Source organism: Aspergillus tanneri (genome assembly GCF_003426965.1).
Source record: "Aspergillus tanneri strain NIH1004 chromosome Unknown AapTan_7_pilon_pilon_pilon, whole genome shotgun sequence".
In the NCBI taxonomy this organism is placed as follows: domain Eukaryota; kingdom Fungi; phylum Ascomycota; class Eurotiomycetes; order Eurotiales; family Aspergillaceae; genus Aspergillus; species Aspergillus tanneri.
In genome coordinates, this window is record NW_022984634.1 from 4,059,303 (window position 1) to 4,302,379 (window position 243,077).

The following is a 243,077-nucleotide window of genomic DNA, read 5'->3' on the forward strand; positions in this document are numbered from 1 at the left end:
TGATTCAAGATTGGATCGTGTAACATCTGACTCAAGGATGTTACAGTACAAGAATGAGATGGAGTTCGTTGCCAAGACGCAGCAGGACTGCTTCTAGAAACATTCGTGGCATGGACTATAGATGACTAACTGCTTGTGAGACACCAGATATCTGCAAGCAGTGTGGAGCAATCACCAGTGTATTTAGTATGGCTAGTCAGGATAGCCTGTAAGTATTCAGATATCTGGTTTTTTGGGCGAGTATGGCGTAGACCTGTTTCTTTCAAACACTATACGCTTGTGTCTCCGGATTACTTGGTGCTATATTCCTAGCTACATGGATTCAAGTAATCATGTAGGAAAGCTTGGAAAATGTGGATAGAGTTACCGTGGACTTGTTAGTAGATGACAATTTTATTGCCTTATGCCATTAGAGATACGGCATGCGCATATTGAATCTAGAGCGTAAACTAATTTATTAGCATGCTTTGCGTTGTTTACCAGAGTACTGATAGTATTGATATGTATCATGATGTTGTGTATCAATATTTAAACTTGTAATTCATTCAACAGCATGGATATGCATACATCGTGTCCTATTATATAATCACATAACAAATAGCAAATTGACATCTACAATTATTAGTATAAGATAAGTTATTCCATGGCATACTACATACCTAATGGATGGCTACAGCTCAGCTGCGGCTTCTGACTATATTTGCCCTCCAACTCCGACCGGATCGAGTTAAGCAGCTGCAGGTAACTCTGGCGGGGTTGTTGCTTCTGGGACTTGATAAATGCCCAACTCAATGCACCTCGAGCTTCGCCATCTTGGAACGTGTCCGCTCTGCTATTGTCAGCGAGGACCGAGAAACAGAGTTAAAACAACCTACGAGGTTTGGGTGTCCTTAGAGCCCGAGAACATGACTACATCAGCTGGTGATGTTTTAGTCCTCACAGTCCTCTGTCGTGCGGAGTCTCCCATGGTTGCCTTTTTGAGGAATCCGATGGCAGTTTGAGCCATGCCGCCCAAGTCACCTTTGCCATAGGACAGAAAAGCACTGAAGAGATCCTGCGCTGCTTCTTTCGCCAAATTCGGCTCTTTCAAAACTCCCTGAGTTGAGTATACATAAGGCAAATCGAGTGCAGTGCCCGAGTGACACGAGTCGAATATTGCCGTCAGTCGGACACCCGGTTGCAGTGGGCGGACCCTGGAATTTGATTTTAGACAGATAGCCGAATTAGGATGGTGAGCACAACATACATGATAGCATGCATATCGTCGTCCACAATGTGTCCAGCGGTGCGGTAATCTAGTGGATAAATGACATCGTCATAGCCTTGCATATGTTAGTACAGGCTACCAACTACCTGGAGTAGGAAGTTCACCATCTTCTTCATCACCGTCCAGGTCAGGAGTTCGGCCACCATGGCCTATTTTCGAATTTAGCCTTCGTTACACTAAGTTTCCGGGGTTAGTGTTTACCTGAAAAGTGGATAAATAGCGAATCGTTTGGCTGAGCACCCTTCACAAGCCACTGCATTGCCCGCAGTATATTTGCTTTGGTGGGAATGCTCATAGCATTTTTCTGATCGTCAGTGAGAATGACCATGTCCTCTCTCCGATATCCAAATCGCTCGTGTAGGAAGTTGGACATGTTGGCAACGTCGTTGATACATCCGCGAAGAGCATTCGGCTGGCCGATATAATTGATCCCGATCAAAAGAGCTTTCCGACGACCTGTGCATGTGGAGTATTGGAATCGGTAGTTGGACGGGGCACCACGGCCAAAATGCTGTGCTTCCTGTGGTGGAGGTGGAGGGCTATTTTGGTTCCATGAGGGGGAGTGGCCTGCCGGTAAGATCAGTTATCCAATCCAATGATATCTATCACTATAACAACAAAAAGGTATAATAGTTGCTTACTATGATAAGAACGATAGGACGAGGATGGCTGCGGAGGCGGCGTTGGAGTATGGGCGGGACCGTAGTGAGCATGAGGGGGGTAATAGCCGGACGGTGGAGGGTGATGGTAGGAGTGAGGAGGTGGAGGGCCTGTAGGGGGATACTGCGGGGGACTTTGGGGAGATTAGTTAGTGGGACATCATCCCTTCATCCGAAACCTGGAATGTTGTCGTCTTACTAGTACGGCTGGGGGGGGGGGAGGCCACTGTTGATGACGAGTATAGTCACCCGACCAACCCTGGGGAGGAGGGGGTGCCGAATGAGGGTAGTACATCAATCAATCAACTAAATAGGTAATCAATCGAACGGGGGTGATGGTGTTAATCGGCAGGCCGCTGTGGGGTGAAGGAGGACACAAAGCTGCCAAGCCCTGCCTCCCCAAAAATAGAGAAAAAGAAAGAAACAGTAAGAGGGGGGATAAGTCACCACAACCACTATATTTCAAGGGACGTGGAACCGAACCTGGGAGAAAGGATTGGGAAAGAGAGAAAGAGAAGGAAGAAACATAGGACAATAGTGGGAGATTTTAAACACAAGAAGATCTCCAGGCACTGGGCGACAGGATTGACTGATTGGGGAGAGGCAGGCAGTGGGGCCGATGTGCCAGGCGTAGGGCAGCAGCGGTCAAGAGCGACCCTCGCCGAGCCGTTGACCTTGTACAATTTATCATTGAGGACTCGGGCACGTCTGGTTTGTATCTATCGATCGATTCTATCTGAAATTCTACCGGAGAGAACCAAATTTCCCCCTCCCTACTGTTTACATGATAGATCTCTCTTTATGGACCTTCCACAGTAAAGCACCACATCGGACGCACAACACACCGCCGGCTCCTCTCTCCGTCCATCAACCGGACATAACGATGGGATATGCGCTAAAAAAATAAAACAGTGTGGCATTGGTAGCTAACCGTAGTGATAAACCCACGAATCCCGTCTGCCCTACCACCAGGGCTAAACTGCAATAACATTGGGATCCATGGGTCCATCCGTCTCAAATCCACCAGTAGGGCAGGCGCTTGTCCGCTATAGGCAATGTTCCGGAATATTCCCCTAGGCACCAACATAACAATGACAATCTTGGCTTGCATGAGTCGCAAGGCTGACTGGCTGAGCCTGAGGATGACGACACTCTGTCTGGGGCAAGCGGAAATCAAGGACGGATACTCGGCCTTTTCACGTCAATCATGTGCCTGCGCCTTGCTGTGAGATTTTATTATAATCTCATGACTCCATTGGCTATGATGAGGTAATTTCGGGTGAACTCCTAGTGAGGTGACGTACTCTTTGCAGCAAAGGCTGTTACACCAATGACCAAAGGCCTAAAGGGTCCATCAGACTATGTTCTGTCAAGCATTGTATTAGAAACATGACCTTGAACAAAGACGGTGTTTGGATTTACACGTCGCAGCCATGCCAATGCAGAGGTGAAAATGTGACTGTTGTCTATTTAGTATTGAGTTAATTGAATAGGATAGATAATACATTTCGGAAGCTGGAGATCTATCCGGGCGTAGAGATAGCAGGTGGAAACAGAGTGCTATCTACAGAGAAGAATTGAAAGATAATAGAACTGCAGGATCTGGTTGTCTTATTACTTATATCTTACCATTGCTCGATGGGAGAATCGAACCTGGCCTAAACAGAGTCAATTATCGAGATTCACTCCATTTCGTTCTGCTGCATGTGACAAGTTGTGGAGCAAACACGACAGCCTTGCATTAAGTAGGTGACGGATATGGGTTCTTGCATCACCTACCTCGAGTTAGCTTGGAAACAAGATCCAAACACATCAAGACGCTAGGGTCGTGGCCAGCTAACCACAGAGCCTCTCACAGTTTGATGATCTCCGAGAATTAGTTAGTCTCGTGGCATGGTGTAGCACCTGAAAGCGCTGAAGATGACAATATTTGCCCACGGTGGCACACCCCCGCACAACTGATACCAAGCGCTTGTCTTTATCTGTTTCGGGCTATTTATGATTGGTAGTGGCTACCTGGGACGATATAAATGACAACTAGGACTTGAGTGATCCCACGCGCCTAGCAAGGCAGTCCACAGAAAACACAGTCATCAGAAGTCATCGCCAACACTGGGGTTATTCATGTTCCATCCATGCACATCAAGGTTTCAAGATGTCCAGGATATAGGTATAATCTAAGTGGTCTGATATATATGCGACGGATATCCCTTTCCTACCTGCAGTACATTGACTCCTAGCCCATTGACTCCTAGCCTTGTAGGGGCGTTCCTGATCCTCGGGGCAGTGCAGGCGGGGTTGGTACCCTTCACTAGGCTTATCTCCGAGGATATATTCTGTATTTATTTCGATATGGGGCTTGTTTCTATCATTGGTCAATTCGAGGAAGATTGATCGGAATTGGAGAGGCTGGAAAATAGGCCAGTCAACGTGAGAGGGTGGGTGATCAGCGATGCAAGGTGGTGGATATTGAAAGAAAAGAATAAATACTAGCAATAATTGGAAGACAAAAAGCCAAATAAATTTAAAGATGGGACTCTAGGATGGGCTATAGTTCATCGACCTCTTTTTTTTTTTTTTTTTTTTCTTTTTTTTTTTTTTTTTTTTTTTTTTTTTTTTTTTGGGTAGAAATATGAGATTCGAGGATTCTAAGATTCTCAGCCTCACCATTTGGTGCCTGAGGCTGTATTGGGCCCACAAGTCGAGCGCGCCAACAAGAGGCATTAACTATTCCCCAACACAAAGCAATTGAAAGAATGACGCGAATAGTGGGAACGAAAAAACGAGCCATTTACACTATTTAGCGCAAAATCTAGTACCATCTGATCGCCGTCGCATCCATGTGCGTTGCAATTTAAGCTTACGAGCTCCTGCCCCAGCGCGTCGTACTGGATGGAGTAGTGTTGAAGGCCGACCACACAAAGAGGCTCAACAACCGGTTTCTAAGGGGGGTTACGAGACTTACGCGGCGGCTTTCTCTGAATGGGTACCACTACCGCATTATCCGTAAGAATGACAGTTGACCCAAAAACTAGTGACTAGGTCGCCCCTTGGCCGTCAAGTCGCCCCTTTGTCAAAGACCACCGCCACTCTTAGAGCCTCATTCTGGGTCGCATGTCGGTGAAGCCTAGAAGCCGGAAGCTTTGTCCTGTGTCTTAGGACAGGTCTCAGATGGACGGTGGACCATCAAACAAGTAATGAATCAATATTCGGAGTATCGAAGCGAGGACTATTTTTAACTGGACTGATACGGAATGAATGGCTGGTGCCACAATTGTAGGACAATCCTAGTAGGCAGCCTCGTCTTCTCCAGCATCAGGAACGGGCTTTGAGGCTCTTTTCCTGGTCCCTAACCACGGCGTCCGAGAGTTCCCCGTCCAAGGACCTAAGCCAATTCTTAGGGGCGAAACCTCCGCCGCGTGTTCTCAGCGATCAGCATCATCATCATCAGCGGACACAGCGTGCGGGCCTCTTGTGGCTTAGCGTAAAAGTCTCCGTTCTTCGTACAATCCTGGATTAACAAGTGCTTGATTCTTCACCAATCATGTTGCTTTGCTACTGGGAATCCATTGTTGCATTTTGGTTTTTCAGTCTCCTCTCCCTGCTTTGAGACTTATGTTTCTTAAGGTTCCAAAAGAGCCGCATTTCATTCCCTAGGGGTACTAAAACATGCCTCCCTTCCGGGTCCATTCATTATTTGCCTCATGGAGTCCATTAACTTCGTTTCCTGGAATTTTATCTCTGGGCAGTGAATGACTGCCTTCATGCGTATCCAACCCTTTATACATAGTGTTTATATTTATCTACGGAACACGCTTCGGAGTAACACTGCTTTCTTATCGCTCATCCTAACTTTCTCATCTCCAGTAAAATTCAGATTTTCCTCAGATGTTTTTTAGAGTTATTCAGCAGCACCTCGGTCATGACGGTAGTGACCAAGAATCTGGACTCAATTCCATACGATGTTTTCTACCAGGTAGCTTCAACACTGGACTGTCATGATTTCGTCCATCTGAGTCGGGTTAATCGGGCTCTCAACTCCATGATGCGAAGCGAGTCAATTGCACGGAAAACAGTTGAGGTAATCCTTCAATCCTTCTACATTTGTCATTTATTTCTTTCCATTTTTCCTCCTTATTATTCCTATTTATTTTCTTTCCTTTTATTTTCCATTCCATTTTTATATTTGCCTTAATTTTCCTGCTCTTCATTTCCCTCCCTTTTCTCGCCCAGTGTTAACAGAAACTAGAACAATTTATTACAAACCAAAGAAGGACAGAAAGCCAATAGAACGAAGGAATACCGCCGAGCTGTTGGGCGCCTGTTTGACATCAAGGAGGCGTTTGCAACGGCTCAGCCCTATTCAGCCTCAGTCTTGGGTTACGGGAGTGCTTTTCTGTACAGTGGCGGCTCTCTTTGCTACATTTACAACGATGAGATCCGCGCTTTAGATGTGCATGGAGCCGGTCAGATGGAACAGGTGTTGAATCTTTACAGCGTACTTTCTCGCGCTATTCCGGGATGCAATCCAGCAGAAGATACCACCCAGATATCGCTGATGGAGTACGGCTACGGCGTCCTCGCTTTCCTCGTAGAAATTGTAGAACGACGGGAGGCATGGCTTCTGGCCGTGGACATGAGGAGAAAGAAACATTGCGCGAAGAATGGGCGATTGAGACTCCGGACGCAGCTCCAATCAACCCGCCGGCTGTTCGTTCGACACAACGAATCTTATCTTTACTACGGGACTCACTCTGCGTTGGGCTACCATGGATATCCGCAATGGGCAGTTAGCTGTGTTAATCTGACAACGGGGCAGCATATCACAGACAAGCCGGTCGAACTGGAGAATTTTGCTGGCTTCGAGATTGGCCAAACCGTTTGTTTTGGGATCCACGATAATCATTTCTATGCCGTGTCGACGCAGGTGGATTTCGAAGAGGAAGAAGTGGACTGGACTTCGTTCTACGTCTGGGTGTGTTTGGCGCCCAGCAGGAACCCAGGCTCCGTGACGCTGAACCAAACCTGGAGACGACAGCATCGCGAAGGTCCAATCAACGATACCTGGTCCGACCTCTCCCTACGGCAGGATGAGTCGACCAGGAAGCTCATGATTTTAGAGTGCCGTCGTGAGTGGCTTGACGGGGGCAGCGAAAATTGTCGCACGTATTATGTGCAACCCCTTCCATCGCCTGCAGAGATCCGAGAGAGTAAGCGACAGGGAGGCAACGCAGGACGGCTTTCAGCCCCCGCTCCATTGCCCGACGAACCTTTGACAAAAACCTTGGATTCGTCCAATAAGCCCAAATATGAGCGACCACGCAAACGTCTACGCAGGCATTTTCACCCGGAATACCAACTAGGCTGTGATGGTGACATGGCCCAACGCCAGGACTTCATCCTGGCCAAAACTAAATACCGCACTTATAACCTATCTGCATCGACCTTCGTGGACCTTGTTAACGACCCGGGCCCAATCCCGGGAGGCAGTTTTGTGCCCCATGACCGTATGCGATTACGAATGGTTTCGCGGAAGCGAAAATGTCCCATTGATGAGGATGGGGATGAAGGTCCCAAGGGATTCTTGTACAAGCCGGAATTGGCCACCCCGGATGGCACACCGATAGAGTACAGCGAGGAGCGTTTTACGTCCCGTGGAATACGTCTTTGGCCGCCGGATAATGCACCACAGGAAATACACCATCTTCTATGCCCGTCCAAAAGGGCAGGAAAGGTCCATGCTGTTGCAGATGAGCGGTCGATCGTGTATTCTGTGGATCAGGATGGTCTAACACCCGGCAATCAGGCTATCATTCTGATCAACTTTGACCCGTCACTACGACTGACCGGTCTGCAGCATTTACCGATGCCTGAACAGCTCAAGGCCCAGACCACTGAAGCAGGTGTTAGCATCGAACAGCCTCGAGCAGGCAATATTGGGCGGGAGCACCCAGTGGCTCATACTGCAACCGTTTCCTGGAATAGGGCAAACCAGGCGATGCCATCTGTCCGGGAAGAGCCGGCAATGTATCTCAGTATTCGGCGTGGCTATTGGCTTCGATGAGATGGGAAAAGGATTGTTCACTAGACAGATAACTTAATAGCCAAGATAAAAATTTAAAAATTCGGATACTGATATGTGTTCTAGCCTCGTCGTTGGAGGTACATTACTCCGTACATAGCAAGGTCATACGGTACAACGGATACCTTTTCCTGATATTCGTCCAGTGGTGTCCACCGGAAGAAACTGACCTTTAGGATATTCTACTAGTCCCACTGCTGCCTAACGCTGTCCACAGGACCCATAATATAGACCAGGTCGACCGGCATGTTGACTACCTAGTTGAATGCCACAATCTAGTAAGCACTACTCCGTACATAGCCTTGCGACATGCTCTCCCCAGTATAGAACAATACACATGAAATTGCCTATCCTGTGACAACAGCATCAGCATTCCTCCCCCCGTAAAAAATAAAAAAACAAATATAGAGTTCACTTATCACTTTCATACTACACCAGACATGCATCATTCCAGCCCCAGTTAATCAATACATCAATCACCTCATATGCACTGCACGGCCAACTCATTCCATCCGCAACAACCAACCCACCGCTAACTCGCTCCCAATAAATTAGCTCAATAGACAGATCATCGATTCTTTTCCCACGTACCCCGCTCGGGGTCCCACTTTATACGAGCTGACTGAAAGTCTTATATGTCCAGCCAAGACTACTAGTGGTCTATGATGGCTTCGGGCTGGAGGAGAGGGGGGGGGGTGGAGGGGGATTTATGAGGCTAGACCATTTCCGGGACCCATTCTGCGCTGTACACGGGCCATAGCTTTGTACTCTTGCTTCATGTTTGCAGTATGGAGCCCGGTTGCTGCGATCGACGCCGGCGGCGTGGCTTGTGTCGATGATGACGGGTGGGTTATGGTTATGCAGGAGTGATAATTAGACAAAGGAAACGTTGGGGTTAGTGTTCTGGATTTTGCTTCGAGTTCTGGAATCGATTGCTATAATCGATGGTCTTACTAGCCCTATTCTAGACTGTCTGGTTGCTTCATTGTACCGCATATTCCGTCCTCCTGAGTTTTGTTGTCGCGTATATTGGTTCTATAAATAGACTCATGCAGTAGAAAGGGTGAAATGCCCTCCTCCCCCCCAGGATATGCATCTAACATGGTATCCTATATCTCCACTGTAATACATATGCATTCTGCAGTGTACATTCCAAAATCCTCACAATTTGTGGAATAGCGCATACATTGGCTGCCATCTGATCTGTCTGAGCATGGTGAGCATGTGGCATTGTGCGGTATGTTTGGACTGTAGGTACAAGAGGGTTGGCTGGTATGTGATAGGATAAGAAAACTCGCAATGGAATATGGATTTGCTTCCTGGTTGTACAAAAGTACATAGGACAGGGATGGGGTTTGAAACAGGAGAGGAAGCCTGTTATTCTACGTATATTGAGTAGTATATTTATCCTATAGGTGTTATTTGTGTTTTCTTGAACAAGGGCTGATCTGCAGATTTTCACTCTAGTTCTAAATATACGTACACAGTATAAAATATTGCCCATAATTAAATGCCAATTTATAAAGGACAATCACTACTTATAAAGCATATGGTATAGAAGTTGTTTACTTACAATCACACAGTGTCTAGATTAGTATCAGGTAGTATAAAGAATAGAGAGTGTAAGTACTTTGTGCACTCCGCACATATTGTTCTATTAAGAGTTGTTATAACAGTTGCGGTTTAGCTACTTTACTGAAATGAGAGGCTCCGCCTTGTAAATGGTCATTTTACCTAGTATCCTAACCAGACAATAATATATACTATCGCTTTAAGCTACTTTACTCCATTTATCGATGTGATGGTTAGCAGGTGTCCGAAAACGACTATTTCTGCAGCTGTTTTTTAATGTTTCATGAGTCTTGCTAACCAACATCCCGTTTGTTGGCGAGCCAGAGTTCTCTTGAATTCAAGGGGCTTGGAGCACAGATGACCTGTAATCTGAGGGGAGCTGGTTTTGGGTCCCTTGACCATCATGCTTAACTCTAATTCCGAGCTCTATCATGCCGACAATGTCCTTTTCTACTTCTTCCTTCCTCCCATATGTATATCCGGAACACTTCCCGACCATTCCAACTCCCTCAACCGCGAAGGCACTATTCTCTTCACACTCTCTCTTTATTGCTCCAGTTTGTCCCTTCGCGGTTAGTTCCACGTGGACCGTCTCGACCATTCCCGACCGGTGGGGCTTGATAAGAGTCAGAACGAGAGTGATGCCAGCTCCGATGTGAGTGAGAACTTTTCGGACAACGGATCTAAGAGTGAATCCAACAGCGACATCGTAATTATACCACAGATTAATAGAAATTTACTCTACCTTTAATTGATTGCATAAATTGGACTGTGTTATGCAGAATCTAAAGATCAGTATGTATTGCTTCTATAAAAGGATAACTTGGAATTGTCCCATGGCTCTTATCGAACATCGAAGCTCTGAACCAGAAAATGGCCAAAAATTGATCTCTTGAAAGAGTAAACTAGGCATACCACTAAATCATCACAGAAAAGAGCGGACATATACATTGGATTATAAAGACCTATTATAATCTAGTCTTCCAGCGCAGCAACGATTCTCTGTAGCGCTACCCTCAGATACTCCACCGGATGCGAAAATACGATCCGAAACCAGCCAGCCTGTTCAGATCCAAACAAAGAACCACTTGCCAAAAACACCTTCTTCTGGAGAAGACGCTGCATAACCTTGTCACTGACATCCTCACTACGGTCTTCCGGATGTAGTTCGAGATACCTCTTCCCCAGGTTAACCCAAAGAAAGAAGGCCGCGTTACAGCCTGGGGTATGCTCAATACCGTGTCCCTTAAGATGTTGCACCGCGAATGCGTAAGAATCTGAGAGCCTTTTCCGATTCAGAGAGATATACCGATCTGTGAACTCCGTGTTCTCGAGAATACAGTGCGTCAGGTAATCCGATACCCCTGACGCATACGAATATAGCGTTACTGCCTGTAATGCGTCATGGAGACCTGTGTTGGCCTGGGAGATGATGGCTCCCAGTCGAAGACCATTGGCACCAAAGTCTTTACTCATTCCCCAGAGAACATGGACGAGATGGGGATCGATGATCCCATTCAGATCGACAGATAATGCCGATTCGAAAGCTACTGGAGGAGGACTCTCATCAACGGTATTCTGCCACACTGACAGCGCATATATTTCATCACTGATGAAATGCAGTCGATACTTCTGACAGAATTGCATCAATTTGATAATCACGGGTTTCGGATAGCACCGTCCAAGTGGGTTATGAGGATGGCAGAGTACGAGTCCCTTCACCTTTCGTCCTGTGGTCTTCTGGAAGTGCAATAGCGCTTGTTCATATTTATCCACGGCCTCGAGGCCAAATACATCGCAATCGTCAAAGGATACCTGAACCACTGTAGTCCCTGGCCGTTGCGAGACATCCGGGATAAATGTGCCGTAGAAGGGTCTACCAAGAAGAATTCCGTCGCCGGGGTCTGCAAAAGCCCACGAAACATGCTCGATCGCCGATGAGACGCCATTCGTGACGACTACATGGTCGACTTGGACGGGAGTCACAGGATTAAAATGTCGGTTGATGAATCTGGAGATTGCGCTTCTCAGCCTGGTCGATCCGCCACCTCCGTCATTGTATGTGAGGTATCTCGCAGGCAGATCGAGTTTCCGGTTGATGAACTCCAGCAGGTGGTCGTGCATGAGCAGGTTCTCCGCTACGCCAACGTTCACATAACCATTTGGATTTATCGATTCACACCACAAATCCTTCATCACATCCCACATCAGATTTTTGGAGCTTGATTCCACCGCATTTTGGGCCCTGCAAGAAATGGCACCAAGTTCTTCTGGCTGTGTCATTGGATAGTATAGAGATAGGGAGAATAGATAAGTTAACTCATTAAAAATGTCTGCAATGGTTTCAAAAAGTTGAGGAACAGACTTTTATTTCCGGAGGCGGGTCTTGAACCTTATCCGGAGCTTCGCCGAACTGGCTCAAAATAGACCCCCCTGTGTACGCTTTCCACTATTTTAAATCCTGTAATTCTCAGATCAGTTCTTCTTCTCTGACCTTCTTGATTTCTTTGCTACTGTGCTTTTCTGCTTCCACTTGTTTAGGATTTGCATATACGCATTTTTATACCATTCGCCGATTCGTCCCGCGGTCTCGGAGTCATCCCGCTTTACACCTCAACTTCTGCAGGATATCAGATAGGATAGAAGTGGCAGTTTACATGCTATATACAGGCCTTTTGATTATAAATTCTGCATTTAATACGCGAGAGGAAATTTCAGCAACATATATGTCACCGAGTCCAACCAAGTCAACTTTTGCCTGCCGTATTAATTGGTCAAACGCCGATACACCGACGCATTTTCCTGTCCTGGCAATCGAGATATATTTATCAACATCAATCCGTTATACTTATTTATCTGCCCTTTGGGCATTACCCGGGCCATATTCACAATATTCTGAAACCGTAGACTGCCTAAAGTTGCATAATTAAATCTTTTCTGTGCTTCATACTTTCTTAGATGCATTGGATGGGATGATGACAACCAAAAGCACACAGTTCAGCATCATAGAGTTGTAGAGGTGGCTGAAGTCTGTTGCGTCCACTTAACTTAAAACATACTGCTTGCCTTGGAACTGCTGGGGACTACCTAATTATAACGGTTTAATTATCTATATCCAAAGCAGGACATTTTGATTTAGCTACTGAAACATATAAATCGAAAGATTTTAAACAATATCAGCTCTTATTCTGCACTCCCAACCAACCACACATTTTTATAATCTTGTCCTGTCGTTCAACCTCCCATTCTATAATAAGCGAACCAAGTCACGCACCTGCTCGAAAGTGTTGTCAACATGCAAGCCTAGCCGCACTCTCATCTTGTCCCTCGGTACAAGGGGATAATGCACGGCATTGACCCATTAACCAAAGCTTGATAAGCCTGTCGGCCAGCAACGTGCTAACTCCCGGTCTGGTTACTAGTGGCACAATCGGTGACTGGAACAGACCAAACTTCCAACCGTCCCCCGAACAGTCATTGTGAATACCCATACACAGACAGTTGCCCAATTCGGGATGACCGGTTAAGCTTCTGGAGACGTTCCCTCCACTTATAGGTGCTAGTGTGGGACGTGGAAACAGCAACGGAGTATTACCTTGTCACCTTCCTTGCTTGGTACCAGGCTATAGCATGCTTTGATGGCCCCAAGAGTGAGGAAGGATCGTGCAGTGGTGCAAATGATATTGCGAGAATAGTTGATGAGGTTGTTTCTGATGGTACGGTTGGCCATTACGACCGCTATGTTTATTAGTTTGTTTGATGGATATCTACTTAAAATGAACATACCGCCACTCTATACTTAAGCTTTCCCATATGTTACAATGAACTCCTTCTCGAGCTTATGCGAGTCCATTATGTGACACTAAGCCCGCACCTTTGGGTCTAATCAACCAATTCGAGTGCGCCTGGTCGATGCGAATAGTAGGCTCCCTCTCAACGGCGTCTCTCTTGCTGCACGAATCATCTCAGGTATGGGTACCGTATCACCATCCATACTATAGAACGACTCCAAAGCGATGAAAATATTCTGGCTACGGTTTTGCACATCAGGATGCTTATCCCTGCACATGACACCTGCGCGACGACTCATGGTAATTATGAAAGAAGAGTATGGCTTTTGCGCGCCCCTTCCGCATTCCGTCATAGATGCTGGGATGGGCATACTCGTCATAAAGCATAAGGGTTGCGGGATGACCGACCAGATGACTACATTAGTTTCAAAGCAAGAACTGAATAGCAGAGCTGCGTCCGAGTTGAGAGCATCTGCAATGTGGTTCTCAAGCTCAAGAACGTTCTCCGATGATCCTCCACGATGCAACTGTTTGTGCTGGCGGTGATGAGGTTTGGATATTGCTGGAGTTCTCCAAGAAAGGCGTTGCGGAGTTTCCTGAAGGTAGCGAGGAAGAGTGTGTCATTGGAGCCGAAGACGTTTTGTGGGAAGGAACTTGCTGAGGGGGGTATGATGAAAGGTCCTTCTCCTTGCTTTTCGTCTAAGGTGGCTTGCGTTTCGGGGATCAGGATTCTGTGCCCTGAGGGACAGTGGATGATGAGCAGGGGGCAATCATATGTTGCTGGCTGTGGTGTGGCTTTGTTGAGTGCTGGTGCTTTGTACTGTCAACACCAGAGTCTTGTTAAATAATCAATACTTGCTGATATAAACAACCCAAGGATTGAGCCCTGGAACCTGCAAGGAGAATATGATCTCATCATACCATGTTCTGTCCCTGATGGGAGACGCGGACTCCCATTGTGGCATTGACCCGCATGATTTTACTCGAATGACTCGAGCTAGACTCGAGCTGAGTTCAAGTATATTTTATTGGTAGGTGACTACCAGGGGTTTATAGTATGTGTGCTCGGTGTACGTAAGTGAGAACAGAGAAATTTGGGCACAGATTTGTTTTCTTACTTGAATTAAGGTCACTTATACTTTAGGACTGAGATCTAGGCTGCAACTCCACATGTGAACCGGTTTATAGGATAGATCGGTTAAGAACCGATTCTCGTGTAGCATTTAAAGTGCCCTGGACTATGATGCGTCCGGTGTTGCAGAGGAGTGGCCTGAGGCTGAAGAAGCTGGATTGGAAGGAGCCTCTCGTTGGAAAACGAAGGAGACATTTCCACTATGACAAGGGTCTTAACTACCTCAGCACATGTACCAGGTCTAATTATCTTCTTTCATTGTTTCGTGGCTAACATTAGCAATCAAACTGTGAACTAAATCGTTTCTTTCACTACGCAATAACATCGTCACACGGAGCCAGGAATAATCCGGTCAATTGACCAAGCGGCGGGGACCTGCAATCCAACCTTTGTTAAAAGGATTATCTCAATGTGTATGGATGCATGCTGGCAGACAGACCGGGTAAGGTATATTGGGTTAGGCGTAGGTAGTAAATATGGCATCTCAGCCCCGGCAAGAGGCAACCGAGCTTATATGTAGGATACCTTTTGGTATTCCTTCTCTGGCCCGTCAAACCAGTATCCAAGATAGATCATCATGCACTGGTTACACAAAGTCCTGGTCATTTGCAACCGTAGGCGTTGATCACAAAGTACTTTTGACCTTGTTTTCTTCATGCATACTGCTTGGGTAGATCATTGAAGATTCGGCTTGATAATCAAGGTCCAGAATTACTGTAAGCTCTCTCTACTTCCTCCTCACGAGTCCCTCTCTTCGAGTCGCTACCTTCGTATTGAACGAATCCTCTGAAGCTACGGCTATACGGAGTAATGTGTACGGAGTCCTCATACTTGCGAGCTGACTGGAGCTCACACTTATTTCATGCCGCTCAGAGGCCCCGGTGCAGTGCTATTTCGATGGGATCGCGCTAGGATTGCTTGTCTAAATTAAACTAACCCAACCAAAGTCTCCACTTGGTACTCGGTATAATACATAGTACATAAACTTGGCGAGTGGTGGCAACTCACCTTCGCCGAAATTTCTCCCAGTAATTTCCTTAAGTTTTTCCGAAGTGTACCAACGGTCAAGACGATTCATAGGGCCCTCCCAAGACACGGAAGCCCATGTGGGAGGGATGGTGTGGAATTCAGATTAAGGCCAAGGCGAATCAATGCAAGGCCTAAGAATTAGCTTTCTGGGGATGCAAGATGACGGACCGAGTGTGCTGATGATTTCCGCAACGGGGTTCACCGAGACAAGGTATTCTTGTTTGCATGCGGAGAAGCTCTTCACGTTTGGTGTTCTCGACGCTTGGGACAATCCTTTTTGTTCATGAGATGGCACTGAAGCAGGCTATTGGTGCACGAAAGAAATCTGTGTCCGGTATAGTCAATGATGCTGCTCACCATGATCGATTAATTAGGTTTACGATTCGGGGAATTTATGTAAATTAATCTGGTAGCTATCCGGGAAGCTTTCAGCGTAAAGGCCGGAGCGGCCCTGGATAGATTGAATATAAAATAGGATTACCTTTCTCCACCTTCCAGAGAGCAGTTTTCGAATCCAGAAAACAACACAATGATAGGCTACGGCCTACTGTTTCCAGCTGCAGTGGGAGCTGCCGCCTTGAGCGTGAGAGCAGCTCTTCCCATCGAGAGCTGTCCTGGATATAAAGCAAGCAATATACAAGATCATGGCGGCTCCTTGACGGCTGACCTACAGCTGGCCGGGAGTGATACCTATGGAAGCGAACTCACTACCCTCAAGTTGAAAGTGGATTATGAAACCAGTAGGTCTAGGGCAGTTGCGCCATTTTTATCTGGCAATGACAGCCTGATTGGCATTGACCGCCGTACCAGACACTCGGCTCCATGTTATGATCTACGATCCCGAAGAGAATGTCTACCAAGTTCCTGAGTCGGTCCTCCCGCGTCCTGGCTCAGAAAATGCTACTTCAAGCTCCAATTCGGCAATTAAATTTTTACACTAAGAAGAGCCCTTCTCCTTTGCCGTGACCAGGGCGGACACAAAGAAGACTTTGTTCAATACCTCTGGCTCCAACCTGATCTTCCGGTCGCAGTACTTGAATCTCCGAACATCCTTGCCTCAGAACCCTAATTTGTACGATCTGGGTGAGCACAGCGACACGTTTCGCCTGAACACTACAAACTACACCAGGACGCTGTGGAATCGCGATGCGTTCACCATTCCCGCGGGAACGAGTCTGTACGGAAGCCATCCCGTGTATGTTGACCACCACAAGAAGTTTGGTGCATATGGGGCCTTCCTGCTAAACTCAAATGGCATGGACATTAAAGTCAACCAGACTGAAAATGGAGAGCAATACCTGGAGTACAACATTCTCGGTGGTGTCTCTGACTTCTACTTTCTGGCCAGACCTAGTCCGAAGGAGGTTGCTGCTCGGTACGCTAGAGTGGTCGGCTTACCTGCGATGATACCGTACTGGGGTTATGGCTTCCAGCAATGCCGCTACGGATACCGGGGCGTTTTTGAACTTGCTGAAGTTGTCTACAACTATAGCCAGGCAAAAATTCCTCTCGAAACCATGTGGACGGATATCGATTACATGGATGTCCGGAGAGTGTTCACTTTAGACCCCTTGAGGTTCCCTCTGGATAAGATGCGTGACCTGGTGTCGTATCTCCATGAGCACTGTCAGCACTATGTTGTGATGGTTGCTCCAGCAGTCTCCTACTCAAACAACTCCGCTTTCCAACGCGGCGTAGAACAAGATGTGTTCCTGAAAGAGAATAATGGCTCGATATTTAAAGGCACGTCCTCTTTCTATACACTCCGACGGACCGATTTATCACCTGACTAGGTACTGTGAGGCCTGGAGTGGCCGCGTTCCCTGACTGGTCCTCCCAAATTCCCAAGACTACTGGAACAATGAGTTTGACAAGATGTTCAACGCTGATAGCGGAGTGGACATCGATGCTTTGTGGATCGACCTAAATGAAGCCTCAAATTTCTGCCCCTACCCATGCAATGATCTCCCCCTGCACCAGCTCTGGTGAGAGCTCCGCCTCGTCCACTCCCTGGGCCCTCCATCGATCCTACAGCAATCGAAGAAGCGTTCCCTCCACGCACGTCAGGCTGGTGACAAGCCGAGTCTTCCTGGCCGCGACTTGATCAACCCGAGTTACACTGTTGCGAATGCGCAAGGATCTATCAGTAACTTAACTATCAAAACCGACCTTATCCACGCGAATGGACTTGCAGACTACGATATTCACAATATTTATGGAACAAGTAGATTCTCCCTGCATCTTCGACTGTACTGCAGCATAAATATCTGACCACAAACTTACAGTGATGGGCTCCGTCTCACGCACTTCCATGCTCACCCGTCGCCCGTCTAAGAGGCCGATGGTCATCACCGGGAGCACCATCGCCGGTGCGGGAGTTCATGTTGGTCACTGGTAAGAGTTCTCTGCTACGCCCATATGGCCAGAAGAATGCTGCTGATAGTGGTTATACAGGCTTGGTGACAACGCCAGCTTATGGTCCAAGTACCGTCTCAATCGCCCACATGCTCAGCTTCACATCTATCTTCCAAATTCCCATGGTGAGATCTGACGTATGCGGTTTCGATAGCAACACCACAGACGCTCTGCGCGCGGTGGGCAACACTGGGAGCTTTCTACCCACTCCATCGCAACAACACTCATGAAGACTCTATTCCCCAGGAATTCTACCGCTGGCTGTCTGACGCCGAAGCCGCAAGGTCATCGACATTCAGTATAGGGTGCTTGACTATATCTACAATGCTTTCCACCAGCAGACGAAGACAGGCGAGCCGGTTCTCAGTCCTCTTTTCTACATCTATCCCGAGGACACTTACATCTACCCGATTGACCTGCAATTCTTCTACGGTGATGCGATCCTCGTTAGTCCCGTCACCAAGGAGAACTCCACAAGCGTCGATATCTACCCCCCTGATCACATTTTCTATGACTGGTATACTGGTGCTCAGGTCCGTTGGAGGGGAGAGACTTACGCTTCCGATGTGGCATTCACCGATATCCCGCTCCACATCCGCGGCGGCAGCATTATACCACTTCGTACTGAGAGAGCGCCAACAGCACCACCGAGCTCCGCAAAAAGCCCTTCAATGTGGTCATCGCACCAGGTCGGGACGGAACTGCTACCGGACGCCTGTACATGGACGACGGCGAATCACTCGAACAGGCATCAGCTCTGGAGGTCGAGTTTGAGGGGACACTTCGCGTATGACGCCAGCGTAAAAGTGGAGACACTCACGATCCTGGGTCAGAATGGCCAGCCACAGAGGATGTCCACAGGCAGTGTTGCGGAGGTGAAGCATGAGTACGATGGCAAGTTGAAGGTGTTGACTCTGCAAGTGGATCTGCCATTGACGTCTTCTGCCGAGGTGATATTCTTGTAATTTCCAGTCCACCGCCAGATAATACATGTTTGACTGTTTCTTCTGATTTGTCCATACTTGGGAGATTCAGGGCATTGAACAGGTAGCTCGTACATAATTAGTTTTGTTTAAATAAATCCGGCTTCAAATTTCATACAATGTGGATGCTGAAATATTATTCCGTTCATCAGGTTTTGAGTTTGATATTGAAAACTTTAAAGATTTTGTGATTGTGATGCAATGCAATACTGTGCTTACTAGTCTTACCCTTAAGAGCAGGGAACGATAGGGATCGAAGACGGTGCACAGGATAAGATGGTCAGCCTTTTTTTTTTTTTTTGGTTTCTCTGCCGTGCCACTCGTAGAATGCCAAGGGATTTCCTTGCTGGAATACCGCAAATGTGTTTAGCATCGCTCACTCCAAACTAAATCTAGCCGTTCAACTTAACCTATTCTTAAGAAGGTAACGAACTTATGCAGGTGAGCCTCTCATAAGCCCGACAAATATCGGCTGGTCAGTCGTGAAGGCAGGAACCGTTGAACACTCGCTAGAGTGTCCGTCGTCCACTTCTTTGCGTCTATGCTATTTCTCTCGCTCACTAGACTTCTGTTCGACAGAACCAAGCGTGGCTCGGACAGCTAGCCAGCAAGCTAACAAAGCCTGAACCTTATGGGACCAATCCTCGTGTTGATTCGGCCCCCACTAGTGAGGCGATAGACGAGCTATTTGCACCTCTTTGTCATGCTGCACGTCATGACACTTTCAAAAATATTCAAACACCACAAAGAATTTCTACTGGTTGGTGATCAGCGTGGCCAGACGAAGTCTAGACGCCCTGCAAGCATGCGGGCTCCACAGAATGGGAGTGAAATATAAAAAGCTGGAGACCTGCTGAACTGGCCATTATGCATCTTCGAGCCCATTCAGACATTATCTCTCCCAAGTGGACATTTGTGTTCAGCCGAATTTAAGGAAGCAGGTCATTGATTGTCTAAATCGTTGAGGCGAACTGTCCGAAGCGAAGACAGTGACTAGATGGAGATATTGAGAATGGCAGATAACACCTTTCATTGCAAGGAGGTGAATTTATTAATTCATCTGTACAAGTCGTAGTTTGCAAAAGGAAAATTATTGAGGCCAATTTTAAAATGCCCAGCCCTCGCTCAGCACTGAACCATCACCACGCAAGGCCAAGCCTAGCCTTCAGTAAAGAATCCCACGCCTTGTAGTGTTCAGCAAATTTTCCGCAAGCGCGCATTATTACACCTTTCCCTTTTATTCTATTTTTGACTACAACAAAGAACGTACGATCACAGACCATCTTCAGCAACCACACGGAGCTGCAGCACACAGCCAAAAAGACGATTTGATTAAATCAGGTCATAACTAAGGCTTTTCGACCCGGATTTGACCATGAATCATTGATGAACGCTAAAGACATAATCTGTATTTTAAGTCTGCAAACTGATATGCCCTACAGGCAGCTTTCACCTCTGTTAAAGGCTTCTTTCTCAAGTAGTCTTCAGGCTCGAGGCCAAAGCCGTCACCTCCTGACCGCACGAATTAGACCCAGAATCTCCCTATCCACCTCTCGGTTCTTTCCGCTATGAATTTGAATATCAGTAAAAACCACGAGCATGCTACCTGAAGCGGGCAGAATGAAACTCATCACCGAAAGTGGGCCTGGTGTTATAAACCCTGTCGACTAGTCATGATCAGTTCGTTCAACAAATTGATCGTCAAGACAAGTACCACTTCGATCAATTCCCCATCTTTCTGTACCTGTCTGTTCACAATTGGACCAACACCAATTTACATCATCAGCCCCGTTAGGAGGTATTGGCCTTACTGGTTCAGGCTTACGCTTTGGCTTCGCTGCCCAAGGCCTCATTCTTCACAATACTGACCACTAATGTCTAGCAGATACTTGGAGCCCCTGCAGTAGTAGATTGAATGGGTTCGACTATATTGTAGCTCGAACGGTTGCACAATGGTTGTATACTGCCCGTACAGGGCTTTTGTGGGTCCGATAAGAGACCCTAGAAGACACGACACCATAGGTGGCCGAGGTACATGGAACGCTTCCATTCAACGTCCTTTCTCTGCTCCTGCGGCTTGGTTGCAAAAGCTTCCAAGAGATCCACAGGATTGCCACTCCTCCAAGAGTTTCCTCAGTTAGACCCGAGAATGCCCAACGTTAGTACAAGTCCGTTGAACTATAGGCAATGCTGCTTGTGTGTTATATGCCTACTCTAAACAATCCGTGTATTTTCCAGCTATCGATTGCCCTTGGTCGGTTTAAGAACAGTGTATCCCCACAGATCGTCACAGCCTTCTATTATGACTCGAAAGCTGCCGTCCCCGTTAATTGATTCTCTCTCATCTTCCTACCATATTCTCCATTTCGCCCAGAAACGCACCATTGCTCAAGAATACATTCTCCCCACCAGTCCCCGCCAAGCACGCAGACTTTGTGCAATACGTCAACTCCCATCCTCAGGAACCGGTCTCCGGTCTGGTGAGGCAGTACCGCGACTATGATGCAATCGTGCGCAAGATGTTTGCTCAGGAACCCGATCATCCTTCTATCTCGGTCGGATTTCTGAGCATCGTGCCGCTTTCCACTGAACATGAATCCGTCGATCTGAAGGTTCGCGCTTGTGATCCTTCGCCGGAGTCGGAAGAGGTCAAATCCAAGCATTTAGTTCCCCTTAAAGACGAGGACCGAAGACCCAATGGCTCTCCGGCGGTGGTTTCTAGCATGAAAGAGTTTCGGGCCAATTTCGACATTGTTTGTGAGAACTCTCTCCATGATCTGGACTGGAACAATGTCGTGGTCCCCTGCAGTGCGGTAGCCTCTTCACTCGTACCGGTACCGGAGCAGTATGCCCATCAAGCCATGGCCTCGGTCGCTTCTGTCACGAGAAGTTTGCGCTCGCGAATGACGTAGATCTCTTTCTCTACGGGCTATCCGAAGAGCAAGCCCTCGACAAGCAAGAAGCTCATGTAGCATTGCCACTTGACATGATTGGACTTATAGGTGGAATGTTGGCGTATATGTGGTGGCAAGTCTCTAGATCGCTTTACCCAATTGTATGAACGCAATCTGTGGTCTGATTTTTGGGTCCATCATGTAGATTATTGATTTACTTTATTTCATTCATCATGCTATTGATTTATTCCTTTTTTAAATTTAAATTTATATTTGTCATTTACATCATTAATCCAACTATATACATCATAACCATATCTTATCATAGATTCAACGCCTCCAATACATCCAATATCTCCTCTCGTTTATCAGGAGAATTCAAAATCCCATGCAACATCCGTTCCTCCATGGACCTCTTCCCCTTGCCACTCCCAGAATCATCATCACTACCTAACAGATCATTGAGGAGACCGCCCCCCTTTTGCGTCACGTTCATATTCTGCGCGACGTCATGTAACAAATCTGTGATATTTCCATTGAGAATCCCCCGCAGGGTATTGGTGATAAGCCCAGCAATTGGGACCTTCGCCGTCAAGGGAAGTCCCTTCATGACTTCCGTGTAGTAGGGCACTTCGACATCCTCGTAGATGACTGTTTTAGTCACCGTCTCTAGCTTGAGGTATCCCTCGCGGAGGGAGGGCAGCTGTGAGGATAGGACCTTGCGTAGATTCCGGAGCAGGATCCGGATGTCTAGGATCCCGTGTACCGGGTTCGAGTAGTTGCCTGGTCGGAGCATCAGGTTGTCGATGGTGGCGTTGCCGATTACCAGGTCGTCGGATTTGAGGTCTAGGGTTATATTTCCCTGTTGATGTTAGCATTTTCTATCTCTTTGGTAGCGGGAGGGGAGTTACGTACAATCTCTAATGTCATGACGGAGGGATTGGGTAGGGTTGCATTGGCAATGAGGTTCGTCCCGTCTTCTCGGGCTGGCAGAACAAGTTGGGTATCTTTGATGTTGAATCCGTCGAAGGAATTCAGGTCTAAACATTCCATATTAGTATCTGACAGTATTCAACTGCCAGTGATTGGTGAAGACTTACTGTTTTGAGGAATATCCTTGTCCATCGTGATATGGTTTTTCAATGCCCCGAGATACGCAGTGGTCTTACCCTTGACAGGCAGCGGCCCATTCTTCGTGAACACTACGTTGTGTATGTATTTTTTCCACTCCGGGACGTTCAACGGGGTGTGCTGATTTTCAACCTTCAGGGTGGTATTGCCATCGATGGTGGCGCGGTCCATGTACAGCTTCGCGAACGTGCCGTTTCCGGAGTTGTCACGGTTGAACAGGTCCATGGTGATTGGATCAATGCGCACCGGAACGCCAATGGGGAGTTTCAGAGCGGCTTCAATAGTCAATTCGATCGAGTCCGGCCGTGGCTTCATCACGTCGGCTCGGGTGAGCAGGAGAGTTGAGTTGTCGACGACTCGTTGAGCAATGGCTGGGATGATTAACAGGAAACTGTCTGAAAATTAGTCTAGCCCGTATTTTTGTAATTCTTTATGAGGGTGGACAGACAAGATGGGGAGGAATATCGCAAGGAAGATAATACTCCAGAATGTATAACAACACCAGAATCGAGCCCAATGTCGTCGTAGATTCTGCGTGGGAGTCCGTTTGATCTTCTCCAGGGTAATGGTATCGACGGTCTCGATATGCTCGAGATCGACCCCGTCTCCATCCAGAGGGCCACGATGGGTGCCCAGGGCATACTTGGCCTCTTTGGAGTTGAGATAGGTTTGATTCTCGTACATGGCTACGGGTAGATACCTACGAGAGAGAGGCCGAAATGGACGAGAGTCAGTAGTTTTATTAAGGGTTATAAGTCCCGTCACGTCAGGGTACCCGAATACGGAGACCCTGGCAGTCCCATGGTAGCCCTGGGGGATTGATTGTCCCCAAGTGGAACCCGAGGCCCAAGAAACCAAAAAAAAAAGGGAAAGAAATCCACCCCAAACAAATTTGAAAGTCCTCGTCATCCGCGTACTGTAGATCCACGCTGATCACTATTACGGCCAATGGCGACCCGTTGCCACTGGGGCAGTTCACATGCGGAAGACACAGAAAAAGATCGACAGTGACTATGAGGAACCGCGGCTGTTAGGGAGTGACTTAAGCTTCAGACAGGAGAAATGATCCACTCCAAAAAGTTGGGGACGGAGTCATTCCCCGATCGAGGCGCGGGGCAATGCCGGGGATTTAGGATGGTCAAGGTATCTGCTTGATATAGGATATGCCGTCTTGTCCTTTGTTGAAATGCAATCACACATATATACTACCTATTAAAAAACTGTACAATGCCGCTGGACGAAAAAAGGAATCCCGACCAAATCTCTCAATCTACCCCCTACTCTGGCAACCCAGTCGATGACCTGGAAAAGCTCGAGAAATTAGAAATCCTGCCTCATATTTTACAAGAAGGCATTCTCTTTGCCGGTTCCGGCTCTGCTCTCCTCCTCCAAGCCGCCCACCCGGGCATAAAACAGCGCATCAACTATGGTCATTATGGGAGCGGCCAGAATCTGGCCACGGAGCTGGGTAACGCCCTCCAGGCCGTGCTCAGCTACGTCGCATGTCTTGTGTTCGGCACACGCCAGGAGAAAAAGACCCTGTTGGACCTCATTCATCGCGATCAACCGCCCTTCCGTACCAGCGAGGCCTACACTTCGCATCCGCCGACGCAGCTCTGGGTAGCCGCTACGTTGTATGCGACCGCCACCGACTTCTACCAGCGAATCTACGGACGCGTCAACTATCAAACGGCTGAGAAGACTTACGGCGAATTCACAATTCTCATGCAGTCTCTGGGAATGCCCACGGGTAGCTGGCCGCCTACGCGCCAGGCCTTCTGGACCTACTGGGATGATCAGATCGAGCAGTTGACCGTCACGCCGGATGCGCATCGCTTCGCTCAGGATCTGTTAGATCGTACGGATTATCCTCGCTGGGTGGCTATGTTGAAGCCGTTGTTGCGCGTCGCAACTATCGAGATGCTGCCGCCGCGGATCAGAGAGGCTTACGGTCTCAAGTCGACCCTGTCTACCCGGGCGTTGTATCGGACTGGGATGGGGTTCTCCGTCGCTGTTTATCCGGCGTTGCCGAAGTCGACGCGATCATACGCATTGAGGTATTATTTGGAAGACTTACGGAAACATTTGAATGTTGTTTAATTTGATAGGCTTTAGTTTATACCTTTAATTTGGTCTTCAAGTTGGGTTGAGATATCTTTGCTTCATGTACAAATTTCAAATATCAAATTTCAAAGTTCAAACTCATAATTCAATACAGTCATGCCATCCATTCGTCTGTCTTTACAGCCATCTTAAGAAGTTACACCAGGGTCATGTAGAAATCAAATTAAATCAAATTAACGAGCCCAGCAGTCCACCCAGCAATTTCGAGATGTTCGACACGAGCTACACCAGTCAGCATGTCTCTTATTTCAGGAACATCAAACTTACCGGAGCGGCATCTTCGACCAAGGTCGTGGTATCATTCACGAACGTGGGAGTCAATAGAGTACCGGCATTGTTGATCAGAACCTGCAGTGTGTTGATGTTCTTGCCGGACAGCAGAGTCTTCAGGTTCTTGGGGGTGTCACCGCCGAGAAGCACCGCGCCGCCCTTGACGATGATTTGTAGGTCGTCGAGGGTTTCTGGGTTCAACAACTCCTTGACGCCATTGATGATGTCCGGCAGTTGGGAGAGAAGACCCCCCTGGGCTAGAGCATCTGGAGCAGCTACTGGATTCGGAAGGGGATTGGGGTTGGGATTGGGATTGGCCACGGCCAAGGGAGCAGCGAAAATGAGATACTTGAAGAGACGCATATTGTAGACTTATTCTGAATGGTTGATGATTGAATCGGAAAGATAATGATCAAGGTGTAAGTAGGATTCTGCGAGAGCTATATGTAGGAAGTAGAAAAGTCATCCCGTCTCCAGGATGACCCCGCTAGGACCCTGATGGTCCCTGTAGCCAACTAGTACTGTGGAATAGTCTAGGTCCAACGTCCGGCCAATTTATCGGACCAAACATGCCTAGACCTGCGTACCAGGGTCGAGGCATTCCCCTGCGGACTAAAATGGGCTGTACTGGGACTCCCATTCGATAGGAGTTATCTCCGCCTCAATTACGGTCGGGCCGTAACAAGATCTTCCCTCCGTTGATGCATGGACCGTCTCATTGCCGTTTGATCGAACCGTCCGCTGTCGTCAGTCCTGTGTCATATCCTCTCATCTGCTCTCCATCCGAGGTGTATGGGGTAGACACTTCCCCATATTCTCTCACTGTCACTGTCACCATGTGAATTCCCTGCGGGATTTATCTCGTATGCAAACGACGAGCCGACCAGATTCCTGGATTGATTCCTCCCCGTAACCCCGCATGGACCTAGTGCTGCAACCGTCGATCTCTCGCCTCCCATGTCCAATCAATCGCCCGTCGGTGGATCCTTTTTCTCCTTCGCCTCGGACCGATGGCTCTACATGTGAATCGGAGCTTGTTTGTTTTCCTTTTGAGTTCCTGGGATTGGACCGGTACTCTTACCTTGTACGGACTATGGGGTATACCTTAGTATGCGCTGACAGGCCTCATCATATGACTCAGTTCGACTCGACGTTATCTGTCTATTACTCTCTGTACCGAGCCGATATTAGATTAACTTGTCTCACTTGGTCCCACTCGAAGCTTGTCCATTCAATTCATTCATTTGCACCCCATTTGTAGACCCATTCATACACGTAGTGTAAGAGATCAGTTGGTTACATCGTCATCCATAGAATCATCCATCATTCATCACTTTACCCACAGGTGTACTCCAAGAGTGCTGATCACAACGCCAACGCCACCCCCAGCACTCCCAACGCCCCCATCCCGCCCAGAACTAATCCTGTTGGCTGCGCCGCTGCTGCCGCTGCTCCCTCCGAGGTCGACGAGGCCGCATCCCCCGTCTTCGTGGCCGAGGCCTCCTCAGGTTTCGTCGGTGCCGCCTTCTTAGGCGCTGCGGTCAACGCTCCGTCCGCGATCTGATTCCTCACCGTGGACAGGTAGCTCTGCACGTCCGTCGGTAGACTGGTGTACCAGTCGGGGGTTTTGCCCGCTTTGAAGTCGCTGGCCAGCGAGGCGCGCTGCGCGGGCACCACCAGTGCAGCGAGAGCAGATGGAGGCAGGGCGGATACGATTTCCGGGATTAGCGATCGCGGTGGCGGGTCGATGTTCTCCAGGTTGGCGGTTTTGGTGGGCAACGAGAGGGAGAGAGATTTACTGGACTTGTTAGTATCTTAATAGTATCTGGAGAGATGAGGAAGAATAGTGTACGTACATAGCATTTCCCAGCGCAGACCAATTGACGTCTTTTCCCGTGGCCGTGGCCGTTTCGCGCTTCTCATGTGCAGCGGCGGCCCAGGCCGTGGCTGAGAACGCGGCGACAATCCAGGCAAATTTCATATTGTCGTGATGTGGGATAGGATTGAAGTGAGAGGGAAAGGAAAGGAGATAGTTAGATGGTCAGAACATTACATAAATAGGCCCGATCTAAAAGAGGGTGTCGGCCGGAGAAATTCCTATTGCTTGTGGTTACCCGAGATCCGATGTGGAGGACTAGTCTGGCTGATCCCTGGATGTACACGGAGTAGTTGGGGCATGTGTTAGCATTAGCTTTTCCTGGGGTTTCTTGGTTTCTTGGTTTGGTGGTTATCCCCACCTGGCAGCTCCTCTTTTTTGGTTTCGTTAGGCCTTTTCTGAGGTGCACTTTGGTTGTTGTATCCGCACATGACCTCACTCTAAATTGAGACCATATTGCAATAATTACTATGGGATCTTAATTGTTGGAATTATTATTCCTTAGTACAGTTCGGCAATTTATCCGATCTATACAGAATACAAGGGTACCTATAACCAGTCAGGTATTAAATGTCAGAATATCCACCACTAATCGTCTACATGATTCTCAAAACTGAAAGTTGCTATACACAATTTAACATGGCCAAGTAACTACCCATCCAGTACTTATATAATACGACCTAAGATTTCTGATTATCCACCTCCACTCGCCTTCATCTTCCCTAGATGTAAATCCCCTCCCAGTCTCCCTACTCTTCGCAATCCCCCTTCGCCGCTGCTACAACCCTGACCACTCTACCATGCACACGATCTGGCACGCCAATCCCTCAATTGACCCTCTATCTCTGTCGTCTTACCCCGCACATTCTGCTCCCCCTCTTCCATCGCAGTCCCTCACCCGCCCAGAGACTCCCTCATTGCCCCGATGGTTTGGTCCCAGGTGCCTCTCTAGCACCGCGGGTTATCCTGTGCTGTTGGGACTGTGTGCGGTCCCATAGCGAGGGGGGCGATTTTAGTGGTTTCATGGCTTGCGCCGTGCTCTGAGGGTGCGGGGTTTAAGTTTCTAGGTCTGAACTCTGGATATCTTTTAATTGGGTTCTATTATATTATATTGACAGTATTGGTGTCTCTTGGATGCTGGGAGGCGGAGGTTGAATGTGGGTAAGTGGGTAAATTCTTTGGTTAGGAGTCGCCTGCTGCTGTGTCGTAGCCAACTTGAGCAGCTCCGTGGCAGTGTCTATGTAGGATTTCAGTGTGGATGGGGTTGAGGACATCTTGATAGAGTGGATTGTAGTTAACTTAACTATTGTGGTTGATTAAGTAATTGATACCTGATGTTGTGTTGATTTACCGAATAGTATATTTGTGCCTGACGCCGTGACGTCATATATCCCTGTCCATGTCTATTTGAATGATGCATACGTCACGGTTACGTATCTAGACAATCAGAGTCTTCTATTGCGCTAATATGCAAGCAATGCATGCAATCGCTGGAATAAAAATCAAATAACAATCACCAATGACATATCCCACCCTCACTATCATCCGCTGTCCATGTCCCCGCAAGTCCCACAACCTCCAGGTGTCCGTCATGGTTCTCACCCACTTTGCTGAGTGCGGCAAATGACTCCGCCGGTCTGTCGCTCAGTAGGCGACGAGCCCATGCGTCAATAGCCGGCTCCCCTGTTTCGTCTCGGGCCTGCTTTAGAAAAGGTATCAATGCTGTTCCTCCCGTCCCTCGGAGTTTTTTGCCGTCGATCTTTCCTTCGCTGTTGCGCGCGTTGGCCAGATTCATCGCCGGTGCCTGTCTCCTGGGGCTGGATGAACGTGGAGCCCGCGCCCGGGAGTCTCGCGACGGGATGATAATGTATCGGGATACCATCTGGATGTGCTTATCGCGCAGTGTTCGTAACATGGAAAGACATCCGTCATAGGCGGTGCACAATGCCTTGTCGGATTGCCGGCTTTCCACATACTCCCTGATATTGGCCACGGTGCTCACATGCTCTAGGAACCGACAGTGAGCACCAGGCATGTAGGATCGCATTTCCTGGATGAATCCATGTCGAGGAGCCCCTGGAACACCCTCCTTCTTCTCTTCTTCTTCCTTCGACGGGCGGATTTCTCCCGTTGGTCGGTGCTCCACTCCGAGGGCGATATCAAAGAACTGAATGAGAGAGCTCTGTGCGTTGCTTCCGCCACCATATTGGCGATAGTCCAACTTCCCCGTCCCGTCGTCGTACATGAGTCCGTTAGGGAGGCCGGCGTCGGTCATGTTCTTGCTTCCGGCTAGATAGGGTCGGATGCGATGGTAGAACACGTATGGGTCACAATGTTCATACATCCGCTCTAGTAGTGTTCCAACCTCATCTATGATCTCTGCGAGGTTCTGCAGGCACTCGGTGACAACCATGGTGTTCCCAGCTCGCGCGGCAGAAATGGCTTGCAACGTCAGTGGGATCGAAGGAGCACCGCGGGCCTCGATGGCCACTGAAATCAAGTAAAACCATTGCTCATCCAGGGAGCCAGTGAATGAATTAACACAAGCCAAGTTAGAAAGGTCGTCAAGTGGCTCTTCTGGGAAGATGGGTTTGTAGTTCCACAGGCATACTCCGGCGTACGTTGCCACGGGAGGAAGTTCTAGGTGTTCGCATACTTCGAAGAGGGGAACTGTAAGCTGAGGGGGGATTCTCTGATCGACATCAGTAAAGAAAAGGCATTGAACAGTAGCGCTAATCTCATACCTCTGCCGGCTTGTTGCCACCCCAGACATATCCATGCAGAATAAACCCCAGCACAACAAATGCTCGTCTCCATTCACTCTCTGAAGTAAGGTAGGTGGTCGAAAGCGTAGACATATGGTCCACCACCTCTCGAATCCTTCTGCTGAGCAGAAGCGGCTGCAGATTGGATACTATCCACTCCCACTTTGCATAATATGGGTCTGGCAAAACATCAAGAGGGGGTTCGGGTGGGAGGAAGCCATGACTTGGGGAAATGCCGTAGTCGGCCAAGACTGGAACTGGAGGGAGCATGCTGAGTGATGCAAATAGTTCGATATGCTTTAGAGCTCAAAGAACGTAATAAAAGCGAGAGGAGAATATAAATAATATCAAGCAGATTATACAGAGACAACCGTTGTCAAACCCTTTACCTCACACAGGGCAGAACATCACAAACTATTCAAGATTATTGGACTTGGTGTCACACGACTCAACAAACAACACGGATTGGTGCACAAAGTCGCTTCGTGCTTTGATATAATTTGCCTTCACTGCTCTAGTATGACTAGTTGGTCAAACTGCTGGCAAGCATAGATAAACTGTAAGGATACTGGTGTAACAAGCCAGAGTCAAATTGACCTTTCGCAGAAGCTTGAGACCGTCTTGGTGGCGTTAAGAGGCAAGGTCAATCTGAAAAGAATAAAGAAAACATTCACCGACGACGGATGTCCAAGATGAAACCCACCTGAGATGGGATGGGATGAAACGAGGAAGAATAAGGGACAAACGAAAGAAAAATGAATCACCTGGGTTGACAATCGGACTGTCCGGTAAAGAACAAATATGGCCGCGTTCTGGCGGCAACAACGGCACAGGATAATCGGAAAGTGAATTAATCAGCTTGGAAGTGGAAGGTTCAACGCCTGTCTGGGTGCTCCGATTCCTGGAACCAACATTTTAACCTGGGGGAAGAATTCTCCGTTCTCGTCTATGTCCGTCACCCTGGACGGAGGTGGGCCATCTGGTGACTATAGAGCACGGAATAGATGGCAAGGCCGGTCCTTTCTAACGAAACCGAGGCCGTGGCGGTGGCAGATTTAGTGGACGGCACCATTATGATCATGGGGATACATAGTAGGATTGGTGGTGGTGGTTAACCATGGAGAGTCAAGAAGAGCCATGAGACGGACTACGATGTTGAAATATACTTCCCATGGATGAACAAGTCGATGGCGTCGATGCATCGATTGCAGTCGACTTGACACTGCACCAGTGGAAGTATTGGGTGGAAGCGAAAGGGGTGGTCGAGCCAACCGACTAGCGTGAGTGCTAGAGAATGAACCGGAACTCCTAACAGATGAGCCGTGGGTGCGATTTCGGGAATTAAGCGAGAGGGAGGCGAGCTAAAGGCCCGCTCGCTGACACCCACGCCACCCCATTCGAGTCTGCGGTGAACAAGGAAGTGGAGGGTGGTAGTCAGCTTATTTCGACCACCTCTTACTCCGGATGTATGCAGAAGATACTGTTGAGACTATACTATTGTGGCTCACTAAGCGTCCGGGTTTTTAGTTGGTTGAATGGTTTGTCTTGACACACATACTTACGTGCTCCATACTGGTGGAGGTATTACTGCGGTAGATTCGACGCACCCATATCAATGATTTCATTCTTTATACAGACGGAATACCCTTAATTCTTATACACCTAACGCCATCCTGCAATTGATATCCTGAAGCAAACGCAATGACAGATCGACTCCGCTTTGGCAGTCTGAACTACAAGATGAAAAATTTAAAAACAAATCCACGCCATTCATCATCTACAAATTAATGCTGGCTCCATTCAATTGTGTTCAGATCAATACCCTCCTGCACCAATTCCCACAGAGGACTCAGCTCGCGCAGGAAATGAACTCGGTCTTGCACCGCCTTGAGAACGTAATCAATCTCGCTATCCGTAGTGAATCGACCGATTCCAAAGCGGATACTGCTGTGGGCGCTCTCGTCGCTGCTTCCCAGTGCACGGAGCACGTAGCTAGGCTCCAGGGATGCGGAGGTACATGCGCTGCCCGACGACAGAGCAATATCCTTCAGTGCCATAAGGAGGGACTCTCCCTCGACATAGGCGAAGGAGATGTTGACGCAACCAGGATAATGGTGCGTAGGATCTCCGTTAAGGGTGGTATGTTCCATGGACAGGAGTCCATCCGTCAATCGCTTCGACAGTCGTTCGATGTGCTTGTTATCATACTAGCAACCGATGGTTAGCAATTGCTCGTCAGATCCAGAACTGACAGAACCACTAAATCACACATCGACTCATCACCCCTGCTACGTACATCAAGAAGTCATGGGGCCACGTCCAGAACGTGGAGCTACCCCCAAAACATTCTCAGAAAGTTGAGAAGAGAAAAAGCATATAATCACAGCCGCAAAAGAGCACATAGAGGAACAAAGAAATGGAAAAGAACTTACTTCCATGTCTTGACTGGCGATGCGACAGGCCTCGCCGAAGCCAACTGCAAGGTGAGGAGCAAGAGTTCCGCTGCGCAACCCTCGCTCCTGACCACCACCAGAGATGATGGGCTCAAGACGAACCCTAGGCCTGCGTCGTACGTAACAAGCGCCAATGCCCTTGGGGCCGTAAATCTTGTGGCTAGAGATAGACATCAAATCCACGTTCAACTTGTTGACATCAAAGGGGATCTTTCCCACGGCCTGGGCACCATCGGTGTGGAAGAACACCTTCTTGGAGCGGCAAAGCTTTCCAATTTCGGCTAGGGGCTGGATGACACCAATTTCGTTGTTGACAGCCATAATGCTAACCAGAGCCGTCTCGGGGCGGATGGCCGCCTCAAGATCCTCCATGCGAATCAAACCGTTGCTCTGTACCGGCAAATATGTGACCTCGTAACCTTCATCCTGAAGATGCCGGCAGCTATCCAAGACACACTTGTGTTCGGTCTGGGTGGTGATGATATGCTTTTTCTTACCAGAGCGACCGAAGAACCTCGCTACTCCCTTGATGCTCATATTATTACTCTCGGTCGCACCGCTAGTAAATATGATCTCCTTCGGGTCGGCACCAATCAACTTGGCGATATATTCACGAGCCTGCTCAACCGCCTTCTCTGATTCCCAGCCGTAAGCATGCGTTCTCGAATGGGGATTGCCGTAAATGCCGGTCAGGTAAGGAAGCATGGCATCAAGCACACGCGGGTCTGTGGGTGTCGTAGCCTGCATATCGAGGTAGATCGGTCGAGTTCCTTGGTCCATAACTGTAGCTTGCTTTAGAATCCCGGCCGTCGGGCTCATAGATGCGTCACTGGAGACGCCAGAGCCGGGGAGCTCGACCTTCTGGGGTGGCACGCCCGTCTGCTTCACAAACTCCTTCTGTTCTTGCTTGATGGCAGTGTCCACTGAGACCTGGGCATTTCCTGCCTTAGTCTCGGAGACGTACGTCCGCCTGGACGGAGTGGCGAGCACTCGCCGCGGGAAAGAGGCAAGGGAGCCAGGTTGCGTCGACGAAAGTCGACGAGCATAGACTCGGGACGCCTGTCTCAAGGCAATGGGGGTTACACTAGACATGATGGAGATGAATCTGCCACTGTACCATATAAAGTGGAAGGACAGTTGATAGCAGATGATTGACACAGGAAGGGTGAGACGGCACGAAGGGAAAAAAGTTTGGATCCGGTTATATCATTATTGCCGAGCCCGCTATACCCGATCGGAGTTATCAGATAGTCCGCCTCTGCCTCGGGGTTTTGCCTGCCAGATGTTTACCTTTTGGATGCCATGAAAATCCTCAGAGAGTTGCCCTGGATGGGATCTCCTGTCCTAAGAACACACTTGGATTTACGAAGGGTCGCACTATCAAAATCTGCCGGTTGTAAAATGCACCGAGTGGCTTGCGGAGTATCCACACTTCAAAGCCATTGGATACGGGCAATACGCGATGCTCTAGAATACCTCTTTGATGCATAGAATGGCATTACGATTAGTCTAAGTATCAACCTTGTGGCTGAAGATGAACCACCCGCTGAACTTATATTAATGTACTAACCTGGGGAAATCCACCGGGCCGCGAGATCTAGTTCACTCTACTCCGGAGTACCGGAGGCCGGTTAGGTGGATCATACTCTGTATGGCAGAAGGAAAGGAAAAGCAGCGAAAGAGCAATGGTCAGACAGATTTAACGCTAAACTGGTAGCTGATACTGGTGCCTAAAGCTGCCCGTGGTAAGATTCCGAGACCCGGATTTTCCCTTCTGGTTGGCCTTACGCCACAGCTCTATCACTTCCCTCAGGTCCCCGTTTGCCTTTTGGCATGCGCTCGAGATCAAATGTCTGTCTAAGTGACGCATAACTTCTCTTTCTGCTCCTGTTATCATCCTCTTCCCTTTCTCACTGCCTTGCTACCCATCATCCCTCCACTCACCGATAGCCAGATAGCTCAGCCACAGTGTAGGGCGGTGTCTTATGTCATAGCTCAGCCACAGTGCCGAGCAAGACGAACTGCAGTCTAACCGTCACCGGTTGGGTCCTCAGACAAAAACCACTGACTGGGCAGGCTCCGGTCGAATCGCCGTCGCAGCGAACAAAACAGCGCTTTCCCCCACCTCCGCTCTTGTTTGCGTCTTCTTCTCCGTGGCCTCTCTCTAACGCTTCCTTCTTTTCCCTACGATCCCCCTTTAAGCTCGATTCCGCCAGCTTCCTAATACTTCCCCACTACCCCCCACGAACACCTAGGCGTCTGCAACGACTACCGAGATGAGTTTGAAGGGTTTTCAGAAGAGTATTGTTCGGGCACCTCAGACCTTCAAGTCCCGGTTCAACATTGGTGAGAACACCAAGGATGTGGTCTACAGTGATGCCGAACGCCGGTTTCAGGAGCTCGAGAAGGAAACCAAGAAGCTCCATGATGAGTCGAAGAAGTATTTTGACGCCATTAATGGTAAGCGCACTTCATAATGTGGCTTCATCTTAATCCCTGTGTTGCACCATATGCTCACAATTTTCAGGCATGTTGACCCATCAGATTGAATTCTCCAAGGCCATGACCGAACTATATAAACCTATCTCTGGCCGCGCCTCCGACCCGAGTTCCTACACCATTGAAGGAAATCCGGAAGGCATCCAGGCCTGTGAGGAATATGAAGCTATTGTTCGCGACCTCCAGGAGTCCCTGGCGCCCGAGTTGGAAATGATCGAATCGCGGATCATCAGCCCAGCTGATCAGTTGCTTGAGGTGATCAAGGTGATTCGCAAAGTTGCAGTGAAGCGAGACCACAAGAAGTTGGACTACGATCGGCATCGTAACTCTCTAAAGAAGCTACAAGACAAGAAGGACAAATCGCTCAAGGATGAAAAGGCCCTTTACAAGGCTGAGAACGACGTGGAGCAGGCTACGCAGGAATACAACTACTACAATGACCTGATGAAGGATGAATTGCCCAAACTGTTCGCTCTGGAGGCAGAATTCATCCGCCCGCTCTTCCAGTCCTTCTACTACATGCAACTTAACGTTTTCTACACACTACACGAAAGAATGCAAGGAATAAACATCGGGTACTTTGATCTGACGTTAGATGTTGAAGAGGCATTTGAGAAAAAGCGAGGCGATGTCAAGGAGCGCGCCGAGGAGCTTACGATTGTTCATTTCAAGACCAAAGGCCTGGGTCGACAGAACTCCAAATTCAACCCTAAGGACAAATTGGCGAACGAGGGCAAAGGCAGCTTTGCCCCTCGGCAAAAAGACCCCGACGTCGTCGAGAACCCTCCGCCTCCGTATACTTCCGCGGCTAGCAGCGGCAGTAGCTTCCTCACAGCCGCCAAATCCAAGCCGGCTCCTCCCCCTCCCAAGCCGAAACCGGCTCGGTTTAGTGCTTCGGTTGAGACGGTTACAGCTCTGTATGACTACGAAGCACAAGCACACGGTGACCTTAGCTTTTCTGCAGGTGATGTCATTGAAATCATACAACGCACAGATAACCAGAATGAGTGGTGGAGTGGACGAGTCGATGGCCGAGAGGGACAGTTCCCTGGTGAGTTTTTAGACCGCGTACGTAATATTCAGTTTACTAACCTTCCTCTAGCAAACTATGTTCAGCTCAACTAGATTATCCGTCATCCACGCCTATATACTATTCTTGATGTTTGAGTCAAACAGGAGTTGTGGGGGTATACCACAACCTCTGAATTAACTAACTCTGCAAGAGTTACAATTGCTACTGATTTAATGCATTTTTCTGGTGTCATAGAGCTTCTTGGCCTGCTTTCATTGTTTGTTCACTATTCTAATGTATATATTCTTGCACAGTTCTATTCCAATACGCAGGTTGAAAGAACTACTCATTTTTGACAGATCTTCACGCCGTAGTCCACAGGGACTACTCCTTTCTTGACTCATTATATATGACCTACTTACTATACTTGATCTCTATCACTAAATTCAGTAGGAAGAATTTGCTGGTTTGTATCCAGAAGTTGGCCGAAATTAACCGCGCTATCTGGATATCAAACCCCTGATGGCGAATATGTACAAAAAGGTCAAGAACACAAGCAAGGTAGAATATGAAACCCATCGATGTTATCATCATAGTGAATATATCAACTAAGGTAGGTTATTCATACCATTGAACCTCATTTACCTCGAATTAGTCTAGCCTAGATAGGCTTCAAGAATTCGAAGCCCGTAGGTCCAACACCGTTCGAACATGCTCATATCTGACATTAGAACCCTGCACCCAGGCCAGAAGGTTTGCTGTTTTCAGCGTGTTCTTGATCTGTCGACCATTTAGCTCGACATCTGCCATGCTGTCAAGTTGCTCTTCAGTGAAGTGCGATAGGCTTTGACCCAAGAACTGAGACCAAATATGTTGTCGGGACTTCTTATCGAGTTCCTTGTATACGAGCGAAACATGAATCCGAGACTCAAATGCCGGGTCGATGTTCTCCGCGCGGTTGGTGGTAAGGAATAGGATGCCCTAAGCAGCAGTAGTCGTTAGCATTGGCTTATGTATCGCTTTGTAGTTGCATGTGTGTATTGGGAGTGTCTTACCTCGTAGTATTCCACCATTCGGAGGAAAATTGATACCAGCTCGTTCCGCTGCAGATCCGTTGCAGTACGAGCTTCCATGAACACGTCGGCCTCGTCAAGGAGAAGAACAGCGCCCCATTTTGGAATCATTCGAAGGACCTTTTTCAGGCAAGTTTCAACGCCACTGGCATCGGTTCCGAGATCCCCAGCGCTCATGACATATAGCGGGACCTTCATCACTTCCGCAACACTCTCCGCGGTGAGGGTCTTTCCCACACCGGGGGGACCGCTGAGTTGCATGATGATACCGCGTCCCTTGCCCTGCACTACGTCGTCAAATCTGTCGAGTTGCTTCGATTGGGCCTTGGCAAAGGCGAGAATCAATTGCTTTAGGTTCTTCTGGTCCTCGGGTAGGACTAGGGACTCGAATGCACTGGAGTCCCATATGATGTCTGATGCGCAGTCAAGGTAGAACTGAAGCCATTCTTTGTCTTTCAGAGAGTATCCGTGGACCATGGGCGATGAGACAAGTAAATGGTCATCGGTTAATTTACCATGAATAGTCGAATCGATAGTGATCGTCTCGCTAGAATGGAAGGTATTGTATCCGTCGGTATCGATCATAATACGGCTCTTCACGTGGTATTTGACCTCTTCACTGTGGAAATGGCCAATTGCAGTGCCTTCGTACTGTCTGTAGTGACATCCCTTGTGCTGTTCCCATAGACATCCCCGAGCCACCAAGGACTTTCGAATCGCGACTTTGTTGGGATGGTACTTTAGCGGGAACATCGGCAATGAAGTGATAGATTTTGTGCCTCCGAAGTAAGGAAGTTCGAACTCCTTATTCGTGAACCCAAAGCTATCCCCATCGAATTCGACATATTTGCTAGTCACCACATACGATCCGGACTCGCAGTCAACAGAGCCCCCTGAAAACCGAAACCCGCTCTCCCGGCCTCCCACCTTTGCGATGACAACATCCTCCGGCTCGAAAATAGTCCAAAGGAGTCTGTGGGTGATTACACCGTTTTGGATGTGATCCTTCTTGCGGGAAATGACATCCCGAAGCTCCTCTTCAAGAATCTTGTGGAACAAATCAACATGCTCCTTCGTAGTCGCATCCGTCTCCTCATCTCTAGAATTGCACAAGTCTTCCCATCGATGAACCAGGGGCACAAAGGGACTCGAAAACTCGACACGGTCCAATGTCATCGTGATTCCGGGATAGTTATCCAGCACCTTTGCAAGGAACTTCTTTAGAGGCTCGCTCTGCACCACAATCGAATGAATAGATAGGCTCTTGAGTCCGTCGTAGCACTTTTTCCTTCGCACAATGAGCGCATACTGCGCGGACTCGGCGTCCTCGACCGCCACAGGCAGGTCGTCCGGCATCTCCTTGGACCACGAGGTACAGTCATTTTCGTCGGGCTTTGTCTCGTAAAAATTTTGCACGTCGCAGATCGAGCCCACAGGGGCATAGTTCGGCTTTTCTTCTTTTTATGTATGAGTTTGGCTGTAAATATTAGCTAGAGATTTCAGAATACACACCAGGGGTTTCACTGATATCGCTTTCGGCCTCGTTATTGGTGGGAGTGGTGCTAGGAGTTGTGTTCTCCTGAACCTCATCAACAACCAGCGTCATGGCTGCAATATCTATGATGAAAGTCTTTTTAAAGAGTGAAGGACTGGAATGATGAAAGTTTCTGCGGTATCCTCGCAGAAATCCGACCTGGGCTGACTGAAATAAAGTATTCCGCCCGTGGACACTTCCTTTTTATCCCTTAACTTTCCCCAGGCATCCATCGGCTATGATGTATTTCTGAGTGGCTTCGGGTTGTATCCTAGCTGCCTAGCAATAATTGTAGGGTCGCCATCACTGTCAGAGGCTTAATGGTCGATCTGCAGGCTGGATGACCCCACCATGCAACGGCTCAGAGCCTCGTGAGTCACGGCCCAAATCCTTTAGTGATTTGTTTCAGGGCACAATCAGCAAAAGCTGGTTTGAAATATGACTCTGCAATTTCTAACTGGTTCATGGACTGTTGGCCTTGTCTTCCCACTGTGCCTAGTCTCTCGCTGTGCCTAGTCTCCCGCTGTGGATACCTCATGTTCATTGCTGTAGAGCATGTGGGTTGGCGAGGCTGAGAAATGAGCCTTTGCATTTGGCCTGACTACGCTCCTTGAGGAGTTCCTACGTTTACTACCTGGCTATGCTGAGGGCAAAGCTTGGTGTAGCATGTACTGTGCCTACGTCACAGCCAGACAGTTGGTTTCGACCTTAAAGCAATGGTTGTCAAAATCCATATTCCTGAGGCAACTTATATATAGCTAAGTTGAAGATAACGTCTCATCAGTCCCTGAAGATTATTGCGAACCTGCCGTGTACCCTGCCACTGAGATTGATCCTGATAAAATTGTCAGTGTTATGACGAGATATTCATGACAGCTCCCAATATTCATAGCACAATCATTCTCAAAGCCTGACATCTTTGTCTTCTAAGTTCTTTCCAGTTTTGGTCCCCGATGCCTACGGTGTGAAGGATATCCTTCTCTCTTATTGTTACGAAGACAATATCTATATCTTATGCGCAGATTTCGTAGACCTTTTGACGGATGTCTATCTTGAAAACACCCAAATGGCAAGTCCAAACTATATATCCATGGCAATTGGATCTGCCTTCGCTGCAAAAGAGTGCACGCTTATCGGCGATCAGATCTATCGCAGACTTGTTAAGAAGAAAAACGGCGTTGGAAAGTCTGAATTCCAAACCCCGATCATGGTCCCCGCTATCCCTGCTGCGCTTTTCCATGCAGCTGATATGTTCTTGCATAGGTGGAGCGCTCAGACCCGGTTACATTGATTATGCCGAATATCGAGTATGCAACCTTCTCAGCCGAGGCTATGTTTGCCTCATTTCGGTGAATGCATAAATGAAGATAAATATGGACGATTTTCAGCAAGTGCATTTGCTGCTACCTACTGTTCGATGTATAGTGGCATTTTCGTTCCATTGTTTGCTCCTTGTATGTAGGTTTTTTTTCTTTTCTCACCGCTCTTTTCCTCCGCTTGGATGTATCCTAACACAGATGACAGGTATAAGAGGTTAACTTACGATGGTCAAGGGTGTCAATTATGATAGTAAGTAATGTTGCCCTGGGATACTTGTAGGTATAGCTATGGTATTAATAGGTCACTGGTTGAGCAACGTAACAACCATATTTTCGGTCTCTTGTTTCTACCTACATCTTCTGTGCATAAGATCAACGTGCAGTCTGGACACACACACATGAAGTCGTTCTGTTATGCAAATATGCGCTCCTTTGATATAAAATTGGGAGGTAGCAATCCTCCATGAAAAGTATATGTTGAATTTAAGTCTCAATTAAGACTATCAGAATAGACTAGTACGTCCGGCATTGTATTAATTAGAACCGTATCTCATTTCTTTCATCCCAGTATCCCACAGATGCATACCAAGGGCAAGTTGGCATTACATACACTACCCACATTCTATTTCAGTGCAGTACATAGTGCTCCATCTAGAATCTTGCTACGAAGTTAAATCAACAGCCAACTTTATTGTCCAATTTAAGAATGGAGCTCCATTTGAGGTACTAGAAAGACAGACAGAAAGACAGAAAGGGAAAAAGCCAATTCAGGGGAATATTAGTTAACAAAGGCAATTTATCGCCCGGCACATTCAATTTTCTTCCAGAGCCAACACAAATGTTAAAGTGCTTTTCAAAATAATGGACGACTCTCTTTAGTATATGCAACATATTCACTGTTAGAAACTATAATGCTGAATTAACATGTCAAGAGCAATACTAAAGGACTTTGAATACTCGTTCCTACGAACTAGCAGGAAACGGCAGTCCTTTGACTTCCACTAGAAGGCTTTTTATATTCAAACGAAACTGTCGCAAGCTTTCTTGTAGCTGGTATTTAGAACCAGTTTCGCAGGAATTTTGCCAAGTAGGTGAGCTGAAGACATGCGATATGCATGAAATAGAGTCTTTCTTGGATGGGGGTATAAAAGGCCAAAGTTTGATACAACTCAATGTCGCAAAATATTCCGATGCCCTATGCTCGGGGTCACAAAATTTTATTGCGAGCTTTCTTGCGCTAGTATTGCAGTGGGTATTGGGCTTCCTACATTTCTTCAAGCAATCTGGTCAAAAAGGGTCCTTTGTTCTTTTATAAGCCAAGCCATTCTCTCCTAAAGCCTTTTCTGCAGATTACATGGCAAGTTACATATCATCATACTGCTTCTCGATTTGATCGGTCAAACTACCTGGTTCATTTAAGATCCTGATATCTCAAAATAGTGATTTAGGGCAAAAACTCATGGCTGACACTATCTGGCAACAATCGCAGCAACTTCTACTTTTTCCCATGTGTATAAAAAAAGTTCTTCTGCAAAGTGAGTGTATCATTGCAAGTTATAGAAATAACTGTTACTTCAGTATCCAGATAGCTCTACTATTTACTCTACTAAGTAATCTCCCTTTCTATATTGTACTATTTTTCTAGTGAGTCTAAGATAAATTATAGTCATCTATTCCTATGATTGGTAATCTCTACTTTGCATCCAGAGCAATCGACTCTTTGTAAATATACTGCTATTCATTTTATATATATTCCATTATTGTATCTAGTCCTATAACCTTAGTCTTTAGTTAACTAGTTAACCTTTATACAAAAGGGACCGTGGGGGAAAATGTCTACTTTCTCCCTCCCTAATATAGGCAATATCATGGTTGGATAGCTATTTACAAAATAACGAATACTCCTGCCCACAGGATCTACTTTAACATGAAATACAGCTGAAAGGTAAACGCAAAATTCAATTCAATTCTACCAATATTGTTACATTTACTCTGTTGCATTTGTGGATTTGGGGAGACGTTTAATATTGAGTCTACAAGATATACATGCAATTTTTGCCTCCAACATTATTAGCATTAAAGGCACAATATAATCAAAAAAATTATTAAATGCAAAGCACTTGCAATCCTATGCACCCAAAAAAGTCTACTCACTACATTATTAAGCATCGACCTTCGACTGCACGAATTTATTTCGTAAAGGAATCATGGCACAGTGTTATTTCCATGGTGCCTCTAGATCAAACAGCACCCCGCCGTATGATCTCATCGTCACAACAGTTCCCTCTAGCATTTTTCATGCATCCACTTCTTCAAAATATCTGGTACTAATTTCAACTTATTATAGCATATGGCTGCCCTTCAAGGTCTATGGTCCACTTACCGAATGAACTCGGGCCATGAGATTCCTATCCCTGGATACGGAGTAAGTCGACTTGATTCCAAAATGGCGACCCAAGGCTGAACCCAAACAGGTTGATATGATGTTTCTGTTTCTATATCTCATGAATTGACGTATCTATTAACGGAGACTAGTCCTTCGTCTAAAACTAAGCAGGTTGTGCTAGAATTTCGTTGGGATCCACTGATACCGTGAACAGGTGGTTCAGATATCATGTATGGCAACGGGAAAGCATGTGGTCATGCCATTGAGGACTCTGGTATCGACCGATTCCAGATCTTTTTCACAACCAAAATTCCACCCGGGTCGATAGGCTACGAGCGCACCAGGAAGGCTATCGATACGAGCCGAAAGAAGCGGAGCAGGACTACTTCGATCCGTATGTTCGGCGAATAACTCCACATCTCTCTTGGTCACTCTATCAGTTTGCTTATATCACGCATGTAGGATTCTAATCCACGCACTGTATGGTGGGAAAGAAGCCCGTCTCGGCTCGTGACGTGCCCTAGTCGAGGCTCAGAAGGCCGGGAAGACCAAATCTATTGGTGTATCTAATTACGGTGTACATAATCTTGACGAGCTGGAGCAATATATCAAAGGCGGTGGTGGTACTATTGACGTTGGACAGTATGAGCTGCATCCATGGCTAGATCGATCGGAGATCGTGGAATGGCTTCAGAAACGCAATATCGTTGTTGAAGCTACTCGCCTCTGAAACATGGATACAGGATTACGGAGGCTGTGGTGAAGACGATTGGCAAGAAATATAACAAGTCTCCGGCCCAAGTTCTGATCCGATGGAGCTTGCAGAAGGTAAGTTTTGCTAGGGTAGATACTGTTGTATAGATGGTGGCGCTAACCCGACCACTCTACAGGGCTTCGTTCCTCTTCCTAAATCTGCTACTCCAAATCGGATCCAGGAGAATGCCGAGGTGTTCGATTTCGAGTTGTCTGATGCGGATATGAAAATCCTCCATACAGGAGAGTATGACCCGATAGATTGTGATCCAACTATCGATTATGATTGAATATAGGGGGGGTTGGGGGACAGCCTAAATAGTTTCAAATGATTCAATTGTGTGCAGATAGCCATTAAAGCAACACTTTGAGCAATGAAATCGAGTATACTGTTGGCTCGTACTTCACAGAACTTGTTGTAGAGGTGCTGAATAAACTGGTCGCCGAATGCAGTAGAAAGTGCCCGTGGGGCTGCTTAGCAATTCCCCTCAACACCCGCAACGTCTTGCAGACCTCCCCGCAGAAGAAATCTCATATATTAACCGGCCTTGCTGTTAGATCTCTGTTTATATCCCATAGCAGCGACCATGAAGTTGATTCTCTCCACCTCGTAAGTCACGTCGCCCTTCTCTGCAGACGAATGCAATAGTGCAGCAGATCCCTCCCTTGCAGAAACATTTTCGTGCAGCAGTAAAACTAACATGAAACTTTCTACAAAGGAATCTTATGACAGGTGGCGGCTCGACCGTTATTCGACAGCCGATCACCGCAAAGTCTAACGTCGAACTCATCAACGCGCTGCGATCGAATTTCCAGACATCACAACAACTTTCTACATCTACCGACCGCGCTCCAACAAGCGAGCCAACTCCGAAAGCCCAGCAATATCTTTCCTGGACTCGCGAGGAAAATGACACTCTCTACATACCTGCGATCGATTTCTCGCAACGAGGGTTAGCAGAAGAGCGGTGTCAATACGATATTACGGTGAAATTGTTCTACTTGCCCGGGATCCCGGCGTCCAGACGATGTGCACATACACGGGAAGCGATTGATCTAGTATTGAAGGAGTTACATGTGGATTCTATCGATCTTTTGATAGTCTCTTTTCCCGGTATCCTGTTTGATGCAGAGGACGATAGTGAAGACGAGGTCTCTTCCAACAGCGGAAGCGAAGAACCAGACGATTTTGACAGCATTATACGAACATGGAGAACACTAGAAGGCCTGCAGGAAAGGGGTTTGATCTCTCAACTAGGAGTGGCGGAATTTGGGAGCGAGAGACTTGCCCGCTTCCTTCCATACACCAAGATCAAACCCTCGGTCGACCAGATCAACCTGAAAGATTGTTGCGTCGTGCCCAAATCGCTGATCCTCTACGCAAAGCAGGAAAACATCCAACTCCTCACCCATAACGACTGTATGGACATCCTTCCCATCGGTACGACTCGCGAACTTCTTGGCCCTGGTGAAAAGGGGGCTGGGATTCTTGCCTCCGCTCCGAAGGCTGAAGATGGCATCCAAGGCGATGTCGAGCCGCAATGGGTGGTCAAATATACAGCCGTAGTCAAAGACCGTGGAGTGGTTGAGAACAAGGGTTATTTTGCACTTGCAGATGTAGGGAGTTGTGTGAAACCACGTCCTTGACGAGCTTGCGCTCTTGTTATTCCCCCTCTTTCTTTTCTCCATTGTTTCCATTGGTCCATTTTATGGTCTCCTGTCAATGTATATTCTTTTTCTGCACCTTTTTGAACACAGCATGGCGTCTTTGGCTTTATTATGAATAATGAATACATATTTTGATGCCCCGCTTCCGCAGTTATGCCTTAAATATTGGAATATCGAACATTAAAAGGCTCTCATCCGATCATGGTCCTCTTGCGACCTCTCATGCGCACCTCTTCCAACTTCTTCAACGTAGCTCCAGCTCCTTTATAGCTCTCGGCATAACCAGCCAGGACCTCCCCAAACAACGGCTCCGTCCGGGGATGTGTACTGGCAAATGCTCTCTCCAATACATACAAGTCCACAGCACGATCCTCAGGCTGAAAGCTCTGACTTGCAAGTCCAAAATCAATCATCACCACCTCCCCTTCCATAGACGGATACCCCTCCTCTGTAACCTGCCGCTGCGGTTCGGGCCCGCGTAGTATCAGATTACTAGTAGTCAAATCCCCATGATTCACATTCGCCTTATGCAGTGTTCCCACCGTCCGACCAATCCTCTTCATCAAATCGCCAATTCGCCGTTTCTCTTCCTCGATTCGCTGCGCTTGGACACTTGTCTCGTTCCGCTTCATCCACCCCTCCCACCTCTCCAATACCACTCGCACCACTACCCCTTCAATCCATTCCATCAGCAGCCATGCTCCTCCTACCCCGTTCTCGCCACCTTGTCCCTCCCAATCCAACGCTAACAGGGCCGGTACACTCGCACCCTCCCGGATTAATTTCGCCAGACATCTCGCTTCCTGTAGTATGCGTTGACGCGTGAGGCGACGGTCAAGGATAGGATGGCGGTAGGGTTTCGATGGACGGACTTTCAGTGCGGCGAAATTGTTTGGCGTGAGATATGTGGTTTTGTACAGATGGCCTTCGGCACCCTGTGTGAGGAGCTCGGGAGGTGGGGTTGTGTGAATGAATGGTGTCGGGAGTTCGGGAGGTTTGTATGTGCCGGCAGAAGACATGGTATGGTTTGTTAGATGTGGGTGTATCGCTGTTGATTTTTATAGGCGCTATTTATTGACTGAGGGCGTCAAGTGGAGGTGTGTTGGAGGTTGAGTTGAGCTTTGTTGCTGCGGAAAAAAAGTTCCATGAGGTTTGGCGGAGCAGGACTCAAAAAGTCTACCGATGAATGCATATACTCTAGGAAACATCATCTATGTGGACTTTAGGTGTAGCTATGAGTATATTCACGTTCTTCATCTCACTATGGCGTACTTATCGACTAGTTTAATTTTGTGATTAACTTAAGATATACTCAAGAGGTTACAACTATGCGCCATATGGTGTCCATTTACGTCATTTGGCTCTCGAAGAGTAAAAACTCTGGCTTAGTAATCGGTCATCTTGAATTAATCATTACTCCGTAATCGAGCATCCAAAGGGAAACCAATGGAAATATCTGTGAGTCAAGACTGCCTCGAGTGTCTCTCGACTCTCGACTTCGAAGTCCCTCTTAGTATTAGATTACTCATGCATGATGAGCGGCTAACTAATCCAAAAGGAGAGTCCTAGGCCCCGGACAAACACATCTCCGGCCAGCGCTGACTCACCGCCGTCAGCCTCCGCCCACCTCAGTGGAGGCAATACTTTCTTCCGACCTAAAGAAGTGGGTCGACAGCGCACAAACCCGTGACCACACTCAAACAGCGAAAATTCGTCAAAACCCTCCCGACAACGACAACGCTATCCACCGAAACCTCCCTTTTTGCATCTGAAGGCTAGATTTTACAGTCAAAATGGGTAAAGTACGTTGAGACCCGATGATATTCACTTCTATTTCGGCGAATATGCTGTGTGCTGACTATTTGTTCGTTTCCTAGGTCCACGGATCGGTAAGCCCTCAACTCATCTCGTGTCCTTCGTCGTAACCGGGATGGCATCTAACTCTCCCAACAGCTCGCTCGTGCCGGTAAGGTCAAGAGTGCCACTCCCAAGGTCGAGAAGCAAGAGAAGGCCAAGACTCCTAAGGGCCGCGCCCGCAAGAGGATCGTCTACACTCGCCGTTTCGTCAATGTCACCATGACCGGTGGCAAGCGCAAGGTATGAAGGAATTGATGGCGACGACAGTTGCTACTCTGGAAGTGTGAAAATGGAGGCTTATACCACGTGCTTTGCAGATGAACCCCAACCCTAGCTCGTAAAGAACGAAATCTCCGAAACTGTTCGATGATTTGGCAACTATGATTCCCCTGGGTTGCCGGTGGGAGGCTGAGAAATGTGACGAATATTTGCGAGGGGACATCCTCTGGCTTTTGAAACGGTCTCTATTTGTCTTTGATCGCGTGTTACGGGTCCAAACAGATGGGTTTTGAAATGATTTCTATTCGGTTATCGACTTTTACATAGGGGCGAATATAATCACATACTCGGTCTCTCGAAGGCTTTATTTCCTCATCGAAATCGTTGTTGAGGTGCAGCTTCGTATGTTGGAATGTCTATTTCAGGCTCTAGACGCGGCCTTGGAATATGTGGATGAATTTCGTATTCCTGCGAACTCAACCTTCAGTTACGATTAAATTACTTCGTTGTGGTCAAATGGTGATTGTCTAGCTCTTCTACACATGGGAGCTGTCAGGATAGACGTCATAGGCCACGAATGTTTAGTATGTATCGTACAAGGGCGGGCTAGTCACGGTCATCATCTACTTGTAGATCGTGGAGCAGCATCTCTAGTTATTTTCGTAGTATGACTTTCTAGAGCAGGGTGGAAATAGATTGTAGATATTTTTGTCATCAAACATTCAAATCAACTTCAACTCACGTCTCCCGACCCAGTGCATCAAAGGCTGCATGAGCAACTTCACACTCGCTGCATTCAACACGCATCTACCCAACACGTCTGAAAGTATTTCCTTCCAAAGATTTTAGAATAATAAAGTCACAGAACCCTCGGTCAATGCTCCAATGGCTTCCAGATCTCCAAGCATCTCCCTGGACTACTAGGCCGACATGCTGCTCGATTTCACGGCTGAATTTGGTCGACTCTGCTTCCTGAACATCGTCTGGCCTGGTTGAGCAGCACCAGCAGTCGAACACAGAAGATTGATCCAAAACTGGATTCACTGTGAAATCAGAATGAGGCCCAGAATTTTCGCAAGATTTTAAATCCGATGCAGACGCCTTCGATTGTGATGTGTGAACCTTCTAATACGGCACCATATGGATTTGATGGAACCGCGAGTACCACGTTGTGTGACACCAGTTTTGGCTGGTACTTATTAATTCAGCTTGGGCCTTTGGCGTGCTCATCCATCATATCCTCAGGCTACGCGAGGCCCAACGTGCTCACTTTTCCATCTACGCTCGCCCAGCTCCAGCCTAGGGCTTGGGACTGCGATCAGCAGATGGCACGGTCGTCCCCAGGACAGACCAAAAGCAATGTTGTTGCTCCATATTCCGGTCAGATACTCTCCCATAGATCCGTCATCTAACACAGATGTCAGCGGAGCCATGGCAGAGAGCTTGTCCAGAGTGCTTCTGAGTTCTCGGCCTGAGAATTCCTCAACGCATTGATACTAGGCTTCAAGCTGCGCCAAGCTGCTGTTATTTTCGTAATCAATCTCTTGCTCCCTATCGCCCTGGCGATTGTGAAGTGCTCTTTCGATATAGGGCTGGACAACCAGGATTGGGCAACCATTTTCCTATACTTCTGTCGAATTTCCCTGAGCCAATTTCATTATTTTTATGCTTGGAAGCTTAGTATTGAATGCCTTCAGCACATTCTCATCATTTGGTTCTTCCAAAATGCACAATGCGTGGAGCCAACATCCTCTCTATTCCTGGCCAGCCGCGACGCTCCAACGGGGAAAATCCGAAGTCTGTCTCCCATCGCAGAATCTGCGGTCGAAGGTACCTGTTCTTCTCAGGTCCCAAGGCTTGGGGACAAGGAACACGTCTATTATGCAACATGCCTGAGTTTGCATTCTGTCCGTTCAGTGCTGAAAGCATCAACGCTGCTCGGCCGTAGATCGGTACGAATGCCGCTAACTCTTTCTCCCCTTCATGATCAGACATGCATAGAGTGTCAGTCCAGAGCTACTGATATTCCAGTCGTCGAGTGATTTCAATAGCGTCTGTCACGGTTTTCGGCATAGTATTATGATCTATTGTGGTGGGGAATCTGGTACTTCTCGCAACGGACAGCGATGGAGCATTACCGGAGCAATAGCTCAATACAACATAGGAGCCTAACTTCCCATTCGATAGGCAGACTCGAGGTGATTCCTTTTCGTCGCTAGGGATTTCTATTACTGCTCTAGGAAGAGCCACCGGCTTTGGTCTTGAACAGTTTGTATGCCCTGAGCACACTGATGCCCATGACCGGATCTGATTTAGACATTGCTCATCCAACGGATTGACAGGCACGGACGGAGAGCGTCGAATTCTTCATCTAAGGCACTATCAGCAAACCAGTTCTACTATCTGCTCGTTTTGCGATACAATGTATACAACGCACGTTCTTGACCCTCCGGACACGGACATCGAGATTCAGGTCATCCAAGGAGTAACAGTAATAATCGAGAGCGGTCGGTTTCTTAGCTTGTAATCGAAGACTCTCATGAAATACAATCCTTCCGGGTAATTCATCTAGTCTGCCCTCCCATGTCGAGGAAGTTTGGAGGATTGTACTAAAAGAAGTGACAGTTTTCACAGCCTGATTCTACTTTTGAGAGAAGTTTGCTGTATTCTTCTAGTTTCGAGGTTTCACTCCTACCTATAGAGACGGAGTCGCAGACCTGGCAGAGTGTCATTATAAAGGTTGCTGTTTGTCGAGAATGGTTTTGATGGGAGTTTGGCTTGCGAAGTAGATGTCACGAATGAGTGGGATGTTGGTTATTGGGTGGCTGTTAGATGTAGGGCAGATCTTTTCTGTCATTGATGCATAGTCATGCTTATTATACAAGATAAGAGAAGCGGTTTCCTCAATTGGCGTATTATTGCGAAGTTCTGGCTCCTTTAATACATGATGCAGACTTCTATTCTAGCGACTGGGAATGAAGTTTGTTTCTTTAGATAAATTTCAATGTCCGTCTCATACGCAAAGGTAAAAAGATTATTTACTACGAACCATTATCGAATATCAATCATCGTTGGACTCATACATTGCTAGCACTAACACATAATCAATAGTACAAGAACGGTATACCATCCACACTACCTTCAGTATCGCTAATGCACAAAACAGTAGGTACTCAAAATATATATCAAAAAGCCAATGCATCCAACGCCATATTATGCGAATTTTTTTTTTTTTTTTTTAAAAATTGTTTTTTGTCTGTTCTATGTTCTGCTGATAGAACATATCAAACAGCCAGCCAATTCACTGCTTTTCCGGGGTTAGATGCAAGGCCGGGCTCGCCTCTTTCCTTTGGTCGTCTCGAGATTTTCGATGCTGGTCCAAGTGTCTTCGAAAATCGTCTTTCTTGCTCCTATCTGACCCTCAAAGAAGTTCATCTTCCGGACCACCTCCATTGCACCGGTACCGATAGACATGGTCTTGCCCATGATAATACATTCGGAGACACCTTCGATGAGATCCGTGCGGCCGGCACCGCCGGCATCGAAGAGATGGTCCGCTGTCTTCTCGAAAGACGCGAGCTGGAGAACAGAATCGCGCATCTTGGCAAGCCCAAAGCGCGTAATACCCAAAACATCACCCTTGTATGTCATGACATCAGCAAGAAGCTGCATATGTCGAGGATCAATATCCATATCCTTCATGACTTCGCTGATTTCCTGGGTGATAGTTGTCCGGGCAGCTTCAATACCAAGCACCTCGCGCATCTCCATCACGTTGTTGGTAGACGTGCGAAGACCATCAACACCAAGTGTTGTCATGCAATCCCGAAGACCATAGCCTTCCACGAGAAGCGTATTGGTGGTGGAAGTATCATCGGTTCGGATAATCGCACGGTAGGCCTGCGGATGGCCAAGTACCTGAATGCCGGGAAGCATACGCTTAAGATGTTTCAGACGAAGGAAAGGATCGGCACTGGTTGACGCAATTTCAGTCTTCGAAAGACCTGTTTTGCTGGCGGGGTCCAAGTCCATATGGATATGGATATGTGACCGTGAGTTTCGGAATTTGAGGTCGTCGGCCTTAAAGCGTCTATGGCTCTTGATGGCATTCAGTATAGTCCTAATATTCAGCTCAAGAGCCAGATCTTGGATCGTCTTCCAGTTGATTTTAACAGTAATGTACGCCTCCTTCCCGGTCCATGTTTCTCGGACATAATGAATGATATCCCGGAGATATGTCTTCTCGATACGTCCTTTGACAATTCGGGCTGCGATAATACTATCCTTGGTAACAAGCTCACATGAAACCACGGGTGTACTGATCTCCTTGGAGGCATTGATAATTTCTTTGATACGGGGAACACCCTGAGTAATACTCATACCTGCGACACCAGCAAAATGGAAAGTCTTCAATGTCATTTGAGTTCCTGGTTCGCCGATGGACTGGGCACCAACTGCACCCACCGCATGGCCAGATTCGACTTGGGCCTTCTTATACTTCATTAAACAAGCAGAAACGAACGCCCGAAGTGTCTTCTCAGTCAACTTTCCAGTATGGTTCAAGCCCTGCTGACTTCTCTCATCGGAAGGATCGATGTCACCACCTCGAGAGATCAGCTTATCTGCCTTTGTCGCAACATATTGCTGGATGGATTCGAGGAAATCTCGAGCGCTCTCGAACTGATCTATTCCATGGTCAGATCGATCCATGTAGCCAAGTTCAGTACCCATTAGGTCTTTCCGAACGAGCTTAGCGCGCTCCTTAGACAGCATCTCCTCGCAAACTTCCATGATCTCGGCCGGTAATAAACTCCGCTCATCGTTGTCATATGTTGTAGATTCGGCATGAGTGAAGGTCCGGTCGAAATGGACAGGCTTGGCTTTACCTTCCATATCCACAGGATCCAGCTTATCGTCTCCGTATTGGAATTGGACTATACTAGAAGATGAGTTTCGCACTGTGTCGTCATATCTAGTAGAGAGATCCTCCAAAGATTTCATCAAACGACGAGACATGTAGCCAGTCTCGGCTGTTTTGACAGCTGTATCGACTAGACCCTCACGACCGGACATGGCATGGAAAATGAATTCCGTCGGCTCCAGTCCCGAGAAGAAGCTATTGCGGACGAAACCCTTCGACGGGGGCTGACGAGCATTCTTTGGGAAGTGAGGTAAAGTTCGATCTTGGAACCCGTCCTGCACACGCTGACCACCAATAATTTGCTGACCAACAAGAGCAACCATCTGCGACACGTTGATACTGGAGCCTTTGGATCCGGACGTAGCCATGATCAGAGGAGAATTGTACTTGCTCAGCTGATCAATACATTCGTCTCCGGCCTGTTGACGGACTTTACTGAGGATACCAGAAATCTGATTTTCCATGGTTTGCAGTTCGTCGCATCCCGGGTACTTTTCCAGGGTCCCGGCCTTATATTTAGCAATGACTTCGTCACATTGCGCATACGCTGTCTCGACGAGGTCGTGCTTCGATTTTAAGAGTTTTTCACTAGGATATACATCCGTAATGCCAATAGAGAAGCCCATATTCGTAAACCAACGCGCGGATAGTCTCGAAAGACGATTCATTCCCTCAGCAGCTGCCGCTGGGCCGTAATCTCTCAGCATGACGTAGAAAATATTGTCCTTCTTTCCAGAGCCCACTGTGGATTTATCCATCATACCACACATGACTTCAGAGTTACGAATAACAAGCCAACTATCTTTATCATCCAAGTCCCTCGGGGTACCATCCTTGGGAGCCTTGAACTGCTTGCACGCAGCGTCTAAGTTGACCAGAACGGGGTCATCTTTGTTGGGGTGCATAAGGATGTTGAAAACCTGCTTTCCAGTCCAGAGCATCTGAGGCTTGAGTACCGAAGGCGGAGGAAGGTCAAATCGAGTTTCAGGCCCAAGCATGTAAAGACACAGCTGCGTGAATGAGCGTCGATCAAAGAAATTATCCTTGCTGCTCATAATGTAGGCAGCACTAATGAAATCCTGAATGGCGGAAATAATCGGCTCGCCGTTCTTAGGCGTTGCCAGGTTGTTCTTTACACCCATCAATTCCATCGCTTCAGCCCTCGCTTCTTCCGTCTGGGGAACGTGTAAGTTCATTTCATCTCCATCAAAATCCGCATTGTACGGATTGCAAGCACATTCGTTTAGCCGGAAGGTACGGTGTGGACGGACTTTGGCAAAGTGAGATAGAATACTCAGTTTGTGCAGAGAAGGTTGTCGATTGAAAAGGACAATATCGCCATCCTCCAGATGACGCTCGATAACATCCCCTTCCTGCAGCTGGTCCGCTATCATGTTCAGATTTCCGTATTTGAGGAAGAGCTTGAAGGTCGAGCCCTTCTTCGTGATGTAGTTTGCTCCCGGCCACTTCTTCGTACCATTTCGCACCCTCTGCTGCAATTTCTCCTTGCTGTATCTAGTGACAACCTCGGGGTATGTCATATTTTTTGCCACCAGAATAGGGACAGCAACTTCATCGACCCGTAAATTAGGGTCGGGGGAAATAACAGTTCGACCTGAGAAGTCGACACGTTTTCCTGATAGATTACCACGGAATCGCCCTTGCTTTCCCTTTAGTCGCTGAACAAACCCTCGAATGGGTTTTCCCAAATCCGCTTTATTAAGTCCAGGGACGTCACTGTTGATGTAGACCGCTATCTGAAGCTGCATGTAATCCCAGCATTCCATGATTGTCTGTACTGGCGCCCCCTTCAACAGCGCGTTCTTGAGATTGATGTTGCTCTGGATAATATCACCCAGTTTGGCAGTCAAGTCATCTTCGGTGGACGCCGCATCTTGACCGACGGAGGGACGAATACAAACGGGAGGTGCGGGAATATACTGCCACAGAAACATTTCCGGCCGTGCTTCCTTCGGGTTCAAACCCAGCAACTCGCAATCCGTATCCGAGATTTTCTTAAAAAGATTCAGAACGCGAAGAGCATTCAGATCATCCTGTGCCTTTTTGTAATGCTTCTCCACCTCGGCATTGTGGCTCCTTGCTTCATCAAATGACCGGTCGAATACAATCTTACTGGGAGGCGGGATCTTCTTCACCGAGGCCGATGCGTTGAAAGCACGAAATTTATCATGCGTAATTTTCAGTGCACTATTTCCAGCCTTCTTTACAACACCATTCACAGCACCGCACACTCCACAGTTTCTGGTCTTGCGACAGCGCTCATTGATCCGTTTCGCAATCTGCAACCGTCGCAAATTATCCAGCCCTGGCCGACGCATCTCTCGGAGGTAGGTGCGGCGCTCTGCTTCGGGAAGCAAAATATGTGAACATTCTTTGCAAATTTCTTGCAAGATCGTAATAACTCGCTTGAAATATCCGACATGGAACGACGGTAAGACGAGCTTGACATGACCGAAATGTCCGTTGCAGACCTGAAGGGCGCCACCGCAAGTTTGGCAAGTTGCAGTTTTACTAGAAATACCCATACGCGCATCGAGAGGTCCATGGGGGATTACCGATCTGTCATGATCGAGGTCGAAGAACTTGCGGTCGGAAACCTCCACCACGCCTTGGCTGACAATGTCATCGTTAGATCTAAGTATGACACATCCAGTTAGCCAGTCATCCACACGTGCACACAGAGAGCGATAGATCGCGAATCCACCGGGGAGAATCAAGTCAGCCCTTACAGTACACCAAATTTCAGCTCCTTGATAACTTTCGGAACACGGTCGATGACCTGGGCCTTGCCCAGGTCGACCTGCACACCTTCCGGAGGTTGCATCTCACTCGTTAAAGCTTGAACATGGCAGGAGTTCAAAATTAGATGAACTGGTCTGGATTCTTTAAGGTGAATGCGCTCAGCAATGCACAACCAGATAGACAGAAGCTATGCTAGTTTAGAAGACAATGACGGACCACTGTTGCCTAAAAAAAAAAAAAATATAAATAAAACAGAGAGACTGCAAGACTGGCGGCGGGGTCGGCGACGAACTTTTTTGCAGGCAAATCAAACGGAGCATGTCACACCCCTCCGCGCCCCATCAAGTCACGTGACAGTAGCGCACCAGTCCGCATACGGTAACTACTACAGCTACGAATGATATAGAGGAATAGAATATAGGACAATCACGCATCTATTATACATTATATTGAAAATAATACAAGAATAGAATCCAATAACAACATGCGCTGGTATATAGTACACTATACAGATCAGCCCTGGCCTCTACTTGGCCAGAAAAGCCTGGAATGCCTTGTGTTCAATCACCACGTTTCCAACAGCCCGCAGCCTCTTCCGTCCTTCCTTCTGCTTCTCCAGCAGTTTCCTTCGTCGACTGACGTCGCTTGCGTGAAGCTTGGCGAGGACATCTTTTCTATAAGGTTTCACCGTCTCTCGTGCCACCACCTTGCGTCCAACGGCAGCTTGGATGACGATCTCAAATAGCTGTCTGTCGACGTGCTCCTTGAATTTGGTCACCCATTGTCTTCCAAGTCTTTCCACTTGACTGAAATGGACAATCCTCGCAACAGCATCGACAGGAGCCTTGTTGACCAGCAGTTGTAACTTCACAATAGAGCTCGGTTGCCAGTCGCACTCTTCATAATCCAGAGAGGCATATCCTTTGGTAGATCCCTTGAGCTTTCCAAAGAAGTCATCGACTAACTGTGCTAAAGGCAGTTTATATTTGAGGATGACCTGGGTCGATGTGAAATACTCAAGGCTCAGCTGTTCTCCTCGGTTGGATTCACAGAGCTCAATCACCTTTCCGAGGTATTCGTCCGGGAAGGTCAAGGTAGCCAGAACGTACGGCTCCTTAATCTGTGCTATCTTAGTGCGCACGTCATCCTCATCGGGGAATTTAGCGGGACTCGTAATGGTTTCTTCCGTGCCATCCTTCCAAAGTACCTTCACGGGTACAGAGGGGGGAGTGATAATGATACTAGCACCATGCTCCTGCCGTAGACGATCCTCAAACACTGAGCAATGCAAGGTTCCCAGAAACCCTAACCGAAACCCCGCGCCGAGAGCCTCGGAGGACTCCTTTTGCACTGTGATGCTCCTGTCGTTGAGCACAAGCTGGTTGATACTGTCCTCGAGGTGCTCGAAATGGTCCGCATCAATGGGATACGCCGCCACAAACACCATAGACTTTGGTTCTTCGAAACCAGGAAGGGGCTCCACAACCTTTTCTGACCCGACCTTCGTGTATGTATCCCCAATCTTGGCTTCCTTGCTGCGTTTCATGCCTGGATTAAAGAAGATGTATCCTACTTGGCCGGCACGAAGAACTGTCTGTGGGGTTTCGGTCGGGTACATGATGCCAACTTCACCCACGTAGTATTTGATGCCTGTTGCGAAGGATACGATATGGTCGCCAGCTCGGATTTCACCATCAAAGACACGGACGAGACAAATAACGCCTTTGTATGAATCGTACCAGGAATCGACAAGGAGCATCCGTAACGGCTTCTTTAAATCGCCGACAGGGCTAGGTGAATCGTTAGCTTTGGGCACACATAGTCAAGAACAAATACGACATACGCTGGGATCTTCTCCACCACTGTAGGAAGCAGCCGTTGCACATTGAGACCCGTCTTGGCTGAGACCATCACTGCGTTGTCCGTGTCAATCTCGAACGAATGCTTCATTTGCTCGAGAGCCCGCTCCGGATCCGCAGATGGCAGGTCCACCTTGTTAATGACGGGAATTAACTCCAAGCCTTGAGCAAAAGCCAGATAGAAGTTTGCGACTGTCTGCGCCTGGATACCTTGGCTGGCATCGACCAGGAGTAACGCTCCTCCACAACTGGCATAACTGCGTGAAACCTCCGCACGGAAATCAACATGACCAGGAGTATCAACAAGGTGCAACAAATAGTCTTCTCCATTGTGATTGTAGATCATAGTACATGTCTGCGCCTTTACAGTGATACCGCGTTCCCGTTCGACGTCAAGTTTATCCAACACCTGCTTATTGGCTCCTGGCTCGATGGTACCGGTCAGTTCCAACAGTCGGTCAGAGAGTGTGCTCTTGCCATGGTCGACATGGGCAACTATGCAAAAGTTACGGTATCGGTCGATCGGAATGTCCGCAATTCTATTTTCAAGATCGGAGGTGGGTTTGATGGCAGGTGACCTAGTCCGCGCCGCTTGGTAAATGACGGAGCTAGTAAAAAGACGAGATTGGCAAAAGAGGGAGGATGGCGCCTTTTGAGAGCTCATAGCTGGGCATTTCGGCGCCGCGCTCAGCCATCGGGCTAAATGCAGGCATCCTCGCATCGGGAGTGTTGCAATGGCATGGGAATGATGGGACTTGTCTGGGTCGGTTCACACGCGATGTCGATGACAACTGACGGAGCTCATTTTGGCGGGCAAAAAAAAAAAAAAGTGCGGCTTTGCGGAGAAATCAATTGGTGGGCGGTCATTGCTGCGGCGACTGTCGGAGTAAACAAAGCTCCCTCTTTTTCCACCCACGACGACTTTTTACGCATTGAGGCATATCCAGCATCAACAATTTAGGTGTTCTTTAAACGAAATAACCATGTCATCGACGAAAGACAAGTCCAAGGTTCACAAGTTGTCCTTAAAAGGTAAGGCACAGTGCCGTTGGTGATGTCAGTCAAAAAGCTCACTCCTCCAGCAGGGTCGGCGAAGCTTGTGGCCGAGTTTGTGAGTAATAAACCCTTACTATCATCTCAAGAAATACACTGATGTTTGTAGTTTGAGTACTCTATCAACTCCATCCTGTAAGTTGATGTCATTGCAGTCATGTCGACTGTTCTCATGAAATTACTCCTTCAGATTTCAGCGAGGAGTCTACCCTCCAGAGGATTTTACGACGTAAGTTCCTTCGTGTATGGAATTCCATCAAAAGTATCTTGACTTATTATGATATAGGGTCAAAAAATATGGTCTCAATATGCTTGGTTAGTCAACCTCCGCCTCTCCATCCTCCCGGCTAATGTGCCCAGTCACGTCCGACGATCAAGTCAAAGCCTACATTAAGAAGATCATGTCGCAGTTGAACAAATGGATGCTGGGAGGCAAAATTTCCAAGCTCGTGGTAGTAGTAACAGACAAGGAAACTGGAGAACATGTAGAGAGATGGCAGTTTGACGTAAACAAACCAATCTTTTTTGTTTTCACAATTATTAATGGGGTTCAGGTTCAAATCTACGGAAAGCACAGCAAGACCAAATCATCCCGGACAGTTGGCGATAAGGAAAATGCTAGGCCAGTGTACGTCCCCCCCCGGTGAAGTCTCATGGAAATACTAGTCTAATTGTGGTTTGACTCTCCACAGAGACGCGGGCGCTCAAGCCGAAGAGACGGTTGAAAAAACCGATAAAGAGATACAAGATGAAATCCAAGCTATCTTCCGACAGATAACTGCCTCTATTACATTTCTTCCGGTTCTGGATGGGGACTGCACCTTTAACGTTCTAGTATACGCAGACGCAGACTCGGAAGTGCCAGTCGAATGGGGTGACAGTGACGCCAAAGAGATCAAGAACGCGGAGAAAGTACAGCTTAGAAGTTTCAGCACAAATAACCACAGAGTGGAAACACTCGTCAGCTACCGCCTTGCTGACTGAGTATTGATCTACCGCTGCTTGGAGGGAGTTTCATATGGAGGCGTTCAGAATACGAGGCCCATGACAGCCACTATCGTGTATTTGCGTTAATCTCGGGGACTCGTGTACTTTATGTTATTTCAGAATAGGCTGCTATCTATAACGACTAATGAAAACGGATCCTCTCACTCCCTGTTTTCACTCACTGTGCCAGGGCAACTGATTCATTTTTGTAAACCATTGATTTCCACTCTTGCCCCCATCCCAGCACACCAATTCTTCGACGATCGGCTCCAACCCCACATTAAGGAACTCTTTCTGTTGTTCTTGAGTCCATCCTCGTTTGACCCTCTTTCCCGCCAACTCCGTTTTCACACCATATCGATCTTCCTTCCAGAGTCCAATCCCTCTCTTCTCTTCCCCTATTATCAATGACGCTACAGATGTCACTTCCTCGGGAGGATTTATGCCAATAAATTCCCGCTCACAACTAACTCCCCGACAATCTTGCCCTCCCGCAGTAGCAGGAATAGGAGCTAATCCGACAGCCGGAAAATGGTACTCCATAAACCGCTTCTTCTTGAACTCATGTGTCACAACAGTAATCCTTCTCGGATAAGATCCAGTATATAATCTAAATCGAAGAAACGAAAATAGTAGGTTTTGATATGAATCCGCAGCATTAGTCTCGGTGATGACCTGGGCGCGGTTGATTCTGCTCGCGAAGGAGAAGAAATTGTTATCCCTTGCGAGGTTCTGCATTTAATTTAATATTAGTGAATTCAGGTTCCTTTTTTTTTGATATTGAAGTAGATTTCCACCACCAGTCTAGTTATGGGCATCAAAGAGAATTGGGGATGCCATACAAGATAAGACTCTCCCTCAGCCAGACTAGTATATTCACTTTTCGTGACTCCCCTGTTGCATTTATTAGCCATTGGACCTGTCGAACGCATATCACGCATACCCAGAAAATACAAGTAGACTATATGGATCATCTGCCAGAGCCTGGAGACCCGCTTTAACATGTGCTGTGTACGTTGGGGTTTCTCCCTTCTGGAAGGGCTCTATAAGCCTATATGAGTATGGTATATTAGTTATAGCGTCTGTGTCAGGCGGATCATCCGCAGATATGAGATCCAGAGTGGACATGTGTTATGGACATGGTTTCTTACCATTCGTTCTCTTCAATCCCGTTGGTTGGTCCCCCGGTATATATTGCGTGACAGCAGACAATGATAAGATGGTTGCATTGCTTCAGGCTAAGTTCGAGGCTCGTCATTTTTGAAACTATTGCTTAACAGTGGGTCAATAGAATGATTAATTACACGAACAGTAATGTATATTAAGAATATGAATATGGCGCCTAGCATGTGATGAATGGAGTCAGGAGAGGAGCAGAAAATTAGAAGTGGATTTGACGGCACTGGTATGTTACATAAACATTTTTATAAGTTAACTAATTTACAAGTTAGTTATACACCTTAGAACTCATTTTGATTGAACATAAGGACGGCCATATACAACATTAGCCGATTGTCCATTGTTTCACCACCTTTTAGACCAATACCAACATTTCTAAAGGAGACAAGAGATTGATGTAGAAAAATTCAACAAGTGCATTGAATCAACCCAACCCCTTGGCAAAAGGCCCAGTGCAGCGACAAGGGAAACCGGACAAATCAGAGAGATAATTATCACACGCAATATTGACTGGATATTCGTCGCTGAACACGTTCGGGTGGCTGGTCATCGGTTCGGAGCCTTGACCTCAAGGACAAGCTGGAAAGTGGGTTGAGGTATTGGGATACAATAGTCCAATTATATTCTGATAATCCCGAGGATAGCATGTAGATCACAGCGCTGGGGCTATAGTACCATGTCCGAACCTCGACTTAGCAGGTATACAGCAAAGCAATGGAAGTACATGTGTCTCGTGCCAGTTTTTCCGTTCTTTTATGCTTTTCCTTTTTGATGTAAAACAATCCCTCGCCTTTACTGCCGATCAACAAGCTTAGACACCCAGTATGTAGTATTCTGTGCAAGACTCAAGTATAGAAAGACTAACCCCTACTGTTAGTAGACATGTCCCTATACACGCCATAAATTTTAATGCATGTGGGCTTGTACAATAATCTAGATATGCTATACAATACGTTCTATAGAAGTTTTAAAATGCTCAGAAATGGGGTGTCTTGAATCATAGCCTGCTTCTTTGGAAAGATCTATCCCTAGAGGTTTAGATAGTATGTGGCCTTATTTTCCACCTACATGCTACTATGATATTCCAGATAGGCCTCCGTTTAGCAAGCCTCTGACGTATGCAGGGTTCCGCTTAGTTGGTCTCCAAGAAGGTGGACGAAATGCAATGGCCGCGAAAGCAAAGTATACGCATGGTTGATATAGTAGAATTGAAAATAGCTAGACTATGATATTAAACAAAATAATGAGAGAAATAAAGTAAGACCTTTAATATCTCCTGCCGAGGCATTTTCAAATGTACATATCCACTCTCTCTATAGAGGTTATCTACTCTGAATTCGTTTCCAGAACTTAATTAGAATCTAATTTTTTCAGCTGTTCCACTTGGTAGTCTCTTTTCTTTTCCCTATAGATCCCCCCCCCCCCCCCCCCCCCCCCCCCCCCCCCCCCCCCCCCCCCCTCCCAAATGACTACCAAACTCTGATCTAGACAAACCCATTTGACCACTAAAAACCCATCTTAGTGAGCCGTAATAATATATCATAAATGACCAAAGGAAGACGGCAACCTAGCAGAGACAGCCCACGACCAGGGTAGCAGTCACCACAGGGCTATCCCATGCATAAGTTTCTGTGCCTTCTTCATGCAGTCCAAGAACGGTCAACGCCGACCCAGCAAGTAGTAAAATACTTCCAACGACATCAAATTGGGCGAACCTCTTCCGAGTTGTCTGATCCGGCGGTTTTTGGCCCATGCGATGGCGAAGATGACCATCGGAAGAAAGCCGCAGGGGACACTATTCTCGTTCACTAGCAGATTCCCATGATCTACGATGATTCAGGGTACAACTTGATCTAGAAAATCCACCTCCAGGTCGCGTACTCAGTCAAGACACTACCCAAGATAGGCCCAAGAACTCGTCATAGCAATCGTCGCACCCACCAATCCTGAAATCACCAACCAGGTCTTGGGGGTACTGAGTTCCAACGCGATGATGAGTGTAAGAGTGTATAGGCCAAAGCTTCCGATTCCTTGAAATGTCCGAGCTAAACTCCAAGGCAATAGTGTAAATGGAGGTCGACACGATGGAATTATCCATCATGGACAGCATCAAGTCCATACACAGACTGAGCAGAGTCAACAACAATGGCCATATTGCGGGATCCTCTCTTATCGGGCTTGGGTCCGTCTGTCCGGAGCCTTCGTCTCAAAATTTCAGCGTCAGTGAACTTCATTTCAAGCGTCAGTGAACTTCATTTCGACTTTTATCATCCTACATACGATGTCAATGGAGCAATGACTCACGGATTTGAAGGGGTCATGGGGTTTTGTCTAGTGAGAAGAACTAGTTGGACAGGATCGCTGTTAATTCTCCGCAATTCTGATATTCTCATTGGCCGAGCAGCTCAACGGGCATCTATCTGCGCCGTAGTTCGCCACCGTTCTGGGGTTACATTCCAATGGCTCAGTGAGTAGGCCGAGACCCCGCTTGACATAAAGGTAGAAAAAGGGTTAATCATGTCAGTCATGGTCGGGAATCTTTCACGGGCGTCATGCTGTCTCCGAGGTTTGGAGTGATGACTCGCGCTTTGTACAGTAGTGTCATATCGGTTTGATTTGCCCTAATCGTTCTATTTGGATCTCTTTATCCCACATGACCAGATCAAAATGCGTGTTCTGTGTCTCCATGGCATGGACGCAAATACGGACATCTTTCAGGCGCAAACGCTTGGACTTCTCGCTTGCTTTGTCGGCGTCCTCTTAACTAATTATGATTGCTATGGGATTACGGAAGTAGAACACAGGGGTACGTCAATGGAATCGCGATGTATACACATCCATTTTTAATACATATCTGCCTGTCCTATGGAAATTTCCTCGGTGCAGTACTCTGCCAGTAGAAAGAGAAAGTGACAAGTTGAAAGCATCATATAACTCCCTAGGACAACCGATGTATAGAATGCTTTCAAAAACAACGCTATGATGGCCAATACCGAACAAAGACTCCCTCGTCAGTACAACAAACGCCAGTATTCCGCCAGTAGAACGCATTATCAACAACATCGAACAGTATTTGCAGATGCAAGGATATGGTAATACATGATTTCATGCCCAACTAATATGAGAATGAAAGGGTACAGGGGTATCAGAAAGTGTGTAAAGAGAAGGGATTAAAAAAGAAATTAAAAAAATAGGGGAGGCAACTAATTCAGAGGATCGTGGCGAAAAGTGCAGTCGTCACCTTTTGCGCACTTTCCTTCGGACCAGTACCGGCAAGGAACCAATCCGGCTTTGGGCTGTTGTACGGCATTAGGAACGAGACGAAAAAGATAGAGAATAACACTAATAACGTACGTGTTTCTTGGCGGTACTAGGCCTATTACGCTTAGCTTGACCATAACTATCCTCATCAGGTCCGTCATACCCATTTCCTTCGCGCATGCGTTTGCGTTCAGGGTCTTCGTAAGTATTTGGCTGCTGAGAAATGTTCGGGCCCGCTGATGGGTTAGAGTTGGTAAGCTGGGATATGATGGCAGCAAGGTTCGGTGCAATGCTTGGCTGTGATGGCTGAGGCTGCGGCTTTACAGGTGGCTGTTGCATCTGTTTCTGGGCATTGATGACAGCCAATATCTTTTGGAAATCAAGGCCCGGTGTAGCAGGTGGTTGGGAAGCCGAAGGAAACTGAGGTATATGGAGCATCTGCGACTGTGGATGCTGTGGAGTCTGCTGCTGTTGCTGTTGCTGTTGACGAAACATGCTGATTGTTCGCTCAAGGTCAGACATCGGCCCCTGTGGTGCTGGCTGAGGTGCTGGCTGAGGTGCTGGCGACGGAGCCGACTGTTGCTGTTGAGGAGCATTTTGAATGATCTTCAATAAGTTTGAAATGTCAAATTGATTACTTTGTGCACTCAGTTGAGCCGAGGGGGCAGGTTTAGGGTTGATCATCGAGTAGTATCGCTCTTGTCGAGCCTGCGCCAAAGGGGGGGGAAACGTCAGCATGTGAATACGACACGGCAATGACAGGTGGAAATACCTTCACATAATCAGGAAATTCTCCAAAATTAACCACTTCCGGCACTATTTCCTCATCGCTTGGTGGAGGCGGCTCCTTCGGTGATGGTGGTATCTCTGCTGGAGAAGTATAAAACACCATGAGTGTGGTGGCTTCTCTATGCTCTTGTGCCTGCTTCTCTGGACTGTTAGGCTTCTGGGTGCCACAGCGTTTCAAAAAGTTTCTGGTGCGATCTTCAGGTGAAATATACACATCGTCGATAGCTAGACCAATTAGTATAAAAGCAATTAACCCAGTGACAAATGATGGCGTACCGGTCGGTTCGTAGTAATCAAGCAAGGATTCTTCTCGGACTCCACCATCTTCATCGTCGTCCAGCTCGTCAAGATCTCTATGAAGTTTGAGCACACTACCTTCTCCTTTCACATCTCCCACTTCATGCTGTGCATGGTCACCTAGGTGAAGTTCCTCCTCAGGGTCGTGTGTAAAAGTGCGAACTTCAACCAGCTTATTATCAGGTTTCCAGCTGACGCGCAGCTTTCGTCGTGCCTCCTTTCGAAGTCTTTTCTTCCGTTCTTCCTCGGTCTCAGGGGGCATATCTTCAGCAGGCTTGGAAGGTACAGGATCTTTCTGCTTATTGAGGTCTGCCATTAAGTCACCAAAAGAGTAAGCTGGTCTCGGGGGAGCGGTCTGAGGCTCTTTCTTTTCGGCGGATGCGCTTTCTGAAGTTAGTACTAGATCTCGCATCACTCAGAGGCAACCAAACAGCTTTCATACCTGCTCTTAGACGCCTCCGCCGCCGCCGCCGCCGCCGCAGCAGCTCTCTCCGCATTGGAAGTACCGGGTCTTTTCGAAGCTGAGCTCAAACTCCCAAAGAGATTAGTAGGCTTAGGTGCGACAATGTTGGCTTTGGGACGAGATGGATTTGCCGCAGACGCCTCCTGGGGCTTTTTAACAGTGCCATTCGCAGTGGTGACATTTGGTTTCGGGGGATTTTTGATATTTGATGTAACAACCATTCGTTTCGTAGCGGGCAATACGTTACTGTCAGTTTCTCGCTGCCTTTTAGCTCCACTTGCCTCGGTACGTTGGCCCTCCGAGGGAGTCGTATCAGAGGTACTGGGCTGTTTATTAAGCGACCCTTCCTTTGATACTGGCTTCGTGATTTCCCGCTTCCGTTTGGTGAATGCGGCAGCATTGTCCAATATCCTCTGTGCCAGGTCCTTAGCTGTTGGACCACCCTTCTTGACGAATCTAGGCAATAGTTTGGCAACATTCGTTTTCTGAAGGACATCCTCATCCACTGTGGTAAAGCGGGAAAGCAGCTGGACAGGAATATTAGTAATCATTGCAGATTGGGTCGTTCCGTGGCTCACCTTAAGAATGTTCAGAGTGAATGATCCATCAATGTCAGAAGCTTGGTGCCGATCTAGCAAAAATGAATACATGGCAGCCACGGCCATTGGATGCTCACCCAACCTAGAAGACCTTGCATTAGCCTGTCGGAATCTAATATGATAAACTCTCACTCAATGACAAAGTTGGAACAAGAAACGCCACAGCACCATGGTCGGTACACAATCATTTATGTGTCGCAGATGTAGCAAAATTCCCATGATAATTGACTATGTGGGCATACTAGCATCCCTTAATACACCAAACTTTCAAGTGTACCTAATGGGCTTCCTCTCCCCCTCATTTTTTCTTTTCTTTTTTCATTTTCCATTTGTTATTTTTAGGACGCAACTAGAAGTGCATGATCCCTGGGTGTGAAATAAAAATCACCCTTACTTAAAAGCGTTCACTTAGGGGAATTATATGGGAGAGGCTCTCAATTCGTTTCTGACTTCTATGGCCACGCCAACGATATGCCAGGATCGTAGTAGTAAGGGGAAGGAACAGGCAAAGAAAATGAAATAAGACATACTTCTCAATAATCATTGGGTGGCCTTTGTCCAACGCGGTACTGACAACCACGTCCATCAGGCGACGCTGAAGAGCAGCATCTTGCTTAAGCCGTGCAGCTTTATCATTGTCACCCTTGTTCTCTGCGGCTTTCATAGCTTGGGTCTTGTCTTTCCACGCATCCCTTACAGTTTTGACAACATCTTTAAATGCAACTAGTGCACTCTTGACTTTGTCCACATTAGGTCGCCTATTACGCGGAGACCACACAGCTCGAAGAACGTCATAGTTCGCAGCTGCTTCAGGCTCAGTGGGACGAGTTAATGGAATAGGAGATGGCTCTTCGGGGGCTTGTTCAATTTCAAGATCTGAATCATCGGTCTCACTCGAGGAGCTCGAGGACGCCGATAATTTTCCATCCGCTTTCTTACTAGGAAATTTAGTCACAGTTTTCTTGGTCTGCTTCTTTATACCAGGCTGCTTTTTCCGAGTTTCAGCTCCCTTAACTGGCATAGGAACGGCCGACGGTTTTTGACCTAGTCACATTAGTATCTGCTAGAAAGGAGAGGGACCGAAATGGTGCAAGAAATACCATTTGTCGGTGCCAGAATGTCAAAGTTCTGGTGGCGCACAACAGCGTCGTGATTGTTAACGGCAGGTGGCAGAACTGACTGCAATTGCAGATCATTTCGGTAAAAGTCAAATACCCTAACAAGAACAGTGAGAAAGGCTACGGGCGAATTGAATGGCAAGGTCAGCGTCAGAAAAAAACGTACTTTGGGTCCTCATGGGGCTCGAAGTCGGCTGGATTTACATAAAGGAAATTAGTGAACGATGGATGTTGGTTAGTGGCCTGCGCTGTATCAAGGAATTGGGGGTTAATGGTCTGATGATCAGTCACATTCGGGACAGGCTCAGCAAATTCACTGGCGAGGTTCAGTGACGAATGCTTCAAGCTGTTAGTCTAATAACCTTCTAGGAAAGATACCAAGGCTCCTACCGAGTTCTCATCCGGAAATGCAGTTGATAGGTTGTAAGGATTGATCGCGTGAGAGTGTCCAACAGGCTGATACGGGACTGATTGCGATGATTGTGCCTGAGCGGCTTGCGGAGTAGGTGACTGAGAAAATGTGTCCGGGATAGATAAATGCTGTTGGCCAAAATAGTTACGAGGAACCGAGAATGTTTGGAAGGCAGAGTTATCCGACGGAGCCAGAGGTCGCGAGCCAAATGGCATTTGTCCCTGGGGGTATTGAGGTACCTGCCGGTACTGAGCGGGCATCGCAAACCCCTGGGGAGCTGACGGCATTATCGGTTGTTGATGCAGAGATGTGGTTCGCCACGACTGAGGCGTGGATGAAGGATATATGCCATGGCCAGGCTCCTGTTGGGGGGGCAATGGAGTTGTTTGCTGAGAGTGTTGTTGACTGAAGACTGGATGGTCCCAACTAATACCAATCGGTTGCTGTGGCTGCGACGGCTGCGGCTCTGGTTGCAGCCGTTGTTGTGGTGGTGGATGCGCTGCATGTTGATCCGAGTCAGGGTATAATGAATCCAGATGATTCCAATACTCGGGGGGGAACGAGCCGGGATTTACAGGAGCACGGGGCAGGCCGCGAATGAGATTCTGCGGCGATGACTGCTCCATGCTGCCGTTTACTGTGGCCCCTCCGGTACGAGGTTCACCCTTGGAAGCAGTGAATAGATGTATAAGGTGGTGATGGTAGTAGGTAGTAGTAGTACGTATGAAGCGTTAAACGGTACAGGTCACATGCACCCACGTGCCAGAGTTAATTGCCAAGAAGAGTAAGGTGCCCAGGCCAGCGAGCAGTGTTTGGGCCAAAGTCCCTGAGTGGGGGAAATTGAGCACCCCCTATTGGATGGACCCTCCTAAGAATCCCGATGGCGAATCAGCGACCGGATCTGGATTTGTCAGCCAGGAGCGTCGATGCTGATAGGCGGAGAGGGAGAGCGGTATGATTCTTCCCAGCCGTAAGTCACCAGCAGGATGGCTGATGGTGTGCGTGTGTTCCGTTGGAAGAGGGACTGTATCACGATAACAAGAACAGATTGGTCCTCCGTTCTCCTGTCGCGTGGAAAGGAGGTGGATAGGCTCTTCTTAGGTTAGGCAGTAAGAAATATTGGCAGCGTTATTTTTTGTCTTGGGCCTTTTTCTGCCTTCTTTGTGCCTGAGAGAGTAGTGGTAGTACCTTAAGAGAAGCCCTGCAAGTAACGTCCCAGCTGGGACCTGGTTTTTGCTTTAGGCCTTTTTTTTTTCTTAAGAAAAAAATGAAAAGAAAAGAAAAAAGAACCCGCTCTTGATGCAACTTGAAGCTGGTCAACCCTTCGAATACATCGACCCAAGTACTCTGTATAATAGACGTAAGATAAAACTTGTCACTTCTCCCTTTGCGATCCCCGGTTCTCTTCTCTTTGCTTCTTGCTTTCTCTTTCTTTGTCTGCTTGTTTTCCAATATACCCCTTTTGTTCGTCTTCTTTGATCCTCTATCCACCTGATCTGGCTCTTTTTCTTCCGTTCGCAGGATAGCTGAGATAGCTGCCCTGTGGAACTTCGTTTTTTCTTCTTCTGTTTCTTCACCTAAGTTCTGCCTTAAAAGATGAAAAGAAGAGGTTCTCATACAAAGAACCACTCTAAGTGACAGTTATGCAGCATAGTCATTCGCTTTACGAGGATGTCGGAAGGGAAGGGGGGGGGGGAGGGCGTAGTTGGAGGGTGGTGAGACTGAAAAGCTCGGTTGGGCGGCTGCTCTGCTGGTGCCTCAGTTAGGGGCAGGGCACGTGAGCTCTGCTTTGTCTGTTTTGCACCACAAAGGGGGCGGGATTATGTCAGCCATCAATCGGGAAGCTTCTCAGGATGCCAGGTGGAGAGTAGATAGTTACAGCCTGGATCGTCTTGACACAGCCCTACCTGCGCATATTGTATTCCGCCGTAACCCCTTTCTAATGAATCCTTAACGTGTCTAGCTCATTTCAAAAAAAAAAACTGGTGTATCGAATTACATGTCATGAATCTGGCCCGAGTCAGGCCATCGTTGTGAATACTACTATACCGCTGCGCACGCTTAGACTGATCATGGGATCGCATCCAATGTCTCTACGGGACCGCCAGGTCGGTAGGTTCTCTATATATCATCCAAGTCCAGGAAGGCAGTCGCCGATGCTGACAGTTTTCTAGCCTCTATCCAAAAGATCCTCAATTTGAACCACGACCCGAAAACTGCAGAAGATGGCTCATCCCATGAGGTCTCCGCACAGGGCCTTGTCTCTCAATCGACACCGATATTGAATGAAGATGGCGATCCAATCTGGAAAGTGCTGGTCTTTGACAACATGGGGCGGGACGTTATCAGTAGCGTTCTCCGTGTCAATGATCTACGAGCGTGGGGTGTTACGATCCATCTGTACGGGCTGTTTCCATCCCAACATTCTGCAAACCGACTAACGAGCTTCTCTTCCCCAAAGAAACATCAATTCCACTCGATACCCCATTCCTGATGTCCCGGTCGTTTATCTCCTTGAACCTACTCCTGCAAATATTCAGGCGATTACGAAAGACTTGTCCCAAGGCCTCTACACCCCTGCTTATGTGAACTTCTTGTCCTCCGTACCCCGGCCGCTTCTCGAGGATTTCGCCTCCCAGATTGTGTCGACAGGTTCATCGGAGCATATCGCCCAGGTTTTTGACCAATATCTGAACTTCATTGTCGCTGAGCCCGACCTCTTTAGCCTCGGCCTTGGTAACGATGCCTACTGGAAAATCAATAGTGCGCAAACAAGTGACGAGGACCTCGATGCAATTGTGGATAAAATTGTGAGCGGGCTGTTTAGCGTGAGCGTTACTATGGGTATGTGACCGTTGCTCTTGCGAGGGCCCAGTTTTCTGACGTGCTGTGATCTGAACAGGCTCCATCCCAATCATACGCTGCCCCAAAGGCGGTGCTGCAGAACTAATAGCGACTAAACTTGACCGAAAACTCCGGGATCACATTCTAAACTCAAAAGACAATCTATTCTCTAATAGGAAATCCACTCCTGGAGTGCCTTCGTCGCGACCTGTTCTGATCATCGTCGACCGCAATGTGGATTTAGTTCCGATGCTGTCGCATTCATGGACGTACCAATCTTTGGTCCAAGATGTTCTTCAAATGCGTCTCAATCGAATCACGATAGAAACACCAGTGGATGAGTCGAACCCATCGAGAGGAGTCACAAAAAAAGCATATGACCTCAACAGCAATGACTTCTTCTGGAAGCGCAACGCCGGAGCTCCATTCCCCCAGGTGGCAGAAGACATCGATGCTGAACTCACTCGATACAAGGAGGATGCAAATGAAATCACCCGAAAGACGGGTGCCTCCTCAATCGAAGACCTTCAGAATGATACAAGCGCCTCTGCGCAGCACCTGAAGGCTGCCATCACCCTTCTCCCGGAGTTGCGGGAGCGTAAAGCCGTCTTAGATATGCACATGAATATCGCAACAGCTCTCCTGAAAGGCATCAAAGATCGCCAACTCGACAACTTCTTTGAGCTGGAGGAAAATATTACCAAGCAATCTAAGACTCAGATCATGGAGCTGATCAATGATTCTGCGAAAGGCAACGAGCCATTGGACAAGCTTCGGCTTTTCCTCATCTGGTTTCTGAGCACGGAGACCGAATTGTCTCGCACAGACATGAGTCAGTTCGAGGAAGCTCTCACGCGAGCGGGAGTCAATGACTTCAGCCCTTTAGCCTATGTCAAACAGGTCCGGGAAATTACCCGCATGACGATGATGACAACGGCCGCACCGCAGCAACAATCATCTGATATTTTCCGTGGCTTTTCGTCACTGTCGAACCGACTGACCGATCGCATCACGTCTGGTGCTTTGGGAGCTAATTTTGACTCACTTATATCTGGCGTCAAGAACTTCCTTCCTGTGAACAAGGACTTGACCCTAACCAAGATCACCGAGTCTATCATGGACCCAGCCTCAGCGTCTAGTTCCGCAATTGCCAAAACCGAAAACTACCTTTACTTCGACCCTCGTAGCGCTAATGCCCGCGGTGCCATGCCACCTGCGTCCTCAACCCGCAATGCGCAGACTTCCGGCGCCAGCGCAGGTCCAGGAACTGGAGCCACCTTCGGACAGCGTCGACAAGCGTTCAATGAGGCGATTGTATTTACTGTTGGCGGAGGTAGCATGGACGAATACGGCAACTTGCAGGACTGGGTGGCTCAGACAAGTGGACAACCGGGCTATGATGGCGCAGGAGTCGGCAACCGTCCAAGTGCTGGGTCTATGAGTGTCCCTAGACGCAGGGTTGTATATGGCAGTACGGACTTGATGAACGCAAATGAGTTCCTTGAAGAGTCATTGGCCAAACTGGGTCGAGAAAGTTGAATTTTCTATGGTAGTCGTGTTATAAAATAAATAGAATTTGTCTCCAGATTTATAATTAATGCATTCTCGAATCTAACGTGATTCTCTGGATTGTGCATGCGTAACGTGATTATCCAATAGTGATTTCCAATGTTCTACTTTCTACCATAGTTGTCGAACCTAATAATACCTACTAGTAGCATGGCCACATCTAGCACAACAATCTACGTAACATAGGACAGCGCAACCGCCAGGAGAGAATATCAGCATTCCATTAGAACGTAAATCCGATTCCAATTAGCTATGTCTAAGCCCGACTGTAGCTAGGATACATCACCATTCAAATGCTATAAACCGTGCTATGCAAACCAAATACAAAGGGAAATTAATGCGAAATGCTGTTCCAGGGAGTAAATGCAAAATGCAAGATCATCAAATCCTAAGTAGAGGCAGAAGGAGAAGGAAGTAACAAGCCGCCCTAAATGGCATTCACACACTGCAGTCCGCCTTGCCATACCAGCTGCCGTCCTTTCTTCCCTAGTGTACAGTACAGTACAAGTTGACCAGCTACAGGCTGCATTGCTGATCCTTCCGGTAACTTTGAACCGAAATATCGTGCTCGATGGAGATCCCATAGCCTTGTTCCGGATCCTGCACCGGCTGATGCTGCTGGATTTGCTTGGGGGACGTCTGGTCGGCATAGCAGAATGTAGTGCTTGGTTTTCCAGATGACGTTGTCAGCGACGATATCTGCTTTCTGTGGAAAGTGAGGCCATTCCAGATGTTGGGGCGATGGTTAGAATCAGACGTATTGGATTGGGAGAGGGTGGTGCTGGCCCAGATGGCAGAGAGAGGCAAGGACAGGGTGACAAGAGTCAATACGTTGGAGGATAGTTCGGGGACGACGACTGCATATTGAAGGATTGAGAAGAACGCTATAATACTATTAGCAAGTTCTTTTTTTTTTCCCCGGGTGGGGAGATATGGAGAGACATACCGGGAATCACCAACGTCTGACAACCCATGATGAAGATCACTTTCATCGGGCCAAAGTCTCTGGCTCCAAGTCTGCGGCGCAGGTGGATGGCGAAGCCCAGTTTGGTGACGAAGACAGCACAGAAGATACAGATGCTGATTGTAAGAGTGATATTGGAGGCGCTTTCCAGCCAGTTGATGGAAAATGGAACATTGGTATGCATGACGAGCTCTGCGTTTAGCACCATCAACGTCATCCGGAATCCCAATGCCAGGAGGGCAACGACGCCCAGAGCGACCAGCAGGGCGTGGCGGTAATGACGACGGAGATTCGCGCAAACGACTTGCACCTGGAGCAGCAATGACCCTTCGATGCAGAACAGCTGGAGGGCAGGGAAAATCACCCCCATGATGGAACCGACGTAAGCAGATTTTGGCACTCTAGAGAAGTCGCCTGCGAAGTACGGGTACACGCGCACGAAAGCCCCGGAGAAGTAAGCCACCTGGCAGATCATACGACCGATATTAAGCAGCAACGCGGCCGCATTAAGGGAGAAGACCACAGAGCCACGCTTCTCGGGTCTAGTGAGCAACAGAAGGATAATGAAAATAGCAATAGAAGCGCCGAGCTGAGCTCCATAGTTGATACAGCAGCGGATGCTGTATTGGAGTAGTCCGATATCTATGTCTTCAACAGAGACCACAAATGGAGTCCCGTCGCCATAGTGGAAAGTGAGGTTCTGCTTGAACGGGTCGAAAGGCGAGCTCATATTTGCCATTCTGGATCAAATGTGGAAGGGAGCGAGGGAGAAAAGACGTAGATTGATGAAGATACGTTGTGCAACGTTCGGAAATGTCGCGTGGCTAGGAGAGAAGTTCTAGACAAAACTGTTTGCTTTGGTCGGGATGGAGGGTCGCATATCGAAGAGAAGAGAGTTTATATAAGAGAGTTGAACAAGATGAAAGCGATTCGAGGTGAAGAGAATCCATGTGGGCGTCAACATTGACTGCCCATCTACCTCTGCATCCGGGCACGCAACACACGAAACAAACAATATACATGGCAAGCCCTGGGGCAGGTGTAACAATAGTAGTAACAAAGGGGGCTTGAGACAAAGTGATGATCGTGACTTTGTCTGGCTGGTCGACAATGGAATCTGAGACTGGATTGTGGCGATTGAGACCAACAATATGAAGCTGCTCGGCAAGAACAATATCAAGACGGGAGCCCCGGCAATGGCGCAAAGCTGAAGAAGTTAATTCCCACCACCGCTGGAAAATGACATCATGATTAATTAGACATGGTGAATCACTTCTGTATTTGTCCTTTGGGGTTTCTCGTATTGCCCCTAAGGTAAACTGAGGTGAATATTTAGAAGCGCAGACAAATCTGAAGCTACTGGCCTTCTCCTGTCTGCATCCGCCAGAGTACCACCAAGCCTACCATGGCTTGGGAATAAGTGGTCCTAGAGTCAACGTTGTAATACAGTTTTGGCTGGTTTGGCAATAGAACCTAGGACTGATGGTTTCAATTGCGAGAAAATCCAGGAGAAAGGGAATGGTACTCTTGTGGGCTTCTTGAGCTCGTCGCTATTTTCCACGAATGTTGACCGATCAGCATCTGGCAATCCAGGAGCATACCTATAATGATGTGGACGTATTGAAAAGCACCTCGTCTCCTCTGGAGGCATTCTAGAGAGCGCAGTACTCTTATACCATGTCAAGGCAGCTACCATATTGCTATCAGCACAATAAGATGAGCATCACACCAGGCCTCAGAGGTGCCACTAGGTATATCCCCTGCCTGGTTCCTATAATTGCAAACACAGAAGGTAGAGGCCGTAGTAGTAACTTCAACTACTATTCTCATGCACTTAACCCAATGTTCGAGCATACAATTAGAACAGCGCCAGGAGCTTCTACATGGTTCTTAAAAGAAAATCGTATCAATAAATTTCTATTCTTGCATAATAAGAGTCATATCTTAACAAAGACAACCCCGATTCCCCCTATCAACAGTTGGACAGACAGGCTGGGATGGAAGAAATACACAAAATCCCCATCATTTGTGGTCTATGGCGGCTGAGTCAGCCACCAGCGAAGAGAAAGTTAAACTCCAATTCTCCAGAATACCAACCATGTCAAGCTCATTAAAAGATTAAATGCTTTATAGCTCCACTGTAGACATCCTGTTCTGATTTCTATGAATTGAATCAACTCATCTTCCCGCATTCCTCCAGCCATCTGCCACTTCCAACCGAGAGACGAAGCCAAGACCACTGCGGGGGGGGAGCAATGACTTTGGTCCGTCATTAATTCGTCAACTTCAATCGACCATGCTCCCAGCCCTCGCATCAGCTCCGTCAACATGGCTGCGGTACCGCAGAGGACGCTCAACTGGCTCTACAGTGTGCTGATTAGGGTACCCTCCTCGACTTCCCCCTGTATTCGAGATTCAGTCGGGACTGATTCAGCTCGCACCAGGACCACTACGACTCGAGGCAAACTTACCAAGACCCCAACCGGACCTACTACGATGTTGCCAACGTGTTAGCCCAGTATCCATCCATATCTCCGCGAACAGAAGTCTACAGTGAGTCTTTTCGGGAATGGAGTGGAAAAGAGTGTTGACGCTAATTACATGTGTCAATGACCTCCAGCCTACGAAACCGGTTTGTCAGCCCTACTTCTGCAACTCTCAGGTACGCTGCCAGTCTCGTTTCGTGGCACGGTATACAAGTTCCCAGTAACATTATGGGTCCCCAATACCTACCCCCGTGAACCACCAATCGTCTATGTGACCCCGACGAAGGAAATGGCGGTCCGAGTCGGCCAGCATGTGACATTGGAAGGAAGAGTGTATCACCATTATCTAGCACACTGGGCAGGGGCATGGGAGGTAAGCTAGGGCCTTTGAAATTGTTGTATCCGATGCAAGGTTACTAACACACTGTTCAGAGATCGACTCTAGTCGACCTCCTATCAATACTCCGTGAGGTATTCGCTAAGGAGCCGCCAGTCCAATACAAACAGCCCCAACCAGTACCGCAGTATCCTCAGCAGCCAGTACAAGTGCAAGCGCCACCACCTCTCCCTCCCCTTCCACCAGAGCTTGAATCCTCAGCAAATACTCTGGCGACGGCCCAAAACATCCCTTCTCCTCAACCCGCACCGCAGACGCCACCTCAGCCTCCCCCCAAACCTGGGCTAACTCCAGCTACGGAGCTCCAGCGAAACACACGATCACAGCAAAATAACACTCCGTCGACTCTTCCCCCACTACCACCCAAAGAGCAAGATCCTCGACGGATATCCACCCAACCCCATGCGGGAATCAGCAGTGCCAGGGTTCATCATGCGCAACATATCCCTGAGGGGGGCGGTGTTCCTAAAGGGCCAGTGAGTCCATATCGTCATAACCAACTACCGGCGCACCCTATACCACAGCCGATGACAGCATATCCGCAAGGACCAGCTACTTCGTCAGTTGGCAATGGCATTCCAGCTCAACCTCCGCCTCATAGCCTACCTCCCAGGCCCCAACACCACCACCAACCATCCTATGTCCCAGTTCACCATCCTGCATACGAGCAAGCAAGCGCGCAGTACCAGCGCGCAGCGGCACAGCCAACTGCTCGTCCCTCTCCTCGCACGTTTCAGCATCCCATCCCCACTACGCAGCCAGCAGCGCAACCAAAACCAGAAGCCCAAGACCTCCTCACTTCCCCATTCGAGCTAGAACTCCCTTCGATTGTCCCCACGGGTCCGGCACCCCCGATACCCCCCAACCCCGAGAAGGACGCTCTCCTACAAGCCGTGTCCAAAACGCTAGCAGAAACTCTGCATTCCAACGTCGCGCAATCCGAAACGGCCGCTCAGTCCCTCCATTCACAATCACAGTCCCTACATGCAGCTATCGCCACCCTGCAAGGCGAGATCGCCTCGCTGAATGGTTTGAATGCAACCCTCCAATCCAACACCTCTATCCTGCAGCAATCCCTTCATCGCGCCGACGGCGTCATCGCAGACGCCCAGACCCGCATCTCGTCTGCCGCGCAGTCATCCAGTAGAGACCCCGTTCCTTCCGGTCTCCCTCCCATCGACGACGTCCTTGTCGCCCCGACCGTCGTCGGCAAACAGCTCTACGACCTCGTTGCCGAGGAACGCGGCATCCAGCAGGCCATTTATGCCCTGCAGGCCGCCCTAGTAAAAGGAGTCATCAGCGTCGAGACCTGGTCACGACACACACGCGGTCTATCACGCGAAGCTTTCCTCAAACGAGCTCTCATTCGAAAGATCGGCAAGGGTATGGGTCTAGAAGATCATTCATAGATCATAAGCCATTCGTTTGCACCCTCCGGCCCACAAGGTCCCTCCCTCCGTCTCTTGTCAGTCGAGCCCGGTCTAAACGTTGCCCCGGAAATTGTGAGACTCCAGAAAATTTAATATACTTGTATATATCTACGTGTGATGGCACCCTGGATCTAGATGCATGTACCTACATACCCGTGCATGTAGATCAATTGTTTGGATTCGGTCGGGCTGGATAATATGCAGACCTTTTTTTTTTCCCCGAAATATAATCCGACAATTTAAATTTGAAAAACGTATGTATATACTATTTACTATTTGTTCTAAATAAAATTTCTTAAAATCCCTTTGTTAGGGGCAAAAGACCCCCTAATACCTTCTAGTATGTAGCTAATATACGTACCACCGAAAGGCACAAGAGCTGGGTATCTTGCCCGATATAAAACTTTACCAAATAATATTCTAAACAGTATTTTATTATTTTTCAGAGTGGAAACGTTATACAATATAACAGTACTTATATAGAATTGCTTATTTACAGTCCATAGCTGTAGATTCTAGAGCAAAGAGCACTATCACGGGTTATGTGTCTTCTCAATATCCCCGTATACTTAGAATAATTAGATTGAATTAAACCACCGGTACAGCGTCATTCAGCGGTCACATAAAATAGAGTCTTTATATAGCGAGCACAATTTGAATGACGCAAATCTTCTCAGATCCAAAAGAGATTTATATAGGATCGAAAGAGTATGCCTGTTCATAGATACAAAGAAAGAAGAGCATAGCTTCTAGAATGGGTTAAACCGACTACCGAGCTTCCGTTTGCGCCAAACTATCAATGGTCAAGGACATGTGTTGTGGGAATAAAGAAAGAACAAACAAATAAAATCAACATGCCCCTTATTTCACCTCATTTGCATCCGAGAATGGGCTCTCGCCGCGTGGGGGAGGACCTCTACTGTTTCTGTTTGATCTGGTTCCATTGTTGGCCTCCAAGTGAGACGATGGCCGTGCCTTGGTCTCTGTTGTGGATGGATCCGTAAACGGGCCTTGATCAATGGCCGGGGAATCCTCGATTACGGTGGGTGTTTGGGGTTGTGATTCGGTGTGAGCGGTCTCGGTACGCTTGGTGTTGTTGGCCGCTGGCTGAGAATTCTCATCTTCGTCTTCTGATGAGCTCGCATCGAAACCAGAAGTAGACTGTTCAGGTCCTGGCTTGGAAGGCAAGGATTGTGGAGTAGAGATAGATGTGTTGGGTTCTGATTGTTCGGATATTGCCTGAACAGTTGGAGGCGTATTGTTAATATTCTTCTTTGAAGAACCCTTCACCATGACTGGTTTGGCAGTAACAGTCCGCGCTACTATTGAACTGTTGCTATTTGGTTCGGCGGCCCCAGCCTTCGCGAGTTGTGCCTGAGTAATGGCGGGCACGGCAGGAGCATCTGACGCCGTACTCGCTTGTTGCGGGCTGTTTGGTCCGTTATGAATACTGACCACGGCAGCCCGGGTACGCATCGCCTGCTGTGCTGGCAAGGGGCTGACAATTGCGTTGTTGCGATATATTGTGGTGGCCACACTGCTGCGCAGACTCGGCGCAATGCTTCGGCGCTCATTTGTCATATCGGACCACGAAGAATCGCGCAAATCACCGGGCATGAAGAAATGTTGATCAGGAGTAGCACCAGGAAGTGGGGGAACCGGCGGCACAAGTGGAGTTTCGGGTGGTGATCGATTGGTAACACCGGGGATGTAGGCGATTTGAATGACGTTCGATGCGCGAGTAAGGGCGGTAGAAGCGATAGAATGCGTCGATTTTCTTGACTGTAGAGCAGGTGTGGGTGCGGGTGACTTTTCTCCTTCGACTGCGGTTTGTTGGGCTTGTTGGGCATATTCCTCGCGCTTCTTGCGAATAAAAAACCACCACACTAGGAATGTGACGATTGCGACGAAAGCAACACCACCGATAACACCGCCCGCAATAGCGCCCGCGTTGTTCCCTCCCCCTGACGAGCCGTTCTGTGAATCTGAACCACTGGATGAGGTGGGGATACATTTCATAGTTGCACATTGGTCACAAGACTGGCTAATCATAGTACACGTGTAGCCAGATTCGCAGGTAGGGCATTCTGGTGCTGATGACGAGCATTTCACACACCGTTTAAATAGAGAACGTGAGGCAAGGGCTTGAATCAGATTTTGTTAGTATGGCTCAAAAAAGACAGGAATAATCGGCATACCGTTTGGGGAAAAGGATAGTTCGGTAGATTCAAGAGCCATGATGAGTGATATAGGATGAAAAATAGTCAGATAGTTGAGGGTGAAGTCAAGGTTGTCGCAATAGCAGGAAATATTGCAGTCTAGGAAAAGAGTGGCCAGCCGATCAACGGTGTAAAGAGCGTGAAGAGAATATTTGAACGAGAGTAGATGCTCAAGTAGGCGTCGAGTCGTGAGCGTTATCGCTGGTTCATACAGAATGAATGGAATAGAAAGGGGCTATATGGAAACGAGTGGACCAAGATGTTGGTGAGCACGTAGGCAAAATTAGAACGAAAAGGTCATAATCCTCCAACTAGTAGGATCTTGAAATCGGTTGTCACTCTTTGCAATCCTTCCACTCGAGCGTTCTGGCGAGTCACCGCGACGGTCAAGTCAAAACCGGTACATTGATAGGCTGCTTCACGGAGTCGGTCGGCAAGTTGACGTTGGAATACGCGCGTTGCGGCTGCCAGGCACCACGGCAGTGACGAAGAGGCTCAGGGGAAGTCCAGGAGGTCAAATGTCCCTGGAGTAAAAAGTATCCCGACGGAGGGGAAATGGGAGAGAAAAGAAATAAGAGAAGGAACAACAACGTAGCAACGAAGGAGAAATGAAGAGACAAAGACGATAAGAAGGATGGGACGGGAAGGAGAGGAGAGAACGGGTGGTGGTGGTGGGTAAGGGTGGAGAGAGAATGAGAGTCCGAAGTTTTACTTTCGCCTTTTAGCCACGTCTTACGCCCACTCCGCCAGGCCGTATCTCCACGGATGCAAGGCGGAGGAGAAGATACAGGGGAAGTGTCACAAAACTGGAGTTTGTATGGAGTAGAAGGGCGTATGCTCTATATGAATAAGGACAATGTCTGCTACGATATCCAGATCAGCATTCCCAAAAACACTATCGGATTGCTGAAGAAAAACAGTCGTCCGAGGTTTATCCACATTGCAGTTGACTCTCTCCCATGGTAAACAATCACCCTTTTTTGGCACTTCCCAAATACCACCTTGGTAGTCCATATACTAGAAATAGCATGGATTCCCGTGGTACAGGAATGCTAGATCAAAGTACTATTTATTCTCCATTGTTATCCATAGTCCATACACAGAATAGTACGTACATTGTACACCATCGGAGGATAAGGCATCTAGATCATGGAGTTGCCCCTGACATGCCTAAGGGCTCCATGATTATTATTATCCTTACTGCCTACAGTATGTCTCAACGAAGGACCAGTACTAGGTAGTAGGTGTGTGCGTGCGCCAGAGACCAGAGTGTGTGTTTGAATTGCCCCTGGTCTGGACCAGCCCACGTTCCCTATTCCAGGAGATTACATCGGCCACCCTGGGCCAATCAGATCACCAGCCACACCCACCTTCAGGCGCGGCCGAGATGGAGCCCCTCAGGAACACATCTGACAGACAAGATCATGGTCCCTCTGTCGCACCCCCATTATCGGGTATTGGTTCAACGGTTGACCATAAGCACCATGGAGTACGCCATCGACTTAAGAACTTGTGCAACACAACAGCAATAGCTATTGTCCATATAAGCGCTTCCCATGCCCTACCTAAATAGTAGGCAGGAATAGAGCAAAGATAATCCCGCTCCAATTTAGATACGGAGTAGCTACCGGGCAAGCCACGCGTCCATCATCTACCGTGGCCCCCGTTTTTATGGTCAACGCTGCTCAACTCACGGCCTAAGTCCATACTATGATTCACATTAGTGAGTACATGCGTAGATTCTAGGTATAACAGCCTTTCCGAGATTATGACCTCCATAGAGCACAGAGCACACATCAAGGTTTGTCCTTATTTACCAATATTTAGCATATCCAGATAAAGTGAATTCAAATAGCTGCAGCTCTTGGGTCGGTACAATATTTGTGATGAGCTCCAGTCCTATGATTATCCCATGGTTCAGAAGAGCAATCATGTTTCAGAAGATTAACCAGTCGAGGCTTCCCGCCCCGCAGCTATCACACCCTATGCACGACCACTGACTACTAAGCCAAGTTTGATGATGATTAATTCAAGCCATTACCACCACCGAACAATGATCCACCTTCACAACTTCATTATAATACAATATATCTGTAAAGTCCTGGTTCATAGTAGCATTAGGCTGAGTTGGAGTTCCTCGACGGACTAATAAATGGGGATATCTTCCTTGAGTTTTTATATATTGATTTGCTAGATATGTATTTTCGATATGTCCTTATAGATTAATATATCAATGGACCGTGGAGACTGGTTGCTCTATTTATATACATTTTCTCTACATACCATTTTATTTCTACTCACACCTATTTAATGGAGATATACATGCATAAATGGATGTAGTTTCTGACACTATAACCAATATAATATCCCTCTACGGATACGTACCGAAACCATGTAGTGCTAGCGGGTGATGAATCTTTTTCACTGTTGGAGTTGCGGTAACCATTTGCATGCTTCATTCTAGTTGTTAAGAGCAATTACTGCTCGATACTTCTATAGCCGTAAGACTTCTAATCTCCTTGACCAATTTCTTATGTACTCTGTTGCTGTAACCTGCAACTGGCCACGTCAAAAGCAAATGCATGGAACAAGCATTATGCATAGCTAAAGCACTCCGATGGTGCAGGCTCCATTTCTTTCTTTATAGTAGCCTTACTCTGGTACACCTTGAAGTACTAGCACCTTACGCAGCAACGAACTTGTCTACCTATAATGTGTATCTTCCCTGTGCTATTTTTATATTGTACGGAAATTAGGTGTCGTACTACTTTATATATTATTTTAGGGAGATACGCAACCAGGGTTAAGCTTTGCTGACATACCTGGAGGCACTGCAATTCGGAGAATTATTCCTGTCAGGTACGAATGAAGTTGATGATATCCAAATAGTGCAGTGGATGAAGACGCATATTCGGACCACTGGAAGTACTTACGCAAATCGCCACGTCTCATGTCTCTCTCCTGTCTCGCTACATCAGCAAATGATTGAACGAAGGCAAAAAAAAAAAAAAAAAAAAAAAAAAAAAAAGATAAGGCTGATAAACAGAAACCAAAGAAGCGGGGAGATTGACAGCGTCTATTAGATTTCCACAAGACAAGGATTGCATTCTTCGTGGCGTGGAATCTGGTTGCCGTTGAGAACTCGGAAGATCAACAGATGATCACAAATAGAATCTAGTAATTCTTCCATAATATGTCGACGAAGATGATCTCATTCAATCCATATTTATTCTACTTTTGCAAAACAAGTTCACACCTTATTCATGATCCTGCGCAAGTTCAACCTTCACTATTCATTTACTATTCCAGGAGTGCTACAGTGGTCGTGGTGCACGACTTTTGTCTTGGACAGTGTTGTCAGAAAAATTCTACCAATAGCAGTTGGAAAAGACTGAAAAACCCGACGTACTCACTAACTAGCCTTGGTGGCAGTGATGATCAACAACCTCCTTCCTGGACTATCTGGCTTAGCTCCTTCGCTCCGCAGTCCACACCGAACCATGAGCAATAGCAATTTGGGACTGGGGAAAGACTTCGAAATTAAGCCCATGAAGAGGCTGGTGGAAATTGACTCCCCCCAAGATCCAACAATTAGAAAGGCATCTCATTAGGACTTGGGGCTCAGTAATTGGCAGCCGCATTTGAAACGGCGGACTGGTCTGTGAGCATGACACCAACTAATCAGCCTACCCCCATCCTTTAACTGGACCTTCTGGCTCTGAGTCTCTTGGAGTTTGGCAGACTTTGCCTCGGACTTCTGATTACTAGCGCCAATGGTGGCGTTCGATTGACCAACGGCCTTTAAACACGGTTTGTTAGGTGGGAATTCTATTCCCCACAAGGCTATATTTGGCTAGTGGAGTGTAACCTCTTCGAGGTATCGGGCGGCCCCCGCCCCCTGAAATTTTCGTGTACGTATTGTGGCTGTTTTATTTGATACTGATACAGATACCGTACAGTATATTTCGTACCCAGTTCCTAAGATAGGTGGATAGGTAGATTGCAGAGTGCGAGGGGACATCTATCGATCTATGCCTTATTTTTCCAGATGCATAGTAATACAGCCGAAACAACTCTATAGTAATTAGTCGCAGCTGCTGCATGCTGATTGGTTATATTAGATTATAAACCGCCATTTGGACCGGGTTGAAAAACTGGCATTTATGCTGGCGAGGGATAGTATGGAATGCTGGCATATAAGAAACTGGCACGAGGCATTCAGCTTACCATCATCAGCCAATAGAAACACTCATTAAGCCTCAAAGAACATTGGAAGGAATGAAATGGGGGCAGGGGTGTTGTTCCCTTGCTGATACCTCCATGGTTGAAAAGACCATCCTCCCTGCCTACCATACATGACTGGACTGTTGATTGTCTCAGGCGATATTCGCATGCAGTCAAAGGAAACTCTACACAGTAGTCTAACTCGAGGTAGCAGGGTCCATGCTCATCCAATGCAGGTAGGACAAACAGCCGTGTACTGTAATCTTAATACATGTTTCTCGGCATATTGTGGTCAGTAGGCCCAAGATCCGTAGCCTCTACGTGTATGAACTTTATAAACCAAGATAAATAACCATAATATACTTACTTGCTACTGAAGGTACTGTGCTCTGTTGAGTATATTCGGGGAGAATAGGTATCCATTATGAAACTCTGTATATTACCTTTGTATTGGTTTTACTAAGTAAATACAGAGCCGGTGTTTGGTTGCAATTGTAGGTAGCAGATACTATGGAGAGAGGTAAGTTACTGCATTGGGGAGGTCTCGGCAAATAATGGCATTCCATGAGCGTGGATGTGTCCAGAAAGTCGTCCTCAATATCCCTGTCAGATGCTAATTTCCATCACACCTTCAAGATAAATGAATATATTAGAATAAACAGGTCCTGTACCTAAACATTTTGTACTTTTAACAAACGGCTAAAACCAATACCGAGATTACAAGCCCGGTGCTTCTTTAGCAACATCCGATCCCATCTCTCTGGTAAGGAATCCAGTACCCACCCCAACTTGGCTCACTATCCCGGCGCCGTCTTTCAAGCCGAAAACGCGCCAGGGTCAGTCCTATGGAGTAGCTCAAAAACTAACGGGCTGAATGAGAGGCTGGCTTTCGTTTACAAGATTTTATTTTTATTTTTTTTGGCCTTTCACTGCTGTTGAGACGTTGTACCCTTTTTTTTTATTTTATTCAGTATTACGGGGGTTTTTTTTTATTGCCCTTGTTTCTCCCCTTTCTCCTGCCCCTCCCAGCTTCAGTCCTGGAAATCTTTCGATTTCTCTGTTGTCCTATACAGAGTATCGCTTCTCCGGGTGTTACTGTCTTTTGTAGCCAGATTTACCTTGTTGTCGTTCTCTCACTTTACTGTCTTGTGTTTGCGGGCTTCCTTTGTAGCCCTGGTGGCTTCTTCCACGTTCCTGCTGTGCCCGCGCAATCTTCGCCAACTTCACCGTCTCGGTTTCCAATAGTCCCTGTTCCTTTGATTTGGGGTCCTTTTTCCTTCCTTCGCCGCTTCTCTACTTTCTCTTTTCTTACTCAACCTGTTCAACTTGTGTCGGTCTCGTTCATTGTTGACAGGTTCTGTCCTACCCGATCTGGATACTCCTTACCACCTTCTCCGATACCCCTTTCCGTTTTGCCTTGCATTGCGATCTCGTTTTTTTTTTTCTCGTTTTTTTTTTTTTTTTTTTTTTTTTTTTCCTTTCACCGTGCGAAACCACCTCGTCTGTTAGCATACCCTTTTGAATATGGCCTACCAAGGCGCTGGCGGTCATTCGCCAAATTATGACGATAATAACGGACATCGACTTCAAGACGTTCCTCATGGTGCTTCGGTAAGTTGGGTTCCATGTTGATAAGCGTGAAATTATCTTTTCCTTACTTTCCTTTTTGTTTTTGTTTTTATACCCCCTCTTTGCACAGGAGCTAATGCATTGACGCATTTTAGTATGAAAACCATGAAGAAGAAGCCTCTAGAGGATTATTATCGAACCAGCAGGGTCCCTTCGCCGGCCCTTTTGACGACCCTCACCAGCGGGGCCTGTCGCCTGGACCCCGTCCCACCTCTGGCTACAGCTTGACCGAAACCTATGCTCCCGAATCAGGTTATCATGATCCGTACAACACCACTGGCTCCGTTTATTCCGGCACTTCTTCAGAGAATCCAGCGACTGCCTTTGGTGTTCCCGGCCGTGTAGCTTCTCCCTACGCTCGGAGCGAGACCTCTTCTACAGAAGCATGGCGACAGCGACAGGCTCCTGGTGGTGGCGGTGGCGGAGGCAACTTGCGACGTTATGCCACTAGGAAGGTCAAGCTTGTTCAAGGTTCCGTCCTGAGTGTGGACTATCCTGTTCCTAGTGCGATTCAAAACGCTATTCAAGCCAAGTATCGGAATGATCTTGAAGGCGGAAGCGAAGAGTTTACACACATGCGATGTGAGTGGCGCCGCTAGAGTGGCTTCATTATCCGGGGGGGAAAGCTAATGTGAATTCTCCTACGACTAGACACTGCTGCGACATGTGACCCAAATGAGTTCACCCTTCATAATGGTTACAATCTTCGACCTGCCATGTATAACCGGCATACCGAGCTGCTCATTGCAATTACCTACTATAACGAAGACAAGACGCTTACAGCACGTACATTGCATGGCGTGATGCAGAATATCCGTGACATTGTAAACCTTAAAAAGTCAGAGTTCTGGAACAAGGGTGGTCCTGCTTGGCAGAAGATTGTCGTTGCCTTGGTGTTTGATGGTATCGATCCGTGCGATAAGGATACCTTGGATGTCTTGGCTACTATCGGTATCTACCAGGATGGTGTTATGAAGCGTGATGTTGACGGCAAAGAAACTGTGGCCCATATTGTATGAATGTTTTTGGCCACGATTCTTTGAATGAGCTAACCGCAAGCAGTTTGAATATACGACGCAATTGTCCGTCACCCCTAACCAACAACTCATCAGGCCCGCCGACGATGGGCCAAGCACCCTTCCACCAGTTCAGATGATGTTTTGTCTGAAGCAGAAAAATAGCAAGAAGATCAACTCTCACAGATGGCTCTTCAATGCATTTGGTCGCATTCTGAACCCCGAGGTGTGTATTCTTCTTGATGCTGGTACAAAGCCTGGCCACAAGTCATTGCTGGCTTTGTGGGAAGCCTTCTATAACGATAAGGACCTTGGAGGTGCTTGTGGTGAAATTCACGCTATGTTGGGTAAAGGTTGGAAGAACCTGATCAACCCCCTGGTCGCCGCACAGAACTTCGAATACAAGATCAGTAATATCCTTGACAAGCCGCTTGAGAGTTCATTTGGATATGTCAGTGTGTTGCCTGGCGCCTTCTCTGCTTACCGCTTCCGCGCTATCATGGGTCGCCCGTTGGAACAATATTTCCATGGTGATCACACACTTTCGAAACAGTTGGGTAAGAAGGGTATTGAAGGCATGAATATCTTCAAAAAGAACATGTTCTTGGCCGAAGATCGAATTCTCTGTTTCGAACTGGTTGCCAAGGCTGGCTCTAAATGGCATTTGTCCTACGTGAAGGCCTCCAAGGGTGAAACCGATGTGCCTGAAGGTGCAGCTGAATTCATTTCCCAGCGTCGTCGTTGGCTGAACGGTTCGTTCGCGGCTGGTATTTACTCGCTTATGCATTTCGGAAGAATGTACAAGAGTGGACACAATTTGATACGAATGTTCTTTTTGCACATTCAGATGCTGTACAATGTGTTCAATACCATCCTTACATGGTTCTCTTTGGGTAAGTGTATTCGTGCCTTCCGACTCGCTCTTAGCCTTCCCCTCTAGACCTTCGAAATATCTTTTCTGACATTGTCTTCGTAGCGTCGTATTGGCTCACAACTTCCGTTATCATGGATTTGGTTGGGACTCCCAGCAAGAATAACGATAACACCAGTTTCCCCTTTGGCAACACTGCTACCCCGGTTGTGAATACGATTGTGAAATATGTTTATCTGGGATTCCTGTTGCTACAGTTCATTCTTGCTCTGGGTAACCGTCCTAAGGGTTCAAAGTACTCGTACCTCGCGTCATTTGTGGTGTTTGGTATCATCCAAATTTACATTGTTGTTGATGCACTGTATTTGGTCGTCCGTGCTTTCAGTGGAAACGCTCCCATGGATTTCGATACCGATCATGGCATTGGACCGTTCCTCAGTTCATTCTTCGGATCAACAGGCGCTGGTATTATCATTATCGCGCTTGCTGCCACTTTTGGTCTCTACTTTGTTGCGTCGTTCATGTACCTGGACCCATGGCACATGTTCACCTCATTCCCTGCATACATGGCCGTGCAATCTTCCTACATCAACATTCTCAATGTTTATGCTTTTAGCAACTGGCATGATGTGTCCTGGGGTACCAAGGGTTCCGACAAGGCTGATGCCCTGCCGTCGGCGAAGACCACAAAAGAGGGAGATAAAGAGGCGGTGATCGAAGAAATTGACAAACCGCAGGCTGATATCGATAGCCAGTTTGAAGCTACTGTGAAGCGTGCTTTGACTCCCTACGTTGCTCCTGTTGAGAAGGAGGAGAAGTCTTTGGATGATTCGTACAAGAGTTTCCGAACACGACTTGTGACCCTCTGGATTTTCAGCAATGCGTTTATGTCGGTTTGCATCACCAGTGACGGCGTTGATAAGTTTGGTTTCACGGTAGGTGCTCCCTTCCATCTTCGCTTATGAACATTTCCGGGAACATGGACTGACGATTCTCTCTCCAGAATTCGGCAACCGATCGGACCTCACGATTTTTCCAGGCTTTGCTGTGGGCTAATGCTATTGTGGCCTTATTCCGTTTCATTGGGGCCTGCTGGTTCCTGGGTAAGACAGGTATAATGTGCTGCTTCGCCCGGCGGTAGAGAGACCCCGTAATGAACAAAGGGTGCCTTTTAAGTCGGAGTTATTATAGGCACATTTCTGCAATTTTGTATTCTACATACGATGCCTGTTCTTTGTTATTTTTTACCATTCTTTCCCTCTCATTTTTCTTTTTTTCTTTCTCTTTTTCTTTCGACATTGCTTTTTTCTCTTTTTTTACACTGTTGTTCATTTGCTTACACTGTCATGGTTGGATTTATGCGGTTGACAAGCCGCAGGTGCTTTGATGTTTCGTAGAGTCTTAGCGGTTAGAATAACTAGGATGCATTCATGGCGCAACTGGGCCGTGAAATGAAGAATTTCTTGGTCAACTAGTTTTCATTCCTAATCTGTGATGGTAGAGTTTGGAGAGATGCTGAGTCCATCGGAATTGCCGCCTTGGGAGGCGGTGATGCGCATGGTAAGGCGACTGCTGCTACTTGCGCGATCTACCGATCAGGTGTTCATTTCGTACTCGATAGGCACTCGACTGAAGTTACTCTCGAACCTCGACCGTTTTGTCTTTGTCTTTTTCATTCATCGTTTTTATTGCATTCTAGCCAATACGTGTGTCTTGCGAGGCTACCTTTACTTGCCGGTAAAGCGGATAAAACGGTTCACTGCTCAGCAGACCCCGCAGGGACATTCTTATTGCGTCTTTCCACGTTAATTGTCTGGCCATAAGAACCACCTTCTCGGCCAGTCTGCTCCTGTTAGACCTCTTCCTTACTTGTCAGAGAACATATCAGCAGATAGTATCCCACATCTCGTCCTAAAAGTTGCCAAAGGGGTCTTGTGGCGTGTTTCATCCAAGATGTTGAAGATATGGTCTATGGTACGCAGGCATTCGATTCTCCTCCATTGGTCGAAGTGGCCTAGATCCTAACAGACGTTGTAATACCATAGAAACAACAGCAGCAGCAAGCTGAAAATGCAGAAGGGGCAGCTGGGAAAAAGAAAAAGAAGGTCACTGCGGCTCAGCTCCGCGTGCAGAGGGGTATGCTTTTACGACGCCCGATATATCTTCTCACCCGAGTAATCGTAATCTCTTCGGATGAATCAACTAACACGCTGTTGCTTAGATCTCCAGGAACTGACCCTCGGGAGTACAATGAAAATGACTTTCCCTAACCCCGACGATATTCTTAACTTCACCCTTTCTATCGAACCCGACGAGGGCATGTACAAGGGTGGTGCATTCCATTTCAACTTCAACGTGAATCAGAACTTCCCGCACGATCCGCCGAAAGTTAAATGTACGCAGAAGATTTATCATCCTAATATCGACCTGGAAGGGAATGTGTGCTTGAATATCCTTCGCGAAGACTGGAAGCCTGTGCTCAATTTGAATGCGGTAATTGTGGGCATGCAGGTGTGTATTAGACCCTCTCCCAGTTGAGTCTATGGAGATAGATTATGTTGCGTGGTAAATGCTGATGTTGATGGGGCTATTCTAGTTCCTTTTCCTTGAACCCAATGCCTCCGATCCACTGAACAAGGAAGCCGCCGATGATCTACGTCAACACCGGGATGCTTTCAAGCGAAATGTGCGCACGTCAATGGGGGGAGGCGCCGTCCGGGGAGTTCAGTATGAACGTGTCATGAAATGAATATCGCATACAGACAAAATTATATGGAGGCCTTGGGCACGTCAATGACCGGAATTCAAAAAACAGTGTGGTCATGGTTCAGATCCCTGTACCTGTGATATATGGGACGGTTGGCACTTGGCAATGTGAAGAGAAGGAGACTTATTCTATTATGAGGTCTTCCCCTGCATTTATAAATATGAATTAATTAGCGACTGGATAGATTACTTGTTCACGAAAGTAATGAATACATGCTATGGAGTTGAAGCTTTGCTTTTATTCTACCTATGTATTTCTCTTGTACTCTATAGATACTTCTGATACTCGTAAGGCTGACTAGCGCATCTTGAGTTTATTCTACAGATGTAGAGCAGATCTGGTAGCCAACAAATAACACGGAATGGCCTATATCAGATAAATACCCCTTTACTATGACCGTATCTACTTGGGCTCACACCTCGGAAGACTCAAGATATAGCAACAACAACCACACCGTTTGAGTTACAAGCGTATATATACAACCAGCATAAACAACTCAACAACTAAGATAATAATCAAACACTGTATCTTTTCTGGTATTTCTCCCATGGCATGCAATTAAACCTCCGATACACAACCTAGGACCAACGCGAAAGATAGGTACAATCTCAAGTACTTAGCTTCTGGACTTCATACCGCCGACACTTGACAAGAATTCTTCAACAGAATAGACCGACATATCCGGACTCGGCGTGTAGATTAGTCAGGGTATCGTGGAACCCCAATGAATTGTGCGTCGTTTGTAGATGGAGGGAATCTATGCCTGCTGGGCAGCGCGCTCCTGCTCCAGACGAGTGTAGTAGTTGTCACGGGCGCGGACGCGGGGCAGGTGGTAGCCTGGTATAGTTAGGAGAAGATCCAAAGTAGAATGTCGTTGGGACAGAGGAAATGAGGTCGGCAGGGGAAAATGGAAATAGACGTTTACGTACCGTACCACCAGAGGTAGCCGAAAGTGGTACCGAAGCCTAAATACAAACACGGCTCTGTCAGCCTCTTGATATAGTGAAAAGTTGAGAAAGTGTCATTGCTGATTCTCAGCTGGAGCGATTGGTTCACTATGCTGATATCGTTTCCCAATACCGGGGTTCCGGAGAAATTCTTGCTCTGTCCAGATTTCGGATGTGATCCCGAGATGGTCATGGGTAGGGACTCACCGAAGGCTGTGCTCAGGTCAAGGACCAGGCTGCGGCGGAGCATCTGGATAGACGAAAATGTTAGCGTAGGCGTCATTGAGTGTGAGTGAGGAATTATTGCTTGGATTCAAGCTGATGTCACAAGTGGGATTATCTGAGGTGGGATAAAAACGTACGCCGGTGATGGGGGCGATAGCGGCCATTGTGATGGACTGAATACAGAGTTTGACTCAAGAGACAGACTCGAAGCGATTGTAGCAGATAACGACCTGCTTTGGGTGGTGGAGGGGAGGTGGGGAGAGGAGAAGAAGTAAGTGACGACGATGTTAGTGAAAGTCGAGGTGAAGCTTTCGTTCCGGCACGTAAGCGACCGCTGTGAGTGGCCTGACTGGTTGGAAACGGCGGAAGGGATTTGGCTCGGGATGGACAGACGACCACGAGACTATGTGAATGCTTTTCGCTTTACATGGGATTACAGTCTACAGTATGCTGCTTCTTTGGATTCCATATGAGCTTTATTATTGTCCTTAGGTATTTCATCTTCCTCGTCTTCCATACGGCGTGATCCCAGGGGGATACCTGATGTATGCCTCAGGTTTGTAAACCACGTGATTCAATGGACATCGGAGACTTGCTTGGCTCCAACACCCTGCCCTTTTCCACGACCATTCAACGCCCACTTCGCCATGCTCACCTCTGAGCCTACCTTCAAGCGCTCCTCATCCTCGCCGTTAGGGCAGTCGCATGGTTCGGATGTGAAGAAGCTTAAGCGCCCGTATCATCACCACCATCGCCTACAGAATCCTGTCATCCCAGCCACTTCGGAGCCTGCCATTACTGATGCTTCCTCCATCGACCATTTGATGAGTCGCTCTATTGGATTTTCATTAAGAGAAAATGGGTTTGACCTGGCCGATCCGGTGGCGTTGGATAGCTTTCGCAATGCAGCGGAGGAGTGTACGTTATCAAAACGGTATATGTGAAGATATTGACCCAGATGGTACTGACTGAATTGATACCAGATCTCCTGAAATTTGCATCATACATACGCCAGTCAATGCTCTCAAGCCGGCGCATACAACCTATTCCACAAGATTTCGAACATGCTTTGAAGAGACACTCCCTGCGCGTGGACGACCTCATCCCACACGTCAAAACTATTCGGGACTTAGAACCTACTCCAACTCTCCTACCAAGCCCTCCACCAGAAGACGACTCCTTTAAGACCTTACCATCTCTCGGACCCCGGCTCAGTGGCGAGGACGATCGAGTCCGAAGCGCGCACATCCCCAAACATTTCCCCGAATTTCCCAGTAAACATACCTACCGACATACTCCCGTATTCACCGAGCGAGAGCAAGACCCCCGAAAGATTCGTGAGCGTGCAACAGAAGATGGACGTCATGGAGAGGAGGCTTTGCGCAAACTTGCTCGAGCAGCCTTCAAGGACAATCAACTTGGGTCTTCGGGCAGGGATAAGAAGTCATGGGGTCGGAGGACAGAGAGCATGGACAGTATGTTCGAAAAGACTGTCAAGGAACTTTTGAAGAAAACGCCAAAGCCCGCAACTGTTCCTGGATTGGTCGCGTCTATGGAGATAGACTCTGGAGCTGCACCCGATACGGAGATTAAGCTAAACCGAAGCAAGACGTCGCTGAGCATCGAACTACCGCCTATTATCAACTGTGAACGGGATCTTTGGCGCAAGTCGACTGTGTCTCGAGACCGGAGACCGGAGGAAAAAACCCCTGGAGTAAAGGACACATCGGGCATCCCCAGGGTGGAAAGCTGGGTGGGTACATAATTGGGGATGCGTGAAGGACGGGAAAACACGGGATTGGCGTCAGGGCGTTTGACTTTTGTAGTATAGCCATACTCGAGAAGATACCCATGGAGTTGATTTGAACATGCAAAGGAAGAAACTGAACGAGAAATTGTAGCTGTTGGTATCTCATCAGAACTTGTAGAGCGAATGCCGAATCCCAACTCCGTACGCAATGCCGTTAATAAGGCCGTCCATACTTTTATTTGCCGTCGGTTTTCGCATCACCCTCCACTGCAGCCTTGCGCTTCGCCTCTTCTTCCGCTTGCCTGATCGGCTCCCACGCAGTCGTTTCAACGGTCAATCCATTGGCACAGCTAAGAGACACAGTCAGAAACAGCGACAATCTAACGAAGAACCAACAACATACCGCCTGAATAACCGTACCACGGGCTTGCAAGTGACCACACCTGGCTTGGGGATCCCATCCTGCGGCGGATTACAAGAATATTGCACCATTTCCATAAGCTTGCATTTCTCTAGTTCGACGGGACCGCCCTTGCGACGCCTCTCTTGGAAGTTTTTACGGATGATGCTGACATGACCAGGGAGAGATTCGGCGGAGAACACTGGGACGAGAGGAGCCATTTAGACCAGTTTCCGTACGACAGATCCGTAATATGAGAGATGCGATTTAAACAGATATACTGCAACGCTGGTGAGTACTCTGTTTTGAATGCCTCGGAGAGGAAAAGTGAGTGAGTGGAAGCGGGAACTTGCGGCCGCCCATGTCAGATTAGATGCTACTTGCCTTGGCCTGCAATATTCCGACAATCTTCTAGGTCGGACGACTGAAAGCTCCACAGGGATTGTTTTATCACCACGGAGACTGTTATTGTTTATTTTACAATGTTGGATTATATATGATTCTCGGATTAGGGAAGTCTCAGCAATGGCTGCCAATCTTGGGGAGAGATTGCTTGGGGAGGTGTATGAAGAACAATTGGATGAGGTACAGCTGCTTCCATTTTGCTCTCCTGGTTGCGTAGTGATTGATATGGCTGAATATTAGCCTTTATTTTTTGGCGCAACGTCGCTTCTTATGTATTCATGCTAATGTGCTAGTTCCTGCATGATCTGAGAACCACGTACTATGATACCGTCGATGACAATGCACTAGAACGCCGCCTAGGAATCAAAGAGATTGATGATTTTCTAGATGTGTTTATGAAACCCACTCCAGTGAATCCGCCTCAGGGTCATCAGGTGCCACGGCAGCTAGAACAGACTATTCCTCGTGATAGAGATGAAGAACGTGAACTGGGCGACGGCCAGCAATTGCAAGAGGAAACCCGTGTAAACCCACTTTCTACCGAACAAGCTCCTACGCCAATTCGTGTTCATCGCGACACGGTTCTGGAGATATCAAGCACCTCCTCTGCATCCGGAAAATCCCAGCTGTTATATTACCTCTCCGCAATTGGTGTCTTGCCGTCTGTGTGTGACGGAATCCAACTAGGTGGCCAAGAGTCTGCCGTTGTCTTTATTGACACCGACGGCCGCTTCGAAGCAGAGAGACTACAGGCTGTTGCTCGCGGGATCATTCAGAAACGAGTGACAATAACAGCTGCTGAGTCGCCAAGGGGTACAGAGGCAGACAATGATCTATCTGAATGGTCGTCCAATCATGATCTGGAAGTGATGCTGGTCTCCTCCCTGAAACATGTCCATGTTTTCCGTCCACAGTCCTCGTCGGCATTCCTGGCTACACTACGGCACCTGGAAACATATTTGTATGACCTCCAACGGCATATATCCTCTGATCGACCCCTCCGGGCTATACTTATTGATAGCGCTAGCGCGTTCTTCTGGCAAGATAGGCTGCAGGATGAAGTCGCTCGAACTGAGGAGATCGGACGCCCTCATGCTGACATTGAACGTGAAAGGCAGCAGAAACAGAGCTTTTACCTCTCTGACCTGTATGCAGATCTGGCTGGGGAATTGAAACGACTGCAGAAACAATTCAGCTGCTCGGTTGTTTATACTACTATAGCTGCGAGCGGGAGATCCATGACAGGAAGCCACAGCCATGGCCAGTATTATAGATATACACCATCCGGTCCCTTCGATTTATACAACCCCTTGGAAACCTCATTCCCGGATAGGCCGGCTTTTCGATCTACCCTCCCCGCTCCCTGGGGCATATTTCCCAACTTAAGGCTAGTTGTCCAGCGTGATGCGGTTCGGCCATTTCCGCCTTCGATGACTCCGTACGAAGCCCAACGAGATGCGCGTATGCGACAGGAGACGGTCTTGCAGGGGAAGTTCTCGGCGTGGGTGAATAGATGGGGCCAGGAAGAATGGCCTCGCAGGATATTGGACGGACTCGAGAGAAGAAACCGGGGCATGTTCACCTTTCGGATAGGAAATGATGGAGTTGACTTCACTTGACCTTCCTGACTGCTCAGAAATCTTGCATATTTATCAAGGACTCAGGGCAGCTCATGTTCTATGGACTATGCTCTACAGCTGTTCACTCTACACACTGTCCTATTGCCGTACCCATCATCCAAACAGCTTCCCAATGGCCTCCACCGTTGTATTACCGCCACTGAACACAACACCTACATCCCACCCCTGCGGCGCCTCCTTCTCAACCAGACGACGGAAATCCTCGTTAAACAAACAAACCGCCAGGCCGACCACTGCACTCGGTTCAACCACCACCTTCATCCTCTCCAACACCAACCGCATCGCATCCTTGATCTGCGTTTCCGTGACAGAAAACACGCCCGCAACCTTGTCCTGGTTCGAAATCACCTCCCAATTAAGCACCCCCACCGGCGTGCGTAACCCATCCGCAATCGTCAACGTCTTGACTGCCAGAACGCGCTCTCCAGCCTGCAGCCCTCGACGACAATCGTCCGCACCCTCAAAGCTTGGCTCCGCACCGAACACCTTCGTTGGTTTATCGGAGAAAAACGTCGCCACGCCGGAATTGAGCCCGCCGCCTCCAATGGGAGTGATCACCGCATCGAGATGTCTCTCTTCCAAAGCACCCTGATGCAAATGCACACTTAACTGCGGATTCTCTAGCACAGCATCCAGATATTGTTCCTGCAGTTCGAGACCCGTCGTGCCTTGTCCGCAAATGATATTGAAATCATCGTACGGAGGCACTAAGATTGCATCCGTTCTCGCCTGCACCTCAGCCACCAATGCCTCGCGCTCCGTACTTGTCGATCCACTGAAAATCACCTCTGCTCCATATGATTTTGTGCCCTCTATCTTTGACGGTGTGCTAATTCTCGGCATGACAATGTAAGCTGGGATATTCAACGTCGACGCTGCTAGCGCTAGAGCCTGCGCATGATTCCCTACAAACACCCATATCAGACATACATTAGCAAATCTCCAACCAGTATACACCCACTACAAGCGTATAACCAAGAAACGCAGAGAAAGAAGGATAAGGAAAATGAACCAACAAACCCGAACTATGCGTAACCACCCCCCTCCGCTGTACCTCATCCCTACCCCGCTCGGCGATAAGCCGCAGTAAAGCGTGAAAGCCGCCCCGCGCCTTGAACGCCCCAATGCGCTGGTAATTCTCGCATTTGAAGAAGAACCGGAAGGTAGGGTTTGCGGGGGCCTGGTTTTCGAATTCGGTGCCGGCGAGCGAGGAGGGCGTTTGCGGTGTCGAGGCGATGGCGTTGAGTGTTTGGTTAGTTAGGAGGGGCGTGCGGTGTATGTACGGCTTGATGAGCGTGTAGGCAGAGTGGATTGCAGCCGGGGTGAGGGATTGGGCTGTGGTCTTGGAGTCGGACATTGTGATAATCTTAAAAATCTTGATCTATCTGTAACTGTATATACAAAAGGGATTGTTTGATCTATGGTGGAGGAATAATGGCGATGGAGGGGTTGACGGGGATAATCGGAAGAAGCGCGTGAGTCATTGGTGACAATCCAATAAACCTGCAGATCGACGCTGTTCTACGCTAAGTACAGTATGGTAGAAGTGATTGAATATTTAAAATTGCATTATGTAACTAATTGAAACTCCGAAATTAATTCATGGTACAGTCATAACTTTTCCAATCCTCATACTGGTATAGCATTAGATTTATTTCTGGTTCTCAGGGCGGAGAGAGCTATCATTGAGTTAGCAAAAGTTCTTCTGCAGTTTTTTTAAACCCAAGGGACTTGACTTACCGAACGGCCTTGCCGGCACGCCAGATCTCGAGATTACGGATGTCCTGCATCTCCTTCTCGTACTTCTCCCGGTAGTCCTTCTGCGAGTTGTATTCCAGAGAGCGCTTTGTCTCAGAGCCATCGCGCACGCTGTCGTAGAGTTCGTTGAAGAGGGGTTTCAGGTTATCTTTGAAGCGGTTGGACCAGTCGATGGCACCGCGGCGAGCGGTGGTGGAGCAGGCAGCGTACATCCAGTCCATACCGTTGGCACCGATGAGAGGGTAGAGAGACTGGGTGGCCTCCTCGACGGTTTCGTTGAAAGCCTCCGAGGGGGAGTGGCCACGCTCACGCAGAACCTCGTACTGAGCGAGGAACATACCGTGGATACCGCCCATCAGGCAGCCACGTTCACCATACAGGTCGGAGTAGACCTCCTTCTCGAAGGTGGTCTCGTAGAGGTAGCCGGAGCCGACGGCAACACCCATGGCGATGGCCTTCTCCTTGGCCTGGCCGGTGACGTCCTGGTAGACGGCAATGGAGGAGTTGATACCACGGCCCTCGCGGAATAGGGTACGGACGGTTCGGCCGGATCCCTTGGGGGCAACGAGGATGACATCGACGTCCTTCGGGACTTCGACCTTGGTGAGGTCCTTGAAGACGGGGGAGAAACCGTGGGAGAAGTAGAGCGTCTTGCCCTTGGTGATCAGGGGCTTAAGAGTGGGCCAGGTCTCACTCTGGGCAGCATCCGAGAGGAGATTCATGATGATTGTACCCTTCTCGACGGCGGTGTTGACGTCAAATAGGTTCTTGCCAGGGATCCAGCCATCCTGGACGGCTTCCTTCCACGAGGCACCGTCCTTGCGCACACCAACGATGACATTGAGGCCCTGATCACGCAGGTTGAGTCCCTGACCGTGACCCTGGGAGCCGTAACCGATCAAAGCAAGGGTATCATTCTTGAAGAACTCCTGGAGCTTCTCGCGGGGCCAATCGTCACGCTCGTAGACGGTCTCGTTCGAACCGGCGAAGGAAATGGTCTTCACACCGCGCACAGTAGTGGTGGGGCCTGACACGCGAGGGATGGCATTGGCAGCAGCCTTGGCCAGGGCAGGCCGGGGGAGGGCGGCAGAGACGACGGAGCGAGGAGCGGCGACACGGGCCAGGCGGAGGGCCCGGGGAAGACCACGAGAAGCCATTGTGAGAGATAAGGAGTTGGAAGTGATGGAGGAAATTGAGGAGAAAAGAAAAAGAGGAGAAGAGAGGAGATTGGGACGGAGAATTGTCAATGGAAGAGAGAGAAGAATCTGTGGACGTTGCACAGGTTATAAATTGCGGCCACCAGGAGCTGTCTCGGCGGGCGGGCAGCACGTGATCCGGAGATAGGCAGTTCCTCCCCGGCCGATGTCGGATTGCCTGGCACATGATTGGTTGGAGGGCAGCGGTCAAATGTGGGGTTTTATGTAATCTACAGGAGTGCCAATGAACCTGCTTAGATAGCAGTACGGAATACCATCAGAGTATGTGTGATATGCTGTCTCGACCATCGCAGACATGGCCAGAATCCCCTATGATCAATCGCGCTGATTTTGTCAAGCTATGTCATCACTGATTGTCTTTCTTATGCACATTCGACTGCCAGTGGAAATATACTCCGTGCATAGCGAGACAGCCAGGGCCATGACAGCCCCCAAATTTATATTTAAGAGTACAGCATCAAAGTGGGACCACCAGTGTGGAGTCCGGCTCTGTTCACTGGAGTCATAGATCCCGATCCCCTCGAGGAATTTCGCATCTGGGGAAGTTGGCAATGTCAATGTACTCCTGAGTACGAAGTACATTTTGATCAGTGAGTCATCTGAGATCTTACCTTTGACATTCTTTGCTGTTGTGATCAGGTTTGAAGTATTGTTAGCCTGTTTTAAGCTACCACAGAATCGTCCCGAGCGCTAGGTCTGGGACTACATTGGTTGGGCAGAGCTTGCTGAATCTTTCCTCGCATCAAAGCACATAGGGTAAGGAGCACTTATTGTGAAACCATGATTTATCTACTCTGTTCGTGAGATGGAACTCGAAAAGGCTCTGGTCTTTCCCATCGCTGCTGTCGAAGATCCTTCCGGATGTGTCTGGTAGCATTGTCTTGGCACCTGCAGCAATTTGGGTAAGGCACTCTCAGCTTGGTGAGGAAGAGAGCATTCTTCAGTTACCCATGCGTCTACTCCGGACCTACAGAGTACGGCGCTTGCTAGGAGATACAACATCTAGTACTCTGAATGCTAGCCTAGCTCCATGTACAACAGAACGCACAAGTAGCGACCGGAAGACTTTTAAGTCGTTTCGGCTCTCTTCTGAATGAAACGATAGTCTTTTCAATGTCCTAGGTGGTCATAATTAGAGGCGCGAGAGCGATGTAATCCTAGGACAAGTCAGAAAGTCTATTTATCTTCGTGCTTTTCCAGCCTCAGAATCCCAATTCCGTTGGTATTTCTGGGTTCTACCATGGAGATCATATGTGACACGCCGTTGAAGATTCTTTTCGCTAACCTCGTTCATTGCAGTACGGAGTTGCCTGGTCAGCTAGCTGGACCCTGTAGCTCAAATAATGTGCATATACTCGCCAATATGAATAGACTCTACCCAGTCGGTGCCGATAGATACCCCGGATAGAATTTCCGCTTTCTTTCTGCACTGCGCTCTTGATCATGCAAAGTCCCAGAAATTACTTCAAACATTTGGGAGGATTTTATGGAAACAATTGCTAACCCGTGGATAATTCGGTCATTTGTCCATACGCAGCTTCAGTGAAGCCCATGTACATACATACACATATAGTACCAAACACCCTGGAGGTTCATCTGCACCCTAACTGTAACGATTTTTTTGAGCCCTGCAGCCCTCCAAAGTGGGAATTAACGGCGTCCTTGACTCCGTTGTCTTGGTAGATCATGCATCCTCTGTCTTCGTCCTGGCTGGCTGACACGCAGAGCTGATGCCTGAGGTGTCGATGCACAGTTCCGTTTTCTCCACCAAAACATCCACGTTCGCCTCGTTCGTGATAGATCTCGTATCGTCGCCAACCTGCCCCAGTTCCCCAGCTTACTCCCATCCCTTCTGGTGTGGATTATCTTTCCTGCGCCGGCATTCTACGTGGTTTATCCCTCGGCCCTTGAGCCTCCCTTGTCACCACCGTCACCCTTACCATGTTCATACAATGAGTTTCTTTTCCCAATTCGGTGATCTGCCCACCATTCAGACCCGTAAGGCCCTGCTTCTCCTGGATTTTCAAAATGATTTTTTGCGATCCTCCGGTGCCGTCTATGTCTCCAACGCCAGTGAATTCCTCGAGACCCTCCCCCAACTAGCCAGCGCTTTCCGTCACAATGGGGAGGTTGTTTGGGTGCGTTCTTATTATGAGTCACGGCGACCATTGGTCGGGAGGGACTTACAGGAGCTGGTGGTATTAAGTCGCGCGGGGGATGCGTCAGGGAAGGGTTCTTTTGCTGAGGAATCTGTGGACCCTGTGAGCTTGGAGCCCAAGGGTCCCGTGGATGACGAGGCCTTTTTGTCGACCGAAACCGCTCAGTGCTGCCGGCCACAAACGGCGGGGGCGCAGTTCCCGGCACCTATTCTGGCCGCCATCGACACCGACGCCGACACGCTGGTCGAGAAATCCGAGTATTCCGCCTTGCAGGATCAAGGACTCATTCTTTCCCTGCGCACACGCTTCGTTACCGAACTGTATCTATGCGGTTCCCTGTCCAACGTTTCCGTCTACGCTACTGCTCTCGATGCGGTGCGTCACGGGTTTTCGGTCAACCTAATCGAGGATCGTCTTGGGTTTCGCAGCTTTGGTCGTCATGAGGAGGCGATGCGGCGGATGGCTGATATATTTGGAGCCAATGGAATTACTGCAGATGAGCTTTTTGAGGAGCTGGACTGGCAGGAGACGGATGCGATCGCACGCGAAGGCAGCAGCTCCACGCCAGCACGATCGGTCACCCCCGCGGGGATCGAGGGCGATATGGGTGGACTCGACTTTCGACGAACCCGTAAGTTGACTGGTATGGATGATCCTCCTGCGTCTTTGGAAAGGGGCGGCACGCGTCGCAACCTGGACGATATTCTGGCCGAGCGTTCTGACGATGAGGATGGTGACCTGCTAGAACTGGCGAATCTGACCCGGGGCAACTCTCGATACACACGAGCTGTACAAGACTCAGATCCGACGCAGCAGCCTGGAGATAAGGGGGTGCGCCCTCGCATGCGTCGTTCAAAAGGATCCGACCCTAAGGTCCCAGGTTCTTCTCGACCAGAAGCCCGACGAAGCGGTAAACAGCCCAAACGATCGCAGGCTGCCTGCAAGCCAGGTGATAAGATTGGAGAGGGTGACTCGCGTATTGTTCACGATTTGGACCTCCCAGCAGAGGCATTCGAACAGATTAGTGGTGAAGTTGCATGGCAAAAGATGTACCATCTGTCGGGTCAGGTTCCGCGCCTTGTTGCCGTTCAAGGTCGCCCCCTGGAGGATGGATCGGTCCCTATATATCGCCATCCTGCGGACGAATCCCCGCCATTTCAGTCTTTTACCCCGGCGGTGGATCGGGTGCGTGCTGTCGTAGAGCGGATCCTTGGGCATCCGCTTAATCATGTCCTCATCCAGCTATACCGCGATGGACAAGACCGTATCTCGGAGCATTCTGACAAGACCTTGGATATCGTACGAGGGTCATCGATTTGCAATGTCAGCCTCGGCGCCCAGCGGGTCATGGTACTTCGCAGTAAGGCCCAACCCGCCGAGGGCGATTCAGGACGACACTCACAACGTGTACCGATGCCCCACGAATCACTCTTCATCCTCGGTGAAAAGACTAATATGCGGTGGCTCCATGGAATTCGACCAGACAAGCGCCCGGACTCGGAAAGATCCATAGAAGAACGAGCGTACGGCGGCAAGCGGATCTCGCTTACGTTCCGACATATCGGCACTTTCTTGAACCCTTCTGGTGACACAATCTGGGGTCAAGGTGCCGTCTCGAAAGACCAGGACCGAGCAAATCCGGTCATCCACGGCGATTCCGCCGAGACGGAGCGACTTATCCGCGCCTTTGGAGAAGAAAATCGTTCCATCGAGTTTGACTGGGATGCTATCTACGGTGATGGGTTTGACGTGGTTAACTTTGTGACCGCATCAACTGTGAAACTCGTTCTTGGCTCGGATCAAGTGGCCAATCTACGGGTTCTGCTTTGCTTGGGTGAAAACGGCATTCGTTACGACACGGTCACCGAAGATGATGATGACGCGGGAACGGTCCGCGAAAGCAGTAAGCAAATCGCCGAACGACCGTTGTACATCGGACCGAACGGCGTTGCAATTGCTGGCGACGTCAAGATCATGACCGATCTAGCCCGGCGGTCTCCGGATATGACTCGACCTGGAGTAGAGGTGCTGCGTGGGGGCAGCCAATTGGCAGAGATTGACGAATTACTAGCACATTGGCGGGAACACAAATCTCAAAAAAAAAGCAACGAATTCAATTCGTTAGATGAGTGGGAGAAGGCTTTAAGCGGGCAGAGTTACTTGGATGGTGCTACATTTGGAATTGATGATTGTTCATTATGGCCGGTGTTGAGGGAAATCGTGCAGGAGAATGGGTCTTTCTCGAACAAGACCCATCCTAACCTGCTGCTCTACTACACTAGACTGGAGAAGCGTGGGGTTATCCGAAAGACACTAGAGGAAATGAAATGATCATGCCACCTGATATACCCGGTTTGGAGAGGCACAGTGCTTGGGAGGGTTGACTACCTTAGCATTTAATGATTTTCGGCCGATAGCCCTCATGGGTGAAATTTGCATGTCTATTGGATGGGAATGATATCCGGAATTTTATACATAATTACTTCAAGTTTGTTAATAGGTATAGTTTGTCTTCATACACACATTGTGAAGAATAATATCAATCCAGGCTCTCTATCAAAAATCAGTGGTCAGGGCCTCTTTCAGGGCCGCATCACTATCCGCCACAGCCTTCAGGAATGCTTGAGCTGCGATATTTGCGCCCTCAGGGCTCTTATGAGCGTGATCCTTGGGATAAAACGAATTGACCATGTCCTCCCCCAGCAACTTATACGCATTTGCCACATAGCCTCCATGATCCACATAATCAACTCCAGTGACCTCCGCCGCCAACCGTGCATAATCAACAAAACGCGAAGGCGAGTATTCATACTCCCCTGTTTCCCACACATTGTTCGACGTCTCGCTACATATCAAGACATGGGCCCCCTTCTCACAAACAACTCCGCAGCATTCTCAAGATAAGCTGGGAAAGTGAGCACCGTCTCCTGACGTCCGTTATACTCCGTTTAACAAGTCTCATCGCCAGTTCCAGGACAGTCAGTACGACCATTATCATTGGATAATGGCCCCCCGTCGTTATGTCTGAACTCGATCACGACGTAATCGTCTTTCTGTAGAATGTCTGCGATAGCCTGGAATCGACCTTCGAGGGTGTATGACCGTGCACTCCGACCGCCGATGGCTCCGTTGGAGACGGTGGTGTAGACGTAGTCGGTGACGTACTCGGCCCTTCCTGTTTCTGTTAGTGGGAGACTGGATTGTACGGAGGTAGGAATGACAGGGACTTTGATAGAGTACCATCGGTACCAGAACCAGAACCACCTCCACCTTTAGCCATGGTGGAATCCCCGACCAGATCGATAGTAGCCGTTAGAATACTGGGAAATAATGAAAGATGCAGAATAAAGAACTGCATTTGTTATCGGTCTGGATTCAACTGTAGTAACTCCCTAGCCGACTAACAATACTATACTTTAAACACTCTCGACAATATACATCTCCGCAGGAACATTCCTCTCTAGAGAAATCACATCACCTCAAGACCAGGGAGGATATGGAGAATCCTCCGTCTCTGGCTATCACACACCGAAAAGACAAAAATAGATCAGGAAGTATACTGAAGTCCTTCCAGATAAGTAGATTATCACAGATGACCAGTTCTCAAAAGGGAGAAATTCATATATGTTAATTTCGAATGAGAAAATATTCAGGATTATCAGCCCATTTATTCATGGTGTTGAATGGGGGATAGATATCTGGTCGGGATATATCCTGGGATTTCCCCTCATGGTGTCCATGTACTTTTTTTTTTTTTTGCCCAATTGTTAGTTAAATGGGCTATTAGCTTTTCCGTGTCTGATTTATGGAGGGATTCCTGCTTGAGTGGGTAGGATAGAATATTATGTTTGTTTCCAAGATAGAGTTGCATACAATACTTCTGATTAATCCTGCAGAGAGATTTTGAGAAATGAGCAATTTGGTTAACCGAACCGACTAAATTAAATGAAGACTCAAATAGATGAGTCCGTGCATGTAGGTATGAGAAATGTGAGCGTGTACGTAGGAATAAGGACATAATAAGAATTCCTTCCATATTAGGTCATTTTGGCCTAAGGCCGCAGTGCGACGTTATGTAAGTCCCTATATTTTCGATAGTTATTCTGACGAAAATTGAATGCCGGGCGAAGAAAAGAAAACATGAAACCGGTTGATAGCGATGTTGACAGTAAAGTATAGAAAAGGATACTCAAAATAAGGAAGCCATCGAAATAAGAAATAAGAAGGATGATTCAGCCCGTCCGTAGGTATTATAATAAGGAATCGGGCTCAACGAGTAGCTTGGTCGTCTATGACCTAGGTCTCGGTCTCTATATAATTGTGTTCACGGTTCGCTCAAACCAGACTCTATTATAATCGTAGGAATCCGTAGACCGACTGGACGAAGCGTGAGCAATATTGTATTCTTAATAAAATAAAATACATAACAATGGTTGGAACTAGAGCTATTTTTGTTGGGGAGGGGAGAGGGCGAACGTTTTCTTTCTTTTCTTCTGAATTGTGGGTGTTTCCAACATATTGAAGCCGGTGGCTTCAGTCATCAGCTGGTATCCCTTCATCCCTGCTAGTTTCGACCAAATAGCGTATGAAGAAGACAATAAGAGACACTGGGACCCTGATGTGCTCAACGATAGATACGGGGACCCTTATGGAAACTACCCTCCAAATTAATCGAGACGGTGGCGAATAGACAACGAGTCTATTCTACGAATCCTTCCAGATCTTCTTGACTCATATTCCCTACAGTATGGACACCGAAAGCTGCACGGAGGGTTGGCGGAATCGACAACTCAGAAAAGGGAACGGACATCGATGTAGATCCCATTTTCAGGATATGGAAGAGCTCTATGCGCCCTAGCCCTTATCTTTCGTATGCGCGGAGGGTCCACAAGAAAGACGTCCCCAAACTCAACATACCGGTGTCCGCCTACTATCGACGGATAACTTCTCTGGCGAGCTTTGCCGTGAATGTTTTGTGGGGCGGCTAGTTGACATTGGGAGTATTTTTGCCAGGAGCTGCAATAACCTCAACAATACGATCAGCAGCCTCGCTATCACGGATTGGTTTGAAATCATAACAACAATCGATTACAGATAGCACATTCACATTCCTCTCGCTGGATTCTTTGAAGACCTTGAGAACTGTCTGCGTCACATAAGATTTTATGGCGTTTATTTCTGGCCTCCGTTATAAGGAACAAGCCGGAGCTTGCCTTGGTTGTTAAAGTAGCCATGGCCAGAGTAGTGAATAGCTACTAGAGAACGGCCCCATACTATTTGCACCTTGCATGAGAGCTCTCTGATTTGTTCTCGCACAGTCCAGTCTGGAGTTTCATTCGTGGAGTCTATTGAAAACTCTTGTGGATAGAGGCAGCCCAGTGCGCGTATCATTGCTCTAAAGTAGCCAAAGCTTTGATACACAAAAGCGTAATCGGTATCCCATTGAAAGGAGATACTAAACACCTTGCTGTATCTGATAATTCTCTGGCGTACCGCTGCCTGGGTAGTAGCTCTGTGCTCGGTCGTAATAGTACCCGTAGCTGAGTGTAGAATGATTTGGTTCTGGAGAAAGTTGGTTCTTTCAATGATATACCACTGGACTAAAAAGCGACCAAGGTCACTAAATAGCCAGGGAAATCTCTGAAATGCTGACCACATGAATGAATTGGGAAGAAGAGAAGAAAAGTCACTAGAAGCTAAGCCAAATCAATTGACAGGAAGAGAAGAAAATGATGATGGAAGGGGATGACGAAACAAGGGGAAGAAATATGATATAAAGAAAGGAAGAAGGGAAGAACACAAGTAGAACGCTTTAATATAGAGGAGAGGAAATAAGACTTGAACAGAAGGTATTCACTTTCTGGCCTCGTGCCTGGCACAAGACAAAAAATTCTAGTACCATTCACTTATACATGCAAGGAAGACAACAGAAGATAAACGAAGCTCAAAACATATTTACAGTTTCTCAAATGTCGGCTTCCTCTTCTGAATCCCTGACAGCAAGGCAGCAGAGACATCCTTTGTCTGCAAAGCTGCACTATTCCATACCGACGTATATCGGAGACCTATCCCAATTAGCCACATAGCCAATATAAAGGCAATAAATAAGAAAACAGAAGCTTACCATCCTGAACTGAATGATCCCTTGACCAATTCAAAATCTCCTTTGTCCCTTGCACTGCAACGGGGCTCTTCCCGGCTATCAACTTCGCCAACTCCAAGGCCGCCTTCACCGTAGCCTCCTTGTTGTCATACACTGAATTCACAAATCCCACGCTCTTCGCCTCCTCTGCTCCAAAGATCTTCGCCGTCAAGGCAACTTCCTTCACCCACCCATTATTCCCCACTATCTTGGGAAGCCGACTCAAAGTCCCGATATCAGCCGCCAATCCAATATCCACCTCCTTCACTGAAAAGCGTGTATCCTGCGCACAAACCCGGATGTCAGTAGCTGCGCTGATATCAATAGCCAGGCCCAGCGCGAAGCCATGCACGGCAGAGATGACGGGCTTTTCGCAGCGTTCGATGGCCGTGATGGAGTCTTGGAACGTGCCAATATGGCGTCGTAAATGGGCCGCTTTACGGGCCCCGTCGATATCCTCTGATCCAGAAGATAGCTCACCCTGAGAGGCGGCATGGACGTCTAATCCGGCTGTGAAGGCTTTCTCTCCTGCGCCAGAGAGAACAATGGCGCGAACGGATGGGTCGTGTGAGAGCGCGTTGAAGACTTGAGCCATTTCGAGCCACATGCTGTTTTTTTAGCTGTTGTTAGTTTGATTAGGCATGGTGTGGAATGGAAAGATTGCTGCTTACGCCTCGAAAAAGGCGTTCATCTTATCGGGTCGGTTGATCTCCACATGTGCGACGTAGGGGTGGTCAGAAGGGAGGTGTACAATAAAGTACTTGTATGAGTAGTTGGTGACCATTGTGATTTGGTGGTTAGGGAGATGCTGGATGCTGGGCGTAGAGATGTTGGTGTTGAGTTGTGACATTGGCTCCTTGCGCCATGGACTTAAATGTTGTAGTCGCTCTGGGGACCTCGGCTAAAGATAAGATTAAGCTGTCCATGCTACTACTGAATCGGGAACTGATAGGGGCCAGTGGACGGTTATTTGTAGCTGGAAGAGAAGAATGTCGACTTCTCTTTGATTCCTACTGGATCTAAAATTGACTCTACAGTATACTTTTATACAGCAAGTTCTTTTCAAGTACAGTTGCGCCTAAAGTTTGAATGTGGTTGTGGGCTAACACCTACATGGTTCTCGATACTACATAAAAATATATACTTTGCAAATGTAAAAGGTAATAGTGATTCAACTATATTATTCTTATTATTTACCTCTACATAGTCTTTCATATTAGTGTTCATAACTATTTGTTAATTCGCTCATTAATCTGCCAGGAGAGCGTGCTCAGAGGTTAGTAGTCGTCGAAGAGAAGAAGACAAGTAGCTATCTATTGCTTGTCTATCTGCGAATAAAGCTCTGGTTCTGATTACTTGTTATCTATTAGATACTTCAGTAGACCGATATTTCATATGGACCAGAATACTCAAGAGAGAACAGGAATGTAAATGAGTCCATACACCACAGGCATGTCGCAGCCATATAAGTCAGGCACCAAACCTGGATATGGACATTCACGTGCCTCGGCTCGGCCATGACAAATTTTGGATTAGCAGGTGGCGTTTGGACCTCAAATATGGCCTGTTCATACAAGTAATGTCCAGGTAGAAATCTTGTCAAGAACAAGTTAAATGCACAGGATGGCTATAGTTAAGCTGCGAGTGGTGAACGATGACATCATTCTCCAAGAAGTGCGGCTTGACAGAAAAGATTGTTTTGTGTGCACAAGCTGCAGTTAAAAGGATTACTAGACTATAAGCCTTTGTTATGGGAATAACCAGATGCAGTACAGTAAGAAAACTGAGGATGTAGTAGAATAGCGATAAGGGAATCGGTTGTATATGGAGGATCTATGCTCAGTATAGAAACCAGTTGCAATTCTGCAGAACACGAGTGATTAATTAAACTGTGGGGAATAACACAAATTGGTTAAGCTAACTAATATACATGACGACTTAATTTTCTCAACCCAACAAACTGCCTATACAATCTAGATTAAATTAGAAAATGATCGTAAAGCTCATAACCATCCTATGTCCATCATATCATTTACTCAATGGTAATCTTCTTTCCAGACGGGGCAGAGGCCTTGGGAACAACCACGGCCAGGATGCCGTTCTTCAGACTAGCCTTGACTTTGTCCTGGTCAACGTTGGTCGGGAAGGAGAAGCTGCGATGGAACTCTCCAATAGAGCGCTCGCTCACCCAGAAGCGGTGCTGGCCCTCGGACTTAGTCACTTGCTTGTCGCTAGTCTTGACCACATCGCTGCCTCCGCCCTGTGCAGCACTCTCGCCAGCTTCTGGAGAGCTGTATTCGCGTTCTGAACGGCCCTTGATCACCAGGGTCTGAGGATCTGAGAATTCAATTTCGATGTTCTGCTGTGGGATGCCGGGCAGCTCGCCATCAAGATGGTAGGCATCGGAGGTCTCGCGGACGTCGAAGCGAGGTGCGAACGAGCGCACGGCAGTCTGGCCCCTGGATGCGCGGTGGACGTCATAGTCGTCCAAGAGACGGAAAAGAGGGGCGAAGTCGCCCGAAGTGGGAAAAGTTCTGAATAGAGACATTGTGGATTTGAGATTGAAACGACTGTTATAGAAGTTGATAGTAGAAATGTTTTGTATTTGGAAGACCGTTTCTTATCCAGAGATTTCTGATTGATGTTTTGTTGATGACCTATTGCTCAGGCCTTAAGGCCACCTATATACTTCTGAAGCATGATTCGAGAAGCTGCCAGCATGTCACGGATGATGTTAGTCTGATATCACTCGCTACCCTGAGTTCGTGCTCGAAGTATGTGGCGGCATCTACAGGCTGCGGGAAGCTTCTGGTAGGTTCGACAGGTCACGTGACACGGTAGCCAGGGATATCCAGGACGACTCCAAGGTTCAACTTATGGTGTCACAGGATGCAGGTGGTCAATAGCTAGTGTCAGAGTTCCGGAGGTAATTGCCACTGGTACTACCCACCGGTTACACCCTGTGGGTGATTCAAATGACAGAAGCCTCCAGTAACATCGCGCAACGGGTCAAAATGGACGGGTCAAAATGCGTAGGTCATACCAGATTTAGACCAACTTGCCACCTATAGATAACCCCGCTTACCATAAACATGCTCTAGACATGTAATTATAACTCTTGGAGCATAGTATATGCTGCCATTAAATCACTATGATAGCAGGTATGGTATCACAGGCACAGCCAAGCTGCTGCGTCAAGTTTGGACTCCGAAGGTCAGCCGTATGATCCCGGATATTCACCTAATTTATTTTATAGCATGCCACTCGAGCCTATTCTGCAACGCAGTGACAGTTGTTCGAGAGACGGAAGGACGAGCGGAGGAATGCATGCGATGCGTATAAAAAATTGTTGAGGTTTACTCGGACTCCGATTCATCGGGTTGCATGACCTTATCATCAAGTTCCTATTACCCCAGTCAACAATTCAAGGCCGAAGGAACAGTTTCCCAGGCTATTGTGGGCGTTACCTTTCCTAGCCGGGCCTTCAGGTTTTGGAGCTGGCTTTCCTTGATGACCAGATGTCGGTCATCATCTAAATCCTCCACAATGTAATCGTGTCGCTCTTCGTCATATTTTAGAATAATCGCTTTCACTGATGGATCGCATTCAATGAGTACACCTTTAGACTCATACCTTCTGTCAGTGGATTGAGCAAACAAAGTCTGAAGGAGCGGAGAAGCTTACCTCTTACTGCACGGGGCATGATGGTTATCTGAGTAGGAAATATGTATAAAGGAGAAAAGGGATATATTAAATCGACGACAGGAGTGGATGATTTTGCGGAGAGTGATGCTTTTCCACTGCACAAGACAAGAGAGAGAATTCGATCGACTCGGTGGTGTTGATTTTGGGCGGGAACGCCAAGCCGTTTAAGGCAGCAAGGCAGACTGTATAGTTGTTGACCAGTCTGGATGTCTGCATCAAGTGTATAAAAAATCTGTCATTATCAAAACCAAAAATATAATATACACATAAATTCTTCTTCTATTTAATTTACGCCAAGTTGATTCGAAATATATGTGTATGTGATGCTGGAACGTTTCCCCAAGGTTTAATCTTCCCTCTCTATACGCTCTTCTAAATCCTCTTGCCGGCTCTCTTCCCGACTCTTCCCTTTAACATCGAAAGGTTTCCAGCCTGTACCTGCTTGTGCAGCTACTGCCGCAAAATTGATTATAAAGCTGCCCAGGAAAAGTACCTTTACAGCCTGCTCATAGCTCTGGACAGCAACTGCTCGTTCCGCGCCCGCCAAGTTTCCTACTAGGGTAGGGCTTCCCAGCAGCTTTCGGATGAGTTCGTCTCTCCCAGGCAAACCATGCTCTGCAAAGCCTCTTTCTAGTCTTCTCTTTAGTTCCCGTTGGAAGAATCCTCCACCGATAGCTGACCCAAAACTTCCTGCAAATCCTCTTGACATGCCCAATAGAGCGGTCACAATATAGTGCACGTCCGCACTCGTGAGATGAAGGACGTGGGATAGACTGTAATTCATCAGGCCACCAATAGAGAGGCCGTTCAGGAATGTGAAGAATAGGTAGGTGAGAGCGAGTGAATCGGGTGTGGAAAGAGTGGTCAGAACTAAAGTCGACAGCCCAAAGACCGAGAATGAAACAAGGCAGGAACTAATACGGTTAGTAAAAGCTTCTGTTACAGTTAGAACAATAGTCCAGCAAGTAGCACCCACATATAATAACTCCGTGTCTTACGGATATGTAACCATCCCACCAGAACGCCACCTAGCCCAAAACCAGCGTTGGTTGGAACCAGGATTAATCCGGCAGAAGCAGGGGACCAATTCCGGACCACCAGCGCATAAACTGGGGAGAAGAAGAGAACCGACCAGCGTGCCATCATTGATACAAGGCCCGCCAAACATGTCAACAACACACTCCTCATGCGGAGCACCTCCACGGGTATAATGGGCTCCGAGGCAAACTTCCCCTCGATTAACAGGAATCCAGCAAAGGCAACAGGGCATAAGAGTATCGGAGCAATGGTAATCTCAGATGATGCAAGGCTATAGAGTAGCAAGAAAACCGAAGTTGTCTTGAATTTGTTAGTTAGAATTTGTGATTTTGGTGTGCAAGCGTACCAGAGCAACGGCCCCAAGATAGTCCACTTTTGCCAGCTTCTGAAGCAAAGTATGTTCGCTCAGTTGTTCAGATTTGTCTCCCAAATTATCTGGAATAGCGTAAAACTGGATCGGACCTAAAATCAACGCAAGAGGTGCTTGGGTCCAGAATATAATGCGCTGAGTTATTAGCCGGGCTCCAAATAAACAAAAAAAAAAAAAAAAAAACGATAAAAAGGAGAAACAACGCTGTTAGACAACTTACCCATCCATATGCTGGTGTCAACAAACCTGCGAGTACTGCACCAGACGCAATACCAGTCGTCATCCCAACATTGATCAAGCCAATAAAGAGACCTCTGCGCTTGTTGCTAGCCAAATCAAGGGTCAAAATAATCGCGGTGACCATGAGGCCGCCGCCACCGCATCCAGTCAGTGCTCGTCCAAAAAGAAAGATAGTCAAGCTTGAAGCTACTGCAGTGATAAAAAGCCCCGTAGCCAAAAGTATACACGAGAAAAGAATATATAGCCGGGGTCTGAAGATCTGAGAGAGTCGCCCGGCGATGGGAGTTACACTAGACACTGCAATCTAGGCCAGGCCAGGCAAGTCAGAGCCCGAGATCCCACACTGGGACATGGATGAATATACCAGATAGGCAGAATTGAACCACGTTGTCTGTGAGAAGGCGTCTAAGTCTGCCGCAATATCAGACTGGGCCGTGGTCATCATTGACATGTTGGTAGCTATGAGAGCTCTCAGTATTTAATACATCGCCTCAATGGAGACAGTGAGAAGGATATACTTTGGATAAATAGTAGCATCCCCGTAGATAGGACTATGATCGACCCTCTGATAAATGACACGGAATTTGGAACCTCATCCAAAGGTTGAGACACATGCGTAATGAGCGGCGTCTCCTCGGAGGGCGATTGTTCTCTATGGTTGTGGTCTTCAGCCATGATGAGCTTGCTTAATGCACAAAAACTATGAAAAATAGTAGAACATAGACCCTTTGGATCTATTGGGTTGGCAACGGGGATGGTGTGCGATGAGGGGCATTCGACGTGCTTTATTGGGAAAGGAGGTAAGCGTGGATGTTGCCGGGTAACTAGTTATTTCGCGGCTGTTGCGCATTTATAATCAACTTGACTTGCTTAGTAGGAGATCAATCGCGATAAGATAATCCACCATAACTAGAACTCTGGAAGTCCAGATCTTGCGGGGCTTTTTCCACCGAAAGGATAAATTCACGTTTCATTGAAGTAAATAGACATACCCCCCCCTCAAAAGAACATAAATCTACTACCACGCTATTCGAAAAGCCTGATGGATGTGCCATCACGTATAGCCCGCTTTTCGAGAACATGATTGTCAGCACAAAGGGCCCCATGTGCATGGCATTCGCAGCAGACATCCCAATTACCATCATTGCAGATACTGCAGTGGAAGTAAAAGTCATATGGGGGGAGATCAATGCCGCAGCTGTCGCAGATGATCACTGCATCGTCCGAATCATACGAAACTGTCGACTTCACTATTTCTGTTTCTGGATGAGTACCTGATGCCTTATCCAATAGTTGCTGGATCCTGGTAAGGTTGTAGTCACGGGCTATAGATAGGGGGGTGCGATCGGCACAAGTAGGAGTATGCATTGCAGAGCTACCGTGCTCAAGAAGTGCCTCCACTATATCGTCACGCGCTATTAGGGTAGCAATAAAAAGTGGTGTCCGGCGATATTGGTCTTGGCTGTCTACCGCAGCACCATGTTCTAGCAAGAGTCGTGTCATTTGCAGATCTCCATCTTGTGCAGCCCACGATAAAGCAGTCTGCCCATTGGTGCCCACACCGTCTACCGCCGCACCATACTCCCGTAGGAGCTTAATCACTGATATATGCCCTCTCTGCGCGGCCCAGGACAGTGGGGTCTGTCCGAAGCCGTTTGCTAAGTTGGGATCTGAACCGCGATCTAGCAGAAGTTTGGCAATGGACTCATGCCCAAAATGCGCTGCTAATGACAGAGGAGTCCGACCTCGTAGAGATCTGGAGTCTAGATCAGCACCATGTTCAAGAAGGAGCTTGACCACCTTCTCATGGCCATTTTGTGCTGCCAGAGACAGCGGCGTCCGATGATGTATATCCTTGGGGTCTGGATCGGCACCCCTCTCTAGAAGAAGATTAATAATGGGTACGCTGCCCTGTATGCTGGCGTAATACAGAGGGGTATGTCCAAGACTTGTCTTAGAGTCTGGCCTGGCACCCCTCTCCAGGAGGAGGGTAACGATGGATTCATGTCCACGTTCTGCTGTCCATGATAGTGGTGTCCGACCTTCCTCATCTTCAGAATCTAGCCCAACACCTCTCTCTAACAGGAGCTTGACAACTGCAATATGGCCATTCTGTGCCGCCCACGAGATCGGCGTCCGGCCAGTCTCATCTTTAACATTGGGGACAGCATCCCTTTCAAGCAACAGCCTGACCACATCCAAATGCCCACTCATTACTGCCAGGAATAACGGGGCATTCGAACTGTTATGATTTTCGATGGCGGTATTAGCTCCCTCATCCAGTAATTTCCGGCATGTCCCTTCTCGTCCACGCAATGCAGCCCATGGGAGTGCTGAAGCCCTTGAATGCTGTACATGATGCCGGTAGAGGTAGCTGTTGAAGTTGTGGTAGAGGTGGCGGTTTGACCGAACAAACACGTTGATGTCTCTCTCTGAATCCAGCTCTGTCAAAATGGACAGCAGCAGTTCGTTGGGCAACTGGAGAAGCGGCATGGCCTGACCTTGAAACGTAGCTGGAGGTTATTTAACTGCAATACATTATTCTATTTGCCATGAATATTGTATCAAGATATCCAAGAACTTCACTGCTGCCATATAAATAATGTTATCAGGTTATATTTTAACAAGCGTTGAATTATCAAGCTCAGCCAAATCTATACGAACCTAGGGTAAAATTCCAGACCGTGGGATGCTTTTTGCCAATATATGTAGATTGTTGTGAGCTGTACTCGTGCTGGTATGTTTACCATTTAGTGTGATCCACAAAATAGGAGTTTGCGGTAATTTCAACAGGCCAAATCTTCGTGGATTGGGAAGATCATGTGACTATATCTGGTTTAGCTAATCAGATGGCTGGGATAGTTAACTAACTAGTGTGTTGTAATATCGCTTGCAAATAGTTGTAAACGGCTCATCGGTCGTACATAACAATTGCCGTGACATATCCAGCTGTTGGCTTGAACAAATTTCTCACAAGATATCACCCAGGGAAGCTTACCGAGCAACGAGGAGCAACGAGCGGACAGACTATGTGACCACAACTTGCGATCAATAAACTAACAAAATCTCAGGGCTTCAGATAGCAAACAGGAGTTTCAAAATACCTGATACAGTCCTGGTCGAGATGGACTCCTTGATGACTCCTTGGGAGGGTTAATAGATAGTGTAATCTACTTGTTTGGTATTCATATTTTCTATAAATTATTTTCAACGTCGATATGATCTGCACTGATTGGACACTGGTAAGCGATTTTAATCAACCAGGTGTTGTACATACTAATGTCAAGAAATACTGTTGTATCGACCACAGGTAGCAATAGGTAAGGGTTGGAATTAGAGACGGAAGTTTAAATGTTAATTAGATTACCAAACTTCCTAATTAACCCCTTCGTTCCTAGTGCAGACAGAATTAAAATGCTGGCTGGATGGGCTTTAGTCTGGTCTAGCCCTCAGACTTGCACACGTCTCACGTCAATGATCTGCGGGGCATCAAGACACTCCGTACTGTGGCTGGATGTTTCATCCACGAACCACCATGCTCTGCTGGATTTCTCCAACCCGCTGACCAGAATATCCTATGTTACCCACACACCCATATATACTTCCAGTATTGCAATAACAAATGCCAACATCACTCCTAGACCTCCCCAGTGAACTACTCGACTATATCATCGAGATCGTATTGACGTACCGGGGCCAACTACCACGGACCACTGATAATCTACTTTCACACGGCGTACGTGAGGCATGGTCCCGGGGTGCAGGAACCTGTCGCTCTTGGGCGTATGGACCAAATAACGTCAAATACTCGAATAAGCAAGAAGAGGGATATATTTCCTGGACTTCAACACCGCTTACTCTCCTTCTTGTGAATCGCAAAATCGCAGAATTGACTAAATGGAGACTACAAAAACCCGGCCATTACGCTCTCGACGTCGTCATGGTCGACGAGATGCACCTATGGCCCACGTGGAAATTACTTTCCCCTCCGTGTCTCCATGTCGACAGGCTGACTGCGACATTCCGAATCGAAGGCATCAGTCCGACGATGGAGGGTCGCCGGTTCAGATTCTGCCACAGCGATGGTGCCCCGCCGCGGATCACCTGGTGTTTCTATTATCTTCTAGAGAGGTTTCTCGAATGCGGTCCGCTCGTTGAACATCGGCGACCAGATTCGCAAAAGCCTATTCCGCAACGCTTCACCATAAACCAGTTGACTCTAGACTTCTTGACCCCTAGGGGCAGGATAGCACCGTCGAGTATAGAATACAGTAATTGGCTTGAGGGTCGCGATAATTCAGACCCTAGCACTGCTTACCGGTGGCCGTATAACACTGTTGAAACCCTTATGATCCGCCCTGAATGGCTGGCTAGCATGATCAGTAATTATATTGGATATCTGCTAGGGATGGACCGCCATATGATGTATCACGGAAAAATGCTCTACGAACGGATTGGGAGTATTACGATCTGTCAGGATGGGTCATTGATGAGAGTATTTCCTATTGACCGTCGACTGAAGGACCTGGATTTTGGTACTGTGTCGGATAGTGATCGTCTCGCGGCGTTTCGGGGATGGAAGGAGAGGACTTATAAGATAAGAGAGAGTGCTGGACTACCGGTGATTTATTGATGGGTATATGGATATGGAGTTTTTGATCCGTATTGTCAATCTTGGGATCTGGGTATTACTATTGGCCATGATGCTCAATGCCAATAAGTAAGACGCATAACAGCCAAAATAAAAAGATCCAATAAATCTATTGATTAAAGTGGTTGATATTGGATGTCCTCAGTAGAAAATCGTGGTGGATGTGATGGTTAAGGATTATTGTTCCTCCAATACTTAACGCCCTGATGAAGCAGAATTCTACCGAGAAGTAAAGTAGGTGAGCACTCAGTATCACCTACATCTTACAGAGGAGAAAGAAGAAACAGAGAAAATTTGGACATCGTCATGCTGTGTGGGTTATGGATCTCGTATTTGATTATAAATCATCTGATTGACAGTAACTAACCATTTAGGTAACAGACTAGAGGACAGAGCACTACTACTACCTAGCCAACTAACTACATATTCAACTGTTGCTACTTAATGCATGTTAAATCATTGATATATCAGCGACGCCTTTAGACAAATCCCCTGAAGAAGCCGCGAACCATACCCTTGGCCATCACATTCAATTAATAGACGCCACCTTAATCTTACCCCTCACACAATAAAATCAAAAGCCATCATGGAAGGCCGATGTCAATGTGGCACTATTCAATTTACTACACCTCTCCCAGCACCTCTCAAGATATACGTCTGCCACTGTACGGAATGCCGTCATCAATCTTCATCCTTTTGCGGTATAACGGCCGTCTTTCCATGGTTTGAGCTTCCAATCGACAATTCGAACACCTCTCCTGGAATTGGGATTTATACCCGAAAAACGTTGAAAAATAGACAGCTGGAGTGTTTATTCTGTCAGTCTTGTGGATCGCGGATACTTCATCGTGCCCAGGGAGAGAATCTAGTGAACCTGAAGGGTGGTTGCTTGGATGGGTTGACGCGGGAGATGATGTCGAAAGCTGTGCATATTTGGTGTAAGGAGGCAGTGATGGAGATTCCGGCTGGAGTTGAACAGTGGGATGAGGAACCAGTGGATAAAGAATAATTAATTTGTTAGCTAAAGGGAAATGGGGTTAGTTTGGTCCACATCTATTAAGGCAAAAATTGATGATGTCTTCAACCTCCAATCTTCGACTCTGACAAATCACTAGGTGGCATCATATAAAAGTTAAAGTTTGGAGGAGAATGGGTCATTCTAGGGAAGGGTGCCAAGTGCAGCGTTTTAAGGAAGATCTAACTGTTCACTGATTTTGGGATTTGATTTGTTGCTAGGGCATGGACGGGCTAGCGTCTTTAAAGTAACGACCCAGTAGAATTATGTGAATACTGAGAATCTAATTAAATTTTGTTGTGGACCATATCTCCTCTGCTAGCAATTATCCAAATAAATACCCAAAAGGGAAAAAAAAAAAAAAAAGAAGCTCCTAGCAAAAGGCAACAAAATTATCTACTTATACACATGTGGCCACCAGCAATGTTCCAGCGCCGGTATTGACACCTGTCGCTGATGAGCCATGAAGAAGTGTAGATGAGGAAGTTACCATTCAGCCACCTGAAAATCCGTGGGCTTTAGGAGAGCCATAATGGTGGCATTTCAGGTATTTTTCTATATTGATGGACACAGACGAAAGAACTAAGGTAGTTACTTGCGGCGAATTTTCCAATCGGTCCCAATTCCTGACATGATTCGGCATCCAAGCATCAATGCTTGGATATTTGGCAAAGCCGCAGATAGTATTCCAAAGTACATACCAGGCCGAGCAGATAATCCAGACAATCCGACGACCATACCCCGGTTAATGGCGCTAACACCATCGGTCCCATGTTTTGTCTCGGTGCTTGTAAGAATATCTTTACTAATCGCTTCGTTGGCTGGTGCTAGCATGCTACCGCTCAATAGTGTCACCAGGCTACCGAAGGAGTTAAGCATTATAATACTCCATTTCCAGAAGGCCGGTCAATTCAGGGGGTTCTTTAGATCATCAACTCCGTTCTCATTACCTAGAACTTGATTAGTTATGATGCTCTATATCTTGAGATATGTGGTGCCCATATTCGTACCAGTAAGTCATCTTGCTGGCTAGAATTTGTTTCCTTCTGATATATGTTTTATGGAGCTTTGTGCCCTCGACTGGAGTATCAGTTTCAATATCGACCCCCATTTCTGCAAAGCTGGATGAAAGGGTATAATCACAGCTAATTTAGTGTGACCGCGGAGACGGTAGATAAGTGAATTGGGAGCCAGACTTGGCATTACCAAGTCTAGTTGACCTTTTTGCGGTGGCGTGGCAATTGGGTGTACCCTGTAGCCTAGTCTTACCCTTTTCGGACTAAGGAGATTACAAGGGAAAAGGTGTAGAAATAATGAGGAAATTGCTAGGTAGTCTACGTTTATACAAATTTTATTGTATTGTCATATTATGACTCTAGGTAGTCAGATTACTCGGCACTGCAGCCAATTTTGAACTAAGGGTATTGGCAGGGGTATGCATTAGAGACTACTAACTAGGCTGTAAAGAGAGGACTCCTTTGTCTCCCGACTTTAGAACGTGTCTTCTTCCCCAACGTGAAGGTGTTGGGCTTTTCTACTGGGCAGTCCAGCATCCCTGAGCCCTGCACAGTATAACGAGGTTGCAGTATACTACTGAACGAAGCATGTATCTTGATAAATAGCCGCCATTGGAAGAAACAAGATCTACCCTGGTTGCTTATGTTAGACAAGCTTCAAAAGCCTACAGGTGGTTTATAGTCTAAGTTTGTTTCCCTTTTACCATAAACTCTTCGATGCTGTCGCTTGATCATTGGGCCTCTTGTGTAGGAGCGCCATCTCCAGTGTTACATGTCCTATGCTGAGAGTTGCCCTTGTTATGCTATGGTGGAATCGAAGAAGAGAAGCCTAATATCTCCGCAGTGTGTGTTAGCAAAGCCAATAATGTAATCTCCTGGAGCTGCCTGCCTGGGCTTTTCATTGGCATTTGTTTAGTGCTGATTTGCTTATCGACAGGTTTAATGGTCAACCGTTATCCAGGGCCTACTAAAACGGCCACCGTGAAAGCTATGAATAGGCATTCTAGAATTAGATTTCATCACTTTTAACCTAAATTATATACTACCGGACATGCAGACCTTGAGCTGAAACTCTTTGTCCTTCTTAGATATTGGATGTTAGTCTACTATAATGATCCACAATAGGCTTAGCTCGTCACAAAGTTCATAAACAAATGTTGGAGGCTTGGAGCATACGGCCATACATGGGCGCCTGCGGCCGGCTCGACCTAGCTTAGTCATCATTTATGTAAGCTGGTTCTTAGCTAACTAGTAGTTAGCGGCCACCCGGCCACCTATTCAATAGAACAAGAAACCGCTTCCAACATAAAATCACCACTTATTCATCATCACGGTCGGTTTCAAACACCAACTCAACTGTCCTGCCATGCGAGATCACGAAGATGGACCCTCCCGATCTGTCTCTCGCTAATAGACTATTCCATCAGCCTCCGGAGGAGGAAGCATTCTTGTCGCCAGACACACGCTCAGTTTCGGAAAATTCTCATGCAGCAGACCCACGTTTCTTAGAGTTGCAGGAGGAGCTTCGAAGTGCTTTGTTCACGGCTGTAGCCAATTCCACGCCTAAGCAATACCTTTTAGAGTCTATAAGTGAACCGGAAGCGACATCATCCCGGAGAAATGTGGATCCTTTTGCAGGCTCTCCCGTCCCCAAGTCCCGGCTGATCTTTTACTTGAAGAACTGGATCACGGAATGTGCTCCTTATCTCGATAAATTCGACGAAGAGCGCCATTTTGGGGTCCATATTCCTATCCTAGCCGAAGACTCCTCTGCATTATTTTACGCCCTTCTTGCTTTTTCCGCCCGACAAACGGAAAGGAAGGCGGGCCTGAGAAACTGTCATGACAGCCTCGAGCTCTACCAGGAGTCTATCCGTTTGATAAGACCGGGTCTACAGGCAAAAGATCCAAACGTGTTGGTGACAGTCTGTATTCTAGCGGTCATGGAATTGATGTCCGTCAGTACACAGGACTGGAGGCGTCATGTGGAGGGGTGCGCGGCTTTGTTTGACTGCTTCAATGTCAACGGTTTTTCGGGGGGCCATTTGCAGGCTGTCTTCTGGTGCTATGTGCGAATGGAGCTCTGCGGAGTGATTGTTTCGAATGGTGCAGACCGTACGGTTCTTCCACTTGAGAAGTGGGTCCCCGCTGCGCCTACAGGCCATGGTTCTGAGTCCCTCGAGGAGAACGAAAAACGTGTTCGAAACTTGTTTATGGAGAAGAGCATTTTGTCTCCGGATATGCATGCGAACTGGGCCGTGTATTTGTGCGCGAAAACCTGCGATCTGGTGTGTAGACGTACCAGGGAATTGGAGCTGGGTGAGCTGGACACATCCGACTCACGGCCATTCAGTGAGCAGTGGAATCGACTGTGGGATGAGCTACAGTTTTGGCTGGCACAACGGCCGTCGGAATTGCTCCCTGTGAAGGTTGTCAGTATGCGTGGCGATCAGATGTTCCCGGAGATCCTCTTTGCTCATCAGGCAGCCATATCTGGAAACCAACTGTATCACACGGCCTGCATCTTGCTGCTGGAGATCAAACCAGCCATCATTCTGCTCTCCACATCAGACCACTTGTCGTCCTCGATTTGGCACGCTAGGAGGGTCTGCGGAATTTCGTTGACAAATCCCCATCGAGGCAATCTCATCAATGCTATCCAACCCCTATATATTGCCGGTAAACTTCTAAGTCATCGGCGAGAGCAAATAGCTGTGGCTAGATTATTCAAGATCATTGAAGAGACCACAGGATGGGGTGCGTTATGGCGATTGAGAGATCTTGAAGCGGCGTGGGGTTATGAGACCAACGAGATCTTATCGGCTCTTTGACTGTTTAATTCTTCACGTCGCCATGTCCGAATGGAATTCTATTCCGCCGTACTGCGAACTATCCTCTAGCAGAAGCCGAACTCCTAGAAGTGAAGAGCTTCGCCGTAATTACAGCACAATGAATGGATGGTGCTTCAACGCTCGCTAGCCTCTACCAAACGAGTATGTGCTTGGGTCACTCAAGCCCTTCTAGGGCAATGTGATTGGCACCCCTTGCGAGCTACCCTTGAATACGACATTCTCTTGAAGCAACCTGCAGGAAAGACAGACACTGGCATCCGGGCGTTGTCCGTACAAGACCCTCTGTCGCAGCCTCTGTCTATAGCATTCGTTGCCCCGGATCTGCTTCCCAAATACTTCAATATCTAGTGGGCACTATCGTGATACTAAATGGTCACATAAATGCACAACACACAATTTTGACAAATGGTATGTGCATAATAGCCTATCTTAAAGAATATGGGCCGCGAATGCTATCTAGCAGAATTTGGATTGTCCAAGGTCCTGGGAAGTACTGGGACCACAAAACCTTGTGGCACCATCGGTTATACCGCACCAGAGATCGTAAAGGATAAGCGATATTCGAAGAGCGTGGATATGTGGTCTATAGGTTGCATCCTCTACACGATACTCTGCGGGTTTGGTCCTTTCGATGAAGATAGAATTTCTTCTTTGACACAGAAAAGGTGGCTTGTGGAAAGTATACATTCTTAGCGCCATGGTGGGATGATGTCTCCGAGCTAGCTCAAGATCTTATCTCTATCTTCTCACTGTTGATCCAAAGAAAAGATATACTATTAAACAATTATTGGAGCATCCTTGGATCACTCAGAAGACCATTGTCTTCCCTCCAGCAACTGAGACCGTTCTCGTCATGCCAGCAGAGCGTATCGCTGAGTCTGCAAGTAATTCACAATGCCGCTCGTGTGGTGACCATCCTAGATCTTCTAGGGAACGACAGACGGTAGCTGCACAGATGAACAAAGAGATAGCAATTCCAACCAGACTATGTGGTCTGTACTCCCCTTTTTTCTCATGCGGAAACTTGAGGCTGTTATGAGACGGAAATCAGATTGATTCTATACCGGAAGACAAGGATCACACTATAAAAGCCTATCAGAGCCTGTTTAATACGAAAAATGGGAACTGTATAATTCAACTAACAGTTGAAGCAGTCATATTCTACCTGACTCCTACTTTCTAACTCAACAAACCACAATACCCACAGATCAATGAGCGGCGATAGATACTTCTCAAGAATATACCCAGAAACATTGACCCAGCTCCTTGCCACGGCTCAACTCCTTGAATACATTTATATTGCACTTCAAGCATTGCTGTGATTTACACCGGAACCAGAGCAACACTTGTCATCACAAGCACCATCACATCCGAGACTGTAGGCGCTGTTGAAGCCCGGAGCATCAATAGTAGGCTCACCCTGGTGATTAGAGAGATAACATTTCTTGGAGCGGGCATGATAGTCGACACTGTGGCAAGGAGTCAACTCGGCACAAGCGTCCATGCAATCTTTGAGTGAATTCTTGTCCTGGACACCCAAGTATTCCGCACCGTGACGCTTGCCACAATTCATCTTGAAGACCACACCAGAGCTAGTGTACTGGCGGTGGTCTGCTCCAGGGCACTCGGTGGTGCATCGGGGCGTGAGATCGGTTGTTTGAGGAACAGTAGGTGGGGCCACAGCGTATGCGAAGTCGTGGTTGGGACAAGGGACATCTCCAGGCCTGTCAGATGCCATAAGGTAACAGTCCCTGCCTTTGTGGCTGTCCCAGTTGATGGCAAGACAACCATCAGTTGTGCTACACGTGTCAATACATTCCTGGTAGCTGTCTGCCGTCGTAGACTGGAGAGTGCCGTGCCAACCGTGGTAGTTGCACTGCAACTTGAAAAAGCCACCGTCAGGAGCTGGATAAATCGAGTCGTGACCATCTGGACATGTGGGCAGTAATGTATACGTGGGATCGGTGGGCTGGGGAAAGACTGGCTGTCCAGGGGAGGCTGTCCACCGCTGGGTTGGGGGAAGACTGGTTGTCCAGCGGGAGGCTGTCCACCGCTGGGTTGGGGGAAGACTGGTGTCCAGCGGGAGGCTGTCCACCGCTGGGCTGGGAAAAAGACTGGCTGTCCAGCGGGAGGCTGTCCACCGCTGGGTTGGGGAAGACTGGTTGTCCAGCGGGAGGCTGTCCACCGCTGGGTTGGGGAAGACTGGCTGTCCAGCAGGAGGCTGTCCACCGCTGGGTTGGGGAAGACTGGTTGTCCAGCGGGAGGCTGTCCACCGCTGGGTTGGGGAAGACTGGTTGTCCAGCGGGAGGCTGTCCACCGCTGGGTTGGGGAAGACTGGTTGTCCAGCGGGAGGCTGTCCACCGCTGGGTTGGGGAAGACTGGCTGTCCAGCGGGAGGCTGTCCACCGCTGGGTTGGGGAAGACTGGTTGTCCAGCGGGAGGCTGTCCACCGCTGGGTTGGGGGAAGACTGGTGTCCAGCGGGAGGCTGTCCACCGCTGGGTTGGGGAAGACTGGCTGTCCAGCGGGTGGCTGTCCACCGCCGGGCTGGGGGAAGACCGGCACCTGAGCAGAGCCTGGCTGTGGAAAAAGCGGCTGTTGAGCAAGGCCTGGTTGAGGGAAGACAGGCTGGTTTTGTGAAAATGCCCCCTGAGTAAACAAGAGGAATGCAAGAAAGGAAAAGAAACTATTGTCCGGAGAGCCCATGTTGGTAGTGTGGCTAATGGTAGAAGTGCGAGGGTTACAAAGAGTTGATGAGCATCCGCCAGCTAAGATACTAAGATACCTTTATATGACTCTAGAAAGAGACGTTTCCCTGCAAATCTCGAATTACAGGCAATGATCCTCACATCTGTGTTGTGATCTCTGTCTTACCTGAATGTGATACCTTTAGCACATCGGACACACGTACTTCTTCTGGTGGAGCATCGGTCCTATCAGCAACCCCCCGCTCAATAATATTGGATCTCTTTCAGCTTGGCCAATCTTTGGCATGAACGTGGGGGGTGATATGCCGAGCTCATTACGCAAGTGGATTAGATCTTACATGACGTATTTGAGACATGGTTCTGTGAGGGCATGGGCTGAGCTGAATATCTGACTTTAACAGTGGTGCACCTTTGGGGTAGCCAAAATCGGTATGTAATACGGAGCCTGCCGCAAGCCACTGCGGTTGGTCTCGGGGAAAGGGATCGATTTTGGTCGGCAGATCGGCTAGAGGCTATTGAACACCTATGTAGTGCAACCATGTCTAGACTATCTGTACGGAGTAATTAGATGGTGACTCACTGCTGGTAAACCTAATTCACCTTCAGCTCGAGACCTGTCAAGGGCAAATGCCAATATGCGCTACAGTATCACTTCTCTAGTTTGTCTCTTCAGCCCAACACAAGAATTCCAATATCAACATTAAGTAATTCGGGGTGCATGCAGCAATGCAATTATGGTCGAATGTCTCCTTCAGGAGTAACAGGATGATGCCGAACTTGAATCGCTTCTACTTCCTATATCTCGAACCCCAGAGAGTGCTGATTTCAGAGTTCGCCGCGTGCTCCATTGCTTTCATTAATTTTGCCTCTTTATGATAATTTGAGCAATAGCAATTTGGCATCTGATATCGCGGCTGCTAAGGGTCTCAACCAGAGACAATTACAGGCACGGAGTACTCCGTAGACCAATAAATGATAAACCAAATCTCTCCTCACTTCATGCATGCTTCATACAGTGTGATGAGTTATCAGAAGTGGGTAACCATCCCTTTTTGCCAAATTACTAGCTGCAGGACCCGTCGTAACAATCAGCCCATTGTAGGCTGAATTTTCATATACTCATACTGCCAAAACTTATTTAAGTGCACATTTTTCTATCCGAAAACTCACCAAAACACAGCCTCTAGAATTCACAAGATCCTCTTTATTCGCCAAGTAAGATACTCGCAAAAATTTCTGCTTGATTACTAGGACTAATTATATACCCTAGACAGCAATAACGTCCATCCACCATGGTTGCCATTAAGACTCTCGCATGCCTGCTCCTCACGGGCGTTGCCAATGCGCAGCTTCCCCTGGATTCCTATCAATATCCCAATTCCCAGGCCAGCTCCGGTCCCGGCTCCGGTCCCGGCTCCAGCAACGCCTGTAGTTTGCCCTCCGCAAACTACTTGCCCTGCTTGCCCCCCGGCTGCTATTAATCCCGGCACCATTGCAGCAGCCCAAACTGCCTGCAACAATGCTTTTCCGAACACCATACCCGTGTTCCGTGAGGATGGCAGTCCTTACGGTTGTGCTCCTGCCATCTGTGGCCAGCCTGGAGTTAATATCATGTGCTAAATGCGCTCGTGTACGGGAAGTGGCTTTCTCAGAGCTACTTGCCGCGCTCTTTTAGAAAAGAGATGGTTTGTTTCAGGATAATAGGTTTACAGGGGTGTCAAAGTTACCAGAAACTGTCATATATCTGTATTTAAACTATCGCTCTTTTTTATGCTGTCTTGCGCACAATACTTAGTCAACTTGAACCGAAAATGGCCTAGAGATTCCCATAGCTGATAATTGTCATGAGCGAGATGGTTTCCCTGCCATTGTTGCATCGACAAATGCTTGACTAGTAATCCTACGGTAACAGATAATTCGAAGCCACACACTAGCTAGTCCATTTAAAATCACAGTCTACGTAGCTCATGTTTAAAGCCGTCGGCTTTGAAGCTGCGATGCATATCTTAGCGTCATTAGTCCCCCATTGATTTTTATGCTGTTATTGACCAGACTGTGACTATTTAGTGCAGTACGTGCGTCGTAGCAAAAGTAGTTGAATCCGAGTAAACCGGGGATCCACAGTTCAGCTCCCCACAGATTTATGCTTGGCACATTAGAAACAATTTGCAGAATCTTGACTGGTATTCCTGCAAAGTAACGTAGCATCTCCGCAGTTGATCAGGCGATCCAGATATCCGCTTTCCGGTGCTATACAGATCGAAGTATGGATTCTAGTTCATCTGCGCCTGGATCACACCCTGTTAAATTATATGTCGATCTTCACTTTACATTCTTCGAGGCCATCTGCAAACTGTACTTTGCACCCTGGGACACAGACGCTGTGGTAGATCACAAATCCACACCGTAGCTTGGTTTCTGGTACCTAAGCAGTGTACAGGTCTCACAGATCAAGGGGCAGTTGAGAGCCTTTTAGGCACATCTTACGGTGGATGCCTCCTACCATTTAAACCTTCATTGCGCAATGTTTGATAAGCATGTTCTTTACCTGAACCCCCAGTCTCAAGTGCTATGCTCGTCATGCTGCATTCTCACATTTTCTTTCTTTTTGAACTGGTTCAGCAGCTGGCCGCCCAGGAGTTGGGCATGAGCCCATCGTCTCCGTCTGTGCAGTTTGAGCCCACCTTTGACACGCCTGTCGAGGATCCTACTGCATCAATGCTCTTTGTAGAACCGGAGACATCCCTACAGTGCCCACCCCAGCCCTTTCAGTCCTACCTTTTCAGTGAGACACCTCCAGTTGTCTACGTGGCATCCTTTGTCAGTGACCAGGAGGCCCAGCATCTGATTCAGAAGAGGTTTGTCCTGCGCCTTCGTCATTCTCCAAAGGCCTTTTTCTTAACATATGACCAGCGAGCAAGCGTTCAGTCCTGCCTACGTCTATGAATCCGGTAACACACAGATCGATACCACTGCCAGGAAATCTCACACGGCCATTCCCGACAGAGATCATGTTGTTCGTTGCATCGAGCAACGCGCACGCGTGAATCAACATTGGGAGCCCGGTATGACGGTGGAAGCCCTATCCGTGCAGCGATACCAGGAGAATGGATTCTTCAAGCATCACTATGATTCTTTCGGAAAAGGATTCAAAAAAGATCGGAAGAGTACCCTAAACGTGTTCTTGCACGCCAACTGCACTGGAGGTGGAACACACTTCCCCTATTTACGTGTGCCGGAAGATAAGCGTTGGTGTCAGTACATCGACTGTGAATCCGACCAGGAAGGGGTCACTTTCAAGCCGATCTCTGGTAATGCTTTATTCTGGGAGAATATCCAAGCCGACGGAACCGTGTGGCCAGAGACACTCCATGCTGGCATGCCGGTTTTATCTGGCACAAAGATCGGATTGAATATTTGGACATGGACGAAGGATCGTGCAATATGAATCGCTGGAAGCTGACTTCCTGTTGGGAGTGGGTACAGGATCACATTATCCACCAGTTTAGCATCCTATAGAATTGAGAGTTTTCCTTTCTTATTTCATTTTTACCTTCTTTTTTCTTTTCTTTTCTTTCTTTTCTTTCTGTTAAGGTCAATGTTGAATGTATACTAGCCGAGGGCGTAAATACTAGCATCTGCCGATTTCTACGACCACACCATGTGCAAGCATGCCACGATACTGAATATTCTAGCAGGAAGTTACGGTTTACCTCTTGCTCTATGGGGAGCTCGTGTAATTACATTTAGAGATGAGTAGCTTTGTCCAGAGTCCCAAATGAGCATGCAGCTCCACCGAACAGGTCCGAGTTCTCGGTTGTGAAGGCTCTGATGATACCAACGTTCCAAACCACCATCTCAATCCCACTGATGGTTCTGTCAAAAGAGCTCTGTCTTCCCCGCCTCGTGATGCGAATCCACCAACTGTTATTCCGGGAAATTCCATGACAACCGGCGGGACCAGAAGTGTGGTTTTGACAGGTATATCCATGGGGACATTTGGCTCTACTAACACAACCCTCCGGGCTTTGCTCACACGTGAGAACCCAGTTGAGAGTGCTTGTGTCAACTATATTTGTATGACGCCTCTTTGAGGCGCGTGTCAAATCAGTTGATCTATGGTATATGCCGAATGGGGTTTTGTCATTACCGAATTGCTCCACACATGTAGGGATGTTCCGGATCGTGGCGTTGCAAGCCCATCATGAATTGGGGTCAATCAGGGTGAAGAGTGCAGTTTAGCATTATTTCATAGCTGAAGAAGAGAATGGTTCGTGTGACCGGAGTTGCATTTGTGCCACCCTCCGCATCCACTATTAATTCCAACATGCATTGCATTCTGTGGTGGGTCCATGTGGAGCTATCCATTTCGCATATCATCACTTCAGCTGCTCAATTGAGCGCCCAAGAACGAGTCAATGGTTTTGCTGAGAATAGTGGCAAGGAGGTTACGCATTCCGTCAATAGATTTGGCCCCAACCTTCTTGAATGCAATTATGCAAGCTAACTAAAACAGAAGTAATGCCGAAGTGTGGATCTGAGGGATCATGTGTAACAGCTCAGGCCAACGTAGATAGGTTGATCTCATTATGTAGCTCTAATACGAGAGAATTGCTTGAAGAAGAGAATATCCCACGAGCGAAGCTCTGTAGGATATTGTCTATCTCGAATACAAACAGAACAAACAAGAATCACGTCACTACTCACTGATATTCACTCCAAACTCAGCGGCCTGTATAGGGACTGAGCCGTTATATCCCCCCCCCCCCCCCTTTCCTTCAGAAATGGCTAATCCTCGGCAATTCAGGACTTCTGTCTTGTCCAGCCTTGTGGTCTATTATTATCTGGATAATTCTTCAAGAAAGTATTATCCTCCGCGGCTGTTTATTCCTGTAACCTTAATAGGGGTCCAGGTTGCTCGGGGTGTAATGGGTAGAAGTCCTGTAACTATTTAGGAGAGTTTTTGAAATCACTTACTAGATACCAGTTCAAATCCTTATCGTGGCCAGTCTATTTAATATAGTAATACAGTTTATACTATATTTTCTTAATAGCTAGGGCTTTCTCTATCTTCTATTCTTTCTGTTCGTTAACTTTAATTGGCGGTGTTTTCAAAGAATACCCGTGATTTATAACTGCAGTCAACCGCGAAAGAAGATAGACCTGTAGACTCGCTCTTTAATACAGCGGTAATATAGTCTATAAGCAATAGTAAGTCTGGCTAGTAACTCTGGTAGTGATTTATAAGTGGTTAAAGATGCTAAGTAATATATTAATGAATAATTTTGGTCTATCTATCTATCTATAAATATTCGCTTATTAATAGCTTTAGTTTTGTCTGTTGAAATTCTTGGGGAAGATGGTATGTTGTGAGGTGGTAGGATAGCGGTGACTGGATAGTATATTGAAGCTATTGTGCAATCTAGTATCACTTGGTGAGTATATTCATCTATCTGCTGCGAGAGAACATAGACAAATGCTTCTTCATGCTTACGTGTCCTTTAGCCCCTGAATTTGATATATCATATCGCTGCGGGACCAGGATACGTGAAGGTGCCTTAGGCATCCTGATTTCCAACATTGTCCCTAGAATCTTGTAGAACTTTATCCAGAATTCTGATATACTGTCTCTCTTAATCTAAAACAATAAAGTCTGGCGCTCTTTTCTAGTAGTTGATATTCTCGATGTATATTTTGCTATATTACGGGAATTGAAGATCTTATAGAACAGTATTAAAATAGATCCTTTTAATAAACAGTTAATAATAATAAAGATACTGTTAAATCTCTTTCAGTCCTTCGGTATAGAGTGGAAGTCAAAAGAGCGCTTGGAACATCAAAATCAACACCCAATCCAAACACGACATTTTAACGCGTCAACCAATCAAGAAAGGCCTCCTAAGGCCCCAGGAACCGCTATGGAGTTCCCAAACCCCCATGGTGGTGGCCTACCGAGCGCGTCGGGGTGGACGTCCCTGAGCGGTGTACCACAAGCACCGGTTGCCGGGCCACTGGACTGGCTGGACTCTGGTAACTAAATATTGTTTGCTCTATATGCACCTGGTAATTATATAGTACTGTTGGCTAGGATTAAGGCGGGACACATGCTTTTACGGTGCTTGCGGATTGCCTAGATAGAGACACGGCTGTCAGTAGTCATATGTCCTCGACCACAGTCATGGAAGCGGGAGCAAGCCTGGCTGCCTCTAATTCAGGCGGCTATTTCTTTTGGAAAAATATCACTGACCAGGTATGTTATCAACGCCACAACGGGATATGCACTCATTATAATTAGCTTTTCCAGACGTCCTAGATGGTCAAACTTAAGCTCATCAATAATCTGATAAACCTGAGTGATCTTAGGGCTGTCCTTAACAACCTCCGCAAGTCTCCGTGCGAAGATGGACTGGTCGACATTATTTAGAACTTTCTTCACTCTCATGTCTTCTATGGTAATCGGCTAGGCCTCTGCCTCATTTTTACGTAGGTGATAAAGGGCCGGGATGTGTTCATAACGCGACAGGGCTGGAGATCAAGTCTGGCATGGCCTTTCTCCTCAGTGATCCTCGCTATAGTTTCCTTGCCGAGCGTGCTCAGTCCTTCCATAAATGTACTTTTTCGGGATGGCACATGACTTGACATCGCGTTTGGCTGGGGGAAGGTTCACAATCTTGATACCTCGCCAAGAGCCGCCAGCCTTGCGCGTGATATAATTGATCGAGAATAGCACCTCACGAAGCTCTCGATGACCGAGTCTACTGCCCAGCCACTCCTTATCTTAAAGTCCTGCCCAGACGTTCAACGGCCTTCTCGGTACAGCGGCCTAACTGTGGACCTGTCTCCCATTCAGGCCGCTCTAATATTCCCAGTGCATCTGCCAAGTCTCTGGATGATACCTCAGAGGGTGTCCCCGACATGAACCAGGTTGCCGGCGTTGTGTATCCCTCCTGATCTGACCCACTGCCAGGCTGGAATTCGCCCCGTAAGGATCTGAGCGCCTTAAGGCTCTTTGTTGTGCTTCTCTTCTCCTCATGGAACTCGTCACGGAAGACACGGGGCCAAATGACAGATTGGTGAAACGCTGCAACATAAGGACCGGGCTGGTTTTTTATGCGGACATTCCCTGAAGGCCCCATCACAATCTGCCGTTTTTCCATAGCCCAGGCCGTGTTCAGTGCTTTTGTTAGGTATATGTTTGTCGAGTGACTGAGCTGTTGTGAGGATCATATACTTGTCAGCATCCCGATCAGGAAGCTTCAATAGTGGTTTCCTTCAAACTCAGTTACCACGTCGGTCGACCTCTTTCTCAACGGCTTCTCTTCCTCCTGAGCCACTTGATTTTCCGCATATGCTTTAAGATAATCCCCTACGTCCTGGATGCGTAACCGCATTTTTGCTTTGGAGAGGACATTGTCTTTCAGCAGGCGATGGCTCCTTCGGTGCTTGGTTGCGGTGTTATGCGCGATCCATGGCGTCATCCCGCGCACTTCGTCGACATTCTGATCCCACTCCTTTATCCTCGTAGGAATTAATTTGGAAGGCACAATACTTAGCTGGGGGCCGTTGACTGGTATTATCCTCGCCGAGGGGCTGCCGGGCTCGCACGGGCAGCAAATTGAATTCGGCTGGTAGCTCGGGCATTGCATGCTACTCTCATTCTCCGGTCCGCCCTGGTTCTCGGGCAAGTGTCGGCCATCCCCTCTTGTCGGGACTTCAACACGTCACGCCGCGCAAGCCGCAGCTGGCGGGACATCACAGCCAGAGCCTGGGCGGTCATTGTTTTTCCCAGTCCCATTTCATCAGCTAGGATACCGCCGGTGTGCGTACGCGTCTTCTGCTGTAGCATCCAGACAGCATAAGCTTGATGGGGCCTCAATGGACGCAATAGTCCTTTGACAGAGATCTTGTCCGATGGATTATCCCCACAGCGATCGCTTGGCTGAATACCGAAAAATCACCGGCACTGCTCCTAGTTTTTGATTAGAGTATCGGTCAATCACCTCCGCCTCTAAGTTGGCGAGTCTGTAGATCTTTCTTAGTAGTTGTCAGGGAGATTCAATAGGGAAGCAGAGAATGGAATTTGGGACTGTGGGTTAATAATAGTAGATGAGTGGTTGCAGGAAAAGTTATAAATAATGAGTACTAGAGAACTTACCTTTGCACACTGACTGAGTTTCCACTCTAATCGACATCGCCATTATCACCAAGGAGTGAAGTAATTGACTCTTTATCATCTGCGCCACTTCCCATATTCTCTTCGCTTTCTACAGTTTACTCATTTTCCTCGCTTTCCTCGGTCTCCTCGCTTTCCTCATCGTCGTTACCATCATTCCTCTCTGCTTTTGTTCTATTCCGTCTTCAATATCATATTGTCTATTATTACGCTTTTCTCGTTTGTCTGTTAGATTATCCTCGTCCTCCGTATCAATATAGTCTGATCCTCCCCTTTTTCTTTTCTTACTTTCCTTTGTTCTCGCGTCGTCTATTCAGGGGAAGTCAAAGTAACCAGCTTGAGAAGTACTGTTGTCTAGAACAAGTGAGGATAAAGGAGTACTGAGCCTGATCAGATTTAGGCCGGATCCAGAGGATCTGCGATGCAGTTTCTCGTGCCAGAAGACCACCATAACTGACAGCATACAGTGCGGCAATCCAGATGTACTCACTGGTTACTCTGTGTCTCTCTTCCGAGGAGCTGTCTGCAGAGCTTAGAACCGAAGGATTAGGATCAAGTCGCCTGTAAAGCTCCCCTGTTACCGATTGAATTTCATTTCAGACTCCAAGATTTCTCGGAAGGCCTGATAGTCAAGTTTATTAACACGAACCCACACAGAGAAGTCTTCGAATGATACACCCGAACCCTTTCCTTTAGGAAAGAGCCCAAGGTGTATATATGATGCTCTTTAGAATTCCCCTCGTTATCCAAACGGACCGTGTTCAACAATTGCAGTAATACCTGAAATGGGGAGCCTTTGTTTTTCACCTCTCCCGCCGCTGCCTCAGCGTTGACGTGGTTTGTGGCCCGTGGTTCCCCCCCTTGGCATCTGCGCTTGTGACGGCGGCTAACTACATGACAAGGACGGATAGCGGCCTCGGACGATGGCTGGCTGAAGTTAACTTTAGAAGAAATATCACCCATGTTGTCTTCTGTAGAGCAGGAAGACTGCGACCCACTGGAGGCGGCAGCAGAGTGCGATGGAACAGGGAGGGAGGGAGCGTCAGCGACGAACTGGTTCAAAGAGTGGTCGTAATGAGTTTTACGCTCTGAACGTCGGAAAGTCTCATCATCGCTCGAGAGAAGAGACACGATCTGGGGCATGTGCATCGTCGTCTTGAAGATGGCAGCCACGAAAGAACGCGAGACCAAGGGGGAAATAACGGCAGGATAGTCTAACAAGAAGCAGAAACGTCAGTATCAAAGAAGAACACAAAGAACTGATCTCACAAAAGACTTTCAGACTGGATAAGATAGAGAAGAAAGGGGGGGAAGATATAGACGCGGTTGATGGGTGCCTGGGATCTCAATCGCCATCATTCACTGAGGTGGGAGGATGTAACACCAGACCGCCAGGTTCTGGAATGAGGAACATGTCAATTCAGCGTTTAATATAAAAAACATTAGGGTTGAGAGACCTATATCGCGCTCATACCATTCTATTTACCCTGTTTAACAGTCGTGGTGAAGAAAGCTATAATACCCGGTATAAGACAAGCACAAGGACCGACCTCGGTAGATGAGAAGCTCCAAGAGTAATTTTTTTCAGAGTTGTTCTAGCCAGTTCGGTCATATAGCCCAACTGTCTTATCTTTTGCCTTTGTATATACAAAAGGCTATTCCTAAAATGCACGTTCCTGTATGCTAGAACAAGTTAACGGCCACATAATCGTGGTAGTAGTCATTGTTACAGTCAGCAGCTGATACGTGAACGAGGGCCGCAATCACCAAATAATCTTCAAGTTTTATGTTGGCCGGTGAGTCGGACTCATTTGACCAAGGCTGCACCTGAAGTTGACACTCCTGCTCTAACAACCGTACTTTTCCCACAGCAAAGTCTCTACTAAACTACTGAGCAGTATGTTATATACATTGGCAGACTTTGGGGCCTATTCTTGACTTTATTTCCGAGGACACGATGATCAGTGCCCGACCTAAACGACTTGTTCGTCAACGAGGCGAACAGCACTTGGATGCGATATCTACTAGAATATGTATATGGCTGCCACAGCATTATTAGAACAAGCGATGGATCTGTTTGCTGTCTCGTATGAGCGTTCCCTCTTTCTTTTTCATTATAGTAGCAGCCTAGGTCATCAGCAGGCAAAATATTCATTAATCTCCTGAATTCATACCCAACTTGGGGCTCGATGATTTCATAATTCCATTTCCCTGCCTTATACTTTCTCAACATAGACCGCTTGGCTATCTTTCTCAACAGTCCCCGGTACTTTGGAGAGCCTTTCGAGACATGCAGTTAATCCGACCTCTCTCTGCGCCTCCCGCAGGAGCTCGGCATCTTGCTCCCCAGCGTTGCTCTTGAACACCTTATCCATCTCCTCCAGCGTCACGTTCTTAGTTTCAGGGAGGAAAAAGTATACCCAGCAAATGCCGACGAGCAGGAAAACGGCGAAAAATATGTAGGTACCCCATGCCCATGCATTCAGCATTGGAGGCACAAAGAACGCGATAGCAAAGTTGTTGATCCAGTTGCTGGAAGCTCCAATCGAAGCACCCTTGGCGCGGATGGAAAGAGGGAAAATCTCTGACACCAGCGTCCACGAGCAGGGTCCCCATGTGGCGCCAAAACCAGCAATATAGACCCAGATTAGTGCTGTAGCCTTGGTCAATACAGAATCATTTGAATGACGATTGATTAATGTTGAGATACGCACCTACGGCAGTCCAACCGGCGGCGACATGAGAAGGCCAATCATGGCGGAATTTCGCCACGATTACACCCACAATCACCATACTAACGAACATTACCACCGATCCGACGATCAGCATGGGCTTTCGGCCGACCTTATCGATGACCAACTAGTTTGAATTAGCGGCGTGTTCTGTTTTGATGACCCAGAATGTTAGTCACGTACCATGCCTGGAACCGTGCTGATAATGAAGACCACACCAGTCACGCCAGTGGCTAAGAGAGCAACAGTGCCTCCCGTCAGTCCGAGACTGACGAATACATTGGAGGCATAGTAGATAACTGTTCATATGGTTAGGTTTCCCCTTCCTTCAAGACCTAGGTGCGACAACTTACTGGCGTCAACACCACTCCACTGCTGGAAGAACATAATCAGCCACGCCGTGGCCACTCGTTTGATGTTGTCCATGGTCCGGAGGCAGTTGGCGTATTGCGCAATTTGGCTCATGAAGACACTCTTGTTCTCTCTCTCGGCCAGCCAGGGGGTTGCCTTGGCAAATGCTCTTGCCTCGAACAGAGCTTCTGCTTTGATCTCTAGGAACTCCACCTGGACCAGGTCGTGGTCCTGGGGTAACTTCCGCATCCACGCAAGCGTAGCGAGAGCCTTCTCATCTCGGCCCTGCTTGACCAGCCATCTTGGGGAGAAGGGCATAAACCAGATGCCGCAAGCCAGCGCGACGGCCGGAATGCCCTGAACGATGGACGGCAGGCGCCATGCAAGATCAGATTGCGACGCGCCCGGGCCTCCAATATAGTTACTTCCGTAACCCACCCAGAAGGAGATCATGATCCCCAGGATGGTCGCAAACTGATAAAACGAAACCAAAAGGCCACGCATCTCGGGAGCAGCCAGCTCGGCATTATACAAGGGTCCAACACCGCTGAACAGACCAACTCCTAGACCGGTGAAGAATCGTCCTGCGTACAAAAGCGAGGGTTGGCCCGCGGAAGCGCCGACATAAAGATAGCTCCCTAGGATGACCCAACAGCAGGCAAAGAACATGGTGTACTTGCGCGAATAGATTTCTCCCAAGATTCCAGCGGCCAAAGACCCCACGATTCCACCTAACTGCAGAATGGAAGTGAGCCAGCCCGTGGCTGCAGAGGAATCCACCACGGAGGGGAAGTTCTCTTTGAACCGCGTCATGACCAAAGACTGGCCCAACACACCCTGTTGGTAGCCATATTCAAAACCGCCAAATCTGAAAAGCATTAGTCAGGCGAGACCGTACATCCAGAGGATTGGGACTTACGAGGCGAAAAATGCGATCATGAGGACTTTGGGGTTAGCGAATATAGACTCCCACATGGACTTTTTCACCCTCTGAACATGTTGGAAGGAATTCGCTTCGCCATCGGAGGACGTTTCTACTGCCATGATGAAAAGTTTTGTCTCTTGTTTTCATGTAGAAAAAAAAAAAAAAAAGACAGGGGACATTCCGGGGAAAGAGCCTGGGGGATCTGGGGAAATATATCCCCTCACTGATGCTCCATTCATCGAGACTTTTGAGAGTGTGGTTCATATTGGTCGTACCTGATCTCATTTTTTCTTCCACTATGGAGACGCAAAGGGTCTGGTGCTTAAACTTTTACCCCTACTTAGCTACTTCCAACAACCCATCGGTTGCAGAATGTGGGCAGACTTTACCCAAAACGGGCCTTGGAGCCTCCATTTACCAGATTGGGGCAATGGGACGATATTTTCTTTGCTTGGTTGGCCAGCTTTTAGCAAACGGCTATTGTCTTAGCTAATAGGTTCCACCCTGGAAACTTTTAAAATTTCAGGGACTTCCTCGTGTCGGCGGGCTCCGGACCCACTCGGGGAATTCATTTCGGGGTACGGAGGCTCGACAACCTCTTTTTGGCTATCTCGTACCTGTGACGGTGTGCATCCCCATGCAGTCATGTCTTCAAGGAGACCCCAAGCTACGGGCAAACAGCAGCGTGTTCGAACGGGATGCTGGACTTGCCGCCGACGGAGAAGGAAATGTACGGCTTTCCCCACACCACGGGTTACGATCGAGTGGCTGACCCTAGGATGCTACAGGTGATGAGCGAAAGCCTCGCTGCGAGAACTGCGAGGCAAAGGGGTTCTCGTGCAGGTATGGGACCGATCTTACCTTTGTGCCAGTATTGAACCCAATGGCACGGCCGTCGGAGCGGACCTCTACTCGGGCTGTAAATAATGTCCAAGGCGCAATCCAGGTAGGGTGAATCGACTCCGCTTGGCTTGCTGATGGGAGATACTTATGTCATGATAGTCTATCGATGATACCCCGCATTTGTCCGCAGACTCACGGAACTGGAACAGTACTCAAGCTGTCCAGGATGCAGAGAGCGCAACGGCCCTGACCACGAGTGTTACACCGGGCCCTACCGTTGAACTGCCGACAGGCCCGGAGAATGCAGGCTCTGCCGAAGCTCAACCATCTGGCCCGGTTACTTACTTCCCAGCCGTTGACGGCGATATCAGCCGTGCATCCACTACTCCGGGTCCTAGTAATGACTCCCCACTCAGAGAGAGTCGGGGAGTCATTGCCAAGGACCGAAACCTGACTCGTGCTGTCTGTGGATACAACTCTAAGCCTTGTCTGCTCGATGATGCTACTTTTCCAAATATTACCCCGGCTTGTGTTAACGGGGAGATTGGCCTCTTACGTTACTTCCGCTACTACCTGGCTCCCTGGATCGATGCCGGTGACCCGGAGTGTACGTTTGCGATTCAAGTGTTGCTTCTTGCAAAGAGCAAGCGCTCATTATTGGCCGCGATCCTGGCACTTTCCTCAACTCATTCATGCCTCCTGCGGGATCGTAGTGGCAATGAGAGGAGTGCCGCATTTCGCCACGAGGCCGAACAGGGCCTCGCCGTAGCGGACGATCCTGTAGGACGAACCCTCATAATGTTGCAGGACTTCTTCTCATTTCATCCACGACAATGGAGGGACTTCTTGCTATCCCAGATTCGTACGTTTGACAGTGTGAGGCCGGTAAACTCTCTGCAGAGTGGGCTAAGTGAGCCATGGTGGTTGCTCAACTTTCGAATTGGTACGCATTGCATCTATCCCCGCTTGTACTTACCAGCTGGGCTGACAAAGGTCCCAAAGATCTCGCTGCATCAGTAATAAGTGCACAGGCACCGTTGATGCTCAGCCACTCTTGGTTATTGCCCGGTGGCTACAGGATCGGCTCATACCCGCTGCCGCAGCAACAGTCATCCGCCAAATTAGTATACCTACGTGCGCTGCTCCTTCTGGCTCATTGCCTGTGCGTGCTTTTTGCCCAACCCGGCACATTATCTCCGCTTCCAGAAGGTGGAGGACAACTAGCCGCTCGCTCCTCCTCCAAGACTGATTTTACTTCGCTATGGGCATCCCTCTGGACTGATTGCCAAGAGTGGTACCACGACCGGCAAGTGGAGATGCAGGCGATTGTGGACATCCGAGGCGCAGATGCCGATCAAATCAACCCCGGGAGCTACTCCTCTTTTCCCATTCTTATCTACACCACCCCTCTTGCTCTCTTAGCTAACGCTATATACCATATTACTTCCTTTCTGCTGCTTACACACAGACCCAGGCTACTGAAGACAATAGCTGGTCCCCGATATTTTACATCGCGGATCTGGCATGCCCAGGCCATTATAGGAATCGCTACGAGCAATGAATTTGGAGAGCAGTGGGATACGATTCTGATCGCCGGTCTGCTCACAGTAGCGCGAGATATGACCCACGCGTCACAGCAATCTATTTTGCTCAACTTGCTGGGAAAGATAGCCATGGAGACTGGAATCAACCTGGATCACGAGATTGATGTGCTTCGATCCGGATGGGACATTTCACAGTACGATGAAGAGACAATTGGCTAATGCAGTCAATGCAATATATTCGTCACTATTGGTTCTGCAAGCTCCGCTTATCAATGTCATTGGCGATCGTTTATTTCATGTGCAAATGGAATACTTTCGATTGCGCCCCTCCTCTGTACGCACGCCGCGGCGGCCCGGTTCGCTTCCTGTACAACGGATTCGATCCGAGCATCAAAGTCCTCGGGGCCACCACCGGTGGCAGCATGTTTCGCAAAGGCAGTTGAAAGGTAGCCCACGAAGGTGTCCCCGGCGGCTGTGGTGTCGACAACCTTCTCAACTTTCACACCCCGAACGAAGCCCTGGTGACCCGTTGCCGTCGAGAAAAACACGCCCTTGGCGCCGAGCGTGATGAGGACAATGGGAATGTTGACTATTTTATGGAAGAGCGGGGCCAACTGCTCCGGTTGCAGGTCGGACTCGCTCTGATATGTCACGGGGATTTCAGGGATCGACCCTGCCATCTGCACGGCCTCGGTCTCGTTCATGATTAGGACCGCGGTGTTGGCCAGTGCGGCGGTGGGGATGCCTTCCGGATATACGGGAGCAATATTCAAGACGACATGGGTGGGGACCTTGCGATCGTTGAAATGCTGCATTAGACTGATAACAGTGGACCTCGGAATCTCCCCTTGGAGAACGACGACCTGAGGAGCGGGACAATGGGTCTGGACTGTTGTGAGGATCTTGCTGACATCGTTCATTCCCGAATGATTTGCCCCCGGCACCACGACAATGCGATTCTCTCCATTCTCCCCTTCTTCCACAATGATAGTCGCTGAGCCGGTCTGGCAGTCCGTCCTCTGCTCTATTCCCGTCGTGTCGACCCCGGATTTTTCCAATGTAGGCTGCAGCAGAGAGGAATAATATGGATCATCTGCGCCGACTGCGCCAATCATGCTCACGCTCACATCTTGTTGGGTTCCGGTGATGTAACCTGCTCGGGCGCACGCGATCGCTTGGTTTGCGCCTTTTCCTCCGGCGTCGATGGATAGGGACGAACCTGTCAGCGTTTCTCCCGGTCCGGGACAGCGTTGGGCGTATGTGACGAAATCGACATTGAGAGATCCGATGACACAGATGCGAGGTTTGGCCATATTGATTCACAGCCTGTGTACTGCAGATTCTTCTTCGTTTCTTTCTTTATTTTTCAGTTGTATTTGTCTGGATGTATCTTGTGTCTCAGGGAGGTACTGGCAGGCTCCAATTAATATGCAATGTTAAGAAGTTGCGAGAACCCCAGGACCGGTGAAAATTATAGCTACTGTTTAAAGAAAAATAGTTAGAGTACCCACTACCCACATTTAACGCATTTATCAAACTCTCAAATCAATATACTTTATCTGGTAATGGTAGCCTCCATTGGACCCAACTGAGTACTCTCTCCGTAATCAGAAATGTCGCAGGTGTAGGCTATGATATCCAGAAATGGACTAGTGGGCGGCAAACCACGGCCGGTGGGACTGCCCTACCTACAGTACATCGGAATACGATACGGCATACGGCATGCCGTCTGCCAAGACATCAGAGACTGCATTGCATGACGTTTGAGATATTTTCAATTTTCACGTGGAGAAAGACAACCGGAGTGAAATTGCTCCATCGGCAGATATTGAATTGTTTGTGTTGCCCATGCCAAGATATTGGCACTTGATATGATTTGTAAGTGTGCTGCTTGAACGCTGTAGGTTGTATATCTCGCGTTGTATGGGATAAACCAGGTAGGTAGGTAGGTAATTCGTAGAGTAACTAAAAGGATTATATATGAGTCATATTTAATTTATATAATAGCTCTTGTAGAATAATTTATTTTTCATTGGGTAGTGCTGAGTTGATTGTCTGGAACAAGGTTTTCTTATCGGTACATAAGGTACTTGAGGAATTGTTCTAAGATCATATAGAGTGTCTATCTAGTTTACTTAAGTAAAGAAGTCTACTCCTCTGTAACATCCCATCCTGATCTATAGAAAGATAAATACCCTGATCCCATGGAGGATTGGACCCAGGCTGATGACTCCTCTCTATTTCCCAGTTTTAAAACGTGGAACAAAAGCAGGATAAAATACCTACTTGAAGACTATATTAAATACAGCTTGTCCATGCTTTTGTTGCGATAGCTAAGGATCTTATATCATTTCCCTGCTGAAAGCACAATTCTTCATCTGCTAGAATTATTACTACGAAGTGCAGATCAGCACATTCTAAATTTTTTTGTACTCAGACTGACTTTCTTACCTCAGTCCATACGTAGTGTTCAATATACTACCGAGAAAATACTACTAGTTATGGAGAGTGTCGCTCGCGAGCGACTTCAAGATATCCTATATGTGCTTTGCCCAGCCAACCACCACTTGAAACGGTCTAGGCAAACAAGGACGCAACTTCTCCCTCATAGAGAGCCAGAGTTTGCAACCTCGCCACACTCCCTTTAACCGTCAAGATAAAAGGCTTGTCCTTCGTGGCGAAAATCAACCGCTCCGAAGAAAGCTTCACACGTTCATGACAATGTGCATTGACCTTCTGAATATAGGGCTCTAGACTTTTTCTCACAGTCATATCATCTAACTCCACCCCGGGAACCAACTCTACCAGAAGAACTGGTGCTAAATGCCCATGCCCTCCAATGATCGCTGACTTCACGCTCGGGTGAGCAATGATCTCTGGTTCGAGAAGCGAAGCATGCAGTCCCTCTCCATGTGCTAGATATACGTAATCGTCGCTGCGGCCGATAATCTTCCATAGCCCTTTGTGTACTGGATGCTCGATCCATAAATCATTTGTCTCGAAGGATTCGCGATCTGGATAGACTTGGAAGATTTGCTGCATTGCGCATTCAGGATGACGCACAAATACAAGCTCGTGCAGGCCGTCGATGCGGTGTTTGAATTCCGCCCCGGCATGTTTTTGGAAGGAGAGGTAGTCCCATGCTTCCTTGTTTTGATGGATACTTGTAAAGTACCCACCTGCTTCGGTGCTGCCGACACAGGGGACAACTTGAGTATAAGGTGAGAGTAGATTCCCTGATTTAGAGGAAAGAGGAGCACCAGCATAGTGTATGTATTTTAGCTCGCGTAGCGCTTGGAGACCATCGGGGAGGATACAGAGTTGGTCAATTAAAGCGGGCATAAGAAGTGCACCGTCTATCTGGCCGTAGCGAAAAATATCTATAAGAAGTTTGGGAGTGGGGGGGGAAGGAGGCCCAATAACAGATGTCATATTTACAAAACCAGTCATGGCAAGACTCATTAACATACCCACAAACTATCCTAGTAAGTATACATCCAGAATAAATAAAAAGCGGGGATGTAGAACTTACATGTAGCGAGGGCAACGGTGTGTACCATCTTCGCCGGGCATATTGATGAATATGAGTTTCTTCAATATCCAGCAGAGAGGCGGCGGTATCGGCACCAGCCATCATTTGATGTGTATAGGTAATTGGCTTGGGATTTCCTGGTAGAAGGTCAGTGCATAGTCTTAAAACTGAGAATAAAAAATATACCTGTTGTGCCTGAGGTGTGGAACACCAGCCACGGATCGTCTTTTCCCTCATCCCATGTCTTACCATAAACAGCTGGCGCTGCTGCATCCTCCCTGAGAAACTCCTCAAGACCTGGGACGGTAATACTTCTAATGTAAGATGCCTTTCGTAGAATAGAATCTACAGGACCGGCCATTTCCAACGGCCTGAGATATAATTTACAATCTTTCTTTTCCAGAATGCGCAGCTGAGCCTCCGGCGTGATCAACGGCGAGGGAAGAATCATCTGGATCTTGGTCAGCTTATCTGGTGCTCCCTAGTCCCCTAGTATCTTCTAGCAATATTTTTGGATAATATACCACTTTCTGCAGCTTTGCCGCTGCTACTGCAAGAATCGCATACCGCAGATCCTTGGGGCCAGCATATGCAAAAGATTGAAAGGACTTGGAGGTCGTTGGAAGAGCCTGACGGAGCCACTGAGCTGCGTGGTTTGCTGCGTTGTTCAGGTGCTGGAAGGTGAAGTCTCGGAATCCCGCGGAAAGATCCTGGTCGTTGATGGGGAGCGATATCCAGGGGTTGCTGTTAGTGCAGTCTTTGGCTCGGTTCTCGATGACAGTGGCTAAGATGCGTTTACCGTGGATAACTCCAGGCTGTGGAAAGGTAGCAGAGGCCATTGGATTGATGATTCTATGTAGATATTACCGTAAGAGGACGAATAATCAAGTAATTCGGTAGTTAATGAGACAGAGATGGGGCGAAATGGACGGCGTTTCTTTGTTTTCATATCTTATGGCGTGCGGGGAAGACCCCTGTTGGAGAACCAAATGGAATAAAAACAAAACTGAAAATTACTTCCGAATCATTCCGAAGAAACTGTACAATTCCTCGGTGTGTTACACTGTTCGTCCATCATCTATGCATGGGGTCGAATCCTAGGTATGCAACCGCTTCCGTAATTCATTCCACCCCACCATGGATTTATATTTACAACATAATACGATATACATAGTATATATAACCCCAGGAAGCCATCTATCCATCTATCTACTTCCTTCCGGTCAGTGCGGGCTCGTTGAGACGTACCCGGTTTAGATCTTTGCCAAACGACGTGAGCGGGATGTGTTAAGGAGCGCTCAGAAGCGCGATAGCTAACTAGATCCTTAACTTTAGCTAAGATGCTTAGTCAGGCGCGAAGTGTTTATATTCGCACCCGCGGGCCTGAACTCTTGAAGCCAGCGATTAGTTCTGCAATATACGTGGTCCTATCTTCCCTCCCATATAGACATTCCCTTTCGCACCGTAGTGCACCATTCAGCTCGTTACCGACCCCACACATAACAATATGTCCTTGCCTTCGGTAGTACTTCATCTGCATACCCTTTCCCTCCTGTGTGGGCCGAGTTCTCTCACTTGACCCACTGCTTCCCTGTGTCGTCTTGAATCGCCTGAACCACCCAGGCAGTTTTCTCAATAGTGGGCGCAGGCGGATAGCGCACGCAGCGGCCATATACATGACGCTTTCAACAATTGTCCAGCTCATCAACTCAACGTCCGCCCCTAAGGAATGTTATGTGACGTGAAGAATACAGCGGTTCGAAAGCAGGGAGCAACCAACATCAGGGCAAAGAAATAAAGTATCGACAAGCTTCTTTCTCCTAAAAAGTACTCGTATGACCCCAGAGAGAAAGACAAACACGATACCTGCTCTCTTGGCCAGTGATACATGTAGATTCCACACCATGTGGGCGGGGAGCACCACAATGCCCACATCACCGACTACATTTGAAATCCCACTTCTCTTAAAGAATCGGAACAGATTGATGCAGGTCCCATCCAGGTTGCAATCCTAGAAATATGCGAGCGGCCTGCATTCGAAGGCACCGGTGATCGACTGCGAGATGACAAATTGGGCCATATAGATGATCAGAAGAACGGTATATTTTCGAGAAATACGTGGGGTAAATATGGTATAGAGAAGAACCAAGATCGCGAGTCGTGAGAAGTAGTTTAAGAATGCCGTGTGCCAACTGAGTGAGTAGAGCAGTTTCTCTCGTACAATTATGATATTCCGATCTTCAATCATTAATGCTTCGACATGGTGACTGGCACCACCACGGGTGACTGCAATTGAATTTTAAATCTTTTATCAGCGCGAGGGTTTATGGGAGAAAAAACAAAGATAGAATTCAGGGCTCACAGTAGCCAGTGATATAGGATCCTAACGGAGATACGCCGGGAGCAGCAGGATATTTCCAGCCTAGATTCTACGCTCGGTAGATTGCAGCCATATAGATGAAGAGCCAATAAAATGGGTGTAACCACCAAGATGACAGATGTTGCCGCGACGAAACGATTAGAAATATTTCCCGGGTGGGATTTGCTCTTTTGGCGTTGGTGTGCCAGGTCTGGTGTCATCAATGTCCTATTAACACCAATTCCGAGGGAGAAGAAATGTATAATATATCTATACATAATAAATTCTTCTATTCAAAATGAGAAAGAATGAAAGAAAAGTACATCAGCGTAGTTCAAGATGTGAATAAGAATGGCAACGCAGCGGTCGACGTCTGCCACACCACATCCAAGCACATGCATGCGCACTGCCCAACATGTAAATTGTATTTGTGTTTGGGGGCGTTGCTCCACCTGCAAGACGTGTGCTGTGCATGCATGGTACCACTTAGGTGTGTAAGCCTCTGATTGACTGACCAAGACTAGTTAGTATAAAAGAGAAGCCGAGGACAACAGCAATCAATCTTCTTCTGAATTACAACAGATACAAATACCCCGAGAATGTGCATCAGGTCTGGCATGCACGATACGACCACTATCGAGGGCAAGTATCCCAAAGACCCCATATGCTGGGGAATGTAATCTCCAATATCAACACAATAGACTGTCCTCTATTCTTTGGACAACTTCTGTCCTCCGGGAACCAACCGCTGGAAGACGTGAGTCGGATCATACGAGCCCTGCACCTCATGAAGAGTCTCGCGACATTTTCCTCCCCGTACCTCGCAATGGCATCTTGGTTCTATCCGGAATACATGAGCATCCTATAAACATCAGCCAAGTACACACAAGAACTGCTGTTTTCGGCTTCACATACGCATAAGTGCGCAACATCCCCCTATCAGCCGCGAGCTTCCGCATTGACTGAACAAATCGGTGTGGGCAGGAAGAATACGGTCGATATCGTCGCGGTTTTCAAACGTGATACCGAAGTAGAGCATTGTATGGCCAGCATCGGGATCCCCAACAAGGGAGGTCCAGGGAATCTCACCAACCAGGGCCCAATCGCCCACTGTCTCCAGCCCCAGGACATTTCTGCCCTTCCGCACGCCCTTGCTCACCTGAGATGGGTATGTTGCAGTGGAGGGGGTAGAGACCGGGTACATCGCGGTACTGTTGCAGAATCTCGCGATAGTGGCGCCAGATATCTTTGTATAGTCGGGCGTTAGCGTAGACGGAGAGGATGCGCTGTTCTTGCTTATATCGTCGGATGAATGTCCATTCATTCTTGCCGATCCCATTACGAATCCCGTTGTTGAGCTCACGCACCGGGTCCGCGTATCCCCGGAACCCGAGTGTATACCCGGTGTGCGGGAGATCGGTCCAGCCTTTACGATGGCCGGAAGCTTGTTAACTCGGGCATTGTACACGATTGGCTTCATATTGGCCGTCTTATTGGTGGTGCTATTGTACCCGTGCGTGAGTAGGGTATGTGTGAGGAAGTCTCCCCGCACAGCGTATGGTAGTCGATGATGGTGGACAGATTATACGGGTCTAGCGCGGCGCATGCCGAGCCCAGCGAGCATCCGACCTCGTGGATGACGGAGGTGTTGAAGCGGCTCATTGCCATGAGGATGCCGTCATGGATGTTAGCGGCGCCCGGGATGATGCTGTGGCGGCCTCCTTTGATAGCGAAGTGGCGGTCATTGTTGGAAGAGGTGGCGAGGGCGTCGAGACTTGCGACATCTTTTGGGCAGGACGACACAGTCGGGGTCAAGGACTTCCGTGGCGGCTAAGGGGTGTCAGAATCACTCAACAGAGCAAAGATGGGGGTGGGGGGGTTAGAAGGAGAGTCCACTTTGCACCAGAAGTCATGGTTGAAGAATGAGTACGTGGATGTGTTCTTTGCAAAGACCTGGGAGGGGAACTTCTCGCGAAGTAGTTGACACTATTCCTTGTTAGTTGGATGGCTACGTAGGCAACTCTATACGGGGCTAGGTACTAAAGGAGGCATATATATTACACCATATCTGCCGTGGATCCAATGTAGGCCAGTCCGAGCAGCAACGAACCGGATGGCATTCGAATGATGGTGTGGGTTGGGCTGTGAGCGGTGATTGTACTGATTTCCCTCGACAATCGACGGGTGGCTACTTCGTGGCCTGAATGGTCTTATATACGAGACTAACCGAGGGCTCGCGTACCGAGACCGAGTACGGACAAACAATTAGGAGCCAGCTGGATGGAGGGTTGCTCAGACTAAATATTATGAAGGGGTTAACTCAATCAACGTCTATCTCTCTACTGCAAACGTCTCGATCGACATTTTTTATATGGCTATTGTCAGCACGATCCCCGGAACCCATGCTTGCACAAAAGGGCAAGTGAAACTGTGATCAACGCAGGGCCTGTATGGTGGAACAGGATCAAATGCCCCGTCTCGGGATATACGCGAACTTCATGGTCGGATGCCGCTGGGAAGTGGTTTTAGATGCTGTTGGGCGCACCGCTGCAGACCTCGGCGTCGCGGAAGCTGGAATCGTTTGCGAAATCAGCCATTGGTTGTTCTATTAGGATAGATATGAGATACTCATGAGATACTCATGGTCGCCAATGGCCAGGAAGACGCGTATGTAGTTATTCTGCCGGGTGAGGTGTGGTTTGACCAGTTAAATCCCATACATCAAAAACACGCTATTTGCAAACTCTTGGCAGCGGACGAGGGGATAAGGGAACCAGCCAACCTACATTTAGCAACTTAATTAGGACTTTAGGAGTTGATAACCAAGTGCCTGCCCTAGCGCTTGCTTCCAACCCCGTTAACCACCTTCGGAGCAGACACATCCACATACGATATCATGCTATCCGGGATTATATAGAATATGGAGACATCAAGGCCACCTATTTTCCCACCTCAGAGATATTCGCGGACAGACTTACCAAGGCAGTCAAGGCACACAACCTAGGTCGAAAGGTCGAGATGCTGCAGTTGAATTGAAGGATGTTGGAATAGGGCTCTATGATACAACATCTAGGTCCTCAGATTGATAAGATAAGGCGTTCAACACTCCTCTACAATCTTTTATGTTTTTCTTGATTTCTTACCTGTCTAGGAAGCCACTTTGGCTTCACCTTCTTCGGTTTTGGAGTATTGAACGAAGGGGAGTGTAAGAAGTATACCATTGGCTTACTAGCTGTCAAATAATATGGCCGTTGGTGGACCAGAATCATGTGACTGGATCGGGGTAAAACCCCCGTGGAGCACACAACAAAATAATCAATCAAGAATAACCAAGAAGAATAATCAAGAAGAGCCCAACCAGCTCAATTCATTCAAATAAGACCTTTTCACCAATCGTACTCTATTTCCTCTTCGGGATTAGCCGTATATCTGACAATTAAGAGTCTCATTCGCTCAAAAACTACCTATACAGCGAACCACGGCTTATACAGCTCAGCTATCCACCGGTCGAAACTTTATTTCCTCCGAACGAAATGTCCACGCAGAATACCGTCCTTTTGAAAACCCAAGAGAATTGGAAGGAATGGAACACGCAGTTTGAAGGTTTAGCCAGAGGCAAGAATTTATGGGGAATTATTACTGGCGATGAACAAGAGATTTTAAAGCCAGCACCACCTACCGATGACACTTTGGCACCACCAGCTGGAAGTACACGATCAACAAATCCTACCTCCCTTGCTGATCGACAATTTGCTTGGACTGTTTACAAAAGCCTTCGTGACGACTATATTCTTCAACAAACTGAACTAAGCAAACTGCGGGAGTGGATGCAGAAGACTATTTCTCCACAAGTGTATGAATATTGCTGCGATCCAGAGGATTCGATGAAGGAATGGTACGCCAAACTAAAGCAACGGGTGGGAATTGATGATGCCACAGTCAAGAAACTTGCCCGCGAAGCGTATAAAAGGCCATTAAACCTGTCACAAGACCTCGGGATGTACTTACCTGGTTAAACAATTGGGAAGAAGCAATGCACAAGGCCGAAAAAGCTAGAATTGCAGTGGCTGTAACCACAAGTGACTGGATTGAGGATTTCCTGAATGCTGTACGGACTTTAAACCCGGTATGGGCAACCTCATATGAGATTGCTAAGAGTAAGGATATTGAATCAGACAACCTGACATTCTAGACTGGTAGCACAAGACTTCCGAAAAGGTTTGGATACCAAATTGATTCAACAGAGCAGCAATATTGCCAAAGGGTCATTTGGTCCAACCTTTGATGCTGAAGAAGCTAAGACTGAAGGCACGGAATTGAATCACGCACCAAAAGGTCAAAGCTATACCCAGAAGCGCAAGCAAAAGCCTAAAATCTCGAGAGCTGCAATATAGCCAAGAAGACAAAGGTAGCTTGCAAAGCATGTGGGCAAATGCATGAATGGAAGGCCTGTTTCTATCTTTTCCCTCAAGAGGCCCCTAAAGGATTTAAGGAACGTGCTGTAATTAGGAGATTTATTAATCATCTGCTTCAAACAGACAAGGAATTTGCCAAAGAGGTTGAAGAGTGGAAGAGCTTGAGGAATCAAGATTGACTACTTGAACGACAGATTGGAAGAATTCCAGCTTCATTTGCGACATTACCGGATACCTATCCATTAAAGAATTCAGCTATTCTTGACTCCGGATCCACTATCCATATCTTTAATGAAATCACTCGATTCAACGACTTTCAAACCGCACAACCAGGTGACTTTATATGGGCCGGAGATTCAAAGGTGGAGATCCATGGATACGACAATGTGGGTATTCAGGTTAGATTAGGTGGAAAGAAGTCAATACTGCACCTCCAAGATGTTGCTTTCTGTCCCAAGATGGCTTGCAATTTAGTGTCTCTACGCCAGTTGCATAAGGCCGGAATATGGTGGGATAATCGACCAGAGCAAAACATCCTCCGACATCAAGATAATCGACCGATTGCGCAGATTGAAGACCAGTTCGACCAGTTTGTGATTGAATACCTTCCCATGAATATAACAAGAGGAAGTCTTTTTAATCGCCGAAACCGCTTTCAATCATCGTTCCATTCTACACCAAGATCTGCACGGGCAGATGCATACCAATGGCACCATCGACTTGGACATCCTGGACCTCTTACCTTGGAGCATCTAGTCAATTCAACTAAAGGAGCAAGGATTAGAGGTGGACCGACAACAGTGGAATGCGACGCCTGCGGGATTGCAAAGCTAAAGCGTCAGGTTAGCAGAATTCCATCGGATTTTATAGAGGGACCGGGTCAACGCCTAGCCATTGATTTCCATGACTTCGAAGCTGGCTATGGTGGTTGGAAAAGCTTGATGCTAGCAACTGATCGGTGGTCAGGTTTTATCTGGGATTACTACCTAGAGGACCGAACGGCTGACTCAATTATCCACGCTTTGAGCATTTACTTGGAACACTTGGGCGAATGGATATAAAGGTTCAGGTTATTGAATGTGACAATGAAACTGTGGGCCAAAAGCCTCGCATTGCAGCCTTTCTGCAGTCAGATCCTTATTTTATAAAGATTGAGCCCTCCGCACCTTATACAAGTGCTCAAAACGGTGGTGCAGAGCGCTCAGGGGGGTGTAATAAAGGATAAGGCTCGAGCAATGCGGGAATATGCTAGATTACCTGCATTTCTATGACTCGGAGATTGTACGTGCATCAGTCTATCTTTCCAATCGAACACCTCAGTACCAAACCAATTGGAAAACGCCTTTCGATCGATTCCATACCTACGTTGCGCACCAAGACGGCATGGTAATCCATGACAGAAAGCCTCAGCAAGCGCATCTAAAAGTATATGGATGCAAAGCCTTCGCCATGACCACAGAAGCACTGAAGAAGTCAAACCGGAAACAGAGATTCAATCCAAGAGCGCATATTGGATATCTAGTTGGATATGATTCCACTAATATCTACCCGAATCTGGATTCCACGCCTAAACCCGAGTCATCCGTACAAGAGATGTGATATTTCAATGAAGACGAGCAGTTCTCTGGGGATCTGTCCGAACTAGCAATCATGCAGGATCAATTCCGGCAGATATCCATCCAAGATTTCAACCAGATGATCAAGAATATTGAGGTTCCCGAAGAGTCTATGTCGCCACCAAGCCAACAAGAAGAGCAAGTAGTTGGATATTTTGATTCTTTAGACTTTCTGGTGGATATGGCACAATCAGCTATGGATTTGGCGGAAGAAATAGGTCAGAAAGATGCTGAAGACCTAGTCTATCCAACACCACCGGAGACGCCAGAATATCTACAACCAGCTTCGCTATTAGCTATTGGTTCCCCAGCTAGATCTAATCAAGAATCATCGCACTTAGCTGCATGGAAAGCATCGTTTTTGGCTGCACCATTAATTCAACCGAAACGACCCGGAGAGAGAACAACCAAGGCACAATCAGAACGATTACTTCGACAACCTGAAAAGGATTTGCACCACAGAGATTTGCCACCTAAGCCAGTCCACCACAGAGATCTTATTAATCATCCACTTGGCGAACAGTTCAAGCAGGCTGAAAAAGATCATCTTAAGGGACATGAGGATATGTGTACATGGCAAGAAATAAGCCGGCATAATCCTAAATGCAAAGGCAGGCAAATCCTGGATTGCAAATGGGTGTACGCGTACAAGTTTGACTAGAAAGGAAGCCTGCAAAATGCAAGGCCCGTCTGGTTGTACGCGGCGACCAACAAGAAAGGAAAATAGAAGACCTTTATGCTTTAACACTGGCTATACAATCATTCCGAATCCTAATGGCTACAGCTGCAAGATTCGACTTGGAATTAGTGCAATATAACACTACCAATGCCTTTGTCTATGCAGATATCGATGAGGATGTCTTTATGCAGATGCCACCAGGATACCAAAAGCCAGGTATAATCCTGAAGCTTAAAAGGGCCCTGTTTGGACTGAGGCAATCACCATTGCTATGGCAAAAGCACTTCAAGAAATCCCTTCAAGACCTAGGATTTAATCCTATTCCTCATGAACCATGTTGCATGATTAGAAATGGTATTCTAGTATTCTTCTATGTTGACGACATAATCTTTGCATACCAAAAGGGCTGCAAGAATCAAGAGATACTGGACCAAATTGTTAATCAGCTCCAAAACCAGTACAAGATGACTGGCGGAGATAAACTGCAGTGGTTTCTTGGTATAGAGATAATCCGGGATCGGGAGAAAAGAATTATATGGCTAAGTCAATCCTCTTATATAGAGAAGATTGCTAACCTAGCGGATTCAAGAACCTCAGATACTGTCCCAATAACCAGAGATGAGCTTATTATCTACACCGGACAAGCCACACGCCAAAGTATTCAGAGATATCAGAAGAAGAACGGTTCCTTAATGTACACAGCAGTCACCACACGACCAGACATAGCCTTTGCAGTGTCCAAATTATCCCGCTTTCTTACCAATCCAAGCGACGAACACCATGCTGCGGCTGACCGCGTCCTTTTATACCTTAAACGAACGAAAGACCTAGCGCTGCAACTGGGGGGTGGAGATGACTTCATCCTGTACAGCGATGCTTCGTTTGCGGATAACAAGGAGGATCGAAAGAGTTCGCAAGGATATATAATGCAGTTGTTTGGAGGAGTAGTAGGATGGAGGGCCAACAAGCAGGCAACGGTGTACTACTTCTACCACTGAGGCAGAGCTTCTAGCGTTGTCCCACGCAGCTGGAGAAGGAATATTCATCAGCAGACTGCTTAAAGAGCTTGGAGTTCAACTGGATAAGAGAAAGAAGGACCAACGGATTCAAATCTTCTGTGACAATCTCCAAACAATCCGGCTTGTGCATAAAGATATAAACCGACTTCAGACAAGGCTTCGACACGTGGATATCCATAATCATTGGCTCAGGCAGGAAGCTCTGGAAGGAAGAATCCAAGTCAGCTACACACCAACAGACAAGATGCTGGCAGATGGACTCACTAAAGCACTGCCACGGCAGAAATTCGAGCCGTTTGTGGATCAGCTAGGACTTCGGGACATCTCTGGAGTCAAAAGGATTGATGGAAACACTGAACGGATATGACTGAATGTCAGATTCGACCCGGAATAGCTTCAAGGTTGCTGAAATTGGAAGGAAAGGTTCGAATCTGAGGGGGTGTGTCAAATAATATGGCCGTTGGTGGACCAGAATCATGTGACTGGATCGGGGTAAAACCCCCGTGGAGCACACAACAAAATAATCAATCAAGAATAACCAAGAAGAATAATCAAGAAGAGCCCAACCAGCTCAATTCATTCAAATAAGACCTTTTCACCAATCGTACTCTATTTCCTCTTCGGGATTAGCCGTATATCTGACACTAGCTAACGCCTTGGCGCTAGTTGCGCCATCACCGACTCCTTACCCCTGAGTCGTATACGGAGTCAAGAAAGCACGCACGCAAGCCCTGTACGAGAGCCAAGTGAGATAGTCAATATAACCTAGCGTCACTTCCACTTAGTAGGCTACGTCCGTGTAGCCGGTAATAGACTTCCTCTGCCCCCATTCAGTTCCCTTGAGCCGGTATTCACAACAATATCCAGACATTGCAAACAACGTTATATTATACAGTAACAAACTGCTTATTATGCGTCAGCCGTGGATAAGGTTCTGGAAAATTATCAACTACTCTCGTAGGCCATAACACTTACAACTTTTACCCCCTTTTTAATTCTACGAAGTACACAAGTGTAATGCACCGCTGACTAACTAGACGTGACTAAGAAAGGCTACATGACCTTACCGAATACGGTAGGTCTCTAACAGGCTGGGATGTTAGCTGATGCGAGCAAATCGCCAGTGTCATCATCGTCAACCAACAGCGCTCCGTGCATCATCTGCGCTATCGAAGCCTCGAAAGCCTTGAAACCCGGAAGAAGGAACCTGCTGGATGGCTCGGCTTGCTGCGAGAATAGCGTGAAACCATCACCGTCGCCATGGCGCTGCAGTTCATTGACCAGAGCTCCAGCGGGATAGGCAGCTCTGACAGGCGCATCATCCGCTCCCACGTCATGCGAGGCAAGAATACAGGCAAGCAGCGCCGATCCACTAAGAAGCAAAAGACTGTTGCAGAGCTCAAGCGCATCATGAATACTCCAGCATCTGGATACGTGATGCCGTGACAGGTGCTCTGGGGCGACCTGCGTCTCACTTCGTTCCCTCAAGAGCTCGACTCCGAGTCCGCGGCGCTCATGTACCAGTGTATGTTGCCTTCATTATTCGGCGCGTCATCCACGTCCCCTTGCGTCTGACATTGGAATCATAGGGTTCTTTGACATTAGTGATACGCTGTTTCCGCCGTAGTTCTGTACCAAGTTCGACATTATAAAGTCAATCTGGGTCAACTACATTCTAGCAGATAAAGCATGTAAGTGACAGCATCGCCAGCCGGTACATGCAGCACCGTTGACCACCAGGAATGCAGATTTTCATAGCACTTTGGCTACATCCGCGTCTTACGTTGACTTCTTCCGGCGGAAACCAGCAGTATCGTCCAAAACTCTTCACCACATCTCCCAGGCGTATGCTTTGGTCAATATTAAACTGTCGGGTCCCTTCTCCGTTTCCGACAGCGCTATAGCTGCTGTGGTCAGCCCCGCCATCTACCAGCAAGTACATCACCAGCCTGCAACGGGACTGAAACATCTCCACGGGCTCTATCGCATGATTCAGCTGCGGGGTGGAATTGCCAGGCTGATGCAAGAGAATCGTGGGCTGGCACTGAAGCCGTTGAGGTACATGAAAGTGCTTGCTTTCGCGACTTGTCTCTATTTTACCTTGTTTTAACATTCTTCGCTTCTGGATAACAGTTCATAATTTTCATCTAACTATTATCAGGCTTGATATTAAATTAGCAATGCAAAATGGCACACGCACCCTATTTCAAGGCGACGAATTGCCCCTTCACGCAATTCTATGCGACCCCGATATCAGCAGCGGGCAGTTACCCAGAGCTGCCCCTTGGATGCCACTCATCATGCTAGATCTCTTCAGCTTCTCAAGGCTGCTAAACGAGGTAGAGAGGAGGCAAAGACTGAAGCTTAGCCCTCTAGACTATACGGAGACGCTTCTGTCGCACCTCTATCGCCTCGTAGAGGCCTCGCCTCTAAGGCAAGCCTCTACCAAGCCTGGAGGACTTTATGGCGACGTGACATATCTTGCGATGCTGGCATTTATAACAACGTTGCTACCCGAGTACACCCGTGATAGATCTAGCTGCCCCCTTCTTTCTGATCGTCTGGGAAGCGCCATGCAAGATCTATGCATCACAGCATTGGAGTCTTCGGACTCTGATCCCCCATTACTCTTATGGATTCTTTTTATAAGTGGGATATCGGTGTTGAATTTCAAAGTCTATCACTGGCTATCGCCATTAATTGCTGACACTTGTGAGAGGCTGGAGCTGGACAACTGGGCTGTTATTGAGCGGCAGCTAAGTCAGTTTCCTTGGATATTCGCGTTGCACGAAGCTCCAGGCCACCGCCTATGGGAGGATATACGACTAAGGAGCAAACAGATTTCATGGGACATTTTATTATAAGAATTATCATGAAAGTGGATATAAACATTACCGTAACATACTTCTGGGTCGCTTAGAATTGTGGCATTTTATCATTATAGCTATTCATTGATATTCTGGCGTGTTCCATTAAATGGCAGGATATCGGGCCTTGTGGTATAGCTCGGGAGAGATGTAGGACTTGATGTCCGGCTCTCCCTTTTAAGAGCACTAGTAGCTGATGTAGGCATGCATTCCCTTGCCATTCTCCAGATCCCTGTGCTTGGCAAGTCTCCCTAGCATGGCAAGATACGCATCATAGTGCGTGCCACGGCTATGCGCGTGCATCCGGGCCATTAAGTTGCGGGCAATGGTCAGGTCGTCCGCACCGTACTTGCGAGTGGTCAAATAATACTTGACCTCCGGCTTGCCGCTCTTGGGGGCAATATCGAAGAAGTAGATGAAGCCATCGCACAAAGCTTTAAAGTCCTTCCACGAGTTGCCACCTGTGGTGGCCTCGACGGAAATCTCCTGCTCCTCAGGGAAATCTGCTGGCAGGCCTAAGACAGCAAGGGTCATGGAGCGCAGGTCCTGCAGGCTCTCTTCGGAGGAGTCGCAGATTCCGCCCATTGTCATGATTTCGCGGACCGACTTCAAGCTGGTGTGGGCTGACGTGAAGTACATCTTAAAGCGGGACTTGGATGGCTCCACGTTGTCCATACCCATGACGTTGGGCTTCATCAGCTTGCCCTCGGGGCCGGTGGTCAGGAAATGTATTAGGGTAGTGTAACTCGGGTCCTAGCGACGAAGTCTCGATTCTAAGGCTCGGCACATACCATTAGACTAGCCGTTGAGCTAGAGAGCTAAACTGTCGTGATTAGTTCAAGTGAGAGAAGCAAGAACATGATTCAGTATCATGAGATGTTCTATTCCATTCTGGGTGCCCGTAGTGTATACACCAAACTTCTACAGAGCGGCCGCCCATCCGTCTGGCAGCCCACTGTCTGAAACAATTTCCCCTACCCAGTCTTTGGAGCAAAAATTTATAGCCTTCCATGACTTAACCCCAGACTGCCATCGAGATCACGGCATAAGTCGAACAGGTGAGGCTGCCTGGGCGCGATGGTAAGCCCCGACTCGATGCCCGTATCTTTCATCGCCGCAATCGTCCGCTGAGCCTATTTCCACGGAATCAGATCGTCTTTGGTGCCAAACACGATATGAGATGGCGACTTGCAGTTTCCTTGAAGGATCTGTGCGTGGGGACTGGCCTGGATAATGTCTTCTTTCGGTGGTTGTTCAAGGCGATTGAAGCCTGCCGCAGCCTAACGTGGCACGCTCGGCCCTGCTGGCAGCCCTCTGTCCGTGTCAATTCATATGAAGGACGGCTCGGCTGCGAGAGTCTTTAGGTGCGATCCATCCTGCTGCTGCCTTCATTTGGGAGGGCACGTTGTATGCTGTGATAGGAGCAGGAACTCCATCGATGACACTGGAGGAAACGCCGCTGTGCGCTATCTTCTAAGCCAACTGCACGAGGGATTTTACGGGCTTAGCACGCAATTTTGGGACGATATCCTGTTGGTGGATATCCTACACTCCTCGGCGACACCTCATTCCGCTTATTCTTGAATGTCTTATGTCCCCGAGAGGCGGCAACGTGACGTCGACCTTGCGAGATATTGAGAGCCTTGTACAGCATGCAGTAAGATTACAGGGGCTTGGGCTTACAGCTCGGCGTGGTTCGAAAAATACGATAATATTCTGCCACCACCCTTGAACCACGATGAGGTTTTTCCGCCAAATATATTCAACAGTTAGTAATACAATGGCCACTATAAACCAGTACCAAGTATAGTATATAAATTATCTTGCCCGTCGCTCCGGGGGGTACCCCCGCTCGTTCCACTCGCTTCTCAATCCCCTTCGGGGACATCGAGGGGACCCCAGCCCCCTACGCTCGAGGGCGCTTGAATAAACACTAGAGCTTGAGCGACCCCCGAAGGGGCGGTAAAAATAAGAAATGACTTTTAGGCAGCTGGGTGGAGTTGGACCATGTTGACTATTTTTCCGGTTCCAGTTTCAAACCACGCTGAGCTAACTTCGAACTACGGTCAGCTGGAACCCGTGGGGGCTTTATCCACGTGGCTCGGTGCGTTACTATGTTATATTGGCTGGTCCGTGGGATCCCAATGGACCAAGGAATAGGCTAACAAGTTGGTATTAGCAATCTGAAACCTATAACTAACTAAACTGGCTGTTTCCTCGCGTGGAAAGGAGTTTCAGAAGCTACGGCTCTCAATTACACGCCGATCTCGAAGAAATTGACGCACAAAAGTTCTACTTGAGCTGTGAGATGCAGCCGGGCTGCACAGACTCCAGCCTGCAAACGAGCTCGTCCCAGATACCCTTCTGCAGCTTCTGGGCCTCCTCGTTGGTGAGCCACGTGGGCACCCAGAACTCCTTGACCTTGCAGCCGGACAGCAGCTTGCCGTGGCCATCCTCGCCCACCAGCAGCCCGTGTAGGATGGTGCGGCTGCCTATCTCTGCGGTTCGCGCCATCATGGCCCGGACCGCCTCGTGCATGATCTTGGTGAAGGTCCGGGCATCGCGGCCTAGGCCGGTGGTGCAGAGACCAGGCGCGACCATGGTGATGACGACACCTGTGCGCTCGATGGGGCAAAGGGCTGCGAACTGGTGTACGGCGCACTCTTCCACGAGTTTGGTGAGGGCGTATCTTTGACCACATGTTAGTTGCAAAGCCAAAAGATGGGATGGGTTTGTAAATCTCACCTCGAGTCCATCTTGGCCCGCTTCTGGTCGTTGAGCCCGTCAAAGATGACGCCGTTGCGGCTCTTGTCCATCTCGCCCTTGATAGTGTATCCGAGGACACTGACGATACAGACTAGAGTGGGCTTGGTGTTGAACTTGTTTGCACACTCTTTGAGTTTAGGCATTATGAGAGCGCCGAGGAACACGGTGCTGATAACATTGACAAACATACTCGTCTCCATGCCCTCTGACTGCGACCACGCGTCGATCATGAGCCCTGCGTTGCAGATGAAGCCGTTGATCCTGTCGAGCTCGTCTGTTATCTTTTTTACGAAGCTGTGGACAGACGCGTAGGTCGACATGTCTATATGCCGTACCTTTATATATAGAGGTTAATCTTCATAATAGTCCTAGATACCTTGCAGCAGACGTACCTGGACAACTCCCTTGCGGCCGGTCGTTTTCTCAATGTCGTTCTTGGCAACTTCTCCCGCCTTGAGATTCCGCACGGCCAGCACGACGCACTCGGCCGACGCCGCGACAAGGTGTCGCGCCGTCTTGAGGCCCAGGCCAGAGTTGCCTCCTGTGATAATATAGGTCTTGCCGATGCATGTCTTCTCGTCTACCAGAATCGGCAGCTTCCGGTACTGCTCGACAGTCAGTTGGAGCATCACCATCTTGGGTAGTGGTGTTGGCTTGTGTCCTCGCTAAGGATTTGGTGTATAAGTGTGGTGGTGGTTTGGGTAGGGGTATGTGTATGCAAGCTTTAAATTGGACAGCTGGAAATAGACGAGTGCCGTGAATTCTTGATGACACGATGTAAATAAGCAGGAGGGACAAAGTCCGTTTCTCCAAGGGATGGCCTTTAATTTCCTTTTATACAGTAGTCAGCACATGTTGGCCCGCGTCTTGTTGACTCTATCTCAGCAATCTCAGGCTCGGGGCCATGACACAGTACCACAGGGACCCCTTTAGACCTTCCGGCTAGATCCGCCCTCACCCCGCTTGGCCAATCTGATATTGGCGTCTTCTTTGGAGATGGCGCAATCCTCACCGTCCCACTGCCGCATGTCTGGTCAATTAGATATTGGTTTCCCTTTTGGGAAGTCGCTGAGACCATCCATAATAATCAGCCCTAATCAGCCTCCACGTCAGGCCTTTGCCGTACCTCTGTATCTTTCCGCAGTAACTCGGCTTCCATGCCTGTATCTCCAATTGCCAGTGGATGCGATGGCGATGGCTTTGGCGGGGTCTGGTTCGGTCTCCAGCCCCTGGCCCCTGGTCCCTGTGTCCTGCTCGTGGTGTTCAAGAGATAACATAGGTGAATGGCACTAGACCCAAACGGGAGGCGGTGCCTCTGCCAGTTATTTAGTGATAAGATACGAGACGGCAGAAGGTTCAGGAAGCTTGTCTTGTCTAGCGTCGACCAAAATGGGCCAATATTACCCATTATTCAGCATCTGCTCGGTACGACTTTATTCCTTTGTTTTTCACCTTTTTTATCCAGCTCTCCAGATAGATTCAGATAGTTAGAGACCTTAGAGACCTCATTCTTCAATGGAGATCCATTTTGTGATTATATGATCGGTGATACTGGCTCATACGCGTATTTAGCTGACCGGCATCTAGCTAAATAAGTGACTATCTAGGGCCTTATATAGGCTGTAAAACAAAGAGAGATCATGGAAAGTTATGGAAGTACTATACAAACAGAGACAGGTCCAACACACGCCCAACAGCCCAATGCACCCCCCTGGCACTGACTGACATCCAGAATCATAAAAAAGAAAATCCGTAAGATACATATATCATCATAAAATCAACGATATTCGCGTGTATTTCATTCATTCTAACTTAGTTTCCTCAGCAGATAGTATGATTATAACTCAATAACTCCCTTGTTTTATTTTATATAATGTGAACGGTGTGCTTCAATAGTAATAAAACAGTAGTAGTATAGCTGTATATAAAAAGAAATGCAAAATCAGTTGTCTTCTCACATAATTTTCATTATTTTTCGCATCGTTTTTCTCATTGTTTTTATTGCGCTATAGTAAGCGGCCTTTCTCGTATATTACAGTACATCAACATACTAAGAAAGGTATTGACATCTGTCGCATACGAGTTGGACAATCTCCTTGGCGGCCGGGGAGTACAGCACTTCCACGCTGTGCGGAGTGGAGGTCAGGTCCTTCTCCGTCGTGCGATTGACCTGGACTGTGATATTGTAGTTGGTGCAGGGGGTGGTAGTGGCAGTGGATGACGGTGGGCTGTCATCCCGGGTGGACTTTTCGGAGATAACTCTACCTACTGTACCTAGCGGACGCCGATGTTAATTCCGGCGGTGGCCCCTCGTATAGCCCAGGCTTATATCCCACTGTACTCGGTACGTACTGCGTCTGTCTTTTTATTCTGCAATTAATTCCTCTCTCATCCTCGAATTCCAAGTGACCAACCTATAATCATGCCCCGGATCTGGTTCATCACCGGCTGCTCGTCCGGCTTCGGTCGTCAACTGGCCATTGCGGCCGCGCAGAACAAAGACACCGTGGTAGCCACGTCGCGCGATCCTTCCAAGCTGGCCGATTTGGCACCGCTTGGTGTTATTCCCAAGAGACTTGATGTGCGGGCCAGCGATACGGAAGTTCAGGCGGTCGTCGATGATGTCGTCTCTAATATTGGACCAATTGATATCCTGGTGAACAACGCGGGGTACATCCTAGAGGGAGGAGTTGAGGAGTGCAGGTATGTACTAATACTAGTCATAAAACCGTCCCACCACTAATAATAGATACAGCCACCAAGAAATCACCGACCAGTTTGACACCAACGTCTTCTCGCAGATCCGCGTCCTCCGCGCCGCTCTTCCCTCCATGCGCGCCCGGAAGTCCGGAGTCGTCGCCAATTTCGGGTCGATTGGGGGATGGAATGGATTGCCAGCGGCGGGCATGTACGGCGCTACCAAGGCTGCCATCGCAATCTATACCGAGGCCCTGCGCAACGAACTAACTCCCTTCGGCATCGATGTTACCTGCATTGAACCAGGCTACTTCCGCACGAACTTCCTTACCAGCGGCCACAAGATTACTGCTAAGAACCGCATCCTCGACCTGAACGTTAGCACCCAGGCCACCCGCGATGCCCTCGCCGCTTACAGTCTTCACCAGCCCGGCGATCCCGTCAAGGGCGCCCAGGTCATCGTCGAGGCTCTCACCAAGACCGGTCGCTGTGAAGGCAGAAGCCTGCCCGGGAGATTAGCCCTGGGACGGGATGCTTTAACGGCCATCAGCGGGAGTCTGGCCCGCGAGCAGGAGATGCTGGACAACTGGAAGGAAATTATCGGCTCTACGGACTGTGATGATGTCAGTAATTAGATTTATGATCGACGACACTCGGACTAGAGATTTATAGATTGAATCGATAATCGACTATTATACAACTGTGTGTAGTTAGTGTGCAATTTTGGAGTGTAGCAGTTCGCGTATATACGGCAGTTTCAGAAGTTTCTCCTAAGTGATCATGGAAGGAGATGCACGGAGTATATCGTAGACATGCTGCGGATCACAATGCGGCCAGCGTACAGTTGGACGAATTATAGGTTTCTCAAACTATTCTTGGTTGTCAGTTACTCTGTGGGCTATAGGTTAAATCTTCTCAGCCTCCACTAGAGAAATCGATCATCATTCTTGTCCATTGCCCTGTCCCCACGTTGGCCTTAATCCATTCGCCTCATCTGTTTCTGCTGCAGTTTCCTTTCTTCTTCTTCCTTTCTCTTTTTATTAAGAGACTCGGGCTATGGCCAAGGCCAGACCCAGCCTCGCAGCGGCAATTCCTCATAGCCTCAACCCCAGATGAGCCAGCCCAGCATGACATGTCGTCTGACACAGAAAAGGGAACTCAATCCTACTGCATCGAGCTCAATAACGATCCAAGGCCTATTCGGTCATTCTTCTGGATCTAACATTAGATGGGGATGTCCATATTCAGCGCAGATTTATTAGATATCTCCTGTAATCGTTTTGCAGGTCGAAGCAGTAGAGATTTTGAGTTCCAGTGAGCTCGGAAATCTTGAATTGGAACTAGCTTTGGTGATTCAGTCTGAAGACTGCAGAGGGATTCCTGGAATTGAGGTCTAGGGTTAATAAAGATGGCTAGGCTTCGAATCTAGTAAAAGGGGTTACAGAAGTAATGTAAAGATGCCTAAGATATATCTAACCTTGTTTAGCATGTCAACAAACACTTTTTTTTGCTTCATAGTATAAGGAGATTAAAGCAATCTTCTCAACATTCCGTCTCTATTCTTTCATTCTTTGGGTTTGCCTTTATTTTTCTAAGAACTGGTTATGATTGACTTGATGCGCAATATAAGGAACCCTAGTAATAGCAGAGCTATTATAAAGCTCAAGCGACTGGACTGATTCTTGAACACTTGACATTAAAGCACTGTCATTTGATGCACTGTCAGTGGTAATTGCAAGCTGCTTAACCAGATAACTACAGTTGTGGTGGATTATTCCTCGTCTTAAGATTCGTGCGCTCGTGTATTTCATGGGTCCACCCATCCTCTGTTTGTCTCGTTCGTGTCGGATTATCCTCATTCAAGTACTGTTCCTGTAGGATCAGCCTTGCCCAGGTGGGGGCCAAAAAAAGAGAAGGGCTGTCGTTTGAACATGCGCTGGATCTAAGGTCCAATATTAAATGCAAATCAAGTCAGACCATATCAAACACCCTCGGGGCATCGCACTCCAAAATGGCCTCAACAGGCCGAATCATTACCTCTTCCAATGGGCCTAGGCAAAATCGGCGGGGAATAAAATGAACTCCATGCGATGGTGGCTGAAACCAAGCAGACAAATTGCGGTGGATATCATCTTTGAGTTATATGGATTTAACTGTGGAAGTCTGGTCTACGGAGTATCCAGGGTGGACGTAGAGAAACGATGCCATTACACTATGCACCGACAGCAATCGTCCAGGCTTGTAAGTACCCAGCAACACCTTGTATACTCTAATCTTTCCAATCGACAGCAATTCAGAAAGGTTTCGCCTGCGTCTCATAAGATACTAAAAAACAGAATAACGGAAAATTTATTAGAGTACAGATTTTGGCCGAAGGACTGGAATGAGGTCATAATGCTTCTCTTTGATACAGTATATGTCGGGGGACTGTATGACATCTTCGGTCAGAACAGATGCGACAACACTACCAAGCATGTGTGAGTCTGGCACAACCCTCTTAGGGACAAAACGCATCTGCGACTTCAAGTTACAGTTCAAAGGGCACTCTTGTTCGGGTACTCTCAACATTCAGGACAACCTCAACAACAGCACTAGAGGTGGAGTACTACACAATACCCACCCATTTGCGATTAAAGCGACGGGCACAGACTGTGATTGCCCTCAGTACGCCGCAAGAGAGCACGAGCTTGGATACGAAGTGGACATAGGAATCCAACCCCCGTTTTCCCTTCACAGAAACCATGCGTATGATGGACCTTGGTCCATTACAGGCCCCGGAGATCATTGACCCGAGGCCGCTAGCACCATGGCGAACTCCGGCCTCTACTGAAATCGATATCGAACCCGACTGAGAGAAAGCCAAGGCCAAGGCCTCAGCTACGCTAACGACGACAAGTATTACTGTCTTCTCGGATGCTTCAGGACAATATAATAAATTAGGGGGGGCGGCAGTAGGCTCTCCTAGAGACCATGGGGTTTTAGGCGCCTAAATGGTATTTTTTTTCAAAATTGACAACGGTAGCCCTAACTGGGCTAGATGAGACTCATCCAGAATGTACTCCACTGCAGCCCGTCGTTCCTTCATAGAAGGGAAATATAGTACATGCACGTTAACTTCCTCAGTACGCCTACTTGATGAAACGGATCTGCTCCCTTTTCCATAAAAGTGCTGCGGATAAGACTTGGGTTGCTGAAAAAGCCCCGACAGTCTTCATCTGGAGATTATACCCGGCAGCATAGATCGTGCGGACCTGACGCTGAGCCTCGAGGGGCAACCCCTCAATCGACTGTGTACTAAATGGAAACCCAACGTATGGAATATGCGCCTTGACATAGCTAGTTAATACACTGTTCACAACAGCAATACCCAGGGCGGCCCCCAGCATACGGATTTGAAGGGAGGCCCCGATGGCAACCGCTTAAGTGAGTCATCGTCAGGTGGTTTATATTTATATTTTTATTTTTTTGGATACTAATAGGGTCTATCCAGACTTACCTTGGTCTTCCTTTCTCACCACCAAGGGGGTGAGCATGTACAGCGAGGCCATCGATAGTCCCGACCCAAGTCCGGCAATAGCCATGTATCCGAACTGCCCCGGATAGATCGCGGTACTGGTGGGGATTGCAGACAAGAGAAAGCTCCCGACTGTCTGTAAGATTGCCCCCAGAAGAAGAAGATACACAAAGGCAATGTGCCATCGGCCAGTGCAGATCGAGGCGAGTATCCCACCAAGCGGTGAGGCGATGGCGTAGGCGAGCAGCATCACGCCAGCTTCTAACGGGGACTTCCCATAGACTGTCTGAAACCGCTGCGGTATCTCAATATATACAATGGTGATCGCAGGTCCGGTTAAAAAGAAGCCACTACACAATATGTAAGGGCAAGAAAGATTTGTATTGTCCTTGCCCATGTCGTTGTATATTCATGAGGGACGAACAAGGAGAGAAATTCAGCCACGTACAGCAAGACACCCATCCATGCGCGGCTATTCAAAGTGCGCCAGGGAAGCATAGGCCATGCCCCCTGTTGGAGGCCCAGGTACCACTCCCACAATGCCAGGAAAATCCAAAGGACACCTGATACCGTGAAAAAGCTGATAATCAGTGCTGAGGACCATTCATATGCTACATTTCCCTCGAGCAATGCCGCTACCAGCAGTAGGGAGGCCGCAAGGAGAAGAAGCATGCCCAAGGGATCAGACTGTATGGCAAGTTCTCGAAGGGTTCGTCGGAAGCTCGTACAACTAGCAGAGTTATCCTCCCGGTGGCCGTAGGGGAAATACCTCGGAATGACAATGCATAAGATCCCCCACGACAGCGCTCCACAGGGTAGGCTGATGCATGTTAGAGTGCTGACATGTATGTAGGTATAAAGTACGCACTAGTAGTATACGTACTTGAAGAGAAAGATCCAGCGCCATGCCCTGGATACCGTTAGTGCACCTCCCATCAGCGGGCCCAGGATTAGGCCGAGTGCAATAATGGTAGATCCTGCCGCGCTGACAGCATCGTATTTTTCCGGCGGAACTATGCGAAGGAGGCCGTAAAGCGTGAGTGAGAAAACCCCAGAGCCACCAACGCCTTGGAATGCGCGGCAGACGATGCTGCGGGTCGGTCCTTAGCAAGTGGTTCTGAGAGTAAAACAGGACAGTGATGTACTAACAGCTGGTCCATAGACTGCGCAGCACCGCATCCTCCAGAGAATGCGACAAAAAAAAGTAAAGAGCTTAACAGAGCCCATTTGTATCCGAATAGGTCATTACATTTGCCCCACATAACGAGAAAGCCTGGGCTTTTGGTTAGCCGGAAGTGCATGAATCGGAATAGGGCTCATAATGCCTGTGTAGGACAGTAGGTACGCATTGATGACCCAACTGCTCTGCTTCGAACCGGACAGATCGTTGGAAATAGTGGCCAGAGCGGTACTGACGATGGTGATCTCCGCACTTGTTAGGAAGAGAGCCAGTCCGAGCCTACGCATAAAGATACATTATTTTTGCATTAGCGTTCGTCTTGTATTTTCACCCACAGGGATCGGTGCGTAACCTACCCAAATCCGGCAAAGAAGACCCAATATCCTTTTAGGTACGGAATGTGTTCTTCTGTCAGAACGGTTCTTGATATCCTGGTTTGCCCTTCATGATTGGCATTGGCCAACTCCAGAGACGGGCCTCGCATAGTACGTGACATGGAGAACCGTGCGTATGTTCGGTGTTGCTATTAAAAAGAACCCGAGTGTAGTCACTGGGCGGGTGAAATAATAGAGAAATCGCCCTGCGTTAGTACTGACTCTTCTCACTGGGACAGGAGGAGAGTGACATTAAGACTATACGACAGACGTATCGTCATCATCTACGTCACTACTTGGATTATATCCACCAAACTTCTCGAGACGTAATGGGAACACCATCCCTTAACTCTTTCATATTATTGGTGTAGGTTTTCCATAGTTCGATCATATCTGTTGACTCCCAACTAGTGCACTCAGGACCCACAGCTTTCAATCGCCCTGCGTATCATATGGGTCGTCCGAACTACTGCTTTTTTGGTTCCAGATCCTGGGATCTCATGGCCCCCTCCATGGACATAAACCCACCGAGTGTTGGGACTACAGAATCTACTGGCCTCTTCCGCGCCCTTTGCCCCTGGATCTTTCACCCCCCAGATGTGCGCTGTGGGAATATCCACCAGGTCCCTCGCAGCGTCAGCCTCCATCTCTACAACCCGTTTTTCCTGTAGAGTGGTATAATCCACGGGAGGCAACACGATGGAGAAAAATACAGCAAACCGAAAAGGAACGTGGACGGGCTTCCCAGAATTGCGCTCTTTTGTGATGTGGATTATATAAGATAATATCAACGTGGCTGCTTGACTGAATGCTATCACCCCATCGTAAGGACCGTCCGTCTGGAGGTGTTGGCTTAAGCTCTGGTGAATGGATAGCCAGGTAGAAGGGTCTTTGTCGTCAACATAGGCGAACGTTTGCTCACTAGCTGCGGCGATGATCTCGACTCCTGCGTTTGTTCATTCTCGCCATTAGGACCGTTCGAGTTCTTCCCAGATGGCATTCCACCTACCGGGATACATCTCACTGGGAATGGTACCCTCAACGAAGTCGTAGGTAATGTCATCACCCAATTCGTAGCGGATTTCAGCTAAGTTAATTCAGATTAGGAAATGCGGTGGCCTGGAAATTCCTTGGGGAACTATCACCTGTTTGGGTTTTGAAGATCTAGATAATGAGGGTATGTATTAGTCGTCAGTCGGGGGACAATTGTTCACAGCCAACACGTACTCGAGAGTTTATACCTCCGCCATGCAAACTGGGCTTGGTCAGTAGGCTATCCTAGAAAGAAGACCTGGGCGTACCAAAGGACACGCATTTTCGCAGCGGTAGTCAGGTTGGTTAGAACACGAGGAGGGGGTGAATCGTCCTGGCGCGCGAGGTTGCTAGTGTCAACGTTAATGAGACGAGATAATGGTCGAGATGTATTGGAGCTTTGTGCTTTACAAATATGCTTGCTATTGGGATGCTGTATGACAAAGTTTTCTTGACCAGTTCTTAGAGTTACATTAATCTGCACTCGGACCTGCGAATGCCGAATGGTAGCACTCATGACAACCTTCATAATGCTGCAATAATTGACATTTTTGATGAACAATCAGTATGATTGTGCACGGGTATATAGAAAAGAGTGATAATAATGACGTTGAGAGTCTTCGTGTCCAGACAGGAAATGGATGCTTCCGGGATGCAACACTCATAGTTTTATCCGCCAAGTATGCGTCATGGACTCTTGAATTGAAAGATGCTGAAGTTCACGTCACCAGTTCCGGAGGGAGCGCAGACAAGGAGTGTTTTGTCCCTCCTTGAATTTCTTCTTACACCGAATAGCCCAATATTCTGAATAGAAACTGGAGGTACGGCTACTTGCAGTGTTTTCTTGCTCACCTCATTACCCATCTCGTAGTTTTTTTAGCTATTCTATCTATCCGCCATGGGATCTGCTTGTACAGGCGACGCCCCGCCACCGCTGGCCGTGGTGGGGTTCTCGTTCAGGTTCCCCCAAGATGCCGTGTCGCCGAACTCCTTTTGGAGGATGCTGCTGGACGCACGATGTGCTAGCTCGGATTTTCCTCCAAGTCGGATGAATATCGACGGTCACTATCATCCGGACAAAGGTCGGCTCGACAGCACCTGTGTTAGAGGCGGACATTTCCTGGCGGAGGATCTGGGCGCCTTCGATGCACCATTCTTTGCGATGAGCGCGGCGGAGGCGGAGGCCATGGACCCCCAACAGCGACTGATTTTGGAGACAACATATCGAGCTCTAGAAAATGCTGGCCTCCCTATGGAGCACGTGGCCGGCTCCAGGACAAGCGTGATGGCTGGCTCCTTCAGCGATGACTACTTCTTGTTGCAAACCAAGGACCCACTGAAGATGCCCAAGTATATGTCCATTGGCAACTCACGGAGTATGCTAGCCAACCGCATAAGTTGGTTCTTCGACCTGGTCGGCCCTAGTGCCGCCGTCGACACAGCTTGCTCAAGTAGCCTGATGGCCGTTGACCTTGCTTGTCAGTCGATCTGGAGCGGAGATGCCACCATGGTGAGTTCCCCCCCCCCTCCACATTCTGAGCAATTAAATGGACACCCACCCCGCGTTGACTAACAGCAGAAAGGGTCTAGCTATCGGCAGCAACGTCATACTGTCCCCTGAGATGACCATAAGCCTGGATAATCTCGGTTTGCTGTCCCGTGACGGTTGCTGCTACAGTTTCGATCAGCGAGCCAATGGTTACGGTCGAGGGGAGGGCGTAGGGGTCTTGGTGATCAAGCCACTGGAAGCAGCCATTTGCGATGGTGACCCCGTCCGCGCCGTCATCCGCTCGTCAGCGTCAAATCAAGACGGGAAGACGCCGGGAGTCACGCAGCCCAGCAAGGCATCTCAACTACGCCTGATTAGGGATACCTACCGCAAAGCAGGGCTTGATATGGGCGTCACAAGGTATTTTGAAGCCCATGGTACAGGTAAAGAACCCCCCTGGACGTTCAGAGCTTCACGACTGCATATATATCATCCGCCTGAATCAAGCTAATTAGGCTTAGGCACTTCGGTGGGCGACCCGATTGAAGCAAGAGCAATTGGGACGGCATTTCGGCAACACCGCTCCGCAGGAGAGCCCTTATATGTGTACGTGATGCGCCGTATTTGCGGCAGTAGATGTTGTGAGACCGAATACTGACGAGGACAGGGGATCTGTCAAATCAAATCTGGGACATCTGGAAGGCGCCAGCGGGGTTGCTGGAGTCATTAAGACGATTCTCATTTTGGAAAAAGGTCTTATTCCACCCAACAGCTGCAACGCACAGCGCCAGAACATGCAGATTGACGACGAGTTCCTCCATATCCAGGTATTCTAGATGGTTCCACTGAACAGTATCCCGGTGCTGACTGAGGAACCATGGTATGATAGATTCCGAACCGCACGGTTCCATGGCCCAGCAATGGCTTGCGCAGAGCCTCCGTTAGCTCCTTCGGGTTTGGAGGAGCGAATAGCCATGTGGTCTTGGATGACGCCTACCACTATCTCCACCTGAATAAGCTCAATGGCCACCACCGAACTTTGACCCCAGGCGCACCTTCTCTCCATGGGATTGGCTTCACCCTTACCAGTCAGGATAATGAGGCTAAAGGGTCAGCAAGCCACATGGTTGACCAAGAGCCCGCCAAGTTGCTCGTGTGGTCGTCAGCCGATGACGGCGGGATTCAGCGCCTGGCAGAAGCGTGGAAGCCCTACCTAGACAGCTTATCAATTTCACAGTCGGATCGAATAGCGTTCCTCCACCACCTGGCGTACACCCTGAGCGTACGGCGCAGCCACCTACAATGGAGGACATTTGTGGCTGCTAATCCCTACCAAAGGCTTGATAATCTGGTGGACCGCTTCATTACCCCCGTGCGAGCTCTGTCGTCGCCGAAGTTGGCATTTGTATTTACCGGGGTAAGTCCAATTGATCACCTGCTGGCTGATTGGAGCTATGGTCTACCTGAATACACTTCGTCTAACAAGCTTTCAGCAAGGAGCTCAATGGCATGCGATGGGGAAGGAACTTTTCGATCGATATCCTGTTTTCAAGAGCAGCATGATGGATGCCGAGAGAATCGTTCAGTCGTTTGGGTGCAACTGGCAGTTCCAAGGTGGGTGGTTTATCCTATTCCTGCTCTCTTTTTCCACTTTCCTTGCGACGCTGATATTTGAAGACGAACTGCAACGTTCGGAGCCCGACTCGAAGGTAAAGGATCCTACGTTGGCCCAGTCCCTCTGCACGGCGCTCCAAATTGCCTTGATCGACTTATTCGCGAGCTGGAATATCACTCCTGTTGCGGTCATAGGCCATTCTTCAGGAGAGGTTGCCGCTGCGTAAGGACCACCCAATTCTATATAGACTTGCGTGCCGGTATTTACTGAAACCTTCTAAAGGTACTGTGCTCGTGCGCTATCTAAGCGTTCTGCGTTGAAAGTGGCGCATCATCGGGGCATCCTAGTCGGTAAAGCTGCAGCCACCAGCCCAGTCAATGGGGCAATGATTTCGGTAGGGCTGTCCGAAGGCGAAATCCAGCAGTATTTGCAGTGCATTGCGGCCCAATGTCACGTCGCCCCGTTGGAGGTAGCTTGCATTAATAGCCCTAAGAGCGTCACGGTTTCCGGGGAGGAGAGGCAGATAGAGAAGCTGCAGGATATACTGGCTTGCCGCAAAATATTTTTCCGTAGGCTGGCTGTAAGCGTTGCCTATCATTCCTCGCAGATGCAGGAAGTCTCCGTGCCCTATCTCCATGCTATTGGAGATATTGAAATGGGTCCTAATCCGCTGGGCGCACCGGAAATGATCTCGTCTGTCACCGGAAACTGGGTCCCCAAGGAGCAGTTAGCAACAGCGGAATACTGGGTACAGAACTTGGTCTCGCCGGTGCTGTTTTCAGCCGCTCTCACGCGGCTGATCTCCTCATCGGCCACCGAAGTGCCCAAAAAGATTGATGGGAGTCATCGTCGTGCCATTCCCATTAGCCATCTCTTAGAGATCGGGCCACATGCAGCCTTGCAAGGCCCTTGCCGGGATATACTGCAACATAGTCAAGCGTCTCACGTTCCCTCATATCTGCCAACCCTGCAGCGCAATATTTCCGCAACCGATACCATATTGCAGGCTGCTGGCCACTTGCACTGCAGTGGTTATCCGATTGACTTGTCACAGGTCAATAATATCTATGACACGTTTCCCGCCGGGAACCGAGCAGAAACGCTCAGTGACTTGCCGGAATACTCTTTTAACCATACCAAGAATTATTGGCAGGAGAGCCGCCTAAGCCTGGCCTACCGGTGCAGGAATTCCGGGCGATTGGACTTACTCGGTATTGCAGACCAGGACCACAACCCCATGGAGGGCAAATGGCGGAATATTTTGCGCAGGGATGAAATGGCATGGATTCAGGACCATAAGATCAACAATTCCATGATTTATCCGGCTGCGGGAATGCTGGCGATGGCGATTGAGGCTGCCACACAGTTAGCTGAGCCCGAGGGGCTGCAAATCTCTTCCTTCGACATCCACGACTCCGTCTTCCACTCTGCCCTGCCGATACCCTCTCATGGAAGCGTAGAGACTACCATCCATCTCCGTCGTACTCGGGGCAGCCAAGTAACCGATTGTGCCTGGTTTGAATTCCGGATCTGTTCACTTGTGGGCGACAGATGGATGGAAAACTGCACAGGCTCCATCTGTGTGAATTTCGAAGGCAAAGAAAAGGGCTTAGACCGCAATGGCCGCGAGGAACAGGCATGGCAGTCTGGCCTGCTGCAGACATACCGCAATGCCGCCGGATCGTGTACCGTGTCGATTGACCCTGCAGCGTTCTACTACATCCTGGCCAGCAGTGGGTACCAATATGGCCCGGCATTCCGGGCCATAACAGCTCTTCATTCCGATAACGGCAAGCACACAGAGCTACTATCGGATGTCCAGACGTACCGGGAGACTAGCGGGGAGAATTTAAAGGCAGAACAGCATGTCATCCATCCGACTACGTTGGACGCTGTCATCCACACGATTTGCGGAATCATCACGGAAATGGGTCTACATACTGGAGTTGTGGGGGTTCCTGGGCGTATTGACCGCATCTGGATATCCAGGTCAGGCCTTAGCTACCCAACTGCGGAGACCATCAAAGTTCATGCCCGGTCCCGCCAATCCGTTATCGGAGATTTGCGGTATTCGATAAACGCATTCAACCATTCGGTGAGTCGTGTGCTCATAGCCATGGAGGGGCTCCGAGTCGCTCCTTTTGCCGGCTCCAGGTCGCTTTCCGGAGAAAGAGCAAAGGCAGATAACCTCTGCCATTACGTCCAGTGGAAGCCAGACATGAGCCTGCTGGAAAAGGATGAGCTTTGTGGATTCTTCGAAGACGGACGGGCTGCAGAATCAGAGCCGGTCCAGTTCTTCACAGACTTGGATTTCCTGATACTGGCTTCGCTCATCAGGGCTCTCGATCAGATGCGCCGCAAGAGCGGCCCGAGAGATCTTCCTCCTCATCTACGGAAGTATCTGAATTGGGGGTTGCACCAGCAGAGGCTCCTGGAATCGGGAAGATCACCGTTCAGCGCTCTAACCTGGAAGAACCGGCTGAAAGATGATGATTTCCTTCTTCAATTACATGAAAAACTAGCCGGCACCAGCAAGAGAGGCTTGTTCGTGAGCACCATATGTCAACACCTTCCTAGCCTCGCTACCGGAGAGTTGGACCTTCTTAGTTTGCTCTTCACTGGGGAACTCTACCGAGACTCTTACTATGAGATCGTACGTGATATCTGACCCACTTGGGCTCCTGAAGCCCATGGAACTGGAGATCTAACCGCGTGTCCCTCCCCGTAGGTCAACACCCAGCCTAGGATGCTTAAGTTTGCCACATACCTCGACGCTTTAGCACATAAAAACCCCCACATGAAAATCCTCGAAGTTGGTGCGGGGACTGGAGCAATGACTAACTACTGCATCAATATACTGGCGAGAAACAAAAACAGTGACCAGGAGGTGCCACGGTACGCCCGGTGGGATTTTACCGATATCTCCGCATCATTCTTCGCTAAGGCACGAGAGGCCTTTGCAGATCAGGGTCCACGGATGCAATTCAGGGCCCTCAATATTGAGAATGACCCGGAACAGCAGGGGTTTGAGTGTGAGAGTTACGATATGGTGGTTGCCTTTTTAGTGAGCGCACACCCTTCCTGGAAATGGCGTTTACCGTTCTAATGGGCTCGGATTTTTTTGACAGGTCTTGCATGCAACGGCCAACCTCAATGCAAGCTTGACAAATGTTCGAAAGCTTCTTAAGCCGTAAGTCTCGCAGTACATTTTTGAGGTCCCGCGACAACAATTTACTACACAACGCTGACGCAAGGAGCTCTAGGGGTGGCCAATTGATTCTCCTGGAGCTTACCCGGCCTGAGGCGATTCGAACCGCATTTATATTTGGGCTGTTGGACGACTGGTGGCGAGGTAGGCATTCAAGTTCTCTCTTTCCCTTCTCTACTCTATTCTCTCTGTTTATCTGTTGCCTTTGTTTAAAGTCCTTGGATTGTCTGTGACTGACTGTGGTCACAGGCATGGAACCGGAACGTAAGCATAGTCCCTGCGTTAATGAGGCCCAGTGGAATGAGTACCTGGTGAAGAGCGGGTTCTCAGGCTGCGATGTAGCAATTCCGGACTATAGCAATTCAATATGCCAGGAAGCCTGTCTGATATTGTCGACGGCAATCGAAACGCGGGTCGTTCAGCAGAGCCCACCCCCCCCTGTTCATATCTTGTTCACACAGAGCAGTACGGCGCAGCTCGCGATGGCACAGCACTTAGAACGACGTCTGAAGAGATCTACCGATTTAACCATCACACTTGGATCGCTGGAGGACACGGTACTCAGTCAACCGTGCCCCGAGGCGGTGCACGTTTCCCTCGTCGAGACTGACACGCCGTTCCTGTACGACGTCACGGAAGAAGACTTTCGCCTCTTGCACCACTGGCTCATTCTGTCTACGAAGGTGGTCTGGGTTAACAGCGGTGGCGGCCAGGAGCCATGGCCAAAATCCCGACTGGTGGATGGGCTTTTCCGGGTATGGGGTGAGGAGAACGACCGGGCCGAGCTGACCACGGTTTCCCTCGACCCGAGTGCCGCATCGATTGAGCACCAACTACAACTGATTGAAAGGATCATCCGAGGAATAACAGCTGGCCATGTCACCGATACAGAGTACATTGAACAAAGTGGGATGCTCCATGTTGGCCGCGTTGTGCATGCCAGCGCTATGAACCAAAAGCTCGCCAGTCGAAAACACCCACGAGCCGTGCCGCAGATGATCAGAAGCAGTCCACCTCTTCGACTGGAGATTGGCTCTCCGGGGCTGTTAGATACCCTACAGTTCGTCAAGGACCGTTCGGTGGAGCAGCCTTTAAAGCCCACAGAGATCGAAGTTCAGGTCAAGAATGTCGGATTGAACTTTCTGGACGTACTGATTGCGCTGGGCCGGCTGGATAGTAAAGCTCTCGGGGTTGAGTTTGCCGGGCAAGTCACCCGTGTTGGGGAATCGTGCCAAAGATTCCAACCTGGTGACCGCGTCGTTGCATGCCACGCCAGTCGCTACGCCTGTTATGTCCGACTGGGCGAGGACATGGCTGTGGTCAAGATCCCCGACCAACTTCCCTTCGCAGAAGCCGCTGCTCTCCCAGCGGCATACGTGACGGCGTGGATCGCCCTCCACGATATTGCCAATCTGCAGCGTGGGGAATCAGTCCTCATTCATTCTGGTGCTGGAGGCACCGGGCAAGCAGCGATCCAGGTGGCACGATACCTGGGTGGGCAAATCTTCACCACGGTAGGATCCGAGAGTAAGGCAAAATTTCTCACCGACTACTATCGAATTCCATCCGACCACATCTTCTCCAGCCGGAATACTCTTTTCGCTCGGGGAGTTCGACGTCTCACAGCGAACAAGGGGGTGGACGTGGTGTTCAATTCCCTATCGTCGGACGGGCTTCTAGCTTCATGGGAGTCTGTCGCACCGTACGGCCGGTTCGTGGAAATCGGCAAGAACGACATCCTTTCCAATTCCAAACTCCCTATGTTACCATTTCTAGGAAATGTGACCTTCAGGGCATTCGACTTGGCGGCAATGACACTGGAACGACCGCATCGAGTAGCAGAGGCCTTAGAGCACATCCTATCGCTAATCCTAGAACAGCACCTATGCCCGGCCTCCCCTTTGAGAGTGTATGGGCTATCTGAGATCGAAACTGCGTTTCGACAGATGCAGAGCGGCAAAAATATAGGGAAGACCGTTTTGGAAATGAGGCCAGAGGACTCGGTGATGGTAAAAGCTCTCCCCCCTCCGGCGGGGATCCATTTGATCCCTCCTGTAATGTCGACCATTCCTGACACGTGAGAATAGGCTACGCTTGAGGCGAACCCAATACGTTTATTCGATTCCAATGGGACCTACGTCATCGCTGGCGGTCTAGGTGGTCTAGGCCGCAGTGTCGCTCGGTGGTTCATCGACCGTGGAGCGAAGAACCTGCTTCTACTTTCACGGTCCGGAAAGGAGAGCGCTCACGCGGCAAGGTTGACGGCAGACATACAGGCCTGTAGTAATGCCAAGGTGGAAATCCTGGCCTGCGATATTACCGACTGCCGTTCTCTGGAATCTTGCCTCCGTCACGCCCAGCAGTCAATGCCCCCGGTGAAGGGATGCGTGCAAGGAGCAGTGGTGGTTAGTGTAAGTATTGGCTGGCTTGTTCTGGAAGGAAATTTCTGCGTACATCAGCTAATCCCCATCTTCACACCATAATAGAATTCCTCCTTCCCGAGCCTGTCCTTTGAAACTTGGCGGGCTGCCACAGCCCCCAAGGCTCAGGGATCTTGGAATCTCCACAAGGCTCTCCCTTCAGGCATGGACTTCTTCGTTCTCTTGTCGTCTATTGCTGGCATCTATGGGACACGGGGAGAATCCGCTTACGCTGCAGGCAACACCTTTATGGACGGGCTGGCACGCTACCGCGTCCGACGCGGCGAGAAAGCAGTCTCGATCGATTTAGGCCTGTTTGTCTCCACAGGAGTGGTGAATGACCATCCCGAACTTCGCAAGAAGGTCCTCACAAACTCATCCTTCGTGCCAGTCACCGAGTCTGATCTCCATGCGCTGCTGGACCATTACTGCGATCCAGATGTAGGCATCCTACCCGTGGACAAGAGCCAGATAATAGTGGGTATCGCACCACGCGTGCGTGAAAATGGAATGCACACGAGTTGGCTCCAACGGCCCTTTTTCCAGCACTTGTCCCTAGGCACTTCAGCCACAGCGTCAGATTCCTGGCAATCCGAGGCTACCGATTTCGCTGCGGCTTTCTCCAGCGCACGCTCCATCAAAGAGGCCACTGCTGCTGCATTTAAGGCTCTGAAGCTGAAACTCGCCGAAACACTGTCCCTACCCATGGACGGGTTGGACACTGACAGGCCGATGCACCAATTCGGGGTTGATTCACTGACGGCGGTAGAGCTGACCAATTGGCTATCCCAAGAGCTGCGCGCGGATATTGCTGTCTTAGATATAATGGGAGACGCAAGTATCGCTTCAATTGCTGCCCTGGCGGCGGCTAAGAGTGCTTACCGCGAGGGCGGATGGGGAAACGATTAGGAGATGAAAGCGGTTCTATAGTTCTGGATTCTCGTAGACCTTGTGGGATTTCTTGTACTTGCTAATAATAAGATCGCCTCACATTGACCCTCGACCGGCGCGCTCTAGTGTCGTAGGGTGTGAGATGAGACGAGACTTGTTGGTAAAAACTTGTTTCCATATCTTGTCTATTACTGCAAAACAATCAAGCAGCAGGAGAAGTATTCTTTCAGAGTAATTGAACTGTGACTGTCCTGCAGCCTGTAGCCTTGCTATTCTTTATGTTTGTGAGAATCGCTCTAGGCACAAAATGGTTTGAATGACCTAGCATTCTGTCTAATTCAAAAGGGTCGCCCCCATTTCGATGCAAAAGATGCCGTCCTAGACCATCGAGTCCCAGGTCCTCGCATCCTTTAGAGCTTGGTTCCAGGCGCAATGAATCCGTAATAAATACTGTCGTCGTCTTTGGTTTCTCGAAATGGACGATTTACTTCCTGCTGGCCACATAGTAAGCAATTAGGGTTGCTGCGTTGATGATTATATGTTGTCTTCAAAAGTTAATAATTATCGGGCTGTGATAATGTTGCCTCATTTTGAAACTTTCTGGTATTTTTTTAGTGCAGGGGTGCTCTTAACTCCACACAATCATCTTATGTTTTTCGATATATTTCTAGGTAATAGCTTCTCTAATCATACCCCCATACCATTTTCAATATAAGATCAACGCTTTAGTACATTGTAGTTGGCCTTAAATATCACGTTAACAGTCTAGCTAACGTACCTTCAGGGCTTGGAATTCAGACTGGGGCCTCCTGATATGTGTTGCTGCTATAGTACAATAAAACTCTAATTAACTAAAGGGCTCCAGTAGAACTTGGCACAGACATCTGCAGCTCAGATAGTAGATTGTATCTGATCTATGATTTATCTGTTTAAATTTTGGAATGATTATCTGCAGATATCTGCAGGTAAACAGATAACTGTATCATGTTATGTCATGTCAGTGAATTTCGTCACGTCGCGCAGTTTTCATATGCGTGATGCTTTGTAGCAAGAGGGGAAATCAGGCACATGAGAGCGAATTACGTGTGGCACGGGTGAGGGAGGAACTGGTGAACCATCGGGCAGGGAGAGAGGCGGCCGCCCGGGACGCGCAGGGACGGGCATCTTTTTCTTCGGCCTTGCCTCGTAGACTAGTAACGTTTCAAGATACGCCTATTCTGCTAATGCAAGCTACAGGGATCATCCCGGGGCAGCATTCGCCGAACGAAAGCGCGTGCGGGAGACAAGAAGCGCGCGGGGCTGGGGACGCGCTGCTACGCGAGGGCGACAGTCCCATGGGGTCCGTCAATTTAAGATAGTATCTTACTTATTATCTTATATTATTCGTATTCCTCTCAGACCTGTATAGTGGGGGGCATATATTAGCGATACAGTGTATTTAGTGGGGATACATCGCTAGAATCAAAGACAGTTGCACTCAGTCAGATAACCGGTATGCAACTCGCTCATAATTGAATTCGACAAGCTTATTTAGAAGCGTTCGCCATAGCGATTCATGTATTCCTAACCGTAGATAGAAAGGGTCGTCAGTCGCAGGAGTCTTAAGAACAAAGCCGCCGAGATCTTGGCAGTTAAGGGGTTTTCGCTCGCTCCGGGTGTGGTCTTTTCCCGCGGGTTTTCCCAAGCAGTTAATATGAATATGGGAACAGGTCTAAAATTTTTTTCGCTGATCACATACCAACAGTAAACAGCGGCCAGCTGAGACTGAAAATGCACGACAGAGTTTGGGCGCTGAACTGCAGGGCTAGACCTATGAGGTTCTATTCAAGAACTTCTTAGCTGCCAGAATGTGACAGATCTTACCATAATGTAGATCATGTGGGTGATACCAATCTGGTTAACATGTGGAAGGGATGATCCTATGTGTAAATAAAGCAAACGCATGACCAACTTTCAATATTTTTAGGTTTAATAGTGCCTGCAGCTAAGGATCGGCATATCTGATAGGATTCACAGAATTGCCTTGGCCTTACATAATTTCTCTAAGCAAAGAACAAAGATAAATTCCACTATAAACATGGCAATGGGAGCTCAGTAGAGCAGTGCTTTGGGAAGCTACATAATAATAGGAATAGATAATTTTGTTTACGAGAACTTCAAGAAAGCTGTAAGCAAGTTAAACCCCCAGGGAACAGAGGGTAACGTGCTTTGATATTCTAAAAAAGCAGCGATTGGCAGTTAATAGCAGAACCAGGATGATTTTCCTTCCATGTTTCTAAAATATTGCTAGCTACTCGCCGACCAAAGGCGGGAGATATAATTTTGGGCTTGTAGAAAATCCTAACATATAAGTATTGACTGACCTCCTAATAGTCTTAAGTAGATAGTTCGGGTTACAACATCTTTATCCCAGTTGAATTAAAATTAGCTAATTTGAAATGAGAAGCCACCTTATTTTCTCTTTTGTTGCTGTGGCCTACTTCGGCCAAGTGTATGCTGGCGAGAAATGCAAAGAGCTCCATGAGAAATACGAGGAGCTCTGCAAAGACGGCGAGGGGAGTGTGAACATAGTTGATGACGTTAAACAATGTTTTGCTAGACTCCTCCCTGAAGATATGCCACAGTTCCTTCGAGATGACGTTGAAAAGTGCTCGGAGGAAAATGGAGTCTGCGACAGAGAAGGCCATATGAGAGTGAGTCGATTATTTTCTTTGAGTCTTAAATTATTATTGTTTGCATCAACTCTTAACCAGGTCTACTAGTGCTTTATGAAAGCATATTCACAATTAACTGACGAGCAGGTAAGTTCAGTTTTTATATTTGTATAGTATCTGGCGTCAATCTGCTTACAAAGTATATTGTACATTTAGAAACAAGAAGCGCGTCCGTGGGTTCAGCAACATCAGAATGATAATCCTGAGGAGCTTTGCGAAAAAGCACTGGTAATTATAATACATTTAAATTTTTGCAGCCTCTAGAATTAAGATCTAACTTGGTTCCCTTGAGCAGCAATGCGTAGGATCCTAGGGGCTAAGTTGTCAATTATAAGCTAGCTGCTAAAAATATGCGTGAAGGTCCAATAATGTGACATAGCATCTTTTTGAGCTCGAACAATATTTTAATATAAGCTAAGACGGGCCACGCGAATAGCGAATGTATTCATATTTGCATTTGTCCGGATTTTGCAATGGAATAATAAATTTGATCTCCCTCTCTAGATTTGGATTAGAGGACCTCTTAAAGCGCCAGGGGATATAAAAGTCTTTTAATTGTAGGGACATACCACAACTTATTTACTTATGGAATTTATATACACATAGAATCCTTTTGAGCATTTTTTGACGCTCGGATCTAAATATAGGGTCATTATCGTCTCTGTTTCTCTTGGTGTTCAGCCTGTAGTTTACACAGTCCTCGTACGATTTCGTCGTTTTTAAACAGGGCATTATATCTCTTTTTAATGCCTTAAGTGAGCTATACTATTATGTTGTTATACCACTTTTCAGACAAACTAGGTTGTTTTTTTTGTCTATTCTTCCATGCAAATTGAACCACAGGGCACTTCCAGCGCGCAAGAGGAACTTTGTCGTGACTCGTGACTAAGATACGGTAATAATTTTTCATGTCTCAAATAAGACGATTTTACATAATATCTATCGTCAGGTGTCTGTAAGGCGTAGCACCCGGAGCAGAGGGATAACCCGATGTTCCAACATCCACCCACGGCCATATTATTTAACATTAACTAACTAGTTAGTTAATTTATATTATTAAGCGACATTGTGGCCAGAGCCTTAGGCTTGAACTAGAGGCTCTCTCCACTTTTAAATACAACACTAATACAGATGCAGACCGGCCAGATTGTGTTGGCATCCTACCTAGAGAATATTTAGTGCCGTGGATACGACAGCATGCCCATTATTTTGAATGGCTTCGTGGTAAACGCGTAGTTTGGTAGGGACCGCGCAGCTCGGTGGCCGATTACGTTATAAATAGTTAGTGTTGCTATTATTCAATTATCTACTCCAAAATACGCAGTATACAAGGTAATATGGATTATAGACTGCAGTAGCCAAGAGCTGTTAGTCTTACTAACCTGGATAGGTAAATACAAGTAGCTATCCATCCCAAAGAGGCATAGGCTTCAACGGGGGAAGTGTTCCGTGCCATTAGCCAAGGTAAGATATGACCTGGGATGCAGGTATAATGTAACCTTAGAACCTGACAGCCAAGAACACCGTTTCATTTTTTCTTAAATACCTAGGATGGAGATGTTGAAACATACCCCTGGGATTATTAAATGCACCTTAACTACCATTGTCTTCTATAATTAGCCATTAAAACTACTAGTGTGTGAGTTGAGCACCGGCCAGACATTGGTCCCTATCTACTTTGTACAGATAATGCAAAAAGTTTTACCACCCGGGGTTCTATGGAGGGGTTGGTATGACTAATGAATACATGGGCCACTCAAAAGGTACCATTGCACGATCCTCCAGGGGCGGAGTACGAGTACTAACTACTGTACTGCATAATATAGGCGCGGCTTTGGCTGGTAAACGGGTCAAGCCCACTTCCTTCCCAGCGCTTCAGATCCAGTGCTCCTCCGACGTCCTCCGACCTCATACAATTGTATAAATCACTTTCCATGGAGGCTACTAGTACTCAATTGCCAAAGCGACGAAATGGCAAGCTGCAGGCCTGCGAATCGTGTCGAAGCCTTAAACTCAAATGTGACCATGCGCAGCCAATATGTGGCAGGTGTACCACGAAAGGGATTCGTTGCATCTATCATCCAGCACCAATGACAAAGAATGGAATCCGGGGGCATATGAGACGAATCGTCCGTAGTGGTGCATCGCAGCCATGGAATCATTCCGAGACGTACATTATTTATCTCCCCTGCTGGAAGTGCGAATGCTAATTTACACAGCGAAGGCAATAGTACTGGAGACGATAGCTCTCTAGATATAAGTGCTAGCATTGTCAGTAAAACAATACCCTCATCAGAGAATTGGCAGATAGGTTCACAGATTCTCATGCTCTTAAAGAGTAATATGCTTCCTATCAAGAATCTGGTGAAACAATACTATCAAAGATGCGCCCCCATCATCGCATATCCTCTGATGAAAACAGCTCTTGATTCCCTACCTCAAACGATCGGTGGGCCAGATACTGCAGATGTACAGGGCTCATGCCTGAGAATGTTTGAAAACTCAAGCCAGCGACTTATTGTGCATCAGTCAATGGCCATTGAGGAATACTACCTTGGCATCACAGGGTTGAACATGCGATGGGAAGTCATTGGAAACATTCTTATATTAGCTGCAGTGACTCTCCTTGACATTCCTGACACTCGCCAATTGGACTCTGACCAGAGCCAGGATAGCTCAGGACTATGTCTTTTAGGGAAGCTGCTCTCAGCTGCTGATCGCTGCAAGAAACTTTGTAGTAAAGAAGATGGAAATGAGCTCACTATATGCTTCTATTATAATTACTGTATATTGGCGACCTTACGACATGACGACTCTGGTGTGAATCTCTGCCCCTTGGAAAACGTGAGCGATGCTAATCAACATTTAGTGAGAGAACTCTGGAGTAATGTCAGTGACCTAGCCACCGTGATATATTCAGGTGGCTACAATTTGGATCCCAAAGACGGAAGTCCTCTGTTCCTGAGACAATTACGCCGACGATGTTTTGCCGCAACTTTCTTTGTCGATAAAACCGTGGCAACGTTCCTGAAGCGGCCACCCTTAATCCAAAGTCGCTATTGCGACCTGACACCTCCTTTTGACTTCGACGAAGATGAGATGGCTAAGGATGATTTTTTTATCGGTCCTACTGCACAACCTGTGGATCAGAATGGCTGGGCCATGGATCGTGGAAAGTTGAGACCGATCACATTCATCCGATTCCGTTTTATTCTGGCCATTATCCGAGAACAAGCTCTGGAAGTGGTATTGACTATAGATAAGCAGAACCTCGCAGAACAGGCAGCGTTTGTATTTCCTCTTGGCTATATGAACATATCTAACTTTCTGCTAGTCGCGTTCTACAGGAAGCAGAGACCACATGGAATGCTCGCCCAGCTTCCATGCATTACAGCTCGACTCTATGGGACCAAGGCCGTGACCATGAGGAAGTATGGTCTTTGATGCTACTCCATCTGGATTACTGGTATTCAATTTTCCTTATTTATATGACTGTTGTGCAGCACACCTCGACCAAGCCACCAGCCATTTATAGCACGGCAATGGAGCTCCTGTCAACGGTCCTGATTATTAATCGGCAGCGAATCCGAGTTTCTGGCCTAAGGACTGATCTCTCTTGGGCGGTATTATCCTTCGTGATCCAGTGGTTTTCTTTTTTTCTTTTTTTTTTTTTTTCATTCCAGTTCGCTGATGCAGCCATTCCCATAGTTCCTCTTTTACGGACTCCCAAGTGCAGAGCTTCTAGCTCACGAGCTTCTTCGGGAATCACGAAATCCCTCCTCGCAAAACGCCCAACTGCCTCATTCGGAGCTCATCAGGAACCTCAGTGTATTCATGTCCTGCCTTGACTGGGTGGCAATGCCGGCGCATCGCAACCATGGGCTCTGCAAACAAGCCGCAATAAAACTCGAAGGGATCCTCGACCAGACGCTAAATCCTCGCTTTCAACAACAGCAACTTGCACAGTCAATCTTGACTGCTGATGGTTTTGGCGGCGATGGAGTGAGTAATCTCGACTTTTCATTTGACTGGTGTCAGTTTTCCAATTGGGATCCGGCGCCAGGATTATCCGCTCTGTACAATATTTCGGGTTAGGGCTTGTTTCGTAAGGAGATATAGCGGCCCAAGAATTCATCTTTTTGACTACTCATATTGTAACAGTAAATTAATCGCTAGAGTGAATGTCCATTAGCAAGGGTCATATAATAAAGAGGGGTCATGATGCAATATAGGGTGGCGAAGCCCTTAAACTCTTCCCGAATAGATATTCAAGCCAAGTGGAGGGCAAGGTTACAATACGTTTTAGCCTACGGGTGTGAAGTGGAGTTGGACACGGAAGTCAAGTTGAAGCTTGAATTGTTGTTGGGCGAAGACAATATTGGTGCGGACCTAATAGTGGAGATCTGTAGCCCCACTGTATGTAGTAATCGCGATTACTGGAATAGATTCAACAGGCTAATGTACTACTCGCATACTCCGTCTACTCCGTCTACTCCAGGTTGAGCTCCGGGATCAAGGCAGACCCACATCTTAATCCGAGTATATTGGATTAACGAGGCAGCAGTCTCCCCACTCACTAGATCCGAGGGTCATTGATCCCGATTGGCATCCGACGGCGATTTTGGAGGCTTGTGCCTCTTAACTAGGTAGGTCATCCATCTACTCAGATTGCGCATTGATCCCTGCATCGGCTCGGCTTGTATTTCCAAATATGTATGAGCTTTGGTCGGAAACGCTCCACACCGAATGCAACAGTGGTCAATAACTAAGGGAGTTCCCTAAAGATACTGTCAATTGGCTTGCTTGATGATTAAGCGAGGTCGTGTGGGCATGCGCCCATGTGTTGCCGTATGCTCCAACAAGATGGGGAGCTCACGTGCTACTTAGAGCAACCAAGCCCTTATACATAGAGGGCGGCTGTTAAGCTATGGATATGTCCAAGGACATGGCGACTAATTTCTATCTATCTCCGATATGCCTTCTGAGCGCTAGATCATCCTTGAAACCTTGGCGTGCTAGAAAACTAGATTCTTACGCCATTCCCGGCGACAATGTTTCTTGATAGACAGGCCTATGATGGTGGTGCTATGTATACAACTCTGGCGGCAAACCCTGCTTCTCACAGTGTCGATGATGCTCATGATGCTTATGGTGTGTATGATTACGTTTCTTCTAACCTGGACGCTTACGCTTCCATCATGCTATCCTGCATATTAGAGCGAGTCCAGGGGTCAATTTCTAGCAAGCTGTAATGGACCCTATATAAGCCGACTGTTTTCATACCTATGTGGTCCGATGGGATTAGTTACCTAGAACTTATGAGTAGCGGCCACCGGCCACCCTTTCAATAGGATAAGCAATCGCTTCCAACACATCTGAGTGATTTGAATGTTTAAACAACATTTATAAACGGTATTTAAACCCAAACCATACCGTATGGGGACCACCATATCTTGATACTGGATCATGTTCAGGTTTCTTTAGGTGGTGTACAGGGTGCCAAAGTTCCAAAGGATTGCATGAAATTGCTCTCAAAAGCGACCCTTGAGTGGGTACAGTTTGCATCCAGCAGATGGAACGTCGCCGACCATTTCCCGACCACGCTAGGCTTGGGTTATTTGTTTATATATCAGCCCTCTTTCAAATAAAAAGAAAAAATGCCAATCTGATCTACGCTTGCACATCCAGGCCATGTCGAAAGATCAACCCTCCCAAATCTCTCTTGAAGTCCATGATCAAGAGGCACAGATTACTCATGTGCCCATAGATACACACATTGTCGACTTTGATGGACCAGATGACCCCGAGAACCCTACAAATTGGCCCCGCTGGAAGAAGGTTGTCACGGTGGTCATTGTGTGTGCGCTGCGACTAGTACCGTAAGTTGTGCATCAAATCTGCCCAATATTGTCGGATTAAAACTAACTGACCAAGTCCACTCGGAACCTCGATGATGGCACCTGCAAGCAAGAATATACAACATGACCTGCGATTCCAAAGCGAAGAAGCTGCTTCATTTGTTGTATCAGCTTACGTACTGTTCCCTTTATCCTTGATCACGCCCAATAAAGCTGATGGCGTAGGTCATTGGCTTTGGCATCGGCCCCATGTTCTTGGCTCCTCTGTCAGAAATCTATGGCCGCAACAAAATCTACAAGATCGGGAGCTTTGTTTTCACGGCCTTTACCGTCGGCTGCGCTCTTTCTCAAAACCTAGCCACCCTCGTGGCATGCCGTTTTCTGGCCGGTCTCGTTGGTGGTGCGCCCACCACGAACGCTGGCGGAACCATTGCAGATATGATTCCCATAGGGCGCCGTGGTGCCATCCTCAGCCTGTTTAGCGGAGTCGACGTTGTCGCTCCAGTACTGGGTCCCACGGCTGGAGGCTATATAGCCGTCGAACTAGGCTGGCGATGGATATTCTGGTTATTAAGTATCTTGGTATGGCAAAACACAATACTTATGATCTGCTTTGCTAACTTTCCTCGCATAGAATGGCACAGTCTGTATCGCATGCATTCTCTTGCTCCAGGAGACCTACCACCCTGTCATCCTCGCCCGAAAAGTGAATCGTCTCCGCAAGGTCACTGGCAACAAAGAACTGCGCGCCAAAGAACGCACCACCAAGCCTTTGAAAGAACTACTAGGCGGTGCCGTCCTACGCCCCATCCGGGTGCTTATGTTCAGTCCCATCATCCTCGCCCTTTCTCTATATATGAGCTTTGTCTACGGACTCATCTATATCCTTTTCACGACACTCTCCATCGTTTTCCAGGGCATGTACGGGTTCGACACTGGTGCTGCAGGCCTCACGTTCCTAGGTTTCGGGGTTGGAATGGTGCTGGCCTTGTTGGTGGCGGGCTACTTTAATGACTACATCCACAACCAGCTGAGCAGGAAGCATGGTGAAGAGAAACCGGAGTTTGTTCCGACCATTGCCCCTCGTACATACATGCATCTCTCTTTCGATGCTGATAGGTCACACCAGGTTCCGCCTCCCGTTCCTAATATATGGTGCACTCGCTCTTCCTATCGGGCTATTTGTGTATGGGTGGTCGGCGTATTACCGCGTGCATTGGATCCTTCCCATTATTGGTACCAGCTTTGCTGGTGTAGGTATAGTCTTCTGTGTTGTATGTTATCCCATGAACTATGGGCTCTCTCATTTTATTCGTAGCTATCCCTGTGTTTTCTCTCTGGCTCTCTAACTTCTAGGCCTCCAGGTTCCGACCCAAGCATATATCATTGATGCTTTTCCTCGCCACTGCGCCAGCGCCCTGGCGGCCAACAACCTCCGTAGTAGTACTAGTGGCGGGACGCTCCCTCTCGCTGGACCGAGCTTGTACGAAAACTTGGGATATGGATGGGGCAACTCGCTGCTAGCGTTCTTGTCTCTAAGTTTTGGTGTTCTACCGATTGTGTTTTACAGGTATGGGGAGGCCCTGAGAAAAAGGTTTCCAGTAAATCTGGGCGATTGAGAACTCGGCGATGCCAGATGGCAAACTCATGCAGAAGATTGCACAGTGGTGGTGGCCTTGCCTTCACAGCCGATATTACTTACCAGTCCCCTAATTTTATTCTTACTCCTGTGTACTTTGTTGTTACTCCTAGTGAACTTATGCATGTAAGAATGGTACAATAAAAGTGGAAACCAACAGATTAGAAGCGAATGGTCGTATGCAGCATAAGCATGCAAAAACTATTATTGTAACCCATCGGAGTTTAGTATTCGGACATTTTTTATAATTAGACCAGGCCCCAATTCTCGAACCAGTGACTGATTTCTCACCCATCATCTACTAGCAAAATACCCATTTGGTGGGGTATATGCATCCTACCGAGACTACAGCTCATGTAACGATTTCTAATTGGGTGGAGACTCCGAGGACTCCTGGGACTAGTCTCTGGCGATGAAATTTGTAAATCTCCGAAATGCGCCACTGGTGAAGCAGAAGGGTCAAGGTTACATTATTCCTGGGGGCCGGAATGTATACTCTGACTCCCTGCAGTGTCTACGGTTTAGTTTTGGGGCTCTGCAAACTGTTCAGCGGTGGCATGCTCTTTTATTATAGTTCCCGGCCATTATCTTATAAACAGGGATGTTCTACCTAGCCAGTCTATTTGGTTGTAGCAAAAGTACGCTGTGTACCAGGATGTTTTTTGCAGAGGTTGTCCGCGGATGTTCTCCCACTCCAGACCTATACTGTATGCTTATTTTCAATAATCACTTAGGATAAATATCAGCAAGACATTCTAAATATATACTATATATAGAACTCGTTAAGTCAATATGGAAGTCCCTCATACAAACCCTTCGAGAAGCCTTAGCTTAGTATTTAATCCACTTCCGTTTCTCTTGTTTTGTTTTCCTTTCCTTTTACTCTTATTCATTTCTTATATTTCCTTCCCGTATGTAGGGGGGCTTTTTTGATACCGAACTAGCCAACCGTGCCGATTATGAGCCGTCATTTAGTCCGGTTGAGTCCCGAGCTCCGATATTCACGGGAACAGGTGGGCCAAGCCAATAACAGTTTCATTACTACTGGTTATGCCCGAGCTCCGCGACAGTTCTAGGCCGTCTATACAGCCGCTACTCCTCTCTAGATATGACTGTAGATATGAGCTGAGCCCTCTGTACTGACTGGAATTATCTCAAGTCTCATGAGCGTTACACCGCTAGTAAACAACGTGGTATTGCCTTGGGCTATTGCTTTACAAGCAGGGTACATTACATAACGACAAGTTCCCCCCCACGCAGCCCCTTCCCCTCCTCAATATTCAATATCTACTCATTCTGGACCTATCTATGATATTCAACAGATTATATACGTTTTTTTAATGTATACAATGGACATCGCATCTCTTCTTAATGTTACGGAAACACTATAATCCGCCCGACTTGGCGGTGCGGAGTATCTGACGATCGATTCAACCCCTGAATCCTTTAGATAGTTGAGTACCCAAGGTCTAGAGGTAGAGCACCTAGATAGGAATGCAAGAGACTCAGTTGGTTGAGATACTGTGATTCCTGGTGTTTCCACTGAATGACATCTACTTCCTAATTGGGCTAGTTGGCCTGTAGCTGATAGAATAGCTCCCTACGCCCCATTTCCCCCCCTGAGTTCACAACACTTAATAAAGAGGAGGACCATCAAACTGCAGAGTATTCCTCTACTAATCAGCACCTGCGCTGCGTGAATGGTGGGAATATATCAAGCTGGGCTGTACCTTTCAAGCCATCATTATCATCAATACTGCCAGACCTCGGCTGGGTGAGAGCATCTAATTCCGGTAATGGACATGTGTCTCGCATATCTCGCCAATTTAATATAGCTAATACGCTATGTACGACACATTCGCAACTGAGGCCTGCAAAGGCTCCTTTCCGTCCTGAAGAGGATGCCGCTGTTATTTACATATCCGAAGTCCTCCACGAGTCTCCTAAAACAGCCATACAACTTGCATTGGGACGTGGTAAAGCAGCTACTGATGTTAGACGGGATGCATTATATGAATACCAGCCAACCATATCGTGCTTGTCCTGCCGCTGCTTGTGTTCGGCTTTAAGGAATGCACGGTGGCCGTAAGTCACCCATGCATCTATACAACTTTAAATACTAATTGCAAAACAGGTATCAGGGTGCTTGTTGGAAAACCACTTCTAAGAACAGCCATGGAAGAATAGGGACTATAATTCCTCCACCCCGGCGAGTCCAGCAGGGGGGATGCCATGGTTTTACCCGTGGTCATGAAGGCTCTGGCCAATGATATCAAGTTATTTGCAAATCTGGTCCTTGGTGGGGTCACTGTCCAATTAAGCTGCAAAAAGTTTGTTATCTCTAAAGGAACTTTCCTTGTGATTGCACCTCAGGAGCTGAGCATTATAGGCACTTGGCACCTTAACATGTATATACAGAGTCAAGACAGATTTTTTTCTCTTGGTTTTGATATCGCATGTTGTGAAATCCTGGATCCTGTCTAGCTATTATTGATGTGACTCAGGGGGGATGAAGGCAGTAGGCTCATCGAACAGCTGCACGCAACCAGTTGCCTAATATAGGGAACGATATATTGATATGCTAGACCACGGTAATTACCATACTTGCTTGAATGGTTGACTCGCGCCTCTCTAGAACATGTACAGGAAAAGAGGTTGTTCTCCACGGTGTGAACCCCGCATATTAGGCAGCCAACTAAGATGCGGATCATTACTTTATCATATTCGTTCTCAAGCGTTTTGTACCGATATGGCAACCGTAAAAGCTGACCCGGTTTTTGCCTTACCACCACAAGAGAAAAGGGCGTGGGTGTGAGTCATTTTAAGGATGTTTTTGTCTGAAAAATTCCCGTTACAGCCGAGCAGTCTTGGCATCCGTGATAGGTAGCAATTTTACCCACGTTTCCCCAGCAGTTGGTTGTCAGCTGGACTAGTCCGTATTAACTTACGTCTGTGTTTGGCCCCATCTATGGCCCGGAGCGCCCTTTTTGTTCAACGTGTTAAGATGCTAATTGGTTAGTTGGCGTTATCCAATCGGTTAGTGGTACTGCATCTCCAGATAGCCTAGCATCACCCAGTGTACTAATTAAGCATGAATGACATTATGATCTGCCCCACTTCACTTCCCTCCGTTTTTATCATGGGTGCATGTGTCCTGACATCTTTCGGGTTCCCCAGCCCAGCTGGCTCGCACTTAGCACCGATAAATCAATAAATCGAGTTTGCAACTAGGTATTTCATACATCCATCTTTCCGCAGCGCAGGTGTCGGATCCCTTTTGTGCTCCAAACAACAGACACATTCTGTTGCTATTACGACAAGAGAAAGAGAGAGAGAGAGAGAGAAGATGTCAAAATCAGGTCTCATATCTGAGAGGCTATCTGGTAGCTGTCTTTGTGCATCCATTAAGTACGAGATCACATTCAACAAAGACTACAAGTGGCCACCACCGGTGAGCATCTACTACGAATCCAGTTATAGGGAATTCCGGAAAGACTTAAGATAAAGCAGTCGGCAACGTGCCAATGTACGATGTGTCGCAAATGGACCGCCAGCCTCTTAACCCAGTTCATCGTCCTTGCCCCCGAACAAATCACCCCACCGTTGTCGTCTTTCCCAACATACCAGGAGTACTCATCTTCTCCACGTCGGCATCGTGGTTTCTGCAGAAACTGTGGCAGTCCATTAATATGGCGGTCTGATGACAAAACTGATACCTTAGATCTGTATCTTGGAACTTTAGACGAACGATGGCTAGTTGGTGAGAGGGTTAAGGGCTCAGAGAGAGAAACACCATATGGGACAACCATGAAGAGGAAGGGTGCTGTTGGGAAGGAGCTTGGTACACCGTCAGAATTTCAGTTTTATTATGAGAATGCGATACCTGGAGTTACCAACATGCTTCTAGGCGGGCAAAGATATCTAACAGAGAATGCCAACGGTGTATTGGATTTGGATCATAAGTCTGACAATATTTCTACTTAACGTTAAAAGGTATGCGTATTATGCACTTGGCTTGGGGTTATCAGCTATACTGACATTCATTCTCTGACCGGTTTCTCTTCGTTGAGTGTTGACTGGTACCGATGACAACTTTGTCTGTAGATAGTTGACTCATATGTGTCGTTTTACAGAGGGGACTTATACACAGGTGGTTGAAATCTTCTCTTTGCTGATAAATTCATGATGTTTTCTCTCTTTTCATCTTCTTTGTTTTAGACGAGTTTACGTGGTTATCTGCTTTTGTTACGTTTGCGTTTTCAGCACCAGTTAACCATGGAACAAAAGAAGCGGGGGACCAACACCCACCAATATTTCCCGCCTAAATCTACCCTGAAGATGGAAGCAGCTAATTCCGGGGGATTTAATTTATTAATATAAAAAGGATGCCGATTTGCCCGCCTAAAACTCTTCCTGTTCTATGATGACCTAGCTAGCGCACACATACAAAAAGTGGAAAATTCTTAAATAGGCACCCCTAAGCAGACGCTTATATGTGGTTGAAAATCTTATACAAAAAGGGAGCATCCGGATCGAGAAGCTCGTAATCGAACCACAAAGCAGGAACAGCCACCGCATTATTAGGGCTTTCGTTCCCAGATGTCCTTCTTGACATAATAATTGGACATTCGGGATAATTTACCAGGAGTAATATATCCCAATCCGGGTAGGATTTGATCATGACACTAAATAATGTCTTAGGTAAACTGTCCATGGTTTTGTATGAATATTACTTCAAGAAGAAGACGCCTGCAGCCCTGCACTTGATTACACCTAGTCTGAGTCCACTATTCAGCATCCAGGTACTCTTTGAACGAGTTCCGATATCTGTGCAGGTCCTCTGTTGTCAACATGCGTAAGTATGGACATCCAATATGTAAATGCGGACATATTGGTAGGCAGTGCACAGGATACGAGATGTGCGGGTCAAGTAAGCCAGCAGTTAATTGCGTGAGGAATCTAAGGTGGACCCTGTGTTGACCCTCACTATCGGATTTGACAATTTCTGCAAAAGAAGTTCACATAGAACCGTAATCGTCTCACTGTAATATTTTCTAAGGTTAGTTATCTATTATATTTCCTGGACTTACCAATTATTAGACGTGTATGTAACTGAAGTCCGAAATTCTGCCATCTGAGCTGATTAAAAAAAGAAAATCCAGAAAAATCCAGCAAAGAAAAGACAAATAACACTTCTAAGTTGGATTTCTAGCACCAATGCTAGATACTCGCACCAATCCCTTTCTCTTTTTCACCAACGTCGTCTTAGACCAGGCCTTATATTGGATCTGTTTTCTCCCCGTTATTGTTTTTCTTCTCCATCAGTTGCACTGTCGCACTCCAACAGTCCCAAAAGGATGTCGCAGGCTAGGTCTTCCCTTGCACCAAAGCAACCTCAAGGATGAGTACAAGCATAAATACAGTCAAAAGACTCCCAATATTTACACAGATGAAAACGGGCATTACCCATATCGGATAAAAGCTTTGTTCACGTATCCTATAAAAAGTTGCTCCGCCATTGAGCTAGACACTGCCGACGTGGTCCCGGCCGGATTCATGTATGACCGACAATTCTGTTTCGCAGAGTACATCACCCCCAAATCCAGCAAAACCTTAGGTGGAAAAAGTCAACCGCAGTGGACACTGAGGACCCTCCGCGATGGCGAGTTTAGCAGAATGGTGCTTATCCGGCCTGAGATCTGGATTCCCGACCCGACATCCAGAGAATACAGATCAGATCTGGACGAGGTCAAGTCGGAAGGTGTGATGATTATTTTCTACCCTCGCATTATAACTGACTCGGTTTTCGCTTCCTATTTTGCCAAGTTAGGCATCAGACTAGGATTGCTGTCCAGAGAGTTATCGTTCCGGGTCCCTCTCACTCCCTCATCAGACTCTATATCCAGCTATCCTCTAACACCAGTCAAGATCTTTTCAGCTTGCCCCATGGCTTACGACTATGGCCAGCATATTCCGCAAGCACTACGAGGATTTCTCTGTGCTAGTAATTCGGCCCGTGGCCCTATAACATTATTTCGAGAATGCCCATCTTACCGTCGGGAAGTTTTCCGCTGTGCACCACGCAAAGAGAAACTTGGATTCCAGCCTGTAACACGCTTTGCAGATGTTTACCCCATTAATCTCATGAACCTAGCCAGTGTACATGACGTCGCTTCACGATGTGTAGCGTCCATCTCGCGTCTTAGCATTCGTCGCTTCCGAGCCAATATCATAATTCAAGGACCATCCGCGTTTGTTGAAGATAGCTGGAAACGGATCCGCATTCAACCACAGCATGGCAACGATTGTGATGGCATTGAAATCTACACCGTTTCTCGAACTATGAGATGCAAACTCCCCAATGTGGATCCGGACACGGGTATTCGACATCCTACTGAGCCTGACCGGACGTTAAGGTCGTACCGGAGAATTGATCAGGGAGACCCAACGAACGCATGTTTAGGAATGCAGCTTGTTCCTACTGTCAGAGGTTAGTATTCTCTGTCTTTATATTTAAGTTTATATATTTAGCCTCTGTATTTTTTGAACCTCTTGCGCAAGGTATACTAATTTCCGTAGAATTTTTAATTCGAGTTGGGGATTCTGTTTCGGTGGTGGAGACGGGTGATCACTCATATCTTAAAAGTTGATGACCACTTAAGAAGATGAGTTCTGCAGGAAGATTACTGTTCACTGTTTACTTATGTCAATCTCGGGGGCGTGTCTAAGTTCACATTCATTAAGTTACCCTTACTCAGCTTTAATGCCACCGGTCCCTCTACAACCTAAGTATTGGTTATTCAAAGTCAAAATCGAGCCTGGAGAGTCGTAGCTATAACGTATGTGATCACCTGACGCCCGGTCCCACCTGACGCCCATTTTCGAACTCAACGACAACCATGATGAAGCCATAGCGCCACATACAATTAATATTATGTAACGATCTTTTGGTGTAATAGAACTTATAGTAAAAAGAAGCTGTATAATTTTAATTGTCCTGAAACCGTTGTGGTAGCCGAATTTGTCTTCCTCAATGGTTTACTGTAGCAGATGCTTCAGACCACATAGGCGCCTGCCCGCGGGGGACGCACATACCACAATATCGAGGTACCCCCCCCTTGGTATGATTTATATAATTCACCGCGTGCAACAATATGCAGAAGAAATGCATCTTTAGCCTCATCTAGGGAGTGGAAGGCCATGTCAACATTTAGTAGATGGCCGCAGTCACCGTGAGAAACTGAGCAAGTGATATGTTGAGGCAAAAGAGAGTTGTATAGTCAATGCGTTGAAATTAGGGGAGCGCGGGAGATATTAAGACTATTACCATAAAAACGATTGAAAACTGCGCACGGGCCTAGGGTAACGAGGGAGAGATTAGACGCTTTTAGATTAGCAATATAAAAATAGCAGTATAGCAGGATATAGGAATACATATATTACTATAAAGACTCGGAACTACTATTTTATTATTACTGATAGTATTAATGTATTTGGTGTTTCTGGCAAGAACGGTGATGGTGGTCGATATGTTTGTTTGTCTTCAACTACAAGATCCCTGACGATCGTCAACATCCTTCCTGGTTCGTCAATGACGCCATCACGTCATATGTCACGACAATTGCCTCACTAATTCACCTTTACTCCGCCGCAATTTTCTTACTGACCAAGTTCCTCGGTTTGACGTAGTAGCTATATGTATATATAAGCCCTCATCCAATTAGGGATTGACAGCCTGTCATACCCGTCTCAAAAGTACAATATGCGCTTTCTTGTGTCCAGCATCAGTTTTCTGGCCTTACTCACCCCCGCAATATCCTCGAATCCCACTGCGGTCGAAGCAACCAAATTCTCCCTGATCGTATGTACAAAGCTCTTGCAGTATAGTTACAGACTCTTATTTATTGTATAGTATGGCTATCCTCTGCTGCCATTTACCCAATGGGCCGTCCCTATCGTCTCCAGTCACTATGGAACCAATAGCTTCAAGCACAACCGACAGCTGTCCACAGCAGCCGACCAGGCCGTCGTGCGTCCCAATGTTGATACGCTTTACTCGCAGGCCATTCTAGATCTATCCGCGAATGATTTGGTTATTGAGATTCCGCTAATAACGCACCGTTACTGGGTGTTTCCATTCTACGATGCGTGAGTGCCTGACCCATCTTAAATAATATGCTATATCAGTGTGGCTAAGAAAACATATCTGAAACCCCAAAGCTACGGCAATAACTACGCCAATCTGGGAAGCTCCCATCACAATATTCCAGGAAGATATCGAATTCGCTTTGCGAACAGCGCTACAGAGAAGCCAGGAGTTTATCTATGCAATCAGGGAGCAAAGAATAACAGTCTCTCTAACGATACATGCGCTGGATATCGGGGATTCATCAACTCTCCCACACCATATGGAGGCATTGTCGGTCGAATATTAGTCAAGGACAACGGCTCAGATATCCAGCACGTCTACGCAATCCAGAACCAGACAACCTTGTACCCAGTTACACGGTGGAACCCTGATCATAGTTTCAAGGTACCGAAGTTGACCACGGAATTTCTCAATGGTTCTCTTTCCAGCGATATCCCCACGAGGATTATGCAATTAACTGCACGCATTGCGCCCTTCAATCCGGCCAGAAACTTCACAGACCAGCCGCGCGTGCAGCGCATGCTCCGAGAAGCCGGTATCCACAAAGGCCAGTACACTCCGACAGTTGGAAACTTGACTCTCTTGGCGCAAAAAGCCCTAGCCGACGTCAAAGCAAATGCAGCCCAGCCAGGACATATGGGCAACCTTAAGAACAACTGGCATGCGCTCAATCCCTCCGACCAGGGCGATTACAACATGGACTACAAAATGCGATCCTTCGTGGCGTCCACAGGCTATCTAGCATTGGTGGCTACCGAGGTTCTGTACCCTTTTTACGGGGATGGGAGCAATTTCAGCATGGAGCCCAAACAGGCATATATCATCACCTTCAACAACAAGCCCCCTCAAACAGAATTCGGGTTTTGGAGTCTCACAGCCTACAATGCCCGGCAGTTTCTAGTACCGAACCCTCTAAATCGATATGCGGTCGGAGATCGTTCTAATCTGACCTATGCGGATGGCTCTCTGGTTTATGGTAGTGGCTCAAAAAACGAAAGTTTTCAAATTCTCGTACAGTCTGCAAACATCCCACCGCCACAGAACTGGACGGCAAAGTAAGCTTCTTCACCTAGAGATTTGAGGGTATACTAACAGTTATTATTTATAGCTGGCTTCCTGTTCCTGCCCATGGTTCGTTTTCAATCACGCGTGAGTTTAAAGCTTTTTTCTGTGATACAATTTCCATTAATAGCACTAATTTATGTCCGAACGACAGTCCGATTTTACAGTCCAACTGAAGCTCTGACTCATGGTCAATGGGCATTTCCTGTGTTGGAGAGACACCACGCGATCGCAGATAATTAATTCGCCTAGCTACCGCGCCTAGGAACTTTTAAAAGTTATGGATGAAATTTGTTAGGCAGGGCAGTTATGCAACACTTGCATTACACAATCTCACGGGAAAAAATAGATCAAGTACCATCAGCAGGATCTGACATGGTTGCTACTAGGAGCCATAGCGCAGCCTTCTGTCAGTTTAAATTATGACTACTATATGCTGGACATGTTGTCTTTCCTTAGGAAGGTTAAATGCATTGGTAATTTATAAGGTACTAGAGAAATATTGCCTGTTTTTTTTTTTTTTTCATTATATTTTTTATGTTTTAAAACCCTCCCGTATCTAAAGTTTATGCTGTCTCGGTGGCTTAGAAGAGTAGAGACTGAGGTTTTTCTTGTTGCTCGTTGCTCTTTCTCAAACACCACCAGTCCATAAACAGCCATCTGAGCGCCTCGTACACTATAATTCATAGTAGCGAAGGTCACATCTGGTATTTCAACAAATTGGCCGACAACGGCAAGGTTAGATATAGCCTTTCCTATCACCTTTGGACGATCTTTGTGATTCCGAGATAATAACGGTGGTGTTAAGCGAGGCATTACATGTGGGACAACCAGGAAATGGTTCAGAATTGTCTCCAAATAATTGTACCAAGATGTTATAGTAACTCGACCATTATCTAACATCCGGAGCATTCAAGCATTGGCTCTGTTACAAAGCTTCATGCGCGCAAGAGAAGAGTCCTAACTTCAGATGATTCGTATGTTGGTAGATGCTTGAGCTACAGATAGAACTGAGGTATAAAAAAGCTGACCAGTTGCTGCCTAGAAGTATAATGGAAGCTACTGTACTTGGGTACACCTTGATGAGTTTGCCGAAGAGGACACCTTGGCGAGCCGTGATTGTGAAATATTCTGCTCTAGACTCGCTCACACGGGTGCAGAAGGCATACGGATCGCCGAGACTTGAATATAAACCCAGCCAGAGTGACCAATTTTCACACAGATACTCTTCTGTTGGTAGCAACCCTGAAGATGTCGGGATCTGTATCAGTACCCTGTGCAGACCCCGACACAGGAGAGTCAACCCAAGCGTTAGATAATTATGTCATGAGTTCCAATATTTACAGTTCCCTCTAATCAATTCTGAACTATTTGAAGGGCCGAAACTCTTTGATTGCCATGCTTATTATTGTTAGAATAAGCTAGTTCTAGTTTGGGACATCATGTGAGATAATATAGCATGTACCATGCCTATACCATAGCCTATACTACTATACCCCTAAAAGAAGGGAGAGAGGCACATCATCCTTCTGAAGATAATCAATTCAGACCTCCTAATCAGAATCCCATAAAACCTCACAATTATCTATCGTTACTGTTGTGACTTGTTATTGAAGTTGAAATCTACAACCTATTCTGAAGAAGGCTAGTGATCGGCACAATGATCTGCTCATGTGCGTTATATCTGCAGCGATTCGGTATCTCATAATTAGTATATGACTGGAAGCAGTCATGGAAGGACCTGCGCTGACATCGACGAAATTCAACAACGCAATGCCAAGGCAAAAAGCCGAAACTTTCCGTTCATATCAGTAACAGATTAAATATCTCCTGGAGTGATATTCTGCTTGCCCTTGGATAAATGGGGAGGGTGTGATAAGAAGAACTGTCTAACTTGAATAGGCCAGACTAAGGCTACAGCAAATGATTTTTCCAAGCTTCTGTACAGGGTAACATTATACCGAAAACGGACAGATAGGGTTTTGTTAGACATCAAGTCACAGACATCAAATTGGTTTGGCTTGGCAAAGGAGCGTGGGCCTCACCAGGCGCCGCGTCACATGTGCGGGGTATCCATACGTAAAGCAGCCGAAGCAGAGAACTCGCTATCTCTCACCAAGAGAATGCTCTTCAAGTAAATGTGACGTGCCTTCACAATGGTAGCGCCTCAGATATTTCAGCTGTCAGTGGCATCTGCATTCGATAACCTGGATCGACAACAAAAGCTATATGCTCATTACATGTTTAAGTACGCTAAATCTTACAAGGCTCATTCCCGCACTGACGACTGTCAGAGCAGCATGGAGTGGCTCACGCATCATCTTCCGGCAAGTATCTCCGGAAGCCAATTCCATATTTGATTTTATTATGGCCCTCTATAGAAGCTGCGATGGTGACTGGGAGCACCTCGCTAGGAGGGAGAACCTTGATGTATGTGAGGTGCAGCCGTTTCTTGACTACGCTGTGACATTTCTGTCCAATATGGGGAACTACTATGTGAAACTGAATTGCCTTGTTAATATCTAGTAGGATACTGACTATACAGGGTTCTGGTGACCAAAAGTTTACCCCTGATATTTCTAAAGGCAAGCTTGCAAGGTCTGCTGCCTCTGCTGCCTCACGTGCCGCTACTCTTTGGGAACAGATTAAGGATCCAATGTTTTTGATCCCGCTATTTGGTCTGGGGCTTCCATAACAGCATACTTAGAGTGCTTTATTACCCTGGACTTGAAGGTCACTCATTTCAGGAACATATAGCCTTGGTTTCGAAAGCCATGGACGAGTTATTAATACTGCCGGAAAACACCCGCCTGGAGAAGAAATTTCTCTCTCCAGAGAATAAAGTCATCGAAATTCTTCAAGCATCAATGACGGAAAGTAAATCTATCTGTCATTTAACGAACAATTCCATCCCAAAAGGGAAAATCATTCGTCTAACGAGTGAGGATAACGATGAGCTGGCTTGTATTAACACATACTTAGAAAAGGCTAGTGAGTATGTTTCCGGCAAGTCGCAATATAATATGTTACAGAAAATCCAAGACAGCTTTGTTACCGGCAGCCTTGCTGCGTACAAAGATTCCCAGAGAACTTGGGTGAACGACAAATCCCCACCAGTCAAAACAGTGATCGGGTTCGTTGAACCCTACCGGGACACATTGGGCATTCGATCTGAATTTGAGGGAATCGTGTGTATACTTGATAATGGTAAAACGAAAATACTAAAGGAATTGTCAAAGATGGCAGACAAGCTCGTTTGCAAACTTGCTTGGGTAAATGGTGACAGTGGCAGTAATGGGCCATTTGAAAAAGAAAAATTTGAAGTACCAGATTTCTCTAGCGTCCACAGTAAAGATACTCACCCTTTTAGAATCTGTTTGGTTAGCTCACTCTGTTTGGTTAATTCACGCAAGGTCTCGCTTATTGTTCAAGTATAATCTTCCCGGAGATAAATCTTCCAAACGTGAGTTGCCCATGGTTTAATTGGCGTTGCAGATAGGAATAAGACTAAAAGGTGGCAGTACAATAATATCCGTTGAGACAGGATACAAAAACATCATTTTCTCCAATCATATGGTAGCAGAAAGTCATCGAGTAAGAGGCCTATATTTGGTTGACGACTTAGAACGAGAGACGTTTAAGAAGCACCGTTTTCCCGCTTATTACATCTGGGTTGTCCTACATGAAATTCTAGGCCACGGAACAGGAAGGTTTCTTACGGAGTCTGCTCCAGGTAAATTTAATTTCGATCCGGATTGTCCACCATTGAATCCAATTACCAGCGAACCGATCAAAACCTGGTACCGGCCTGGCCAGACATGGACCGGGGTGTTTGGAGATCTTTCGACTACTGTAGGAAATATTACAAGAATATTACAAGCCATTCGCGCAACAGTAGGGTAGATTGGCTTAATAAATCTCTATTATTTAAAATATTAACCTTTGAGTCGCATGAACATAGTCAGACAGATATTATTTTATTTTATTCTGTTATGTGGCATCCTTTTAAGTTGGCTTTTAGCGGCAGAATAAAGCATTAATGTTAGCTGTAAAAGTGTTGGGCTGTTACTAGATATTATTACCTTAATTAGAGAAACATCTCCTTTATCCTCAGGGAGCTGTTACTTTACCTACTCATTTACGTTAATACCTTTACATCACCTACCATTTTACATTAATCCCTTTACATTACCTATCATTTTATGTTAATCCTTCTACGTTAAGTACTCTTGTACATTAACCCTTCTACGTTACCTAATGTTTTACATTTATCCTTCTATGTTACCTATTTATTTAGAAGATGATAATGCCAGCGTAGGTGTGTTATTAACCATACCACACTTGACTAATTATTAAGGAACTGACTGATAAAACATTATTAGCACCTGATTTTAAAAAGTAACTTGTTAAATACCCTTCGTTCGGTCTGCAATTTATCTCATATTTTTTTTTTCTTCACCCATTCCATCCATTCAATTTAATGGAAGAAGATTGGGACCGAGGACTGGTACCATGATCACCACTCTTTCTGAAAATGTGGCCTCTGAACGGTGAATTATGGCGCCCGGAAATGCAGCTTTGTTATTTTGCGCATATGTAGGATTTCTCAGCTTTTTCCAATATAAAACCCAATATGCTCCTCGGTCAGTTCGACTCCAATTATTCGAAACAAAAGGTAATATATTTGACACATAGATGACCATGCTGCATACCAGAAGGGGTGTGCCGTAACAACCTAAGGATTTGAGGTCAAGAAGGAAGTCAATTCGCCAGAAGCGAGATCGTCGCAGAACCAGTCTGGTAAAGAAATCACCCGAGTATAGCCGGATGTGCGGCGCCGATGTTTGTTTAGTTATACGTATCAGGGAGACAGGCAGAGTTTATATATCTTCCGCGGATGCTTCAGGATTTTGGGAATTCGTAGGGTTACAATTGGTATACCTCCCAGACATGCATATGTGCTCCAGTGGCTGATTCCTCAGGACTCCTATTATCCAACCCCAAGCCAGATAACTGATAAGGACGCCATCAGTTTACAAGACCAAGACTTGTTTGCGGATCAACAGACGAGGAAGGTAGTCCTTAGGCCACAATTCTCAGACCTTTGTGTTTGGTTAGGGGTAATAGCTCAGATGCGGACAATCGACATCCGAGAGCTCCAGGCTTTAAACCAACAGAGGCTTTATGTACGATTTCCGCGACTTAAACAGCGAGAAGTAAATGTCAACGATCGTCGATTAGTTTCTGCTCTCGGATTCGATTTTTATCCTTCACAATTGGAGCACACAGCGGCACGCTAAATTTTAAGATGCACCTGGTGATAATATAGCATTCCGCGGATAAGTAGGGGAGCCCGCAAATAAAGGATACAAATTTATGTGCTTCAAAAGTAATAGCACAATATCACCTCTTTTTCCACCGAATCTCTAATAGAATATGAAGTAAAAAAGACTCATATCCTTGGGGAGAGCAATCTGGACCTCCAACTGAACCGGCACTCCCGCCGGTCGTGGGTTAATCGTACTCCGACCTCAGGTTAAAGAATTATCCAGTATGCCAGAGATTCGTCCAATACCTGCTTCTCAGTTGCCTGGTATGAATAAGTGAGAAATGGACTTTTTAGAGTCCTTTTTTCAGACGCCTGGCCGACTCCTAACACCTGCGCAGGTTAGAGTGTTATCTCCTGATGTTACTTCAAGCCCTCAGCTGCGGCCTATAGTTTTTAACAACCCTGATTCTTCGAAAGCCTCTAGGGCAGCTACAGGGCGACAGATATCAAGGCTAATCAGGCCTCGAAGATCAATTATGCTCGCATACGCAAGAGAATCTTTATTAACAAATTTCTTTAATGCAACGTCTACACATGATCTAGCAAGGCTGTAATTCTCTCTCTCGTAGAGGTACCTGTATTTGATTAACAATGTCTTGTTTATGTAGTGACAATCAAACATAGCAAGAACAGAGAAGCAGGAGCTCCGCAAAAGATGGTTCTCACTTTCAAAGTTCTGAAATCCTCACTTTGCTTCACGATACTTTCAATATGCGGCAAACTTCTCTCGCAATAGGTCCAGGTGCCAACTTGATGGCCAACATCAGCACTGCACGTAACTGGCGAATTTGCCGGGAGAAGAGCTACTGCAAGCGAAAACATATTTTCTCGCTCTTCAACACTCATTCGACGGATGACCGCCCGTTGGACGAGCTAATGCATAGATATGATCCCATTCTCTCTTGAATTGTTAATAAGAGCACCTTGAAGCAGCACCTCTTGAGCGTCCAGGAAGCTACCTTTAGGTTAGTCGCCATGCGCCTGTAGAACTTGGAGTAGTGCCTACTCTATTTCGTCCACGAGGAAAACCAAAGCGGGATAATTCACATGAAGAGCACTGTCCCTTAAGAGTGCTTCATGTTATAGTTAGGATCTAAAAATGAGAGAATCATGTGGAGTACATTAGTGCTTCCGGAAGGTTTACTGAGAGCCATGTCCCAGACGTTCGCGAGTGTGCGCCTATAATTTATGCTGATCGTCCTCCTAGAATCCACACTAGACGAGTTTCGGTTGTATAAGGGCAGAAACTGTTTCAGAGGTATTTTTCTTTGGGCAATGAGTCCACCGACCTGGTTTAGCACCAGAGGAAGCCTACCCAACGTATCAGTACTAGCTTTTGCTTCTTCTTGTTAGACGTTAACTCTATATGTAGTCCAGATGTTAAGTAACGCTGCTGACTCAGTATCTGTGTCAAATGGCATAACTTGGAATTCACACGAAGCGAGAACGAAAGCTGCAGTTGAGTCGTGGCTGGTTATTAGTATGGACCCGTCAGAGCCTATGGGCCAGCCGTGTCTCACATCGTTCAAGTTGTCAGCATTATCATATATGAGAAGCCAACAGTTCCCTAATCAGATATATTATTAGCTCACCCTGTATAATGGCAACAGACGGTTTGATCCATCCCACTTGTAGAAGACAGCCAATTTTTTACTTCCAACATGACCGCATTCGTTTCTATATCTGATTTGGTTAAGCCCTGTGTCTTTACAATCTCCCAAAATCTCTGTCCTATCGTTACCACATTATCGGCTGATATCCAAAAATGGCATCATATTTCTCACGAGAAGGGTTGACATATTTCAGCGCTAATTGCGTCTCAATCTAAAAAGTTAGGACCGGGACCGAACTGTTAAGAGGCCTAGGCTTCCTCCTCCTCTCACTATACTTTAGCTTAATTTTGTCCTTCGCTACGTTCATAGACTGTGTGAGCACTTCGGTCCCAGCACGAATGTATCCAAATCAAACATAATGCTATACTAAAGATAACTGCTACGCCTCTCTCGATAGTACAATGCTCCAATTCTCTTCGAATCCTATGCCCCAGATCCACTTCCGCTCAATCGGTCGGTCGACGGTACTGTCGTATGCTAGCTGTGCAATCTTCAGCCAGATTTCCTCTTTAATCGGAAAGCTCCCATTTTCGTCGCCTTCCTCAAATGGTCTCGAGACCTCTTCTCCATGCTTCAACCCTCGCACAAACTTCGCCAGGTGCCCATCATCATGGACCATCGTCACAGCTGTATAGAGATCCCTCCAGTCGATATCAGCAGAGGGCCCAGGAACGTAATCCAACAAATCCCCAAGACGCAGCTCAACCGCACCACTGGCAGCGTACCACACCAAGTCGGTACGAGCCTTCCACTCAACCAACCGAGCCTTCACCTCAACAGGTATCCACTCCTGCTGCACCAGCACAGACACAGACAGCGCAGCAGTGATAGTATGCAAGTGAAAAAAGTCAATTTTCCGCGGCTTCCCAGGTTGCTGCGCAGCACCCGCTACATAGGCGGCCACGCTAAACATCTCGGCAAGCCGCCGTTGCACGGGTTGAAGACTCCGTCGATCAACCGTAAACTGCGCGGCCAGTGTAGTGATCTCCTCTCTCGTTCGTCCTAGCACGCCCTCACGTACTCTAGAAGGCCCGTCCTTAAAACCACGCGCCGCATCACGCAGGGGTTGAGCCGTCCATATATCCTGGAACAGCTGCACCAGCGGCCTTTCGTTCGCAATATCTGAATTTGGAGATGACGCAAGCGACAGCGCCTCGGCGCGGAAAAGGAACTTCTCAAATCCCATGGAGTCATGCGATGCTGCCTGCGCCAGCGCCTCCGCAACGATCGCGGGCTGATCGAACTCAATTCCCAGTGCGAGGTGGATCACGGGGTGGTAGAGGCCCTCGAAGAGCTGGGCGAACATCGTCTCCGCGACGCCATTGCCGCTGAAAACGTATTCTTGGACGACTGACCTATATCCGTTGGATTCAATCCGCTGGCTGAAGAATGCAAGGAAATTCGCATACTGGTCCAGCTGGCCGATATGCGCCCGGAAGTGGTCCGGGTCACTGAGTTGGTTTATTGTTTCGCTGTTGGCGGCAGGGAGGGGCTGCTGAATGTCATTGCCGTCGTCAAAAGCGCGCTGTAGCTCCGCTGGCCCGCCGCCTAGGGCGAAGGTTGTGAGCACGGAGTGGGCAACGTGGTTGTGGCCTGCTACGGCGCGCCAAAAGATATGGTTCTCGTCATGATTCTTTTGAAGAAGTCGGCTGGCGGTTTCGGTCGAGCCTTGGGGGGCTTTGTTCACTCGCGCGATTGTACTGGAGTGATTTGCCAGGAGGGAGATTTGTGAGGGCGTTGCCATTTTTGTGGGATTTGTCAGTATCTCTTACTGAGGTGATGGCCACGTTATTGCTTGGAAATTAGTGCAATTAGTGCTTGGAATGGGGGCCCGGGATTATGGAACTAGATATCAGTCTTATATCACGACAAGGGCGCCACGTCGGACGGTTGGCGGGAAGCTTGGGTAGGGCTCGGTGGATTTGAAAAAGGAGTCAGCCCATTCAGCCGATTATCAAAGTTAGGCGAAATACAGGGGTTTAATACCTCCCTAGGCAATACGCGTGTAAACATGTCTTCTATTCGATATTTAGAACTGGCATATTCAACCCACCTATTTCTTTAGGTGGTAGTGAGCTTTATAAGACCTTAACTTGCACATACAAGTCGAAACCTATGTAATAGACCATAAAAGCAAATTATAATCTACGTCTAGATCCCCGAGTCCTCCTGTATTGAATTATCAGGGATATTCTTGGATGTATACCAATCGGTCCATGCCTCGCAACGCTCCGAGAACTCCCCCAACACACCCGCCTTCTCCACTAGACCCTTGATCTTCCCAGGCTGCTCAATGAATTGCAGCCCCATTCCTTCCGAAGCATGGAATTGCAAATGGCAGTGTAACAGCCACGCACCGGGGTTATCAATCTGAAACGCAATCCATGCCCAGCCCCCGATATCGACATCGACGACGTCCCGCCGCGGCGGATTCTCGGTACTAGGCTTAACGTCCTCGGTGAACTCGCCCACTCCCTGCGCTAGAATCGCAAAGTCGTGCCCGTGTAAGTGGATCGGGTGTACAGTAGGCGTGAGATTGCGCGGCGTGACGACGTCCTCGACGGAATAGTTGGCCGTGATGAGGAAGTATACCCATTCGCCGGTCTCATAGTCCAGCACGATGGGGACACTCTGCGGCGGGAACTCAGTGTTGATAGTACTATTTTTTTCAGCAGTTAATTTGGCCAGGCTGGGCACTTCCCAGTCGATGTATAGCGCGGTGGTCTTGATGGTCCAGAGGTGCACGCGTGGGTTTGGAATCCAGGGCGATGGAAGCTTGTTGACTTCGCCGACGGTGAGGTAATCTTTGATGTCCATCGTGTTGGCTTTAACACCGACACTCTTCGATACTATTGGGACGAGTAGGCTCGGGTTGGGGTCTGCGCATTCGTAATCCTCGTTTGGTGCTGGTGTATAAGGGTCGGCGGTGTTGTTTGCATCGTATCGAATGATGCCGACTTTGGTGTTGTCTATGACGCCGGCCTCAGCGCAGTACTCTGCGTGGATCCAGAAGTTGGAGCCATGAGTAAAATTAGCGTTTGCTTCAATGATGATGTCGTAGCGCTGTCCCATGCCGATATTCAGCTTGCTTGTGGTGAACGGCTCGATGGGGACGAAATCGGTCGCGACGACTGTGAAATTGTGTCCGTCAATCCAAAAGGAGTAGGTCAGCAGAGTAGCCGTATTGATGAGTCCAAATTTGTATTTAGTGCCCCGCTTAAAGGTGGTTTCGAAATATTCTTGTTTTCCCGTGCAGCGAGTGTCATTTGCCGGATCGCATTCATATACCCCCTTGCCATTGAGCAGTGTCGACTTGGGGAAAGGGGCCAGCTGACCTGCCAGCGAGATCCAGTTCAGTGTAAATGCATCATCGTGATACCAGTCGGTTAGGGTCCATGGGCCCAAATCAATGTCGTAATTCGCACTAGTTGGGCCGTGGATGGAGATCGGTCCTTGGGATTGAGTTAGTTCAAAGGCTAAACAGGTTCATGCATTGGCATCCCTACCATACAATCCATTGGAATCTACCAAAGCTCATGAGTTTGTGAGTAGAGTTCTAGATGGTGAATTTTGGATTGACTCACACTGCAAGCTGAAATGCGAATGGTACCAAGACGTTCCATATTGCGTCGGCCGGAATTCATAGACCTGGGATTCTCCGGGCTAGAAGGGAAAGAGAAATATCAATGGGGTTGACTCTAGGATGCGTCCAAATGCTAAGGATCTTACTCGAATCGGGCATTGTGTGACACCAGGGACACCATCAAGCCAGTTGGTCTCAAACTGACGGAGACCATGCCAGTGCACAGCTGTTCCGTTGTCATTGTTGGTCAAATTGTTACGTATCGTGATGCCTAGATATCACGTTATTAGCATACACTTAGAATGCTCAATGACCAGAGCTAACGTACGAAGCGTGTCACCCCAGTCCGCCTCGATAGTAGGCCCGGGGTATTGTCCTAGAAACTGATCAGTCAAGAGTTGGCGTTCTTGGCTTTATCTGCCCACCATTGAACACTGTTCCCAGTCTCTCGTATCCATCGGGACTGATGGTCTGCTGCGACACGGTGAGATCGTACTAACTAGAATATTAATAATTCAGTTATTAGGATCCCACATAATCGAAACACACCTCGACAAGTTTGCCCTGGGGAACATTCTTCAGGTCGGTATAGTCGGTCTGGATATCGAAACCATCTCGCCAACAATTTCGGCTGCTTGGTGAATTGATGCAGTCTCGAGTCGCAACAGCGAGACCAGACAAGGCAACAACCAGCCAGCGCTTCAGCGACATTTTTCCAGTTCCGTTTGAGGATGTGTTTCAATGCAATCGAATGGAACAATCTTACATTTTATGACTAGCTCGGAAATGAAGGTTCGGGCTATGTTTGCCGACAAGGGCATGCTATATGTCGCTCTCCCACACCGATTCCCGACAGGCTACTATAATTTGATTTTACGTTGGGCTTAGTGAACGTCCCCGCCAGGGGCTCTTAATGCATTGAACTTAGTCACTGGGTGAAACGCATTAGAAGGCACAAAGATCGCGTGGTTCGCATCAGTTCTTGAACCCATCCACCGCTACCCCGTCTCGGACGAACTCCTCAATCCACCCAATCGTCATCCTACATCGCCCTCCAGATTAGCAAGGATTTTTTTCAGTAGACGATAAAAAAGGCAAACTAACATGCTCCGTTTGGTATCCGCGAAGTTCTCGTGATCCCCAAATAACCGCTCCTTATACCAGGGATCCTGTTTCATGCGCTTATAGTCTTCAATATTCTCAAACACGACCTGGCTGAAGCAGTCAAAGTCGGCCACATTGACCATCTGGGAATCGTAGAGCTGGGTCATGAGCTCGCGTGTGTTGGTAGGGTTGTGGATCATTGTCCACCGTTTGATACCATGCTTGACCATCAGGTCTTTGGTCATCGGCGCCGAAATCTGTGTCATGTGGTGGCGGTAGGCCTCTTCGCTCATACCGGGCTTACGGTAGCCCAAGATGGTGAGACAGAGGTATTTGCTGGGAGGTGTTGATGCACTGGCCATTTAGTATGCTGTGGTTCAATCAGCTGGTGATCAAACTGGCTTTGCGTAAGATGAGTGATGTTATGAAAGCTCTTTATATTCCGGGTGCTGCAGAGTCATAAATAACCATTCGGTTTTTAGTCGGTCGCGCCTATTCTCCCGAGGTATCTACTTGAAGGAAATCCCCGATATTATAGTATATAACATTGGGCTACTCAGATCATCAATTCTTATTTTCATTTGGTTCCCGTAGATCTCAACTATCTAACACCAATATATTCCTCATCTCAACTCACTGAAAACCATGGCACAGAACACTGGTCAGATTGGCATCCAGGCAACTGCCGTCATCTCTGGGTCTTTCTTATCAGGTATGCAGAAACTATCAAAATATCCGTCCGCAAAAAAAAGCCGTATCTAATAAGATAAAACACAGGTGCAATGACGTCCCTTTCGCTCATCACGATCCCGGTAATCTTGGACACAGGCACCCAATCCAAGCAACTGCTAGATCAATTCGTCGCCCTGTACAACTACGGCCACAGGATAATGCCAGCACTCTCAGTAACGACGTGTGCGCTGTACGGCTTTGTCGCAAACAGCAAGCGAGCCGCGGGTGATCCATGGTCGATTTACGGCGTTGCAGCCGCGACAACAATAGCCATGGTGCCGTTTACGTGGATCTTTATGGTGCCGATAAATAATACGCTGTTTGCTCTACATGCTGCTGCATCCGACGCCGCTTTGGAGGAGGTGCGAGGGTTGAGTGTCCAGTGGCAGTGGTTACATGTTGCACGCTCGCTGTTTCCGTTGGCTGGGGCGATTATAGGATGGAAGGCGCTGCGGGCAGCTCTTCGGTAAAGGCGAACTGTAGTGAATTTTCAAAATAGAACTCTCGAAGCCCCCGCCCCCGAGGTCCTATACCTAGCGCGATTGGATGTTACCCGAGTTTAGAGACCAGGTTTTACGAAGCCCTCATGGTCGGGGTATATCACTAGCGATAGTTAATGCCGGGTTATTTCCAGGTCAACCGAGATGACTTAGTTCTGTTCCTTTGTTATTACTACTCCGGAGCATCCAACTCGATTTTGTCGGTAGAACCATCTATTCTACAGCTTCACTTCAGATAAAAGTAAATGAAAATGACAGTCGACACCAACGACCAGATCTTTGCACAGGACGCCGCATTCTGGCAAAACTACAGTAAAGGCCGTCCGCAGCCTCCACCCAGCTTCTTCCAGCGCATCTACGACTACCACCGGCAACAGAACGGCCGCTTTGCTGTTGTGCACGACGTGGGTGCTGGAAACGGAGTCTACTCACGCGTGCTCCGGTCACATTTCCAACACGTTATTGTGTCGGACGTGGTGCCCGACAACGTGCACCAGGCCGAGAAGAGGCTGGGCACGGATGGATACAGCTACCGCGTGGGCAAAATGGAGGATATCAAGGATCTTGCGCCCGGATCTGTGGATCTGGTCCTGGCCCTGAACGCCATCCACTGGGCCGACCAGACCGCCGCCATGGAGACCATTGCGGCCCAACTTACGCCCGGGGGTACCTTTGCTGCTGCGACGTTTGGGGCGGCGCGGTTCAGGGATGCTCGCGTACAGAAAGTGTGGGAGCAGATCAGCGTGGAGGGAGGCCGGCTTCTGCTGAAGACGGCCGAGAACCCCGGGGATACGATCAATGTCATGGCGCGCAGCCAAGATCGCTACAATGTGGCTCCCTTGGACGAGCAACTGTTTCAGCCTGGAGCCCGACGTATCTTCCTGAACATGCAGGGTGGGGGGTTGACGGGCATTTTGCCGCCCGAGAATCGGGAGGATGTCACGGATCCAGACTTCACGGGGCTGAATGATGTCGTGGTGGACGAACGAGACGAGGGTTGGAGGTTTGAGTTGGATCTGCAGGGTTTCGAAGAGCATTTTCGGTCGTTTCCCCATGCTTCTCGAGACCCCGAGGCTTTTGCACCACTGTGGAAGGAGGTGGAGGACCTCGTTCGTAGTGGGAGTCGGCTGGATGGATACTGGCCGGTTGCCATTATTCTGGCGACTCGGAGAGTCGAAACATGAGTTTAGGTTGTTAGCTCAGTCGGCCATGACATGGGTCATGTCGGGGCAAAGGTCGGGATAATGGAGGTAGATCTATATCTATATGTGGCATAGGAGTATAGGGATATCGCTTTGCCCCGACCCGACCCCATCGGGGCATTCGGACTGGGGGATTTCAGTTAAGATCATGCAATATCAAGGATACTTACTTTCACGGACCTAGCCCTGCATCAAGAATACTGAATAAGAAAGAAAAAAAAAAGAAAAAAAAATGGCCTACGCAGTGCTCGGCGCGACGGGGAATTGTGGCACTGCCTTGATCCAACATCTTCTGCATTCGCCCGTTCCCATCCACGCCTACTGTCGCAACAAGCCCAAACTGTTAGCCCTAATCCCCGACCTGGCGGACAGAAAGCAGACGCAGATCTTCGAGGGTAGCATCCACGACGTCGCGCTCCTCACCGACTGCCTTCGGGGCACGCGCGCAGTCTTCCTAGTGGTTTCCACCAACGACAATGTGCCCGGCTGTCGCATGGCGCAAGACACAGCACTCGGGGTAATTCGAGCCCTGGAATCCCTGCGGGCCGAGTCGAATGAGGTCATTATGCCGAAACTCGTACTTCTCTCGTCCGCCTGCCTCGATGAACAACTCTCCCGAGACACGCCCCGTCTCGTCCGATGGATTCTGCTGCGATCGGCATCACATGTCTACCACGACCTCCGACAGACTGAGGAATTGCTCCGCGAACAGCACGAGTGGCTCTCAACCATCTTCATCAAGCCAGGGGGGTTATCGCTGGATGTTGCGCATGGACACGCCCTGAGCCTAACCGAGGAGCAGAGCCCACTGTCCTATGCTGATCTGGCTGCAGCCATGATCGAGGCCGTGGATGATCCTGATGGAAGGTGGGATATGCGAAATGTGGGGGTGGTATCAGTGAATGGGCTGGCCAAGTTTCCTGCGGGGGCTCCGATGTGTATTGCGATGGGGTTTCTGAGGCACTATTTGCCGTTTTTGCACCCGTATTTGCCTTCGACTGGGCCGGGTTAGCGGGTGATTTTCCGATCGAGATGTATGAATATCTAGAATAACTAGAATTATTATTTTTATTATTTTCGCGTAATGAATTGGCCCTGTAACCCACTCGCAGGAACAAGGAAAACCCACGTTTCAGTAATCCTGGTCCATATCCTTGTCAAGCCATCCGTCGCTGGTCACTCCAACAGCCGAGCGCCCAGAATTGGTACCATCCCACATAATTAATAATGCTTGGTAATGCGATCACTCGACTGTGTATACCCCGGTATACTCCATATCGGCATGTTTAAATAAGTGACTAAGTTGCTACCAAGTCGATTTTTTTGTTCTAAAATAGCAAGTATAGATCTATAGTATTCCCTTCGATTTTATAATCGTTCTCCATACATTCAGCCCAAACTATCTCACTCGATCAAATCCAACAATGGCATCCAACATCCTCCCGATCAAACTCTGGGGCAAAGGCGGTCCTAACCCACCGCGGGTAGCCATCATCCTCGAGGAACTCAACCTCCCCCACGAGTTCCAACCCATTACCCTGGCCGACGTTAAAAAGCCCGAGTACCTAGCCATCAACCCGAACGGCCGCCTCCCCGCTATCTACGACCCAAACACAGACCTAACGCTGTGGGAATCCGGCGCGATTGTCGAATACCTAGTCGAGCGGTACGACAAAACTCGCAAGATCAGCTTCGAGCCCGGCTCCAACGAAGCCCAGCTCGCGCGACAGTGGCTCTTCTTCCAGGCCTCCGGCCAAGGCCCGTACTACGGACAGGCGGTCTGGTTCAAGAGCTTCCATCCTGAGCGAGTACCCAGTGCGGTGGAGCGCTATGTGAATGAGATGAAGCGCGTGTCGGGGGTGGTGAATGAGTATTTAAGTAAGCAGGAGGTTGGACAAGGGGGTCCATGGTTAGTTGGAGGGAGGGTTTCGTTTGCGGATTTGGCATGGGCCAGTTGGTCTCTTACTGTGACGAAGTTCATTAAGGAGGAAGACGGGTATGATGTGAATGACTTTCCGTATGTGAAGGATTGGTTGGATAGGATGATGGCCCGTGAACCCGTGAGGAAGGTTATTGAGGAAGGACGAAAGCTGTGAGAAATCCGCTTGCCTTGTTCTTCGTTCTGTTTTTCTCTCTGGCTTGATGAGCTGGTTTTTCATGTGTGAAGTCGTTTGGGTTCGCAGCTATATATCGATATAACGTGTGTCTACCTTACTTTCTATGGCTATTGTTCCACTCGTAAAGTCTCAATTAAACCCGCTGACAATCTACCCAACCGCCCCCGTAGTTCCGGCTCCAATTGTCCCATTACAACATCTGAAACGGCCGAAGCCGTGCTCCCACACGCCTGCAACCTGGGGGACAGTCGGGCCATACACCGCTGCACGCGGTGTAGCTCACCGAGGACGCGATGTGCCGCTACCATGCAGGAATCCAGTTCTGCATCGTCAATAGGCTCACTCTCCACTCCGAGAGATCGGAGTGTGGATCCCCTGGAAGAGAATGGCTCCCGGGCCGGCGATGCTGCTGCCGCATATCGGTCCAAAGACTTGAATATTACCAGAGACACAATGGCGAGCAGATAGCTGTCCTGCGAGCAGGAACACTGTAAAATGACCTCAATGGTGTCCATGATCTGTTGGTTGGTTGTGATGGTCGTGTCGAGGGACTGAGCCTGCCCTCGATGGTTGATTTTATCTGTCAAAGCCACTGGAGCTGAGTCTGTCGCGGCCAGCCGCTTCAATAGATCCAGAGCGCATGGAAGGCAGGAACAAGGCGATCCATGAGGACGCGGCTGTTTCTTGCCCTCATCTGCTGTATCTGTCGGAAACAGCACTTGTGAATGGGACATAGAGGCAGGTCGGCCGAAGAGAGAGATGGTTTCTTCTGGAGGTATGGCGCTGCTGGATCCGGTTGTACTACTATTGCTGCTAATGCTAATGCTGGGATTGATGCCCCCAGGATGACTGGTTGACCCAATGTCAAAGGCATCAAGAGCGGCCGATCCACCCAGGGAGAAAGGTGTGAGGTAATCGTCAAAGTCGGTGCTCCAGGTAGTAAGCGACGACGACAAGGAAGCTTCGGCCTGGTCAAAGAGACTCGAGAATGTATGGGAGCAGCTAGGCGAGGTGGTATCGTCCTGCACAGACAGTAGGCCCTGTTCTGGCAGCGTCACCGTCATCGGCCGGTCCAGCTCTGGCAGCGTAGGTGGAATACTACTCGTTACCACAGGTGCAGGTGGTTTCTCCTGTTGTTTCCGGCCAGGCCTCTTCGTAACAAAATATTCACAGGTCGTGCACCGTCGAAGGCATCGAGCACACGTCGGTTTCTCTTTCGAGCAGCGCACTTTCGACATGGCACAGGCATGACAGCTGCCCCGTAGCTTTGGGCCGTCTTCTGACGTTGATGAAGGCATTGAAAGTCCTCTCAGAAGGTCAAAAAGATACCCCTCTAGTATCTATTGAAGCCTATGTGTTTGGGGCGGACAAATCTGGCTTGTTTATCTTCTAATAGCATATAGGCTAGCAAGGCGGAAAATAGAATAAGATTAAGCGGAACTAATTGGGAAAGAAAGAATTAATCAAATAAATTTTTTTAACGACTAAAGGCCTATTAAAGTGTAACGGATTGCAGAATATCCGTACGCCCGGGTACTGAGGAAACCAATTGACATGATTGATGGAAGCGAACGGTAACCGGAAAGCATGTGCCGCACGTAAGCCAGCGTCGCACCTCCGTATTGTGTAAGGGATCAACCGTAGATGATATTGATTGATATTAGAAAGAAGGCTAAGCACGAAGAGAGAAAGGAGAGAATCCTTCGTGGGTGTGATGGTTTGGTTCTCTCTGCGCTAGTAGAGATAACCACTTGAGCATAGAAACAGGTACAAGACGATTGATCTATCGATCAGTCGCATCTAGCGCCCTATATAGGGGCGAAAGCTATGCCTGAGCAATACATTAGGTTCAACCCTGGACAGTGGGGCATAGAATCAGTATATATGTCATGACAGTAGTCTATTTTAGACTAACTTGATATATTGATGTTGGGATATTGAAGTTCTAAAAAGTGCCATTTTAGGCGACATTAAGCCGTATTTAAATGACCGAACAAGCGCAGACTACGGGTTGAATAGGAATAGCGGTATCTAAAGGTAGACACTAAATTATTTAGTTTATATGAAGATGCGAGAGAGTGGTGCTAAGTTGGGACCAGACCCAACCCTCCCGAGTGTCAAACCGGACCATAAAATCAACTTGTGAGTAACTGGTTCTCGTATAATTTTAGTACGGGACTATAGCACACCTTACATGCATTCATTTCCACGCTTCATTAAGATTTAATTCCCAGGCCCAATTCTTGAACCGGACCAATGTTACATCCTAACCGCGGCCGGAGGTTTGTCGGTAGTATTCCCTGGATCTACCCGCCAGGAATAGCATCCCCGCCCGACGCTAATAAAAAGTAATACGGGGTTGTGTCAGAATAAGCTAGTCCAGGTCGGGACATCATGTGAAGTATATATACCCAATATCTCTCATAGAGGGGTTAGGCAGAATATCCTTCTGAATACAATCAATTCTGACCCCCAAAATTCGAACAGATTGCTAGGTCCCAAATCACTACCAATAAACAACAGCGGGAGGATTATGCCGTGGGTCCGAAAACCACTAGGATTAAAAAGATTGTAAGCAAGCTTAAATCGGCCGGGGCCGCTTCGGCATTTTGCCAAGGGCGCTAATTTCTTACAATCTCTGCGGGGCTGGAGGCCAATGCTGATCGGGTATGACGTGCTAGTAATAAAACTATTCGATTAAAAATTTTGTGAAATATTGATAGGAGCCTAGGATACAACTTCGCCCTTGCATACGGGGAGCAAATCAGCGGCCCAATAAATATGAAGTCTTGACAACAAGGTGTCACAGGGAAGACCCCTGTCCCCCTTGGCGAATATTGGGAGTCATCTGGCACGCCATGCCAATAATTTGATTCCGTGAGGGATAAATAAAAAAAAATTGACAAAAAGGAAAGCTCTCAGAGAGACATGCCTTGTAGATAGAATCACCGATGCACAATATGCGGTCCACTCTCCAATGCTGATAACATGCCTTGCTGCTCGACCTCTCGTAGACAGTCCAGAAAGAAACAGTCTCTCACGTCCCAGTACCGGGCAAGATGCTGAGCCAGGTCCTCTGCGTGAACCGGGGAATCGAAGTGGCAAAATAGGTCTGACCCATCTCCGCAAAGAGGAACCAGCATACTCGGACTCCCTGCCCGCCAGCTGTCAGGGTCGAGTAGCCGTCGGCGAGGGTGTACTGCCCGTCCTCCAGATGCAAGCCAGGGATGGCATCAGAGATTCAGAAGACGCACGAGTACTTGGAGATCATGGCGACTGTGTTGTGTTGGAGCTTAGCTTTCCTACCCAGGGACCATGGAAATAAATGCATTCTTACCTGCTCTGTCATTGGCATGCTGCGACACGAGTATTCCGAATTGGCCCATTTACCATGTAAAACATGAGGGAGAGTGGGCAGACGCTGAATCAGCCTGTCCTTATTGCAAATTGACCCACAATCATACCCAGTTTCTAAGGGAAAGTGGATCCCTGCGACTAATCAATTGCTAGTGGTAACTTAGAAACCACTGCATAAGGTGACATCCCCTCGGTCTGACGATAAACTCGGCACAACTCACATAAGCACTACGCAGCCAAAACGCCATCGAGCTCAGACCACCCTTGATACTTCACGGCTAGTGCCACAGCTAAATTATTGCGTGCTCGTAATCGATCCACAATCACGAGTCGTCCCTGAGCATCGCCGACCGAGCCCACTAAATCCACTACCTCGGACACCTCTGGGTCGCGTTCGGCTCCCAGCTGAAACAATATCATGTCGCGCATCCGAGCAATGGTCTCGATCTCGCGATCGACCGTACCCGGCTGGGGGAGCATGCGGGCCGTGAGGATCAGCATGGCGCGGCGGTTGGCGGCGAGGATGGTACAATAACTCTGCAGCTCCATGAGGACTAGGGAACGGCCGGACTCCCACGAAGATGGAGGGAGGCGAAGAATGTAGGCTGCTGCATCTAGAACGGGCTGTGGCATGCCCAGAGCTCGTGTCTGCAAGGTGATGCGGGGGTTGTAGGCCTCAAGCGACGCTGGGGGGTGGGCCGAGTCAGAACTTCTTGTCTCTGTTTGGACGATTATCTGGAGGCCGGGATAGAGTTCTGATAGCACCTTAGCAGTTTCGGCTGATTGGGCTCCGGACTACATTAGGTAATTCGCCGAAAAGTCAGCAAGCAGGGAAGTAGAAAATCACTCAGATAGACAAAGCACAATGCATCCCTTCGGAGTCAGAAATAGGAATCGGGCTTACCTCGACGATACAGCAGTCGCCTAGATGGGCCCAGTCCAGGCGACTGAGAACCTCAGTCACCTTTTCTTCAAAATCACCAGTGTACTGCAGGAAGGCGGACCACTGGCGCTGCAGCTTAGGAGTTGAGCTGCAAGCCTTGAGGAAGGGGACCGAGGTCGAAAAGGCTAGACTGTATGCGCTCGCACATGGCACTTCTGCCGAGGAGCCTACATGAGGGTGCATCGTGGACGCCATACGTAATGCACTTGGCGTGCAGCATTCTGCGAGAAACATGGTTGCATCCCGAAAACGCCTCTGCGAGACGAACACGGTCGACAGAGGAGTATGCCTAATCTGTCCGGGTTGTGGCTCCTGTAGGAAGCCACCCGATGCTGTCAGCCGGATAACACGAGATAGCTGTGTCTCCGGGACACCTGCTAATTGGGCTAAATCTTTGAGGGCAAGACTGCCAGCGAGGGGTAAGCAAACAAGTACTTGCAGGCTGCTCAGCCATTGAACGCTCGCAAGCATCTGGATCTGCAGGGCCATCTGCTGCAGGAAATCATCCGGTCCCCTCAGCAGAACTTGTAGTTTGGCCAGCGATCCAAGAATCTTTTGTCGGTCTTGATGGATTGAGCGGGGTGCATCCTCGGGGATGCGTAGCTGTGGCCCAGTAGAGGATATATTTGCATTCTGGCAATGAGCTACGAGGCTCCGGGCTGCACAGGAAAGCTCATTGGCATAAGTCTCAAGCTGGACTATACTGTTCATGGTGTTCATAGTGTATCTTGCCGGGACTGGCTAGAAGAACGTTTCAGGATAATACGAGTGAGTATGTTGAAGATTAAATAGGTCCAGACGTCATATAACCGTGAGCATGAGGATGCATTCCAGTGGTTAGGTGTCAGTTTAGAGATACAGTTCCTCAAAATAAGTAACTTCGATGGATACTTAGTTGTGAGGGGTCACTGTATGCACTATGGCTCCGATACCGATAGTTGGGGCCTTAGGCTGGGCCGATCAACGACTATATTCTCTGATTCTATAATAACGACAGCGAGAGTCCCGTGCGTGCATGAAACCAAGAGTCTACATGGGCAGTAGATAAGGGTCTTTCTAGTGATTCCACCGAGGCTATCTATAGAAATAGTCACCATCAATTAAATCAGCATATTATTCCTCTGCTCCACCCTACTTCGTGCGCAATGATTATGCAAGCATATAGACGAATTTGATTTGGACGAATCAGGACTACATGTCAGCATCCATGTAAAGAGACAAAACTCATGTTGCAAGCTGAATACGAATGCCATTGTTCTATCGGCTATCCACATCTATATCCACAGTAATATCATAATATCCAAAAAAAAAAAAAAACAGACTTGCGAAATTAGCTATAGTACTCCAGCAGCCAACTCTTCAAATCGCCTACAGTTGGATACTCCAAGAACAAACTGCCCGTAACCGTGACTCCAAGCTCTTCACGAAATTTCTCAGCAATGACTAAACTCATCAAGCTATCCACGCCCAGATTACCAAAGTTGGAGTCGTCGTGGAGATCCTCCCTCTCCATCCCAGCTTCGCTTGCCACCAGCGCAAGGGCTTTAGCCGCAATGCTGGTCTCGTCTAGAGCGCCTTCACTGCCACCAGGTTGTTTCTGGATAGCGGGCGGTGTAGCTGCTGGTGCAGGTGCAGCAGCAGGTGTTGGAGCAGGGGTGGATACAGAGATCTCCGGGGTCATGTTGACAATCGGCACCGCTGCGGTGGAAGCGTGTCCCTGCTTGTGCCGGCTATCGTCGGCGGCCGAGAAAAATCGGCTGAGGAGTAGACGGGGATAGCGACGGAACTTGATACCCCCGACCATGCCAATGATCTCGTTCTCCTGAAGCACGTAGACATCTCCCAGGAAAATACCTGGGTCTTCGACGGTAGGAATCATCTTGACATAGGAACGGTATGCGGCCCCAGCCACGAGGGGTCGTGCAAAGCGCATTGATTGCCACCCGGGTGTCACGTAAAAGTTGGCCTGATTGTCGACAGCATCGGAAACATTCATGATGAAACCGGCCAAGTGCGCCACGCTGTCGATGAAGTATGGAGGTACTGTCCAGATGCCCCCCTTCTCGGTAGTCAACTTGATGTCCGCGAAAGCTTCCAATTCATGCAGTACGACAGACTGCATTCCGCGGTATTTGTCTGCATAGTTGACCAGGCTGCTTGCGAAAAGATTGTAAGCCATGCGATGGGAGAACCGATTTGCGATTCCTTCTTCGGCGAGACGCTCCAGGGCTTGAATGCGGCCTTGGATGAGATGAAGTGCTGGTCGCCATGATGATAGCGATTCGGCTGCATCGCCGTAGATGACTTTCGCACTGGCAAAGGGATCTTCTACTGTGCCGTCGGCGAGGACATTGCGCCACTCAAGCTCGAGGATACCGGAGTTGATATCGGCTGTGGAAGCAGCGACTTGTAGAATCTGAGGCTTTTCGGTGTTCTTGTGTGCAACCAATCCTTTCAGAACTTCCAGATTGATAATATTCATAGCCGGTATTTGAGAAGTTGGCTTCAATTTCTTGTATACATATTCACCGAGAGTGAATCCGATATCTGCGTGTATAGACTAGTAAAAAAGATATTAGAATAGAGATCCTGGATCAAGACTAGACATAACTCACCGACGTGACCACGCCGCATCCGTTCATCTTATGTCCATGAGCCGCGGCAAGGAACTCTGCCTGCATTAAATCCGAATGCATGACTGCTCTCCCAGCTGACCCTTCAAAGTTTTCCTCGACGATATTCTGGACTGTCGAAGTACGTGGTCCGGACGCCCCCGCACCTGGCACAACCGCGCTCTTCCTCTCTGCTTCGTACCCGAGATTGCCCTTGGTGAGCGCCCAGTCGCCAATGTACTGAATCCAATAGTTCTTGTTATTCCAGCTATATGTGGGGAGATCCAAGAGGCACAGCGCGCGCTCAAATGGGCGATGGAACTCATTCCAGTCAATGTCGACCCCGGCGCCATGAACAGTCCCCAGACTGCGTGTCAACGTAGTCCACGCGTCCTCGCCTCGACGGAGCGATGGAACCAAGGCACCCGTAGTCGGCAGGGTAGACTTGACGAAGCTTATGCACACTGGGTGCGGCCCAATCTCTACCCAGACGGTGGTGTCATCGACAGTGGAGATTTTCTGCGCGCTCTCAAGAGCGGCGCTGAAGTTAACCGTCTCGCGGGTTGCTCGGCGCAGGTAGCTCGCATTCACCGTCTTGTCATCAAAGATAACTTTGCGGAGCAGAGGGGAAATAACTGGCAAATTGGGGGCGTGGAAAATAACTCCCTTGTAAATAATATCCTCGTATTCTTCCAAAATAGGGTCCATCTGCGCGGAATGGAACGCAAATGCAACGTCTAGACTCGTACATTTGTAACCCTCCACTTCCAAAGCCTCTGTAACCGCATGTATCTCGGCGCCGGTCCCGCTCAGAACAGTTTCCTTTGGACCGTTACTGCAGGCGACCTCGTATGGCCGGTCGCCGGCGGCCTGTGCAATTTGCTCGATGGATGCCCGCACTGCTAACATCTTGTGGCTGCCGATCTTGCATTTCTGCTCGAGCAGCTGGGCACGTCTGCCTGCAAGGAACAGGGCATTGCTTGCGGACAGTACACCGGCAATATGCAGTGCTGCGAATTCTCCGAGACTGTGGCCAACCACTACCTCGGGCTTCACTCCCAATGAGGTCCAGTACCTAGCCAGGGCGATCTCGGTCCCGACCAGAGCGAGCTGCGTGACGACTGGAGAGTGGGCATAGTCTTTTGGATGGCTCCCATCGAGGGCTGGCACAAAAGACGGGAACCCCTGTCCTAGTGCCAGGGAATTCAGTTCCAGGATCTGCGAACGGAAGTAGGGCACGTCGCGGAATAGCTCGATGTCCATGGATTTGTACGACGCTCCCTGGCCGGTGAAAGCAAACGCCACTGGAGGAGGTCCCGTCGATGAGATAGGTTTGTGAGAATCGACAGAGTTCAACCAAGCGGCGGATTGCTTTTTCAGCTGTTCGAGGTCCGATACGGCTACAGTCAGTCTATGGTTATGATGATGACGCCGGGCCATGGTCGTATATGAGAGGTCGGATAGCGACACATCCGGATTAGCATTCAAGTATGAGATAAAACGTTCGAGATTTCCCTTCAAGGATACTTTGCTTTTCGCGGATATCGATACTATGTGCGAGGGACGTGGATCGACCCCAGTAATTTCTCGCAGCGGGGCCTCTTCGATCGCAAGAGATGTATTTCCACCAGCTGCACTGAAGTTGTTGACCACGGCAATACGTCGCTTGCCTTCTGTGCGAGCCCACGGCTGCTGCTCGAAGGGGATGTGTACATTGCGCTTGTCCAGGTCCTTGGGGAGCAGGGGATTGATGCCCTTCTTGATCCCGACATGACGAGGGATTGCGCCCTTTTGAAGCATAAGCAGGACTTTCAGCAGGGCTGTCGCTCCAGCCACCGCCTCCCCATGACCCACATTCGCCTTGACTGCTCCAATATGCAGGGGATTCCTCTTGCTCCTGCGTCTTGTGGCTGGGGCAAACACGTCGGTCACGGATTTCACCTCTTCGAAGTCTCCGGCCTGAGTGCCGGTGCCGTGCAATTCCACGTAGCTGACATCAAATGGATCAACACCCGCACCGCGGAGGACCTCCCGGAGCAGGTAGCTCTGTGCGCCAGCGTGAGGGTGGGTGATAGAGATGGCCTCTGCCGAATGATTTGTCGCGGCGCCGAGGATAACACCCAGGATGTTATCGTTATCGGCCTCGGCATCTTCCAGTCGTTTCATCACGAAAGACACCACGCCATCTGCACGGCAGTACCCATCAGCCTCGCTATCCCAGGTTTTGCAAGCATTCGGTGTTTTGGACAAGAAGTGGCCATGGCTTAGGCCAGCGAAAGCATCCGAATTGGTCAGGACGTTCACTCCTCCCACCACCGCTGTGTCAGTGGCACCGTTCCAAAGCGATGTGCAGGCGGCCTAATATATTGTGTTAGCCTTGAGTCGCCACCTGAGTACAACGGAGCGAAAGATCAGACTCTTATGTTCACATACCTCGATAGTCGCCAGACTGGATGAACAGGCCGTGTCGATGCTGTAACTGGGTCCCCAAAACTTGAAGAAATAGTTGATCCGTCCGGGACCGAATGCGCGACATCCGCCGGTGATGAAGTACGTGCTAACGTCTTGCGCCGTATTCACCTCGCGGTAGTCATCACTGGCCTGGCCATAGAACGTACCAATGCGGTGTTTGTTTGTCGCCGGTGTGCGATCGGGAACATATCCGGCTCGTTCCAGCGCTTCATATGCTGTCACCAACGCTAGTCTTTGCATGGGATCGGTTTGTTGTGCTTCGCGAGGAGACATGTTGAAAAACGGGGCATCGAAGAGACCCGGCTCCTCGATGAAGCAGCCATACGGAGTATGGCTTGTGTTCGTCCGTTTTCCCGCAGGGTCATAATGAGATTCGACGTCGAAACGATCCGGTGGGATCTTCCGGTGAACGTCCAGGCCTTTTTCCAGGAGTTCCCAGAACTTTTCGGTATCTCTGGCTTCCCCAGGCAGTCGACACGACATTCCCACGATAGCAATCTTGGACTGAGCTGTTCCCCTCGGGGTATCTTCACCGTGAGGTTGTGCAATCCACGATAAGAGGTCATCCGTTGTAGCCCTGAACTCTTGGGTCTCGGATTCCAAAGCGGAAATGAGATCCTGGACTGGAAGTGATGTTCGAATGGCGAGAACTTGGCATTCGGGGTTGGTAAGTAGGTTGGCCTGCTGCTTGACACCGCTGACCACATTATCCCACTGAATGGCTTGAGTGAGGATTTCGGCAATAACTTGCTCGAAGAGTTCCTCGGCAGTATTTGCGGGGAATGCAATCCCGCTGCTAGTCGAGAAGATTGGTATTCTCGGGGCCAGTCTGGCACTTAAGCCCTCGATGGTCTTGGTTCGTACCACAGATTGCACGTGTGTCTCGTTGTAAATGTGCTTCGCGTGGCACAGTCCACCAAAAACAGGCAGCGCAACAAACTTGCGATCCCGAAAAAAGTCAGCCGTGCGAAAGAGGCGCTTAAGCCTTGCGGGTGGCCCGCTCACGGTGATTGAGGTTTGACTGAAGGCGCTGACGAATACTTTGCAGGCTTCGGGCGTTTTCTGTAAAGTCGATCAGCTCAAATGTTCCCTCGGTTTGCTTATTTTTATAGCCCCAACGTAGATATCATCGAACCTCTCTAACATGGATAGCATTTAGCTCCTGCTGGACATCATCAGGGGCTACATTTGGCATAACATAGGCCCAGCTGTCAGGTGGTCCATGAGCTGCCAACTCACGGGGTTGCAGATTCTGCGAGACATCATCGACGAGAACACCGAGACGAAAGGCTAGGCGAACGACCTCCGCGCCAGCAATAGGAATGTCGGCTATCGTCGAAGACAAGGACACGGCTGTGGTAGCCAGAAGACCAATGCCCAGACCCGTAAGATATGCATGAGATGAATCAAAGTCATATTTCTCGGGGGATTTCTCATAGTAGCTGGCGGTAAAAGTAAGGATTGGTCATTATTCAGCGAGCCTCTCTCCGGCGAGAAATGAAAAGGAACAAGACATACCCGATGAATGCCCCCAGTTCGACGGCACAGAGTAGGACCCCGTCTATCGACGCGCCCAGAGGGCCGGTACGAAGATCAGGATATTCAACAAAGGTTAAAATAGACTCAAAAGGGGGAACTAAGATTTTCAGTGCGGGTGGCAATTGGCGAACTTCGTCTCGAATCGCCAGTGTAGCATCTTCGAGAAATCGAGCTAGAATATGGTACCGTCGGTCCTTGCTGGAGAGATTTAGCTGGCGGACGAGGCTGGGAAGCCCGTCAGGAGGAAACTCGTTGCTGAAGTATACAAGCTTCATTCTTCGGAAGTCCTCTTTGGAACTGCTAGAAGGAGTGAGGTTCATGCTTGAAGTGGTTCGAGTTGCATAGGACTAGATGGTTGAAATCACCAGGCACACCTCGAGTCCTCGAGGTCAAGTGATAGATAAAGAGGTAGCTAATTATACAAATCAATCTCACTTGTACCGACAGTAAGTCAGTGGAGCCGTTGAATCATCTTTCGAATCATCATGCGTTCGGGCCAAGACACCCTCGGCATATACAGATCATTTAACGAAGGCGAATAAAAAAAATACCCCGAGCGGTATAAGCTGGCCCTAGATAACTATCGTCGCGGTTGATAAGGCAGACTGGCCCGAGAAATAACCCGTCTTAGGACGCGTTCCTCTGATCTCTTCTTACCACTACTCCAGCTGGAGTCTGACAACCATGAAGCGCGGAGGCTATCGTCAGATCAACAAAGCACTCAACATTTGTGCCTTTGATGAATACCTTGACACTCAACAAGATACCCTCCCAAAACTAGAAGATGTCGAGCAAATCAGCCCCCGGGTCATCCGGGTGCTAGGCCAAAATGCTGGCAAGGTAAAATGCTTAGTCCTCTTAGTCTGGTTGATAGGCTGACACCTAACCATCATCTGCAGTTCACCCTGCAGGGAACGAACACGTATATTGTTGGAACAGGTCGAGAAAGATTGATCATCGATACCGGCCAAGGCATTCCTGAATGGGCCGACCTCATCGCCTCTACACTCAAGGACTTATCCATCACGCTCTCCCACGTGCTTCTCACACATTGGCACGGTGATCACACCGGAGGTGTCCCAGATTTGATTCACCTCTACCCGCATCTGTCGCAGTCTATTCACAAACACAGCCCCGACCGAGACCAGAAGCCCATTGTGGATGGCCAGGTTTTTCATGTTGAAGGCGCCACCGTCCGCGCGGTTCACACCCCGGGCCATTCCCATGACCACATGTGCTTCATCCTCGAAGAAGAGAATGCTATGTTTACCGGTGATAATGTTCTCGGGCATGGGACGAGTGCGGTAGAGCTCCTCGGCACCTGGATGGCCTCACTTCGAGGAATGGGTGCGCATCAGCGCGAGGTAGGTTATCCTGCTCACGGCGAGGTCATCCATAATCTTCCGGCCAAAATTGCCGGGGAGCTAGATCAAAAGGCAAGACGAGAGGCGCGAGTGATGCAAACTTTGGCACGGATCAAGAAGCAAGAGCAAAGTAATCAGGGCCGAGGCAAGGGGAGCGTGACAGTCCAGCAATTGGTGACCGCAATGTATGGGTATGACCTGGACGAGCAGGTGCGCACAATGGCACTGGAGCCATTCACTGGTGAAGTCTTGGTTAAGCTGGCCGAAGATGGAAGAGTCGCTTTCGAAGTCCGAAGAGGCGAGAAGCGGTGGTATGCAGTGGATCCAGTTTAAGGAGATCGCCCATCACGATATTGAGCAAAGAGGATCACGCCGTCTATGAAAAGCATTGACCTACCAAGAAGTAATAACGCCTTGCAAAAAGCGTTTGCTAAACCACACCCAGTTTTACGAATTTATCTTAAGTGCGGATAATTCTCTTACTCCATGAAGAGTACTGAGGATAGATTGAACTATGATAGTTGACATTAAATTCTATTTTGTTGAGCAACGAGCATTTATTGGTAAGCCTCTACCTGGATTGAGGTGATGAAACTAGATCTGTCAAGAGCAGTTTTATGCTTTTCTGATGGTGCGTAGGCCTTAGTCCCACCATATTCTGCTATTTAATAATATTCTGGGGGCGTTTCTTAGGCACCAGCATGTTCCCTAGATAGATCTGGGCGATCGTATTATGGTACATCTACCTCATTTCCCGCCGATCCAAAGGTACACAGTTTGATGTCGGCCAGATGTGCACTATCGGCATTTGTAAATTTTGTGGGAAAAATGCTATGCCGGTGTAATATGACGCCAGTCGGCATAAAAAGTCCAGCGCGGGCATCGGACCTTTCGGGGAAGTTGGAAGGTCGAGACCATCGCGGACTCGCATTCAGATCATCCCGAATCGCTATAGGCCAACCACAGATATAATATATACTGCTTTTTATATCGTGGTATCAGATACAACCATCTCTCATGTCTGTATTGCCCTAGGACAAGGAAACCCCTCGATAAAGTCAAAATGGAACGTAAACTGAAGACCCTCACCGACGCTGTCCAGCTCCTCCAAACAGCCGACATCATTTCCAAAACCGTTCATACAGTTGTAACCGAATGGTCCAAAGAAGCAGAGGCCTCTAACAGCTTTGCCAAGTCTTTTGAAGGCTCGACAGGGCCGCAGACACTCCCAAGTCATGAGCTCTTCAATGCCCAACGGACTATTGCAGCTGCCCTGGGGAAAATAGCCGAGCTGGTATCTGAGCCAAGCGTCAGAATTCTCGAAGTCGCAACCCAATTCCAAGAGTCTCGTACGCTTTATATCGCTGCAGAGCGAAGAATTCCCGATATCCTCGCTCCTCACGATAAACAGGGTGGATTGCATGTCACTGAGATCAGCCAAGAGGCTAGCATTGAGAAACGGAAGCTGTGTGAGCTCTCTCGTCTCAAATCCTCAAACAAAAGTGGGCCAAAAGAAACTGACCACACCCTCAGCTCGCATCTTGCGATACCTGTGCTCGATCGGGATTTTCAGTCAAACTGGCCCGGAAACCTTTGCGAACAATACCATCTCCGCCGCATTGGTCTCCAACGAGCCCTTACGAGCTTATGTCCAACTAGTCAGCAGTGAAGGCTTTACTGCATCAGATCGCCTACCTAAAACGCTCCTACACCCCGAAACTGGCCCATCGTATGACGTGGCTAAGACCGCCTGGCAAGATGCCATCGGAACGACTAAAACACGATGGGAATGGGTCGAGGAGCGAGTGCCACAGGACAAGCTGATCGAGACTGGGGGTCACTACCCAGGAATTCCAAGCCTCGTTCTAGAGCCCCAGACCCCAGGAGAGGATGGCCTGGTCGCAAGACCCGAACTGGAGATCATGGGTCTCTCCATGGTTGGTGGTGGGCGAGTATTCGGCGCTGCCCACGTCTATGGTACGGCCTCCTGTTTCCCGTTAAAACTTGATGATCTAATCATTCCATCGTGTAGATTTCCCATGGGCCTCGCTGGGCAAAGCTCTGGTCGTCGATGTTGGCGGTGGTGTTGGGGGTTTCCCACTCCAGCTAAGCAAGATCTATCCCGATCTCCACTTCGTCGTCCAAGATCGCGCACCCGTGGTCAAGCAGGGCTTGGAACGGGTCTGGCCAAAAGATAATCCAGCAGCTTTGGAAGCTGGTCGAGTGCAGTTCGTGGCGCACAGTTTCTTCGACAAAAACCCCGTTGAGGGGGCAGATGTGTACTACCTCCGATATGTCCTGTAGGTGCCAAAGAAAATATGCTGGATGCTGGAAAAGACATCATGCTAACTCAATTCCTTCTAGTCATGACTGGTCCGACGACTACTGCGTCAATATCCTGTCGCGCATCCGCGAGAGCATGGGCCCGGATTCCCGCTTGTTGATCTGCGAACAGGTTATGAACACTACTACGGGCGACCCGGATTTGACCTCGGCGCCAGCTCCTTTGCCAGCTAACTACGGCTACCACACGCGGTTTAGCCATAGTCGGGACATAACCATGATGGCATGCATCAATGGCATCGAGAGAACTCCGGAGGAGTTCAAGACTATCCTGGGGGCTGCTGGGTTGAGCCTGAAACAGATCTGGGAGTGTAGAAGTCAAGTGTCGCTACTGGAAGCAGTCTTGCCAGAAGCTGGACACACAAACGCGTAGGTCGACAGTACGCTATTAGAACGGGATATCTAGATAAAGAATTTTCTTCAATTTTGCGGACCATGGGTATTGGAGGCCTCTAATTTCAGCCCCTATAGAAATGTCGACAATCAACTATTTAAATTGTAATACTATATATTAGACTTTTTGGGCTTGCCGATTGGGCGGCGGTCTTTGCGGTTCCTCGGTGCAACTCTATATTTTATTTAATGGCTCATATTTAGCCACCGCAGCTGAAAATTTAATGTCGTTTCCCTCTTAGAGGGATGCTTCGCTTTGGCGGCCTTTGTGGCGGCGGCCTTTTGGAGTGGACGGTTTTCCTCGACCACTTGCAGCAAGCTTTCTGTGGTCACCTGCACCGGATTTCCCTGAGGCTCCATCTGTATAAAAGCGAGCCTCTTTGCGACAGTGTTGACCCTTGACCGCTCCGGCTGCCCTCCGCTAGATGCTGTCTTGCCCTGGACAGGGGTATCCTAAGGTATGACCGTAGATTGGTATCTAGAATCCAAGCCAGCCTGGGTAACAATCGGCTGCTGTGGCTTTGTTCCAGTCATGGCTTCTTGGTATCGGTCATCCTGCGCAATCGCTAGTTAATACAGTAAAATGTTGTATTGTGGAGATACAAAGTGGCACAGGCAAACTATATGGGTCTCTGGCTTAATTGCACTTCTATTGTCCTTCCTCCTCTTCTGTTATTGTCAATTATTCTTTTGTAGTTAATTTATTAGTGCGCTATGTATATTACTGTTTGTCTATCCAATGGCACAAAGAGCTATTATATTGCAAGAGAAGCTCCACGAGTCTTTTATTTAATGGATATTTCGCAGGTCTTGCGAGGCTCCGTGATGAGGAGAAGCAGTATTTGAACTATTATCATGACCATTAAAAAGCTTTTACCGGGCTTCAATGGCTTATATAAACAAGTAATCCTTTTTAACAACAACCCTTCCAGACTTATATTATTTAAAAGGAGCTAATCAGTTGTTTAGCAAGCGTGTAGCGAAGTTTCCTTTACTGTTTGGATGACCTTTGGCGCTATTAATTCTCCAAGCTCCTTTTCAAACAGAATTGCCTTAAAATATGGATCAAGTATATGTGATATATAATGTGCATCTTATCCACAAGCTCATGATACATTTCGTACGCCTCTCACGGTGCCTCGACGGTAGATCAGGCCAGTAGAGTCGTATCATGGAGTATTAGAAATTTAACGTTTGCACTGGCAATGAAATACCACGATTTCCGGGACCGGCGGTTTCCATGACAGCTACAAGTAGAAACGTCACAGCGGCGGGAACGTGCGGAAATACTAGATCTGCGTCATCCAAAATATCACAAACCTTAATGTACAAGATCCTACGCAATGGCTGCATTGGAAGGATCCTGATGTATAGGTATGCAAGTAGAGCATGGAATCGCTAATACAGCGATTTTGTACTAACTACGAATTGGCCAACTAACTGACTGCCTTGTCACTGCCTCAGCAGAGAGCCTTCATGCGTGGGGGTAACAAGCAACAGCACATAACACAGTCTATAGGCGATGAAAATCTGGTTCTTATCCTAGTTACCTGTTGATCAAGGTTCGTTCTAATTTATACACAGGAACTTGGTGTCAACAATTAACTTTAAGTCATCGGTTACGTAGCTTGCGGTTAATGCCGGATGCAGGAATGCGCCGTGGAACTAAGGCTTGCATGTTGCATTTATGATACAATTGACTCAGAATCCTCCAAAGCAGTAGCGAAGTTCCCAGAGTTAAATAATCGCTTGTCCTTCAGAATAGGACAATCATAGTTTACCTCTCCAGTCGAACTACAAAAAAAAAAGATCCTCTCCACAAAGCTACAATGAAGCTTGCAACTACTCTCGGGCTTGTCTTCGCAGTTCTCACCTCCGCCATCCCATACCCTCCCCCTAGGATTGTCTTCCAGCCATGGGAGAACAACTTGAAGCCGTGGGAGGACACAGCCACTGTCAAACTCGCCAACGACTGGTCTGGAAAGCACGCTGAAGCCAAGGTGCCTCTCGATCGCAAACGACACTCTATCAAGTCACTTTATGGCAACTCTGATCTTGTTCAAAGCGGAGGTATCTATGCGACAAGTGCGGAGCTCACGAAGTTTAGTCAGCGTACCGGCTGTGTTGTTGTCCTGGATGACCCGGAGGTATATGCCCAGTTGAACGCACAGAATACGTGGTCGTTCTTGGATCGCGGGGCCTGGGTTAATGTGAAAGATGGCTATGTGTCCTGCGTGGAATACTAAGGGCGGCTTTGCTGGTTTCGTGACCGTGAAAGCACAGCAGCACGATGTATAGGACATAGATTCCTCTTCTGCAAAACAGTGATAATTATATTTAATGTTCAATGCTTGCTGAAATCCTGGTATTGGTTTTTTCCCCAACGCCTGTTGGGTTTTTCCCTATATCTTGATGCGAATGCTGGGTTTCGCAATTTTTAAAACATAGTCTATGAAGGTTGACGGTAATTGAAGTTTTCCAGTAGTATATCAGAAGGGCAAGACTAGACTAACCTCCTGTTTCTGTTTTTAGCCGAATGCATAGAACATTATAGCTCGGCACCCACTTTCTACAGCAAGCATTAATTGTCAAAGTGTAGAGTACAGTGAGTTAATGGCAAAGAGTGCAGTAACCCACGCTGGACACGAAAATGCCAACCTGAGACTTGTTTTATGAACCTTACACGAGAATTGGAACGAATCTGGATCCGAGCCTTCTCTGATATTCCTAGAATACATCCCTTTTCGTCCATGTCGTAGGGGTTGCTGTCAAAGACTAGTATTCCTACACCTTTTTAAGCAGGTTGAACCATCCTTCCATAGATTCTCGAGTAGCACTGTTCCATCGCTCTTTATATAGCCTTGCACCCATTACACTTTCGATTTCTGCGTCTCGATCTGTAAATTTCGTCACCCAATTCTTTCCTCGCGGAGGCATCGACCCCTGTTCTTCTTTGGATGCGTTCGGCCATTCCTCGGACTCGTGATGGTTGAACAGGAATTCCAAGGCGATGGAGCTGGAAAATCCATTTAACGAGGACCTTCTCCTCTTCAGCAAACAGGGCAAGTTGACCTTTTTGACTTTTGCATGTTGGATGGCCTCCCAGTGGCCCGACGATACACTGTGGACGCTGGAATCTCGAGGGTATGGGCTGCAGATCTTAACGACGCAAAAATGTGCTAATTGAATGATTCGACAGCTCACTAAGCACGAGTCCCCATGATTTTATAGTATACACCAAGCCTACTAGATCTGATACGAATCAGCCCGCGGTTTAGCATTATACTGCTCTCAACACACAGTGACACAATCGTACAATGTACTTAATGAGGTATGCGCCTGAAATTTCCTTGGCTAGTGCTTCGGCAAAGTTCGCAAGAATGACAACATAAAGAAGGTCCAAGAAAAGCTCAAAAAGTCCTGCGCAAGAAATTGTCAGCGAAGCAGGGAAGTTGTCCAGTCTAAACTGGGGAAATGGGCTCCCTGACGTTCCCCCTCCTGGCGCTTCACAAGTTTCTTATTTTCAAACCATTGCAGCTCCAGCTGCTGCCGAAATAGACACCGTGGGCTGGGCTGAAGTTCAGAGGCATCGATCCCTGAGGCACCGACCATTGTGGCATGGATAGAGCGATAAGATAGAGGACAAGAGACTAAGAAATCAAACTCTGAAGAAGTGTGTTAATAAAGTAATTATAAGCCATAAAATAGACAGATTTCCTAGGCCCATCCGCATGCAGTAAAGCCAATAGGGAACCCGTAAATTTACTGGCCCGATGTTTGCGGAGTTTGTGTGAGGCCTGGGGAGTGCTCCAAGCACTTTGACCAGGGGCCAGAAGGGGGACCAGTTTATTCGAAACTGAAATTTACGGAGGCAACAATCTCCGAGATCCTAACTCTAAGACTATTGGTCCGTGGTTCTACTTACCCAGTAAACCTTTTTATCATAGCGAAAACTCACCACACTGCTACCTACAACCAGTTCGGTTTTTGTCTTCAATCAGCGCCTGCTCGGTTATTTGAAAATGACTTTATATGTAGTACTTCACTTTATTGTATTTCTTATGTGTTTAGTTTTGAATATTCGTTTAGATTAGAAGCATTGGACCTTCGTATATTAGGGGTCCAATACTAGCTAGCATGCTTATGCCACAGGCAAAATATACATAGTATTGGAATTACAGTGTAACTCTTTCTCTCACGTGTTTGATGAATGAAGAAAAGTGGTCTTTCAACCAATCACTCCGCCTATATTGCAGTGGTTGGCAACAGACATTGCGCCACGGCTGAGAAACGTCGCCCAAAAATTAATTAGCCATCTAGCGATAAATTAGATGTCTGAGTGGGAGGGCACTGGACCAGTGACTTGAAAATTACCTAGAGCGTAAATTATCAATATATACGGCCAATTTATCGGTACATTATGTTGATAAGTTTACGTAAATTTACACTAACCATCACCATTTGCTTGCAAAATATATTAATAGTAAACACATATTATTTTATTTCATTAGCGGTTCTATATATATAACCGAAAGGACTATAGAAGTGAACACCAGGTACATTAGCTGCCACGGGCCTTGACGAAGTTCCAAATTTGTCGTTAAGTAATATTTTTACATCATTGTAATTATAGAAGGAGATAGCGATAGTGATATCCTCCATATCACCAAAGCAGTTGAAATTTTGAACTGAGGCACATGTGTGATGATTTTCTAAACTAACGAGGGCAGGAATAGCTATTATGCAGTCCTAATAGCTGCCTCCATGCTGCCTAGCGCAGTACATACCTATCAGTGTACCAAGTGGTAGCCTGCCACTTCTATACAGAGTATATGTATCCAAAGCGAGGGTCAGATATGAATTCACTACCACCACCACCTTAATAGAAGTCATACGATGACTACCCCGTAAGTAAAGCCCCATAGTGGAAACTGCATGGGTGACTGTAGCAGGACCTATACATTGTATTAAGATTGGATCTACTTCCAAATTAGTCGATCTGAGAGAAGCAAGCAGCGATATCGCCAACATTGCGATCCACACAATCTGGCTGATTATAATGCTGGAAGTGCGAGACTTCGTTATTCCAGATAAGCTTCTTCTTCTCGGTAGGAATCGACTTAAAATGCCTTTTTGCAGAAGCCGCATTCATGCAGTTATCGCCGTGGATAATCAACGCAGGCTTATTCAGCTGGGCCACTCCCGGAACAGTGGCTTAATCAAAGTGATCCACATCACTCATGATTGCATAGCGATTTTCAAACTCTCTTCTCAGAGTCCAGGGGCCATACCACTGCCAGACTACCAGTCCTGGGAGTCCAGCAGACGACCCTTTGTTGGGATCTGCAGCCTTAGGGTCCACGAGTGGCTGGTATACAACTTCGCCAGTACGCTCGTAGAGCTCCTTGGCCTTCCTTGCTCGCTCGAGTCGTGCCCGATATAGAGCTTCTCCCTGTTCTGTGGTAGGCATCTTTATAGTAGAAATATTTTGACCAGGCTCTGCTGAGACACACCCAGCGCAAATCATGTAAACATCTGTCTCATGGTCACGGAAGTACCCAGTGACCGATGCCGCGCCGACAACTCGGTCATCGTAAGATGCGACATCTACTGATTCCGGTCCACCTTGGCAGACTCCCACCAGGAAGAGTTTGGATTTATCGATGTCTCCCGGGAAACAAGATAATCGAGTCCCGCGACGATGTCTTCGTTCTTCATTTTAGGGTTCTCCAATCTTCTGGGCTGACCAGAGCTTTCTCCTACAGTACGCGGGTCGAAAATAAGCGCGGTGTAGCCCTCGTCGGCTAGCCGGGTCGCATACTGGAAGGGTGCTTGTTCTTTGATGAATTAATATAGTCCGGTAACCACGATACCCGGTGGGTCGGAAACGTTCGTGGGGCGGAAGAGGACTCCAGCTATAGTCTCACCGTGAGAGGGGTACGAGACTTTCTCAGTGGTGTATTGACCGTGGGAAGGCACGATGGAGAATGACTTTGAATAGTATATTCAGAATGGTAGTTGGGAATATTATGGTAGCAGATTGGGTCTCTTTGTGATTTCAGGTATGTAGGGGCTGTGCTTCTGGCATTCTTTATAATGCCGTTCGTAAGAATGGGTGACTAAAATTGTCTATAAAGCTTGAAAGCACTTATGGCTCGCAAATGCTGACGTCATGGGGCCCAGTTATCGCCGAAGAATGTGGGCTGTTAAGGTTATTGATTGCCAACCCTACTCCGTACTTGTTCGATTACGTAGTCCACAGCACTAGTTAACTAACTAGTTAGTTAAATCTGGTAACGTAATCGGTAAGCGAGCGCCGCACCTCCCCCGATCGGTGAAAAGGAAGCCATACAAAACATCCAAAAATCTGCATTTCTATATAAAACCTAATTACTATGCTGATTAGGACATTTATTAATTTTATGACCCCGAATACCACAGCCAGAACACTGTGGTGGCGCTCGTACATGTCGCTGAACTGTAGATGGCTCTCCTACTGGACTAGGCTGGCCGTTGGGAGGGGATTTTCCTTTGGGATTTCCCTCCGAATGGGACCGGGACGGGAACGGGACCAATTTCAGGATATTTATGGGAATTAGGGTTTTTAGGCAATATCCCATTCGGGAATGGGACGGGAAACGGGAACCAGCTTATAGATGGGAAGGGAATGGGAATATCCCGATTCCTGGGAAAATCCCATGGGAATTTCCCTTATTTTAATCACGTGATAATTAACTACTGTTGGAAGCGATTGCTTGTTCTGTTGAAAGGGTGGCCGGGTGGCCGCTACTACTAGAAGCTAGCTTACATAAATGATGACTAAGCGAGGTCGAAACCGGGGGCAGGGCGCCAGTGCTTGGCAATATGCTCTAACAACTACTTTATATTACTTTACATAGTAATATTTTATATTTTTATGCTATAAAAATTTTTAGACTATACCATATTAGGAAGTGGGACGGTATTCGGGATCTTAGGTTAAGAAATGGGACGGGAAACGGGACGTGATTTTTAAGATAAGAGGGAATGGGAATATCCCTTCCCGAATCCCATATAATGGGAATCCTTTTCCAAATAGCGTGGCATGGGAAGGGAATCAAAATTTAATTCCCATTGGGAATATGGGACGGGACTTGAACCCTTTCGGGATCCCGAATCCCTCCCAACGGTCAGCCTACTACTGGTATAGTATCTTGGGCTTTTTGGATCTTATTCCGCTGCTGTACATACTCCTGGGCCTCTTCTGTAGAAAAGGCCTCTGCACCAGGTATTTGTCGCTTAGATTCCTTTTTCTTTTAACGGTCCGTTTTATTTGCAGCTCGCAGATCCCCCACTTCTTGACATGCAAGAATAGCTTTATTTAGAGCCATTTCATGCCCTTTAATAAGCTTGTCCAATCGCGCTTCCAAAGAAGAATGGGGGCTTTGTGTACGCGCTTTCAGCCGTCTTTTTATTACAGATGCCTGCTTTTTAATTGCCGAGAATTATACAGTGTTTTAGGCGCTGAATTGGTTAAACGACTGCCTGGAGGTGTAGGACTTTTTAGTTGAATATTAAGCTCCTTAATGTCAAGGGCTAAACCTCTATAACCTAATAACTAGGGTGGATACAAAAGGAATCGTCGAAGAGGAAAGAGAAGAGGAAACAGCGATGAGACGATTGCGAAGTAAGGGGAAGTCACATGATAGAGTGTACTAATCAATATACTAATCATGTGGCAGGCGAGGAGAAAGGAAACACGAGGGCTGAGGGCCCGAGTAGGCTGAGGGGCTCTAGCCCCTTACACTACCCCCTTCCTATATAAGGCCTCCGAAGGAGGCCTAATAGCGAGGCGGGTTGCTGGCGCGGGCTGTAAGCTTTTTCGGAGGTTTCTCGGAAGTATCAGACAAAGTAGAGCGGGCATCGCAGTCTGCGATCCAATGATCATTAGAACCGCAGTAAAGGCATAAATTATTCGCAAGTCGGAAACGGCGGCGGTCAGAGGTGGTGGATTCATGAGAAGAATCAGATAAAACAGGCGAAGCAGCTCGGGCTACTCTCACAGAGCCAACATGAACAGGATTGGGGTTTATTTTAACTGAGTTGACTCGGACCGGATCAGTATCCATTGGGTCTGTATTCGGGGTCAAAGCTGGTTTCGGGGCTGATTTTGGACTAGGACGGGTACGCCGATCGGTACTCTGGACAAGTTCAATATATTCATTATAGGGAAGATCAAAGAGAGAATTATTCGAGTCTTCTAGTATTCGACGGAGATTAGGCCGTAGCCCCGGTGTAGCGTGGTAACACGTGATATATCTGGCCATGAGTTTACATTGGCTTCATATGAAAGTCGTTCAAAACGAGCAAGGTAGGCGATAAGCGATTCGTCATCCCTCTGTTGTATAGAAGTAAAGCGCTGAATAGCCTCCTGCTGTTCCCGTGGGTTATGGCATAGACGCTGAAAAAAAGAGAAAATAACTTCAGGATCCCATAGCTGGTTTTCTTCGGCAGATTGGCGGAGGTGCAGGACAGAAGCTTGCTGAGACTGTTCTAGTCGATCCCATACATAGTCAAAAGCATCAGCTCCTACGAGCTGGTCTGATCGAAGTTTTGCTTTAATTGACGGGAGCCATGTGCGAAGCGTGTATGGTTTACCGTTAAAGCGAGGCGGATCTGGCAGGCGGGATCTGGGTGTCTGGACGGAAAGAAGCTGCGTACGAAGCTGGTGGACATCTGTTCGGGAAGCATCAAGGTCCGCACGTAGTTGCTGTATTTCATTACGCTGGTTTTGAATATCAAGGCGCTGGTTTTGGAGCTCTTGCTGGAGCTGCTGCACAAGCAGGAGGAGTGGATTCGGGTCGGACATCGTAAAGATATTCCCATAGACTGGCGGACAGGCAGGCAAGCGGGCGGGCGAGCAGGCAGGCAGGCGAGCGGGCGGACAAGCGGGCAGGCGAGCGGGCAGACAGGCAGACAAGGACGATTCCTAATGTCAAGGGCTAAACCTCTATAACCTAATAACTAGGGTGGATACAAAAGGAATCGTCGAAGAGGAAAGAGAAGAGGAAACAGCGATGAGACGATTGCGAAGTAAGGGGGAAGTCACATGATAGAGTGTACTAATCAATATACTAATCATGTGGCAGGCGAGGAGAAAGGAAACACGAGGGCTGAGGGCCCGAGTAGGCTGAGGGGCTCTAGCCCCTTACACTTAAGAGCTCTTTCTAGGTTAAATGGAACCAAACCAGTTCCTGAAAAGCCACTTTTAATATTCTCCTCCTTTAAAGCCTCTGTACGGGCTCTGGGATAGGCTTCAAGAAAAATCAAGTTTATCAATATGGTTAAAGCCAAGCCGTGCCTTGTTCTCAACCAGATGTCCATACGCGCGTTTCAGTGGTCCAAAGCAACCAACATCAAGCGGTTAAGATATGTGATGAGTGTGCGGGCATGCAAATTGTATAATATTATTCTACTGCAGCCTATAAATTAGGAGTCAAATGGCTTCCATACCATCAAGAACCAGCAGGCGATATTGTCCAGTTGTACGGCCAGTTGTAGCTAGAATAAATTGCTTTTTAAGCCAGCGTAGTCTAATCTTATCTGTTGTCTATCCATTCTTACTAACTTCAATCCTCCAGCGATCTGGCAGTCTCCTATACCAACTTTCCATATGGACCTTTCCCTTGAAGATAATAGGAGGAAGTGCCTAACCAGTAGAATTAACACACTTAATAGTGGTAACCCATTCTCAATTACCTGGCTGTGCTAGAAATGGCTTTCCCTGTATATTAGCTCTAGTAACTACTTTAGCAGTAGCTACCAGGCCCATTGCAAAGCCAGTTTCATTAAAATTGTAGATATTTTCTTGTGCAATTCCATGTTGTATTATAATAATTTGTACACGATCAAGCCACTCCCTAATAAGCTTAGGATCCTCACATTTAGCACGCTGGTGATTGTATCGTTGAAAATATCTTGATTTAAGCTTATCACGCTGTTTGACAAAGTTGTATACCTATTTATCACCAACAGTTTAAATAGATGTGGTGCCACGCTTTGTAAGAAGAATATTGGCCATTTCTTGCACATAAGACGGTCGGGGAGGAGCTCCACGTCGGTCTAATAATAATATCCATTGTGCGAGCGATTCCTCCTTATTTAATGTTAATTTATGACTGTTGGCGTGCTTTTTAGACCGTGGAGTTGCTCCATAAAGCTGTCGTCGCAGTGTTCTTTCAGATATTTAAAACACCTGTGCTGCTTGTCGTACAGACTGAATTTGTGATTTTTCTAATGCAGAAATAGCTAGAGTAATCCTTTCTTCTTGATCCTCAGAAGCTTTTGTCTTCGGAAGCTTTTTTGGTGGCATGGTGGTGGTTAAATCACTTGATTAAAAAGGGACGCGTAGATATACGGGAGGTGCGGCGCTCGCTTACCGATTACGTTACCTTATATCTCCGAGGCCGTGGATCCAATTTCCTCTCCACGCTTCGCACTCTAGTCAATGGGAACACCATTATTGGATGAGCGGCCCAACACCATATACATCAGCATTACTCCATTAAAGAACCTAAAACCTCCACCGAAATGCCTTCATCGTCCGGCTCTAGAACTGCACCCCGCTGGGGCTTAGCGCGACCCAACGCCAGCAAACAATTTAGGAGAATGTTCGGCTGGGCTTGGAGATTTTGGATATCCGAAGAGTCCTAGGATCCATACACCAGAGTCCTCAAGGTTCCAGTATTGCCGTAAAGGGGTGTTTCGGCCCATAGATAATTTAACATTCTAACAGGGACTCACCATCCCGTGTTATCTCCACACCGAAACATCGAGTGAGCTGAAACCCGGCAGCAACCCGCCTCGTCCGCGATCGCAGCTACCGATGGCGCAGTGGGTTGGGATCTACGTCCTAGTATGTAGTTTAAAGACCACGGATATCTCACGTTTAAAACTAAGAACAAAAGATCCACAAGACTGGATAGGTCTAATTAAATACAGAAATAGCGTTACATCTTGGCTTGCGAAATATCCACGGCGGATATTTACGGATAGTTTGCCTTCTAACCAACAACATCGCACAACCTACACTAGTAAAAGCATATTATAGGAAGCTTTTGGTAGAGCCGGTGAGATAACACTATGCTACAGCAAATCCCCCGGATTGCGTGATTTTAGTCTGTTTAGGATAGAGTGTATTCCTTTTTTTAGTGTATATTTAATATCGGCACACGCGGGCTTCGGAAGTAGACCTCGCCAAAACAAGCCCATTATAATTAGTTACCGCACCCACAGCCCAAACCCACGCGCCTATTAGCCCCTGGCCCCCTGGCTATGCCCATCGGCCCAAAAACGCAGGAACTCTAATTTTGACTGCTTGAAATTTCGTTAGATAGCACCAATTTCATCAAGTCGCTTGGCCGTCACATATTATGCCTTATAATATGTCTAATTTATCAGTGACTAACTCTGTCTTTTAATTACAGAGTCGTAGATCTACCATTTTGTGTACTATAGCATAGGTCGGCGGGATAACTTGCTTATCTACTCCGTATATTTACAACCTATTCTCTAGGGAAACTTCAAAATTGCTAAGCTTCTAGCTGTTTGCTGGCATTTTGGTGTACACTTTTTAGCCATTTATTTATTAGGGAAGGATGGAGTTGTATACTATATACTCATCTGCTAGTTATGCGGTTAACAATTCTGTATACATGAATTGCCCGTATTGTGCAATTATCAGAGGCGAATCTGTCTTACTTCATGCTGTTTTGGATGGAATGCAAAGCTAACGATGATTCAATAATTACTAGTTTCAATGGTTTAAGGGGTGTCTCCCTCGGTGTCCGATTGCAGTATTTAAAGCCCTTAATTAGTCATTCTCCTGCGTAATGTATTCCATCGCCTTCTTCTCTTCCTGCCGCCACGTATCTTACCCTCCCTTTTAGTAGCTTTAGCGAGCCCTATATTATTAACTCATCTTCTCTTGTTCCATCATTCATTTGTCTTTTTAATTCCTGGACTTATTATTTTGCAAAGTAGAAATGTTCGACTGCCACATCACCGCACGTGATGATGCAGCTGTTGAAGGCCAAGCGTAATCAACAACGGAGAAACAAAATAATAAACCATAAAGTTCTAACGATTTATCAGGAGTCAGTTCCCGCGGCTCGACAAGGGAAATGAGCGCAATTTACGACTAAAGACAGATTTGTTCATCGTACCGACGGTGTCAATGCTCTGGTTGTTCTGCTTTATCGATCGTGCAAATATTGGTTCGTCTTCTTCGCGCTGGCATCCATGCGAGAGCGCCAGACTAAACTATAGATTAGGCAACGCTCGCATCGCCGGCATGGACGACTCTCTCGAACTCCGAGGATACGATTATAACTTCATCCTGTCTTGCTTCTATATCCCATATATCCTTCTTGAGATGCCCGCCACGATTCTGTGCAAGCGTATTGGCCCCGGGTGGTTTATTCCAACAACAGCACTGCTCTTCGGTATCTGCAGTTTCGCTACAGCATTTGTTAAGACTCGAGCCCAAATGTGTGCTCTTCGCTTCCTTCTCGGAGTGTTTGAAGCCGGCATGCTGCCTGGAATTGCCTATTACCTCTCCTGTTGGTACAAACGCGCCGAATTAGCCTTCCGGCTTTCCCTTTATCTTGTAATGTCCCCACTAGCAGGAGCCTTTGGCGGAATCCTTGCCAGTGGTATCCTTCGCCTGGGTCATTTTGGTAGCTTGACGCAATGGCGGATGATTTTTGGCATCGAGGGTATTATCACTATCGCCCTGAGCGTGCTCAGCTATGCCACTCTTACGGATCGGCCTGAAACGGCGATATGGCTCTCCTCGGAAGAAAAATATCTTTGTAAGCTTCGCCTCAAGCTGGAACATGCTGGGCAGACTGAGGCTATTAATACAATTGATCGCGCTAAACTATGGCGTGGAGTGATGAATCCAATTACTTTGTCGACTGCCGTGGTGTTCCTCTTTAGCAATATCACGGTGCAAGGCCTTGGTGTCTTTCTGCCGACTATTATTTCTACTATCTACCCAGAGGCATCAACAATTCAAAGACAGCTTTACAGTGTCCCACCGTATATCGTCGGGGCCTTATTTGATGTTTTTGTGCCAGCCTTGAGCTGGAAGCTAGATCGACGGCAGATTTTTATTGTTATTTCCACCCCGACGATAATAGTTGGATACATATTGTTCCTGGCTTCGCATTCCACGACGGTGCGGTATGTAGCGTGTTATTTAATCGCCAGTACCGCCTTCGTCGCGGGGCCTTTATCTAGCGCCCAAGTCAGTGCGAATGTTGCGAGTGATACAAGTCGAACGAGTGCTATCGCTACAAATGTTTGTTAGTCCCAGACTTTTGCATACTCAAGCAATATAGCTAACGAAACCAGGTGTTGTTTGGAAATATTGGAGGTCTTGTTTCGAGCTGGACCTACCTTGTCAAGGATGCTCCGGATTATACTATAGGTAATGGACTTAATCTTGCCTGTGCTTTTATGCAATTGGTAGTATCTCTTGGGACATTGCTTTGGCTGAGACGGGATAACAAGAAGAGGGAGGGCCGCAACGTTGTACAAGATCTGGCTGGCCTCGATAAACAGGAGATTGAATATTTAGACTGGAAACATCCTGTCTTCCGATGGAGACCTTAGCTAGCTATAGAATGAATCCATATGTTCCTCCGTAAGAGGACCGCTTAGCTAATAAGCCACAACCTCAACGCCCCCAATATTCTGATATTCCAATTTTCACTTAAGCTTCACGCCCTATGCGGCGACAACCCTATGCAACTTAAGGCTACAACAAAAGGCAATGGCCGAGGCGCGACGGAACTCCTGCTGGCCGCGATAAAGGGGTATCTACCTATCGCGAAGCAGCTATTGGAGCTAGGCGCGGAGATCGATGCTCCGAGGGCAGATACTCCTGGTCGGACAGCGCTCGAAGGCGCGGCAGAACACGGAGGGCTGGGCATGGTCCAGTTTCTGCTGGAGAATGGTGCACAAACGTTCGGGGACGGGGTGTGGCAGTATTATTAAGCGATGGGATTTGCACGGAGGAATGGGCATATAGCGGTGGTATGATTGTTAGAAGATTAGCAGGAGGGAGATAAAGATTCAATCTGGAATAAATGTGAGGAGCTTCTTGACAATAACTTATAAAGCCCAAGATCCAGAGGTGTGGCGTATTTCGGCATACAGAAAATTCGGAAACCTTATCCATTGGCACGGGACCGACTACTCGGTATCTGATAGAGGGGGGAAAAGGCGGGATAATTCATAGAGATAAAATCTCTGAGGACATAGTTAAATAAACAGTCTGCGTGACTTTCCCTACTCGACCCAGAACCAGTTTAGTTGCGATGGCAAAGAAAACAAATAGCAGGCAAGGATACTGGTGTATGCACAAAACATAAACAGGATTAGTATTAAGGAAAAAAACAGAGACGGAAAGTACTATTAAGAATATAACATAGTGGTTTTAATTATAGCTCGGGTAAAGCGAACAACTAATTAGATTAAACTTAAATACTAATAATAGTCCACTACATACTATATCTTGCGCCGGTCAGCGGTATTTTGCTGTTAAATTGCGAGACCGTGGGCCTCTGATTATGCTGGTATTATGAAGTTCATTCGCTGATCGTTTTTAATAGCACAATAATGCATAAAAACCGCCACTTGATATAGTTGTTGGTGCTAGGAGAGCCAGATCCTTAGCTAAGATGCTCAGTCAGGTGGGAAGTGTTTAGTTATATTCGCATCCTCGGGCCTGAACTCTTGAAGGCGAGCAAATAGTTCTGCAATATACGTGGTTCTAACTTCCCTCTCATATAGATATTCCCATTCGCACCATAGGCGCACTATTCAGCTCGTTACCGACCACTCACATAACTGTTGGTTTCTACTTAATATAAGATGCTATGTGAGCCTATTATACCTGTATTTAAAAAACATTTGCACCGGGATTGTGGTCAGCCAATTATTACTAGAGTGGGCCAATAAATGCCCATTATTCCTAAAAAGTGTATTGTTCCACTATATTAGAGCTCCACAGCGACTATTATAGAGCAAATATTAGGAGAATAATTAACACCAAGTAGGGACTGGAATTACGGAGAAAATATTACTACCAGAAGATATCTCTATATATATAGTCTGCAGAACCCAGAATTGCATTCAACAATATAAGAATTCATCACAAGGATCTTAACAAATTGCAATTGAGTTATTAAATAGCGCTTGGGAACTAAAAAAATAAAATAAATAAAACTTAAACTTTTCAATATACCACTTCTGATATAAAAGTGATAAAAGTTATTATTATAACTACTATTATAGCTTAAGTTACTTACTCTCTTGTCTTTTAAATATCTCTTCCTTTAAAGCCGCGGTTTCGGATATAGGGCCTCTAAAGTTGAAGAATTAAAAAGAGCTAGTGTCTCTTTTAGCCGTATATTTGGAATATCTTTATAAAGGCCTTTTGGTAGAGCTCAATTGTTCAACCACGTATTAACCTGTCAAGGATAGGTCAAAAATCGGCCAAGCTCGTTGTCCTGAATCTTTATCAATAAGCTGCATATACGGTGACGCAAAGCTACTGTAGTATCTTAATGGCGCGTTAATGTATTGTCATGATGTCATTGACTGTATCGTTATCTTATCTATGGGCGTTCTATATATTACCTTGGTCTATTCGAAGAATAAAAGATCGAGAATTAGTTTAAAAAATATGTACAAGATACAGTGATATTCTCATCTACTATCTTACCTAGCTCACCGGTTAATCTACCCAGCCAAGTAGATTCATGTCAGAATAAACTAGTCCAGATCGGGACGTTACGTGAAATATATTTATTACCCAACATCTCTCATAGAGGGGTTGGGCAGAAGATCCTTCTGAATACGATCAGTTCAGAATCCCCCCCAAAAAAACGAATAAATTCATCATATTCACCTGTCTAAAACCTGCTATCTATCCTCTTCCTGTAATTGTAGTCTTTATAGCACTAAACCCGCCAACTTGGCCGGTGTTAACCATTATATTTTCCTATAAATAACGTGCCTAAGTGGGTTCGACGGTTGAATTTTTACCTAACGTACCCTTGGCAGATAGGGCAACCATACGAGCAGAAATGCCGGTGCTGCCCGGACTGCGGTCACTCTGTCCAGGAGGTAAGATAGATATGCTAAGGGATGATTAGATATCCCCGACACTAGATTTAATATTATCCTTATACAATATCACGATGCCAACGCCTGCAATTTTCTCGTTCTGGGGATGGACAGGCTTTGGAATTCCTTTCTCTACTGCTTCGACTATGCCTGCCTTGAGTTCTAAACCTATCTAGAAATAAAGATTGTTAGATAAAACAAAGCTGTTTGTCAGAAAAATAGTTGATTATCCGCGCTTACTCATTTGCGTGATCATCATTTAATATAGCACTAATAGTACGAGTATCCACCATGGAATATATCACGCTTCCGTAGGTAATATCAACAGTCACCGGTTTGTGACGAAATTGGATACCAAACCTACCAAAAGAAAATGATGGCACATTTTCAAAAGATACAGTTGTGAATTTTCTGTCGTCACAATGTGCAGTAATTGTAATCAGACCAGCGGGCAGAATATGACTCTCCGCGGTTAATATCAGCTCCCTTGCTAAAAAGCAGCTCCACCAGGCTCTTTGAGCCACCCGCCGCTGCCATAGGTATTGATGTCCTGTGATTATTATCTTCTGCATTAATATATGCTCCATAGGCTAGCAGAAGTGTGATTATCTGCCAATATGTCGACCCAGGAGCCCATCTAGTCTTATAGTGTTGCTTTTCTCTGTTGTAGTAAAAAATTACATCTATGTTGGGAATCAGGATGCCTAAGGCACGCAGCGATCTGATATATCACATTCAGGGGCTAAGGGACACGTAGACATAAGGAAGCGTTTGTCTACGCCCTGTCTCGTAGATAGATGAATATACTCAAAAAAAGGCGATACTAGATCGCACGATAGTTTCAATATATACTATCTAGTCACCGCTATCCTACCACCTCACAACATAGCTTCTTCCCCCGAGGTTTTCAACAATCTATA

General features: G+C 47.8%; 83 protein-coding genes across 83 annotated transcripts; 41 read left to right on the forward strand and 42 right to left on the reverse strand.

Annotated features, from left to right (window-relative positions):
• Positions 1 to 586: 586 nt before the first annotated feature.
• On the reverse strand, positions 587 to 3,668 carry MCA1_1 (caspase family protein; the record flags this gene model as incomplete). Its single annotated transcript, XM_033572561.1, has 9 exons — positions 587 to 612; positions 660 to 829; positions 876 to 1,193; positions 1,247 to 1,295; positions 1,354 to 1,416; positions 1,469 to 1,834; positions 3,231 to 3,285; positions 3,556 to 3,584; positions 3,656 to 3,668. The coding sequence occupies 9 exons, from the start codon at positions 3,666 to 3,668 to the stop codon at positions 587 to 589; spliced, it is 1,089 nt and encodes a 362-aa protein (XP_033425876.1).
• Positions 3,669 to 5,848: 2,180 nt separating this feature from the next.
• On the forward strand, positions 5,849 to 7,990 carry fbx15 (F-box domain protein; the record flags this gene model as incomplete). Its single annotated transcript, XM_033572562.1, has 2 exons — positions 5,849 to 6,007; positions 6,176 to 7,990. The coding sequence occupies 2 exons, from the start codon at positions 5,849 to 5,851 to the stop codon at positions 7,988 to 7,990; spliced, it is 1,974 nt and encodes a 657-aa protein (XP_033425877.1).
• Positions 7,991 to 10,555: 2,565 nt separating this feature from the next.
• On the reverse strand, positions 10,556 to 11,863 carry ATNIH1004_007950 (putative aminotransferase; the record flags this gene model as incomplete). The annotated part of the gene is made up of 1 exon (XM_033572563.1): positions 10,556 to 11,863. The coding sequence occupies one exon, from the start codon at positions 11,861 to 11,863 to the stop codon at positions 10,556 to 10,558; it is 1,308 nt and encodes a 435-aa protein (XP_033425878.1).
• Positions 11,864 to 16,061: 4,198 nt separating this feature from the next.
• ATNIH1004_007951 (uncharacterized protein) lies at positions 16,062 to 17,325 on the forward strand (the record flags this gene model as incomplete). The annotated part of the gene is made up of 3 exons (XM_033572564.1): positions 16,062 to 16,272; positions 16,343 to 16,414; positions 16,475 to 17,325. The coding sequence occupies 3 exons, from the start codon at positions 16,062 to 16,064 to the stop codon at positions 17,323 to 17,325; spliced, it is 1,134 nt and encodes a 377-aa protein (XP_033425879.1).
• Positions 17,326 to 17,819: 494 nt separating this feature from the next.
• ATNIH1004_007952 (uncharacterized protein) lies at positions 17,820 to 18,912 on the forward strand (the record flags this gene model as incomplete). The annotated part of the gene is made up of 4 exons (XM_033572565.1): positions 17,820 to 17,926; positions 17,987 to 18,072; positions 18,102 to 18,245; positions 18,299 to 18,912. The coding sequence occupies 4 exons, from the start codon at positions 17,820 to 17,822 to the stop codon at positions 18,910 to 18,912; spliced, it is 951 nt and encodes a 316-aa protein (XP_033425880.1).
• A 2,205-nt stretch (positions 18,913 to 21,117) lies between these two features.
• On the forward strand, positions 21,118 to 21,842 carry ATNIH1004_007953 (uncharacterized protein; the record flags this gene model as incomplete). Its single annotated transcript, XM_033572566.1, has 2 exons — positions 21,118 to 21,184; positions 21,343 to 21,842. 2 exons carry the CDS (start codon positions 21,118 to 21,120, stop codon positions 21,840 to 21,842), a joined length of 567 nt encoding a protein of 188 aa, XP_033425881.1.
• Positions 21,843 to 22,146: 304 nt separating this feature from the next.
• On the reverse strand, positions 22,147 to 23,639 carry ATNIH1004_007954 (DUF3712 domain-containing protein; the record flags this gene model as incomplete). Its single annotated transcript, XM_033572567.1, has 4 exons — positions 22,147 to 22,686; positions 22,740 to 22,864; positions 22,925 to 23,346; positions 23,458 to 23,639. The coding sequence occupies 4 exons, from the start codon at positions 23,637 to 23,639 to the stop codon at positions 22,147 to 22,149; spliced, it is 1,269 nt and encodes a 422-aa protein (XP_033425882.1).
• A 543-nt stretch (positions 23,640 to 24,182) lies between these two features.
• Positions 24,183 to 25,055, forward strand: ATNIH1004_007955 (oxygenase MpaB family protein; the record flags this gene model as incomplete). The annotated part of the gene is made up of 1 exon (XM_033572568.1): positions 24,183 to 25,055. One exon carries the CDS (start codon positions 24,183 to 24,185, stop codon positions 25,053 to 25,055), a length of 873 nt encoding a protein of 290 aa, XP_033425883.1.
• A 192-nt stretch (positions 25,056 to 25,247) lies between these two features.
• Positions 25,248 to 25,712, reverse strand: ATNIH1004_007956 (uncharacterized protein; the record flags this gene model as incomplete). Its single annotated transcript, XM_033572569.1, has 2 exons — positions 25,248 to 25,301; positions 25,347 to 25,712. The coding sequence occupies 2 exons, from the start codon at positions 25,710 to 25,712 to the stop codon at positions 25,248 to 25,250; spliced, it is 420 nt and encodes a 139-aa protein (XP_033425884.1).
• A 1,002-nt stretch (positions 25,713 to 26,714) lies between these two features.
• On the reverse strand, positions 26,715 to 27,330 carry ATNIH1004_007957 (uncharacterized protein; the record flags this gene model as incomplete). The annotated part of the gene is made up of 2 exons (XM_033572570.1): positions 26,715 to 27,147; positions 27,206 to 27,330. 2 exons carry the CDS (start codon positions 27,328 to 27,330, stop codon positions 26,715 to 26,717), a joined length of 558 nt encoding a protein of 185 aa, XP_033425885.1.
• Positions 27,331 to 28,738: 1,408 nt separating this feature from the next.
• On the reverse strand, positions 28,739 to 30,260 carry ATNIH1004_007958 (indoleamine 2,3-dioxygenase; the record flags this gene model as incomplete). The annotated part of the gene is made up of 2 exons (XM_033572571.1): positions 28,739 to 29,917; positions 29,970 to 30,260. 2 exons carry the CDS (start codon positions 30,258 to 30,260, stop codon positions 28,739 to 28,741), a joined length of 1,470 nt encoding a protein of 489 aa, XP_033425886.1.
• Positions 30,261 to 31,774: 1,514 nt separating this feature from the next.
• On the reverse strand, positions 31,775 to 33,535 carry NFS1 (IscS subfamily cysteine desulfurase; the record flags this gene model as incomplete). Its single annotated transcript, XM_033572572.1, has 2 exons — positions 31,775 to 32,197; positions 32,423 to 33,535. The coding sequence occupies 2 exons, from the start codon at positions 33,533 to 33,535 to the stop codon at positions 31,775 to 31,777; spliced, it is 1,536 nt and encodes a 511-aa protein (XP_033425887.1).
• A 1,184-nt stretch (positions 33,536 to 34,719) lies between these two features.
• Positions 34,720 to 36,067, forward strand: ATNIH1004_007960 (amphiphysin; the record flags this gene model as incomplete). The annotated part of the gene is made up of 3 exons (XM_033572573.1): positions 34,720 to 34,903; positions 34,971 to 35,993; positions 36,045 to 36,067. 3 exons carry the CDS (start codon positions 34,720 to 34,722, stop codon positions 36,065 to 36,067), a joined length of 1,230 nt encoding a protein of 409 aa, XP_033425888.1.
• Positions 36,068 to 36,626: 559 nt separating this feature from the next.
• On the reverse strand, positions 36,627 to 38,633 carry ATNIH1004_007961 (ATP-binding protein; the record flags this gene model as incomplete). Its single annotated transcript, XM_033572574.1, has 3 exons — positions 36,627 to 36,935; positions 37,010 to 38,484; positions 38,540 to 38,633. 3 exons carry the CDS (start codon positions 38,631 to 38,633, stop codon positions 36,627 to 36,629), a joined length of 1,878 nt encoding a protein of 625 aa, XP_033425889.1.
• Positions 38,634 to 39,651: 1,018 nt separating this feature from the next.
• Positions 39,652 to 39,914, forward strand: ATNIH1004_007962 (uncharacterized protein; the record flags this gene model as incomplete). The annotated part of the gene is made up of 2 exons (XM_033572575.1): positions 39,652 to 39,771; positions 39,825 to 39,914. The coding sequence occupies 2 exons, from the start codon at positions 39,652 to 39,654 to the stop codon at positions 39,912 to 39,914; spliced, it is 210 nt and encodes a 69-aa protein (XP_033425890.1).
• A 2,316-nt stretch (positions 39,915 to 42,230) lies between these two features.
• ATNIH1004_007963 (uncharacterized protein) lies at positions 42,231 to 43,309 on the forward strand (the record flags this gene model as incomplete). The annotated part of the gene is made up of 5 exons (XM_033572576.1): positions 42,231 to 42,305; positions 42,558 to 42,660; positions 42,791 to 42,908; positions 43,010 to 43,094; positions 43,157 to 43,309. 5 exons carry the CDS (start codon positions 42,231 to 42,233, stop codon positions 43,307 to 43,309), a joined length of 534 nt encoding a protein of 177 aa, XP_033425891.1.
• A 297-nt stretch (positions 43,310 to 43,606) lies between these two features.
• Positions 43,607 to 44,666, forward strand: ATNIH1004_007964 (putative gamma-cysteine synthetase regulatory subunit; the record flags this gene model as incomplete). Its single annotated transcript, XM_033572577.1, has 2 exons — positions 43,607 to 43,629; positions 43,739 to 44,666. The coding sequence occupies 2 exons, from the start codon at positions 43,607 to 43,609 to the stop codon at positions 44,664 to 44,666; spliced, it is 951 nt and encodes a 316-aa protein (XP_033425892.1).
• Positions 44,667 to 44,878: 212 nt separating this feature from the next.
• On the reverse strand, positions 44,879 to 45,706 carry bud32 (serine/threonine protein kinase BUD32; the record flags this gene model as incomplete). The annotated part of the gene is made up of 1 exon (XM_033572578.1): positions 44,879 to 45,706. One exon carries the CDS (start codon positions 45,704 to 45,706, stop codon positions 44,879 to 44,881), a length of 828 nt encoding a protein of 275 aa, XP_033425893.1.
• A 774-nt stretch (positions 45,707 to 46,480) lies between these two features.
• ATNIH1004_007966 (40S ribosomal protein eS30) lies at positions 46,481 to 46,885 on the forward strand (the record flags this gene model as incomplete). The annotated part of the gene is made up of 4 exons (XM_033572579.1): positions 46,481 to 46,489; positions 46,565 to 46,576; positions 46,641 to 46,784; positions 46,862 to 46,885. The coding sequence occupies 4 exons, from the start codon at positions 46,481 to 46,483 to the stop codon at positions 46,883 to 46,885; spliced, it is 189 nt and encodes a 62-aa protein (XP_033425894.1).
• A 3,196-nt stretch (positions 46,886 to 50,081) lies between these two features.
• ATNIH1004_007967 (DNA-directed RNA polymerase III core subunit RPO31) lies at positions 50,082 to 54,529 on the reverse strand (the record flags this gene model as incomplete). Its single annotated transcript, XM_033572580.1, has 2 exons — positions 50,082 to 54,339; positions 54,435 to 54,529. The coding sequence occupies 2 exons, from the start codon at positions 54,527 to 54,529 to the stop codon at positions 50,082 to 50,084; spliced, it is 4,353 nt and encodes a 1,450-aa protein (XP_033425895.1).
• A 444-nt stretch (positions 54,530 to 54,973) lies between these two features.
• On the reverse strand, positions 54,974 to 57,027 carry GUF1 (GTPase GUF1; the record flags this gene model as incomplete). Its single annotated transcript, XM_033572581.1, has 2 exons — positions 54,974 to 56,237; positions 56,291 to 57,027. 2 exons carry the CDS (start codon positions 57,025 to 57,027, stop codon positions 54,974 to 54,976), a joined length of 2,001 nt encoding a protein of 666 aa, XP_033425896.1.
• A 262-nt stretch (positions 57,028 to 57,289) lies between these two features.
• MAD2 (spindle checkpoint protein MAD2) lies at positions 57,290 to 58,343 on the forward strand (the record flags this gene model as incomplete). Its single annotated transcript, XM_033572582.1, has 8 exons — positions 57,290 to 57,338; positions 57,392 to 57,417; positions 57,469 to 57,494; positions 57,550 to 57,588; positions 57,646 to 57,674; positions 57,720 to 57,865; positions 57,914 to 57,987; positions 58,052 to 58,343. The coding sequence occupies 8 exons, from the start codon at positions 57,290 to 57,292 to the stop codon at positions 58,341 to 58,343; spliced, it is 681 nt and encodes a 226-aa protein (XP_033425897.1).
• A 4,385-nt stretch (positions 58,344 to 62,728) lies between these two features.
• On the reverse strand, positions 62,729 to 67,090 carry ATNIH1004_007970 (uncharacterized protein; the record flags this gene model as incomplete). Its single annotated transcript, XM_033572583.1, has 10 exons — positions 62,729 to 62,821; positions 62,880 to 63,494; positions 63,559 to 63,800; positions 63,852 to 64,255; positions 64,315 to 64,862; positions 64,914 to 65,016; positions 65,465 to 65,978; positions 66,035 to 66,150; positions 66,219 to 66,391; positions 66,443 to 67,090. 10 exons carry the CDS (start codon positions 67,088 to 67,090, stop codon positions 62,729 to 62,731), a joined length of 3,456 nt encoding a protein of 1,151 aa, XP_033425898.1.
• Positions 67,091 to 68,536: 1,446 nt separating this feature from the next.
• Positions 68,537 to 70,847, forward strand: sly1 (syntaxin-binding protein; the record flags this gene model as incomplete). The annotated part of the gene is made up of 4 exons (XM_033572584.1): positions 68,537 to 68,576; positions 68,639 to 68,864; positions 68,926 to 69,308; positions 69,367 to 70,847. The coding sequence occupies 4 exons, from the start codon at positions 68,537 to 68,539 to the stop codon at positions 70,845 to 70,847; spliced, it is 2,130 nt and encodes a 709-aa protein (XP_033425899.1).
• A 546-nt stretch (positions 70,848 to 71,393) lies between these two features.
• On the reverse strand, positions 71,394 to 72,580 carry preB (alpha-factor pheromone receptor STE2; the record flags this gene model as incomplete). The annotated part of the gene is made up of 2 exons (XM_033572585.1): positions 71,394 to 71,761; positions 71,824 to 72,580. The coding sequence occupies 2 exons, from the start codon at positions 72,578 to 72,580 to the stop codon at positions 71,394 to 71,396; spliced, it is 1,125 nt and encodes a 374-aa protein (XP_033425900.1).
• A 1,589-nt stretch (positions 72,581 to 74,169) lies between these two features.
• ATNIH1004_007973 (putative endosomal sorting complex protein TSG101) lies at positions 74,170 to 76,133 on the forward strand (the record flags this gene model as incomplete). Its single annotated transcript, XM_033572586.1, has 4 exons — positions 74,170 to 74,223; positions 74,286 to 74,394; positions 74,462 to 74,700; positions 74,760 to 76,133. The coding sequence occupies 4 exons, from the start codon at positions 74,170 to 74,172 to the stop codon at positions 76,131 to 76,133; spliced, it is 1,776 nt and encodes a 591-aa protein (XP_033425901.1).
• An 882-nt stretch (positions 76,134 to 77,015) lies between these two features.
• ATNIH1004_007974 (uncharacterized protein) lies at positions 77,016 to 78,392 on the reverse strand (the record flags this gene model as incomplete). The annotated part of the gene is made up of 2 exons (XM_033572587.1): positions 77,016 to 78,298; positions 78,353 to 78,392. The coding sequence occupies 2 exons, from the start codon at positions 78,390 to 78,392 to the stop codon at positions 77,016 to 77,018; spliced, it is 1,323 nt and encodes a 440-aa protein (XP_033425902.1).
• A 5,729-nt stretch (positions 78,393 to 84,121) lies between these two features.
• chsG (chitin synthase class III) lies at positions 84,122 to 87,254 on the forward strand (the record flags this gene model as incomplete). Its single annotated transcript, XM_033572588.1, has 6 exons — positions 84,122 to 84,208; positions 84,322 to 84,808; positions 84,878 to 85,239; positions 85,289 to 86,135; positions 86,219 to 87,048; positions 87,117 to 87,254. 6 exons carry the CDS (start codon positions 84,122 to 84,124, stop codon positions 87,252 to 87,254), a joined length of 2,751 nt encoding a protein of 916 aa, XP_033425903.1.
• An 812-nt stretch (positions 87,255 to 88,066) lies between these two features.
• Positions 88,067 to 88,862, forward strand: UBC12 (NEDD8-conjugating protein UBC12; the record flags this gene model as incomplete). The annotated part of the gene is made up of 4 exons (XM_033572589.1): positions 88,067 to 88,087; positions 88,159 to 88,249; positions 88,335 to 88,624; positions 88,710 to 88,862. The coding sequence occupies 4 exons, from the start codon at positions 88,067 to 88,069 to the stop codon at positions 88,860 to 88,862; spliced, it is 555 nt and encodes a 184-aa protein (XP_033425904.1).
• A 775-nt stretch (positions 88,863 to 89,637) lies between these two features.
• Positions 89,638 to 90,216, reverse strand: ATNIH1004_007977 (cytochrome c oxidase subunit VIIa; the record flags this gene model as incomplete). Its single annotated transcript, XM_033572590.1, has 3 exons — positions 89,638 to 89,717; positions 89,810 to 90,077; positions 90,190 to 90,216. 3 exons carry the CDS (start codon positions 90,214 to 90,216, stop codon positions 89,638 to 89,640), a joined length of 375 nt encoding a protein of 124 aa, XP_033425905.1.
• A 483-nt stretch (positions 90,217 to 90,699) lies between these two features.
• ATNIH1004_007978 (uncharacterized protein) lies at positions 90,700 to 94,226 on the forward strand (the record flags this gene model as incomplete). The annotated part of the gene is made up of 4 exons (XM_033572591.1): positions 90,700 to 90,970; positions 91,036 to 91,805; positions 92,319 to 92,437; positions 92,918 to 94,226. The coding sequence occupies 4 exons, from the start codon at positions 90,700 to 90,702 to the stop codon at positions 94,224 to 94,226; spliced, it is 2,469 nt and encodes an 822-aa protein (XP_033425906.1).
• Positions 94,227 to 94,340: 114 nt separating this feature from the next.
• ATNIH1004_007979 (threonine/serine dehydratase) lies at positions 94,341 to 95,604 on the reverse strand (the record flags this gene model as incomplete). The annotated part of the gene is made up of 2 exons (XM_033572592.1): positions 94,341 to 95,152; positions 95,268 to 95,604. 2 exons carry the CDS (start codon positions 95,602 to 95,604, stop codon positions 94,341 to 94,343), a joined length of 1,149 nt encoding a protein of 382 aa, XP_033425907.1.
• Positions 95,605 to 95,898: 294 nt separating this feature from the next.
• On the reverse strand, positions 95,899 to 97,162 carry ILV5 (Ketol-acid reductoisomerase; the record flags this gene model as incomplete). Its single annotated transcript, XM_033572593.1, has 2 exons — positions 95,899 to 95,926; positions 95,988 to 97,162. 2 exons carry the CDS (start codon positions 97,160 to 97,162, stop codon positions 95,899 to 95,901), a joined length of 1,203 nt encoding a protein of 400 aa, XP_033425908.1.
• A 2,012-nt stretch (positions 97,163 to 99,174) lies between these two features.
• On the forward strand, positions 99,175 to 101,712 carry ATNIH1004_007981 (isochorismatase family protein family; the record flags this gene model as incomplete). Its single annotated transcript, XM_033572594.1, has 1 exon — positions 99,175 to 101,712. The coding sequence occupies one exon, from the start codon at positions 99,175 to 99,177 to the stop codon at positions 101,710 to 101,712; it is 2,538 nt and encodes an 845-aa protein (XP_033425909.1).
• A 225-nt stretch (positions 101,713 to 101,937) lies between these two features.
• ATNIH1004_007982 (rhamnogalacturonan acetylesterase RgaE) lies at positions 101,938 to 102,661 on the reverse strand (the record flags this gene model as incomplete). Its single annotated transcript, XM_033572595.1, has 3 exons — positions 101,938 to 102,275; positions 102,368 to 102,556; positions 102,622 to 102,661. The coding sequence occupies 3 exons, from the start codon at positions 102,659 to 102,661 to the stop codon at positions 101,938 to 101,940; spliced, it is 567 nt and encodes a 188-aa protein (XP_033425910.1).
• Positions 102,662 to 105,336: 2,675 nt separating this feature from the next.
• Positions 105,337 to 106,307, reverse strand: ATNIH1004_007983 (enoyl-CoA hydratase/isomerase family protein; the record flags this gene model as incomplete). The annotated part of the gene is made up of 3 exons (XM_033572596.1): positions 105,337 to 105,446; positions 105,506 to 106,131; positions 106,195 to 106,307. The coding sequence occupies 3 exons, from the start codon at positions 106,305 to 106,307 to the stop codon at positions 105,337 to 105,339; spliced, it is 849 nt and encodes a 282-aa protein (XP_033425911.1).
• Positions 106,308 to 107,555: 1,248 nt separating this feature from the next.
• Positions 107,556 to 108,071, reverse strand: HSP30 (Hsp20/alpha crystallin family protein; the record flags this gene model as incomplete). The annotated part of the gene is made up of 1 exon (XM_033572597.1): positions 107,556 to 108,071. One exon carries the CDS (start codon positions 108,069 to 108,071, stop codon positions 107,556 to 107,558), a length of 516 nt encoding a protein of 171 aa, XP_033425912.1.
• Positions 108,072 to 108,879: 808 nt separating this feature from the next.
• On the reverse strand, positions 108,880 to 109,226 carry tfb5 (TFIIH complex subunit TFB5; the record flags this gene model as incomplete). The annotated part of the gene is made up of 3 exons (XM_033572598.1): positions 108,880 to 108,927; positions 108,991 to 109,142; positions 109,208 to 109,226. The coding sequence occupies 3 exons, from the start codon at positions 109,224 to 109,226 to the stop codon at positions 108,880 to 108,882; spliced, it is 219 nt and encodes a 72-aa protein (XP_033425913.1).
• A 348-nt stretch (positions 109,227 to 109,574) lies between these two features.
• ATNIH1004_007986 (putative MFS multidrug transporter) lies at positions 109,575 to 111,551 on the reverse strand (the record flags this gene model as incomplete). Its single annotated transcript, XM_033572599.1, has 6 exons — positions 109,575 to 110,164; positions 110,227 to 110,566; positions 110,613 to 110,771; positions 110,857 to 111,180; positions 111,241 to 111,335; positions 111,395 to 111,551. 6 exons carry the CDS (start codon positions 111,549 to 111,551, stop codon positions 109,575 to 109,577), a joined length of 1,665 nt encoding a protein of 554 aa, XP_033425914.1.
• A 351-nt stretch (positions 111,552 to 111,902) lies between these two features.
• On the reverse strand, positions 111,903 to 113,369 carry ATNIH1004_007987 (uncharacterized protein; the record flags this gene model as incomplete). The annotated part of the gene is made up of 1 exon (XM_033572600.1): positions 111,903 to 113,369. One exon carries the CDS (start codon positions 113,367 to 113,369, stop codon positions 111,903 to 111,905), a length of 1,467 nt encoding a protein of 488 aa, XP_033425915.1.
• A 1,129-nt stretch (positions 113,370 to 114,498) lies between these two features.
• Positions 114,499 to 115,509, forward strand: ATNIH1004_007988 (uncharacterized protein; the record flags this gene model as incomplete). The annotated part of the gene is made up of 1 exon (XM_033572601.1): positions 114,499 to 115,509. The coding sequence occupies one exon, from the start codon at positions 114,499 to 114,501 to the stop codon at positions 115,507 to 115,509; it is 1,011 nt and encodes a 336-aa protein (XP_033425916.1).
• Positions 115,510 to 118,940: 3,431 nt separating this feature from the next.
• Positions 118,941 to 120,389, forward strand: ATNIH1004_007989 (putative C6 transcription factor; the record flags this gene model as incomplete). Its single annotated transcript, XM_033572602.1, has 1 exon — positions 118,941 to 120,389. One exon carries the CDS (start codon positions 118,941 to 118,943, stop codon positions 120,387 to 120,389), a length of 1,449 nt encoding a protein of 482 aa, XP_033425917.1.
• Positions 120,390 to 121,716: 1,327 nt separating this feature from the next.
• ATNIH1004_007990 (uncharacterized protein) lies at positions 121,717 to 123,113 on the reverse strand (the record flags this gene model as incomplete). Its single annotated transcript, XM_033572603.1, has 2 exons — positions 121,717 to 122,315; positions 122,366 to 123,113. The coding sequence occupies 2 exons, from the start codon at positions 123,111 to 123,113 to the stop codon at positions 121,717 to 121,719; spliced, it is 1,347 nt and encodes a 448-aa protein (XP_033425918.1).
• Positions 123,114 to 124,407: 1,294 nt separating this feature from the next.
• Positions 124,408 to 124,735, forward strand: ATNIH1004_007991 (uncharacterized protein; the record flags this gene model as incomplete). Its single annotated transcript, XM_033572604.1, has 2 exons — positions 124,408 to 124,543; positions 124,614 to 124,735. 2 exons carry the CDS (start codon positions 124,408 to 124,410, stop codon positions 124,733 to 124,735), a joined length of 258 nt encoding a protein of 85 aa, XP_033425919.1.
• Positions 124,736 to 125,639: 904 nt separating this feature from the next.
• ATNIH1004_007992 (oxidoreductase, 2OG-Fe(II) oxygenase family) lies at positions 125,640 to 126,563 on the forward strand (the record flags this gene model as incomplete). The annotated part of the gene is made up of 3 exons (XM_033572605.1): positions 125,640 to 125,654; positions 125,738 to 125,973; positions 126,029 to 126,563. 3 exons carry the CDS (start codon positions 125,640 to 125,642, stop codon positions 126,561 to 126,563), a joined length of 786 nt encoding a protein of 261 aa, XP_033425920.1.
• Positions 126,564 to 129,888: 3,325 nt separating this feature from the next.
• ATNIH1004_007993 (uncharacterized protein) lies at positions 129,889 to 132,437 on the reverse strand (the record flags this gene model as incomplete). The annotated part of the gene is made up of 4 exons (XM_033572606.1): positions 129,889 to 130,326; positions 130,402 to 130,713; positions 130,767 to 130,952; positions 132,069 to 132,437. 4 exons carry the CDS (start codon positions 132,435 to 132,437, stop codon positions 129,889 to 129,891), a joined length of 1,305 nt encoding a protein of 434 aa, XP_033425921.1.
• A 1,067-nt stretch (positions 132,438 to 133,504) lies between these two features.
• On the reverse strand, positions 133,505 to 135,415 carry ATNIH1004_007994 (sugar porter family MFS transporter; the record flags this gene model as incomplete). The annotated part of the gene is made up of 5 exons (XM_033572607.1): positions 133,505 to 133,941; positions 134,003 to 134,147; positions 134,204 to 134,319; positions 134,374 to 135,239; positions 135,291 to 135,415. The coding sequence occupies 5 exons, from the start codon at positions 135,413 to 135,415 to the stop codon at positions 133,505 to 133,507; spliced, it is 1,689 nt and encodes a 562-aa protein (XP_033425922.1).
• A 764-nt stretch (positions 135,416 to 136,179) lies between these two features.
• On the forward strand, positions 136,180 to 137,902 carry ATNIH1004_007995 (uncharacterized protein; the record flags this gene model as incomplete). Its single annotated transcript, XM_033572608.1, has 3 exons — positions 136,180 to 136,242; positions 136,299 to 137,082; positions 137,142 to 137,902. 3 exons carry the CDS (start codon positions 136,180 to 136,182, stop codon positions 137,900 to 137,902), a joined length of 1,608 nt encoding a protein of 535 aa, XP_033425923.1.
• A 56-nt stretch (positions 137,903 to 137,958) lies between these two features.
• On the reverse strand, positions 137,959 to 138,996 carry ATNIH1004_007996 (ribokinase; the record flags this gene model as incomplete). The annotated part of the gene is made up of 1 exon (XM_033572609.1): positions 137,959 to 138,996. The coding sequence occupies one exon, from the start codon at positions 138,994 to 138,996 to the stop codon at positions 137,959 to 137,961; it is 1,038 nt and encodes a 345-aa protein (XP_033425924.1).
• Positions 138,997 to 140,260: 1,264 nt separating this feature from the next.
• On the reverse strand, positions 140,261 to 142,054 carry ATNIH1004_007997 (putative AMP-binding enzyme; the record flags this gene model as incomplete). Its single annotated transcript, XM_033572610.1, has 4 exons — positions 140,261 to 141,160; positions 141,216 to 141,352; positions 141,402 to 141,666; positions 141,740 to 142,054. 4 exons carry the CDS (start codon positions 142,052 to 142,054, stop codon positions 140,261 to 140,263), a joined length of 1,617 nt encoding a protein of 538 aa, XP_033425925.1.
• A 2,229-nt stretch (positions 142,055 to 144,283) lies between these two features.
• ATNIH1004_007998 (uncharacterized protein) lies at positions 144,284 to 146,171 on the reverse strand (the record flags this gene model as incomplete). Its single annotated transcript, XM_033572611.1, has 5 exons — positions 144,284 to 144,414; positions 144,490 to 145,076; positions 145,127 to 145,404; positions 145,685 to 145,716; positions 146,120 to 146,171. The coding sequence occupies 5 exons, from the start codon at positions 146,169 to 146,171 to the stop codon at positions 144,284 to 144,286; spliced, it is 1,080 nt and encodes a 359-aa protein (XP_033425926.1).
• Positions 146,172 to 147,107: 936 nt separating this feature from the next.
• On the forward strand, positions 147,108 to 147,968 carry ATNIH1004_007999 (uncharacterized protein; the record flags this gene model as incomplete). The annotated part of the gene is made up of 3 exons (XM_033572612.1): positions 147,108 to 147,535; positions 147,565 to 147,731; positions 147,775 to 147,968. The coding sequence occupies 3 exons, from the start codon at positions 147,108 to 147,110 to the stop codon at positions 147,966 to 147,968; spliced, it is 789 nt and encodes a 262-aa protein (XP_033425927.1).
• A 1,671-nt stretch (positions 147,969 to 149,639) lies between these two features.
• Positions 149,640 to 150,266, forward strand: ATNIH1004_008000 (uncharacterized protein; the record flags this gene model as incomplete). The annotated part of the gene is made up of 1 exon (XM_033572613.1): positions 149,640 to 150,266. One exon carries the CDS (start codon positions 149,640 to 149,642, stop codon positions 150,264 to 150,266), a length of 627 nt encoding a protein of 208 aa, XP_033425928.1.
• Positions 150,267 to 152,563: 2,297 nt separating this feature from the next.
• Positions 152,564 to 153,671, forward strand: ATNIH1004_008001 (uncharacterized protein; the record flags this gene model as incomplete). Its single annotated transcript, XM_033572614.1, has 5 exons — positions 152,564 to 152,692; positions 152,753 to 152,828; positions 152,893 to 152,926; positions 153,044 to 153,361; positions 153,611 to 153,671. The coding sequence occupies 5 exons, from the start codon at positions 152,564 to 152,566 to the stop codon at positions 153,669 to 153,671; spliced, it is 618 nt and encodes a 205-aa protein (XP_033425929.1).
• Positions 153,672 to 154,356: 685 nt separating this feature from the next.
• On the reverse strand, positions 154,357 to 154,964 carry ATNIH1004_008002 (uncharacterized protein; the record flags this gene model as incomplete). Its single annotated transcript, XM_033572615.1, has 2 exons — positions 154,357 to 154,923; positions 154,962 to 154,964. 2 exons carry the CDS (start codon positions 154,962 to 154,964, stop codon positions 154,357 to 154,359), a joined length of 570 nt encoding a protein of 189 aa, XP_033425930.1.
• A 1,498-nt stretch (positions 154,965 to 156,462) lies between these two features.
• ATNIH1004_008003 (uncharacterized protein) lies at positions 156,463 to 157,571 on the reverse strand (the record flags this gene model as incomplete). The annotated part of the gene is made up of 3 exons (XM_033572616.1): positions 156,463 to 156,859; positions 156,916 to 157,271; positions 157,329 to 157,571. 3 exons carry the CDS (start codon positions 157,569 to 157,571, stop codon positions 156,463 to 156,465), a joined length of 996 nt encoding a protein of 331 aa, XP_033425931.1.
• A 1,787-nt stretch (positions 157,572 to 159,358) lies between these two features.
• Positions 159,359 to 160,268, forward strand: ATNIH1004_008004 (SDR family oxidoreductase; the record flags this gene model as incomplete). Its single annotated transcript, XM_033572617.1, has 2 exons — positions 159,359 to 159,639; positions 159,692 to 160,268. The coding sequence occupies 2 exons, from the start codon at positions 159,359 to 159,361 to the stop codon at positions 160,266 to 160,268; spliced, it is 858 nt and encodes a 285-aa protein (XP_033425932.1).
• Positions 160,269 to 162,761: 2,493 nt separating this feature from the next.
• ATNIH1004_008005 (uncharacterized protein) lies at positions 162,762 to 164,823 on the reverse strand (the record flags this gene model as incomplete). Its single annotated transcript, XM_033572618.1, has 6 exons — positions 162,762 to 163,051; positions 163,130 to 163,497; positions 163,596 to 163,967; positions 164,031 to 164,237; positions 164,397 to 164,606; positions 164,684 to 164,823. The coding sequence occupies 6 exons, from the start codon at positions 164,821 to 164,823 to the stop codon at positions 162,762 to 162,764; spliced, it is 1,587 nt and encodes a 528-aa protein (XP_033425933.1).
• A 294-nt stretch (positions 164,824 to 165,117) lies between these two features.
• On the reverse strand, positions 165,118 to 166,262 carry ATNIH1004_008006 (uncharacterized protein; the record flags this gene model as incomplete). The annotated part of the gene is made up of 5 exons (XM_033572619.1): positions 165,118 to 165,647; positions 165,711 to 165,788; positions 165,847 to 165,865; positions 165,929 to 165,956; positions 166,003 to 166,262. The coding sequence occupies 5 exons, from the start codon at positions 166,260 to 166,262 to the stop codon at positions 165,118 to 165,120; spliced, it is 915 nt and encodes a 304-aa protein (XP_033425934.1).
• Positions 166,263 to 166,631: 369 nt separating this feature from the next.
• On the forward strand, positions 166,632 to 175,374 carry ATNIH1004_008007 (Type I Polyketide synthases (Type I PKS); the record flags this gene model as incomplete). The annotated part of the gene is made up of 14 exons (XM_033572620.1): positions 166,632 to 167,243; positions 167,317 to 167,665; positions 167,744 to 167,828; positions 167,890 to 168,049; positions 168,112 to 168,639; positions 168,716 to 168,836; positions 168,900 to 169,059; positions 169,120 to 171,490; positions 171,566 to 171,901; positions 171,966 to 172,027; positions 172,101 to 172,189; positions 172,295 to 174,054; positions 174,133 to 174,456; positions 174,532 to 175,374. 14 exons carry the CDS (start codon positions 166,632 to 166,634, stop codon positions 175,372 to 175,374), a joined length of 7,800 nt encoding a protein of 2,599 aa, XP_033425935.1.
• A 5,108-nt stretch (positions 175,375 to 180,482) lies between these two features.
• ATNIH1004_008008 (fungal specific transcription factor domain-containing protein) lies at positions 180,483 to 182,165 on the forward strand (the record flags this gene model as incomplete). Its single annotated transcript, XM_033572621.1, has 3 exons — positions 180,483 to 181,357; positions 181,405 to 181,693; positions 181,779 to 182,165. The coding sequence occupies 3 exons, from the start codon at positions 180,483 to 180,485 to the stop codon at positions 182,163 to 182,165; spliced, it is 1,551 nt and encodes a 516-aa protein (XP_033425936.1).
• A 1,596-nt stretch (positions 182,166 to 183,761) lies between these two features.
• Positions 183,762 to 186,092, forward strand: ATNIH1004_008009 (uncharacterized protein; the record flags this gene model as incomplete). Its single annotated transcript, XM_033572622.1, has 7 exons — positions 183,762 to 183,949; positions 184,005 to 184,104; positions 184,154 to 184,510; positions 184,563 to 185,181; positions 185,285 to 185,498; positions 185,948 to 185,988; positions 186,079 to 186,092. 7 exons carry the CDS (start codon positions 183,762 to 183,764, stop codon positions 186,090 to 186,092), a joined length of 1,533 nt encoding a protein of 510 aa, XP_033425937.1.
• Positions 186,093 to 190,784: 4,692 nt separating this feature from the next.
• ATNIH1004_008010 (uncharacterized protein) lies at positions 190,785 to 192,062 on the forward strand (the record flags this gene model as incomplete). Its single annotated transcript, XM_033572623.1, has 1 exon — positions 190,785 to 192,062. The coding sequence occupies one exon, from the start codon at positions 190,785 to 190,787 to the stop codon at positions 192,060 to 192,062; it is 1,278 nt and encodes a 425-aa protein (XP_033425938.1).
• Positions 192,063 to 193,329: 1,267 nt separating this feature from the next.
• ATNIH1004_008011 (uncharacterized protein) lies at positions 193,330 to 194,775 on the forward strand (the record flags this gene model as incomplete). The annotated part of the gene is made up of 3 exons (XM_033572624.1): positions 193,330 to 193,428; positions 193,480 to 193,715; positions 193,788 to 194,775. The coding sequence occupies 3 exons, from the start codon at positions 193,330 to 193,332 to the stop codon at positions 194,773 to 194,775; spliced, it is 1,323 nt and encodes a 440-aa protein (XP_033425939.1).
• Positions 194,776 to 196,934: 2,159 nt separating this feature from the next.
• On the forward strand, positions 196,935 to 197,473 carry ATNIH1004_008012 (uncharacterized protein; the record flags this gene model as incomplete). The annotated part of the gene is made up of 3 exons (XM_033572625.1): positions 196,935 to 197,026; positions 197,073 to 197,274; positions 197,324 to 197,473. The coding sequence occupies 3 exons, from the start codon at positions 196,935 to 196,937 to the stop codon at positions 197,471 to 197,473; spliced, it is 444 nt and encodes a 147-aa protein (XP_033425940.1).
• Positions 197,474 to 202,099: 4,626 nt separating this feature from the next.
• tpcI (questin oxygenase tpcI) lies at positions 202,100 to 203,464 on the reverse strand (the record flags this gene model as incomplete). Its single annotated transcript, XM_033572626.1, has 1 exon — positions 202,100 to 203,464. The coding sequence occupies one exon, from the start codon at positions 203,462 to 203,464 to the stop codon at positions 202,100 to 202,102; it is 1,365 nt and encodes a 454-aa protein (XP_033425941.1).
• Positions 203,465 to 203,871: 407 nt separating this feature from the next.
• On the reverse strand, positions 203,872 to 206,014 carry tpcJ (oxidoreductase tpcJ; the record flags this gene model as incomplete). The annotated part of the gene is made up of 7 exons (XM_033572627.1): positions 203,872 to 205,172; positions 205,227 to 205,244; positions 205,305 to 205,383; positions 205,450 to 205,574; positions 205,632 to 205,679; positions 205,729 to 205,798; positions 205,853 to 206,014. 7 exons carry the CDS (start codon positions 206,012 to 206,014, stop codon positions 203,872 to 203,874), a joined length of 1,803 nt encoding a protein of 600 aa, XP_033425942.1.
• A 264-nt stretch (positions 206,015 to 206,278) lies between these two features.
• Positions 206,279 to 206,769, reverse strand: tpcK (decarboxylase tpcK; the record flags this gene model as incomplete). Its single annotated transcript, XM_033572628.1, has 2 exons — positions 206,279 to 206,345; positions 206,408 to 206,769. The coding sequence occupies 2 exons, from the start codon at positions 206,767 to 206,769 to the stop codon at positions 206,279 to 206,281; spliced, it is 429 nt and encodes a 142-aa protein (XP_033425943.1).
• Positions 206,770 to 207,052: 283 nt separating this feature from the next.
• On the forward strand, positions 207,053 to 207,609 carry tpcL (anthrone oxygenase tpcL; the record flags this gene model as incomplete). Its single annotated transcript, XM_033572629.1, has 2 exons — positions 207,053 to 207,119; positions 207,185 to 207,609. 2 exons carry the CDS (start codon positions 207,053 to 207,055, stop codon positions 207,607 to 207,609), a joined length of 492 nt encoding a protein of 163 aa, XP_033425944.1.
• Positions 207,610 to 207,890: 281 nt separating this feature from the next.
• Positions 207,891 to 208,823, forward strand: tpcM (methyltransferase tpcM; the record flags this gene model as incomplete). Its single annotated transcript, XM_033572630.1, has 1 exon — positions 207,891 to 208,823. The coding sequence occupies one exon, from the start codon at positions 207,891 to 207,893 to the stop codon at positions 208,821 to 208,823; it is 933 nt and encodes a 310-aa protein (XP_033425945.1).
• A 250-nt stretch (positions 208,824 to 209,073) lies between these two features.
• tpcG (oxidoreductase tpcG) lies at positions 209,074 to 209,853 on the forward strand (the record flags this gene model as incomplete). The annotated part of the gene is made up of 1 exon (XM_033572631.1): positions 209,074 to 209,853. The coding sequence occupies one exon, from the start codon at positions 209,074 to 209,076 to the stop codon at positions 209,851 to 209,853; it is 780 nt and encodes a 259-aa protein (XP_033425946.1).
• A 412-nt stretch (positions 209,854 to 210,265) lies between these two features.
• tpcF (glutathione S-transferase tpcF) lies at positions 210,266 to 210,937 on the forward strand (the record flags this gene model as incomplete). Its single annotated transcript, XM_033572632.1, has 1 exon — positions 210,266 to 210,937. The coding sequence occupies one exon, from the start codon at positions 210,266 to 210,268 to the stop codon at positions 210,935 to 210,937; it is 672 nt and encodes a 223-aa protein (XP_033425947.1).
• A 128-nt stretch (positions 210,938 to 211,065) lies between these two features.
• tpcE (Zn(II)2Cys6 domain-containing transcription factor tpcE) lies at positions 211,066 to 212,256 on the reverse strand (the record flags this gene model as incomplete). Its single annotated transcript, XM_033572633.1, has 1 exon — positions 211,066 to 212,256. One exon carries the CDS (start codon positions 212,254 to 212,256, stop codon positions 211,066 to 211,068), a length of 1,191 nt encoding a protein of 396 aa, XP_033425948.1.
• A 1,679-nt stretch (positions 212,257 to 213,935) lies between these two features.
• ATNIH1004_008021 (uncharacterized protein) lies at positions 213,936 to 214,283 on the forward strand (the record flags this gene model as incomplete). The annotated part of the gene is made up of 1 exon (XM_033572634.1): positions 213,936 to 214,283. The coding sequence occupies one exon, from the start codon at positions 213,936 to 213,938 to the stop codon at positions 214,281 to 214,283; it is 348 nt and encodes a 115-aa protein (XP_033425949.1).
• Positions 214,284 to 214,543: 260 nt separating this feature from the next.
• Positions 214,544 to 215,978, reverse strand: tpcD (trypacidin cluster transcriptional coactivator tpcD; the record flags this gene model as incomplete). Its single annotated transcript, XM_033572635.1, has 2 exons — positions 214,544 to 215,110; positions 215,220 to 215,978. 2 exons carry the CDS (start codon positions 215,976 to 215,978, stop codon positions 214,544 to 214,546), a joined length of 1,326 nt encoding a protein of 441 aa, XP_033425950.1.
• A 610-nt stretch (positions 215,979 to 216,588) lies between these two features.
• On the reverse strand, positions 216,589 to 222,201 carry tpcC (non-reducing polyketide synthase tpcC; the record flags this gene model as incomplete). The annotated part of the gene is made up of 5 exons (XM_033572636.1): positions 216,589 to 217,818; positions 217,874 to 220,228; positions 220,304 to 221,404; positions 221,478 to 221,784; positions 221,861 to 222,201. The coding sequence occupies 5 exons, from the start codon at positions 222,199 to 222,201 to the stop codon at positions 216,589 to 216,591; spliced, it is 5,334 nt and encodes a 1,777-aa protein (XP_033425951.1).
• A 364-nt stretch (positions 222,202 to 222,565) lies between these two features.
• Positions 222,566 to 223,578, forward strand: tpcB (metallo-beta-lactamase type thioesterase tpcB; the record flags this gene model as incomplete). The annotated part of the gene is made up of 2 exons (XM_033572637.1): positions 222,566 to 222,721; positions 222,781 to 223,578. 2 exons carry the CDS (start codon positions 222,566 to 222,568, stop codon positions 223,576 to 223,578), a joined length of 954 nt encoding a protein of 317 aa, XP_033425952.1.
• A 730-nt stretch (positions 223,579 to 224,308) lies between these two features.
• Positions 224,309 to 225,961, forward strand: tpcA (O-methyltransferase tpcA; the record flags this gene model as incomplete). Its single annotated transcript, XM_033572638.1, has 4 exons — positions 224,309 to 224,714; positions 224,779 to 225,222; positions 225,278 to 225,545; positions 225,610 to 225,961. 4 exons carry the CDS (start codon positions 224,309 to 224,311, stop codon positions 225,959 to 225,961), a joined length of 1,470 nt encoding a protein of 489 aa, XP_033425953.1.
• Positions 225,962 to 227,810: 1,849 nt separating this feature from the next.
• On the forward strand, positions 227,811 to 228,227 carry ATNIH1004_008026 (uncharacterized protein; the record flags this gene model as incomplete). Its single annotated transcript, XM_033572639.1, has 1 exon — positions 227,811 to 228,227. The coding sequence occupies one exon, from the start codon at positions 227,811 to 227,813 to the stop codon at positions 228,225 to 228,227; it is 417 nt and encodes a 138-aa protein (XP_033425954.1).
• A 538-nt stretch (positions 228,228 to 228,765) lies between these two features.
• Positions 228,766 to 229,593, reverse strand: ATNIH1004_008027 (uncharacterized protein; the record flags this gene model as incomplete). The annotated part of the gene is made up of 4 exons (XM_033572640.1): positions 228,766 to 229,132; positions 229,186 to 229,233; positions 229,305 to 229,401; positions 229,470 to 229,593. 4 exons carry the CDS (start codon positions 229,591 to 229,593, stop codon positions 228,766 to 228,768), a joined length of 636 nt encoding a protein of 211 aa, XP_033425955.1.
• A 1,378-nt stretch (positions 229,594 to 230,971) lies between these two features.
• Positions 230,972 to 231,451, reverse strand: ATNIH1004_008028 (uncharacterized protein; the record flags this gene model as incomplete). Its single annotated transcript, XM_033572641.1, has 2 exons — positions 230,972 to 231,163; positions 231,215 to 231,451. The coding sequence occupies 2 exons, from the start codon at positions 231,449 to 231,451 to the stop codon at positions 230,972 to 230,974; spliced, it is 429 nt and encodes a 142-aa protein (XP_033425956.1).
• A 2,350-nt stretch (positions 231,452 to 233,801) lies between these two features.
• Positions 233,802 to 234,829, reverse strand: ATNIH1004_008029 (uncharacterized protein; the record flags this gene model as incomplete). Its single annotated transcript, XM_033572642.1, has 2 exons — positions 233,802 to 234,161; positions 234,296 to 234,829. 2 exons carry the CDS (start codon positions 234,827 to 234,829, stop codon positions 233,802 to 233,804), a joined length of 894 nt encoding a protein of 297 aa, XP_033425957.1.
• A 3,366-nt stretch (positions 234,830 to 238,195) lies between these two features.
• On the forward strand, positions 238,196 to 240,021 carry ATNIH1004_008030 (uncharacterized protein; the record flags this gene model as incomplete). Its single annotated transcript, XM_033572643.1, has 4 exons — positions 238,196 to 238,235; positions 238,293 to 239,323; positions 239,377 to 239,616; positions 239,743 to 240,021. 4 exons carry the CDS (start codon positions 238,196 to 238,198, stop codon positions 240,019 to 240,021), a joined length of 1,590 nt encoding a protein of 529 aa, XP_033425958.1.
• Between the last annotated feature and the right edge of the window lie 3,056 nt (positions 240,022 to 243,077).